At 42.6% G+C, this 209,957-nt stretch overlaps 7 protein-coding genes and 1 long non-coding RNA gene across 19 annotated transcripts; 5 read left to right on the forward strand and 3 right to left on the reverse strand.

Annotated features, from left to right (window-relative positions):
* Positions 1 to 26,798: 26,798 nt before the first annotated feature.
* Positions 26,799 to 54,772, forward strand: LOC309348314 (cytidine monophosphate-N-acetylneuraminic acid hydroxylase-like). 3 transcript variants are annotated; one of them, XM_081873407.1, is made up of 14 exons: positions 26,802 to 27,222; positions 32,756 to 32,959; positions 34,545 to 34,636; positions 37,789 to 37,898; positions 39,917 to 40,107; positions 41,842 to 41,989; positions 44,607 to 44,688; positions 45,025 to 45,162; positions 46,591 to 46,726; positions 48,043 to 48,186; positions 49,306 to 49,480; positions 50,565 to 50,681; positions 52,329 to 52,444; positions 54,362 to 54,772. In XM_081873407.1, the coding sequence occupies exons 1-14, from the start codon at positions 27,212 to 27,214 to the stop codon at positions 54,498 to 54,500; spliced, it is 1,803 nt and encodes a 600-aa protein (XP_081729533.1). In that variant the 5' UTR covers positions 26,802 to 27,211; the 3' UTR covers positions 54,501 to 54,772. The 3 variants fall into 3 exon arrangements, with proteins under 3 accessions (XP_081729534.1, XP_081729535.1, XP_081729533.1); XM_081873408.1 differs by lacking the exons at positions 52,329 to 52,444; positions 54,362 to 54,772 and adding an exon at positions 52,054 to 52,250 and having other exon boundaries at positions 26,799 to 27,222; XM_081873409.1 differs by lacking the exon at positions 50,565 to 50,681 and having other exon boundaries at positions 26,801 to 27,222.
* Positions 54,773 to 69,079: 14,307 nt separating this feature from the next.
* Positions 69,080 to 167,459, forward strand: RIPOR2 (RHO family interacting cell polarization regulator 2). 4 transcript variants are annotated; one of them, XM_081873358.1, is made up of 23 exons: positions 69,080 to 69,283; positions 133,591 to 133,717; positions 135,378 to 135,533; positions 136,608 to 136,686; positions 137,351 to 137,374; positions 137,927 to 137,980; positions 141,683 to 141,832; positions 143,038 to 143,101; positions 146,467 to 146,510; positions 147,378 to 147,503; positions 148,575 to 148,723; positions 149,125 to 149,254; positions 150,712 to 150,858; positions 152,428 to 153,114; positions 154,000 to 154,181; positions 155,796 to 155,964; positions 156,831 to 156,966; positions 157,838 to 157,999; positions 159,536 to 159,694; positions 161,077 to 161,282; positions 163,230 to 163,313; positions 165,240 to 165,330; positions 166,741 to 167,459. In XM_081873358.1, the coding sequence occupies exons 1-23, from the start codon at positions 69,199 to 69,201 to the stop codon at positions 166,839 to 166,841; spliced, it is 3,312 nt and encodes a 1,103-aa protein (XP_081729484.1). In that variant the 5' UTR covers positions 69,080 to 69,198; the 3' UTR covers positions 166,842 to 167,459. The 4 variants fall into 4 exon arrangements, with proteins under 4 accessions (XP_081729484.1, XP_081729481.1, XP_081729482.1 ...); XM_081873355.1 differs by lacking the exon at positions 150,712 to 150,858 and having other exon boundaries at positions 69,088 to 69,283; XM_081873356.1 differs by lacking the exons at positions 69,080 to 69,283; positions 150,712 to 150,858 and adding an exon at positions 95,304 to 95,831.
* On the reverse strand, positions 95,841 to 115,115 carry LOC309348369. Of its 2 annotated transcripts, XR_014159358.1 has the most exons (4): positions 115,026 to 115,115; positions 99,866 to 100,012; positions 97,219 to 97,346; positions 95,841 to 95,979 (listed from the first exon to the last, which is right to left on the reverse strand). It is a non-coding gene; the product is annotated as an uncharacterized lncRNA (long non-coding RNA). The 2 variants fall into 2 exon arrangements; XR_014159359.1 differs by lacking the exon at positions 95,841 to 95,979 and having other exon boundaries at positions 97,004 to 97,346.
* Positions 167,460 to 169,025: 1,566 nt separating the features above from the next.
* ARMH2 (armadillo like helical domain containing 2) lies at positions 169,026 to 170,405 on the forward strand. Its single transcript, XM_081873498.1, has 2 exons — positions 169,026 to 169,329; positions 169,656 to 170,405. Exons 1-2 carry the CDS (start codon positions 169,131 to 169,133, stop codon positions 170,129 to 170,131), a joined length of 675 nt encoding a protein of 224 aa, XP_081729624.1. The 5' UTR covers positions 169,026 to 169,130; the 3' UTR covers positions 170,132 to 170,405.
* GMNN (geminin DNA replication inhibitor) lies at positions 170,338 to 201,118 on the reverse strand. Of its 6 annotated transcripts, none has more exons than XM_081873495.1 (7): positions 201,107 to 201,118; positions 177,591 to 177,659; positions 174,341 to 174,451; positions 173,872 to 174,004; positions 172,309 to 172,391; positions 172,119 to 172,229; positions 170,338 to 170,769 (listed from the first exon to the last, which is right to left on the reverse strand). In XM_081873495.1, exons 2-7 carry the CDS (start codon positions 177,642 to 177,644, stop codon positions 170,590 to 170,592), a joined length of 672 nt encoding a protein of 223 aa, XP_081729621.1. In that variant the 5' UTR covers positions 177,645 to 177,659; positions 201,107 to 201,118; the 3' UTR covers positions 170,338 to 170,589. The 6 variants fall into 6 exon arrangements, with proteins under 6 accessions (XP_081729621.1, XP_081729619.1, XP_081729622.1 ...); XM_081873493.1 differs by having other exon boundaries at positions 174,341 to 174,454; XM_081873496.1 differs by lacking the exon at positions 201,107 to 201,118 and adding an exon at positions 180,117 to 180,264 and having other exon boundaries at positions 173,872 to 174,001; positions 174,341 to 174,454; positions 177,591 to 177,663.
* Positions 188,721 to 195,901, forward strand: LOC309348347 (uncharacterized protein C6orf62 homolog). Its single transcript, XM_081873487.1, has 5 exons — positions 188,721 to 190,887; positions 191,402 to 191,578; positions 193,232 to 193,357; positions 193,882 to 194,016; positions 194,647 to 195,901. The coding sequence occupies exons 1-5, from the start codon at positions 190,759 to 190,761 to the stop codon at positions 194,770 to 194,772; spliced, it is 693 nt and encodes a 230-aa protein (XP_081729613.1). The 5' UTR covers positions 188,721 to 190,758; the 3' UTR covers positions 194,773 to 195,901.
* On the reverse strand, positions 195,604 to 203,058 carry ACOT13 (acyl-CoA thioesterase 13). The gene is made up of 3 exons (XM_081873511.1): positions 202,669 to 203,058; positions 201,003 to 201,187; positions 195,604 to 200,223 (listed from the first exon to the last, which is right to left on the reverse strand). Exons 1-3 carry the CDS (start codon positions 202,750 to 202,752, stop codon positions 200,070 to 200,072), a joined length of 423 nt encoding a protein of 140 aa, XP_081729637.1. The 5' UTR covers positions 202,753 to 203,058; the 3' UTR covers positions 195,604 to 200,069.
* Positions 203,059 to 203,115: 57 nt separating this feature from the next.
* On the forward strand, positions 203,116 to 209,685 carry TDP2 (tyrosyl-DNA phosphodiesterase 2). Its single transcript, XM_081873446.1, has 7 exons — positions 203,116 to 203,489; positions 203,586 to 203,671; positions 205,846 to 206,019; positions 206,667 to 206,758; positions 207,482 to 207,600; positions 208,335 to 208,505; positions 209,065 to 209,685. Exons 1-7 carry the CDS (start codon positions 203,283 to 203,285, stop codon positions 209,344 to 209,346), a joined length of 1,131 nt encoding a protein of 376 aa, XP_081729572.1. The 5' UTR covers positions 203,116 to 203,282; the 3' UTR covers positions 209,347 to 209,685.
* The last annotated feature ends 272 nt before the right edge of the window (positions 209,686 to 209,957 follow it).

The following is a 209,957-nucleotide window of genomic DNA, read 5'->3' on the forward strand; positions in this document are numbered from 1 at the left end:
AAAGCACAGGATCCAGCAGCAAAGAGAGCGCCGGAGAGAGATCAGGGGGGGCCATCTGCTGGTTTGAGGCGGTCTAAACCTGGGCAAAAAAATAGGGATCCCTTCCCTCAGCCCCACCCACTTCTGCTCCTGCTACTGCCCCCACTCCCGCCCCACCATGAATCCCCAAGCAAGCGGTTGTTTTGAAAAGCTGCTTTGGAGTGAGCCGCATCGAACTAAATGGGTTTTGATTCCGAGTAGACACGCATAGGACTGGGCTGGAATGCACACTTACCTGGCAGTGAGGCCTCCTACTGAACTTCCTCTGAGTAACATCCAAAGATTCCAGCTCCTTTGCACTCGGAATTCCCATCAGATGCTTTACAATTTTTTTTAGATCTTAAAAGTGTCTAGGCTTTAAATTTTGGGGTTGGTTGTTTTTTTAAAAAAGTATATTGCATATTTTATTGTTGTAAGCTGCTTTGAGACCTGCAGTGGTGAAAAGGGAGAGACACCTTTTAATAAACAAATAGTGGGGATGCTTTGCTTAGCTGTTTACTCCTTCCTACCCAGTTCTGTACTGGAGGTGTGATCTTCTGGGGAAAATAAAGGACTCTCTTATGAATGCTGATGTTCCTGTTCAACACTGGAATGTATGGGACCATTGAATAAGGCCAAAGGCCAGTCTAGACCTAAATTTTGTTTTGACAGTGGCCCACAAGATGCCTATGGGAAGCCCAAAAAGATTACATGGCATGGCAGTGTAGAGGTTCATGTCTAAAAAGAGGTGTCAGGGCCCAGTAATCACGTAGTGCCAGCCTCAGGCACTTAATAGGGTTTGACTGTGTGGGTAAAAATGGATATGGAACAAGGGGGAAATGCACCTTATGAATGCTTGTGGAACCTATAATCCGCCAGGTACTGTTAGACTAGACAGCCCATTGTTAATACTAGCTGGAGGTGAGGTGAGTTGGAACTACATCTGGAGGACCGCTGGTTCCACATTCCTGTTTTACTACTACTAATAAGAATAAGATTTTTTATTACTTGTACCCTGCCCATCTGACGGGGTTGCCCCCAGCCACTCTGCACAGCTTCCAACAAATATAACAAACATAACAAAACATCAAACCTTAAAAAGTTCCTGATGCAGGGCTGCCTTCAGAGGTCTTCTAAAAGTTGCATAGTTCTTTATCTCCTTGACATCTGATGGGAGGGTGTTCCACAGGGAGGGTGTGACTACCAAGACGGCCCTTTGCCTGGTTCCCTGTAACTTCACTCAGTGAGGAAACTGCCAGAAGGCTCTCGGATCTGGACCTCAGTGTCTGGGCTGAATGATGGGGCTGGAGACTTCCAGAGATGCATTTAGTGTTGTCACTCTGTCTCTACACCATCACCACAATTGATGTTATCTGCTTGGTAGATAAAACCTGCTGTTACCAGAAGCATGTTTAACTTCAGGAGCTTTACCCTGGGAGAGAGGCCTGCCATGGACATATTAATGGATGGTTCGAGATCCCCTGAGGGCTTGTGCCATTTGTCTAAAAAGAAGACAGACTGGCCAGCTGGCCATGTACCTAGAATTTCTTTTTAGTCCCATGTGGTTTGAACCGGTAAGAAGAACAAATGAATTCGTTAAGTCACATTGATTGTTAATTAATGCTTTCTGCGTACCCAGTGGCACATACAGGGTGTTCTAGAGCAGCATCTCTAGGAGTCACAAAATTAAATAACAATTTTAAAATGGACAGCAACAGGGCTATGGGCTGAAATGGTAGGTGAGATACTTGTAAAATTAAGGATATACTATTGTTACAAAAGAGGGTTTTTTCATGTCAAAAAACAGTAGAGACATCTTCATTGTCCAGAGAAATTCAGGACAGTCAACATTATCTTTACTTACTGTTTTTTGCTTCTATTGCTCTCCTATCCTCTTCTGTCCTGCTTCAACAATCCCTTTATTATCTTTTGCCCAAGACAAGCTTTTCTGCAATTCCTTTGAAGCAAGAAATTACTTTCCATCATATAAGAATGCAGTGCACAAACAGTGCCTTCTACTTTGTGGCCTGACTGCAAGACGGGAGTTCCTAGCATATACGTTTCATCTTATTTTGATCGTATTAAATGAAATTATTTTTGCATCAATTATGTTTTAATTAACTTTTCTTCTTCAGTTGGTTTTGTCAGGCTTTGCTCAAAATTGCATGCCCAAACGAAAACTTGTACTATCATATAATCACCACTCATGTGAATTGGGTAACAACAATTTAAGGATTTGCTTTTAATTCAGCATCAAAGGGCTCTTGCCTTTTTTAAACAACCCTTGGCAAAGGCTCTGTGCTTTTCAAGAACTGCCTGTTTGGCATCGGTTCTCCTGGTGAACCTCTTTCTTGCACGGAAGCACAGTAATGGGGAGACTGCATCTGTTCAGCCTGCCATGTATTAAAGGACAGTTCTAGCCTAATACGTATTTCAAATATAATATTTGCTTTTTTCCGTGTACATTAAGAACATATGTAGAGGACAGTCTCTGCATGTAGAAGATCCCAGGTTAAGTCCCCTCTCAGAAATCCTGGCCAACTGCTCCCAGCTGTTCTTCCATGTGTAGAAAACAGCACTGAACTGGATGGGCCAATGGACTGAAGATAGGAATTGTTGCTCTCACTGTGCTTCACATGTTTCCTTTCCTGCCCTGGGGCCTCCAGCCAGGGGAGGAGGAAGGGGTGTGTGGTGTGGGTGGACTGCCCCAGGTGTCTTCTCTGAGTGGGGTGACATTCGGCGTGCCGCCCGCCCACGACTCCCAAGCCTACCCCGAGCCATCGGGGGAAGGGAGGGAGCTGCATCGCTTTGCCGGCGGCATTCCTCCCTTTCCCCTTCATTTTGACAGCTGGGGGAGGCTTTGGAGTCATGGGCGGGGGGGTGCCGAATGTCCACCATCAGCGGCTTGCTCTGCCCCCGTGGGCAGCTCACTCCACACCAGCTGCAGGGCGCATGTGCCACTCTGTGCACCCAAGCGGCTTTCCTGTGCCTGGGAGGGCACCCTTCCCCCCCCCCCTTGGAAGCAAAGCATGCCCGCCCTGGGCAGCGCAGGCATATGCTTCGCCGCTGCCTCCAGGGGTTGAGGTGGGAAAAGTTCCTGACATAAAACCATCACTGCCATGCAGCATATGAAATATATGGTGGTAGCATTTTTTTTCAAAAAAATGTGAGCTAGGGGTTAGTTTCCTGTTAACTTTTGGCATTCCTGAGTCTCTTCCACCCCCTCCCATTTCTGCCAAAGAAGTTCCTATGGGAAGCTACTTTAAATAGTTTAAAAAATTACCAGCTCTCATAAATTTACTCTGGGGAAAACAACAAAGAATCTTGTGGCACCTTAAAGACTTCACAAAATATATTTCCACAAGTTTTTGTAGACAGAGTCCACTTAGCCAAACACATTGTGTTCCAGAGGTGCTCATCTGGATAGACATGATTGGAAAGGGTGTGGTGGTTGTAAAAAAGTGTCGTTGGGGAAATGAAAAGCAGAAGTTGTAACAATGTAACAAGAAGGTGTAACAATGAAAACCATGTTATTAACTGTGGGATGGACATTCTGAGGAAATCAATGGGTTTGCCACCTACTGTCAAATAAGGAAAGTTCAACCTTATTTGGGGGGCGGGGGGGGGAAGTGGAACGGGAGTGGAAAGGAGGAATGGCATCACCACATTTTTAAGGTGAAAGTTTACCAGAGTTTATAACTGTTTAGTAACTTCAATGGGAGTCATGCTACTATTGAAATCAATATGGATTTAAATTAGTCAGTTGATTTCAGTGGGCCTGCTTTGAGTATGGCTTAGTTGCATACCACCTGTTCACTATAAACACACAAATCTCTAATAATTTATCAAAAATGTATTGACACTCAGGGTATGTATTTGCTAAGTAGAAATAATTTTAAAGGGGGAGGTAGGGAACATATTTATCCCAGCACCCAGTTCATACAACACACGATAATTTATGCTGGCAGCAAAAAGCCTTCATAAGCATCAATGACCATATGGCATTTCTGGTTCGTATAAATAATGATCTGAGTCTAAAGTCTTTAACAACTTCCTTTTCTCTATCTTCCTTCATGCACCCATGGCAATTTATTGAGTTTCGTCTCAGAGGTCAGGTACCAAGTCTAGTTGAACCAGTCTTCTTCTGTGGCTATGTTGTGTGAAAAGCATTGGTGGCTTTTTCTGTTTCTTTCTGCTGATGCAATTAAATTCCATACTAAATTCAAATTCCAGGCCCCACTTCAGTTTGTTTTTTTTTAAAAAAAAACAAAAACCAACAGAAAGCACAGTAGATTCAGTTCATAGAATATCCATTCATGCCACTTTTACTACTTATGATATTGTTCCCAAATTTACCCACTTTTTCACATTTCCCACAGGTATGGATATAATTTGCTCCACTTTCCACACATTAACAGCAGACTTTTTCATTCATTCATTCATTATTTAGATTTATACCCCATCCTTTATCACTTTCATGATCCCAGAGCAGAGAATTGTTAACAGGTGGGGGTTGGTAGACATGGAGGAATCAAACACCAACTTATAAGGATGTCATGTACATGGCAGTAAGAATTTTATGGGGTTCTCCTGTGCATGCCTGGCCTTGAATTCCTTTGGAGGTCGCAGGATGTTTATGACGTTTTGTAATATTTGAATTTATTTACGGATATATAGGTTGATTCACAGCTGAATATTCCATGCCCCCCATCAGATTTTGTGGGTGGGGGGGCAGGCATCACCTTTAGATCCTTGCAGAGAGAAGCTCAGTCATCTTTGTATATTTTAGCCGCAATCTTGTCTTTCGCATCTGCAGAACTGCAGGCTTCCTTGCATGATCAACATTCCTTAAGGGGGAGGGAGAAGAGCCTAGCTTGACCATTCCAGCAAGCAAAGCAGTCCAGCAGGTTTGACCAGTTTTGAATTGGTTAACTCTCTCTTCCAAACTTAAGACTCACTGGACTTCCAGCAGTTCCTCGAGATCTCATAACAATTTCTCAAAATAGTTCTACCTTATGCTACTACAAGGCAATAAAGCCGGACTGTTAGAGAAAATAATTTCACAAGTTACATCACTAATATCTATTGCAAACGTTTCATTAACTTATTACTAATGTGGACCGTTAAAATTAATCTCCAGCTTTGTTACTATAAGGACCATTACATTTTTATCTGCTTGCCATTCTCTTGCAAGAGCCCTGTGTGTTCTAATTGGAGCTAAGCAGAAAAGAATAACTGCTGATGTTTGTATTTTCAAAGGAGAGCTGCAGCCATTGTCACACTGTAACCCAATTATCGATGTGCAATACCTCCTCTGCTCCACCTTATTAACTGAAGAATGGGTGTTTTTTACCTTGCCTAGGAGCATCTTTTTCTCCCACCCCTCACACTATTTCCTTAATATCTAGTCTGAAGATGACTTCTTGCTTACCACTTTGTGAACATTAAGTGGATTTGTCTGCCCCTTCCTTCTTTCCTACCAAACCTTGCAGCCTCCTTACACTCTCTCCCCTCAGTCCTTGCCCCCTCAGGGTTGCGTTCATAGTACAAATGTTGCAGCCTGAAAACAATAATCATATATAGAACAGAAGAAGAGTGCACTCTCTTCCCCAGTCTTGAAAACAGAGATTATTTCTCAGTTAAAACTGCTATTTTTTGTGCTTGTGTTGTATGTGGTTGATAAAGCTTCAAAGGGCGTTACATCCCAGACACAGGAGCCAACTCCTCGGTGCCGAGGTCCCTTTGCCCCTTCTCAATAAAATATTTGAGGGGGGGACAGCCCCCCCAAAAGTTGATGTGCATTGCCATTCAAATGGTGTGCATGTGCCTCATCATGTGATGGGGGCGGGGCTTACCCAGTATTTTATTCAACTTGGTACCCCTGATTCCAAATCTGCAATCAGTCTTGAATACAGTGGTACCTCCGCAAAGCTGGAAGTAGTGTCCTGAGAACTTTACCTCGGTCTAAGAATGGAAGCCGGATGGTAGAAGGGCACCGGCGGTGGGAGCCCTCATCAGGGAAAGCGCACCTTGGTTTAAGAATGGTTTCGGTTTAAGAACTGATTTCCAGAACAGATTAAGTTCGTAAACCGAGGTACCGCTGTAAGTTAAAACTCAGGGCTTGTCCACATTTGAGCATTGTTTAGCTGTTAATGCTGTCCGCCCCATTTGAATTAGACAAGAGTCATCACGAATTGCATATATATGGATCGGAGGAGGAACTTCAATCTTTTCCATTTATAGAAGTTGCCATTCCCTTTTGTGCTTGTCCTTACCTTCCAATTTGTTGATTCTGTTATCCCAATTATGTATTGACAGGGCACATACGCCCAGATAGCCATGCCCACCTTGTTTTATGAAAATCTCCCCACACAGGAGGTATACAAAAGCACACAGGCAATTGAAAAATTGTTTGCACAGTTTTCTGCTTTTGTGCTAATATGAAGGATCAAAAGGGGGGGGGGGGCTAAGCGCCTCACACACCCTTACTCTTACTAGCAGGCTGGAAAAGAAATGAAAACAATGGTAAATTCTAAGCACATAATTTTCAGATTGCTGCTCAATATTTCTGGTGTAGATTTTTTAAAAAATGTGGCCTGCTTGTGCAGTTCCGTAGTTTTGTGCAAATCGGAGGGAGGGAGGGAGGGAGGGAGGGTGGGAGGGAGAGAGAGAGGAGAGAGAGAGAGAGAGAGAGAGAGAGAGAGAGAGAGAGAGAGTCCATTCAGGAGCACACTAGAAATAGGAGCACAGCCAGAAGAGAAATTAAATGGAAGCACTGAGGAAATAGTGGGGGTAGCAGAAAGTGACCATTGATCCCCCTCCCCCCTCAAACACTAAAACAAATTATCAGAGGGCCCAAATGGCACTGTTCAGAACCTGATTTCCCCCAACTTATTGGATCATTCCCTTCCTGGGTAAACCAAAAATAACAGGGGAAACCATCAAGGCTGATGTCTGTGGGTAACGTCATGTGGACTATGCACATTAAATGTGAAGGCACCAACATAAGTCAGTGTAAGGATTAAAGATACCAGTTAATTAGGATCAGAAATCCAAACCACATAAGGGAAATAAAACAACCAATTTTATTTAACAATACTACAAGCTCAATAAATTTGTCCCAGAAGCTCTTTATCACAATACTATACTCAGAAAGCTACTAACCACAACAGCAGATGATTGCCAAAAAAAGTAGGGGAAACTTGCTCAATGGCAATCAAACATGCACCTTCAGCTATGGCTGGTCTTCCAGTTTTCCGGCAGAAGTAACACCAAAACCTTCTCTGGCTGGTCGTTGGAATATGTGAGTCAGTCCTAGAAGCTACTGGACCCCAATGAAGACTCAGAAAAAGTGGTTTTCATGAAAGGCAGTAGGGACTGGTCTGTATCTCAAAGATAAATGTGTCTGTTATCAATGTGTTACAATGTCTGTGTATGTAACACTTCCGTTAATTGTGAACTACTCACAAAACTGACTGCAACACGGTGGGGTTTCTGGCAGCAACCCCCCTGCTTTTACTGAGGTGGTAGAGTTATCCATTTAAACAGAAAGAGTTATGGTTACCCACAAGGCACATTCTGTATAAACATTAGGTCTCTGCTTTGGTATAAATATGTTTGGAATTGTAGTTTTTATTTCTGAGTTTGCCACAGTGCCGGATCGACAGATTTTGTCATTGGGACACAAGCCTGCACTACTGCCCTCCTCGGTCCCCTTTGTGGAACTCACTTCCCCTCCCTCTCAGAGAAAGGGAGGAAAAGTATCTACATTATCTACTGATCTATAAATCTGTAGACATAACTACTTTTTATGCTATTAAAAACAAGCTGCAGCAGAACCGAAACAGCAGCAAGGCTATTGCATTTCTTCTCCCTTTACTGCTGTCTTTTTCCTGATTTACCTGCCCATTTTAATTGTATTGCTGCTGTTTTCATGTGACTAAGCTGAGTACAGTGGTACCTCGGGTTACATACACTTCAGGTTACATATGCTTCAAGTTACAGACTCTGCTAACCCAGAAATAGTGCTTCAGGTTAAGAACTTTGCTTCAGGATGAGAACAGAAATTGTGCTCCGGTGGTGCGGCAGCAGCGGGAGGCCCCATTAGCTAAAGTGGTGCTTCAGGTTAAGAACAGTTTCAGGTTAAGAACAGACCTCCGGAATGAATTAAGTACTTAACCCGAGGTACCACTGTACTGGAAGGGACTCAGCTTGCCTTAGACCAGGATTTCCCAAATCATGTCTTCTTCACCATTGACTATTCTGGTCAGTAAATGAGCGGTTATTCACTGGATCAAAACTGGCTGTCATTTGTCTGTTCTTTTATTCCTGCTAACTGCAGTCACAGCTTGCCTTTGCTTTGCAACTTTATTATTAATCTTTATCCTTCCCCCATGCATAAACCACTGCTGGCAGTAATCTTAACTGTTCCACTGACAGGAAAAATTATAGGGTGTTCAACACACAATGATAATTCTCTTTCTCTGGCACTAATTCATTTGTGCTGCCATCAGGAAAGCATCATCAAGCTTTCAATGAATTATCACTTGCTTATTGATAGGAGACATTCACTGCCTGCACATTCTTCACGGGAGGTCAAAATGAGCTTGCATTCTGTGATGTCCTGTTGAATTTTCTACCCTGGGAAATTCTGTTAGTTCCTGGTTTCAGCTATCTGGACTGCCAGCAAAATTAGCACAGAAGAAAAATGCTTTTAACAGAGTGTGAGATACAAATTTTTATAAACATATCAGCCTTTTCCCCAGATAACAGGGTCTGGCATTTGTGACACAGCTAAAATTATTTGGATTATCTTTAGGGCTGCCAAGAAAAACCTCTGCCAGGATTGATTTAAGAACATTTTGCACATTGAAGGGTACACCTTCACCTTTTCTCAGGAGCTTTTTTCCTTAGGAGCTGTCAACCAATCCCCCCCCCCTTCAAAATTGTTTTAGCATTACAGGGTTGGACACATTAAAAAAAAAAATCAAAGTCTGTGTTGTTGTACTACTTACCTCACATCTTCCAGTCATAACACCAATGTCAGAAAAGTCTCAGATGGGTTTTTCTTTTGAAAAGGAGATATACCTAGAGGCACATCACCCTTCTTTGCCTACTTGAAAGCTATCAACAGCCTGTTGTTATCTCAAAGTGTTTGCATAAGTGTCACTAACTACATGATTCTATGCATATATTTGAGCTGTAAAAAGTGTATTTGAGCCACTGTTGTACTTTCAGTGTCATGCATGAATGCTGTCAATGTGGGAGAGAACCTGAGATGAAAAAATAAATGTGCACTTGAACAATTTTATATACCGGTAGTTTTATATTTCGGTTAAGAGCCAATTTAAGCCTCATACATATATTTAGGACGATATGTAGCTGCGTCTTCTTCTCCCCCCCCCCCAATTTATATTCTGCCCTTTCTCCCGAAAGAGGCCAGCACATAAAATAAAATCATAAAATAAACTATGGAAGCATTCTAAGAACATTCTCTCAATTTTAGGGTTGCAAGGGTTTTCAATTGTCAAATTCCTGGGTAAACGGGATTTTAATTTTTTTAAAAAAGAGAATTGTCATGAAAGTCAATAATAGTAATTATTTATTAGATTTGTATACCACAAATCCTTCATCCAAAGATTACATGATGAAGGAGACAGACAAGAAGGGAACCACCACTGAAAAGGCCCTGTCAGAAAGCTTTCAGTGGCAACACCACTAAAAAGGCCCCACCTGCTGATCTCACAGGGCATGCCAGCCAGTAAATCACACAGCTCAAAGTTGGAGTTAGCTGTTTATCAACACCTTTCTGATTCCAATGGAATGGAGAGGTGAAATTGTGTGTCATAAACATATAGATGACACTGTGGCCTAGATGACAGCTCTCAATTGTTTCATATAGACATAAAGTAGCACAGGACTGAATGGACTTTTGTGGGACTCCACAGAACCCAAGCCATGGAGCTGAGTAATGATCTCCTAGCTTCTGCAGGTAGCATCAGAACATCTATACAATGGTACCTTGGGTTACATATGCTTCAGGTTACATACGCTTCAGGTTATAGACTCCACCAACCCAGAAATAGTACCTCGGGTTAAGGACTTTAGCTCAGGATGAGAACAGAAATCACGCGGCGGCAGCGGGAGGCCCCATTAGCTAAAGTGGTACCTCAGGTTTCAGGTTAAGAACGGACCTTCAGAATGAATTGATTTCTTAACCTGAGGTACCACTGTAATACAGAACTTCCAACTCCTACTTCCTTGAGCCATTCCAGAAAAACACCATGACTAGTGGTATCCAAAGTAGCTGAGAAACAAAAGGGTCACACAGGTTTGTCTTGTCTCTCTCCTCGTTGTAACTTCACAGAATATTGGGTACCGTATGAATGTATGAAAACATGTTTTGGATTTGTCAACCATGAATCCTGCTCAACTAAAAATAATTAGTGGTCCTTCCATTGTGTTTCACAAAGGTTTCAGTAAATCCCCAAAGCATGAATTTCCTTTGATTTTTTTAAAATAATTCATTGATAATTTATTTATTTTTAAAACCCATTCACAACCTGAATGTGTTTCGAAATCAGAACTTGGCCTCACATGATGCAGAAATGGTTGAAAACCTAATGAGAAAGCAAAACCTGCGAAGACATCCTAAAATAACAGGAAGGTGGGCAGGGACATTCCCTGGAGACCAAGGAAGAACTTGTAGCATATTGCTTTGCTAGTATTGGTGTGTGATTTTGCCATAATTAATTTTGTATTGGGAAAACGTGATTCCCCCCCCCCCCCCGCCAACAGCAAAATATAGGCTGTCAGCTCAGCAGCTCAGGATGAAAATGAGTACAATTAGACTCTTGACAAAGCTCATTAGTATTTTATCTGCAGCGCTGATGGGATTATTCAATGGGGGGAAGGTTGTTCTCACAAATTTCCTAGCTATGATTACAAAAGGAGAGAGAGAGAGAGAGAGAGAGAGAGAGAGAGAGAGAGAGAGAGAGAGAGAAGGGATGGGGGTAGGGAGCAATTACTGCTCTTTATTTTTCATCTCTCCTAGTCCTAAATGCATTAAAATAACTAAATGTGAAAGAGTAATTCTAGACAGGTGAGGCTCAACTGATACTTTCTTTCTCACAAAGCAAAGGTGCTAAAAATGTTATCATATGTTACAGCAAGGGGGATATGAAAGCATTTTGCACTGCCTGAAAATCACCCTTGGCTGCAATGCTGTGAGACAATGGAAGAATAATAAAATATGACAATTTGGAAAAAGGTGTTAGTAACTACAGGTGAAGACTCTTAAAGAAGAATTCCTTAGTCATGGAGCAAAAATGTTATAAGGGCTTTACGGGCTCAGGTAGTCCTTAAGTTACCTTGGACCCAAGTTGTTCAGGGTTTTTTTGTATCAATATTGCTTTGGGGGAGGGCAGAATAGTTTTATTCCTCTCAATACTTTTATATTGTGGCTTTGCGTTGTTTTCATTCTTATGTATACCACCTTGAAATCCATTTTTGGATGAAGGTACAGTTTTTAATTTTTTTTTTTTTAAGGATAGGTGTCTATGCGAAAAAATGGGGCTGCCCTATTGATATTTCAGGTTTCATTTATAAAGGTGTGGCATAGCACTCTGGATACTTGGAAAGATCATACACCAGTAGTACAACATATGCTTTGAATGGAGAAGGTACCATTCCCCGGCCTCCCCAGTTAAAAGGATTTTAAGCAGTAGGGGTGGAAAAGACCCAGCTGAGGAGTCAGAGAAGTGTAGATCATAAGATTAGGGTTTGCTAGGTGATTCATTGTAAGGCAGCATCATATATTCATGTGAACATATTCACCTACTTTTGGGGTGGGATTGCTGAAATGAATGTGCATTTGTGGAATGCCACCTTGGCTTCAGTGGGAAGTAACAAGATAAAAATGTCTGCCAACGCTGAAAAGTCAGAATCAAATAAATAAATATGAGGCACTTGGTAACCACATGGCTTATTTACCCTGTCCCTCCTGTGACACTGGAAATTCTAAGCCCCATTCCACAGATGGGTCACCACAATTCAGCTGTTGAGAAAAAGGGGACCCCACAGACCGAGAACTGAGCTTGTTCCCACTCCACAAAAGGCTGTCTTAGATTTTGCATTATAGAAGGTGCCCTGTGGAGTCTAAGGGTGTGGTACATACTCCTGTTTACTCCAGGCGCTGCCAGCTTCCAGTTTGGGAAGCAGTTTACACACAACATTATTGACAATCCATATCTATCCTGTCGTTTCTTATGAAAACCTGTGGTTTGGTGCCTTTCATCCCAAACCAGCCTCAATCCAAATTGAGACAAAGAACAATTTAGCTGCGTTTTAAGACAGTAATACACACACAGCCAAAAACTATGTCCCCAGTTACCTCAGGACAAATTCTTCTTCCCTTGAGATTCTGGGTTCCTCTCTTCCTAATAGCAAGTACAGTGGTGCCCCGCAAGACGAATGCCTCGCTAAACGAAAAACCCGCAAGACGAAAGGGTTTTCCGATTTTTTAGCGGCTTCGCAAGATGAATTTCCCTATGGGCTTGCTTCGCAAGACGAAAGCCCATAGGGAAATCTCCGGGACAGCGGGGAACCTTCCTCCCACCGCAAGCCCCGGGAAGAGAGGAGAAGCTGCGCGCCTTCCCCTCTGTTCCCGGACCTGTCCTGAAGGCTTGCGGTGGGAGGTCCGGGAACAGAGGGGAAGGCGCGCAGCTTTTTCCTCCCCACCGCCAACATTCAGAAGGCTGTTCTGAAGGCTGGCAGTGGGAAGAAAAGCCCTTCTCCCGCCTCCAGCCTTCAGAAGAGTTCCCTGCAGGGCTCCCCAAGCTGTGAATGTCTGCCCCGCACGAGGGGCGCTCTGCTTAAGAGCGCCCCTCGTGCGGGGCAGCAGGCTGCTATCCGCAGCTTGGAGAGCCCTGCGGGGAAGTCCTGCAGGGCTCCCCAAGCTGCAGATGTCTGCCCCGCGTGAGGGGCGCTCTGCTTCAGAGCGTCCCTCGCACCGGGCAGCAGGCTGCTATTCGCAACCTAGGCAGCCCTGCAGGAACTCTTCTGAAGGCTGGCGGCGGGAGAAGGGCTTTTCTTCCCACCGCCAGCCTTCAGAAGGCTGTTCTGAAGCCTGAGGGTGGGGAGAAAAGTCCTCCCCTCCCCCCAGCCTTCAGAAGATGTCCGAGGACAGACTGTCCCCGGACCTGGTCTGAAGGCGGTCTCCCTAGGAACGCATTAATTGATTTTCAATGCATTCCTATGGGAAACCGTGCTTCGCAAGATGAAAAACTCGCAAGACGAAAAAACTTGCGGAACGAATTAATTTCGTCTTGCGAGGCACCACTGTAACAGCAGGGAACTGTCTGATTTTTCACCACGCCCTTCTTTCTGATGAGAAAAATGAAACTACAGTAACTGTGAAACAGTTCTTCATGTGAGGGAGGATTGACACCTAGTGGCCTAATGCTGTCAAAAGAAAGAAAAACTGAATATGTGATTCCCCCAGTATTCTGAACTTCTGTATGGTCATGTTGTAGACGTAAAATATATTCGTGCACATATAGATTATTCAGTATTAAATAATCTGGCCTAGCATAACCTTTTCCCTTTTAACATTGACTAACACAGTAATTCCTTGTGCTTATGCACCTCTAAAGAGATGTGTGCCTGGAATGGCAAATTGTCTTCCTCCAGATGAACGGCCATCATTCCTAACGATTGTGCATGTTGGCTGGAGCTGGTGGAATTTTTTGTCCAACAACATCTGGAAGGCTAAAGATAGCCCACTCCTGGAGTATACTCAAGATCACTAAATGGACATAAATTCCTATTTATTTATTTAAAAAACTGATTCCAGGCTTGTGGGTTCGAGCCCCACATTGGGTGAAAGATTCCTGCATTTCAGGGGGTTGGTCTATAATAACAATAACAATAACAATAACAATAACAATAACAATAACAATAACAATAACAATAACAATAACAATAACAATAATAACAAAATAATAATAATAATAATAATAATAATAATTTATTATTTATACCCCACCCATCTGGCTGAGTTTCCCCAGCCACTCTGGGCGGCTCCCAAACAAGTGTTTAAAACAGTACAGTGTTACATATTAAAAACTTCCCTGAACAGGGCTGCCTTAAGATGTCTTCTGAATGTCAGGTAGTTATTTATCTCTTTGACATCTGATGGGAGGGCGTTCCACAGGGCGGGTGCCACTACCTAGAAGGCCCTCTGTCTGGTTCCCTGTAGCCTCACTTCTCGCAATGAGGGAACCACCAGAAGGCCCTCAGCGCTGGATCTCAGTGTCCGGGCTGAACGATGGGGGTGGAGACGCTCCTTCATGTATACAGGACCAAGGCCGTTTAGGGCTTTAAAGGTCAGCACCAACACTTTGAATCGTGCTCGGAAACATACTGGGAGCCAATGCAGATCTCTCAGAACCGGTGTTATGTGGTCCCAGCGGCCACTCCCAGTCACCAGTCTAGCTGCCGCATTCTGGATTAATTGCAGTTTCCAAGTCACCTTCAAAGGTAGCCCCACGTAGAGCGTGTTGCAGTAGTCCAAGCGGGAGATAACTAGAGCATGCACCACTCTGGCGAGACAGTCTGCGGGCAGGTAGGGTCTTAGCCTGCGTACCAGGTGGAGCTGGTAGACAGCTGCCCTGGACACAGAGTTAACCTGTGCCTCCATGGACAGCTGTGAGTCCAAAATGTCTAACAGGCTGCGCACCTGGTACCTCAGGGGCACAGTTACCCCATTCAGGACCAGGGAATCCCCCACACCCACCCGCTCCCTGTCCCCCCAAAACAGTACTTCTGTCTTGTTGGGATTTAACCTCAATTTAGCCGCCATCCATCCTCCAACCGCCTCCAGGCACTCACACAGGACCTTTACCGCCTTCACTGGTTCTGATTTAAAATAGAGGTAGAGCTGGGTGTCATCTGCATACTGATGAACACCCAGTCCAAACCCCCTGATGATCTCTCCCAGCGGCTTCATATAGATATTAAAAAGCATGGGGGAGAGGACGGAACCCTGAGGCACCCCACAAGTGAGAGTCCAGGGGTCTGAACACTCACCCCCCCCACACTTTCTGGACACGGCCCAGGAGAAAGGAGCGGAACCACTGTATAACAGTGCCCCCAGCTCCCAGCCCCTCTAGAGGGTCCTTGCAAAAAAACTTTGCAAAAGCATTGCAGGAGATCTTGGGGTTCCTACCAGGCCCCGGTGGTGCAGGTGGTTCCGATAGATTGCGAACCACCTGAAAAAGTCTCCTGCTGCTGTTTTCTGCAGATGCAATGGAGGCGGCGAAGAAGGCCCTCTTTGCCATCGCCATTGCCACTTGGTAGGCTCAACGTTGAGCTCTAGCCATCTCAACTATTGTTTCATCGCCCTCAGCTCTGGGGAAAACCACGGGGCTGTCCAGGCTCCATGCAGTCGGAGAGGGCGCTTCGGAGCCAGACAGCCAATAGCCCTGGTTAACTCCGCATTCCAGCATGCCACCAGGGAATCAGCTGAAAGGCCATCAACTTGGGATAAAACATCCCCTACCACTCTCTGGAAGCCAACTGGATCCATTAAGTGGCGGGGGCGGACCATCCAAATCGGTCCCACCTCCCTGCAGAGGGGAAAGGTTGCGGAGAAGTCCAGCTGCACCAGGAAGTGATCTGACCATGGCACTTCTTTTGTTTCGCTTTTAGTTAGTGTCAGATCACCAACATCCGTGGAGGTAAACACCAAGTCTAAGGCATGTCCGCGGCTATGAGTTGGGCCAAACTTATTCAGGGACAGCCCCATGGAGGCCATGCTTTCCACGAAGTCCCGAGCGGCCCCTTGTAAGGTCGTGTTGGCATGGATGTTAAAATCCCCCAGGACAACAAAGCTAGGTGTCTCCAGGAGCATATCCGCCACGACCTGAAGCAGCTCAGGCAGGGAATCCTTGGTGCAGCGGGGAGGTTGGTACACCAGTAGGAATCCTATTGCCCACTTCCAGAACATGCACTCAGAAAACTGGGTCTTCCCAATAGGACGCCTGGTGCAGACTAATGACTTCCTAAAAATCACTGCATCCCCCCCCTCCCCGCCCACATGACCTGGGTTGCTGTGTGTAAGAGAAACCTGGTGGGCAAGCAGCGGCAAGGACAGGCCCATCTGCTTCATCCAACCAGGTCTCTGTCACACATGCCAGGTCAAATCCTCCATCCACAATCAGGTCATGGATGGCAGTGGTTTTATTAATCATTGACCTGGCATTACACAGCAACACCTTCAGGTCATGTGGGTTTCCCTTGCTGATTCCTGTATCCTTCCGGTCAGGACCAGACCTGGAGGCAGGGATAGTCCTCAAACAACGACTAACCCTGCCTCCTCGGTAATGACATGGTCCAGTCTTAGCACAACTCTTCCTCCTGACCGTGATCACTGACCGTCTTCCCAGCACTCACCAGAGCAGCAGCAGTGTCCTGGAGGCCTTGATGGAGGCCCTCAAGCTGTGGCGCTGAGTGCAGGCCCCGCCCCCTAGGCCGGATGGAGTTGGCAGGAGAGGGAGCGGTCCTCCCAGCACTCAGATGACCCTGGTTTCCCTTTCCAGTTCTACAATTCTATGATTCTACATTTTGTAACTTTTTTCATATTTCTCCCCACCCCGAATTCAATCAAAGCATAGCATACTTCTGGAAAGTAAGTTAAAAATATTTAAAGCCTACACATGACATAAGCAGTAAACAAATATACTGCACAGAGAATAAAATCAGTGTTGCATATGTAAATTAAATGATAGATCAAGGATGACATGCTTGTGTCCCAAGACTGATGGATGTCATCAATAACTTTGGAAGGGGGGAGAAATATAAGATAGACTGAGAATGATCAGTGGCCATGTCAGTAGGACAATTTTTTTGTTAGGGAGGCTAATTGGAACTTGCCTTTTCAGTAGGTAGCAGGAGCAGCCGAACCACCTCCTGGCACCACCACTGCTGCTCCTTATCAAACTTTCTGCTAACCTGTTCTATTTCTGCACCATCCCAGTAGTGTAGACTTCTGCTTTCCTATGTTAGAATTGAACTAGGTGCCAAACTGGATGAGTTTTGGATTAAGTGGACAACTGAACTGCAGAGGCCAGCATGTATTCTTAGTGGAATTATAAATCTGCAAGCATCAAAATATCTTTAGATTTGTGACCACAGCTGATCTAGCAGAAAATTATCTTGCAGATACACTAGGCTCTAAAAGTGTACGTTAAAAGTGTAGAAACTCTGAGCATGTTTTATGGGCCTGCCCGGTTATGACTCCCTTTTGGCATGCGGAAATGAAACATCTCAGTTTTATACAAGTAAGTAGGATTTCTCTACCTATCAATTATTGTTAGGATACTTATCTGTGGAATGGAACACCAAATAGAATGTAGACTATTGATTGTACAGGCAGTCACTGTGCCCAGGAATATTACCCCTAACTACACCACACACAGAACAATTAACAAAAGACCCTGGACTTAATTGTAAACAGACCTGAAATTTAATAGAGCAAAGGACATGTGAAAGAAATCAGGAAGTCTCAAAAGCGAAGCTTTCTATATTCTGACTTCCTAAACCACACCTTAACCATAGCTCCCTCTCTTTCCCTCAGCGGCAGCAATGCTTAGCTTTGGAAAGCCAATTGTGCAATGCTGTCCTGCCAGCCTCTGCTGGTTTTCATCATCATCATCATCATCATCATCATAGTTGTATGCTGCCTTCCCATAGTTGAAAGTATGCTCAAGGCAGCTTACCACATAAAAAGATTTACATAATTAGAAACATAACAAAAGTCATAAACAGTAAATAAAACACATCAAAAGTACACAAACAAACCAAGCAATTTCCACATAAGTTATAAGTTACAAGTTATGTTCAGATTTTTATTTAGGTTGTAAGTTACGTTCTTTGTTTCTGCAGATAAAATCAATAATAATATAAATTAAAAAGAACAAATCGGTCTACTGCTTAACGGTAGAAATGACAGTTTAAGGCTGGAGTTGCCTTTTTTGGCCTTTTCTTTCATCTCTCTCAAGACCCAGCCTTGCTATATAGTTTATCTTTCTTATCGGGCCTCATTGGCCATTTTAGTCCCAGGCTTTCTGTAAAGTGTATCTCTATAATGAGGTCCAGCTCTAGGTTTGATTAGTCATGGTTCCCTATAAATGAAAGGGGGCCCTAGGGCAAAAAATTGTAAAGGCTCCTCTTGATCCTAAACACCCTGTTTTCTGTTTCCTAAGATGAAGAAGAAAAGGCTCATGGATTGGCCATTTCAGCTCCCCTGTCTGCCCCCCTCGAAAGATCTTCTCTGGCTCCCTCAGCCTCGTGCTCTGCTCCCTCAGCAGACCAGTGCTAGGAAAGAAGGTACACCCAAGCAAAAGGAGGCTAATAAGTGGATTGTCAATTTAATCCTAGCTCACTTGAATACCTTGGAGCAGGCATCCCCAAACTAGGCCCTCCCGCTCTTTTGGGACTACAACTCCCATCACCCCTAGCTAACAGGACCAGTGGTCAGGGATGATGGGAATTGTAGTCCCAAAACAGCTGGAGGGCCGAGTTTGGGGATGCCTGCCTTGGAGGCCAGACCCAGCAGGAACCCTCTGGTTGTACTAGCCACTCAGGCAAGGATCAATCCAGTTTTCATTTCCCGATGGAAACAGTGCTTTGCCTGGGGATGGGGTTCTTCAACTGCAGCAGTCGTCTCCGCTCGCTGCATGTGAGCAGGTCTGGCAGCCATAGTGGTTCCCTCTGGGGTCAATACTCGACCACCTGTGCATCTGGTGTCGGAGCAGACATCCTGAGGTGGCTTCTTCAGCTGCTGCTCTTTTTGACTCTTAGTCTCGTGTTGGGGCAATGCCCTTTGCAGAACCTTTGCCCTCACTGGCTATTTGTTTTTTTGCTTCCTTCCGCTATTTTGGTGACGGGCTTATGTGAGTTTATTTTCATTACTCTTTCGAGAGCCCGCTAAAAATACAAAGAAAAAGGATACAAAGAAACATTGCTGTTTCCTTTTTTGGGGGAAAGTAATATTTATTAGTTTTCCAACAATTTAAACACTACAAACCACAAAGAAAAAAAAATGAAGAATACAATACAATACAAAAACACTACAAAGCACCAACACATTAAACTAACAAAACAAAACAAAAACAGTTTAAAAAGCATCAAACAATTTCAATATCTTATCTTTCATTCACTTATTTCAACGACCTCCTCACACCTCCCTTTTTGTATTCCACTTCTGTTAATTGTTTCAGCAATTCCTTTCCATCTTCCTCTGTTTTCTATCCTATAATTATCTTAACACATTCTAACCTTATTTTTTCCTTTAATACTCTATTAATCTGTTTATATTTGATCCTTATAACATTTCTACTTAATCCATATAACTTCATTCTAACATTTTTCTAACATTCATTAATTTTACAGTATTTCTGTAAATAGTCTTTAAACTTTTTCCAGTCTTCTTCCACCGACTCTTCTCCCTGGTCTCGGATTCTGCCAGTCATTTCCACCAGTTCCATATAGTCCATCAACTTCATCTGCCATTCTTCCCGGGTGGGTAAATCTTGTGTCTTCCAATATTTCGCAATGAGTATTCTTGCTGCTGTTGTTGCGTACATAAAAAAGGTCTATCCCTCTTTGGCACCAACTGGCCGACCATGCCCAGGAGAAAGGCCTCTGGTTTCTTCAGGAAGGTATATTTGCATACCTTTTTCATTTCATTATAAATCATCTCCCAGAATGTCTTAATCCTTGGGCATGTCCACCAAAGGTGAAAGAATGTACCTTCAGTCTCATAACATTTCCAACATTTATTGTCGGGCAAATAGTAAATTTTTGCAAGCTCTACTGGTGTCATGTACCACCTATAAATTATTTTCATTAAATTTTCTCTTAGGGCATTACATGCCGTAAATTTCATACCTGTGGTCCATAACTGTTCCCAGGCAGCCATCATTATATTATGTCCAACATCTTGTGCCCATTTAATCATAGCTGATTTCACCATTTCATCCTGAGTATTCCATTTCAACAGCAAATTATACATTCTTGACAAATTCTTGATTTTTTAATCTAACAATTCTGTTTCCAATTTTGATTTTTCCATCTGGAAACCAAATTTTTTGTCCAAATTGTATGCCTCCATTATTTGGTAATAATGGAGCCAATCTCGCACTTTATTTTTCTATTTTTCAAAGCTCTGCAATTTTATTCTGTCTCCATCTTGTTCCAAAATTTCCCAATATTTCAGCCATTTGGCCTCCGTATTGAGTTTTTTCTGTACCTTCGCTTCCATTCGTGACAACATCTTGGGGTTTTATTTTCTAACAAATCCTTATAATCTTATCCAAACATTAAACAATGCTTTTCTAACAATGTGGTTTTTAAACGCTTTACGTGCTTTTACCTTATCGTACCACAAATATGCATGCCAGCCAAATGCATTATTGAAACCTTCTAGATCCAACACGTCAGTGTTTTCAAGAAGCAGCCATTCTCTCAGCCAGCAAAAAGCAGCTGATTCATAATACAGTTTAAGGTCTGGCAGGGCAAATCCACCTCTTTCTTTGGCATCAGTTAATATCTTAAATTTTATTCGAGGCTTCTTGCCCTGCCAAACAAATCTGGAAATATCTTCCTGCCACTTCTTGAAACAATCCATCTTATCTAAAATTTGCAATGTTTGAAACAAAAACAACATCCTTGGCAACACATTCATTTTTATCACAGCAATTCGGCCTAACAATGATAACTTCAAATTGTCCATATTTCTAAATCCTTTTTCACTTCAATCCAACATTTTTCATAATTATCCTTAAATAAATTAACATTTTTAGCAGTCATATTAACCCCTAAATATTTCACTTTCTTAACCAATGTTAATCCTGTCTCCTTCTGAAATTTCTCTCTCTCATTCACAGTTAAATTTTTCTGTAAAACCTTAGTTTTCATCTTGTTCAACTTAAAACCTGCTACCTGACTGAATTCTTGAATCAGTTCCAATACCCTTTTAGTACTAGATTCTGGCTCCTGTAAAGTCAATACTAAGTCATCAGCAAATGCTTTCAATTTGTACTGTTTAGCTCCCACTTGTATACCTTTAACCTCTTGGTCCTTTCTAATCATATTTAACAAAACCTCAAGGACCGATACAAAGAGCAATGGAGAAATTGGGCAACCTTGTCGTGTCCCTTTCTCAATCTTAAACTCTTTTGTCACTACATTGTTCACAATTAATTTTGCCTTTTGTTCTGAGTAAATTGCACCCATACCATTTTCAAAACCTTGACCTACCCCCATCCCCTGTAGATTCTTCTTCATAAATCTCCAAGAGATGTTGTCAAAGGCTTTCTCTGCATCCACAAATATCAAGACTGCCTTAGTATTGATATTCACTTGTAGTTTTTCTAGAATATTAATTATATTCCTCATATTGTCAGACAAATGTCTGCCCGGGAGAAAGCCCACTTGGTCTTTATGAATTTCTTCTACTAACACCTTTTTAAATCTTTTAGCCAAAATATCTGCAAAAATTTTGTAATCCACATTAAGCAGCGATATGGGGCGGTAATTCTTGAGCTGTGTCTTTTCAGTCTCTGTTTTTGGCATAAGTGTAATGTAAGCTTCCTTCCACGACTCTGGTGCCTTTCTCCCTTCCAATATTTCATTGCAGACTTCCTTCAATGGTTGTATTAACCATTCTTTCAAAGATCGGTAATATCTTGAAGTCAAACCATCTGGTCCTGGAGATTTACCTAATTGCATGTTCTGGATGGCCCCTTCCACCTCCTGATCCGTTATTTTGTAATTCAACATTAGCTGTTTTTCCTGAGAGATTTTGTGTAGTCCATTTATTTTCAAAAATCGATCAATGTCCATTTCTTTCTGCTTCTCCTGTGTATAAAGTTGTTTGAAATACCTCTGAAAACACTTCCTGATCTCTGCTGCGTTCTGTATATTCTTTCCTTCCACTTCCAAATTCGTAATAGTATTGAGTTTTTGTCTTTTGTTCATTTGCCAGGCCAACAATTTTCCACACTTATTTGCCGATTCAAATGACTTTTGCCTCATCTGTTTAATCTTCCATTCTATTTCCTGATTCATCAACTTCATATATTGTACTTGGTATAACTTTATCTCTTTCGGGATCTCCTGTGACTTTGGGTTTGCTCTCAGTTTCTTCTCTCCTTTCTTTATTTTCCCCAGGATTTTATCCTTTTCTTATTCTGAGTTCTCTTCTTAATTGCATTCTGTTGTATTAGGAATCCTCTCATAACCGCTTTGCTTGCGTCCCAAATTACTCTTTTTTCCACTGTAGTATTCATATTTATCTCGAAATAGTCTCTTAGAGTTTTTTGGGCCTTCTTGGTCACCTCTTCATTCTTAAACAAAGTATCGTTCATCCTCCATCTAAAGGAACCAGTTGGCGTCAATTTCATTTCCATCTTCACAGCATTATGGTCAGAACAAGTTTTGGGGCAAATCTCCACTTTGCTGATATTCGGAGCCAATCCTCTGGTTACCCAGATTTGATCAATTCTTGTCCATGTCATTTTAGCCTCAGAGAAGAAAGCTCCCTCTCTTCCCAGAGGGTTCTTCATTCTCCAAAAGTCAACTAAATCCATATTTTCAGTCATGTCAAAAAAGGTTTTTGGTAGTCTACCATCTTTGGTGACTACCTGTCTCTGTGCCTTGTCCATGTTTGTAGACACCACTCCATTCATATCTCCCATCAAAATCATATTATAGTCCATGTAATCCATCAGAGTCTCATGTAGCTTCTTAAAGAACTCCGATTTTCCTTCATTTGGTGCATAAATACCTACAATCAGGAATTTCTCCCCTTGTGATTGAATTTTAATTGCAACAAATCTTCCTTGGTCATCTTTGAATATGAATTTCGGTGATAGGCTCTCCTTTGCATAGAGGACCACTCCTCTTTTTTTAACTTTATCTGATGAGATAAATTCTTGGCCCAGTCTTTTATTACTCAATATCTTCCTGTGTAGCCTTATCGCATGTGTTTCTTGTAAACAAATCAAGTCCAAATGTTCTTTTTTCAATAAATGAAAGACTCTCCACCTTTTTTCTGGAGAATTTAGTCCATTCACATTCCAGCTCAAAACCTGCAATGCCATCTTGTAATTACGCTGATATTCCTCCAATTGCACCCAATGCTTGCTCTTCTTCTGTTGGTGGTGGTGGTGACACGTTCACTGGGAGATCCAATCCAAAGGATAATGCTGATATATCCAATATTCCCCTATTTGGTGATCTTCTATCTGATGCTCTTTGCTCTGTCTGGTGATCTTCTGTCCGATGCTCTTGGCTCTTTTCCAAGTCCCTTCTGCAGATCTTCTTCGTATTTATACAAAAACTTTACTTTATCTTCTACTGGTCTTATTTTTATTTTCCTTCCTTTGAAAATGAAGGATAGACCTTGGGGAAACTCCCACCTAAAAATGATTTTATTCCTTCTCAGCAGGGCAACCAAATCTCCGTAGTTAGGCCTAAGGTCCAATAGATATTTCGGGACGTCTTTAAAAATGTCAACTCTTGACTGTTGTACTTCTAGATTCTTCTGGTAGTGCCAACCCAAGATTCTATCTCTCTCTTCTTTAGTTCGAAGGGTGATCAAGCAGTCTCTTATTCTATTCTTTTCTTTTTTCCCTCCTCTTCCAAGTCTGAAGGCTCTCACAATTCTAAATTCTTCTTGACCCAAGTCCAAGTCCCAAAAGTCAGCAAATTCCTGTGTGAGAAAGTCTATCAAACTTTCCTTCTCCAATTCAGGTAGGGCTCTGATCCACAGATTTGTCTGTTTTTCTTTAAGTTCAATCATAGCAAGCGTCAACTTATGATCATCAAGTTGCCTCTGTAGGGCTGGGACTCTCTCTCTCTCCAGTTGTGTTACTTTACATTCAGCAGCAACGGCTTTCTCCCTAGCTTCCTCTGCAGTCTGCTGTATCAAAGTAGATTCCTGTATCAATTTCTGGATGGTTTCTGTATTGGTATTCACCTTTTGTCCCAGATTATTTATACTTTCTGTATTTAAGTCAATTTTAATAGCTGCAGCATCCACTTTCGCAATTGTCATGTCTGTTTTCTTGTTAAGCTGTTCCAGTGAATCATTTATCTTATTTAATGCAACCGCTAAGGCCTCTTCTGTCGACATTCCTCTTAGTTTTGAGTGTACTGGTACAGAAGCAGCAGCAGAAGGAGCAGGGAGGCCTGAAGTTGAGCCTCTCCTGGGTTGCTGCCGAGTCCTCCCAGACCTTAATGTTTTTTCAGCTGTTGGCTGGTCTGTTTTTTCCTTTCCATTTGCCATAACACTTAAAAGTTTCAAGGTCAGTCCCAGAGTCTCACAGTTTTTTATCTTGCAACTGGAAATTCACCATGCCCAGCTCTTGTAAAACAGCCAGTTTCAAAGTTCCACTAGGGGGAAACAGTTTCTATTTATATTAGTCAGTAATGTCTTCTTTTAAAGACAGTTCAAACAATCCAAAGTTAGTTTCAGTTTTCAGTTACTTTTACTCCTTTTTAAAAACAGCCGGAGACAGTAGAAACAATGTATATCTCTTATTTAGCTAACTGTCAATGAACATTCTAAATGCTGTCAATGAACATTCCAAAAGACGTCAGTCCTGCTAGCAGCTCATTTCCAGGGTCAGAGCAGCGGTATTTTAGCTCTCTTCGCTCTCTCCTGCAGGCATACTCAGTCCACAACTTCCCCCCTCTTCTCCGGCCTCCAAGGGGGGATTTATTGTTCTTTACCAATGGAGATTTAGTCTTTTACAAAAGGCTTTCCAAGATTTCAGCTTGCAGCCTCATTGCTTCAGTCTATTTACAAAAGAGGAAGGCGGACTTCCTGTATTGAACCTCTCCATTACGATGCCAAATTAAACGTTTAAAAATCCAATTCTCCGCTTCAGCTCTACTCACGGGTAATTACTTTTTTTAAATGATATTTATTAAGGCTTTTTTTAAATACAATACATAAAAATAACACAGTATAACATATATCTCAACATAGTTTCACCACTTCTTTGGACGGGTAATTACTTTAAAGTCAAATTGTCCACAGGAAAAAAGTCAGCGCTCTCCGGCAACAGCTATGTGGCTTCACTCTGTGGAAGAAGCAGACGATTCAAAGCACCGTGCCACTCACCCCACATCGCTCCGGACCCCCGAAACCGGGTTTCCCCACAAGTAGGGGAGGCGCAAAAGGTGCCCGCCGAATCCCACGCTCACAGGCTTCTCCCACCTGTGATTTTTTCAGGTCTCCACCTTTGCCGTGGCGGCCAGACCCAGATTCCCACGGGGCAAATCCCTCCCAATCAGAGGAATTCCGCCATTGCTGGAGGCACCAACCCGGAAGTCCCTCACTGTTTCCAACTCTCTCACAGTACTAGATTTATTTTTATTTTTTTAAAATAATATTTATTAAAGTTTCAATAAGTAAAAAGTTACAAAAATGGTAAAAACAAAAAACAAAAAATACAAATACCAGAAAAAATAAAAACAGTTAAAAGTAAATCCCTCTTTCTATATCTTACAATTCATTTACTTATTTTCATGACTTCCTCACACCTCCCTTTTTTGTATTCCAGTTCAGATAGTTAGTTCAGCAAATCCTTACCCTCTTTGTTTTATCTTTGTTCTTTATCATCACATATTATAACTTCGTATTTTCCTCTAATAACAATCCATTTTTTTACATATTCCTATTTAACCTTATTGCTAAAATCGCTTCGTTTCATTCCAACATCATTTTAACATTCAGTAATTTTACAGTGTTTCTATAAATAATCTTTAAATTTCTTCCAATCTTCTTCCACCAACTCTTCTCCCTGGTCTCAGATTCTGCCAGTCATTTCCGCCAATTCCATATAGTCCATTACTTTCATCTGCCATTCTTCCAGGGTGGGTAGATCTTGTGTCTTCCAATACTTTGCAATAAGTATTCTTGCTGCTGTTGTGGCATACATAAAGAAAGTTCTATCCTTCTTTGGCACCAATTGGCTGACCATGCCCAGGAGAAAGGCCTCTGGTTTCTTTAAGAAGGTAAACTTAAATACTTTTTTCAATTCAGTATAGATCATCTCCCAGAAAGCCTTAATCCTTGGACACGTCCACCAAAGGTGAAAGAATGTACCTTCATTTTCTTTACATTTCCAGCACTTATTATCGGGCAAATGATAAATTTTTGCAAGCTTGACTGGTGTCATGTACCACCTGTATACCATTTTCATTATATTCTCTCTTAAGGCATTACATGCCGTAAATTTCATACCTGTGGTCCACAACTGTTCCCAGTCAGCAAACATCTTGTGCCCATTTGGTCATAGCAGATTTCACCGTTTCATCCTGAGTATTCCATTTCAACAACAAGTTATACATTCTTGATAATATCTTAGTTTTGGGTTCTAGCAGTTCTGTTTCCAGTTTTGATTTTTCCACCTGGAAGCCATTTTTTTTGTCCAGATTGTAGGCCTCCCTTATTTGAAAATAATGAAGCCAATCTCGCACTTTATCTTTTAGTTTCTCAAAACTCTGCAGTTTCAGTTTGTCACCCTCCTGTTCCAGAATCTCCCAATATTTTGGCCAATTGGCCTCCATATTGAGTTTTTTCAGAGCCTTCGCTTCCATAGGTGACACAGTACTAGATTTAAATAAGACAAACATAGCTTGTTGCCATATGAACATTGTGTGACACGCTATCTTCTCAGTTCTTAATTCCATAGTGGGCGTACCTCCGCTCTCACTCTTCCTATCTTACTAATATTTGCCATGGATCTCAGCCATTCCCTTTTCAGCTGGCATCAACACCTGTGAACCTCACAAGCGTATGCAAGGTTTTTCTCAGTATATGCCAGTACATAATTTTCATTTCTAGATGTACACCATTGTGTATATAAACTGCTGGCGACCTTATTAAAAGTAAATGATTTTCTAGCGATCAGTTCTTAGGCTTTTTTCCACCTTGCTATAGCTGCTGTAAAACTCTCAAAACTTGTAGTTTCCACGGTGTCAGCCCCACTGGAGTTTACAGGTCCTTCTTCCAGAACCAGCCTATGATGTTCGTGAAGTGGAATAAAAAATTATAACTTCGTTGTTGTTGCCGACAGGGATTCAGCATCATTTCTCTCCTCTAACCTGTTGATCCATTATGGAGAAAAAGTAAGTTTTCTATCTTAATTATTCTTCAACATGTATTATTTTTAAATAATGCAAGAGATATGCAGAATAACGAGTACTACAAAAAGTTTAATATATAAGGAAACTGATTGAGAAAGCTGACATATTTGGAATAAACTGCCACTTTTTATTTAGTTTTCCACAATTTATCTTAACATCAGGGCATAACAGCAGCACTGTAGCAATTGTATACCATTAAATTAAGAGCATATTGTATTAACTATTCAAATATATATTATACTATTTGCATAACACATATGCTGTGCAGTGAGTGCCATGTGAGATGTAGACTTTCTGTAGACTATAGCACATATTTAATGTTATGTAAAAAAAGTTCCTTTGCTATGTCTTATGTGTGAGTGGATCTCATCCATTCTATATGTTATCCCCCCCATAAGTTACATGACATGAGACATGTGGTTGCGTCTTCCATTAAAATAACAGCTGTGTACGAATAAAGAAGCATGCATTTACAGGAAGAGGTGATATGTACATTTATATCGTCTTGAACCTGAGTCATGATCCTATATAGTTTAATAGTACATATTCAACATATATTATATTCAAAACCTTTGCATATATTATATCTAGGAAGTTCCCCTCAAAAACTATCTTACAAATCACAAATGGCATGCATTTCTTGCTGGGCAAAAAGGCTCTGTAATTTATCAGAGGCTGACTTGAGAAATAGCAGTCATTTTGATTGTAGACATTGGCATCACCTAATGAACTACTTTAAGGCAGCACATTCATACATTTCTTTTCTTTGCATATAGCTCTATATTCTCAGTGGATATGTGTGTTTGCGATGGAATGGAATTTCTTAATGTACATGTTAGTATTTGAAAGTTAATTCCAAGAACAAAGATAACAGGTGATATCCAACTAAGCCTTGTCCAGAATAGAACCATTGAAATTAATAGACTTAAGTAATGAAGTTGGGTATCTCCCAATAATTCTTAGCAACAATTCATCTCTCACAGCTGGTCAGCTGAGGAAAATATATTGAAAATAAATTTAAATAGCTGGAGCTTTCGTTTTCACCCTGTAACAAGTGGAGCAAACATTGTTATGTTTTCAAAGCTGAAAGCTGAACACATAACATGAAATGTGTTAAGATTCATGTGTTGTGCGGAGGAGAATGTAATTTGATAATTCCAGCAAATAACAATTTAGATTAAGTTTGTAGGGTGTTGAGATATATAGACTGTTTAACTTGTTAAGGATCTAGATACCGTACAACTTAAGTTTTTCAAGGCTGACCTAAACCACCTGTACCATTTCCACATGCAGAGAGATGATAAATGCTCTTGTATTTAGCATATGGTGTGTGGAATTTTAGCTACGTATTGAAATGTTCTACCATGGATACACTTCTATGTAGGCTCCAGATGGAGTAGAAGCAGTCAGGAAACATTTTTAGAAAATCACGGTTTGCAAACGGAATGGACTTGATATATCCAATTTACTATATTTAAAGCAACATGGAAGTAGATCCCCATTTCATTAGACTATAGGATACTGAAATACAGCTTCATTAGGCAGCAGTAAAGCTTTCCCATATCCCCTCCCCCAGTGCCTAAAATATTTTAAACCACACATGCTAAATACAATGATTAGTTGAGCCACATTAATTTTCAAGAAAGACATTTCCTTTGAGCTTTGAAGTTTTCATCGATGACCACAAAATGTCCTTGAAGGACATCACTCCTATGTGAACATTGCAGGTGTGGTTGCAGCAGCGGCAAAAATTAATGATCTTCCTCATTCTTTACTGAATTGATCAAGCACAAGGAAAGTTCCACAAGTGGGGGGGGGGGTGTGGGGGAACAAACCTGGCCCCAGTCAGGAACCTCTCATTTTGCAGCCTGTGTATCTCCAGCTGACTGCACATAACAGAGTCCATTAATTTTGGCTTGGCTGCCTGGGTATCCTGCAACATTTGCAACAATTACCGTAAGTTACCGTAAACGCTTTGTTGGCATGTTGTGTTGAACCTACTTAATGGGAACAGGATTACAGGTAGACCTGGATACTGATGACTTAGGAGACAGGTACAATCCCAAACTGGCGGCCTGTTGAATGATCAGATAAGATCAAAGCACATTTTTTTTAATCCTCAATCCATCTGCATACCTTCTAAAAATACAGGTTTATGTACACGTCATCCTGTTTTTATATATAAAATTGAGGATATTATAGTAAGTTAAAATACATTTAAAAGGAAAAATAGAAAAAGAAAGCTGAAACAGAAAAAAAAAAATTTGCCAGCTGAGATTTTTCAAAAGTCTTTTTCTCTGCGCACTAAGTGTCAGAGCTTTTGTGGCCTGTAAAACATGTTGCAAAATATCAGTTCATCTGCCAAGTTTTTGCCAGTTTTAAGCAAGAGGGGCACTGTGTTCCCTGGCTTCTGGAAAGTATCAAAGTTTCAAAATTCCTATGTTATGCTGCGGCTCCTTTTTCAGAGTAAAATTGCACCTAAAAAAGAAAAACTTGACAAAGGGGCAAGAGGGTGGGTAACCTTTGGCATTCTGGGTTTTTTGTCACTTGGCTGTAAATCCTAATTGGCTCCAGGCAGTAGCAGGTCAGAGTAGCTGGCTGAATGCAGGAGTGTCCTTCTGAGATAGCTGCCAAGAGATAAGCTACTCCAAGCGCCTGGCACAAGGGGGGGAAAAACTGATGTCCTGTTACTGCATGAATGAATGTTAGAAACAGTTAGTTCACTTGCTTCTGCAACAGTCTTTTAGCAAGAACAGAGATGAGAAGAAATCATTTTTGAGAAATCTTATTGTTCCCAGCCTGTGGGGGTGGGGTGTGTCGGGCGTGGGGCCTGTGGGCATTCCATTTCCCAATGACCCTCTTGCCTGCAGATGGCGCACTGGCTTCTTCCCTAGGCGTCCTGCCCCTCCTGTGGACACCCTCCGGGTTTGCATTTTTGGCATTCTGGCTGCTGGCTGTTTGAAGACAAACCCCTAATTATTTTGGCCAGGTCCTCTTCGAAAGAAGGATTCTGATTTAGGGTGCTTAGAGGTCTGTGGTCCTGGGCGTCGGATGACTCCAGGGGGTCATACACTCGGTGGGGTGGAGCCAGCAAAGTGGAGTTTTAGCTGCCTCAATTGCAACATCAGTATTGTCCGCTGCCCTGGGGGCATGTATCTTGCAGATTTCCTCAATGGTCAGTATTGTAATCCTAGGGCTCCTTCGGGTTTAATTGTCTTTTTTTTTTAACAGTTCTGTCCTATGCGGCTCTCAAAGCCTTCTGCTCTTTTTCTTTGTGCTGCTTCTAGAACCAAGAAACCACATCCAGCTCACTCTTTTGGATTGCTTACTGGCTCTATCTCACGCGGCTCTTTAAAATCTTCTGCTCTTTTCTTTCTGCCAATTCACATACTGAAATACTCTTTTGGACTGTCTGCTTGTTCATTTCACCTGATTCCTTCTGAATTTCACCATTCTCAACTTCCTCTTGTCTTTCTTCCTCAGTCTCTGCTTTGGGGGTTGGGTAGGGGGAACCTCATTTAGCCCTGGTGCAGTTGCTGCATAGGGTGGAGGGGGGCTAATTATTCCTCCTTCCTCTTCTGGGTCTGGCAAGACTGCTGGGTTTTTTTCTAACTTGTACTTGCTGCCATACTGGGCACAGTTTGGCATGGCATGGGTAATCACAGTTCTACTTTCCCTAAGCCACGGGGGACGGTCAGGAACTTCACATTAGTGTTGGAGTCTATTTTTCATCAGGTTTTTAAAATCCCCAATCTTCTCCCCTTCGTGGCATCTTTCCAGTTTGTTCAGGAAACATTGCAGGGGGTCGTGGGAGTTGTTTTACTGCTTTTTCTCCATGACCCTGGAACCCTGGAACACTTGGGGTACTGGGACACTCCCTCCTCCTAACATAATTTCTCTCACTCAGTCACAGACCACACGTTGCTTTCAACGTCTCACACACTCAAAACATTCACTGGAGTGTCCCCACACACATATTCAGAAAAACCCATGCACCTCCCTCAATCCCCTTTTTACCAACACCAAAACCACAACCGGCAGCGCTTAGACTTCGACCGGTGCCCAGCAGCACCCTTTTTGCTGCTTTTCTGGGCAAAACCAGTGGCACCTTTTCTACCCTACTGGTGGAGCTGATCAAACTCTCTTTGCTCCCACCTAACCCTGTGGAGCTTGCTCCCACCTATACCCTGTGGAGCCTTACCTTTGTCCTCAAGGTACCTTCTTACGGCCGTTGCTTTTTCTCCGGTCCTTGCAGTGTGTCCACTCAGGGACAGGTGGCAATTCCTCCCACGACCTTGGCAGGATGTGCACTGGAACTGCTGACACGAACCGAGCTGTTCACCACAGGGACGCCTTGGACCCACATCCCTTATCCTCAGGGAATCTGTTTTTCCCAGCCAACGCACCAAGAAATGTAGCCTTATGACGCTTTGCCCTCAGGTGGGAAAAATATTGCACCTGGGAAAGGGAAGTGGGAGTCAAAAGACACTCAAGGAATAGTTTCGGAGAAAAGGCTTTTATTTCTACCATCCATGAACTGGTAGAAGGAGCAAGTGTGATAACTCACAAAAAGCATGCACGAGTTCACAATCATGTGCACAAACATATATACCCCTTTCCAGTTCCCTCCTCCTTTCTCCTCCCTCAGGAGTCCTGCCCCATGATGTGTTCCCCTGAGCATGTACAGAAAGCTGTCTTGGAACTATTGTGGACTCTTGGCAGGAAAGGGGGTGAGGGGGTTTCAGTGTGTTCCAGTTGTTTCATTCTTGTGCTTTGGCATGGTTCCCGGACAGAAAGCAAGTTGCAATGTGGTTCTTTAGCAAGGCCAGAAGGCATGAGAAGACCTGAGAAACAATGGACTGTTCTCTACCTTTGTTACAGCAGAGCGGAATGTTTCTGATGCTTAGCTGCTGAGAAAAATGATTTTGAAAAGCTTTGAGAAGCTTTGAGCCTGCTTTGGGGGGTGTGACTTCGGGCCTAGGTGGGGTCACCTGTCCTCACCTCCTAGATGACCTTGTTGGGGGCCGGACTATATTTTGAAAAAGAAAAAATAAGAACGAATTCCTATGCCCCACAAATAACCCAGAGATGCCTTTTAAATAAAAGGACACATTCTACTCATGTAAAAACACGTTGATTCCCGGACCATCCGCGGGCCGGATTTAGAAGGCGATTGAGCCAGATCCGGCCCCTGGGCCTTAGTTTGCCTACCCATGTTCTAGATACTAGGGAGATGGCTGAAATATGCAAAAACCCCACCCCTGATGTCCTTTAAAGAGACACACGCTTTAAACCCGAAAATAAACAGGAGAAGAAAAATGCTGTTGTTTCTTTGTCAATGGTCCAGCTGAAGCATTCCAGCCCGGGGTTTGGGGAAGTCTTTGAAAGAGAATAATAAATATTGGCATCTAATTTGTTAAGCAGAATGAATTCTGAAGATGTTTTCTGATATGTTTTCTGAGAAACCCAAGCTTGTTTTGTTATCTCTTACTGCTCATTATTTGGTTTCAAATAGTGTGGAGCAAACCAGCAGGACGCTGCTGTCACTTACACCTTCTGAGGCGGCTGCACTCAAGGAAGGGATAAATTTCCTAAAGAACAAAATGGATGGGAAGAATTACATCTTGTACAAGGACAAGGACACGCTCCGTTCATGCAAGAACTTGTGCAAGCACCAAGGAGGATTGTTTATTAAAGATATTGAAGATCTGACACAAAAGTAAGGCCAGACTTTGCCCCATTTGCGCTCTCTCTTTCTGTTCGCAATAAATATACTCCCGTAAACTGATAAGCATGGGAAGTGCTAAGAATTCAGATTGACAACTATGTAGCATGCTGGGTTGTTGAGGTTTTTGGAAAGCTGATTGGTTAAACTTGAAACACTATTCCTTCGTGATGATGGGGCTCAAGATTTGCCCCAGTGGGAATGAGTCCATCTTTAAGATGGACATTGGCAGCCACTTGACCTCAAGTCCATGATAATTATTATTATTATTATTATTATTATTATTATTATTATTATTTACTATTTATACCCCACCCATCTGGCTGGGTTTCCCATGAGAACAAGGAATGTATTTTCTGCAGCAACAACAAAAAATAGTGTAGCTAAGGATCTTCATGATGATGACTGAAGTTCCAGAGCAGGCAAGTTGCCATGCAGGGCACCCCCTTTCCCCTCAAGTCCTCTAAGGTCACCCCCTAGCTCCACAGAACTGCACCACCAATGAGCCTATTCAGAGATGGCTCAAAGAGAGACACATGCTTGTTAAAGCATTTAAAAGCTCTATCAAGGAGACCAGCATATTCAGATGTATATGGCTGGCAGCAGTGGACCTGGGGGTCTCAAATATCAGTGGCACCCTGTGTGATGCCAAAAATTGGCAACCGCCTCCCCTTCCCACCTCTGGCATTCCATTCTAAAGCATAATTGCTGCGTCCCCTGTGGAGGTCCTGTGGCTACGCACCCAGTGCGACTGAACTGGTTGCACTCTCCTAAATCTGCCTCTGTGGCTAGTTAATAAAAATGTTTTTGCAATATTTCTGCCATTTCTTCCTTAGCCCCTTCCCCCTTTTCTACCTTGTCCTGTCTTGCTGGTCCTTTCCCCACAGTTTTTTTAAAAATGTAATCATATATTAGATGTAGCATATACTTTATATGTACAGATTATCTTGTCTTGTGTAATATTTTACATCTTCCCTGCAATTCCTAGAGTTTGGTCAGAATGCAGGGCAGAGAAAGAAATGGTGACTGGTCACTGATGCCTCCACTACAAAGTTCTCTAGTTCTCTAGCCTGATACCTCACATACTTGACCCAGGATAATCCAATACTTTGCTTTATTCTCAGCTCTACATTTTTGTAAGTTTAATAGATGTTATTACTGTATTGAAAAATCACTTGAAGATGCTCCATGAGAAGCATTTCCTAAATGAAGTAAATAAATAAAATCGGCCCAGCATTCTGGCTGTGTGAGATATTCAAAGCACATTCAAAGCACATTGTTCCCCTCAAAGAATTCTGAGCACTGTAATTTTTGTGGGGGGTAAATGTTAGAGCCCATAATCCTTCAAAGGGAAAGGTTGTGTTTCAAATGTGCTTTAAAGGTAGTGTGTACCCGGACTCTGACTATTATTCTATCCTAAAACGGCTTCCTTCTCTTTGTGCAATGCATCTTTCGCAACAACATGGCATCCGAGTTCATTGGCTAGCTTCGCGTTGCTAAATATTTATAATATTGCTCTAAGAATTTACACTTTAAAACCCCCATTGTTGTTATTTCTGTTGTTGACTTTTTAACCTAGATGTGTACGTTGCACTAAGCATAACTGGAAGCTGGATGTGAGCACAATGAAATACGTTAACCCCCCAGACAGCTTCTGCCAAGATGAACTAGGTAAAATGTAACATCTGCTGCAGCTTTTTATAGCAGTGCCACGTTTGTTATTTTCCTGCTCTGTGGCTTAATAGAAATACAAATCCAATTTGCTCAAGTTAAAGAGTTTGATTTGATTTATATTGCTTACTTTGTTCGCTGTCGTGCATACAAGTCAAAAACAGTAAGATATTGGATTGGTTTTTTAAAAGCCAAGCATGGCAAATGGTAAAAGCTATTTTTTAAAAACAAAACAACAACAACTTTTTTTCCCTACAGTAAAACATTTTTGAGTAAACGTCTAATATGTTGAAAAGAAGAGATCTGCAGGATCTCCACGGGGAAGGAATTTCACAATATTACCAGGACTCCTCTGAAAAGGCCATCATGGGCATTCACAATTTCAACCATTGGGTTTGGAAATATAGAGCAAGACAGGCTCATAAGTGTTCAATAAGAACCAGGAATATGGAACAAAACTGGTAACAGCTGGCATTCTGGCGGTTCCCTCATTGCGAGAAGTGAGGTTATAGGGAACCAGACAGAGTGGTGCCCGCCCTGTGGAACGCCCTCCCTTCAGATGTGAAGGAAATAAGCAGCTATCCTATCTTTACAAGACATCTGAAGACAGACCTGTTTAGGGAAGTTTTTTAATATTTAATGCTGTATTGTTTTTAACACTCGATTGGGAGCCGCCCAGAGTGGCCGGGGAAACTCAGCCAGATGGGCGGGGTATAAATAATTTTTTTTATTATTATTAACCCTAACCCTGGAAAATTCTAACTAGGGAGGTTCTGCCCCCAGTTTGCCAACTACAGTACGTATCACTCCCCTCATGGTAACACCTTAGACCTTCTTTCCACCCCAGCCAACTAATAACTACTGCAAATGCCCCCTTTGCTCCCAGATACTTCCATCTGTCCCCCTCCAATTCCTTCTCTTTCCCTTCTGCCTGTCACCAGAGGACTAAAACGGTCATATTAACCTACCTTTGCTGGCTTCACTCCCCAACCCCTATTGTCACACCCTTTGCTCGGAGCTGCCCCACCCTTTCCCTGCCTTTATAGCCTAGATCAGTGTTTCCCAACCTTTTTTGGGCAAAGGCACACTTGTGTCATGAAAAAAATCTCGAGGCACACCACCATGCCAGATGGGGAAAGGTCACTTTTTACTTATGTAAAAAAAAATAAAAAAATAGTAACAGCATAGAAGGTAATGGTAGATGACTGTTAGGGTCTCCCCCCAAATGCAGAATTCTATTAATATCTTCCTTAGCGAGCCGCGTTAACCCCTGTAATGCTTTCTATAGAGTAAGCATAGGGAACACTGGGGGATGTGGAACCAAGGGGGCAGTGGGCCAAAAGAGTTCGGGATCTACTGCTTTAAACAGAAATAAGAGCCAGTGGGTTCTACCTTTTTTAAAGTATCGTTTCAGTGGGGACAGCAGTCCGGATTTCCAAAAAGCGGCGCTTTTTTGCGTCTGAGCAAAGAAGAGAGAGAGGGGAAAAAAGAGAGAGAGATTGATTTGTGGCTGCGCAAAGGGGGGAGGAGCCCAGGAGTAAAAGTAGGAAGGACGAAGGGAGGGGAAAGGAAAGTTAATAGAAGGAAAGGCGGGTGGGAGAGAAAGAGAAAGAAAGAGGGAAGGAAGGGGGGAAGAGAAGTGGAAAGGAGGGAGACCGAGGCGGGGGACCGCGGCTCCTAGGATGTGGAAAGGGGACGGCGGCGCAGGGGGAGGAGACCCGCACGGCTAGGGCAGCGCGCAGGGGGAGGGGAGCGGGCCGGAGGCGGGTGAGGGGGGCCGCGATCCCGCGCGCCGCGAACATGGCCTCCTTCCCCACGGGCCCCGCCGAGCCCCCCGGCCGGGGAGGGCGGCGCGCCCCCGCCGCCGGAGGAGAGCAGAGGCAGGAGGAGGAGGACGAAGGCGCTGCCGAGGAGGCGCGCCAACTTCTGCCAACTTCGGCGCCCGCCCCGTCACCGCAGGCTCCTCCCGGCCGAGAGCCAGAGGACGGCGGCGGAGCAGGAGGAGGAGGATCGGGTTTGGCGACGGCTGCTGCGTCCTCTCCAAGCGCGGGGCTGGCCTCCGCCGCGCCCGATCCTCCGCGCTTGCCCGCTTCTCGGCGGAGCAGGTCTCGTGCGGGTGCGAGGCGCTGCTGCAGGCGGGCGACCCCGGCCGGCTGGGCCGCTTCCTGGGCTCGCTGCCGCCCGACGCCGAGACGCCGTGCGACTCGCCCGCCTCCCTCCCACGGCATACTAGGCAACGTCTCGCGGCACAGTAGTGTGCCGCGGAACACCGGTTGGGAAACACTGGCCTAGATAAACTTAAGCAGTAACAGGCAACACGTGGCTAATAATGTTCTAACAACATCTATGTAACCTGTACTATTTCACAGTTCTTGAATAGAGAACATATGGGGGAGATACAACTAATAAAACAAGTCAATATTGTATGAACAAAATGAGAGAAGGTAATCAATCAATATCACTGAGGCAAACAAGCCTTTCAATAGTCCCAATCCTGCAATCATGCGATAATAGAATCTCAAAGCGTAGCATTGAACAAAATTAGACAATACTGTATAGTCCATTGGTATAGAAGGAGGCAAAGAAGCCTTTCAACAGTCTCAGTTATATAACTGTGTATGTTGTAACTCCAGTTACATATTCAGCAGTACAACGGAGAGAAATAAAGCAATTAGGGTTGCTGTAAAAGACAATGAAACACAGCATTTACTGACTAGTGCTTGATTAATAGAACTCAAATAGCTGCTAAAAAATTCCGTCGCATGATATCCAGAATGGCTCACAGGCTGAGCCCAGGTTCCATTAGTGGAAGAGAACAGGGTTCTTCTGGTCCAGCAAAGATAGAGCTATATATCATGGTATTTTATGTTCAGAGGGGTAGATGAGCAAAAGCTTCAGCCTCCAATCAAAGAAGATCTTGGAACTTTGCTCATTTTGTATGTAGACAGGTGCTTTGCTCTTGACCAGACCAAGGGAATATCTGGGAGACAGGTAAACAGGAAGAGAGTTCTCTCTTTCCTCCTACCAGATAGTTCATTGAGAATCAGGCAACAAAACCAAAAATCAGTGCCTATGTGTTGGCTAGGTTTAGGGGTTATGAATGAAGCAGCAGCAGCAGCAGCAAAGCAGTGGTTTATTTCCTCTCCTTCTAGTTGTTGAAACAGGTCCAGATAATGGATTGGTGCTAGTTGAACTGAATCCTCCAAATCCATGGGATACAGAACCCAGAGAGCCTGAAGACCTGGCTTTTGGGGAGGTGCAGGTAAATAAAAATCACCAACTTTTTATGTACTGGGGCCTGCCTCTATGGCCTAGTGTGCACATAGAGCTGAACTATTGTTTGTTTAACAAACTATGGGTAACTCATGAGTTTTCCCACAGACAATTACAAAAAAATACAGCTTCTTTCTCCCGAGTCTAGTTCATTTCCAAGCTATTACTACATTGTGATTTTTTTCTTTTTTAACCTTTAAAAAAATGCAGTAAAATTTGTGTGTGTGTGTGTGTGTGTGTGTGTGTGTGTGTTAACAAAATCAGAAAACTGCACAAGCAAATTTACACAGGCAAATTTACTATTTCTAGATTGTGTGCTTTTGCACATTTCTTGGGTGGGGAAGTTTTTGCTGTTGTTGTTTAACAAGTTGTGTGCATGCCCTGTCAGCACCTAATTGGCATAATCGAAATCAGAATGTAGGGACAAACAAAAGAAAATGCTCACTGGTATGAATGGGAAAGATTGAAGTTCCTCCCCAGAGACAAATTCAAACACATGCAGGCTTGCACTAGTCTGGTCTAATCTGAATGGGGGGGAAGTGAATTAGCAGCTAAATAATGCTCAGCGAGGACAAGCCCAGAGACCCCCAGTTTCTCATTCTCAACATCTTTCACAGTGAAAATTGTCACAATTCATTCAGCCATTCTGTAATCTTCCTATCCTCTCCAGCAATCCTGAGGTTCTGGATACATCTTAAGTTTGTGTCCTGTTTATTCAGCATTCTTTCAGATTTGATTGCACAAATCTTACATGTTGTTAGATAATGCCCAGCCTTTATTAAGCATTCATTCTGATGATCAGGGATGATAGGAGTTATAGTCTAAAACATCTGAAGGGAACTCTGCCTCAGCCTAGTATACCTGAAGGAACGCCTCCACCCCTACCATTCAGCCCGGACACTGAGGTCCAGCTCCGAGGGCCTTCTGGCCGTTCCCTCACTGTGGGAAGTGAGGTTACAGGGAACCAGGCAGAGGGCCTTCTCGGTAGTGGTGCCCGCCCTGTGGAATTCTCTCCCATCAGATGTCAAGGAAATAAACAACTATCTGACTTTTAGAAGACATCTGAAGGCAGCCCTGTATCGGGAAATTTTTAATGTCTAATGTTTTACAAAGTTTTATGTGTTGTAAGCCGCCCAGAGCGGCTGGGGAAACCCAGACAAATGGGTGGAGTAGAAATAATAACATTATTATTGTTATTACTAGGTTGGGGAAGTATCTCTATGTTTAGTGTGCCTCCCAAGAAGGGAACATATTCTCATCATGGCCTTCTCATGTGTCTCCAAGAGGATCTCAACCCAATGCACACCAATCTCCCACCCACACCAATTCTGAATGCACTTAGCAGTTCCTATTTGGCCTCTGGCCTCTGCACAAAGTTTAGATATGCTAGCTACCCATCTGACTGGGCACCCTCCCTACTCAGTGTTAGCCAGAAGCAGGGAGGTGGGGAAACAGGAGCGGATGTGCTTGTGTAAACATAAAAGTACTGAATGTGTGAAACAGAAGTGGCAGTATGTGTGGACCTTTGGGGAGGGGGCACAGTGGAAGCAGACAAAGCAGAGGAAATATTTTTGGCAGTGAGACAAGGTCACCTGGTCTCTTTTTTCCCTCTGGGGGTGGCCAAAGGAAGAGGCACTCCCTGCCCAGCTGCATGTTTTGGGGCGTAGCAGCCAAAGAGCAAAGCCAGCCATTGGGCTGTATTTTCTTCTGCAGAAAGGAAGTGGAAATCTTCTCTAACATCCGCTCTCAAAATATCACCATGGGGACATAATAGAATCATAGAACTGTAGAGAAGGAAGGGACCCTGAGGATCACCTAGTGCAACTCCCTGCAATGCAGGAATATGCAGCTGCCCTATACAGGGATCAAACCTGCAACCTTGGCATCGTCAGCACTACGCTCTAACCTACTGAGCTAGCCACGCTAGGAAACAGTTCTTTTCTTTTCAGGCACATGGAACATGACAACACTGATCCATCTCAGTCTTGGGTTTCTGTCTGCTCTTAGGTAACTTATGTAACTCATGCATGTATGGACCTCAAACTTGGAGACAGAAGAATGATCTTCGATCCGTGGCTCGTTGGCCCTGCTTTTGCGCGCGGATGGTGGTTGCTTCACGAGCCACCCAGCGACTGGCTGGAAAGACTGTGTCGTGCAGATCTAATTTACATCAGCCACATGCATTCTGATCATCTCAGGTATCTGTGCATATGATAAAAAAAGAGAGGGGAGATTACTTATGCTGTCATCTTATGCATTCTTACCTGGGGCTTGTGGTGTGCAAGCTGTATGGCTTTGTCCCATGCTGCTCTGGTGACACAGGCATATAAGGAAGCATATAAGTAGCACAAGCCAAAGTTCTGCCTCCTGGATGGCATTTATAAGGAAAGGAAGAACATCATTAGTTGTGCCATTCTTGTGCATAGTTACTGATGCCTGCCACCCCAATCTCCAAGTGGTTTGAGATTCCAGGGATTCCAGGCGCTTACTCAGGGTTCAGTTTCCTTCGGAATGAGGGGCAGTGGAGACTGTGGTCTCTGTAGAATATATGGTTTACAGTGGTACCTCAGGTTACAAACGCTTAAGGTTACAGATGCTTCAGGTTACAGACTCCACTCACCCGGAAGTAGTACCTCAGGTTAAGAACTTTACTTCAGGATGAGAACAGAAATCGTGCGGAGGCAGTGTGGCAGCAGCAGAAGGCCCCATTAGCTAAAGTGGTACCTCAGGTTAAGAACAGTTTCAGGTGAAGAACGGACCTCCAGAACAAATTAAGTTCTTAACCAGAGGTACCACTGTATTTACACATATATACAACCTGAGCATGCGATGGAGGAGCTCACAGCATTAATGGTCCAAGAGGGCCTTGGTCCGTAGCCACAGCTTTGGATTCAAGCAGAATCCAATATGCCTATGGGTGGCCTTGAAGTGAGCTTCACTTGGATTTCTCACTCTCCAGGAATCCTGGTCCCATTATTTTAGTGCTTTTCACTATATATAGCTGACACACACCCCAGTATAGTGACTTCAGGATTGACTGAGAGTGGCCACCAAGACCATATAACACCAGTCCTGAAAGACCTACATTGGCTCCCAGTACATTTCCGAGCACAATTCAAAGTGTTGGTGCTGACCTTTAAAGCCCTAAGCGGCCTTGGTCCCGTATACCTGAAGGAGCTTCTCCACCCCCATTGTCTAGCCCAGACACTGAGATCCAGTTCCAAGGGCCTTCTGGTGGTTCCCACACTGCGAGACATAAAGCTACAGGGAACCAGGCAGGGGGCCTTCTTGGTAGTGGCGGCCTCCCTGTGGACACCCACCCATCAGATGTCAAGGAAATAAACAACTATCTGGCTTTTAGAAGATATCTGAAGGCAACACTGTTTATGGAAGTTTTTAATGTTTGATGTTATTTCCTGTTTTTAATATTCTGTTGGGAGCTGCCCAGAGTGGCTGCGGAAACCCAACCAGATGAGTAGGGTAGGTAAAGGTACCTCTGCCCGTACGGGCCAGTCATGTCCGACTCTAGGGTTGCGTGCTCATCTCGCTCTAGAGGCTGTGAGCCGGCGCCGTCCGAAGACACTTCCGAGTCACGTGGCCAGCGTGACGAAGCTGCAGCTGGCGAGCCAGCACCAGCGCAGCACACGGAAACGCCGTTTACCTTCCCACTATAAAGCGGTCCCTATTTATCTACTTGCACTTAAGAGCACTTAAGAGCTCACCCCGCCGCGGGGATTCAAACCGCCGACCATGCGATCGGCAAGCCCTAGGCACTGAGGTTTTACCCACAGCGCCACCCGCGTCCCCCAATATTCTGTTGGGAGCTGCCCAGAGTGGCTGGGGAACCCCAACCAGATGGGTAGGGTATAAATATGTTATTGTCATTTGTTTGTTTGTTTCTTTCCTACTCTCCTACTTTTCTTACTCTCCAGTTACCCTACATTGAAGAAACTTGCGGAGAGGAGGCCAGATGTGCCCATTTATGTTGGGAAGACAGAACGGCCTGTATTCTGGTACCTCAAACAGAGTGGTGTAAAGCTGACCAATATTAACATTGTCCCATTTGGAGTTTGGCAACAGGTCTGATGTCTTGACATTTTCTGAAATTTATATTTTCTAAAGTTTGGAAATAATCCAGAAGTTTCTAATCAAAACACTACCAGACCATGAATAAGCAACAATATTTTTTAAATATAAATAAATAAATAAATAAATAAATAAATTCTCCTAACACACAATTCTTGCACGCCACCCAAATTTCCAAGCAGCTTGAGACTCCAGGGCTTCCAAATGCTTATGCAGGGTTCAGTTTCCTTGGAACGACAGACAGTGAAGACTGTGGTATCTTTAGGCTATATGGTTTATTTACGCATACAACCTGAGTTTACGATGGAGCGGTTCACGGCATTAACACCTCTTGCTTCTCCCATAGCCACAACCTTGCATTCAAACAGAAATCAAGAATGTCTCTCCCTCCCTTTCACATCTCAACTCTTGTTTTTGCTAGTTGAGGGAGGGGAGCCCACCCATTTGCCCTCTGGCGCATAGCTGCTTCCTTTGTTACCCTAACAACTCACACTTAGGGCCATTACCAAGAAACTGGCCTGGCTATTCCAACAATTGAATACTTGCTGGATCCGGGAATTAGAAGGGACTCAGACATATAGCCTAATACCCACCCACCCCAACAATATTGACAGAATTAGGGAATTGAGGTCCCAATGCTCCCAGTACTCATCACTTAATAACCAAAGCAGTTTGAAATATGTTTCTGGGTTGCCACATCCTAAGTTGGAATGTAAACATATAAGGTGAGCCGATGAAGCAAGACTCCTGACTCAAGTTGACTCTGCTTCATGTTGACTCTTGTTGGGGGCCATGAATGAGTGCTCTTTGCTGGTTCCCGCAGCAGCCACTAGCTCACCACCTCATGCTACTTGGACATGTCCAACCAGTTCAGAGACAAGTGGTGGACCTAATCACCACACTATCATCTGATCCACAAGGAACTACTCAGCGTTCCTCAAAAATATCCTATCCTTGTTGCTACTAAAATGTATTCTGAGGAGGAGGAGGTGCATTACTAACACCAATAACACCAGAGGGTGCATTACTAACAATAAGTTTAATAGTAACAAGATACTTATGGATAAATAACCATGCAGCAGACTGTTGCTTGCAATTAAGGTTGGGTAAATCTGTCAATGACAATTTCTATTGGTTTCTATCCATCCTGATCTTAAACACAGTTCTCAACAGTTCTACATAACCTTGCATTTAAAAAACCAACCAGCCAACCACCACAACAACATGTTCATGGAAGTTGATCAGGATTTTATTCAAATTTATTCTATTATACACATGTTTCTATGCAATTTCCCCTAATATACACCTTAGGGAGCCATAGCACACCAGTGCCATTCTAGATTGCATTCCAATAACTTTTTTTAAAAAAATAATTTTTATTAACCGACCAATCAAATCAAATCAAATCAAATCAAATCAAATCAAATCAAATCAAATCAAATCAAATCACATAAATTCCAAATTACAAAGCCGAATTTTAAATTTTTGTTGGGGGTACCCATATTTCAAGTTCCAAAGGGGATCCAATCATCTTATTGCTGCTGCTTTAATGTCCACAAATCTGTCCAAATAATGTTCACAATTCTATCCAATCCTTTCTTGTTGTTTTCCATATCTCTTCTTGTTATTTTCATATATTTTTCCTTTCTCTTTGTGACCTCTGATAGTCTCCACAAGCGGATTGAAAAAAATTATAATCCTGTGTGGGTTCTTCCATTCGTCCAAGAGTCATATCTCGTTAATCTTCACAGGTCTGTCACTCCCTTTCTCAGTCCTCTGAGGAGGTTCTGCTAGGAATCCAGTATGAAAACAAATCCATAGCTTCCTCCTCCCAATCATCAATCTTTTGATGGATCATCAATCTTTTGACAGAGCCTGCCAACATGGCAACCTCTTTTTATTGCTGCGTCATTCCAAAAGCCCTTGTTCTTTTCTCGATCTCCATAAGGCAGACTTTTGGTTAGTTATTCATTTCCACACAGTTTTTAATCATCCTGCTTAGGTCAGTTATGCAACGGTTCTTTCTTGGGGAGGGGTTATTGGTTAATCACATAGAAGAAAAGAAAAAAGTCCCCCCCATCCAGTCCCGACATACCAAACCTTTGATGTATCTTCTTCATGATATATTCCTGTTAAATCCAACCCGTCGCTCTACTTTCACAGAGGTCTCTTCAATTAGCAGTCTTCACTCCCGTTCTTCACTTGAAATATGTGCATTTGCTTCTTTCTAATTGTTTATTTCGAGCTGTTGCAACCAGTGCGCGATCAGAGACAGCGTCCGGGAGAGCCGGACCCACACAAGGGCTTTGTGCCCAGTGCCCTCACCCCCTTCTTTTGAATCCAGGGGTGATTTATGGCCACAGCAGGCAAGGCAGCATTCCCCATATCCTTGGGGCAACGAGGGAGGCTGCATACTCCCATATCAGCCTCTTAATTACCTCGTGTGAGCCGGAGAGATGGTATTGTCGGCCATCTTCCAATGCGCCCCTAGCAGCCCCCTGTATTCCAATAACTTTTTAAAGGGATTACAGCCAATCATAGACACTGTTTTCTATAAATAAAAATGTCCATGTCAAAATTCATAGTAACATATGCTTTGATTTCTTTTAAGGTGGACAGGAATCTTAGATTTATGATACTGATGGATGGTGTTCATCCTGAAATGGATACTTGCATCATTATCGAATATAAAGGTACCTGAATGTAACAGTAATTACTATGTTGCATTTGATACTTTTTTTGTACTGTGTTTCAAATAAAAAAGTGGAATGATTCAGATATTCTGCATGATTAGTGCAATTTTCCTGTTCCAGCTTTGACCTACTTTGAGGTTATTCGTAACTTCAGATTATTGTACAAAAGCAAAGAAAAACCATTCTTGCTCCTTTACACTTCAGGTTTCTAACAAAAGCTCCCAGTGCCTAAAATATGGTCCTTTCACCTTGCTCTGAAATCTCAGCCAGTTCTGGCCTGGTCTTGCTGGGAAGATGTTGGGACACAATTTTAATTGAGAGTTTATCTCCGCATAGGGCACAAAATTCTGAATACAGTGGACTGCACAAGGCCCAATGGTGGAAAGCTTCCTGAGAAGGTTGACCTCATGATGAGTGACTTTGCAGGTGGAGCGTCAGGATTCCCAATGGTATACAGTGGAGGAAATTTCACTGGTAATGAACCAATGCATTCTTCTAGATAAGATGTCCATTTTTCATAATATTTTGAAGCCTCCATTAGGCAACACTTTTATTTCAATCCAACACCTCCCTTATCTCTTGAGAGACAAACTAGCAAGCACACACAGCAACATAATTTTTTTAATTTGCCCCAAATAAAACATGGAGGAAATGTGAGAAGAAGCAAGAGCTCTTTCTATGTTGTCAGATACCAACCCAACAACATAAACCAGGCATTGGCAAACTCCGGCCCTCCAGATGTTTGGGACTACAATTCCCATCATCCCTAGCTAACAGAACCAGTGGTCAGGGATGGTGGGAATTGTAGTCTCAAACATCTGGAGGGCTGGAGTTTGCCTATGCCTGACATAAGCATACCCAGGCAACGTTAACCATCAAAACTAAAACCCACCCAGGCAACAAACAAAAAAACGCTCACCCCCAACTCAAGCATACCTGGGCAACATCCATCCCTGTCCCACTGAAATCTGCCCAATCAAATGTGTGTGTACATGTGTGTATATGTTTGTTTGTTTGTACACACACACACACACACACACACACACACACTGTTCCTGGACTCACAATGAAGCACTCATACCACAAACACTTGGTGACCAAAAGATAGCAAAAGGTCCATGTCAATTAACCCAGAAGAGTATTTAAAAGCTTGAAAAAATTATGGAATACCCCAGGCATAGGCAAACTCCGGCCCTCCAGATGTTTGGGACTACAATTCCCACCATCCTTGACCACTGGTCCTGTTAGCTACAGATGATGGGAATTGTAGTCCCAAACATCTGGAGGGCTGGAGTTTGCTATGCCTGGAATACCCCCTTGTCTGTTATCATGTACAGGCATTCTGGGACCCTGCACACTTGAGTGAAATGCACATAAGTGGGAGGCCTGCTGCAGTAAATACATCTTCCTGCCCAACAGCTGTTGAGTGGGGTAGTGCAGCAGTAGCAAAAGCTTCCGCGTGCCATTTTTGAGCCGTGGGAGTCTTATTTTCTGGACTTTTGGCTCACTGATGTCCCTCTGGGAAGGGTCTCCTCATGAACCACAAGGGCTTTCCAGGTCTCTCCTGACATTTCAGGTTAGAATTGAATTATTTATTTATTCCCCGGCGCCATGCATATACGCAGCCGCATGCAAGTCGATTGTGCACAAGTGGAGGGAGGGATGCCTGTAGCAGTGAGACAGATCTTCTGTGCAGTCTCTTCCCCCGATCTCTTTCCACTGGACAGATGGCCCTTCTAGATTTCTCTTGCTCTGCTTCAAGTGTGAAGGTGATGCTGATGGAGGTGATCAGTAATAATAATTAGTAATGAAGAACATAACTTAAAATCTTTGTGGGACAATTAAGATTCCCGCCCCCCCGGATTGCACAACCTAGGTCCAATAAGTGCTTTTGTTTTTCAGAGGAGAAGAAAGCCCAGTTTATTAAAATCGAAAGGAAGAAGCTGTTGAATTACAAGGCCCAGCATGTTACTGATCTGAAGCCCAAAATCTACTGTCCTTTTGCGGGATATTTTGTCGAAGCTCATCCTTCTGACAGGTACTGTCTTCCTGTTCACTCTTTAGCCACCAGTTGTATCAGAATAATTTTGCACAAATGTGACCAGTGACGATGTGTGAAGCAATGTGTGAACTGAAATGGACCTAGCCTGCAAGATTTGCACTCCTCCAAATTTTGCAGTGCATTTCTCCAGCCAAACGGTGTTTGCAAAAATGCATATATTGGGGAAAGGTGTACATAAAAATAAAGATATTAGTGAAAATAACATACAAAAATGCATTATAGTAAGGGAGATTGCTTGCGAAAATGTGCACATTAGTCAAAACTGCATATTAAAATGTGTCTATTAGGAGAAATTTGCACTGAAATGCTGGTGATTTTTTGGGATGATTTTAAAAACAAACTGCAAATTGCTGGAAAATGTGGAGAACTGAATTTCAGACTGGAAAAATAAGAAAGTGAGAGAATAGAAATTAACAGATCCTTCCATTCTTATCCCCCCCCCCTTGCAAATAAATAAATTAAAATGCCACCTGCTTTGAATTTTTAATGGAGGTGGGGGTTATTATAGGCATTTCTGTGTAATGTGTGGTTAGCCCTTTCCTACCTAATAATGTGATTAGCATTTAAGCCTAAGAAGAAGACTATCAAATAATGCTGGAATCAGTGCTGTGTTCCTTTCCAACCTATTTTCATAATTTCCACCATGGCACAGAATGTATTGGCTTATTACCAATTGGTAAATGGCCTTCTAAATGTGGAATAAATCTTCCACTAGTAGAAAAATTGTTTTATCATTGCAGGAGAGACTTGCCAATAAAAGTGAAATTAAATCCAAGGTTGTCTTGTCCTGGTCTGATAGCAGTGAGGCAGGGCAGGACCACAGACAGCTCCAAGTGAAAAACTTGCTCTGAGTAGGGTTGAGATCACTCTGAGCTTTTAAAGTTTTGGAACCCAGACTACCTGTCCCTAAATCCATCCTCTTGTTGAGGATAACTACAGATTCTTAAGCATTCTGACCTGAAGAGAGGGACTCTTCATCTGTTCCATAGCCTTATTGAACTCGCTACACCACTTCATCAGTAAGGTACTGTGGGAGATAAAGCTATAGTTTGTTAAGGATGCTGGAAACTATGGTTCTGTAAGGGGAAAACTACACTTCCCATGGTTCTTTGGGGAAAGTCATGTGCTTTAAGTGTATGGTGCAGATCTGCACCATCTATCTTCAACTATCTTCCACTTAATCTTGTTCTCTTGTACAAGTAAACAATGCTAGTGGCTATTTTCCTTCCACTCATGGTTTTGTGTCTCCAGTGCTATGGAAACATCCAATTGTGTGTCTTTCCTTAACCTAGTTACATCAAAGAAACAAATCTCAAAAATGACCCAGAGGAGTTGAACAGACTAATTAAAAAAAAATCTGAAGAAGTTTCAACATGGACACCAAAACCTGGAGCCACTTTGGACCTGGCAAGGATGCTCAGAGATCCAACAGACAGGTAATCCTAATGTACTTCAAATTAAGTATTTATTGAATTTCTATAATTAGGTTTTGAATGTTTGTAATGCCAATAAATCTGTTAATCAGTTTTTGTTGAAGTGCTTCACTGGTGTGGGCAGAGAAGCATCTTCATAAAGTTGAGAAGGGAGAGGAAGTCTTGAGATTGAGTTTGAGAACTCTGCGCCATTTCATGCGGCTAAGAAGCACCCAAATGACCCATTCGCCTTTGAAGAGCAGTAAGGAAAGGGCTCTTACAAGGCAAAGTTAGGGGCTATTGTGACACCAGCATGTAGTGGACCAGTCTTCTTCTTCTTCTTCTTCTTCTTCTTCTTCTTCTTCTTCTTCTCCTTCTCCTTCTCCTCCTCCTCCTCCTCCTCCTCCTCCTCCTCCTCCTCTTCAGGTTACATACTCCTCCATACACTTCAGGTTACATACGCTTCAGGTTACAGACTCCGCTAACCCAGAAATAGTACCTCGGGTTAAGAGCTTTGCTTCAGGATGAGAACAGAAATCGCGCAGTGGTGGTGCAGTGGTAGCGGAAGGCCCCATTAGCTAAAGTGGTGCTTCAGGTTAAGAACAGTTTCAGGTTAAGAATGGACCTCCGGAACGAATTAAGTACTTAACCCAAGGTACCACTGTATAGATTTCAAAATTCCAGTGACAAGCTGAACCATGCGGCAGATTTCAAACATTCCAGCAATTTCTTAGGTCCCTTGCTAGTTTAGCAAAATATTTTCCCCAAACAGTCAAAGTGTCATTCTTCTATCTGTGTTGAATAAATCTACCATGCTAATTTTCTGTGAGTTGAATCCAGATTGCCCTTAAATGTGTGGTAGGTATTCGTCGGTCTCAAGACAATGGAGTGTGCTTCCAGGGGTGAAGTCAAACCACTGGAGAATGTAAATGGGTGTAAAATGCTACCTTGCAACAACACTGAAGGATGGGTCATCTGAATTATTGCAAGTTTGGGGTCAGCAGATAAATAAGAAATAGAAAGTGGGGCTATTCGTTTTATCTGCAGTTAGACTCGCTCTGTGAATCAGAGAGATATGCTCTGCATGGATTTTGACTACAGTTAGTCAATGCAGTTATTAATTGTCTGTTTTCTCTCTCTTAGTTTAAGAATTGTTGATCCTCCAGAAGGGACAAAAATTTTCAAGGACTCATGGGATTTTAAGCCATACTTACACACTCTTGGAGCTGCAGTTGATGATGATATTTTTCTCTATCCTTCCTGGGTGAAAGAATATTATCAATGGGCTGGATTTAAAGGCTATAACCTTGTGATAAGGGTGAGTAGGTCTATACAAGCATTTATCTAATGCAAGATATTATTTACTTCAGGGACAAATTCTAAAAGAATATCTGTTTTCAACTGCTTTAGCAAAGAAACGCAAACACCTTTTAAAGAACAACATGAAATGGATGGTGACAGTTTGGGACATACAGTTGCTGTTAACAATTTAAAATTTAATTTTGGGATATACAAAAATTTAAAAATTTCAACTTTTCGGACATATACTGTAATGGGGTTTGGGGTTGCTTGTGCGTAAGGCGCAAACTGCTCCAAGCTGAGTAGTTTGGTTAAAACTTTCCCCTGGCTGGACAGTCAGTACTCTGTGACTGTCTCAATCACTGGCAGAATCCGTCAGTGGGCGTTTCCTGAATTTCTTCCAACATAAAAGTTCCTTGACACTAAGTCGCCGCCTAGCTTCTCTGCGCGGAAGCTTTCTGCACAGAGTGGGCGTCCCAAGAGGAGGTCCTGTACTCTCCCCGCTGGCTTCACTGGAAGAGTCCTGAAGCCTTCCCTCCGAAGCTCCCTCAGCCTCCCCTTTCTCCCTGGCGTCACGTCTATTTCCTTCCCCAGCGGAAGCTCTCCCTCTCTCCTTGCTGGTTCCCTCTCCAGCGTCATTAGGGAGCCTTACCACCACCCTTGGCTCCGATGGCAGTTCCCTGACATATACCAATTAAGATGACAATTATATTTATGTGACAGTCAATATTTCTTCTTGAACTATAAATCTCTCTGTGTGTGTGTTTTTCTCTAACACAGCAAGACAATTTCTCTTCAAAGAATTATGACTTCCTACCTCAAATTCAGCTCATAAAAAGTTGGATTAAAAAAGTCAAAACAAATAAACTACTACACAGAGAGGACAAAGATCTTGAAAATTGAAACATAATATATTAAATATAAGGCAGCAATCCTAAAGTCGCATACCTGTGACTAAGTAAGCACAACTGAATTCAGAAGAACTTCACGGTTGAGCACCAAGAGTAAATGGGAGAATCAAGCAAAAACCAAATAGTTTGGGGGATTGCACAACATCTATTTGAAATGACAACCTCCTCTTGTTGTTTATATCCCATAACTAGGTAATAGAAACCGATGATGATTTCAGTCCTTTGCCTGGAGGGTACAACTACTTAGTGGATTTTTTGGACTTATCTTTTCCAATGAAAATACCAAACCGGGACTGTCCATTTGAGGAAGTAAGGATTACAAATGTATATCTTCTCATGTTCTCAAATATAGAAATATATATATAACATTTCCTTCAAGGACAACAATTTACTTTCACTTATTTCTGGTGACAGGGATTTTGGGGGGAGACTATAAAGCTATGTGTGTTTAATTCAGTATACTAGCACTCAGAATGCACAATTCTTATGCTTTTTATATATAGTTTGTTAAAATATTGTCATGGTTCTCATTGTGTGAAGTGAATCCCTTTGAGCTTATTTATGCAACACTTCCATGCCCTTGTTGTTTCAGAGTGTTCAGCTTATGATACCACCACTCAGCCTTCTTTCAATAGTTTTGTAGCAGTGTTGGGATCTGCTTTCAGTTTTGCTGTGGCTTCAGTTCTTGACCCAAGCAGAGAAATTCCTGTCATCTTAAGGTTAATGTGAACTACCCCAAAGATATGGCATTAGCTGCTGGAAAAGGCCTGAGCAAAGGCTAAGATAAAAAGCAGGGTGGAGAAGAGGGCACTGAGTGAAATGCAGAAAGGGAATATGGGGAAAGGCAGGAAAACAGAGGGCATGAGACTAGGCCTTCTGAAAATACAATATGGCAATTATAAAGTGTCCTCCCAGACCATTAAGAGTCCTGCTTCTAGCTCTAGCTGACTCCACACAAAATGTCCGCTGATGAGTAGAGTCACAAGGCAGCTTCTCATTTTAATTTAGGAAATGTATTTGTAATTTTGAAACATACAAGAACTACAGTTTGGTTACAGCCAGCACTTAGAAATATTAGCTGGCCAAACATATGGACAGCAACAACTGTATTTTGAGGGGGCGTGTTAGGAAAAGGGACAGAAACCTGCTTATTCTCTCTTTGTTGTGTTATTTCAGGATGCCACTAAGAGTAAAAAACAGTCATGCCTAATCATTTTTAATATGAGAAGACATTATTTGTGTTCACACCAGAACACAGCAGCAGAATTAGATACTAATTATGTTCGCACATTAACACTAAACCATGATTGCTTTAATCATGGCTTGTTCAACAAACCATCAGTTGTCTCATAGATGAGCAAACAAACCATGGCTTGTTTTTTCAAAGCTTGGTTTTCTGGCTGTGGTAACCTTGTACTTAGCAGTCTTCGAAGCATCTTCACAAGCAACATTGTTGGGTTCAGACATAACATGAAACCATAGTTAAAGCAAGCCATGGTTCATAAGCCAACAACAAACTATGGCATCACATCGTGGTTTGTTGGCAGAAAACAAACCATGGTAAGTCTGCTGGGCTGGATTCGCGCATTCAAACAAACCATAGTTAAGCTAAGCAAGCCATGCCTCCCTTAGTGATATGTATGAACTAGGACAATGTGATTATATCATGGGCATCTTCCAGAACAGAAGCAGCGCCTGGCATCCAAACAGCCACACAACCAGCTTTGTGTGCCAAAGGGAGTTTTGGACTTGTGCTTCACGAACAGCAGTGTCCCCAACACCAGCACCACACAGCAAGCTGCCTTTGAAATTGAAGCAGAACTTTCAGAATTTTCAGTAGGACAGAAAGAAAGAAAATGAGAACTGAAGGTGGTCTTTGGATTCTGCCTATTGGCTGTATTAATGTATCAAATAAAATTGATGCCAGATTTTCATGTACTTTGTCCTTCTCTGCAGATAAAAGCCCGAGTTAGTGTAATGAGGCACACAGTGAAACATGGATTGCTCTGGGATGATCTGTATATAGGTTTCCAAACCAGGCTACAACGTGACCCTGACATATATCATCACCAGTAAGCCCATTTGTTTCTGTTGTTGCCATGCTAATGCCAGTCACTAGTATTTGATATAGAATTGTTTTGAAATTGTTCCTTGAAAGCATACGTCTAGGTGTAAATCATTAAGCTGGTGTCAACTGGCATAGCCTCATTGATCATAGTTTTCCCATTCCTTATGCCTCTAGAATACAATGTAAGAAATGGATTCTGTTGTGAACAGAAGCCTGTCTTGAAACAAGTCACTTTATCCCTCATAACAGTTCCAAAGGGGAAAGATACAGAAGAAGCTGTGACTGCATCTATTATTATACAAGTTTGAAAGTCCATGGATTTTTGTGGGGGGGGGGTTAAGCAATGAGAGGGGTAGAAATGTTCAAAGCATTTTTTAAAAAAGAATTGCAGCTGAACAATTATCACGTGGTCCAGAAAGCATGTTACTTAAGCATGCATTTATCTATTCTGTCTCTTTGCAAAACCAATAATTACTTAATCCCTATAGCAAAACAATCTAATCGGATTTACTTCTAATTAACACACTTGGATCTATACCTAATAGCAATCAAAAGTTAAGAGTGAGTCTTGAAAATTCTATTCTTTTTTCCTTCATAAATACAAAGGACTCAGTGTCATTAGACACTAGTTTGTACATCCCGTTTGTCAATGTTACTTCATTTTGTACACTGCTGCTGGGTCTTGAACTCAGAGCCTTGGGGTTTGTGTCCAGCTGCCCCTTTTTGGTGAGACACTGTATAGTTCAGTACAGTGTGCTCAGACATTGGACTGACTGCACTCACCTAGGTGGGCTATAGGATCCTTCTGGACAGGAAGAAAAGTTTTAGAGGGCTTCCTGGTCCAGTCAAGTCTGCTTCGGCAACAAGGGCTTCCTGAGCTTTGTCATGATTCTGTATTCCTTGGTCCTGCTTGGCTTCTGCTCCTGTCTCCTGTCTGTCTTCTTGATCCTAGTTTATTCTTTGGTTTTGACCTGCTCTACAGTCCTGACTACTGGCTTGGTCTACAACCCTTGAGTCTTCTCTCATGCCAGACAGAGGTTGCTATCCTTAACCCAACCTTGACAGCAGCCAGCCTAAAGTTACCAAAATATCTTCAACTGTAAACAAAACTGATTTCAGCAGATGAGCTGATACAATCATGCAGCTTCCTAGTGGTGCTATGCACAAGGATAAGATTGTAATTATCTGGATGCTTTAATAGATAATCTAGAAGCTTTAAATTCTGTTAATGTTTAATTGTTTCTTTAATGATTCCACACACACATAATCTTCTTAGCTGTTTCTATTTTATCTGTGAACCACTTTGAGTTCCTTTCAGGGAAAAATGCAGGATATAAATAAAGATAATAATATTAAGCAAAAACAAAACAAACAAACAAACAAGTGTTGACAAATTGCTACTGAAAAGCTGTGTGGTCTTATCACCACGTATGTTGCTATTTCACCCTGGAACCAGGCATGTGAAGCTGCCATATAGATTAGAGGCTATTGGTTCATTGAGCTCTGTATTGTCTGCACAGTATATCAGGAGTGGCCAACATGTTGAATCCAGATGTGGGACTACAAATCCCATAATCCCCAGAGAGCATGGACAATGGACATGGATTATGGGAGTTGTAGTCCAACAACATGTTGACCAACATATTGACCAACACATTGGCCAACCCTGCTGTGTACAGTAACTGGCCGTTCTCTAAGGTCTCAGGAGTCTTTCCCAGCCCTGCTATGGATGGTGGGGATTGAACCCAGGATGTTTTGCATGCATGGGCTTTATCACCGAGTTACAATCCTTTTCCCAAGTCCATGAAGGGTTCCCAAGCCTGTGGGCTGGGACATAGTGAACAAGTTGATCCAAATTTAATGTACTGGTAGCTACTGTCCTTCTGTGTGTAAGTGTTTTTGTTTTCTTATATTTTTAAAGGTTTTGGAATCATTTCCAAATAAAACTTCCTCTGACCCCACCAGTCTTTCTTGGCACAAGGCAAACAAAATCTGAATTGAAAGAAAATTGTTGTGCAGCCAACCAAGTTGATGATAAGTGCCTGCCTACTAACGTTTAGTCTTCTCTGCATCCTCTGTGGAAAAGTGAAATGGATAAAAACTCTGCTATGGTTACTGAATAATCGTGTCTCTATACTATGTGAATTTCCTCTAAAAACAATTTAAGATCCACACACCCTCCCTTCCGAAATTGATTTTCTTTGCATCGGTTTGAAAAATCTGAAACTGTTTGGTTGGTGTATGGAATTTTGGGATTCTAAAATTGTTTTAACTGCTTGTCGCCTAGAAAAACCTTGGTTATGGGGTGATGAAGTAAAAGCAATAAATCAACTAGGCTGTGTGCACTTTACCATTTACTGTAGCTCCAGTGGACTTCAGCTGGTTAGAGCATGGTGCTGATAACACCAAGGGTGCAGGTTCGATCCCCACATGGGACTGCTGCATATTCCTGCATTGCAGGGGGTTGGACTAGATCAGGCATAGGCAAACTTGGCACTCCAGATGTTTTGGGGCTACAACTCCCATCATCCCTAGCTAATAGGACCAGTGGTCAGGGATGATGGGAGTTGTAGTCCCAAAACATCTGGAGGGCGGAGTTTGCCTATGCCTGGACTAGATGATCCTCAGGGTTCCTTCCAACACTACAATTGTGTGATTCCATCCATTTGTTGAATCCACATGCAGATGACGCTATCCACAGGTATCTCATAGTTTATTATGCAATACTGTGTTTTGATGCGGTTTTCCACAAGCCGGCTGTACTCCAACTTGAGAATGATAGATTTATTCAATGCTTGGTGAATCCCAGGTTAATTTCCCTGTGTTTCATTCCTTGAGGAGTTGAGAATGGACACCAAGAATTCCATCTTACCTTTTCTATAAATGATAATTCTAAATGCTGTGTTCATGTTATGTGTTGAATACATGGTATCTTATTCCCTTGTTTCCATTTTGATTGTTGTTAGAATTTATTGACATGATCCACTTTAAAATCTTTTAAAAAAGCAATGTTTTAAAATATCCAAATCAAGCCGAGCTTTTAGTTTTAAAAAATGATTTCCCATTTTTCTCCCATTTTCTGATAATTTATTTGTCTAGTTGTTTATTTAAGCCTAGGGCCTTGGAGGGGTGGTGGTGGAACAAAATCAAAGTGAGCAGTCATGGGGGGTAATTGTTTCTGTTATTTTTCCGGCAGGAGAAGTAGTTATGCTTCATGTTTTTTGTATTATTGGTTATGAAAAATCAGTAAGAGGGTAAGTTGGGAGGAAATTTGAACAAATGAAGGCAATCGTTATTTCCAAACTTGTTGGAATGGAGGAACATTACATTCTTCTGAAAAGGAAGTTCTCAGGGTTTGCTGAGTTCTCTAAAGTCATTGAAATCATAATAGTTTTAATTCCAATGAATCAGGAGATTATAACAGAGCACCTACATGTCACATTTGATTTATCTCTCCCTCCCACCATACACACACTAGCTGGCTGACTGAATCCAACCATGCCATTCACCACTGCTCAGCTGCTGGGATAATTGAAATAAAGTGTTGAGAGTGACTGCTCATTCATTAGTTTCCAGATATATAGGCATATAGAAGTGCAGCTTGATAGGGTACATATGATTGCACTCTTTATGAAGTCAAGCTAAGCATGATTCATGTAATGGGCACCCCTCAGATTTTGTAAGAATACTTGAGTCATTGTGCATTGTTGTACATAATGCAGCAATGACGCAAATGCTTTCTGGCCTTTCTGCCATTTCCCCAAAACCCTGACTCTTCACTAAGTTTACTTGCTTCGTTTGATGTTAAACCACATGGAAGCCATTTTAAAATAACTAATTATTGGTCTTGTTTTAAGCCGAGAAGTCTACACTATGTAATTAACTTTAATGGGAGCATTTGGCATTGGCCGCTGAATGCGGCTGTGGATTAAATGGCCCATTCTTGAGAACTGGTTATGAGTGGACACCGTAGCTGTGTACTCACCACACATTTAAAGCACACGCCCCTCACAGAAAAAGAATCCTGGGAACTGTACCTTGTTAAAGGTGTTGGAAATTGTAGCTCCAGGAGGGTTAAACTACAGTTCCCAGGATTTTTTGGGGGGGTTGTTTGTGTTTTTGTTTGCTTTAAATGTTAAAGCTGTTGGCTGTTACAGTAGTTAACAGCAATCCTAGAGCAACATTGCTGTTTTGGAAAGCAAATGCCAGGATGCCATCTGGATAGTAATTTCAAAAGGCATAGGGGATTTTAGGCCATTCTCCTGCTTTATGGAAAGTATTCACTGCCACCCACATTCTCTGAGCATGCCATGATTGATCCCGTGAAAAAAATGATGCGAGGGGCAAAAATAAAGGTTTGTTCACCCAACAATTTCAGCATGGGGCAACCCCAAGAAAAATTGGTCCTATACAGACTTCAAGCCCATAATGAACCAGCTTCAAATCATGAGCATCAGTCTCCATATTCTGAATATAGTTTGAGACACATCAGAGCACAAAACCCTACAAGGGGGTTACTTGCAGCATGTCAAAATACAAACTCAGCATGTGACCTATTTCTAATTTACCTAGACTCACGCAGGCTAAACTCTCCCACGCTGAACCGAGAGCAGAATTTTGCCATTTCCATTTACGGTGCTTGCTGATCACTGAAAAATAACACAGAGGCAGCATCACATTATTTTCAGAGGGTACAGCTTACTTATTTTTAAGGTCGACACAGAAAAATTATATTAAATAGCAGTTCAGATATCAGCCAGAAGGTGGCACAAGAACAGCGTTGTATGAAGCTCCGTAAGAAAAACATGTCAAAAACTGGGTTTCTGCATGCCAAGATGGCATAGCTTCCCCCCCCCCCCCCCCGCACCCAATAATGTGTGCTTGAAGCCTGGTACATAATAATAATTAGTGCATTACACTGTGCAGCCATACTTGGACAGGTCCAGAGCTCCAGGAGCCTGGATTATAACATTTACTGCCATTCTACAAGAGACTAAAAGAGATTTCTGTTAGGCATGTCTACGTACCTACCCTGATGCAACATGGGCTGCTTTCTGATGGTAGCAGCAACAAAACAAGCATGTCTACCTTTTGTACTGTAAGGTAAAGGTAAAGTGACCCCTGACCATTAGGTCCAGTCGTGACCAACTCTGGGGTTGTGGCTCTCATCTCACTTTATTGGCCGAGGGAGCCGGCGTACAGCTTCCGGGTCATGTGGCCAGCATGACTAAGACACTTCTGGCGAACCAGAGCAGTGCACGGAAACGCCGTTTACCTTCCCGCCAGAGCGGTACCTATTTATCTGCTTGCACTTTGACGTGCTATCGAACTGCTAGGTTGGCAGGAGCAGGGACTGAGCAATGGGAGCTCACCCCATTGCGGGGATTCGAACCGCTGACCTTCTGATTGGCAAGTCCTAGGCTCTGTGGTTTAACCTACAGCACCACCCATGTCCCTATTTTGTACTGTACTAATGCACTAGCTCTGTTGACTGCTAGTCACCCATTTGAGTGCTAATCACTCCAAGCTTATTTCAAGAGTTCAAAGCTCTGCTGGCATGCTCTCCATCTTCTGTTCCCCTGACAACCGTTGATGCCACCAGAACCTACAGGTAGCTTAAGCTCTCCCACCTGTGGTCCCATGAAGGAAAGGTATTTTTCAAAATGCCTTTCTTTATTGTCACAAACAAAGGGCAGTTCCCTACGGGCTCAGCTGCTGATAGACCTGGCTTGGGGAAGAGAACCTAAGCTCTCTTCCAAGCCAGTGACAGTGAGTTCTCATAGCCTTCTCCCCCTGTTTTTGTGGGTGAGGATCTGTAGCACTCCCTCCTCAAACTCTCCTCCCTTTTCCTTTTTGGAAGGCCTCTCACCAAGGCCTACACACCTCTACTATGCACTTAATCTGTTCATGAGCATCTGAGGGAGATGGAGTCATTCAGACAATGGCAAACAGAGGCATTAGGGCATGGTGGTTGAATGAAAAAGAGGGAAGTAAGATGATTTCAGCAGGTGTAGCTTGCACGACACTCCCTCTTCTACACAACTATTAAAGATAGTCTTTTACATTCAGGCAAAGGGAACAGGGGGAATATTTTTATTGATTTCAGACCTATTGGAAGCTTCCTTCAGGGTTTAATTTAGGAACAATCCACTACATTTTGAGATGCTGGAAGGATGGAAAGAAGGATGGTTGGCTTGGTAAGATTGTTGTTGTTGTTAGCTTCCTTGAACAATCTTTGGGGAGGAAGTGGAGTTGAAATATTCAAATAAATAAATAAAAGTGTGTTATGAGGTGCAAATTTTGGCCTTACAAACCTGCCAGGAAGTCATGGAATTTGTGGTTTAAGCATGCCTCTCAAGGTGTTCTGGGTGCAAAATGTGCCCTCAGGAAATGAGGGATGTGTGAAACATAGACTACAATTCTATACCCAACAGAACTCAATGGGACTTGCTTCTCAGTAGACATATATGGAGTTGCTAAATCAGGGGAAAACACACTTCTGTCTGCTCCAAGGAATTGTGATTGGAGACTGGGGAATGATGGTGTTACAAGACTCTTGGTTGAAAAATAAAATAAGCTGCCAATTCCTAAACATGTTTATGTGCAAGTTCCTCAATCAAATTCAACATTTCAAAGAAAATGTATTTAGGATGGGAACATAGATGTGAAATATAACATTATTATTTTTTCCGGAAATCCAACATGTGGGAACAGCTGCCCCCCGCTGCCCCCCAAAATAGCCTCTGGCTCTTCTGATCTCCAATTCCGAGTTTCAGTGCTAAAAATCACAGCCGCTACCAATTGCACACAATATGCGTTGGAGAAAGAAGACAGAAAAATAAAAGAGATTCTGCTAGCGCGGTTCAAGAGCTCTCTCCAAACCAAGGCTGAGAAAGGGGGAGGGGGGGAGGAATGAAAAGATGGAGCAAAGGGAGGAAATCTTGATTCTGAGCCAAACTCTTTTCTGTTCTCTCTCTCTCTCTCTCTCTCTCTCTCTCTCTCTCTCTCTCTCCCCCTCTTTCTCTCCCTCCCTCCACCTTGTATATAAATTTTGTTAAATCAAGAAACACTGAGCATCATTGCCCTCAAGGCCCAATATGACAACAGTGGCATACCTTCCAATATTCCTCTGATGAAAAGAGGGACATCCTATTCCACCAGCATCAAAATTTTATTATTTATACCCCGCCCATCTGACTGGGTTGCTCCAGCCACTTTGGGTGGCTTCCAACATATATAAAAACATGATAAAGCATTAAACATTTAAAAGGCTCCCCTCTACAGGGCTGCCTTCAGATGGCTCAGGGGTCGCATAACTCCATACCTTCCAACATTTCTCTGATGAAAATAGGGACATCCTAAGGAAAAGCAGGACATTTGGGGACCAAATCAGAAACCGGGATGGCTTCTGTAAATCTGGGACTGTCCCTGAAAGGTGTGCAGTGGAAGTAAGGCCCCACCTCCTCCTCCCTCACACCAGCTGGGAAAGGATGGGGACTGAAGTCTCATGAGGTCCCACTGCTCTTTCCCCAAGCCAGGAGAAGGGTTGGGGCTCTTCCAGAACTGACTCCCACTGGCCTCTGAGAGGTTTGTAAAGCAGCAAACTTGGAGAACGGCAGAATGGAAAATTCTGCATTTATGGAGTGTTGCCTGAAAGGATTTCAGGCACTAGCTCAAAAGCTTAGAAACAGCCACAGAGCAGCATTTTCAAAAACCATTGAGATGACAACAGGGAAAAGAAAACACTGGAGGGGAATAGCTTGAGAAAAGCATCATCTGGATTTTAATAAATAAGTGAACAATGGAGTCGGTGCTGGAGAAAGCAGCCTTGTGTGGAAGCACTCTCGGTGATGATACTCAACATGATGGATGGGGAACATGATAGAACCACCTACCCTTAACATCTTTTGTCTGAGCTCCAGATGAAAAGGTGAGGGGAAGCTGCAAAACTCTTGCCCATTCCTTGTCATTCTAGGAGCAATTCCATGAGATTGCTTCTCAGCTGTTAGTAGTCAGGGAATGATTTATTGACTTCTGTCCTGCAATGCTGATAACTTGTGTCTGTGCACAGAAATGTGAAGCAACTCAACCAAAACTCTTGGAATCTTCCTGTTTAAGAGCCACGGTCGATCAGATGTTATTACCACTGCAAATATCAGCTGTGAGGGGATTCAGATTTGGAGCCATAAATTAAACCCTGTCCCCTCAGCACCATGCCCTAAGTCTAAATATGTGGGACCCATTTGCTTAAAAATACCAACACAATTTGTAGTTGAATAATATCACGTTTTTTGTTTGTTTGTTTTGCTCTAGTTGTGGCATACATGATTCTACCTCTCCCCATTTCACTCTCACAACAACCCTATGAGGTAGGATGGGCTGAGGAACTGTGATTGGCCCAAGTTCACCCAGTGTGTTTCATGGCTGAAACTGGTCTCCCAGATGCTTGCCAAATACTCTAACCACTACACCACATCAACTCCCTCAGCTCCAAGTCCTGTCTTTCTCTGGGACTCTTCTGGTGACACCATTTAGCCACTCAGTTGGCGGGCAGCATGAGACTTTCAATTCCAGGGTTGTGGGTTCGAGCCCCACATTGGGTGAAATATTCCCACATTGCAGGGGGTTGGACTAGATGACCCTTGTGGTCCCTTCCAACTCTAATTCTATGATTCTAAGACTCAGCAACAAGCAGAACACATGAGCAGACTCAGGGGTGTACCAGCAGGGGCCACTATGTGGCAGCAGAGAGGACCAGGCCTTGGCAGTTCAGATTGCAGGGAGCTGCTGGGAAGCTGTTTCTATAGCAACAAAGCATCTCTGTTGGTTTCCCATGCTCCTTTCATCTCTTGCAAGAAACTTCTCTTTGGGCCTGGAAAGTTGATTCAATGAGTCCTGGATGCAGATAAGACTACCATTATACCAGATTATATGTTACTTTCTATCTGGGAAGAACAGAGCAGGAAAGGGCCAAGACTTACTGCCCTCTCATGTCATGTTCAAGAAATGACTGGAATAGAAGAGGAAACAGTTTTTTTATGGGGAGGGAATAGTAGACAGCTCAACAGCAGAGTATTTGAAAGATGGAAAACAGCAAAAAGTGATGTTCAAAGGGAAAGGATATTAATCAATACCGTGGCGATCAATGCAATTTCTGTGTTATAATCTGGTTGAAGTATCAGTTCACTTTTATGCCCATCAGTGATTATTTTACACAGAGGATTATTTCACTTGCTGTTGCATTCTGATGGACATTTCAATAAACATTTTAACAGTAACTGGAGAGGGGCAGGGGAAGTAGCACCTGCGGGGGCTTTCAAAGCTTTGCTACCTAATGATCCAAAGTTTTCTGTATCTGATTCGAGTTTCAAAGTAATGTGGCTGGGTGTGACTTGGCTCAGCAGTTTGCATTCTTCACTGTGCAATTGAAAGACTCGCTCACCCCAGTGATATTTCAAAGAAAAGCTGTGGCGAGAGGACATGCTGCTATTCTTTCTTTTGATGCTGACACTTTGCATTCTTTTATGGAAAAATGAGTTGGTGGAAATATAGGAAGGGAAAGTAGACTCACACAGCTAAGCTTTTCTGAAATTTCCTTTCGCACTCTGGATGCAGATTATTTAATGCAAATGGCCCACTGAAATGCTTTGTGTTACATGTTTAAAAATATATAGCTTGGAACCAGTTGAGCGTAGAATCACTGACATCTGCCTACACAAAGGTAAAATATGTTGGAAGTGCTTTATTTTGCAGTTTGATGAGCTTGTATTAAAGAAGACAAAAAGCGAAGGCATCAACAGGCAGCAAATATCTAGAAAACATTGCCATTACCTACACATCGTGTCATGTCTGGATGAAAATACCTGCCTTCGCTATGTTTTTTGCTCACCCTGATTGTAAAATCCGCACGTGGGAAAGGGTTTGGTCAGATTCTTCTAACCTTGGTTCTTGCCTGGGCATTGGAAAAGCTGTCTATACAAAATAGGAAAGCTATTTATGTGGAGGCTGCCATTGGCTCAGAGTGGAGACAGTAACAGAATCATAGACTCATAGAGCTGAAAGGGTTGTCCCCAAAGTCCATCTACTGTAATTCTATCTTCTGCAATGCAGGTTGTTGTTGTTGTTTAGTTGTTTAGTTGTGTCCGACTCTTCGTGACCCCATGGACCAGAGCACGCCAGGCACTTCTGTCTTCCACTGTCTCCCACAGTTTGGTCAGACTCATGTTTGTAGCTTCGAGAACACTGTCCAACCATCTCGTCCTCTGCCGTCCCCTTCTCCTTGTGCCCTCAATCTTTCCCAGCATCAGGGTCTTTTCCAGGGAGTTTTCTCTTCTCATGAGGTAGCCAAAGTATTGGAGCCTCAGCTTCATGATCTGTCCTTCCAGTGAGCACTCAGGGCTAATTTCCTTAAGAATGGATGCGTTTGATCTTCTTGCAGTCTCAAGAGTCTCCTCCAGCAGCAATGCAGGAATCACAGCTAAAGAATCACTGACACGTGGCTGTCTGACCTTTGTTTAAGAATCTCCACTGAAGGAGAGTCCACCACCTTCTGAGGTGCTTCATGCCACAGTCAAACAGCTCTTACTGTCAGAAAGTTAAATAATAATAGTAAATAACAAGTTATTCCTAATGTTTAATCAGAATCTTCTTTCTTGACATTTGAATCCATAGCAGGAGATATGCACTGTAACACTGTTATGAACTATAAACCTTGTGCCAACTGGGGCTGCCTAGTTGGTAACTGTTAACATGTTTATTTACAATGTTATCTTATTCCTATTTCCTCAGGAAAGTGAGCATAGGATTGCAGCTTTAATGTGCAATTTATTTTTCTAGCAAAAGCCTTAACACTGGAGATTTATGTAAATTTCTCAACAGTTAGAGGGAACTTGAGATGGAAGATTGTTCCCTACTGAGGGTTTGAATGTCACTCTAACTTCAAAATAATTCTCTTTGCTAAGAGGAGAGTTGTTACTGGCTCACGACCATCACAGAGAGCTTCATAGGCCCACACTTGCTTGTAAAAACCTTTGCCAAGCTTAGCAGAATACTGTCGTTTGTTTAAGGTTGTCAGAGTAACTATGGATTTTGCGTGGTATCAAGTAAGACTGTGCATACACCATCCCTATAAAGCACATTCAAAACGCATTATTTCCCTCAAATAATTCTGGGCACTGCAGTTTGTGAAGGGCTGCTGGGAACTGTAACTCTGTGAGGCCTAAACTCCAGTGCCCAGAATTCTTTGAGGGATAGAATGTGTTTTGAATATCCTTTAAAGGGATAGCGTATACACAGCCATCGCACTCATGAGTAAATGCACTGAAATCAATGTGATTAAGTTTAACATGCCCACCAATTACAGCGGGTCAGTTTTGAGAAAACCAGCCACTACCTTTAAATCTAAGAATGCATTCATAGGAACATCGGAATCTGCCTCGTACCAAAACAACCAGTTGGCCCATCTTGGTCAGTATTGTGTACTGAAACTGACTGACAACAGCTCTCTGAGGTTTTCAGACAGGGATATTTCCCAACCCTACCTAGGGATCAGGTATCCACCCCCCCACCAGTGCATGTGTTCACAAGGGCCCACATCTCAATGGTATATCATGAGCTTTGCACACAAAAGGTTTGTGTTAACACCAAGGTTGCAGGTTCGATTCCCCTATGGAATAGCTGCATATTCCTGCATTGCAGGAGGTTGGACTTGAAAGATCCTCAGCATCCCTTCCAACTCTACAATTCTACAATCCTTGCATCTCTAGGTAGGTCTGGCAAAGAACTCTGTGTGACAACCTTGGAGAGCCACCTGGGTGGTTTAACTTGTCCAGAATTCGGCTCCCACAGTGGCCAACTAGAGGCCTTTTGGGAGCCCAGGAGGAAGACATGAACTCAACAGTAACTCCTTCAGCAACTGGAGCTGCTGAAGAGACAGACTAGAAGGAGAATAATTATAGTAGTTAGGCTGGGGGGAAATGAGAATAAACCAAGAAAAATCTCCAGTTCATGGCACAGAGCACCTGAGGCCTTCAGATAAATATGTAACACAAACACACAAGCCAAACCTGAGCATTGTCTTAATCTGCATCGTTCTCCTTCCCTGTGACAACCCTATTAAAAATATTGCCGGCAATGTTTATAACACGAACAAAAGAAAGGGACGATACCTGTCAACCATCCTAATTACAGATCCATTTTTTGTTCCCAGCCCCAAGCCCCACGCCTGCTGCTGTGTCTCACTTATTCATGTAAATTTGGTTTTTCAAAGCAACCGTGAGCGAAATATGAAATGAGAAAGTGGCTTCCCCCCTGTTCTAATTAAAGAAGCAGTGCTTCATTCATGCAAAGTTCCTCTTTGCCTTGCAGTGGGGGTCTTTTGAGCCCACTTTATATAAGTTGGGAGATGTAAAATAATAATATCGAGCTGGGAGAAGAGAGAAAGGGACACGGTCTGTCTGTCACATACCAGTTAAATTATTGCCTGTTTATTTATCCTGAGTCGTCAATGGTCATGGTGCTATAGGACAACATAAGCAAAAAGGCAGGTCCCTGTGGCGACACACTTAAAATCTAACTTTTGACAGATATATTGGAAAGGGAAGAATGGGAATGTGGAAAATTGCCTTATATTGAGCCAGACCACTAGTCCATCTAGCTCAGGACTGACTACACTAGTGTAGGGAAGGAAGGAATCATATAATGGGAAAGCAGCACGAGGGTCATCTAGTCCAACTCTCTGCAATGCAGGAATCCTTTGTCCAATGTGGAACTCGAACCCACAACCCTAAGATTAAGACCCATGCTCTACAGAGGAAAAGTTTACTTCCTCTGAGGGGAGAGGACCAGAAAAAAAGTGTGGAAGGAAATTAGAAAGTAAGACAAAAGGTTAACATTTTAACCTATCTTTTATTTATTGCATGTATATCGCACCATTTCTCCAAAGAGCTCAAGGTTGTGTTCATGGTTATTATCCCCCTCCTCTTTCAATCTCCACAGCAACACTTTCTGTGAAGTAGGTTAGGCTTGGCTGGCCCAAGGTCACCCAGTGAGCTTCATGGCTGAGTAGGAATATGAATCCTGGTCTCCCTGGGCCTAGTCTGACACTCTAACCACTACACAACACAGGCTTTCATAACAGCAGCAGCAAAAACTAAGAAGGCGAAGGAGAGGAAAGCTGTTACAGGAGGAAGAAGTGAATGTAAAAGGAACTAGGAGGAGGGAGGAAAGAAACTGGTGGTTTGGGGGTAGGAATAGGGTACAAGTTGGGTGTGAAGGGAGCAGCAGGGAATTCAGGAAATGGGTAAAAATATTTTGAGAGGCATGTGGGGGTGAGAAGGGCAAAATATAAAAGCCAAAGTCATCTCCACTGAGATGCTTTGGATCAGTAAATTCTACCCAAAATGAGAAGGCACAATACCTCCAGAGGGAATATATTATACTTAGCTTGAGGAAAGCTGAGCTAAAATGCTGTAGCAGTGAATCTAGCAATTTCCAAGGACGGATTAAGAAAACAAACAAATTGGAGGCATCTGAGAATGGTAGACGTCTAAAGTGATCTTATGCATACGGTAAATTCAGAAGTGACAAAGCAGATTCCACTGTTTATATTAAACTGCTTCCATATAGCAGGTTTAGGATCATGTTGTTGTTGTTGTTGTTGTTGTTGTTTCAACTTATACACCTCCTTATACCCAGAGGTCTCAGGGCAGTTCGCAACAAAACCACAACATACAAAATCAAACCAAAAGCAGTAACCCAATAACCCTCCCCCCAAAAGCCATGTTCTAAAAGGGTGTTGGATGTCAATAAGATCAACCAAAGGCCTGGTTAAAAAGGAATGTTTTTGCCTGGCGCCTAAAGGTGTATATTGAAGGTGCCATGCAAACTTCCCTGGGGAGAGCGTTCCATAGACAGGGAGCCATTGCAGATATTACCATATTTGTCCATCTATAAGATGCCCCCATGTATAAGACGCCCCCTAGAATCATAGAATCATAGAGTTGGAAGAGACCACAAGGGCCATCAAGTCCAACCCCCTGCCAAGCAGGAAAGTTCTCCCTATTTTGAAGAACTTAGATTTAAGAAAATGGAGGGAGATGGCCCCGTGTATAAGACGCCCCCTAAATTTTGACAATATTTTTAATGTATAAGTCTTATACATGGTAATTGATATTAATTGGCTTAAGTCTAAATCAGCATAACTAAATAGGCTGGTGTGTTCTTACTATGTTAAAGATTGCACTCAGTTCTTGTTGGGAGGCGTATCAATGCATGACTTATGGCTTAATGCTGAAAATGCAAAATGTACCTGACTTTAATAGAGAAACAAGCATTGGACAATGGACCTTTTAATGAACCTGGTGTGAGTTTCTAGTATTGAAAAGTGAAGCCAATCAAGTCTGTGATGCTCTCAAGTTTCACTGTGAACATTCTGCTCAGCTCAACAGTTTATACTGCATTTTTAAATATCCAAGAAACAGGATGTTGGAAAGCGTTTTATAGCAAATGGTCTGAGTTCTGTCCTATGTATACACAGAAGTCAGGTTTTGCAAAAGGGGAGAGAACTTTTTTTTTTTTTTAAAAAGCTGCATTTTAGAGCAGGAGATCGACTCTAAAACATTTCCAGATAAATATACAAGTAAAATTATTGCACATGGTTTTAGAGAGAGGCTTGGATGTGGACAGGAAGGAACTTTTTATTGCAGACAGGTTTAGGAAGAGCCTTGGATTTAGACATGATGGGATCTTTTATTCATAGGTGCATATTGTGTGCCACTGGAAATGTGTTATTATTGCTCTTTCACTATGTGATCAACTCTGCACAAACAACTCACCCCAAATTCTGCAAGTGCCAGGTTGGACTTTGATAATAATACTCTCAAGATGGCATTTCAATGGACAAGTGGATAGGTAATAAATCTAATGATCATCATCATCATCATCATCATCAGTAAGTAAAGTCCTAAAATAGCCCCATTGCTTTACAGCTAATAATTTATATAGCATTTTTCATTGCTTTATAGTTTCACTCTTCACATCAGCTAAGCAAAAGGTCCTTGCCCCAAAGAGCTTACAGTTCCAAATCAGATGGCACTGAGAGGACAGAGGGAAGAGTGGGATTTCTTTTTTGTCCACCCTTCACTACACTTCACATCCAAGGCATACCTGACATGCTTTCAGTCCACTTAATGCCTGTGATGATATGTATTGCTGTCCATCCAAAGTTAAGTCTGCAATAATAGACTACTTGAGACATGTCCAAATGGAAACTTCCCAGACCGCAGTCTGCTTGTTTGGCACTTCCTTTCGGCACTTGCCTGCTAATGGGTGTGAGTGGTGATGCTAATGCACATGGAGTATTTTAACAGTGAGATTTAACCAGGTGTACAATGGATGTAAAATCAACACTGGCTAGAAGCATTTTCACAAGTGAGGCTTAAGCAGATTTGTGCTCAGATCAGTCTATGATAAACCCTGCATTGGTTAGAGATTGTTGTTTTTTTCAATTTCCAGTGGGCTGGCCATGTTAGGTCACTTCCAGATTATTTGTTTGGTGAGCATTCCTCCGAATTTGTTCTCACAAGGTTTGCAGGAAAGTTAGAGAACATTGGCTAAGTGCACATTAACCTGATCATAGTACAAAAATATAGTACTTCTCAATAGGGAATCATTTGTGCTAGTCTGCAATATGCTGCTTTTGCTAGGTACAAAAAAACAAGTACACCGTCTCCATTGATTTTAATAAAATGTCCTGCGTACACAGCCATTAGCAATTGTTTGTCAAGCAAAATGATACTTCCCAGTGTAATTTTCAATCACTTTCCTTATTGCAAAAAGCTCTAATTTTGGTGGAGTGCTAAATCAACTTTAATGGCACAACCGGCATTTGCTATATGTGAATCCTACCCAAAAAGAGCAGCAGTCTGCAAAGGACCTTGGGTTGTTTTTGCTGCCACAGACTTAGGGTGCTTCCAGACAGAGGGGGCGAGGGGGCTCAGCTTACAAAAAAAGGTTGTCGAGATACTGCAAATCGGGTATTGGCCAAAGGTTTATTGGTGCTTGTTATTGAGCCCAGAAGTGGCATGCACGAGAAGCACCAATCCTACAATAATCTCGCTTCACATGTGGAAGCAGCCCTTCCATTTCTTCTTCGTTTTAAAATAAATATTTATTTATTGAAGAAAGTTTTCCATCTGCCCCCAGTCCATCCCTCAGTAACTATAACATCACAAGGCACAAATATGTGTGCGTGCGTGAGAGAGAGAGGTTTTCTTTCCTGTGTCCGGTGCAAAAAGTCTGCATGCACAGTGGAGCTGCGCGCCCTTCCCCGAGAGACCCTTCGGAGGAAAAAGAGCCCCCATTCCCAGGAGCTTGGCTTCTGAGAGGCGCGCGCCGGGTGAGCCGGGCGGGTAACCTGGAACCTGCCCTCGCGCCCACACGCCGAGCCTCCGGGCTGGATGAAATTACGCGCCTCTCGCCCTCATGCATAAAACAGGGCGCGGGAGGAGGGGGAGGCGGCGGGCGACCGCGCGGAGCCCAGCAGCACAGCCGCCTGCCCCGCGTCGCCGGGCTTCCCCAGAGCCGCCGCCGCCGCCGCCGCTGCTGCTGGTGGGCCCCACGCCCCACCGGCCAGAGGGGAAACTGGGTGTCCTCGCTTCCCGCTGGGCCCGCGTCCCCTGGGCGCGTGGATTTACGCAGCGCTTCGCGCGCCGCCTTGGAAGCCGCCGCCGCCGCTTCGAGCTGCAGCCTCTGGTGACCATGGAGCTCCCTCCGCGCCTGAACTGCCGCTGCCTGCTGAGGAACCGGCCTTGGAGGCGCAGGACCAAGCGGGGGCCTTTCAGGAGTAAGTGCGCCTGCCAGGCGGGCGCTTTGGATTGGGCCTGGCTTGCTCCTTCCTCTTCTGCTGCCTTCCCTCCCTCTGCCTCCCTCTCTACCAGAGACCTGTAAACCACTGGTATCTTCTTCAGGGGGTTTGCTCCAGGAAGATCACCACTTACTTTATTTTATTTTATTTAAAATAGCAACTACTGTACATCTTTAAATTGCTGTACAGTACTGGATTATCTCACATGTCAAAGTCACTGGCATGAACGAAAATTTCCAACGCCTTATAGTTTTTGAAACAAAATAAAAAAAATCCTTCCAGTAGCACCTTAAAGACCAACTAAGTTAGTTCTTGGTATGAGCTTTCGTGTGCATGCACACTTCTTCAGATACTGAAGTGTATCTGAAGAAGTGTGCATGCACACGAAAGCTCATACCAAGAACTAACTTAGTTGGTCTTTAAGGTGCTACTGGAAGGAATTTTTTTATTTTATTTTGACTATGGCAGACCAACACGGCTACCTATCTGTAACTGGAATTATAGTTTTTGAGTTATAGCTCGGTTGGTAGAGCATGAGACTCTTAATCTCAAGATCATGGGTTCAAGTCCCATGTGGGGTGAAATATTTGAACCGGATGATCCTTGTGGTCCCTTCGAACTATTCTGTGATTCCGTGAAAGGGGGGATGAAAATTAGGGAAATGTTATATACATGCGCAATGCACTTTTTAAAGCAATTTTTTAAAAGCAATGTGGGCTGAAGACGCTTGTGACTGGGCCCCTTCTGGGATTATGGGCCCTGAAACTTCAACTTCATTAGTTTCATAGCAGATCCTCCCTGATCAACCCCCATTACTGACTGCCTTTTTGTCTGCACAATGGAACTTAATTCCATTAGCTAACTTGATGAAGTGGCTCAGCTTCTTTACAGCATGGAAGAACATGCTGAGTAGTCACACAATTAATTGAATATCTATTAATTAAATGCCCATTCCCTGCCCCTCACTAACTTTACAAGGAACACAGTTGAATCAGGGAAATATTTTCAGATGATTTCATTGTGCTTAAGTAGTCTAAACTGATGAATGATTAGCAGGGCTGGTCCACCCATAAGGCACATTGAAGGAGCTGCCAGAGGTTGCAGAACCTCACTGGGACAGTGCCACCATGGGTGCCCCCACCCACTGCCACCCCATCTGGCTCCAGAGAAGCAAGGAGAAGGGGCAGCGACAGGTTCTGACAAGCTCTCGTGAAATATTGCTGCTGCTACCACTTCTCCTCATGGGTGCCACCTGAACCTGGAAGTCATGCAAAAAACCTAAGCCACACAACCCCAGCTACACCTTTCCCTTTCACCTTAGGTAGTGAAACAGGTCAGGCTGCCCCTGATGATTAGGCCTGGACTGTTAGGGTGTAATTCTAGTAAATAAGTTGCTGCATTTATGCCTTTGCAAGCCTTGTGTGATATTTTAAAGACTAGTTGGGATTCACTAGCAGAGTGTTCTTCTGCTTGTCAAGAACTTATCCAGGTTGAGGTTCCACAACACGGAACCCATTTAAAAGCCGTTCACCCAAAACACAGGTGAGCAGTAAAGGGGTAGAGCCCATGTTCCTGAGTGTGGAGCTTACAGAGAAAGCTATGTTGAGGTGTATGGCATTTGATGTGCTTAGAAAGTCCCTGCCACCAAATCTATCCATCCATCCATAACGCTTAGGATAATCCTTACACAATTCAGACTTCAGTTGGGACACAAGCGCAAGGAAAGGGGCATATGACAACTAGCTGACTACAGCTGTAGTGTGCAGGTTAAGTCACATGCACAAACACAAATATATGCTACATATGATTAAGGAATCAAGCATGGAAACATGTACCCATTTTGCAGATCGGGCTCTCTGAGGCCAATAATTTATATTCCAGTGGAAACAAGCCACCACCTTAGTCCTATGGAGAATTACAGTAGGTTTGGCTAACTCTGCATAGAATTTAATTGCAACCCTCATATAATACAGGCCCCCTGGATTTTTGTCGTCAAAAAAGTTTGGGGAGGACTGTAGCTCATTGACAGAGCATCTGCTTTGCATGCAGATAGGGTTGGGAGATACTCTTGCCTGAAACCCTGGACAGTCAGTGTTATCAATACTGAGCTAGATGGACCATTGGTCTCACTCCATATAAGGCAGTTTCCTATATTCCTATCAAAAGTAGGAGGAAATGGAAACCTGTGGTTCTTGCTTGGATCATAGCAAGGCTGATTCTATGCATGCTTACTCAGAAGTAAGCCTCTTGTTGTTCCTCTGGCTTACTCCTAATGCTTGCAGTGCTCTTTTCCCACCAAACCCACTGCCAAAGTCTGCTGATGGCACTTGAAGTTTCCATCAGAAAGCAAAATAACAGTAGCAACAGCACTGCTACACTTCACCAAAAGGTGAAGACCTCTCTGCTTTTAGCACTGCACTGATACTTCATTTCAGTGGAGTTTTTTTATCTTTGCTAACAAAATATATTTCCAGGCCTGGTGCAAAGGTCACATCACACTACTGACCTCTTAACCCAGGGCTCCTCTCCTCTCCCCCACACATCCTTCACTGGGGAAAACTAATACAATTAACTTCAAATTCAGTTTGCTAACCAAGTTTAGCAACAGTGTAAAACATGCCACACCACGGCTGATGCTGGCAAGAGATGAGAAGATGCTGGAAGATGCATGCTTCCTTATTTTCCTATTTCCTTACAATATAGGAAATAGGAAGCTGTGAAGTAGAAGAGGAAAGTGTGGCCCTTCAGATGTTGCTGGACTCTAAATCCCATCAGCCCCAACCCTTATGGACAACTGTATGGGGAGGTGATAGGAGTTATAGGCCAACAACACCTGCAGGGCAACAGGTTCCACAGCCCAACTTTAGACAGAAGGGCGTTCTACATCAGGCCCACTTTTATCAGTGGGTACCCACAATACACAGGTGGCCTGTGCTGGTCCGATGCAGATCACTGCTTATCCAAATGGATAATATGTATGTATGTGCAGCCAGCTATCCTTCTCTTAGGGCTGCTGAGAGAAGGGCTGGTGGCATAAAATTCTCATGCATGCATAGAAGTGATGGGGAGGTTGTGAAGGGTGACTGGATCAAGCCTCAAGACATGGCAAAAGCCCTGTAAAATGTATTACCAAGTTGGGTAGAGATGAGCTGAAAATGAGTGACCCACATCCCAGTGAAGTCAATAGCAGCGCTCCAGCACAAAACTATTATTCAAGGCACATTTCCTCCCCTCCTGTCATCCTTCCTGCCCCTCTGGCAAGGGGACAGTGAGTTAGGCTGTAATGTTTTTTATACCAAAGGATGGCTATTTTAGATCAGTTTGTATGCCGCATGACAGTCTTAAACCCCGATGAAGAGAACAAGACAAATGTTGTTGTTGCTGTTTTCTTCAATATTGGAACAAGATTGGTGGAGAGGGACATCAGCACCTTTGATTTGAGAAGCTGGTTAATGCACACAACAAGTGAAAAACTGTAAATGAGACAGTAGCTGATGGGCGAAAGCAGGTTATCTGCCATGACAGCCTGGCTTAAGCCTGAGGCAAGCATTTGAGTTGATATTGTGAAATATACAATAATTGCAAGAACCAGCATTAACCTACTTATCCACGGTTAAATGTGATGCTGAAAAGACTTTGGGGTCTTGCAACCCTTGAGATGGAAGGGCAGCGAGGTGGGTGGATGGGTGTGGATTGGCTGCTTTATAAAGAAAGCCTCGATTGTTTGGAACCGCAGCGCTGGCTGCAGTTTCATTGATTTCCAAACATGTAACCCAGAAACGTCAGAGAAACCTGTAATAGAAGACTTCTAAGAAGAATGCAAATGTGCTTTGGGTTCCCTGTAATTGCTTGTTTTTATTGTGTTCTTGTGACAAATGTAGGCTGTGGAGGGACCACAGCACATGTTTTGAATGCAGTTAAGTTGCAGGTTCAGTCCCTGGTGCCTCCAGCTGAAAATGGGGAAAGGTCCAAGCCTGAAAGGTTGAAGAATCTGATGCCAAGCAGAGCAGACAGTAAAAACCTGGCCTGGTATAAAGCAGCTCTCCCTATGTGCCCTTTTAAACTTATTTTAATATAGAAGCTACTTAGGATGGACCAAACTCACAGATCAACTCTTCAACCATCATATTTCATCTGCGTTGTCATGATCCCTGTGGAGATGGTCAGATGCCAAGGAGGAAAGGGAGGAGCTTGGAGAATTGCAGCCAGAGGAACCAGGGGAGTTTCCTATCATGATGGAGGAGCTGAAATTGGGCATCGGGGGGGGGGGTGTCTGATCCACCCCATCTCCAATGCCAGCAGTGGCAACATGAACAAGCCTTGCATAGCTGCTCAGAGGAGTGCCCATTTGATTGCCCAGTCCCAGGACTCAGGATGCTTGCTGCACAAATAGCTGTGTCTGCCCCCTACTTTAAATTGAAGCTGCAGGGGGCATGTTGCTTGTTGGATCAATGTGTTTGCTAGTCCTGAGGCATGTATTCTTGCCTGTTGTGTACCTGCTGAACCTTGTAACCTGTACTATGCCTTATGATTTGAGCCAATCTGATTTGAGCATTATCATCTTTAGCAGAACTCGAGCTGGGAGTTGCAAATTTTCATATTTCAGCGAGAGCCCGGACAGGCACAGTTTTTGTTGATGAAGTAGATCCTTTAGGCCTATATGAGTTGTCATCAGCTTCTAAAATAATGCACATTGACTGTTCATTGTTGCTCAGGCTCCCCCCTTTTAACTATTTCCGAATAAACAAAATGGAGACTTTAAAATGGGCCTGTATATAATCTTTCTTTGCCCCATCAAGCCAAATGCAGCCCATTAGCAATGTATGGCAAGTCACAATGGACTTTCTGCCTAGGACTATGAAATGGCAGGCCATATTGCAGGGCTGGATGGACTGTGGTCAGTTTGGCGAGTCACAATTTCTGTTGGGTTCCTTTTAAAGTGTGCATTTTTGACTTTGCAGATTCTGCCATTATCATTCTCTTTTTCCCTAGAAGCATTCCTTCCCCTGACAAGCCTGCTCACATTGCATTCAGCCTCCGTTGAATAGGCTTTGTTACTTTAGATTCTCTTGAACCCAAAGTAGTGCATAGGGTGGTTGCTATGACAACACAGACTAACAGCTTTTACCACCCTTTGGGTAGCTTACAGGATGAATATGCCGTCTAGCTAAAGGGAAACTCATTGACAAGAATAGCAGCTCAATAAGAGTTTCTCATATATTCCTGCAACATGGTGTTGGCTTCCCTGAAGTGATATTTAGTATGCAATATGGGGAGAACTTGGTGTGTAGCTAAATGTTGCAACACACCTAAATTATCTGTCATTTCCTTTTTGAGTCTCACTACAAGTTTCACTTTCCTCATGTACAGTACTTGAATTTTGTTCCCTGGTGCGTTTAAATGACTGGAAAACCAGCTAGCCTTCCTGCTTTCTTGTTCTTCTCTTCCAAATTACCTTAACTTTGTTTCAACTCACACAACTCCCCAGCTACAGTTGCGAATGAAGATATACGAATACCTTCCAAACAAATCATCCCATCATGCTTTTAGGCTATAGTGTTGCAGCAGTAAGGCAGGCAGGGAGGGTAGTGGTGGGGAGAGATTCCATTATTTAAAATAAACTGGAAAGTATGGGCAGTATTCAACTACCACGCTCCATCCGTTCAGGAATTTCCTCTTGTGCAACAACACTTTTCTGGGTCTCCTTCTGCACACCTTCACTAGAGGGTTGAGGGAACCCCCATATCAGGTTTAGGGGAAGGAGAGAGAAAGGAGGGCTCATTGCACAAGCAGAAATCCTTGTGTTCTGATGGAACAGTCGCATAGTGCTACATTGGACAGAACCCTCTGCAAGGGTTTGATTGTGCTAGAATACTTGTCTGTCTCTTTCAGGAGACATACTACCTCTGCTCTCTCTTGCAGCCTTGATAGGCTGGGGAAGGAGAGCCAGCTGTAATGGGGTCCAAATGCAGATCTATTGCAACTGTGTGGCCTTAAAGTACTAGGAAAAGGGCTGTGCTTTTCCCAGCTCTTTCAGGTCTGAGGAGGTGCCTGAATGAACTTATGTGCTAGTACAGAGCCAGCACAAGTCTTTTAACAAGACAGAGATAGCATTGTTTGCTCTGTTAAAGATGCTTATACCAGGAGGTGGACAGGAAGAGCTTGTCTCTGTTGGTTCTGCCACATGGTTTGTGACTTCCAGTATCCCTGATCATGGTATCCTGCTGGAATGGGTCTTGGATCACCATGCTTTATTTATTTACTTCATATATATGTTAGAGATATGTTAATTTATATTAACATATTATGCTAATCCATGATTTGTTACAACCATGGTTTGCTTCACAAACCGTGAGTCATCTGGCAGATGAGCAAGCATGACTTGTTTATTCAAAGCTTGATTTGTTTTCACAATCCTCTTGCTGTATGTCTCTGTAGCTTGATAGGTGCCTGTTGTGGGGTGGACAAACAAACCATGGTTAAGCAAAGCTGTTGGGCTCAGACATACTGCCAAACCACAGTTAAAGCAAGTTATGTTTCCTAAGCCGGCAACAAACCACATCATAGTTTGTTGGTATTGTTACTCTGGTGGGCTGGATTTTCACATTCAAACAAACCATAGTTAGTCTGAAGAATCCATAGCTTAGCTTAGCATTATGTGCAAAATCAGACCACAGTCTAAGTTGGCATCGTGCAGCTTCCTATGCTAGAAAAAACGTTTTTTTCTTTTTTCTTTCTTTCTTTTATGAATTCATTAGAATTGTAGGATTTTATACAAATTGTGGTACACAGCAGAGACACGATGACTGAAATGCTCTTCTAACACAATCAAAGTTAATGTACCAGAGAACCAAATAGAACATTAAATGTCAGCATCCAACAAAAAGAAAATTAACCAGAGATATAATATTGTTTGAAGTTGGGTCTAGGGGGCTTAAATTAGTGAATGGCTCAGATGCAGATGAGGTTGAGTGAAACTGTAGAGGAACCATCTGTAGTGATAAATTTTAGCATTTAAAATTCAGATAATCATTCTTCATTTTAAAGCACTTCTATTATGTTTTATCATGTTACACATAAGCTCAGGTTTATAAATGGTACAGGAAATATCATTATGATATATTTTTACAGCATTTGCATGTCACAGGCAGCCTCTGTGCTATATTCAGATCATATAGAATTCAGATCACTAAAGAATCTAATTATGGAGAACTGCTGGGTTTACACAGCTGTCACTTAAATTCTAGGTTGGTGCTTTTAATTTAGTTCACCCACAGTGAAAAAGTGCATTGCTGATCTATTTTAATATCTTTGGGAAACAAACAAAAACAGCAGTATGTAAATTGACTCAGTGCATTCTCCACCCAGTCAACTGGATAGCGTGACATTTGCTCTTTTGCTGAAATCTCCAGTGGCTAGCTCACTCTTCTGTAAAATGGGTGATATATTTTTCTGCCATATATATTTGACCTAGTTAAGTAGATTACATTCAGAAAAGGAAAAAAGTGATGGCACAAGCTTTGATGTGGTGCCTCAGTTATACAGTAGATGCCAAAACATCTATATTCAAGGACGGCTATATATACATGGAGCAAGTCTTCCGAAGTATTAAGTTCAGATATTTCAGAAGGCAAAGAACAAGGGCAATTTAAAACCAAAACCATTGAGGTCTGTTTAATGCCAAAGGCTTAAGGGGCATTCCTGAGGCCCTGCTATGCCAAAAAGCAGCATAATGTAGTTAGGATCCTATGTACTTCCTGCAATAAAATGATCAGTAAAATGATAGCATTTTAAGCAGGAAAAAATATACCAACACCAGCAGACACCCCAACAACGTATGTGGTATCATTCATGGTGGTGCACACTAACAGTGTTTGTAAAATAGACATGCACACATGGAACCAAGGAACTCATAGTGATGGCATGAAGTGAATGCACCAGTACACACACAAAACTAACTGAACAAAGAAAACTGCTGTTAGCACTACTGTGGTTTGTGAGCCAGGCAGTGGACACGCTTTAGAGCTCCCTGCAGATAGAGGCTGAGTTCCTTCCCATTACAAATGAACTTGCACACCAGGGTATTATTGTGATGATGACATCTATTTAGATGGTGCTTTTGTAATAATGTGTTGGTTCTATTTGTTAGATACAACAAAGTGTGTGTGTGTGTGTGTGTGTGTGTGTGTGTGTGAGATGAAGAAAAATAAACTAGGGCAGAGGAAGAAGGAAGCTTTAATATTTTTTAATCTACATTGTCCACTAAGTGGCAGTGTGACTAGGCTCCAGAAATGAGTTCTTTTGTATCTGACATGGCATGCCGAAAGTGAGAAGCAAAGAATAAAAGCTACACAATGGGAGGAAAAAGGTGACTGATGTAGTGGAATATAGTGGGAACATAGTCACTGCTCCCCTGTCATGCAGTGATAAAACATTTGCTATGCCCAGAGTCCAGCAAAAAAAGAAAATAAGTCTGTCTGGCACAGAGAACGACTATGATTGCACTACAGCAGGGCTCCCAGTTTCATGAGGGTGTCCTGAGGTAGAATTTTCAGTGCATAGCAACACAATGATTGCTGCAGTAGCATCCAAAAACCTTTTCCCATTGCAGCAGGACATGCTAGTAGCACTGAGCTGGCCCCCCACAATGTTCGCACCACACACAGCCTTGAAATGTAGGCAGAGAAGGTGCATGGAGAGGTGGACCAAGGCAGGACTCGCAATGATTCAGTTTAATGTTGCTGTAAGTGCCTTTTGGCTACCACTGCACCAGTGGTAATGCAACTCTATACTCCTGAAATACAATAGCATCGGGCTGCAGTGTGCTTTCATTTAAGAGGTGGTACTGCAAGATGTTCCCTGCTTGCTTTGTCAAGGATGACACAGGAACTTCACCAGCAGTAACCACACTACAAGCAGCACTGAAGTTCTAGATCAGGGATAGGGAATCTGTAGCCCTCCAGATGTTCTGGGTACAATTTCCATCAGGCCTAGCCAGCATGGCCAAGGATTATTTATTTAGTCATCTCAGGAGTAGCACTACAAGTCACTGGAAACTGTCTTTCCCCAACCAGCAAGCCTTGGGTAGTCAGGCCAACCTCCCCTCCCATCTGATGGTGCTATTAGTGAACATCAGGTCAGTTTACAACAAAACAACACTCCGTTGCAGCATGACTGCTGATGAAGGAGCTACTTGTAAACTGCTGTGTATTACTGAGACCTAGGTTGGAAAGATTTGACTCATTGGTTACTTTGCCCATTGGTTACTTGTTGCAGGCAGCTAGGTGGGTTCATATAACCCCAATCCTTAAAACACTGCACTCTCTGCCTGTGAGTTACTGGGTCCAGTTCGAACCATTGGTACAAGTGTATAATGCTCTATAATTGGTCCAGAACCCATGCTCTTAATAGACCGCCTCCTCCAATACCAATCGATCAATGCTTTGATCCAAGGAGATCCTGCTTAAGATCCTGGCAATGGACATGACCCGTGGTGTGTGATGACTTGAGATGGGTGCTTCTTGGTGGCAGCAAGCACCTCAACTGTGGAATTTCCTGTGTGATCATCCCCTATGTTGTCATGTTTTAGATGTCAACTGAAAACATTTTTGTTCGTTTTGAGACATATTTTTTCCTCTGGGTCTTAACAGTTTTGTTGTGCTGCTGTATCATGTTTTGTTATTTTAGTTTTCTAATCATTGTGTACAAGTGCTGTTATTTACATTGTTCACTGCCCTTGTTTCCATTGAAAGGAAGGGCGGTATATAAATAAAATGAATAAAGAATAATATTCTGCCATTTCTACCTGTTTGCTTATGTACCTCTTTCCATAGTTTTTGGAACACTTTCCAAAACATTTGTCTTGAAAGAAAATGGATACAGTGCTATGCAAAATTACTTTGCCATCCCACTTGGTTTGAGGCAATCCTGGGTTCTGCTGCAAGATCTCTTTTTTGCTGTGACAGATGAAAGCAATAGGGGAATTCCAATAAAATATGAGCCATGGATGTGAATAAAGATCACTAAAGCAGTTGTTTCATTGCTGAACATCTATATGCCTTGAAGAATCTGTAGATATATAGGGTTTACAAGACAGTGCTTTGTTCTTGAAATGATAGTAAAACTTTGTGAATGGTAGAAAGGCCAGTGTTGAGTCAGGTTTCATTTGCACTCATTATGTGTTTGTTCCAAAAATATACAGCAAAATGGCAACAGAGGCAACTGTATGAAAATTCCTAGGTCCTGTTACAATTTAATGTGACCAAGAAACAGAGCCCAGGGTGAAGTTATGTTGGTGAAGTGGCTGGGCTATGCAGAAAGAAGAGTTTCGGCTCAGTGGCTTGCATGAACGTTGTGATGGATCAGATCAGAGGTCTATCAGTAATCCAGCATCTTGTTTCCGCAGTGGGCAACCAGCTGCCTATGGGAAATCCTCAGCCAGTATATGATGGCAATAGGCATTTCCTTTGTTTCTCATCAGCAAATGGTATTAGGAGACGTGGTGCCTGTGATCGTGGATGTAGTATGTACATTAGTTAGCCTGATCAATTGGGAGTTTGCTATAGCTCTTCTAAATTTCTGAAGAAACCTGTTGAGTTTGGATTCATTTGCCTTTTCCTGGAGTACATATATGGTGCAATAAGTAACTGAGGTTGAGAGGGTAACTGCTTTCCCCAGTGGTGGAAATGTTTCACATTCCAAGTTGGTGGTTTGGCATCTCAGCTTCCATTCATATAAACTTTCAGCAATTTTCAGCTGTGCTATAAACAGCATCTGCTTGGAAGCCTAGGAGCTTCAAATGCCTGAAGGAAACAAAAGTTGCTGTGGTGTAGCATCTGTGTCTGCTGCCTTTGTTCTTCACTGATATAATTTAGGACATGTCATCTTCTTTCATCTCTAGAAGGTTTTATGGAGAGGAGAAAAAGCTAGCACGTGTCTGCTATTTAATTTGAAGATTTTATATTCTTTGTGGTCTGGCTTCTTATTTATGTTTACTAGCTATTACATAGGTCATAGCCCGACAGATTGTTATAGATGAGCCAGCATACTTATCAGTAGAGATGTGGTAGCCAGGACAGGGGAAGGGTAAAAAAAGAAACAGGTAAATTTTGCCTCCTTGTTTATTTCTAACTACTTTATATCATGTTTTCCAGTGGAAAAATATTGGGGGACACTGGAAAAAGTGTCTATGAAAAGCAATTTTTTTTAGAATGATTGAGATGCTGTTAAAGTTTTTTTTAAAAAAATCAATCAAAACAATAGAGAATGGTAATTGTGACATATACAACTGTCAGAATGAAGATTGATTTCTCCACCTAGAGGATGCGGGCATCTTTGTAAGAAGAGCATGAATTGCTGCTTGTCTTCTTCCAAAGACCTTTGGTTCGATTTGGAGACAGTCAAGCTAAATATTCTGCTTCTGCTGGCATTCTAGAGAGCCAGTGTGGTGTAGTGGTTAAGAGCGGTAGTCTCATAATCTGGGGAACTGGGTTCGCGTCTCCGCTCCTCCACATGCAGCTGCTGGGTGACCTTGGGCCAGTCACACTTCTTTGGTCTCTCAGCCCCACTCACCTCACAGAGTGTTTGTTGTGGGGGAGGAAGGGAAAGGAGAATGTTAGCCGCTTTGAGACTCCTTCGGGTAGTGATAAAGCGGGATATCAAATTCAAACTCTTCTTCTCTTCTTCTTCATTCTGGCTTTGGTCCTCCCTTGTGGTCAAACCTATCACCTATTCCTCATTGGCACAGATACCCTTCTGTGGGTTGTTGTTTTTTTTTAAAAGCAGCTTATTGTCCAGTCTTGCTGGAGAATAAAAATATCAGAAGGTGTTAGAGCAGAAACGGCAAAAGAACTGTTGTGTATGCCAAAGCTTAAGAGGAAAAATCGGAAATGTTGGGTGAGAAATGAGGTCTAACAAATGCCCACAGAAGAAATATGTATTGAACTGGATATATTCATAATTTTGTTTATACAAAACTAGGCATCCCCCTGAAATTTCTGTGGTTTTTTTTATTTGTAAAAAAATAAATAAATTTGTCCCCCCCCCATAGTTTCAAAATTTCCAGAAGTTTTACTTCTCTATTTCTTGCACTCACAGTTATTTGAAAGATGACTTTTAACACAAAAAAAGGAGTTGAGTAATTATCTTTCATAGTGAAACTTCACTTAGGATAGCTGTCAACCTTCTTGGAGCTCATTTATTTATATCCAGATCAATAGGAATTTCTAGTTTGGCTTATAGTCCCCTTTTTTATGTGACAAAACACCTTTCCAACTCTATCATTGTCCTTTTAGTGACTAGTTTTCTTAGGTGCAGAACCCAACATTTTTACACTGATGGGGGTTTAGGCTATTGCTTTTAAGTAGCCTAAGGCAAATCTCATGAATAATCTGAAAGAAGGGAAATGGAAGAGAATATAAAATCAAACATATAATAAAGCACGTATATAATACAACATGCTTACCCAATGTACTGTTTTATCTTAAGATATTGGGGGGGAGTGCAAGCCCATAAATTTACTAATCCATTTACTAAGCCTTTGCACTTTCAGCCAGAGAGGAAAATAAACTCTTGAAACTAATTTATGCATTTGATGTGTTTGTTTTAGCTAATGTGAATAGTGTGGTGTTGGAGGAGAATAAGACCACACACAACTGCTTCCATGGACAAGGAATGCTAAACTAGGTGTGTGGAGATCTTTTAGTGGAAGTAGCTACCGTACATAGCCCTGGTTTGCATGTTCACATTGTGCCAAACTATGGCTTAGCAGAACCATGTGCAGGCTCCTAGATAAGAGCTTGCTCCTACCAGATCCTTTTTGCTGCGACACCACACTGAGCTAAGCCAAAGCTTTCAGCACATTTCCCCCCTCTGCAGAGGTGGGGAATCTATTAGGATGGTCTACTCTCAGACGCTGAGGGATCAATGGGTTTCCAGATGGCTTTTATGAATTTTCCAGCTAATATGACTGGCACTCCTGTCAAAGCCCTGGCCAACTTCTGGAACATCCAAATGGCTCAGGCCATTGACACAATCGCCCCTGAGCACCCTTTCTCTCTTCATGGAGACTTTTTGGTCACCCTGTATGATGACCTCTGCTAGGAGAGAGATAGGGGAAATGCATGCCTGTTAATTCTCATTGACCTCTCAGCAGCTTTTGATACCATCAACCATGGTGTCCTTCTGGAGTGGCCATCTGAGTTATGGGTGGGTGGCACTGCTTTGTGATGATGAACTATAACCAAGAACAAGCATTTGTTTCCATTCATGCCTAGCAAAGAAAGAGCTTGCCCACAAGCCCCGATTTAGATGACATGCTAGAAAGTGGGAGGGAAGAGCAGAGTGGAGAAAGATTGGTTTAGTGTCAGAGAAGATGGGAAGAGAGCTGGCGAAGTGGACAGTGAGGGGACTTGTGGTTCTCTTAATGAAAACAAATGTTGAGCAACCCACTGAGAAGGCACTCTTATCACATACAGGAGGGAACTACTGGGTGCCACTGCTCCTGTACAGAGGGAGAACCACCTCCACAATCCTGAGGCCCCCTCAACCACAGGCTTGGGTAACACATGCACACCAGGGATGCACTGCAACATTTTGTTGTGGAGCCCCACTTCTAATATAGTAACGGGAATACATACTGAACATTTCAGGGTATATATACACATATCCTTGCTGAAATGTAGCTGCTTCAGGAATGAAGAATAGCAACAACTGGATAGTCTGCTAAAAGAAAATATTTGGGCTTCAAAAGTGCAGAGTACACAGGCATTTAGATCTCACAGTGCAGTGCATAGCTGCTCAGAAGCAAGTCTCATAATTTTAGTGGACCTTAACTTCCAGGAAAGTTTCCATAGAGCTGTAGCATTGGTCAGGAACATTTCATCTAGTGAGCAACACAACATTCTGATTATCTCCTTTGGGAGTATGAAGTCATGGCTTTGCATTTGTAGAACTGAAACCTAAATTCTGGGGGGCTTCTTCAAGATCCAGGTCTGGCACCATTCAAACTATCGGGGGGCGGGGGGGCGGAATATTGTTGTAGCTCCGAAAGCCTTATTTTGGAGATAATGAAATGGTTTGTGTGTTTTTTTAAAAAAAAGGTTTTACAAGGCTATGTAAAATAAATCAAAGTTATTTTTATCATTTATATGATGGGCATGTTATTGCTCCTTAATATAAAAAATATTATTAGTTACTTTTAGCTAATAAAATGGAGCATTATAAGAAAAGCATAAGCATGCAGTTGAAAGCTAGAAGGCAACCTGAGCAAGGAAGCAGTGGGTGGGAAAGAGTTAAGGACCGTCTTCCAAGCCATTTTTCCACCCTCAATCACCCCTTTAAAAGTAATCTCAGCCCCACTCAAAACATTGCCTTGACACCATGGAGAAAAAGGTTGTTTTTTACTATAAAAGAAGACAAAGAAAGAACCTTGCTTTATTCTACAGTAAAGTGCATTTCAGGAGTATTGGAACACAAATGGCATACATTCTATTCTATTCTTCTTTGTTGGAACATCATAAGGTGACTTCTCTTCTCATATGTGTATACCTTTCATCTCCAGGAGTGGTTAGATGAAAGTTGTACAGCAAATGTTCTAATGTTCCATCATTTGAATGAAGAAATGTCTCAGTACAAATGGATCTCTGTGGGAAAAATAGCTGGTCAGGGTTAAACCAAGCCAGTTGGCTGCAGCTCAACCCAGGAGTTGTCATGGGCAGCTTAGATGCCGAAGACTGGCAGGTGGCCAGTTCTTAAGCCTCCTGTGAATTAGGGTCTGTGGAGGTAGCTTTAAAATGGTTCCGGTTATGGGGATAATTAGAGGTGTAGTCAAGACACACAATCAATGGAGATAGCCTTGTTACTGCTCATCTTTTTCTTTTCTTTTCTTCTTCCTTTAAAAAATAGCAGACCCTGGACATGGATGTTGGCCTACTGATTGTTGGTGACATCATAAGCAGCATCCAATGAGTTATGGCTAGCCATGCAATGACAAGAATAGTTTGTGGGAAGAGTAACACCTTACACTGACAATGTTGTTTTAGGCTGTGTACACATTACTGTCTACAATGTCTCCAGTGTGCTCCCACCACTGGTGTTTGAAGCTGAGTTCACGTGGTGTTAGGCACAATCTGTACAGATCCTGCCATTTTTTGATCAATATCCCTGTTTGATGCATTTTCCCTCCAGCCAGCTTCCATGCAATTTGAAAATGTAAGCCGCAGTTAAGCTGAGGTGGGGGCCACTTCAAGCAGCCATTGTGCAGGCACGCATTGCAGCAAATGTGCCAGCAGCTTCATTGAATAGGAGTTGGGGAAGTTGAGTGCGATGAAACAAATCAGGTAGTGCACATTGCTTGAAGACACCCTTGTGTACAGCAAGGTAAGAATGTGACTAGGAACGTAATGGAAGGAAACAACCGCACTGTGTGTTAAACCGCTAATGTGTACACATTAGCCTGAAGTTTTCTAATTTCTGAAAAATAGCAAAATTTAAATTTCTGAAATGAGATTTTTTTTAAAAAAAAAAAAGTTATCTGACTTAAATATTTAGTCTGTCCAATAATAAAATCCTATATGTGGAGGATGGTGGATCTGTGTTAGGGGTGTAGTGTCATGAAGATCAGCACAACTTCTGGTGTGTGGAGTCTTTCAGTGGTTAACATTTCAAAGACTACAACTGTTCCACAACATGAGAATTCTCTGATCCTTAATTAAGTAGCATTTATTGCTCTGCAAAAGAATAAATATAACATTACCGACAGTTCTATCCCCTGCAATTCAAACTCAGCCCCCAACAGAATCAAATAAGGTACATAATGGGGTCAACATTGTATCATTCATTTATCAGACAGGAAAGGGGAAATGTAAAATATGAATGAATGAGCTCCCACCAAGGTCTTAACTTCTACTGAAAGGAAGATTAGTGAAATACAAAAGGGTTCAAGATAATTTAATTCTGAACAAGTTTCAGAATAATTTGTGGATATAGAATGTGGATAAGAGGCATTCCAGTTCTTGTTTGAAACCTATTAAGGATATGGATAAGACAGTGTCTCCTCCCCCAAATTAGATTATGCTTCACACATACCCTTACTTTACCAATCTGAATCTGGTGAATGGAAGTAAATCGTTTGAATATTTAATAAACCGTTACTTCATCAACCAGTTGTTTGCACTGAATATTGTTGAGATAGATGGCACTTACATTCATGTTTAGAATTTGGTCCTTTGTCTGCTATTACAAACAGCTGTAGAATTATGATGAAAGAGGCATTTTGGAAGGTGCAGTCCATAGATTTGCACGCCACACTGGCTTCAAAAAGCAAAAAAGATGGCAATGGAACAATAATAAAGAAATGTAGAACTGTGGTTCTTATTGCAACTAGGACATTATTTAGTCAGGTTAGAAATATGAGCCAGCTTTCTCTAATCTTAGCTAAGAAATATAAACCTATGAGCAACTGAGAGAAAATGCAGATGTCACATATTCATGGTCTGAGCTTGATGTCATGTTTCGGAAGTAGCTGTTTTTTTATTCAAATCCTCGCAAGAGCTCCAAATCTGAAACTATGAAAACATGGGCTTCATGTTTGGGGATTATGAATTCTGATGAGAGCTTCAGATTCCTGGGTGGTAGGGATGCATTACATTAGGAGAACGGATCTTCCTGCTGGCACATTTTTATCCGCTGAGAACATAATTGCATGCATGTCAAGTTTGATAGAGAATTGTAGCTCTTAAGTTTCTAAATGAGCTTAATGTTTAAAAGGACTAATTAGAGATCTGTATTTTTTGGAAAAAAATCCATTACGGCAAGATTACAAGGAGTCCTTTTCTATTTTCATAACAAATCTTAGAATTCTGGTGCTGTAGCCATATTTGGTGTTTCCAGGTCATGCAGAATTAAAATAAGTGTCTGTGCTCTCTTTCCATTAGCTATCAAAATGAACAAAGTGTTACATTGATTCAGATGTGCTTGTATATTTGTTGATGATTCTCTGCTTCCTAAGTGGGTAAGTTTAGGTCAGTGGATAGTGTGTTGGAAAACCTTGATTAAATTTTGCCACAGTTTTGACTCGCTGATCCAATTCAGATTACACACTAAACCATGGTTATAGAAGCTAAACTGTGCTTTAGTGTAAAGTCTAGATGGACAGACCATGGTTCACAATTGGTAGGTGAAACAGACCCTCCAGATGTTACTGGACTGCAATTCTTGTTGTCCCTGACCACTGACAATGAGGGTCCACAGGTTCCTCACTTGCTCTACCTGATATTAATTAACATGAAGTTCAATCCTTCTGCTCAGAAGTAAGTCGTAGTGAACACAATGAGACTTAACTCTTGGATAACTGGTATAGGATTGCCTTCTCAATGGCTCACATATGAACATATAAACTGCATTAATTCAAAACTCTTTCCTTTAAATAATATGAAAACTTGTTTGGGGTATTCTGGTCTAAGGCAGCTGTTTTACATTTGGAAGTTATCCCTTATTGTTGCAGCTATTAAGGGATAAAATGTGTGTTTGAATTCACGCATATGCCATGAACCAATATTATTCCAAAATTTAATTATGAGCATAAGAACATAAGAGTCCCAGAGATCCAACAAGTCTAGCATTCTGTTTCCCCACACCTGTGACCAGCCAGCTGCCTCCAAGAAAATGCTCATGGCTAATAGCTGTTGAAAGACTTGCTCTTTATGAATGTGTCTAATCCCCTTTAAAACCATCTAAGCTAGTGGTCATTGCCACAACTTGCAGCAGAAACGGCACAATCCTATGCTTGTCTGTTCAGTAGTAAGTTCCATTGTTCATCGGGACATTCTCCAGGTAAGTGTGTCTAGGATTATAAACTCATTTCCCTAAGTTGATTATGTGTATTTTATTTTGTCTGCCATTTCCACACATGATGCCCACTTTTATAAACCACTATTATGTTCCTCTTTGGGGATATAAACTGCAGTCTCTTCTAATAGGGAAGGTGCCCCAACCTGGTCATTTTTCTTGCCCTTTTCTGTACCATATGCCTCTACAATATCTTTTTTGAGATGGGGCAACTAGAATGGTATGCAAAAATTCAAATGTGGTTGCGCCATAGATGAGGGCATTGCAGCACTGAACGTTCCATTTTGACTCTTACCTAATCCCCATTTTGGAGTTTGCCTTTTTTACTGGCTGGTCCAAGCCGACATTTTCGTTGACTGTTTCTGCTTCAACCCCAATATCTTTTTCCTGTTGTGAGATGCTGTTGTGAAACATTTCATTGAATTCATTTCTGCTCTCATCATGACAGCTGTTTTGAAATGGAAAAGTGTAACTTCCTGTTCATAAAGTCTGCTTCAGCTTTTTTTGTTTCTTCATTTCTTCTTTGCAATCACATCTGCATTTCCATGGTTTAAAAATGCTATGTATTTCATGTGTTGGGTACAAAATTTTCAACTGTTTTCACACTGTATCTGTCTCATATTTCTTACACTGTGTCTACTTCTGCCACTGCAGGCTTCCTTTTTAAGTTAGGGTTATTAACTACTGTAAAACAATTTGATGGTGGATTTAATTTATTTCAAATATTTTCAAAATCCAGTGAAATCCCTTGTAAGCTGCCTCCAAGACTGGTCATCCAAATTTTGTTTGGTATGTCTGTATATCTCCTCCATCCCTAATTATGAGACTCACAGCTTATACCAGACAGCTGATGTTGGACAGCTACCCAAACTGTTGGATTCATGATTCTTAGTGGGGGGAGGGGGGAGAGGATGATTAAGAAAAAATGTTCTCAATCAGTTTAGCTGTCACTGTGAAATCCTTGCAATGTAGCCAGGCTCTGGTTACATGTCAATTTAGAAATCCTGTGGCGCTGCAGGTATAACAACTTGTTAATTATTTGTGAAGTAACAGGCTGTAAGATCTCTGGCTCACATTTTTCTTACTGTACATGTTGTTGATAGGCATGTAATATGAGAATAATCCCTTTGCTAATAGGCCTTGGAGGGAAGTGGGTTGAGAATTTTCAAGAGTATGAAATAATAGCACTTAAGTAAATATTGTTTAGAGGAGGAGAAAGCAATTGTTGGTATGTTTGGGATTGTTGCTGTTGTTACTATTACTACCCCTGCATTATATCAGTCATGCAAAGCCAGGTTCTTTTGCAGCTGTCCTAATGGATGAGAAAGTAGTATCATGTCATTGAAACATGGCCACCACAGACAGAACGTTAATGACTTTATAGAGCTGGGAACATAGGAAGCTGCCCTATATGGAATCAGACCATAGGTCCATCTAGCTCAATACTGTCTACATGGACTGGCAGTGGCTCTCCAGGGTTTCAGGCAGGGAACTCTCCCAACTCTACCTGGAGATGCCCAGCAATGAACCTGGGATTCTCTGTGTTCAAAGCAGATGCTCTGTCACTGAGCTATGGCTCTTCCCATGGGTTCCATTTTGAGATGCTGTCCATGACTCCTAACAATGTCCAACACAGGTGGCTACAACCCTGTCCCCAAGAGTTTTTCTTCCTTCCACTGTGCCTTGAGGGAGTATAGTAGCAGTAGTGCCAGAGGCAGAAACCAGGCAGTGGCAACTTGTTTGAATGGAAGAGCATTCAGGAGATAAATTGTGATAAGCCCTGTAGTGTCTATCTGGACTTGCGCCCACTATGTAAGTACTTGGGGAGAGAGATGAGGAACAGTGGGTGCTTCCCTTCTGTAGCAAATGATCTCTGTCAGAGTCTCCGCAATTGTGACCCCTGCCTTCTTTGCAAAGCTTGCACCTATCCCCAACCGCAGCTTGAGAGCCATTTTGAGAGTTTTTATGGTCAACTTCAAAGGAGGATTGCATGACCAGCCATTCTTTGAACAGGCTATAGTATTCGTTTCTAATGCTTTGTGGCTAATGCTAAGATTGAAACAGTAGAAAAGACCTGATGGATTTAAACAGGTGTAATTCCAAGTTGACGCTGTGTTCTTGTTGTTGTTTTTTGAATTACCACCCTTAAAGCTGTAGAAATGTCAGTAACTCAGTTGGTTGGAGTGTGGGGCTGAAAGTGCCAAGGTTGAGGAGACTGCAAATAAGGAAATCAAAGGATGTGAAGGGAAATGGGCTCATTGTCCAGAAATCTATGAACTTTATTTCCCTTCAATAAATCAGTACCAGTTTCTCTTTTGTGGGCACCAAACCAACACATTCCTGCATCATTGTACTTAGTTAAAGGTAAAACATCTCACCTCTTTGAGGTAAAGAAGGGCTAGGTGTGAAAAGAACCACAATATGAACACTTTCCTCTTTTCAACTTTCATTTGTGGGGATGACCATGCCATTTCTGAATTTCCCTTTACTTCACAATATTTCAAAATAGTATTTTGCAGTATATATTTAAGAAGCAGTTTCGCTGCTCATACCCTTGAGAGTGGAGCAATCCTGCTTTAGTAACTCTGCTGTGACCTTGGATGTTAGCTATTTCCTGCTTATGTGATGCACTGTGGCCATATTATCAGAGTGGAAGTTGAGCTGGGTGGGCATTGCTTGTGGTCAGCTTTTCCTCCCCATGGGTTCCGTTCCCATGTGCCCTCTTTATCTTGTGGTTTGAGAAAAAGGAAGGAAACTTTGCTGTTGAAATTGTTCAGAAGTTTCTGTACAAAGCTGACATTGGGTGTAGCAAGTATTAGCAAGTATAGGGAAATAACGTTTTGCCTAAGAACTACCTGGAAGTCAAGTACAAATGTGGGAATGGGGCAAAGACTACAAGGACCACCTCTCCTCTTGTCAGTGAGAAGCCTTCTTCTGAGGAGGTGACTATGAGTGGAAATCAGGTGTTGAGCCTGCACTGATACCTCCTCCATTTCCAAGGACATGGAGACATGGGTGTGAACAAACCTTGCAGACCCAACCCTCTCAAATGAGTGCCCATCTACTTCTCCAGCTGCTGTGTTGTGTTGTGCTAACTCTGCTTTTCGAAAGGAAGGTGCAGGGGAACATCACTTGTTGCATCGTTGTCTTAACATGTGCTCAGCCATGACTCTTGAGTATTTCCTGCACCTTGTCTTATATCTTGCCCATGTACCAGTCTGATTTTTGCATTAAAGCCTTTGGCAGAAACAAAGCTGGGGTTTTTAGTTTTTTGTCCAGCAGTGAGGGTTAGGACACCAACCTTACTTGTAGATGCTGAGGGCTGGACCTGGAAACTTCGGCATGCAGCAAATCTCTGCCACTGAGCTGTTGTCCTTGTTTATTTTCACTAGGAGATAGATAGGAAGAGTGATTCTGTTGACTATCTGGGACTTCTTACTAGCTTTTGATACTTACTCATATGACATCCTTGGTTGGCAGTGTTTTGCTATGGCTCTATGGTTCCTACCTTTCCTGAAGATTCCAGAATGTATTGGTACTTGTAGTAAAGATCTTGTAGTAACTTTCTTGTGGGACTTCATATCTATATAAGCCACCATGAGAGGTCACATGCAGTTTTTGAGTAGGATCTCTATTTCTACTTTTCTTCTGTACCAGATGTGGTGGTGTCATCCTTGAATGAGGGCTGGAATTAGCAACTTTGAAACTTAATCCAGACAAAATGGAGTAGTTCATGGTGGGTAGTCTTAAAATTAGACAATTAATGGAATAACCTGTTCTGGGTGAGAGTCATCTCCTTGAGCCAAGTCAACATCTAGATTTTTAAGTGGAAGAAGTGGTTGGGAACATGATCTGTCAGCTTTTTGCCCCTGCTTTCTGCCTTCCTGAAAAAGTGAGACCCTGACTGAAATACTGCATTGAACTTTATGTGAGTCTGCCCTTGGAGCAGTTCAGAAGCTTCAGTTGATGCAGAACTCATGAGGCAGATATTCGCTGCTGGGAATAACTGCAATACTGTAAGAATTGTATTGGTTTCTAGACTGTCATGTTGCTGGTTCTTACTTTTGAAGTCATTTACAGCTCCAGTGTATGTGTTGCCCCAATATGAACCTCTCCAACCATTGAGGCCCAGTCACAAGTCTCTTCAACAGAAGTTGAATTGTCTGTAAGGCTGATAGAGAATTTTCAGTTGTGGTCTCACATCTATAACGTTTCTCACCATCTGGGTAAGAATGTGGTCTTCTCAGAAGTGTGCTTTTGAAACTTTTAGAAATTGTTTTTATAAATATTAAGACTTCTGTTGTATACCCTCTTACCCAGGAGTAAGCTACACTGAAAATAAGGGGAGTTACTTCTGAGTATGTGTGTACAGTATAGGATTGCATTGTTTGTCCCTTTTTTTACAGGCTGGGAGTTTACCTGAGCTGCATCTGTTTTTTGTGATTTGAGAATAAACTTTAGATACAGCAACTGTCATATTTTATTATTGCTTTGATGTTTTTAATCATTCTCCCCCCCCCATAGAACCCTTGCAAATAGAAAAGCTGAGTAAACATTTTTAAAATAAATAATACATAGCAACTATACATTTTCTAAAGAAATAATACATGTAACAAAGTATAGGTCCTGGAGACACTGGGGCAAAATATTCAGAATATGTATAAAATGGAGTGATGTTGTCTTAAAACGTTTAAATGGAAGCATATTTTGAAGCATCTAAGCATATTTTTTTTTTTATGACCAATCAGTTTTCCCCCCCGGAGGCACCGTGCTTATTTATGTCATGTGCCATTGGGAATATAATTGCATTTGTCCTTAGATTTCTCTAAATGTATACCATGCATGTACATGCAGAGTGCATTGAGATAGAAAATTTTGTTCCAGCTACCCAAGCAAATTGACGTGAGTCTTGGGAATTTTCTTACTCTTAGGAATGAAGTGATGATGTCATTCTGCCTGTTCTGGAAGCTATTTTCCCTAGAGGCAGAGAAAGCCAGAAGGGACCATGTCCACATACATAAGGAAGGAAGACCCACTGATTTTTCTCCATCCATTCTTCACCTCTCCCCTCTTTCCCTTTAGAGGCCAATTTCCTTGACTTTCCCTTTCCAACTTTTAGGGGGCGAAATAGCAATTAAAAATAAATAAGAGGAGCTAAAGAACAGGTGCTGGGGGGGGTGTGTGCATGCCAGCAGCTCTTCTTTCTCTGCACATGTGATTGTGATTCTCCTCCAGCTTTCTCAGCTAATAGGTTGAAGAGCATCCATGAAGAACAGGGTTGTTCTTATGACTGTTAGTAAATCTAATGTGCAACCTAGTTCTTAAGAGCCTTATGATGACTTCTTTTTGTTTAGGGTACTGTCAGAGGTAGATTTAGGGCAGCATGACTGGTTGCCTTGCCCAGGATACAGGAGCCAAGGGGGTGTCTTCCCATCACTTTCCCCAAGTACTTTTCACCTAAGAAACCACCATCTTTGTATAATCAGGCTTTGTTTTCCCAGTGATGGTTCTATATTTTTCCTCTGCTACAGAAAACTCTCTTTCTTTCTTTTTTTAAAAAAAGTATGAAACTTTAGAAAATACTCCACAGGTTTGGGAGTTTCTTTTCACTGTTTTCTCTTCTTTTTAAAAGGTTCCTCCCCCTGGTTTCTGCCTGATTAATTACTTCCTCTTTGTAATTCTGCTAATATAATTGCCCGTCCCCCTGTAATTAGAGACATATCGTTTCCCATTGTGTGTGTGTGTTCAATTAATCAAGCTGCAAGAGGAGGGGACTGAACTTTCCTAGGGCAGCGTGGACAACATGCAACCAGAGGAAAAGTCACTGAGCGTAAGCCCCTTTGCTGGCTCACCTTGTAGCAATGGTTAAGCACCTGCAAGAGGTTGGGAGAAAGGAGAAGAGACCCATGCCTGTTGCATGGGTAGGCTATAGAAGAGGAAGAAGAGGAAGAGTTTGGATTTGATATCCCGCCTTTCACTCCCCTTCAGGAGTCTCAAAGTGGCTAACATTCTCCTTTCCCTTCCTCCCCCACAACAAACACTCTGTGAGGTGAGTGGGGCTGAGAGACTTCAAAGAAGTGTGACTGGCCCAAGGTCACCCAGCAGCTGCATGTGGAGGAGCGGGGAATCAAACCTGATTCCCCAGATTAGAGACTACCGCTCTTAACCACTACACCACACTGGCTCTCCAACAGAATACATAAACACATCTAAGTGAAAATGTTCTGCTGCCATTCCTGATGCAAGAAAAAAGAGGAAAAGCCACTGTCAGAGAGCACTAAGAGCCTTGTATCTGGGACCGCCCCCCCCTTACTTTGACTTTACAACCTCATAGTACTTGTTGCTGCAGACAAAAGAGAAAGTTGCTAGGATTCAAATTACAGTCACTAATGAAATGAGCAGACCAAGGATAAAAAAGGGGCCAGCATTAACCAATATATTTATAATTTTCAAATGGGAAACCATGTTTCATCTCAAATAAAGACATCCCGCACCCTCCCCGTGTATTTTTGGAATATACTTCGCAGGATGCCATTTAAGTGGTGAAAGGGTGGCAATCAGAGAAACTTCTCTTAGGGGCCTTTGAAGTGAAGGTTGAGTCATTATTATTCATCACCAGGCTAGTTTGTGTGCTCATTTAGGTGACAGTTGTTTTCTCGAAAGAAAACAGCCTCTTGATGCTTTTTAATTCCTGAAAATAAAAGAAACAAGGACTGTCAAGGCATCCGGAAGTAGTGCTTTGAAAGCAGTGTGCAAGGAAACAAATTTAAATCCAAGGGAAAAACTGAGTGGCATAAGAAGGAAAGAGCCATTCTTTAATGCTTCAGAAACAGTGTTATATGGCTAAGCGCAATATATCTCTTATACTACATTTGTAAATGATGTGCACTGTCTGTGCATTGCACAGTGCTGAACAAAGAAGGAATATGCTTTCATTGCTCTTCTGTGTCACCATGGCAATTTTAAAGTACAGTTTCTGTAGCATTAATCAGAAATGCAAAGGCATAAGTTAAGGCCAGTGGACAGTGCATTGGAAAACCTTGATTCAAATTTTGCCACAGCCATGACTTGCAGACCCAATTCAGATAATACACTAAACCAGGGTTATAGAAGCTAAACTGTGCTTTAGTGCAACATCTAGATGGACAGACCATGATTTACAATTGGTAGGTGAAACAGAAGTACGGTTGTAGTTCAGCAGCGCTTCCAGGGCAATTTACAAAAATCATAATACAATATAGAACTGTAGAGTTGGAAGGGACCCTGAAGATTGTCTAGGCCATGCAGCTGTCCCATACAGGGATCAAACCTGCAACCTTGACATTGTCAGCACCGCGCTGCAGCCAACTTTGCTATCCAGCCTCTAGGCAATAAATTGCAACAGATTATGATAGCTAAATGGAAAGTAACTGTGACTCTCAGAGGTGTAGCTTACATTTTGCTCCGGGTTATTCTGGAAAAACAAGAGGCATCTAGTTGGAGAAGCTGGAATTTGGATTTACTCTGCAAGGCAGTTCTTGCAAAAGAATCTGCCTAATAGAACAGACAGTTATGCTAAATAATATCCTGTTCGCTGGAGCTTGCGTGTTTATTTTCTTTGATAAGAACTGGGCGCTATAACAATGTAGTAAATAAGTTGCAAGTCAAATGTAGCTTGTCACTTGACAATGGCATGGTTAGTTTTTTCATGGAAAGTCCTTGAAAAGTCCATGTAGTTTCCCAGCATAATTACACGCCACAAAAAGGGCAGGTACACATTGCATGCCATTTCATACAATGGGTTGCCTTTCATGTGGGAAATCCATAGCATGGAAGTGGCCTTACATAAGGCAATACACTCAGGGGCCGGATGAAGGGGGTGCAGTGGGGGCGGCCACCCCAGGTGTCACCACTGAGGGGGGTGACAAAATGCCAGGTGCTACTCACCGCAGGGCCTGCAGCGCACCCAAGCGACGCGTCTCTCCTGGGAGTGATGCGGTGGCTTGGGCGCCCGCAGGCTCCGCGCTGCCACAAAGGTCCGCCCATTGCCTCCCCCCCAGCTTAGGGTAGCTAAGTGGGAGGAGGCAGGCAGACTCCTTGGAGGCCCCACAAAGCATCCTGCCCCACCTTCCCCACCCCACAGGTGGCTGGCCCCACCCCTGGGAGCAGGGCATGCGCACCACCCCAGGCGCCAGATCGGCTTGCTCCGCTGCTGAATACACTTGATCATTTTCTCTTTGTATGTGCCAGCTTCTTAACATTACTGAACTTTACAGAATTAACCTAGCCACACTTCCTTCCTCTAAACAATGCACGTAAGTCAACTCTTTTCTTTGGAGCCCTTTTAGGAGCAGATTGATGTGGTGAAGTGAATTCACCATGTGTTTTCTTACACTTTGCCTCTCTTTTTTCAACTTCCTGCACCCATGAAGAAATACCCTGCTTCAGATCTCAAAAGCAACACCCAAGGTGGGGCAGAGAGGAAAACAAGACAGGCTATCATGTTCATGTAAATGAGGCTGTTTTGAGTTGTGCAGATGCGGAAGCCGCTGTCACCGGTGAACGGAAACAGCCCTGCGGTAGTACTAAAAGCAGCTTTATCATTCAATTCAGTAGTTGTTTGGCAGGCTCATGCCCAAGATGCACATCGAAGAGGAGGATCTGGCTGTCTCTGATGAAGCAGATGATATCTTCTGTGAAGGTAAATGATCTCTAACAAAGCTGCCGCTGCTTTTGCCATCACATGTTGAAGATAGGGTGTCCACATTATATTTCTTAAAGGATCAACTGTTCTTGAAGAGTCAGGAAGCTGCAGGGATGAAAACACACCACAAAGGGATGCCTTTCCCCTGCTAAATAAAAAGGCATTGTGGGTGTGATATAATGAATGAGATTCATATTAGTTACAGAGAAAGCTTACTGCAAGAGAGGGCAGTAGGCTTTAAGCTAGTCCTGCAGCCCTAGTCTGATGCACGTTTACTCACAAGTAGAGTTAGGGATTTACTCCCTACCAAATATGCATAGAAAAGCTATAGAAAACTATAACACTAAATCTACATTTGCAGGTCGCATGTCACTAAAGTGGTTGCCCTTACACATGTGCATAAACATTTGCAACTCCTACTGATGTAATTTTTAGTATGCATGTAAAAATCAACTTCAGTGCGGCTTGGCTGGCTTAAGTAGTTGTAGATCATGTCTCCACATCTCCAGAAGCGAAGAGTATTACAACCCACCTGAGAGCCATTTTCAGCTGGATTATAAAACTGTGAAAGCAACAGAGAATGATTTATCTGTCTATCATTGTTTTTGCTATCCTGTCACAGCTTTTCTTGTGTTGTATAATGTTAGGATCTGCATAGAACTATAGCATGAAGTTCAATGAACTTTTGGGTGGTTTAGCTCATGTGCTGCGAGCTGCAGTTCCCAGTTGAAATCTCAGCTTGGCCACAAACCTTTCCTCAGCATTCAGTCTCCAGTCTATATTACGGAGCTAATAAAATTGACCTATTTTACAGTGTACCTGGAACACCAGGATTTTGCTACATAAATGTAAGAGACCCTCTGGGCCCACCACCCATGATATCCTGATAACAGCATGGTAGGGAGGTAGGATGGGTGGGGTATATGTTTGTGGGACCCATCTCTCTTGCTGAATTTGTATTTTCTTCTGTCTGGAACATTTGGAACAGTTTTGCTTGTTTTATAATTGCAATGGTTTTATCTGTTTTCATAATTGTGCATTCTGTTGTTGGAACCTTTGGGTAAAAAATATTTTGAGCGACTAAATAAATAATGGCAGTGGGCTGCCTGCGACTTGTAAGAAAAGCGCAGCCAATGCCATCTTAATTTTTCCAGAATGCCACATTGGGGCTCAGAGGCCTGTGTGCGTGTGTACATCTTGCTGAAAGGTCATACATTTTGGAGCCTGAGATAGTGAAGGGTCATTAGAAGCAAATTTAGTGAAGGTCTCATCGGCTGCTCTGAAATATTTCATTGTTTGGTATGACATCTTTGGTGTGGTAGATTTGCACAGGAGTATTGATTCATTCACTAGTGGACAGTACATTCAGCATGGCAGTAGATACCAGAGAATCCAAGAATCCATCCAATTTCTTTTTCATTGTATGATGCTTTCTAATTTGAAAGTTAGCTGGTCTTGAGCTGATGGAGCTTGGAGGCAACTGGAATGGCTGTTGATGATGGGCAAGCATAGCTGTGGATACAACAACAGTTTCATGACAATAAAAAGTGGAGGCTGAATAGAACTCTGCAGTGCACCAAATCTTTAAAACAGCACATTAACATCTCTCAACAGGTGGTGAAACTGAGTCACTTACTGCTACCCTACCACAACAGGTGTATCTGTTTGCAATGTAGCAGAAGGGAGCATATGCCTTTAGTTACTGGGTTCTTACGTATTTTATTCTTGCCAAAGATCTCTGTGTATCTTTATCCTGATTAATCATGTATGCATAATCCATAAGAATTCAGTTTATACAAACAACTTGGTTCTCCTTCCTTTTGAACAGCTGGTGATTTCACATGTCCCCATCCCCCCTTTAAGTCTGTGTGTATGACAGCTAGAGATACTCAAAGTAGCTGACAAAAACAATCCCCTTACCTAGCTGGGTAGGACAGGTTTCTTGCCTACTCTGAATTGCTTTGCCTGTCAGCAGCGTCCACTCACTTCTGGTTTCAAACAGAGTAATTGTAAGATCAGAAGTGAAAACACCTACACAAGCCAAATGATTTGGGGCAGGCCCTGAATAAGCTGCAGGTGGTAAACTGCTCCAAGGTTGTTTTGTTTGTATTGCCTTTATCACCATAGCATTCTGGCAGAGTGAAGTCACTGGAGAGAAAGAGCATCTATTGAAAGAGGCACTGTTTGATTTCTATAGTAAAACATGGTGAACACTTCTGTACTTCTCCACCTGCTGTCATTCTTTAGAAGACAATTTAAATATCTCCAGGTCAGATAAACACCCACATGTGTGCCAATGCATTTAGCAAAGTCAATGTACCTTTCCGTATATTTCTTGAAAGCATAAGCCTGTTACCCTTTTTTTATATATTGATGGGAGGTTCTGCTGCGGCTAAGATTTTTCCATGATTTCACATTGGCTTGGTTTGCACAGCAAGTGGAGAGGAATTCATAGCTGCTTTGCTCCTCCCAGTCCCTTTGCTGCCATGCTGAGATAAGGTTTGGCTTAGCATGCCATCCGAACTAGGATTCGTGGTTAAGGTCTGTTTTCACTAAACACAAGCCGTAGCCAAGGTTTGTTCTTTGCTACTGTTCATGGTTGGTGGTGAGAGAACTTAACTATGAGTCCAGGTTTGGATGACACACTAATCCAAACCTTTGCTGAGCTCAATATGGTACTAAAAAGGACCAGGGAGGAGACAATCAGTTAAGACCTCCCCAGAAGTCGGCAGATTTGTGCAGTCCCAGTATGCCATAGTTTGGTTTACTGTGTCATGTGAACCAGTGCTGGCACAATGAATCATAGAATTGTAGAGTTGAGAGGGATCACAAGGGTTGTCTATTCCAACCCCCTGCAATGCAGGAATCACAGCTAAAGAATCATGACAGATGGCCATCCAACCTCTTTCTTAAAAACCTCCAGTGAGCCTGACTTGGAGAGTCATTGGCCAATTACAAAGAAAAATAAATTATGATTAAAAAGCACCATAGATTATCTTTGAAGATGTTTAGTAGGGCCAGTTCTAGGATGACTTCTAATACTTGCTTAGTTCTTTTGCATATTTTTTGTATGATTGATGTCCAGATGCGTTGGATTTTAGGACATTCCCACACTTGATCTTAGCCAAAAGGCCGAGAAGCAATTAGGACATTCCCATCACATGTGGAGGTATGTGCCTGTGGAGGTGCATCTTCTCCAGCATTTTGATGAGGTTCCTGGGCGAATTAGCGTTAGTTTCCATGGTGTTAGGTACCACCTGTAAGTGAGTTTAAGAGTGCGTTCTTTTATTTTCACTGATATGGATTTAAAGGGAGGTTTAGACCACATTCTGGTCCATTGGGTGGGGTTAATCTCATAGCCTAAAAAATGGAATGGCTCTTCAAAGCACATACTTTACAGTGCCATACTAATCATATCTAGTAAGCTGTATTGAATTCAACAGGGCTTATACCCAGGTAAAACGGGGGTTATTAGATCTCTCTCAAGACATAAGAGATGAATTAATATTAGCCCCTAATTTATTGCAATGTCCATGAGACAGCTACCCAACACCATGCCTATGCTTGCCTTTAGGGCCTTAATTGTTCCCATTCTTTCCATTTTCCAGCTGAGTAACTTGCTTGGATGCTCTTATGCTACATGACCCATTTTTCAGCTGTTTCTGCTAAGATGACACAGAGTTTCTCAAACATTCCACAGCACTAGAAATATCTCACTTCAAAGATGTTTGAGCAAATAGTGAGCCTGAAACTTGCCACCAAGAATCTCTGAGATCCTTCTCATTTATTTATGTGTTTACTTTATTGAATATTAATTGCATCATTCTCCTTTAAATTAATTCAGATCATCTTTCCATTTGCCCTTTGCAGTAAAGACATACAAATCCCTACGTACGTGCATATAACCCCTAAACACTTTTATTTATTTATTTTTAAAAAATGTTATACAGAAGGTGAATATTGCGGTAGCAACGGTAACTTGCTGCACGGCCTGCCTGCCATAGAAAAGCCTTTGGTGGCATTGGGCTTACCTCTTCTGATTCTGAGCGACATTGTTTGCCTTTGGTTTTGCTGCTTGGGAGAGATAGCCAGGGCGAGGCAGACAGTAAAAGAAATAAGAAGCGAGGAAAGGAATGCTGGGAAGAAGGTTCAGGGCAATGACAGGAAGAGAAGAAGACCTGAGGCAAAGAGACAAAAGGCCAAAATGAACAGAGAGAAGAATTACATGTGGCTAGGAACTACAGAACTGAGAAATGCCAAGAATCACATATTGATTTGAATAACTACTGCAATTAAATCTTTAATTCTGGTGAACAGTTAATATCCATAGCCAGGTAAAAATACCCATTGCGTCCCACTCACCTGGGAGTAAGCCCCGTTGAATTCAATGTGGCTTTCTTCTGAATAGACGTGATTAGGATTGCGCTGTAAAAGCCTTTTGAACAGGGAACGTTTCAACAACTTCTGAATGCCAGAAGTTGGGCACCTGTGCGTCCCTGTGGGGCAGTGTTCCAGAGGCCTTGGGACCCTGTTTCTAATCCCCACAGGTAATTCATTGCCTAGAGCTGATTTGCTTACTGGGTCATGCAGCCACAATCTTGCTTTGCCTTCTATTGAGATGTTCCTTCCAGAATTGTAATTGCATAGAATTTGGATGGTATGGTTTAAAAATTTATAAGCTGCATTCTGCCTCCCCCTCCCACAGCTGCTGCCAATGCATGTTATAAACTCCATCTTTGAAGCTCAGGAAGCATTATATATATAGGTTAATACATCTTTCTTAGATAGAAAAGGTGCAAGTAGCACTGCTATCAAGACAGTACATTGAAAGGGTACCTTTTGCTTTGAATAAGTGAAAGGACAGACAGATGGAATACATAATGTGAGCACTGAAGGGATAAAACATGAACATATAGTGTTGTTCAGGAAGGCCATTAACATTCCATAAGGGTTTAAGAAAACAGAGGTGACCTCTTTAAAATCTACAAAACACTTCTTTAAAATTCCAAACTTGTAGATTAAAAGAGAAACACTGAAATGCACAAATAGATTAGAGAGAGAGAGAAAATTAAATGGGCTTCCCCCTCGTAAGTAATCACAAAGCTATACATAATTTATGAATGTGTGTGTATATGTACAACTTTTCCCCCTTAAGGGTTCGTCAGACACATTGAATGACCCAGTAATGGCTGCCTGTCTCTTCTAATCCTCGAGACCAGAAATGATCAGCTAGCAGTTCACAGGCCAGCTCTCTCCCCACAGAGCAACTTTATCTAGCCTCTAGTTTCCCTACCAATTTTTAAAGCAAGTAGAGTAGGAGGGGGAAATGTGCAAACGATTTCCTTTGCAAAGGAGAAAATGCAATGGGATTGTGTTTGTATCTCATACACATTTCATTTCGTGTCCCTTTCAAACCCATACTGGTTAGCAAGGAGGCCAAGCAACACTGCCTTTTGAGAGCACCTCAGCTTTTGCCACCACCACCCCAACCTCATGTACCACCCAAATGTTCATGTCTGTGAGGCTGTTGCTGGTAGGTGGCTAATGCCAACTTTATTACCACACAAACCTTTCTCAAAAGTTTTCCTTTGGCAAAATTAGTTGCTGATCAGTAATCTTGAGAAACTGACAATACCTTTCAGCTGAAGTTTATGGTGACTTTTTAAAGAATATAAAGAGGCTACTCATCCTGTTCTCACAGTGGCCGCCCAGATGCCCGTGGGACACTTAATAATAATAATAATAATAATAATAATTTTTTATTTATACCCCGCCCTCCCCAGCCAAGGCCGGGCTCAGAGCGGCAAGCAAGATCTAAGCACAAAAGCACCCTCACCTCCTGCGGTTTCCAGCAACTAGTTTTTGCAACAACACACTGCCTTTGACCATGTTTTTTGTGTCTTAAAACACAATCCTATGATTGCTATATTCAGAAGTAAGTCCCACTATAATCAGTAGGATTTATTCCCTAGTAAGGGAATGGACCTAATGGTCAGGGGTCCCTTTACCGTTACCTTTTTAAGGGTGTTTATAATTTCAGCTTAAGCTATAGTTTTTGTACTGAAACTTTCCATAGTTTAAATATATTTAAGCTTGGCTAGTATTATAAGAACAGAACAGACTATGCAATGGAGACTTTATTCTGATTTTGCAGAGCATGGAAAGGATTCTGATTTTGTACTCAAACCTGATTACAGTGGTACCTCGGGTTAAGTACTTAATTCGTTCTGGAGGTCTGTTCTTAACCTGAAACTGTTCTTAACCTGAAGCACCACTTTAGCTAATGGGGCCTCCTGCTGCTGCCGCGCCGCCAGAGCACGATTTCTGTTCTCATCCTGAAGCAAAGTTCTTAACCCGAGGTACTATTTCCGGGTTAGCAGAGTCTGTAACCTGAAGTGTATGTAACCTGAAGCGTATGTAACCCAAGGTACCACTGTATTAATAGATCACTTCTTCAGTACAACCCACCCTCAAACTTGGATCCTAAACCTCTCCCCTACCCCAACAATAATGCCATCAACAAGCAATTTTTGGAAATATCCTCTTTGAAATTTTGCATTTTCCTTTCATAATGATTTCCTTTAATAACGATACTGCTTCAAAATAAACATATGCAATAAATATTGCAAATTCTACGCATTTTGTGGGAAGCGCTGTTCATATTTTTTTTCTTTTTTCATTTTAAAAAGGCAAGTCAGTCATCTCCCATTCCCCCAAAAAACATTGGAATGTTACCATGTATTATTTGGTAACGATTCTGTAGCTGCCCGGTCTGCAAGGTATTCTGCTTGTTGGGAGACTGAGAGCAACTTCTCATGAAAGCTTTCACAGCTCATTTATTTTGCCTATCCCCTTTGGTTTATCTCCCACTCCAAGGGAACATGAATGCACATGGAACTCCCTGAGCCCTGGTGGAAAGAAAGGATAATTATTTCTGGTTCATCACCAAGGCAACTGAAATTTCCTATAGAATTTACTTCTCATAGCAGTGTTGTTTTTTTTAAGTTCCTGCTGTACATCCGCCCCTTGAGAGAAATCTGGAGCTCTGGGGAAGATGGTGTTTCTCTGATATGTGTCTCCCACCATTGATTTGATAGAACTCCTCTTCCACAGCCTTCCCACAGAGTTAAGAAGTGTGCAAAGCCCTTTATGCCTCCTAGCTTAACACTTGCTGAAAAACAGCACTGTCCCTTGAGAGGAGCCTTACACGAACACAATTTTATTTAGTCTTTAATAGATGTCTTCCCAAACGTTGCCCTGGTTCATGCATTGTTAGACTTGATGTCTTTGCATTGGGGGGAGAATGATAAAACTCCTCCCTTCCATCATGGAGATTAATGGATTGTCTGGGCTGAATGCTGCTCACATAATTTATTTCCCACAAAAAGGGGTGGGCTGAGCCTTCATGTGATCAGACCTTCACATGGAGACCCTGACTCATAACGTTTGGGTTGGGTAGAGGGGATAGACAGCATTGTTCATTTGCCTCACAAAGGCCCTAGGGAGTGTATGAACCAGGCCTTTGACATTTATATATATATAATGTCAGTGGCTTTTTGTATGCTGGCACCACACACCTTTGGAATGTTTTTTTCCTTCCAAGCAGCTCACACTGGCCTGATATTGCTGGGACATTCTGTTCTAATCTAACCATTCACCAACAAGTCATACCTTAGGCACTAATTATTGCCTTTTGATTACTTCATTTAAGGTAATTAAGGCATCAAGTCCGTATTTATCGGTGTGATGCTGATAATGCCAAGGTTGTTTGGGCGTTTTCATTTTGTTTAATCCTTTAAGCCACAGCCCTTGGTACTGTTCAACAGTAGCATCTCATCTGATACAAATTTGTTGGGTTTTTTAGTTCCAAATCTATAACAATACCAGTAATTAATGATAGATTCCACCTAAATGTCAGGAAGAACTTTCTGATGATAAGAGCTGTTCAACAGTGGAACAGACGTCCACGAGAGGCGCTGGACTCTCCTTCCTTGGAGGTTTATAAAGCAGAGCTTGGATGACCATCTGTCATGTGTGATCTAGCTCAGATTCCTGCATTGCAGGGGGACATAATGGGGACATAACAAAAACAACAACCTAGAAGCTATTTCCCCAGAGGGGAACCATACTGGGCTCTCCCAGCTAGCTTAATGAATGCCTGTAGAGCCCAGCATGACATTTTTTCCTGTCAAGGCAACTGACACTGAAAGGAGAAGTGTCAGGCACAGAGCATGCAGAAGCATGTCCCTTCTGCTTGTTCCTGCTACTGTCTGCCGCCGCCCCCTGCAATCTAGAGGCCCTACTAAGGAGGTGCTTTGAGAGGTGGCACCACAGGGAAAGCACACTGGGTGGGGTCTGCCAGGAGGGAAACAAGTGGCATGTTTCCTGGAGGAGTCTCAGATCTAATCCTAGATCTGCAAACATGGCCACAGAAAAGGCCATCTCTTGAATCCTAATCCATCTTGCATCTGCCACTGATGAGATGTTTGAAGGAGAGCCTCTAGAGCAGCCTTTCTCAGCCTGTGGGTCCCCAGATGTTGTTGAACTACAACTCCCATCACCCCTAGCTAGTAAGGCCAGAGCTCAGGGATGATGGGAGTTGTAGTCCAACAACATCTGGGGACCCACAGGCTGAGAACCGCTGCTCTAGAGCAGTGTTTCCCAACCTTGTGCCTCCAGCTGTTTTTGAACTACAACTCCCATCATCCCTGACTAGCAAGACCAGTGGCAAGGGATGATGGGAATTGTAGTCCAAAAACAGCTGGAGGCACAAGGTTGGGAAACACTGCTCTAGAGCATACTTTAAAAGGACAGACGGGCTCATGCGGCAGGAGCATTCCTGTAGGTGTCCTGGACCCAAGCCATTTACAGGGAGTGCCCAACACTTAATGTTGCACCCCCAACACTATTCAGTGCCTGAATTTGTTGTGGATGAGAAAGGGTGTTGGATTTCTGCAAGATTGTTTATTGGGTGCATTATGAATATTGGAGGGAAAGGGAAGGGACAGTGCCAGTGAAACATGAGAGGAAAGGAGAAAAGGGAGAGGCACAACAAGAAGAAGATGCTCTAAATGAAAAAGTTGATTTCTCCGTTCCTAGCATTTACCCACCACCTGCTGAGTATCTGAGTCCCAAATTCCACATATTCACTTTCAGCGTGGTAAAGTCATTGCTAGCTTATCATACCTCTTCAATTTCACACGGCAAATAGTTCTTATAAATGTTCCTCCATATGTTTGACAATTGCTCTTTGCCGCATAAGAGAAGCTGTTGGTCTTGGCGCCTTCCACCTGGCATTGTAAATGTCAGAAATGGAAGCACATTTATTAAAAAACATCTACCACATGTAACTTACAAGGTAAAATGAACCCAGGGAGTATCATCTCCCAATATCTGCGCATAGTGGGGAGTCTTATTGGAGAAAACGTAAAATACAATGTACACTTACCTAAACTGTAGCAATATATAGTTGCACCATTGCTTGCTTGTGCAACTAGTTCAGTTCTGTGCTGAATTCTAGCGAAGTCCTTTTGCAATTCTCTCCTCCACCACAGCCCTTCCTCCTTCAGCATTAGATTCCATGACATCACGTAATAGGAACATTCAGTGCAAAATGTCTTGTTACATGGGATTAGTGATAGCAATAGGAGTACAGAAACATTGCCTCACCCTTCTGCTATGGGAACTGCATAGACTGGTAGTTTAAGCTAAGATAGGGATGCAGCAATTAAGGGGTTGCCACAAGAGTACCAAATATTTAATGGGGACACCCATTTTCTTTTCATTGGTTCCAAGTTTATGCAGATCTTGTGGCAGCTTCAAAATCATTGCATGCCAATCTTACTCATTTTATAATACCCGGCATGTGGAGCCATATGCCCATCATGTGTGCCCATCATATTGTCACATGTTGACACCTTTTTGAGGGTTTCAGCTAAAGTGTGTTTCAAGATCCGAGCTTGTCTCAATTCTTTGTACCACATTTCCCCATAATATTTTTATTTAATAGTATTTGCTTTAAAATCCCGAGAGGCGAGTGGATTTAGCATAAGTCGGCCACAGAATAAATCCAATTTTACTCTTTAGCCACTTTCGCACCCCCCCCCCTTTTCCATGGCTTTGAAAACAGGCCTGAGTGGAGTTACAAAAATGAAAATCTAAAGAAATTGCATTATTTATTAAGATGCACTTAATTTCTAGAAAGCCTACCATAATCATCTTACCCAGCATCCTACATTATAATTGTATTATCTGTTGGATCTACTAACAAGCAAATGGTTATATGTATGTGCATTAGCTCAACAACTAAAAAAGCTTTCTTATATTAATTAGATTCCTTTCTGCCACATAAGGGAATCCAAATTGTAGAGATGTTATTGGTGGAGATGGCATGGTGAAAAAGCATAATATGATTTTTTTTTCTTTTGTCTCCTTGAACAAAATGATTGTGTTGTTGGTGAGAAGCCTCAATAAGTTACTGTATTTTTCCTTGTATAACCCCCCCCCCAATTTGTGAGGAATCCAAATTAAGAAAATGGGGGGAGATTTGTTGAGCTTTTGTGGGGGGGAGCATTGCCCAGAGTTGTTGAGCTTTTTTGGGGGGGATTGCCAACAATTGCTCACCCGCATGACCTACACTGCCACTCGCACACATCGCTGAAGCCACCAATTGTCTGCCCCCTCGCCACCAGCAGCCGCCAATCTCCCGCACAATTGCCACAGCCACAGCCAATCAAAACCAGCCCTTAAAACACCCACCAATCACCGCTGACAATTTCCTGCTTGTGACAGCAACCAATCCCCACTCACCCCAATGCACTATCTGTGTATAAGACGACCCCCAATTTTTAAGATTAAATTATAATAAAAAAAACCCCTCATTTTATACACAGAAAAGTCTGGTATAATGTTGACTCAGAGGAAATTGTGTAAGGATTGAGAACTGTAATAAAGCTGATCTCTTGCAGCAAAACACAAAACACGAAGCAAAGAGTCTTAACCATTTTCTTTCAGCATAAGATGTTGTAAACTACAATCCACTTCATTAGAGCCACAAAGTGCTATTCTGAGTTACACACACAAGAAAGACCACAGGTAGAAAGGATTGAATTGGGGGGGGGGGCACTGCAGTATTTTTTTAGATCTCTGGTGCTTTGCAAGCTTTTTGTTTTGTTTTGGCATTTTGCTGTAAAATATCAGGACTATGAAATGTTGCAGTTAAAGCAAAGATGTGCTGCTTTTGTGAATGTTGACTTTTCTTTAGATGAACGACACTATATGTTTGTACGTTCCTTTTGCTACCAGGGTTGACTACATAACCCTTTCTAGCTTTGTAACAGCCCTGTGAGGTTGGCTAGGCTACATGAATATATGTAGCAGTTTTTGCAAATAGATTGCTGGGGGAGGGTGTGCCCAGGCACCGAGGCACATATATATATAGCATGCTAGGCCCAGGGAAATCCTGTTGGCATTCCTGTTACACATGGAGGGGGTACTGTAAACTGTGAGGTCAGAAGAAAATGAAATTCAGAATAGCCTAGACATTGATAATTATGTAATTCACAGTGGTTCTTCACAGAACAGTTGCTGATAACTCAGACATCCTGGCACTGGTAAGACAATGCATGCAGTGCCAAGAGAACTCGTCCTTTCATCATTACTTGCGAAAGATTTATTAATACATTTATTTTGAGTGGTAGGCCAAGTTTATTTATGACTTTGGGATACCCAGGCAGGAGTTGCTTTTAAGACTGCTGAGGACAGTATCATTGAGGCAGTCATTGCCTTTTTGTGCATACTTAGCCCATTGCACACTCTGATTAAACAGTCTCTGCAAATATTTGAAGCACTACAAAACCCTGCAAAGCCTGTTAAACAGACATGGCATTGGAATGAGTGTGCACACCATGAGCGTATTTCATATCACCTTTAACAGCCTGCAAAAACTGTTCTTTGTCTCCAACCCCGATTTATCCACCCACACACTAGCATTCCAAGACATGTGCAGGGGAAAAAATATCCTTCATGCCTACCAGTTTACCCAGGGAAAAATGGCATGGCCTCGTTTTATATAGCTTCCACAAAGTATGGGGTGGCACTGCTAAGCTCTTCTCCGTGTCCCTCTTTACGAATCTTTGGTGCAGTCCCTGTACTAGACGCCCAGCATCAATTATATTATCTCATCCTGGCCTCCCACCCTAAAATTAGAAATCCATATTTCACAAAAAAATTAAAAAAAATAAAATGAGCTGAATAAGGTACAGTGGTACCTCAGGTTACATACGCTTCAGCTTACAGACTCCGCTAACCCAGAAATAGTGCTTCAGGTTAAGAACTTTGCTTCAGGATGAGAACAGAAATTGTGCAGCGGCGGTGCAGCGACAGCAGGAGGCCCCATTAGCTAAAGTGGTGCTTCAGGTTAAGAACAGTTTCAGGTTAAGAACGGACCTCTGGAACGAATTAAGTACTTAACCTGAGGTACCACTGTACACAAATTTAGTGCCTGTCCAATCAGCACAAGTTATTTGACATGTGTTGGCTTTTCTTGTTGCATAGGTCGCACTGCTTTAGTACAGAATTATAGACTTGAATTATGCAGATTGGACATGCACTTAATTTGTACACAGACAACTCTCTTTTTGTGGAACATGGTCAGTGTAATGGGCACAGTCTGGGCCAATTAAAATTACTGAGAATTTTGAGCTTGCATCCAGTGGCGTAGATCTCTTCCTCTTTTCTCAGTATCCATGGTGTTAGAAAACTGGATATATCCATCAATGCAATGATGATAAATAAAATGGATTGTTTCTCATTCTGTATTGGCTATTTTTTTAATAATAAATAGAAAATCTGTTTTCTGATATGTAGGTTAAAGAATGCCAATGTATGCAAAGCTTTGTTAATTTTATACATTGCAATTTGTCTCTTTAAAATTATTAAGAGGTTAATCCCCAAAACTTTTTTGTGCAAAACATATGGGAAGGACCACAGCTTTTGACTGGCTGGAGTGTGTCCTTCAGTGTGGTAATGCGTCTCCTGCTCGCCTGGGTGGAGAAGGGGGCTAGTGTATGTAGAAACCTCTGACTTGCCTGGTTGAAATTTCCCTTTGTACAGTAGCCAATGAGTCACACCCATTGTATCAGGCCCCTCTCAACAGTGGATGTGGTCCCTGGAATTTTGCCATGAAAAAATGCAGCCCTAACCAGACACTCTGGTTTTAAACAAACTATGGTCAATTTCATAGCAACACAACCTCAGACTATGGGTTAGGGAACTCAGTTGTTGAACTAACCAGAATTCATTTTAAACCAAGATCTCTGTGTCTGAATTCATATACATATTATGCATCATGTTCACCTAGGTCAGTGGTGGCAAACCTTGGCACTCCAGATGTTTTGGAACTACAACTCCCATCATCCCTGACCACTGGTCCTGCTAGCTAGGGATGATGGGACTTGTAGTTCCAAAACATCTGGAGTGCCAAGGTTCGCCACCACTGACCTAGGTGGTTGTAATATACACAACTCTGGTTGACTCAGATAAGAAACATTTATGTCCTGCCCACAAGTCTCTACTTTTCTCTACTTCTTACAAAGAAAGAAGAAAGAATGATAAGTCCATCAGTTTCAGTGGCTATGCTGAGTGAGTCATATACTTGCCACCTATAGTACCTCTAGCATTAGATCCCATTATTGCATTTACATTGCTAATCTTTGCAGTTATCTCTTTACTGTTGCAATAAAACATAACAGGTTTCCAGATGCTTTTTAGGCGTATTAATTAGGGAACACAGAATTCACTCACTCTCTCACGCACTCTCTCTCTCACACACACAACATGTAGAAAAGCTGCACAGCCAGTTCTGGTTGCTAAGCATTTTGAGAAATTGGAATGTACAGTTCTATCAAGCCCACTTGTGAGCTCCTTACATCTGCCATAGAAAAGGGGGGTGGTACTGAGGGAAATAGTATGCAAGAATGACTAGAAATCTCTCTTGGTGTGGTTGACAGTTTGTGAGAGAAGTCAGAACTGGAAACGTATTTCAGATGTGACATTTCGGTGGCGAACGTGGCAGGAGTGTGCCCAAAGCAGAGTTGGCAGCTGCTTCTAGAAATCTGCATGCCAGGGATTGTAACCTCCCAAATGGGTCAATGCCTGCCTCTTACATTTGTTACTATTGGTGAGCCAAGGCCCTTTAAGAAGAGCAAAACGATAGACTAAAGAAGGAGAACCCTGGACAGGTACAGTAGCATAACAGGTACAGTGGTACCTCCGGTTACGAACTTAAATCGTTCTGGAGGTCCGTTCTTAAGCCGAAACCGCTCGTAACATGAGGTGCACTTTTGCTAATGGGGCCTCCTGCTGCTGCTGCCGCGCGACTTCCTCTTGCATCCCGGGGCAAAGTTCGCAACTGGGAGCATCTACTTCCGGGTTAGCAGAGCTCGTAACCCGAAGCATTTGCAAGGAGGATGGTGCATAACACGAGGTTCCACTGTACAGCCAGTGTTCCGCTGCCTAGAGAGGTCACTTCCTGGTTTGCATGGAGAAGCCATTTTCAATAGAGCCCAGCAATGGAATTGCACAGCTGTGCTGAGGCAGACCAGCTGTTGAAATTTTGAACCCCTAACAATTTTTGTGCCTGAGGCAGCCGCCACTGTACCCCCCCCCTTGCTACTCCACTGGACAGGTGGGGAGCATATTTGTGAAAGGTTGTTCAGAACTCCCTAAAGCAGCTAGAAAACTAGCAAATAAATGACAGGACTTCTTTCTCCCAGATATGCTAGCGCACCTCAGTCTACCTCCCAGTTCTACAGTAGCCTTCCCCAATCTGGTGCCCTCCAAATGTTGCTGGACTATTTCTATCATCCCTGACCCATGTCCATGCTAGCTGGAGCAGAAGGGTGCATTTTGACCTGCTGGGAACCTGAAGGGCCCTGCCCTGCTTCTCTCCACCTGGCTTGGGGCGGGGCCTGACAGGCTCCATAAAGGAGTGTTGTTGCTGCTGCTGCTGGGCAGAGAGGGCTCCGTTTTTGTTTTCTTTTTGTTTTTGAATTGTTTTTATTTTTTATCTATGTCATTTTAAATTGTGATTGATATTAATGCTGTATTCTTAGTTTTAGATTTTATGATTTATGTGGAAACTGTTTTTTATTTAGTTGTGTACTTTTTGATGTGTTTTATTTATTGTTTATGACTTTTGTTATGTTGGTAATTATGTAATTCTTGTCATGTTATAAGCCGCCTTGAGCATTGTTTTAACTATGGAAAGGTGGCATACAAATAAAATGAAGAAGAAGAAGAAGAAGAAGAAGAAGAAGAAGAAGAAGAAGAAGAAGAAGAGCTGGAGGGTAAAAGATTCTCCACTCCTGGTTTGGTGTGTCTGCACTTTCTTTGTGTGTGTTTTATTGCACTGTAATTTATGTAACTTGAATGCAAGATGCATTTTTTAATATTATGAGAATTGCCATTAGGAGTGGATATAGGGTGCATTATAAAGAAATGAGTAAATTGTCAGTAGTAATAAAAATAGATTGTATTGTTAATGTTAGGAGATCTTTTCCCATTACTATTCCCATTGCACATTTCCCAGATTTTCATAAGAATTATCACATATTGTGCCCCCAAGGGAAATGCATCTGCAAACGTGTCCTAAATGTTCACCCCTGTGCGAAAATTGCAAGAGAGTTGAGCGTTAGCAGCACAGATTGCAAAGGTAGGATGCTTTTAAGCACCCATGTGATTATTTGAAGAGTTAATACATGCAAAGCATTGAAATATTACATTTTTATGATGTTGGTGAAGAAGAATCCATTTGTGTTCATGTAAATGTAATACAGTCCAGAGTTAACACAGATTGGTGTTCCTTCAGTTGCCCAAGGCAAACCTTGCTTTTGTGGTTCTTATTATGTGTTTTGTACTTGGCTGCATCCTGGGTGACCTATTTTTAATGCAATGGCAGATTACACTTCAATAGAGTGAATAATTCATAGGTATAGTAGCACTATCACAGTAGCAATACAATAGAAGCTTTTATGCCTGTCTAATTGTGGAGAGAGGCAGCATTCTCTGGCATTTTCTACTGAATTAGCAAAACAAGATACATGTGAAATGAATGATTCTTTCAAATGCAGCAACATCAGGGACACTGAATGATGTGGAAAGGCAGGTTAGGGCTAGCCTATGTGGTATTCAAATGTTTGTTATATAGCTATTGAGGTTTTGGGGGGATTTGACTGAAATAAAGGAAGACAGGATGAAATTGGACCTATTGGTTTTCTGCATTTGCTACTGCAAAGTTATATTAAAAACTTCCCCAGAGATAGCTTGTAAGTTGTATATGCACCAGTAGATTAGATACAAAGTAGGAAGGTGAGCAGACATTAGCACCCCAAAGCTTCCTGGAATATATATAGCCCAGGGAAAGTTTGTGCATGCCGAATACATACTTTAAAAGTCCAATAACAAACTGAGGCATTTCAGGTGTGCAAGTAACAATAAAAAATATAGTATACTTTTATAGGTCAAATCAGCAGAATTCCCATTTCACAGCTATCAGCAGGTCTACAAAAGCAAACGCAAACTGAAATTGTTGTGTTGGTGGAAGCAGTGCTAGAACTACTGGGGGAGAGGGGCTAGCTGGGCTTTTTGCCCCAGATGAAGCCTCGGGGGGGGGGGGCATTCAGCCCCCCTGCCTATGTGTGTATGTACAGAAATGTGTGTGCCAAACTGGGTGTTTACCTAGGTGAAACAAAGCCTACTTTCGCCCCTGGATGGAAGTGGTGCTTCTAAATGACAGGAATATAATATTACACCAGGGCAAAACTTCTAGGGGCCTGTCCATAGCTCAGCTTAATGTGGATTGTGAACCATAGCTGTCAAGTGTCCCTTATTTGAAGGGACAGTCCCTTATTCCAGCACCATGTCCCACTGCTGTCCCTTATTGATGGATGTCCCTTAAATGATGTCCCTTAAATGATGTCCCTTAAATTTTATTTTATTTTTTTTATAAATATTTATTAAGGTTTTTAAATATAAATGCACACATAATAAACAATCTTACTTCTATCACAACAATTTCATCACTTCCTTGGACTCCCTCACGTCTCCCGCTCCCATTTACATCATTAAAAATTTTTTACAAACAAATTATCAACTTGTTTACAATCTCATGTCCACTCATTCAAATATAATCTAGCACTTCTTCCAAAAAATTTTATATTTTCTTTAGTCTCACTTATCATCAAATTTAAATCTAGTTTAGTGGTGGCCAGTTTTTTATAATCTAGCATCCTTCTTAACATTCAACCAAATTACAATGTTTTTGTAGATACATCTTGAATTTCTCCCAGTCTTCCTCCATCTTCTCTTCTCCCAGATCACGGATTCTGCCAGTCATCTCGGCCAGTTGCATATAGTCCATCAGCTGCATCTGCCACTCTTCCAGTGTGGGTAGATCTTGAGTTTTCCAGTTTTTTGCGATGATGTCCCTTAAATTTTAAAGGAAGCAGCTCCTCTCCCTCCCTCCCTCCCTGCCGGCCAGGGAGGAGGGAGGCTCCAACTGTGTTGCTTGGCTGTGTTGCTCCCCCAATAAGAAGTCTAAGAACGACTGGGGGGTGGAGCTTGCATGCCTTGTGTGTGGCTAGTTAATGCAAGCTGAGGGGTTTTTTGAATGCTGGATGCCATTTTGTTGCACGTGCTGCTGCAAAGTTTGCAGTGCAAAGCCAGGCTGGGGAGCCATCTTAAGTTGAGGCTGCATAGGCCTTGTGGCGCATGCGATTCAGATTCTATTCAGTTGAACCTCTGGTTACAAAGTTGGTTGGACAGTGTTCTCAAAGCTACCCAGCATGAGTTTGACCAGACTGCAGGAGGTCAGGAAGACTGGAGTGCCTGGAACAGGTGAGGCTGCTGGTCCCTTATTTTCAAGGCTGCTGGTCCCTTATTTTCAAATCTGTAAGTTGACAGCTATGTTGTGAACCCCTTGTGCCTCCTTTAATTCCCCCTTGTCCATGCAGAAGCCTCCTCCAACTGCTTCTGTTCTCTACACTTACTGCCCCCTAAATCTGGAGATTCCAAGTGCTCTGGAAATCCAAATAGGGGAGTCAGTTGTACATCCCAGGCATGAAGAAGTCAGAGGTTTCTACATGAGCACACCTCTCTTGATTTCAGCCAGGCAAGTTCAAACATACATTCCAGCCATCGAAGCCGAAAACTCTCGAGGAGGGTGTGAAGCAAAGGCAGTGACAGTTGAGACCGGGGAAGGCTAGAGGGCTAGAAAGGCATAGAGAGGCATGTTTGCACCCCAACCCTGAGGTTAAGCACCCCTGCATTAGGGACTCCGCTCAATGCACAGCTGAAGGTTAATGCTGTGTTCATCTGCGAGGTGTACCACTAACACTGTTGATGGTAATGATTAATCAACGGTATAATGACACCTAGTGACAAAACAGAAGCGCTAATACTACCCATATATGCCCTGATTCAGATTATGTCTGTGTGTACACCATAAGGCACAACTGAAGCACATTCTTTCCGTCAGAGTATTCTGGGCAGAGTTGCAATTCCCAGCAACAAACTGCAGTGCCCAGAATTCCTTTTTGGGTGGGGATGTGTTTCAAATGTATGTTCAAGGTATAGTCCATATGCAGCCTTAGTAGTGTGAATTATGTGTGATTAGTGGCACTAGATATGGGTGGGGCTGCTCATGTGCACCAGAATGCACTAAACAACTAAAGCAGCAACTTCCAGAATCATATGGTTTAGGGGCTTCTCATCCTCAAATTCTTATGCCACTACACCTCTGCTGGTCTTTAAGGTTCCACAGAACTCTTCTCTGCTTGCATTGCTGAGAGTGACATAGTGCTTATAAACATCCACGCACAGAAACACATTTTGATGAATATACAGCCCCTGGTTTTGCATTCACCTACCAGTCCTCCCCCCCCCCCAAAAAAAAACCCCAGGTTGGATACAACTGGGCATAAGGAAGGCTTCAGATAATTATCCACCCTGCTGGAACAACAGCGCGTCAGAAATTGAACCTGGCAAACTGCTGCGGCATTCACTCTCGCCACGGTGCAGAAAATAAACTCCTGTCTCCCCTGAGGCATGGGAGACGGCATTACATAAATATTTGCAGAGGAAACAAGAATGCCAGAGTGATCAAATGAAGGGAAAAGGGAAAGCTCTCCTCACCTATAGCAGCTAGTTAAGTCTCGGAGAAGCAGCTGTTTCACTGATCCCTATAGTCTCAGCACGGATGACGCTGGAGTCAGACGCTGCGACCCCCCCCCCCACTTCTCTCCCTCCCTCCCTCTCACACACATTCCCTCTCTTCTCTACTGTAACTTTACCAGGGTAACAGAATTGTAGATGCTTCTGCTGGCAGAAGAGTGAGTCAGCGCAGCTAATGACTGAGAGCAAGCTGGTAACTGATGCGCTCTCGCTCTCTCTCCCTGCTCCACCTCCCCTCTCAGTCTTTCTCTCCCCCCCCCCCCCTTTAAATCAGAAACACTAACTAAGCCACTACTGGCTGCATAGTAGAGAGCAGTACAGTCTGCTGCTCAGATCCTATTGCTGCTGTTATGAGGATTGACTGTGGAAGAGGAGCTTTGGGATTGCAAACCAGTGTATTCAGCTTCCCTACCATACGTGTGAGTCTGTGCATTTAGGTGGGTGCTTCCCCCCCCCTTTCAATTTTCCGACTCATGAGGACTAATATTGTTGCATGTTCTTTCCAAATATTGTAGTGTTTTATATTGTCCTGTGCTTTTTTGTGTCATCTGTCCCCGGTCATAAAGTTATTACAGGATGGTTTGTTTTTAACCCTGATTTTTTTGCAACATTTGGATGTCAGTTGCTTAAGGAAATTGTTGCTAAACTGTTAAATAGTATTGTCCCCATTAAATCCACAAGGCATGGCATTTCAGTGCAGTTGTGTTGGTATAGGGCTAGGCTCTGTGCTATAGAGTGAAATATTATTGAATTAATTGTGTCTCAAAATCCTTAGTCCGATGCTTCTCTTTTAAATGCAGCAGAATCTTGAGCCTGATTAGTACTCTGAGTAAGGGAATAAAACATGGAAATATATAACTGGTGTGTAACGTTGAAGCTAGTAATGTGAAATGATTCTGCTGAGTTTAGCAAAGTTGCCTTTTCATGCTGAGTGCTAACCTACCTCCAAAAGCCTGGAAGCACAGGTATCATAAGAAGGAAAACAAATATTTGAAATCTTTATGTTGTATAGTAATCAAGATTGTATTTTCAGTTTAGTTTGTGGCTTCAGTAAGGTTTGTAGCTACACTGATAAAAACCAGCTGTTGTTGTTTCACGCCACTGTAATGTTGCCAGATGCACCTTGGTTCCTGAGTGGAAAGGTTTTTTCCTGACTTTGGAATGTTATAGTCCTGTAAATGTTATTGACAGACCCTGGCTTGCTTGTTTTTTTTTTTTACAAGTCCATAGAGCTGGCACTTATCATAGCACTTCAGTGCCCCTTGACAACCCTGTCATTTTCAGGAGCACTCTCATGGGGTTTGAAGGAGCTTAAAGCAATCTTTTGCACATGTTGAGCTCAGTTTGCCAAAAGATCCTGCTCAAGCTCCCATTCATTTCAGCACAGTTTGAGTAGCAGAACATCTCCGTGGATTGTGCCCTGACTTGTCTTTGAAGAAGTCCCTTCCATATACTATGCTTTCTTTGAAAGCAAGGATGCTTTTCTGGAGAGAAATGTATGTCACTGAGTGGCACTTTTAAATCATGCTTCCAGGAACATTTCAGGCTTTCCTTATGTGTGTTGTCCAAACAAACCTTTAGGATATTATTGATTACAATGTGGATAAAAGCTTTTTGCACTCCCCCCCCCCAATTCGGTGTGGGGATAGCATCTGAGCAAAGTTGAAGCAAATTCATTACATTGAAACAGAGTTGCAATAGTCTGTACTTTTTAAAGGAATTGATTGTGCAATATTTGATTCCTATGACTTTTGTGTTTTCCTGCCTTTGGGAAAATACTTGTAGTGTTAGTGGTGGTTATAGCCTCCACTGTCATGCGTCCTTCAAAATTCCAGTCTTTATCCCACCCCCCCCAGCTACATATTCAAACGCATTGCTTTCACATCATTTCACTGCTGCCTGCCACACACCAGGAGACCTCAGCAAAGAACAGTCCCAATTAGAAACATTATTACTTGTATTTGCCCACAGCTAATTGGGATTCAGAACCAGACCTTCCTTTCTGAATTAACAAAGGCAGGGATGTGTTCAGTGAAGGTGGCATGGGAAGAGAGAAAGTTCCTTTCCACTTAGGATAACTGTTCTGTGCTGACTGCCAGACCTGGCTAAGACACATTGTTTTATATGCAGCTCGAGGTTCGCAACTGTTGGTCGACGGGCCAAATCCAACCCCTTTGGTTGGCACAAAGTAACTTGCCAGCCCTCTCTTGCTCCTACCAATTCTGAGCATTGGCTTGGTAGAATCACCAGGAAGGCGAGACAGGAACAGGAACACAAAAGCATCTTCCTCCTCCTCCTCCTCCTCCTCCTCCTCCTCCTCCTCTTATGCCCCTGCCTCTTCCTTCTCTTGAATTGAAACAGCTTGATGAACATGATCAAGAGGAAATTGGGTGCATGCCAGGTAGAGGAAGGAACCTCCTCCTCCTCCTCCTCCTCCTCCTCCTCCTCCTTCTTCCTTGAGCCACCTGCTCTACATTCCCCCAGTAGGGGAGGGCAATAAGGGGAGTGGTAACTTTGGAGAAGGTTTGGCGCACCACCCACCAGCATCCGTACAAAGTTAATGGCAAAACTAGGGTCATGCTTTCTGAGTATCTTCTTCCAAAAACCTCTTCCAATATAACCAGGCTATGAAGGAATCTGAACTTGGTTCTGAGTGGCAGAAAAGCAACCTTGCTGTGAGAAAAAGCCATGTTTGTTCCTCTTAATAACTTTGAACACTGGGAAATGGTGGTTTCTCTACTACCACTGGCATTAAGTACCTACAGTAAAGGTAAAGGTATCCCTGCCCGTACGGGCCAGTCATGACCGACTCTGGGGTTGTGTGCCCATCTCGCTTAAGAGGCCGGGGGCCAGCGCTGTCCGAAGACACTTCCGGGTCACGTGGCCAGCGTGACAAAGCTGCTCTGGTGAACCAGCACCAGAGCAGCACATGGAAACGCTGTTTACCTTCCCGCTATAAAGCGGTACCTATTTATCTACTTGCACTTAAGGGTGCTTTCAAACTGCTAGGTGGGCAGGAGCTGGGACAGAACGATGGGACCTCACCCCCCCGTGGGGATTCGAACCGCCGACCATACGATTGGCAAGTCCTAGGCGCTGAGGTTTTACCCACAGCGCCACCCGCGTCCCTCTAAGTACCTACAGTAGTACACCATAAATTGCAATAATAGCTTGTAATGTTATACTGGCATTCAGATGTCCCAATCTGGGCATTTTTCTCCTTGCTCAATAATTCTTGGGAACAGTAATACTAGTAAGATCTCTTTAAGATCTCCCATTGAAGAGACTGTGGGCAATAATAATAATAATAATTAATAAAATAAGCCCTGAAGTAAACCTGAACCTGGCTATTATATTTACATAAACTGTGGTTCCTGTTTTGCAATTGCTCCACTGTCTGCTGCCCCAGGGGACAAAACACTCAGAGTGACAGATCAGAAGTACAGCCTTGGACATGATCATTCATACATGTTGACAGATCTTCATATTATATCAAGCTGAATGGAACTGCTAACACTGTGATCATGTACCTATACCAGCAGCCTTTTCTTCATTGCTTCTTGTTGCACTGAACTCTAAATAAGAAGCGGTGTCATTTCCACAGGAGTTAAGGAGAATGGATGACTGTCACAAGTGACTACTTGCAGCTGAGAAGTTGTAATAATTGAAAAAGAAGATGGGCACTGGACTTGCCTGCCATTTCTTCCAAAATTGTGGATTAGAGAAAATCTGGAAGGCTATGATTATGTACAGACTTTCTCAGCAAGCAAGGAATCCTAATTTAAAAACAGATATTTTGGCATCATGGTTTCTGTTTATTTTCTATGTGGAAACTCAAAACTCTTGATTAATTTCTAATCAACTCCAGATGTCTATATGTTTCCTGACAATTATTCTTATCACACACACACACGTTATACAACCACCTATCTAATCTTTCCAAAAGGAGGCTCTTCCTCAGGCTGTTTTTGCTATAGTCATCCCACAAGCATATCCATTGTATACTAAGGATTGTAATCAGTGAGTTATTTCTTCAGTGATCTTGCTGTGTATTCTCTTTTGTTGCCTGTACTTCTAACTTTACTTTAAAACTAAATTAAATTTCATGGAACCAGAGAGAGGCAGACAGAGAGAGAACACTTTGCAAACTGCCAAAGCAAAGAATACCATTCACTTGTGAACTGCTTGTGTGTTGCGGTTATTTTTCATTTGCCATGCTAAGCTGTTCTGTTTGCAAGATAGACCCCTTGTGTTTGTGGGCATTGAACCAGCGAAAAATACCAGCTGAAAATAGACAATGAAGGACCTGAATGCAGCAGTGCCCTCCAAGTATGCACAGGCAAAGCAAGGCATTCCTCAAAGTAGATGGGAAGTGCAGTAGCTCTGCTGAAGCAGTTATAATGTCAGCCTCAAGGTATGTTCACTGCATGGTTCTCTTAGTGAACTGTAGGGGTTTCTGGGTGCCCAGCCTTTTTATATATATACATATAAAAAAAAGGTCAACCAACTCTAGGTTTCTCTGTCATATTTGCTCAACTTCCCTTGTTTATGCAAACCAAAGTCTGCACTTAACAGCCAAACTGTGTTTTGCACAAATCAGAATAGGAAAGCATAGTTTCGCCTTAGTATGATGCATACTCTTAACATTTATAAAAATCTTCCAAATGTTAAAAAAGCTTCACATACATCACACTGTTGCAATCCTTATGAAACATCTATAAGTTGCATTAGTATTATTATCCCATTTTGCAGATGGAGGAGGAAGTTGCTAGGCCATAAGAAAATGAGTTGCTTAAGTCCAACACCAGAGATGTCAGGGCAGAGGTGATAAGGGAGCCAGAGACTTCCTGGTTCATAATTGAGTCACTTAGCTGTCTCACCGCACCAGGTCCAATTCTGGTTTGCAGCCAAGTATGATTTGTGCAAACTACAGTTTAGTTAATGGTAACTGTGTTTTGCACAAGCAAGGAAGTGAGGAAGGTTTTCACAGTGCATGAAGGGAGGAAAGGAAGAGTGTATCCAAGCTGAGGCTCATGCATGAATGACTGAACACCGACTTGCTATTATGTGTGAACGAAGCCAAAGTTTAAAGTTTAATTTCACCATTATCAAAAAGGAATAATGTTATCCTGACTGCCTGAAGAGGTGAGATCAGTTCAGGGAGAAATGCAAAGCTTCTCTTGTGCAAAACTCACAGAATGATTTTCTTCTACCCTCTTCTGTTTTGCTGAAGAGATCATTCAATAGCTTATCAAAATATTTAAAGACTTAAAATTATGCATATGCATTTTCACTCGTGGTTACTAAGCATAATGAGACTATGCATCATCAGCATCTTACAACTCAATAACCATATAGTAATAACTACACAGTCCTTGTGATCAGCACCAGATTTTGGGTGGTGTGGGCTGTTCTCCTGCACAGGGCAACAAGATGAGGGAGTGCAAATTTGAGAAAATCCATTTGGGGGCACCAAATTTTGGCCTTACACAAGGCACCATGTTATGAAAGATTATCAAAGTCTGCCCCTGTATTGTCCCTTTAAATTTTTGTATTGTATTAAGTATTGTCCCTTTAAATTTATGCTATAGATGGGCTGTAATAATTGCTCGATTTTTCATCCCTAACTTAATAAGGTTTGATTAGGTAGGCACCTAGCTATTTCTATTCATTGGCCAGCAGATGGCTCAGACAATGAAAGATGGTAAACTGGGATCAACTCAAGATCCAGACACTCTGTTCTGGCATCCTGGTTTACAGATCAGTGGAATCACAGTGATAGAAACTCTCATAGCACAAATCCATTATTATGGTGAGATGGATGTCTGAAGAGTCCCACCCCCTGGGCATTGCTACCTCTGGAGAGCTATATGCTCCCAATTTATCAGGTAGGCTAGATTAGAAATTGGGAAACCTGACCCAAACTGATTACAATATGTTAGAGCACGATAACCTTGGATTTAGGCAGATCGTGCGCCCACAGGGGGAGATGCAATGAAGCAAATACAGGATATTTTAATTTCAGCAAAGTTAAGTGTTGCCTCTCCCCCCACTCTCTGTCTGTCTAGAAAATTGTCTCTTGGTGTGATACACTAGTCCCAGATAGCAAAATAAGTACCTGGAAGATTATATAGCACACTCAACCAAGCCTGTGATTTGCATCAAGCTTTTTCATCTAAACAACTTGTTCAGAAGTCCTTCTATATTCAGGGAACAGAAATATATTTTGGGTGAAATATGCCACCTTGTTTGTAGCCTTGTTTGTAGCCTTAAGTGGTGCAGGAATGAGCAGGATGTATTTTTGCTGTTTTGTTTGACCAGGATGTCATGCTGTCATATTTTTTTCACGAATCTAAATAGGTCGAGGTTTAAACCACTCAAAAGATCTCTGAGCAATAAACTATTATCACTTCATTTGCCATTAAATTTATATACTCCACCTTTCTTCTACAGAACTTAGGAAAACATCCATAGGATTCCCTCATGTTTTCTCATCCAAACACCAATGTGCCTTCAGACCACCATGCTATGGGGGCCACAACAGTGATATAATCGCCCCCAAACCCTCCCAAGATAATCCAACAATGTTTTCCATATAATTTTTCTTTTTTGCTGAATCTTTCAAGATCTGTCCTACCTTTGATAATCCAAAAAATACATTTTAGGTGTATATATGTAGCCATAGTCACACAACCTTGTAAGCATGAACAACCTGGGCCCACTTTGCTTCTCTTCATTCCACCCTGTGAGTGCACAAATGAAACAAACCATTATCCTTTCCTTAGTGCTTGTTCTTGCTGATGGATAATGTCTTGTTGGAGCCATACAAACCATGATTTCTGGTTTAGATATAACACTAAGCAAGGGTTGTAGTTTGTTTCCTCTGTGCACTTTTGGGGGCGGGGCAGGGAGAGGAGAGGAGCAAAATGGACATAATTTGCTTATGCATAGTGAGCTATATGATTTATGGCTTAGAACGAAGCTTGAATGTGGTCAGAGAGAGAAAGGGGGGAAAGTGGTTATTACTAATTCATACAGATTTAATGTAAGCAAGGAAAGGAGATAAATGATAATTACTTTTGTCTTTCAGTGATAACGAATGCTGTCAGATCTGGTTAATCCAAGCTTCGTTTATCCTTATGTCTCTATATTGAAACAATTTAAGTGATTACTAATCCTGTGATGTGCAGGATATGGTGCCAGCCTCTTAAACTTGAAGGCTTTTGTAAATCTGCAATTCAAATGGAATGTGTTGCTTTTAAATTAACAGGCTTGAGCATAATTACTGAATCAAGGACCCAATCTTATCTTCAGTGGCACTTGCCCAAATACTACAGAGAAAATTAAAACCCAAAATCTAGCTAGTTACATTATAAAAGGCTATAGTGATTCAGCTTATGTGTCTTAATTCCCATTAGCTTTTAATGGAACTTAGGTGTCTTAGGGTTCCTGTCTTGCTTCTTTCATAGGCCGTTACCACAGTATTCAGTAATAGCAGCAATATCTTTAATTGTTTCTTTTTATGCTTCTCCCTGATCCAGACTCTGTAAAGAGGAACTGTGACCTGCAAAATGAGGAACAGTAAAAGAGATAAAGAAACACCCTGCCCATATTTTTAACAAGTCTTGGGCTCGAGAGTGTGTTGTATACTGGTAAACCTGGGAATATGGATTCTTCCTTTGCCAGCACAAGCCAGAGCTTAAAATGTTGGTTTCATTTTCCTGACACAGGCAAAGAAGTCTAACTTCATCATCTTCAACCTGAAGCAATATCATTAAATCAGGCTAAATGTCAGTGACACAATAAGCAGCCAGCACACACATAATTCAATTTTTTAATGCTTGATTAACAAGCAAATTATGCAAATGTGGCAAAAGCATAAGAAAGGGATAATATATCCCCCATTCATCCTTTTATCCGTCTCGGGTATGGCCCAAGATTTTATTGTTTGATCTGTTTAGTTTCTAGGACAGTAAAAACTAGGAGATAGTCACTTTTTCAAAGAATGCCTTATCTTGGTTTCTCTTGTCAGCTGCTGATCCAGTCACACCCTGGTTTTTCCTCCTCAATCTGTATGCAAATCAGCTGTATTTTACACATGCACTGGCTGCTAAATCTGTTAACATTCGCATGCATTAGCATTTACACCCAAAGTGCAATTCTCCTCTTGGGGAAAAATGGCCTAAAGATTTTGCTCCCTTCATGGTTACACCTGTTTTCCCTGTCTTCACAGCGAACGTTCCTCTATTGTTTCCATATTTCACTTTTTTTCTGTACCTGTTGAGTGAGAGCTGTGATCAGGAAATAATCTTCAGAGTCCCAGACACTTCTATACTGGCAACGCCAGCAGTTGTGGCATTATAATACTGATGCAGAACAAGCAGCGAGAAAACTGGCCACCTTTTTGTAGTCTGTGTGTTCCTGTCATCCAGCTTTTGCAAGGGGTTCTTAATAATTACTGCATCTGAACACCGACATCACATCTATTTACCTGCTGCCATATCCCAACAGTTTTGAGCAGTAAGAGCTGCTGGACTATACAAAATACTCATGTTATTCCCAATTGTCCCCTTGTATGTGCTTGCATGAACAAATGTAATGGGTAAACACTGGGAATATCTTGACAGAAACAACTGTGATTCTGGGACTATCAGTTCCAGAAGCAGCTGTCATGGGAGTAGCTACTGGCCATATATGTAACTTCAAATATTGTACTTCCACAAAATGAACGTATTTTGTTGGAATTGTTCTCATATGGAAAAATTGATTGTGTGAATTGCCTCTACTACACCCACTGTTTTCTATGTCCAGATCCAGTACTTTGCTTCTGTGGTAAAGTTTCAGAAAATGCTTTGGCTGAATCATATATCAAATTGGGAACAACAGTCATCACTGCTCAATTTGCTTAAGTATTATGGAAGCTGTTGAGTGGATGATAAAGGATGATAACACACATGGTCATAGCAGGACTGAAGACATCTCACACACACTATCTTAAACCCATTTCAGTCATCACAATGCCACTTGCCTCAGACACAGCTCCACATGCCACTGTAGTTAAGTTGGCATATAGCCCACTGGGTGGCACCATTAATGCAATCTTATTTTTTTAAACCACGGCTGTACATCACACACGAGCACATATAATGCAATGAATAAGGACAGTTTTGAAGGCCAACTGTCAACTTGAAGTAAATGCAGAAATTTAAATAATGAGACCAGACTCATTACTACCCAGTTCTGAAGCCATTTGCGACATCTAGGAGCCATGAAGTGTCTAGAGCTCTTATTTATTGCAACAAGATTTAGGTTGACTTGCATTTCTAGTTTATGTATGCAGAAGTTAAAACAGCAAGACCAAGCTCTGGTTCAATGTGGTCTCCACATAATCTCCTTTGGGCTCAGGCTCACAGACATTTGCCCTCATCGTGGATACAGTTACAGAGAAAGTATGTTATGATGACCAGAAGTACATGAGTACCCATGGACAAAACACTTGCAGAGAAGGATAATTAATGCACCCCAGTGTAAGCTCTTGCTTCATTATTTATTTGTTATACATTTACACCAAAACCACTGGATATCTCACCAATTGTACTTCCATTTTGTCCAGATTAATTCTTGTTCATTCCCATGCACTCCAGTACAAGCTTCAGGTGGAAGTCCAGGATGTCTACCATGTTTTGAGGCTGAAGGATGGAAACGAGAAATAAATCTGAGTAATACTGGCATAGTGATGACGTTCAGCCCAGATCTCCAGATGGCCTCATCCATCAGCTTCATGTAAACATTAAAAAGCATGGGAGACAAGATGGAGTCTTGCAGTACCCCAAATACACCAAAGGCCATGGCAAAGAATGAACGTGCATGTATATGTGTGACTGGTTTGTTGGTGTGTTTTAATGTGGTTCCCACAACTCTTCCACATGTCCCCATATGTACCCACAGCTCAAAAAGGTTGGTGACCCCTGTTTGTTCTCTACACTGACTGGCAGTGGCTCTCCAGAATTTCAGACAGAAGCTTCCAGTTCTACATGGGAGATCCCAAGAACTGAACCTGAGTCCTCCTGCATGGACTATTGATTTTTGCCATTGACATGGGCCTTCCCAATTAACACTGGCCAGAAACACATGACTGGAGCATCTGCTGTAAAATCACCCAAAATGGATTATTCAATTCGGCCAAGTAAAAAAGTAGAGGTAAAACAACTTGCAATGCATGTTTGCTCAGAAGTAACTTTCATTATATTCAATGAGGCTTATTCTCCGATGAGGATGTGTAGGACTGCAGCTTTGCACTATGTGCAAATGTCTCCTGGCAGTCAAAATCTGTTGCATGGATGGTATTTGTTGCTGTGGGCAGGAAAAAAACATCAGGGGAATCCTGAAAGGAACAGGCACAATTCAATGCAAGGTATACATGACTGGAATAGCCCTAAAGCTGTGGATGACTCCCATAGTAGCATATCACATTTGATTTTGCAAAATTGTTTCTAATTTTTCCAGCAGCTGTTAAGGCGCCTTGAAGGTTGCAAACTTAGATTTATCATTCTATAAGCTTAGGGCCCCTGTACAAGCGCAGTGACAGCATTCCTGACACACAAATGGCAGCAGTGGAAAAGTTCAAAAGAATGAAAGATCTTCTCTCAAACCTGTTCTACTTCTTATTAAAGATTTACTGAAAAGGACACAGATGCTGGTAACTTGCATAAGCCACTGTGTCTCAGCTCTGTGGCCTTTCCTTCAAGGAAGTAGGTTTGCTTTGAGGATCCTTGAAAGCGATGGTACGGTTTCTGGCTAATGGTAAGGTATCTTTTGTTCCTCTTCAAGTATGATATGATAAATCTTTCCTGAAGGAACATGTCATCTACAGTTTTGGACAACAAATGTGCTGTTGCTGAAGAAGAGCAGAACGTCTGTCACTCAGTTGTTATTCTTTGTGTCGTGATTTTGTTCCTTGGGTAATCTTCAGGTCTTCTGTGCTCACTTCAGAGCATAGTCCAACATCTGTCTCCTTAAGGACATTATCAGTTTGATCTGATCTCTTCAAACCAGAGACCTGAGGCTATACCAGGGTGCATTTGAAGCTCCTGGACAGGCATTCTTTCCACATTGTTTCACTAGAGTAGGCCACTATGTACACACTTCATGGCTCCTAGATGTCGCAAATGGCTTCAGAACTGGGTAATAATGAGTCTGGTCTCATTATTTAAATTTCTGCATTTACTTCAAGTTGACAGTTGGCCTTCAAATCTGTCCTTATTCATTGTGGAATTTTGGCCCATCTGTTCATGTAGATGAGAAAGTTATATGTGTTTGGAAGCTGTCCAGAGTGGCTGGGGCAACCCATCCAGATGGGCATAGTATTACTATTACTATTACTAGATTCAGGTAGGTAGCCGTGTTGGTCTGATGCATTCACATGAAAGCTTATACCCAGAACAAACTTAGTTGGTCTCTAAGGTGCTGCTGGACAATTTTTAAAATTTTATTTACTTATTACTATTATTATTACTATTATTATTACTATTATTATTATTATTATTATTATTATTATTACTATTACTATTACTATTATTACTATTAGAATTATCTCCAGGAGCACATACCTCATCTGTAACAGACACCTGAATTTGACCAGCTCAAGATATTTATATTGTATGTAAATGTAAATGGGTGTACCATTTTCAGTTCTTCAAATCTCTCGGAAGGATTTTGTTTCCCTGAGTTTTACATTTGTAATTCTGCTAATTAGTCTGTAATCAACAGAACATAAACATCTGCATAAGCGATGGAACCAGCGGAGCCCCTTCAATTTATCGCATTAAAGCATTTGGGCAGGGGGATATAAATCCATTCACAAAACAAATCCTGTCCTCAGGCTCTCTGCTAGCTAAAAGCAGAAGTATGGAAATGGAAAAAGAACTCAGAATTAATATATTTAACTAGTTTAGAGAGCTTCACCAGCTGAACACAGTCACAGTAAAGCACAAGTTCAAATACAGCCATAGAAACCAAAAGAAAGAAAGGCATGCATAGAATAGTGTTTTCTCAGTATGTGTGGTTTTCCCCATGAACAATCACTCTGCACATTCCTTCCCCCATGATGTTTCTTAGTTCCTATCTAAACATGTTCAGCATCATTCAACAGTCTGCTTTGGTTTTTCTGTGTAAGCAGTTGTACTAGGTATAGATACATAGAGTTATCAAACTGCAGAGCTTATGGTTAGCAGAAAAGACCCATGCTCACATCACAAGGCATTTTAAATTATCCTTTCTAAGATGCTGCCTTACTCATTATAGGCAACTAGGCAAGTTGCTATTTGCAATCATTCATTAGTTACAATTTTGTAGCATTTTCTGTTGTCAAAACAAAATGGTTTCTTCATTCAACACTTTGCTATATAGAAGACACATTATGGGTGGTTCAATCAGCCTCAAGTTAAATATTTTGTAGAACAAGAATTTATGTACAAGCACTTTAAGATAAATATATATAAATGAAGCATTAAAATATTTTCCTCAGTAGGCAGAGGCATATTATGGATTTGAAACAAACTTTATTCAGCAGAAAATGGTCAAATTGAAGTCCCAGAGGCAAAGACTTACCATGCATCTTTCATTGGAGCAGGTGTGCTGAACTACAACTTCCATCATCCCTGATCATTGGCCGTGCCTGCTGAAGCTGATGGGAGTTGTAGTTAGCAACATTTTGCAGGCCCAAATTTTTCCATGACTGCATTGAAGGGTAACCTGAATAGGCCAAAATCTAAACTAATTCATTCCTAATTCCTAAAATGCTGATCTAACTAAGTCCAATTGACGACTCAGTTTCACTGTGTTCCATCTATGGAACTCCTTCCCAAGTAGCATTCAGTCTTCCCATCACAGTGGACACCTTTTAACAAAGACTCAAAATGTTTTGGTTTGTCCAGGTATTTGGAACATGAATTGTTCTGGTTTTGGATTGCGGTTGAATAGATAGCGTTAACACTCCACTCCAAACTTCATGAGCAGTGTAGGATTCCAGGGGTTGCAGTTGCACTTACCAGGGTCTGTGTTCCCTTTGGGGACAATGAGGCACAGCGGAGTCTGGGGTGTTTATGATACGTGGTTTATTTACACATACATACAACCCTTGTCTAGATGGAGAGAGTGCAGAGCTTTCACAACCCAAGGAAGTTCAGTTCCTGCCACTGCTGCAGCCATGGATTCCAAGAGACCCCAAAGAACTTGTCTAGCCCTAGCAATAGCATGAACAGACTGACCGCCTTGTGCTCTGGCCTCCCACCTCTCCAGCTTGCAAAAAGGACACTTTTCCCTGTTTGCTTACCTCATCACCCACTGTATCCCTGGAAACTACTCCCTCCCAACTGGCTGGGTCTCCCCCCTCTGTGTCCAGCAGCATCTTCTGTCCTGTTGATAGCTTTCGTCAATGGGTTAATGGCTGGCCATCATCTTCTTTTGTCCTCCTCACCACCCACACACAGCGAGCTCTGCCAGGCTAGTCTTCCTTGTTAGCATAAACTGAGCCCAGAGATTCCCATGTTTGGCACAGTTTAGTCAAATCTGGATTAATTCTAATTTTTACGGGAATCCAAGAATTATGGGTGACTTGCATCCACATGTCCCCTAAATGGGTTCTGGGGCTTTCCTCAACCCTCTAGAACAGATTTGGGGAGGTTAGGGGCTGAATGCAGAGATAATGCAGTGGGAGAGAAAATCCCACTGCACAAATGGAACTACTTCATTGGATAGTTGGTTTTATCCCATTGCTAGCATGACCTCTGTTATGAATGAGCTTTGCAGTGTACACATTGGTGTTTTTCTCTTATTCTTGTTTGTGCTCTTAGTTCCTGGTACCTTTATTTATGGTGAGTTTAGATATCCTAAAAACCACCTGGAAGCCCTTCTCCACACACACAGGGATTTTTGAAACCTACCTGATACTAAAAATACATTTGCTTTATATAAGTAAAGGTTGAATGTCCATTCTGTCCTTACATCACGTCAAAGAGCAACCAAATGCCAATTTCTCTTTTAATCTTTGCAGAAACCCTGGGAGTTAGGGGCAGGACTCTTTGAATGAATGCACTCAGTTGCTACCTCTTTTACAGTGTCATGTTTCCCAGTTCAAATGTTGCATCACTCTTAATATAAAGTACAATGTACTGAACTGAGAGATGTGTTCTCAAGCCGTTACAGTAATATGCAACTTCTTGCTCATCAATTTGAACTGAAAAAGTTACTGACAAAAAATAAATAAATACGTGACTGACCTTGCTCTCCATGTCACGCTGTGTCACCCACAACCCTTTCATTTTGCCTAACGAAAAGTTCTGTGTAAGTCAAAAGCCTGCCTATTTCCATCCTGATGTAATTAATCCAAATGAAAGCTGTCCCTCTACATTTTTTTATTATTATTTTGTGGGTTTCACATGCATCATAAATGATACTTAAATATATCAGGAGGGCAGCAATTTTGGGATTTATTTTATAGAAAGTCATTCATCAGAACATAACGAGTGCTCAAAGGCCCATCTATTGCAGCATCCTTGTCTCACCATGGCTGACCAGATGTCTGTGGAAGCCTGCCAAGAGACATAAGTGCAACAGGTAAAGGTAAAGGGACCCCTGACCATTAGGTCCAGTAGTGACCGACTCTGGGGTTGCGGCGCTCATCTCACTTTACTGGCCAAGGGAGCCGGCGTACAGCTTCCGGGTCATGTGGCCAGCATGACTAAGCCGCTTCTGGCGAACCAGAGCAGCGCACGGAAACGCCGTTTACCTTCCCGCCGGAGCGGTACCTATTTATCTACTTGCACTTTGACGTGCTTTCGAACTGCTAGGCTGGCAGGAGCAGGGACTGAGCAACAGGAGCTCACCCCGTTGCGGAGATTCGAACTGCCGACCTTCTTATCAGCAAGACCTAGGCTCTGTGGTTTAACCCACAGTGCAACAGAACCGTCCCCAATTCTGATTCTCAACACCTTGCATTTAGACGTGCCCTGCCTCTCATGCTAAAGGTGATATAGCACCATCATGGCTACTTACCTTTGATACCTTGATCTTCCATTAATTCTTCTAATCCGCTTTGCAAAGCCACCCAGGCTGTTAGTCATTACTACATCTTGTGGTAGCAAATTACATAATTCAGCTGTGTGTTGGGGGAAGAATTACTTTCCCTTCATAGTGAATTCATCTTGAGGATTATGCAGAATGAAAAAAAATATTATTCAGCATTTCTTCCCATTGTTAAAAACTATCATTCATCCTTAAACCATTTAGCATCTTTTGCAGCCTTCTGGAATGTGTTCTCTTTCATATCATCATTAGTGATTTCAGCTTTATAAGGAGTTGCAGTGTTCCAAAGGAAATGGCATTTATAGTACTGGTGATACTTTGCATCCACTAAGGTCAATGGGAATTTGTAACTGGCTTCAGTTGCTTTTGCATAAGGAAGTCAGGGAGCAAATGTATTTTTCATGAGCTACAGATGCTTTTAATAGTATGCAACCTTTGTGCTAGAGTACAGGTGTATTACCCTAGCTTCAACAAGTTCTCTATTAGCATGCAGTGTCTTCTAACACACATTCAAAATTAGTCTGAGTAGAAAACCCAGTGCATAAGTGTCAGTGTGTGAAATGCGCAGTGCAGTCTTGAAAATACTTGTGGTGTTATATTTTTCTTTGTCTCCTGGATTAAATGTTTTGTAAAGGGCTGTTGGCACTTACTGATGGAGAGGGGAGGGGTGATGTGTGTGGGGTGTGTGTGTGTGCTAAGTGTGAATGTGTGAGCAATGTATGCAGGTGCTCACAGCAGAAATTGCAACCACTTCACTCCTCCATAGCCCTCTTGCTGCTGTGCTACCTAGAGCCAAGCCAAGGTTTGGCTTAGCATTCCATCCAAACCAGGGTCCATGGATTTCCCCGCTTTGGCGGGGGGGGGCATGAGCTGTAGCCAAGGTTTGTTCTTGGGTAACCCTAATGGTTTAACCAGTCTGGTCACCAGAATTTTAAGTTCCCTTCTTCTCCTAATTGTGATTAGTGAAAAATCTCTTTAAATTTGCTGGAAGCATGATTTATCTTGCTTGAGATTGGCACACATATGCATTCCACAATAACAGAGGTATTTTTTTGGGGGGGGGGGGTTTACTCCTGTGTGCATTAACAAGGACCTGATGGAATATATTAACTTGGCAGTGTGTTATTTTGTTTTGACAGGATGAGGCTTTTGACTAAGAAGCAGCTCATCATATGTAAATGAACTCCTCATAATTAACACTAGTCTTTGCTATCCTTCTGCTGTTTGATGTGCTGTATAATGTTTTTGCCACTGAACCCCATATGCCTGCCACTGTTTCTGAGCTCTTTCCTTAATAGCAATCTCTTAAGTTTAGACTCAAGGTTCGTAACTCCTCTAACATAACCTAGGCAAAGTAAACAGTTATCAGTGTGTAATTCCCACCTTCCCATTGCTTCGCCTTTTGAACCCATTTGGAGTTTGTGGCTAATAACTGCGTGAAGTGTAATTTTTTTAAAACAACAACAACAACAATTACAAAAGTAGAATATCTCATTTTGCAAAATGATGTCAATGCACATTAAGATAACACAGCTGTCATTTCATTTCTAGCTTGCTAGATCTGAGAGAAATTCAGGTTCCTTTGCTCTCAGGTGGTTTCACTTTGTGCAGAGCCCAGAAAAATGTATTTGGTCCTGATTTTAAGCATTTGTTTTACTTAGATGGGAGCTGAAGTTCAACACTCTGCTACTATGTTGATATAGATAAATGACAGAAGGAGGACAGTCCCATACCATAGAGAGAGAGAGAGAAAGAAAAGGAGGAAAGCCTCAAAATAAAAAATAAAAATAGGGAACTTTAATAAAACAGTAAGTTCTCTGTTGTGTTTCAATGGAAACTTTTCTCAAGGGCACAATAATTCAGTTTTGTTGAATTATTATAATAAGGGAAGCTCTGAGGTACTAAGGCATAGTAAGAGTTATGATTTTATTCCAAGGTTTATAAATTTCCTCCTGGTACCTTGATGTTTAAAATAATCAGATACAGAATTTTCTTCATGTACTTTTTAGTTCTTTAAGCATTTAAGCTCAAGATGTTGTTTTTTAGCAGCACCAATAAGTACTTGGTGAAATACACGAGACTTCTGAATAACCATACGTAGTGTTTGGATGTAAGACACAATTTTGTATAAATTCCATAATTCAGAGCTTCTGACTAAAGAGCAAAAATTGTCTGCTTTCCTAATTACTGAAAAAAAGAGTTTTTGTTAATCAGTTTGCATACTTTTACTTATGGTTCCTGAATTACCACACTGATAATATTCTACCTTCCCAGCCTCTAAATGCACCCACACTTCTCTTCGTTTGCTGTGCTTCTTTCTCCTCTGAATGAAAATGTTTGTAGGGCTCTGGCAGTAATCTCCCAGGTTTCATTTCTGATACAGATAATCATTTTTCTACTCATGCAGACAGTTGCCCCAAATATTCCTCATATTTGATTCGATCACATTTACAGTGGTACCTCGGGTTAAGAACTTAATTCGTTCTGGAGGTCCGTTCTTAACCTGAAACTGTTCCTAACCTGAAGCACCACTTTAGCTAATGGGGCCTCCTGCTTCCGCTGCGCCACTGCCACACGATTTCTGTTCTCATCCTGAAGCAAAGTTCTTAACCTGAAGCACTATTTCTGGGTTAGCGGAGTCTGTAACCTGAAGCGTATGTAACCCGAGGTACCACTGTACTTTTGACAGGGGTGGGGAAGAAATATAATTAATAAATGGATGTAGACTTTTGTACAAGCTATAACAATAAAGCACATTGGACTTTGCATTCCCATGACCAGTCATACACCAAGTCAATAGTACACATGTGCTACCCTAGTACAGTGGTACCTCAGGTTACAGATGCTTCAGGTTACAGATTCCGCTAACCCAGAAATAGTACCTCAGGTTAAGAACTTTGCTTCAGGATGAGAACAGAAATCGTGCGGTGGCAGCAGGAGGCCCCCTTAGCTAAAGTGGTGCTTCAGGTTAAGAATAGTGTCAGGTTAAGAATGGACCTCCAGAACAAATTAAGTTCTTAACCCGAGGTACCGCTGTACTGTAATCCATGTTCATTTGCCCAATTCATTTTTCAGGAGCAAGAAGCAATGTTCTCTTTGCATGCACACAGCTTTGTTTGGAACACAAAGATCTCTGAGACACAGCAGACTTTCCGTGGGTGTCTGAGAGCAAAGGAGTCAAAGAGGGGGGAAATCCATGGAAATAAAGGGATACATTTCTCAGTCTCCTACTTACAGCGATACCTCTGGTCCTAAAATGGGAGCTCTGGTTGCTGAAAGAAAATGCAGCTTTAGTACTTAGAGACTTGAATATCTTTAATGATCTCATAAGTCGTGTAGTTAATTTAACTTCTATTGTCCTGAAGCTGTAGTTTGGGAAGCTGTATCTTAAACCTGCCTGTAACTTGCCATTGCACCTGACCTCCTTACTTTTACCTTGCAGGAATATCTTCCAGATTCCCAGAAATCATGTCAGTAGGATCACACTCGTTCTCCCCAGGAGGCCCTAATGGGATTATTAGAAGTCAATCCTTTGCTGGCTTCAGCGGCCTCCAGGAAAGAAGATCAAGGCAAGTAGCAGCTCCAAAGCCAGGCTTTCAGCTTGTAAATAGGGGGTGGGAAGCTTTGCTGGGGTCTGTTTTTGTTATCCCTTTGTTATCTATTGCAAAGGATGCCTCAGTTATAGACCTGACAATATATCTGTGGTGAGATTTAAATTAAGCAAACAGAAAACAGCTCTGGCTTTACCAAAGGTTATCTCCTTGACCTATCATGTCTTTTAAGACTTCAGCAAGGTTTTTCATCAGCTTCACAATTGAGGGTGGGTGATGGGGAGCGGTTACACGCAGTCATAAGAAAACAAAGGAAACCATTCCACAGGGAATGCAGTCAGAGTCTAGCCCTTTCATTCCCTTACAGATGTGTCAAACAGTCTGATTTCCTTTAGATCCAGTTTAATCTTAACTGCTTCATGGATTCTCTTTGCTGCTACAGTAGGTTCAGACATGCTGTTTGCAGCAATATTTCTCAAGACAGTGTGCACTCACCACCACAAATCCAGAATATGGAAATCAACATTATTATTTTTTAAACAGGTAGCAGTGTAGGCCAGGGTTGGAGCAAGAAGTCAAGAGTAGACAGCAGCCCGTTTTTTCTCCTCTTCCTAGGATCAAAGTCAGCAACCTGGCATTGTTGGGCAGTGCTGAGCATCTGGGTCTAGCTACCACAACACCACAATGTCCACACTGCCAATGGCAGCACTATATGGAGGAAATTGTGGGAACTGAAAATGGAGGACATAAATAAAACATTGGTGCTGCCAAAGCTATGCTGGCCACCAGGCCTCACTGATGGAGGCAGAAACCCATCAGAGGGTGCTTAGCTGAGGGCCCACTCAAACTTGAAGTTGTCCCTGTCTCCATCCTGTGTTTCTGTGCCCCTTTTGTCTCTATAGCTGAATATCACCTGCAGTTTACGTCACATATAGTAATGTTCTGGTATTAATGATGCTTAGGGATAGATGGCTATTACACATCAACTTTTTCAGCAGTGTTGCATTACTCCCCTCCCCCCATTTAAAGCCAGGGTTAAGCTTGTTGCAGGTTGCTTTTTTATTTATAGTCTTTACTTGATATTAACTTTTTCCATATGCATACAAAGCATAAAGGCAAAAAGCTCATTGCAGGTTGACTTGAGTTAAGGCCCTAAGCCACCAGGGCAGTCTCCTGCAAGAGCTCCATTAAAATGACAGAGAGCAAGCTGCTTAGCTCGTTTGGATTGTGCCTTTGTTTAATATTAATTACATCCTGCCTAAATATGAATCAAAGTGGTTAACGGCCTGAAAGATCCACAGTGCAGTAACCTGCCCTTCTCTTCTTCTATTTAGTTTCATTGCATGTTACATTTTAAATCTATTGTTACTCACACTCAGCCTTTGCAAGGGGACCCACTGCAGGTCTAAATAAATCAAAAGAATTAAATCAAATTCAGCGGCACTGCACATTTCTGCAAGTGGAATATCAGGTGCTGATAGAATGTCATGTTTGCTCAGACCTATTAACCCATAAACTTTTCCTCCTCTGGCAGGCAGCACAGTAAGCAGATTTCTTTGAGTCGGCAAAGATTAAGTTAGGGAAAGCTCCTTAGGCGATGCTCCTTTGAGATAACCAGATAATCACGATTTATACCTTTTCTTCCACCCCTTGCTCCCCTTTAATGTTCGTTTTGCAGGTGTAACTCCTTTATTGAAAATTCCTCTGTGCTCAAGAAACCCCAGGCAAAAGTGAAGAAGATGCACAATCTTGGACACAAGAGTAACAGCGCTGCTAAAGAGCCTCAGCCAGAAAGGATGGAGGAGGTTTACAGGGCCTTAAAGAATGGACTGGAGTAAGAGCTTTTATAAGTCTGGAGCAGCACTAAAACTGTCTTTACTGCTCTGTGGAAGAACAACTTGTTGCCCCCCTGGAGTGAATAAGACTTTAACTTCTGATGTCAAAGATAGGTTTATCAGCTCCCCAAAAGCTATGAGTTCCTGCTTCTCCTCTTAGCAGCTCAGGGCAGATCTGCAGAATCTTTAGATGTTCAGCCACAGTGGTACAGCAGGGTGATTTTAGACGCTGGACTTAATGGGCTTACTTGGGGCGAGTGACTTTAGATAGCTGTGTGTATTACTTTAGTTGTGAAGCTCACAGTTCACAGTTCTCTTTGTGCACACGCTCACCATGTGCTTTACAACTGCTTTTACATTTTCTTTATTATTAAGAGAGAGAAACAAACACAAAACAGTTTGCCAATGCTGAGTAAAAAGCATAATACTTGAGCATACTTTTGTTATAGAAAAGGAGCATATAAATTTAATGTTAAAATAATAATAAAATGAGCATCAGAAGCCATATGCATATCTGGCCAGCTGCCCCCTGGCTATAAAATGTTTTTTAAGGTAAGAAGAATGAAAGCATCCCATCATCTTCTGATTTAAGATTGTGCAGACCCTTACCCAGACCAGCTCCACTCTTTCCCTGCCTACCATGGTGGGAGCATACTGCCAACTTTAGCTTTCACTTGCCCACATTTTTGGCAGATGCAACAGGGACTTCCATGGTGGTGAAGGCACTGCCCGCATCCCCACCAGTGAAGCCCAGAAAATCTGGTACAGAGGGAAACCTCAGCTGCATCCAAAAACTGTTCAACCAGTGTAGTGGATTGAAGAGGGGGTAGACTGCTCTCTAAGACTGCAATCCTATACACATTTACCTGTGAGCAAGTCTGACTGAATTCAGTAGGACATGCTTCTGAGTGGACAGGATTGCACTGTTAATTAAGCAAACTTTACTTCATTGAGCAGTTCGTGGCAAGAGTAAAACTTAGCAAAACAGCTTTTCTTTCCACAGAAATCAGCAATCGGCACTTCATTACTGAAACGTAACAGGGCTGATGTGTCGCTTTTTGTTATCTTTGCAGTGAGTATCTGGAAGTGCATCAAACAGAGCTGGATAAGTTGACTGCTCAGCTAAAGGACATGAAAAGAAACTCACGGCTGGTATGTCTTTGTCGTAGGACTCAAAACAGTAAGGAGGTTCAGGTAGCCATAATGTAAGTGGTACAGTCCCCCCATGAGGTCTCCACAACCGAAGATTTCAGACTAGGAGGCATTTGTGTTAAAGTGTCCAAATGTTAAAAATGTACTGTCTGGGTAGAACCTTCCCTCTTATATTGTAATTTTATGATGTGGTGGCAATTGTCACAGATAGATGATCTCGCCGCTGGAATGCATTACACTTTAGGAGCTGTGCTACATCTGAATAAGGCCCCGACACAAAGTAGTGCCTGACCCACACTGTTTGGTACTGTTCCATGTTGCCATCCACATCATCACTCAAGGCAGATCCATTCGGTCAGTTTCACTCTTTCTTTACTAGTTGCTGTTTTGTGCAAAGCCACATGTGGTTCTCTCACAAACAGCGCTGCAGAAAACCCAGCATTGCTAGGCATATGGTGATGAAAAAAAATCCAAAAGTTGTTGCATACTTTTAGAAGTCTTCATGCTCTATCTACACATTTCAGGGCCAGCTACAAAAGTCGCTTCATCATGGGGAGGGAAAACTTGCCTTCTTAAATTAGCTTAAGGCCCAAGACAACAATTCAGCATCGCACTTGAGAGAATGTCTACTGAACTATTAATCCTTTCATTTCATTCATTACAGGGGGTGCTGTATGATCTAGACAAGGTATGTCTATCTGCAACTTATCTGCAAAAATAAATGTTAAACCCAGTCTATGTGGCAGCAGACCATAAGATTAGTTGTGCAAGGGAACCTTTCTGATTGTGCTACAGTTATGCAAGGAGACAGTAGAAGGATGGGCAACTGCAACTTTTAATCCAGAATAATTATTTCAGAGAAAGTGGTTTGAGGATTGCAGTATGAACTCAGTATTGCTCTCAGCAAGTTTTTGACCCAGACTTCGTAATAGTTCTACTACTATATTTTGAGGAAACTGGTAAAAGGCTGAAAAAGCCCCTCTTTGTCCAAACCCTCACTGATTTTTACATTTTCTTTTAGAAAATAATCTACTTTCAAGTACATGATTCTATTATTAATTACAAAAAGGTTGCTATGAAATTAAAAGTATTCACCTTTAAGGAAAGGCAGTGTTCCTTCCGAATGCCAAACTGGTTTGACAGGAGAATATGACAGTTCTGCAAAAAGGCCAAATCAGTTCAGTTCATCTCAATTGCCTGTCATTCTTCCCATTCTAATTATTTTTAATTTATTTTGCAGCAAATGAAAGCAATTGAAAGATATATGAGAAAGCTGGAGTTCCACATCAGCAAGGTAATCAGCTGTTCTTTCATCTTGCTTTTAACTTTGTTCTTAACCTATTTATCAAAAGCCAGTCTAGCATTCTCCTTTATTCCACAGAGATCTCCTCACAAAGCACCTCTTCAAGAAGGTTTGGGTTAGGTGGCATTGCTTATGTCAGCTGCAAGTGGGGTGTGGGGATTCAAGGGAGTTCACAATGTGCCCCCAGTTGTTGTTGCCACCATCCAACAATTCAGCATAGCCCTGCCCTGAGGCACGTTGCAAGAGAAGGTAGGCCCAGCAAACACAACACAGGCACCACTGTTCTGTGCATGCTCCAAAGGCTGATACAGGCAGTCCAGTTTTCTGCCCAGTTGCTAGGCAGAAAACCTGCCAAGGGGACTTCAGCGGGAGATGGGACATTTTTCTCTGTCATCAAGTGAACCTGCAAATATTAAACAAAATATATCCATATGTGCATGCTATTTAGCTAATCCATTCCCATTTTGACTAGGTGACTAATTCATATAATACTCGTAAATTCTTGCCATTTAAATGAGATCGTTCCTAGAGAGAGTGCCTGTGCATTGCTTTGATTATTGAGGCTGAGTGTGCACTGCACCTCTATGTGAAGAGACACCTTGCATGGACCACAGAGGTCCTATAGTTGACGCAGGTGGGGCTGTGGAGCCTCTTGGGCCTGCTGATCAGAAGGTCAGTGGTTTGAATGCCTGCAAATGGGGTGAGCCTCCATTGCTCTGTCTTAGCTCCTGCCAACCTAGCAGTTCGAAAGCACGCCAGTGCAAGTAGATAAATAGGTACCGCTGCGGCGGGAAGGTAAATGGCATTTCCGTGCACTCTGGTTTCCGTCACAGTGTTCTGTTGTGCCAGAAGTGGTTTAGTCATGCTGGCCACATGACCCGGAAAGCTGTCTGTGGACAAACGCCGGCTCCCTTGGCCTGAAAGCAAGATGAGCGCCGCAACCCCATAGTCACCTTTGACTGGACTTAAGTCCAGGGGTCCTTTACATTTTTTACCTTTTACCTTTATATTTGATGGCTGTGTCAGTAAATGCCAGGCTATCCTTTGGACCAAATAATTGGATAAATTAAATTCTCTTCTCCCTCCCCTGATTTGCAAAGCCTGATTAGGCCCCCTGCAGTGGCTATTTGCATTTTTGCAATGATTCACACAACTTAAAGATACTTAGGTCTGGTTACTTTGGCCCTGTGCTAGCAGTGCCATTCCAGCGTTACACTGCAGTTGTGTCCCCAAGGGCAACCCATGCTTAAAGCAAGGAGCATAGCAGCAAGTATGGATTGTTTGCCTGCTTTCAGCTAAAATCTTCTGTGCTAGGGCATCCAGAACACAGCCATTATTCCCATACTCACGGATCAAATATTCATCAAGAAAATAGTTCTTAGAATAATATGTTCCCTGCCAGCAAAATGTCATGCAGCAGAGTACTTTTTGTTCAAGTCCCTCCCACTCAGAGCCAAGTGATTTCGGTGTTTTTAGCGAAGAGTGAGTTGCTACAGAGCTAATTCCACACTAAATTGTTCAGCATATTAGCTTTCTGTTCTGTAGCCCATGGTGACAAATAAAAGGGACTTCATGTGAAGCAAGGTTTTATGAGGCCAGAATGTAAGCAACTAACTCATGGAAACCTTTTAATGGAAAGTAGCAAAACTTAAGCTGGCTGACTGAGGACCAGTGCATGCTGGTCTTCCAGTGAGAGCTGTGACTCGAAATTATACTCTGAACAGGAAACAAAGCAAGGAAAACAGGAAATGTGGTAACTAATGTGTAGCTCTGTAGCACAGCAGATGGGTCTGTGATAACTGCACTCAGAAAGAGAAAGAGAGTGCAAATGTCATACCACACCCTTGTTAACACCCTTGTTAACAGAAGTAAACAGCAAAGCAAACATTTTCTAGGATGGAGACACAAGTGCTATACCATTTACAGCCTTTCTAAACTGCCTCCACTAGGACTGAGCTTTGAGGATTGGCGCATAACATAATACTAGTTGTAATGTGTGTTGTAGGCATCTATATCTTCTTTTTTAATGAAGCAGGTTTGGCTAACTAGTTGTTGCTGTTGACATCTGTCTGTCTCAAGAGACAATGGAGTGCACTTCTGGGGGTGAAGTCAAACAGCTGCATTAGCAGCACCGAAGTGACCTCCCTAGGACACAAGCCTGGGCAGTGTGTATGGAGGTTCTGGGCTGCCAGACGACAAGACCCCGCTCTTGGCCTCACTGATGTAGTCCAAAGAAAAGCAGAGCAATACATGTGACACCAGCTTGGCTGCAGGAGCTGCCGGAACAAGGCACTATCTTAGGGACTCCACTCTGGATTTCTGTAGGGTTTACTCCTTTGCCTTTTATTCTCCTGAAGATATCCCTCAAAGCAGCAGAGATTTAGGATCAGAGTTTTCCTTCTCCTACATGGGCTCCCCTCCCAGGTTGATGAGCCCCATCTGCCCCGCACTTCCCTGTACAGCACATGCAGAACCACCTTCTTGACTGCTGGACCCACTACTGGTCTTGCCGGCTCAATCTCTCAAAGCCTGTATTCACACACAGGATCCCTAACTCGCCAAAGGTTTGTGACCCATTGGTTATCCTCACCTAATTTAGCCAGCCAGTCAAAGACATTTCTCGGGGTGTGGCCACTGTTGCATGCTGACAGCTTCTAGGAGCCACAGGTGAGAGCTGCATGCAGGGTGGGGACCAAAGGTGGAGAGACTACCCCAGAAGGAGCACAATGTGTTCCCCACCAGAAGTACTACCCTAACACACCTCCCTTAACACCCCATACACACATAGAATTATTCTGCAATACATTTTATCCATTAGGAATGAAGAGGCCTGGGCTTTAATTTCTGGTTTTTCTCCAGCTGGCCAGTTTAGGCATGGACAATGTGTGAAGCATATTATACTGCAAGGATTGTCAGTGTTACTTGACAATGATGGATGAGCTTTCTCCAACTAACGTGTTGTTGTTTAGTCATCTTAGTCATGTTCGACTTTCCGTGACCCCATGAACCAGAGCATGCCTTGGAAACTCACTTCCTTCTCAAAGCTTCTCCTTTTTTTATGTCCATGGAGTTTTCTTGGCAAAATACTGGAGTGGTTTGCCAGTTCCTTCTCCAGGTAGATCACATTTAGTCCAAACTCTCGGCTATGACCTGTCCGTCTTGGGTGGCCCTGCACGGCATAGCTCAGCTTCTTGGAATTATTCAAGCCCCTTCGCCATGACAAGGCAGTGATCCATGAAGGGGCCAACTAATGTAGAAGCTTGAACTTTCTGTGGAGGAGCTACTTCAGTGCAATACAGTGGCATATTGCTGATGCATTTTTCTTATTCTGAGAATTAATCCAAGCAACTAAAGCTGATAAGCAGGGATCTTTTGTAAGTTTTTAAAGAAAGCTTAATGAGAGAAGGGAAGGTTTGAACAAATTATAGAAAAGCATGAGGCAGTGACAGAGATATGAGAGGCTGCTGATGAATTCATTGTTGTCATCGGGACATTGTAAATAGGAAGGTGCCTTTTCCGCAGTGGAATTATTTTGAATTTGAAGGCAGGGGTGGCATCAGCAATGAAGTTGTCTACACACCAATCTGTGTATAGAAAAATATTCTGGATTGCTTCATTTAACTTCCTTTCAGTTAACTTTCCTTTTTCTTTCCCTTAAAACAAAACTCAGTGGTCTTTGGTTTTTCCACTCAGGTTGACGAACTGTTTGAAGCTTATTGTATCCAAAGACGGCTCCGCGATGGTGCCAGCAAAATGAAACAAGCATTTGGGTTGTCCCCTGCCAGTAGGGCAGCTCGGGAGAGTTTGACAGAAATCAACAAAAGCTACAAAGAATACACAGAGGTACATGATGGCCCATTGCATGTAATCTTCCCCGGGTTAAATTTACCACTAATTTGTGGTGGGAGCATTGATTGCATTGTTATAGTGCTGAGAAGACAGATTATGGATTGATCAAAGCATGGAATCGGCTGCCACTGATATTAGCTTCATACGTGTGCAGCCTTGTGGATCCTACCGCCCAGAGTGGAGGTTCATACTGTGGACCTCATCTTGCTAACTCAGGAGTTAGAAGAGGACCAACACTTGTTCAGTGTTAACTGCCCAACAGATATTGGAACTGATTTCTTCCTTTACCATAGAAGTAATTGGCAAGGAAGTATTCTTTCACCAAGGAAATCCTGACTGGTGTCATAATTTCAATTCCAGAATTTTTGAAAGGTATCTGAGGGAAGAGAGGTTTAACAGACTGGGAAATTGTCTGTGAAATTGTCTACCAAGGGCTTCACTTCAATTCTTCCATTGCCCATTTCTGCGTGGAAGAGAATGAGCTTTAGAAACACTTGTGTGGGAGTTCTGGACTTGGGGGGCAGAAGATGAGGCTTGCAGGCCGGAGAGAATTGCAGTGGGGGGGGGAGCTGGAGTACTGAAGGCAGAGCTAGACTTCATTCCCAGGTGCAGAAGGACTGGGAGAAACTTCTAAGTGCTTGTCTGAGACCCAGAGTTGGAGGGCTGTGGGCTGTTACAAAAAATATTGTTACAAAATTCTTACTTGGAAAGCATTTCCATATGGAAATTGGTGTAAAGCTTCTCTATAAATTGTCACATGTGAAAATTTCACAAGTGTGCATTCACTGTGTGTACATGCCCTGGAAGAGCTACAGTTGGCCATGGCTTTCTAGAAGTCCTGAAAGGTCTTCTAAGCCCTGCCAAAAGTCAAAGGATTGCTTGCTCCAGCATTTCATGACTTGTAAAGATGTCAGCCTGGCTCGCTAGAGTCTAGACATTGGGGAAGACTTGCTAAGCTCCTGACTCCATGGACAATGAGGAAAAAAATAGCCATTTCTGGGAGCATATTCTCATTCTTTAATTCCCTGTTCCTTTCTGCCTTCTCCAGGCTTCAGCAAGAGCCAGGACTGCGTTGGAACTTTCTACATATAGTTAATTTTTTAAAAAAAACAACAACAACCCAGTTATATTGTGTATTTTAAGGCACTTCTATATTTTGGATAGCTGAACTGATACTAGTCTCCTCTTTTCCCACACAGAACATGTGTACTATTGAAGGAGAGTTGGAAAATCTAATGGGGGAGTTCTGCATTAAGATGAAAGGTAATTGGCTCACTTTTCATTACTTTCACTGCACAAATAGCACAGGGAAAGCACTCTCTCTCTCTCCCTCTCTCTGTGCTTGTGTTTCTGAAAACACTGAGAGCACAAACCAATTTAGATGAGAGGTTTGTTTTCCTTCTCCCATCACATTGGTTATGGACGCTTAAGAACCCCACTACTCTGCTCAACATTCAAAGCAACAGGCAGCAATTGTACATGGTGAAATATCAAGTATTTACAGCACATTTTCCTAAGATTTTCAGCATGTGTTCTTCTTCAAAGTGATATGGTTGGGGTGAAGCTTGGGGGACAGCTAAGAAATGCTGTCACTCTCAGGGATTCTGAGACAAAGAATGAGAGTATTTTTTTAATACCTATCTAGATTATAATGGTAGGGACGTGGGTGGTGCTGTGGGTTAAACCGCAGAGCCTAGGACTTGCCGATCAGAAGGTTGGAGGTTCGAATGCACACGATGGGGTGAGCTCCCGTTGCTCGGTCCCTGCTGCTGCCAACCTAGCAGTTCGAAAGCACGTCAAAGCGCAAGTAGATAAATAGGTACCGCTCTGGTGGGAAGGTAAACGGTGTTTCCGTGCATTGCTCTGGTTCGCCAGAAGCGGCTTAGTCATGCTGGCCACATGACCCGGAAGCTGTACGCCGGCTCCCTCAGCCAGTAAAGCGAGATGAGCACTGCAACCCCAAAGTCGTCCACGACTGGACCTAATGGTCAGGGGTCCCTTTACCTTTACTAGATTATAATGGGAGTGTAATATATTTTCCAGAATCAAGCTTTTGATTTTTAAAAGCACAAGCTCTGCCACTGAGCTATGGTCCTTCACAAACTGGGCAATTGCAATTTTTTCATTCCGCATACTGATGTTGCAAAAGCCTGGTTCTCCTTTGCATGTGAACCCAAATAAACCTGTGCAGTAAAGGTTTCCCCAGAAAGTAGTAATGAATGTAGGTGCTGGGATTAAACCAGAAAAAAACACTTTGGAGCCTATGTTTCTGGAAGCTGGAGCTTAAACCCTAACCATATATGACAGGACGTACTAGACTTTCATTAGGCTCCAATGTGCGCGGGAGCACAGCGAACTGATGCAGGGGCAGTTTGGGGATGCCTTAAGAGTTTTTCACTTCTCATTTGTTTTCACCTGCTTCTGTTTGCCCCATGGTAGGTCATGTGTTTAACAGGGGAGATGGGCTGCAGAGATCAAGTTGTCCTATACTAAGGCATCAAAAGGGAGATGGAGCCAATGGCAGCGTGCTAGTAAATTTAAATTATTTATAAATAATAAATAAATTAGAAAGTGGGAGGTAATATGAACCTGAAAGAGGGTTGCATTGTTCTGGAAGTTGGAGCAGTGCGGGAGGAGGGCAGGAGAAACCATGTCTTTATTTTCACAGGCAGAGGGAAAGATCCCCTTGGCTATAAGAATGAAGCTACAGGGCACAGCCGTGTCAAGATATGTTAGACCAGCCATTAGTGCAAGAGTGACATTTGCCCCAAATAATGTTGTTTTAATAAATGCTATGTGACAGCAGAAAGGAAACTAGTTTCCATGAATTAAGGATACTGGGACTCAGGAGAGTCCTGTGTCCTATTTCCGAGTTTGACACAGGATTTCTGTGGCAGGTTTTCATTGATTAAAACAGAGCACCTTTTCTCCTCCCGGCTGTTGTGCCAGTATGAGGTCCCTGTGTATGTTATTTAAGTGAAGTTGCTCCGGAATAATTATTTTGTAGACCGCAAATGAATAATTTCTCCAAAACCCCTTTTTAAATACATGAAAAGTCAGCACAGTTTGTGAGGAGCTGCTGCCACCAATGGACTGAAAATAGGAATGCCATTCAGCTACACTCCCCTTGCCGTTCCTATGTATTTAGGCCACTGCCATCTGATTCCATAACCAAAACTAGTAGTTAAGGTGAGCTGTTCATAATGCAGCAGTGTGTCTTTGGTGCCAGTGTGATCATGTAGCTGAGTGCCTTATGATTAATGATAATAATGATTGTCACTCATTTAACCTTGATCTTTACTTTCTTCATGCTCTGCCTGTCATGGAGAATGAATGTCCCAAATCTGTGCCCCCAGTCAAGAGGCCCACGTGTGCGCTGATATTCCTGAGTGGGGTTACCATTTCACTCCAGTAAAGAGCACACCTAGTAGACAGTTTTTCACCCTTCACAACATGGAGCTGATCCCTCATCTTACATTTTTGGATAGTCAAATACCCTATGTGTTTTGTATGTGGAATGTGGGGGTGGGGAGCATATTTGGAGTGGCCCTCTCTGGGTCAGAATTGTGAGGATTTGAAAAGTTAACAGGAAAATGCTCCCTATTTCATTAATTAATTACTGTTTGCACGGTGGTGCTGTGGTCTAAACCACTGAGCTTCTTGGGCTTGCCCATCAGAAGGTCGGCGGTTTGAATCCCTGCAAACGGGGTGAGCTCCCGTTGCTCTGTCCCAGCTCCTGCCAACCTAGCAGTTCGAAAGCACGGCAAAAAAGTGCAAGTAGATAAATAGGTACCGCTCCAGCGGGAAGGTAAATGACGTTTCCGTTCGCTGCTCTGGTTTCTGTGTTCTGTTGCTCCAGAAGCAGCTTAGTCATGCTGGCCACATGACCCAGAAAAACTGTCTGCGGACAAATGCTGGCTCCCTTGGCCTGTAAAGCGAGATGAGTGCTGCAACCCCAGAGTCGTCTGCGACTGGACTTAACTGTCAGGGGTCCTTTACCTTTTTTTTATTCGTAGTAATAGTAGCAGCTGCTGTTACTACATGGAAAGGAAGGTAATTGATTGTCCATATAATTCTGCCTATTTCAAGAAATATAATCTAGCAAAGCCTGGCGTATGGGGAGGGAGAATGTGAGATGGAAGATTTTGCAGTATCCAAGTGCTGCCCAATGCATTGCTTGTTTGAAGATGAGCTTGATTCTTTATCTGTCTTGGCGAGCTGTACTTAAAGAGCCTGGTAAGAAGTCAGCAGACAAATCCTGCCAGGGAACAGAGAATAAATTAGGCATTCAGGGCTCCCAAATAAATGAACCTACCAACTACCCCAACAATCTCCCCATGCATCCCATAATAAACCCTAGTAACAGAAACAATAAACCAGGCATCCATCACTACCATTTTCAGAGGAGCAGTAGTTGAAGGAGTTGGATGGAGCAGCTTGGATCCTCCTCCTTTGGCGAGAGAGGAGGATGGAGTTCAGAGTTCAGAGTTGCTCTCTCAATGGCATAAGAGCTTTGGCAGCATTGTGGAGTGTTGGTGATCAAGTTCCAAGTATAGAGTCACTGATGTAAGAAAGAGAGGACATAAGCATTTCTTCTGAAACGGATCTCAAATGTTGTTGGCTCCTAGGTCTGGCTGGTTTTGCTCGACTTTGCCCTGGAGACCAGTATGAGGTGAGTGGCTTTGTAAAAATGGCATTTTCCATCACGTTCAAAGGTTTCCACATGGCATTTCTTCCTGTTCTCATATCCTGCACAGCAAGAAAGGTCCCACTATTCTCTATTTATGGATGAATGCACTCTGAGCCTTTCCCACGTAAAGACTATGAAATTGGTCCCAGAGAGCTGATGGATGGCTAGCAAGATAACAACAGATCTTTCTTTAGCTTTGTTTTGGAAGGGTGTCAGCATGCCTCTCAATATTTTGTTCTTGGCATAGGTTTTCTTCCTCTTGTGGCTCCCATATCCAGCCAGGACAGGCTGACTTGAGCTGATCAATTAGAAAAGTTCAAGCCAGCCTCTCTCTCTCCCTTTCATTGCCTTTCTTTTCCCCCTCAAGGACAGAGATGTAAGTTCATCAACAAGTAGAACCTACAACGTAATCACTTGTCTCTGGCCAGGCCACAATTTGTGAGTCTGCGCTCAAGTGGGGTGCGCTGGTGACGCTGCATGAAAACACATTGTTTGCATTGACATTCAAGGTTTCCAAGCACCCCTAAACAAAAGCGAGCATTCCTTAGCTTTCTCTTCTTCCTAATGTTCTAGAACTACAGAGTACAAATCTATTCAGCTTGTTCCCTGGAAGATTACGAAAGCTATGGTTTACATTGTCGTTGTCATTGTTTTTTAAAAAGAGGTCGAACAGTAGAATGCATAGTGGTGTTCTGTCACTGCGCATGCATTGTAGCTACAGTGTATTAGGTTGGATAAAACTCTTATCCTTCTCACTATGGTTTGTTCAAAGAGACAGAGTGTAAGAGAAACAGATAGTACAAATATGTGGGTTGTGAGAACACACTACAACTTTTCCTTTTTCCACAGATTTTCATGAGGTATGGCCGTCAGAGATGGAAACTGAAAGGCAAAATAGAAGTCAATGGCAAGCAAAGCTGGGATGGAGAAGAAATGGTCTTCCTCCCTCTTATCGTTGGGTTGATCTCCATTAAGGTATCAGTATAAGTATAATGGTTTTCATTTATCTAGCCACATGTCAGCCAAGCAGGACTATAATGCTGCTCTACAGGTAGTAAGCAGTGCCATTCAGACTTCCCGCTATTAATTGAACTTATGTGTATTATCTTCAAACATTTATAATCCCACCTTCTTTTCATCTTGGAATCAAAAGCAATGTGCATGTGGTTCTCCCACCCAGTCACTGACCAAACTCAGACCTGCTGAGCTTAGCTTCAGCAAGGTGCATGTGCCCTTAGACCATACCCTGGATGCCTTTAATTTTTGTGAGAGACTCCAGGTACCCTGCAGTGATTTTATATATTGAGTCAGGTAAGGAACTCGGTTGTCAGTGCGTCACTACCCTTCTCAACCATACGCTTTTTTAAAATTGTTTTTAATATTGTTTTCAATGCAGTAACCCATCCTGGGACCTTAGGGTGAAGGGCGGGTAGCCAACAACAACAACAACAACAAAGATAATGCTTATGCAAAATTTAATCCTAGGTAATATCAAAGCTGCAGTTTAGTGCACCAAAAAACCAACAAATGGCATATGTTGACAAAAGTGTGCAGCCTACCTTTCTTGTCGTAGATAAAACAAATGTCCCTTTAAAAGGCAGATTTTCACATCATTGCTTATGGGCATAACAGTCAAATGCTGACTGTTCCACCTTCCGGTTCAAAAAAATAAGCAATATTATGTAGCAAGGCCACTGTAGAAAAATGCAGAATACAACAGAACCTCAGTTGTAGAACGTAATCTGTTCCGGAAGACCGTTCAACTTCTGAAACATTCAACAACTGAGTCGCAAGGGGTCATCAGCAATTTCCACTGAGAAAATGAAAAAACACGCAGCAGAAGCCGTTTGACTTCCAAGGCGCATTCGAAAACTGAAGCAATTACTTCCAGGTTTTCGGCATTCGGGTTCCAAAACGTTCGGCTTCCGAGTCACTTGAAAGCCAAGATTCCACTGTAGTTGACTCTAAGCACTGCTACCAAGCTACTGTGCCATTCATAATACATAGTTATTCTGTTTCTAATTATTAACATGTGTTGCTTTGAAGGTCACAGAAGTTAAAGGCCTTGCTACTCACATCCTGGTGGGAAGTGTTACCTGCGAGACAAAAGAGTTGTTTGCTGCTCAGCCTCAAGTTGTTGCTGTGGACATCAATGACCTCGGCACGATAAAGCTGAATCTGGAGATCACCTGGCAGTAAGTGAAGCTGACTTGGTGGTTGTGCGAATGGTGCTTCAGATCAAGTGGGTTCCTGCCTCCCTGCCCATAGTCTTTTGCTTCTCTAATAAGGAGACTGAAGAAAAAACTTGCTGTAAACTAAGATTAGTAATACGAGACAAAAAACATAAGGTTTCATATTTCAATATGTACTTTGGCCCTCCATGACTGTAAAATGTAAACCAGTAGGTCATAGTTATTCCAGATTAATTAGCAGAGAGTACTAGAGGGTTATCCTTTGAATGTGTTGTTTACAGAGACTCACTGGGAAGATGATGGAGGTCCCTGCTCTGATGACCTAAAAATGAACAGAAAACAAGGGCTCCTTGTAACAGTAATTCAGTCTAATGAGAGGCTTTTTCTTTCTTCTCTTTTTACAGCCCATTTGATGTTGAGGACTTGACCCCATCCGCAGGCAACACAAACAAAGCATCCGCTCTCCAAAGGAGAGTGTCCATGTATAGCCAAGGCACTCCAGAAACCCCGACCTTCAAGGATCACTCATTCTTTGTAAGTTCAATGCGCCTCTCTAATACGGACTCAGTGGATAAATAACAGTTATAGTCAATGCATAGTTTCACACCACTTTGTGATTACCTAAGTTCAATGCTGATGCTCCTCAATGCTCTTCTAAGCTTTTTTAAAGCAAAATAAATTTATTTCTAACTCCTGATAACCACTATTAAAATTCCTGTCCCCTTTAACTATGATAGCGGCTGTTAATAGATCCCTCGCTATTACCCAAGTTGCAGTAATATTTTTAACATTTTACCTGAATATGTGTATTCTTTATTTGTAAACAATCTACCGTTGCACATAAAAAAGCTTCATTGCAGAGATAATAATAATAATAATAATAATAATAATAATAATAATAATAATACTTTATCTCTACCTGGTTTCCCCAGCCACTCTGGGCAGCTTCCAACAAAAGATGAAAATACATTAAAACACCAGTCATTAAAACTTCCCTAAACAGGGCTGCCTTCAGATGTCTTCTAAACGTCAGATAGTTGTTTATTTCTTTGACATCTGATGGGAGGGCGTTCTACAGGGTGGGCACCACTACTGAGAAGTCCCTTTTATTGGATGGCCATAAACTTGCTTTAAAGGGGGGGGGGCTGAAGGCAGTAGCAGCATAAACATACATTTAATCATTTAAACTTCAAGACTGCTTTAAACATATATATTATTTGAACACCACCCCAATCCCTGAGCAGTGCAAGATTCCAGGGTTTCCAGGCATGCTTACATGGGGTTTGTGTTTCCTTTTGGAAGTGAGGCACTGCAGAGACTGTGGTGTCTTTATGATATATAGTTTATTTGCTCACATATATACAACCTGAGCCTGCAATGGAGGGCTTTGGAGCATGAACACCTCAAACGGGTCTTGTTTCCCCCATACAGTAGTCACAGCCTTGGATTCAAGCAGAGGTCCAGCATTGTCTCTCTGCTTGTTGCTTTGCTTCTAGGCCATATCATAGCCAAACTCAACTCTAAACTCTGGATTTTGTTCTTCCCACTATCTGCAAATTGAGGGAGAGCCCTCACTCATTTGCCCTTTCCTTTGTTTTCCAAATAGATTATCACCCAGGCAATGACCTCATCAGGAAGCCAGCCTGGCTTATATTTTAACAAGTAATGGATCCAGGGGTTCAGGAATCTAGCCTGGCTTGATTAGCTTTTAACTCGTATTGGATCCAGAGATCAGAAGGCTTGATCAGATTTTAACACTTGTTGGATGCAGGGATTAGAGGCATCTGGCACCCACAAACTCAGAACTCTCTCTCTCTCTCTCTCTATATATATATATGAGAATCATTTATTGCTATTGCAGCTCCCTTTAGAAGCCTTTGACATGTTCTAATTTCCAAGAGTTGCTTTAGCCAAAGATTCCTATAATGTACAGTCTCATATGAAAGTGATTTCGTTGAACTAATTGCTTCCTTTTTGCCTAATGGTTGAAGAAATGGCTGCATCCTCCACAAGACAGGCTCCAGCTTTCCATTTTAGATCCTCTGCAGGATGCTTTCTTTGACAAGCTGCGCCGCAGTCGTTCCTTTAGTGATCTGCTATCTCTCAGCCTGAGACCTAGAGCAGGGCTAGAACATTATGTGAGTCTTGAATGGTGGGAGATCTCTTTATAAGTTATCTCCCTGCATTGCTCAAGCAACTACTCTTATTTTCATGCTTGCCCAGATTCTGATACTCTCAGTGAGATCTGTCTAGTTTGCTGACCATGTGTTGAAGAAATTATTGTACACTCACGCTTGGAATTAACTGATGTTCATGGCTGACCTTAGTTTTGTAACCTCTTTTTAGACAAGAGGTCAAGAGAAAACACATGAACATCGGAAGAAGACATATATACATGTATATGCATGCACTGGGTCACCCCAAATTCATCATCAGATCACATAGCATGTCCACGGCTACATCTTGCACCAAAATAATCACGCACCCACTGTTGCCTGGGGTCGCAGTGGTGCAAAAATGTGGTTACAAAGCATGGATCCACATGGATCCTCAGGATTTTTGCATTGGGCTACTCCAAACTCACTGTCAGATCACATGTCTGTGGCCACAGCATGAACCACAAAAATCATACATCCACTGTTTCATTTAGAATATTTTTTTTCTTGTTTTCCTCCTCTAAAAACTACATGTGTGTTATGGTCTGGTGCGTGTTATAGAGCGAAAAATACGGTATATATGTACAGTGGACGCTTGGGTTGCGAACGTGATCCGCAACCTGCAGCGTTCGCAATCCGCATCTGCGTGTCTGCGCATGCGTGGGTTGTGATTCGGCGCTTCTGCGAAGCATGATTTAGCGCTTCTGCGCATGTGCAACCACTGAAACCCGGAAGTAACCCTTTCCAGTACATCTTGGTTTCGGTGGTCCACAACCCGAAAAAATGCAACCTGAAGCGGCTGTAACCCAAGGTATGACGCTACAAGATATGAAGGTGCTCATATCTTGTAAACAATATTCCGGCAATATTCTATATGCAGGATAGAAAGAAAATTTAAATGGGGACCAATTTTAGTGAAAGGCAGGATGAAAATAAAATAAAATAAATTTGATGCAGACTAGAAATTAATTGTTCACATTTATGCCCCATTGGGGTTTGAGGCTGTTTCTCTTTGAAACAAAATAACAAACAGCCTCAAACTTTAAAAGTGTGCCTCAATTTAGTGTGAAAAATGCTGAGCGAGAAGAGCAAGATATTCTCTAACACTTTAGCCTGTTATCTGTCAACATGTAGTAATATCATCAAAGTCATGCTACATGGCACTCCATATACATATTTTGCATATGGCCAGCAAACACAAATCTTTTTGTTCCTCTGTTTTGTGCATGAAGTTAAGTACCGGTAAGTTTGCAGTACTTTTCACAGAACATCAGTTCAGGATTGGTTTAGAACTTTCCTGTGCTCATTCTAGACCAACTCTGATCTTTTCTGTTTGCTGTGGTTTTTTCTGGCCTACTGATATCTTCCTGTTCATATCATTTCATTCCAAAAAAATCAGTATAATAAAAGGTAAGTTTCTTTTACAACTAGGCTTCAAATAAGTCAACAGACCTTTAAAACTTCTCCATTTTCTGCTAGTGGCTTGGTGTTAATTTTGTGTGGAAAGTTTTTCCACTTTCCATCTTTAACTGTTCTTGTTTACGTTTGCAGTCAAATTCACCTGATGACGTCTTTGAAAATGGGATGGCAGAAAATGAGAAAAGGTCAATGTCTTTCAGCTTCAGTGATATTCCCAATGGAGATTGCACTCAGTCATCCAGTTTGGTGGGTTCCTGCACCATAGATAACCCTAATCCTGAAATTACTGTCACGCCCCCAGAACACAACGGGCAGAAGTTATCAAAAACTCGCACCATGGACAATATCAGTACAAGCTCATCTGTAGACTCTACACCTGAATCCAGAGACTTAAAACCACAAGAGCATGTGCTAGTGAATGAGGAAAATAAGATTTCGTGCGTAGATTCTGAAGTTTGCCAAAAGTCTCTAGGTTCAAGAAGCAGCAACCTGTTCTTACATAATAGCGCCCAGGTATCACTTCTGCAGGACACAGATGAGTTGTCAGAGCTCAAGCCTGTGGAACTGGATACTTTTGAAGGCAACATCACGAAGCAGCTGGTTAAAAGACTCACTTCAGGAGAATGCCCAATGACACCTGAAAAGCTGCACTGTGAGGGGTCAATAAGTGGTGAATCAGAAGGCTATAAATCTTGTGTTGACGGAAGCCTAGAAGAAGCATTTCAGGGACTTATTCTAGCACTTGAACCTCATAAAGAACAATTTAAAGAATTTCAGGATTTGGACCAAGAAGTAACACACCTAGACGAAATCTTAAAAGTAAGTTGTCAGGCATCCTCGCTTTTAACTTTCTTGTATCTCTTGAATACTTTTGTTGTTGTTGTTGTTGTGACAGGCCTTGGCAGCTGTCTAATTTTTGATTAGTTAGTCACCTGAATGATTATCTGTATTATTTTTTTTAATGATGTTTTCTGTTTTATAGTGTACACTGCCTTGTACACTATACGGCGGTATAGAAATGCAGCGGAACCTCGGTTTTCAAACGTAATCCGTTCTGGAAGACTGTTCTGAAACGTTCGAAAACCGATGCGCGAAGGGCGGTCTGCAAATTTACAGAGAAAATTGAGAAAAATACAGTGGTACTTCAGCGGAAGCCGTTCGACTTCCGAGGTGTGTTTGAAAATGGAAGCATTTACTTCCGGGTTTTCAGTGTTCAAGTTCTGAAACGCTCGTCAACAGAGACAATCAAAAACTGAGGTACCACTGTAGCTTTATTCATAAATAAATAAATTAAAAGTGAATACCATACATTTATGTGACTAAAATCAATGAGCACCCAGCTCATACAAGCAGACTACACCAATGGTAGAAAGTACCCCACAAATATACTAAATTTGTATATTCTATATTGACATATTATAAAAGATGTTATAATTAAAAACAAGTGTCAACAAAAAGTCATTTCACTGGTTGACAGACAACAACTTCCAGACAGCATAAAAATCTACAAAGAGAAGATTTATGTCACATATTGTGAAAAACTGTATTGTTGAATCTGGTAGTTTCAGGAAGATGCAGAGAATTTCTTCTTTGTTATTAAAAAAATGGTTTCTATGCCTTTTTGTTGCGGGTGGGGGAGTGAGAATGTATGGATTCATCAGCTCCCTCATCCCCCACATATTCATTTTGCTTTTCCTGTTGCAGTGCAGACCAGCAATCAGCCACAGCAGGTCATCCAGCTTAAGCCTAACAGTTGAGAGTGCACTGGAAAGTTTTGATTTCCTCAACACCTCTGACTTTGAAGATGATGGTGGTACTGATGAGCTTTGCAATGGCGGTCGAGGCACTGACTGTGTATTCTCAGATACGGAAATTGAGAAAAACAGGTACGGAAGCCAATATCTTGTACTTTTCTTACTTAAGCCCAAACTCTCGTCCTTTCAGTCCTGGTGCGCACACATTGTTAAAGGAAGATTAAACTAAATATTGGGGTTTATAGATAAGTGATTTGCCTACAGAGCAATTATAATTAAGTTTAGAAGAACTGCTTACAGTGTTGCCCACATTTTATTTATGATTTTGCTGAAATGTCCCCAACTCCAGCTTAAAACAACAGCTGGTAGAGCATGAGACTCTTAATCTTAGGGTTATGGGTTCGAGCCACAAGTTGGGGAAGAAGATTCCAGCATTGCAGGGGGTTGGACTAGATGACCCTTGTGGTCCCTTCCAGCTCTACAGTTTTATGAAACTAAGATTCTATGATACTTTTTAAAATCATCGAAATATCATCAAATTAAAAAAAGCACCATTTTGTCATGCCATCACGAGCCTACCTGTGCCCCAGCTTCTCCTAATTCATACCCGAACAGAAAATAATTGTTTCTGAGTTGGCCATTATAAGTGTGAACCTGCAGCAATCCATCTATTCTGATCAATGCAGGGTCAAGCCTAACAACAGCACTGTAGCAGAATGCCCTGGCTTGTCTCAAACTATCATTTGAATTCGTTCATATTTTTCCCAAAAAAAATATAGTCCAGCCCCCCACATGGTCTGAGGGATTGTGGCTGAGAAAGGTTGCTGACCCCTGGTGTAGATCCATTGAAATCAATAGGCATGAATAACTTAAGACCATTGGTTTCAATGGATCTACTTTGAGTAAGAGTTTGTTTCATAAAACCCATAAAGTCTTTGTTTAAGGTTGTTAAGGAACCTGATGTTGTTTGGATGAAGATCCTGAAAAGCCTGGTAGCATCCCTGCTGCTGCTTTAAAATAAGTCAGCACAATTATTAACACCCTTTAGCTTTTCTTAAATGCTCTATAATCCACCTTCCACTGAGAAATACTGGAACAATTGTTTAAAGAGTGAAACAATCATTTAAACATTGAGATTTGCATTGTTCTGTAAATAAATAAATAAATGGGAAACCTGAGTTCTGTGCCTGAAACACCTGATGAAATCATCACGTCTTCTGCTTCAACGACTTGTGGGTTGTTGTTGTTTATTTATTTCTTGGCTGGCAATTAATCATGTGCTAGTAAAGCACTGACAGATTAAGACTTAATTGTATAACTTTTCAAAACCACTAATCTATAACCCAGTGAAATCTGCAAAACAGTTTGGCAAACCATGTTGTCAACAGATCAGGGTGGCTGGTGCATGTTAAATTTTTTTTTTTTAAGAAAGCAAGTTCTAATGAAGGCCGATTTCAAAGACTTCACAGCGAGAGCTCTTTACAAAAGAGGCATTGTTTGAGAGAAACAAGTAGGCCACTGTGGAAGCCATATATCCTTTAAATGTGGACACTTACTTGGCACCGGCTACCTTGTGCCACTGCCAGTTTTGAGGTATGATGCTTTCATTAAAAGCCTTTTGGCCTTGTGAGGGCTTTCTGGTTACAGGTCGGTGCTTTCAACAATCCCTCTTTTGCATGGTGTTAGTCATGTTGAGCCTGCATAAAAAGAAATCCAAACTACTCACTTACCTCCCAGCATGAACAGTTACAGGTCAGAACACCCAGAAGCCAGGGGGCATCTCAGCGAAGCATTGACAGAAGACACAGGAGTTGGTACCAGTGTCGCTGGAAGCCCTCTTCCGTTGACCACGGGGAACGAAAGCCTTGATATCACCATAGTCAAGCACTTACAGTACTGCACACAGCTTATTCAGGTACCTATAGTGGGGTGTTTTTTGTGGGGGGACCCCCTAAACCCTAGAAATTAAAAAATGTTAGAATTTTGATTATTTGGGATGTGAAGGAAGAAATACAAGCTGCAGAGGAATTCCTGGGCTAGGCCTTGCAAAAAACGACCTGGGCAAGCTAGAGCCATTAAGAAACAATACAGGGCCATTGAGGGCCGTTGGCAATGCAAAAGAACTGTCTCCCCCTCCCCTTGCCCTGAGGTGTGAGCAGACTGGGGGTTTGTAAGGTTGCCAGGGTAACTGGGTGTGAGGTGACAGGAAAAGAGTCTTGAGCAAGGATTGCTGGGATCCATCTTGAGCAGGCTGGCTGCAGGCTGGCCCGGAAAAATGCCTTGAACTTCTCAGCTGCACTGTTGTGGGAGACAAACCCATCTTGAAATGACCATTCTATGAGATCTAGACTCCCTCCATGAAGACTGAAGGTGTAAATAGAAAAAGAAATAAACCATATTTCTTAATGCCACGACAGTCTCCACCGTGTCTCAATTCTCCAAAGGCCCACAGAACCTTTGTGAGTGCCTAGAACCCCAATGGCTCTTGCCACTGCTTGGCAGAGAGAGGGAGGTTATATTGTTGGGAGAGGATTGAAAACTTGGAATGATGGAGTGGAATATCTTGAAAGATGGCATGACTTGATGGAATCCTGAGCAGGACAACGTCACACTGCAAAACTTTGTTGCAGATCCCATCTATAGAATAAAATACTATTTTTGCTTGCTAAAATACATATGCTTCCGCATTACACACATCAGCAGAATTAATGTAAGTTCTATCCAGAGAATTTAGTTTACATAACATGCTAAAACTTTGCTCTTCTTTTGTTGTTTCACTAGCAAATTGTATTCTCCAGTAAAACTCCCTTTGTGACAAGAAACCTCCTTGATAAGCTGTCCCAGCAGGTTCTAGTGATTGAGAGTCTTGCAGAGATCAGTAATGAGAATACAGGGAACATCAGACCTGTAAGCGAAGGTAAGACCTGGCATGGAAAGTTTCCATTTTGAAAGGATGGGTGCCTATTTAAATATTCCTTAAGCATGGCGTGCAATACAGTCCTGTATCCATTTATTCACAAGTATTTATTCAGGGTGTGTTGTTTTTAAAGTGTGTTCACAATAATTGGATTATTCATGTCCGCCAGGTCATTGAAACTGAACAGCCATATTTCTAAGGACTATAAAACAGATTAGCAGTTTCTGTTTCCCCTCCTACATGCATCATAGGCTTTAGCCATAGGTTAGGAAACAAAAATGTTGAAAACTGAAAGAAATTATTCATTTCAGAAGTGAAATGCATTTTCACAAACATTTCCTAGTGTATTATCAATGCCACCATGTGGGTTAGATTGAAGTTTGCTTCTTCCTTTTTTAAAAACAATGAGATATGAAATTCTTAAGAAACCAAACCCTTTGTCATAGTGCCTGGAAGTGCAGAAAAGCAATAGCCCTAGATTAAAGTCAGTTTCTGTTGTAAACACATATAATCCAGTCAAGCTTGTGAGCCATTGATTTTCAATAGAAATGTACATGGTTAACCATGGAATCAATGGGATAAAGGTGTTTACATTGACCTGGATCCATGTCCAAAGTATACAAAGGGTGATTAGCAATTGAATTATGGTTATCCTTTTCAATCAGAACAAATCTGCTTTTGCCTTTTAGATTTTTCACTCCGAAAAGCCAGTGCAACCCCTTATAATTTCAAATGAAATTGGCATTTTCAGTCCGTGTTCCTTCAGTGGGGCCTCTTAAGCTTTGCAAACATTCAGCTGTGATTAGAATATTTATCTTCCTTATACTGAAAGCAGTGACAATCTCTCTTTTGTGATCTTCTTTCCATTCAGCAATTCCGGAATTCCAGAAAAGGGTCTCTCTGCTTTCCTTCTGGAGTAAATGTACCAATCCTTCTGGGTTCTACCACGTCTCTGCTGACAAGATGATCAAACAACTGGATGCCATGTTCGCTACAACACTGAATGACGAGTGCCCAGGACTTGCAGAAACAGGTACAGTTTTCCAGTGTGTTTCTATAGTAACAGCAGAGAGCATCCATCTCGCTGATGGTGTCTGCAAGAAATCTCTACAGCAGAAATCATGGCTACTGACAGCTATATTAAGTCTTTCAAAGTTGCTTGCTGACATTAGCACACTGAAATATTTTGTTATATTTTCCAAAATGCAAAATGACTTAACCCAAACAAAGGGCTTTCGAAGCACAAATATTGATTTAGTTGATGATTTATATAAACTAGTGTATCCAGTCAGGCAAAAATTGCTACTCTGCTCCAGTCTTCCAGTTACTCATCTTTTGTTTTATAATACTTGCAGATAGATATGCTTTGTGTGCATTTTCCAGCAGATTCTGGAGAAATATAGGTTTCCCTTACAAAAGTAGCAAGCTCCTATTAATCCAAAAACCCATTAGCTGGCTCACAGCTGAGTTTTGGCCTACCAGAATGCCTTAGATCCTCTCAAATTGCCTATTGGCAAGCTGCAACAAAACATGTCTCTCCCGTATCAGTCTCTACAGCCACAGAAGGCACTGTAACTCTCCAATGGTTTAATTTCACAGTCCTCCATTGTCTCCCAAGAGACAGATACCACCAGGCTGGCATCATTGCGTGGCCACACATTTAGCAATAACTGAGCTGTTGAATGTGGTACTTAATACTGTACTACTACTACTACTGCTACAAGTTGATCAAATTGGGGGTCAAAGTGGTGCTGTTGGTTTCCTTTCCAAATCCTGCTCCTTCTACCCTCTACCTACCCCATGTCCACTGTTTTTTCTACGTTGAAGTTTATTCCATGAGGCTTTACTCTCATTTACAACACTCGGGCCTTTTTCTGTATGCTTGTAACTGTTGCCCACACCGCCTGTGTGCTACCACTTTTTTATTTGCTTCAAATCCCTCATAAAAACCCAACTTTTACGTAACGCATTTGCCTCAGCTCCTTAGTCCTCGTGCTCTGCTGTGACTTAGAGAGCAATCCTAAGCCCTGATCCACTGGCTGCAGGTAATTAAGATGGGACAGAGGTGCCTCTCTGCTGGTAGAGAGCAGCTCTGAGCTGGGGGCGTGTCCACAGAAGAGGCGCGCATAAAGCACTCTTTGTTTCTACTGGTCATAGGTTAGGGTTGCCATGTTTCAAAAAGTGAAAATCCAGACACAAAAGTAGTTAAGCTTCACCCCACCACCACCAAAAAACCCAGAAAAATAATAATGAATTTTGAGTTAAGTAAATTTGCCAAAATCTATACTCCTGACATCCAGATTTTCCCAGGCATTTCAGTGATTCCTGCCCAGACACTGCTTCTGATGACTGAATCCCAGCCATGTCTGGGAAATTCTGGATGTGTGGCAGCCCTGTCATGAGTGCCAGTAGCAGGGTGAAGGTAGGCTCTGTTGCACTAGGGAAGGAATGTGAATCAAAAGCAACATCCGCATTCACTGTACCATGACTTGCAAACTTGCAAACTTATTAAATCAGCACAGTGCCTCCTAGAATTTTAATCTGCTTTTTTTTATCTTGTCACGCACAGTGTTCAAAACCTTGGTATCACATATCTTGGACCGAGCAGAGCCTGTCCTCTCCTCTAGTCTGTCCTTGGAAATCATAACAGTTTTCCAGTATTACAACTATTTTGCCAACAAAAATGTCCACGATCTGGCAAATTATTTGCTTCAGCTTGCAAGAGAAGGTAAGGATGATCATACAGTTTCCTAGGGAAGGTTATCTTTTTTTAAAAAAAAAAAAAAAAGTACAGCATGAAATAATTCCATTTACTGCTCCAAAGAATCCAGGAGTATGTTTTAAGTTAAGATTCACAATGCACACATGAACGGTGTGCTTTGAACTAAGGCAAAAATGACACCTTTTGATCCTACGGCTGGGGAAAATCTGAAGATCAAATCATGGGCTCTCCCTGAATAGCAAGATCTGCTACGTGTTAATTCGCATACACATTCACACACAAACACATAACTTCTATTAGCCGAGAGTCTTGAAGCTATTGCGAATGATGTGATGTAAAGTCTGTTTTAGTGGAAGGGTGATAGCTTGGTGGTAGAACACATAATGTCCCAGGGTCGATCTCAGCATTTCAAGACAGGTCAGCAAAAGAGTGCAATGCAAAACTCAGCCAAGCAGTATACATTACACTGAGTTAGATGGACCAATAGTTAGGGCAGCTTCCTGTGTAAACTCTGCAGTTTGCCACAAGGTGTCCCATATCAAAGATGCCAGCAAAACAAACTGGATGGTTGAAGAAACTAAGATGACTGTTAAACTAATTTTGACTTATGGAGGCTGCTGGAAAAACTCATGGTTGATCTGGTTCCTCAGATATTCCTTAAAATTTTCTGTGTTCAGGTTGCTGTTTTTTATAAAAAAAGAAGAGCACTTTTGGAGATGAATGAAAGTGGAATTCTAACCAGTAGCACAGTAAAAAGCAGCAAGCTTTCCAGTGCCCTGTCCAATGAGCTGCAAAAGAATTGGGCTAAAGGACAAGCACTGGACACTTGATTTTGAAAAAAAAAAGGTTGGGGGATTTTTTTAATAATCTACATGCAATAGAATTAACAATTGCAAACAAATTTGGCAAGTATATTTATGCTCTGTATTGATTCTCCCTCCTCTGCCATCAGTCCCTTTTACCACTGAATTTCTGGCTATGAGCTTTAAAGACCAACATGTTGGCCGCTCCAAGTGGTCGCAGTGACACCTAGAGTGCCTCCTCCCTCATTATGTGGATGAAGTTGCCAGACTTCCTGGTAGCAGTTGGTAGTGATGTGGACACTGCCTTCCAATGAAGGCAATTCACAAACTGATTCTAGACTTTGCCGTTACCATATGGGGTAGCTTAAACACATGCGAAAGCTTGGACACCTGTTGCTGGGAATCACAAGCTCTCAGGTCCTGCTTGCAGGCATTCAATAACCACCTGGTTGGCTATGACCATGAGACCAGGATGCTGAACTAGGTGGGCCTGTGACATGATCTTACGTACGTATGTTGTCACTGTCTTTGTGTGGTGAACCTAAGCTTGCCCTAACTTAGAGGGACATTCTTCTTCCATTTCAGCCTTAATGGTGCAGACTCTACAGTCCTTAAGAGATGAAAAGTTCTTGCAGAATAAAGCCACTTTAACCTCCTTCAGCCTCCCACCTCAGCAAGAAGTACTGAAATCCTTGGCTCTCCTCCTCCTAACTGAAAACAAAAGGGAGACCCATGAGGCTGTGGCATCCTTGTTGTCAGCTGCAGCAGAAGACAAGGACTTCAGGGAAAAGGTAGGTGCGATTGGAAACGGTAACAAAATTATGAGTACAGTGGTACCTCGGTTTACATATGCTTCAGGTTACATACACTTCAGGTTACAGACTCCGCTAACCCAGAAATAGTGCTTCAGGTTAAGAACTTTGCTTCAGGATGAGAACAGAAATCGTGATCCGGCGGCACGGTGGCAGTGGGAGGCCCCATTAGCTAAAGTGGTGCTTCAGGTTAATAACAGTTTCTGGTTAAGTACGGACCTCCGGAACGAATTAAGTACTTGAATTAAGTACAAACTGGAAAGTGTCCAGAGGAGGGCAACCAAAATGGTCAAAGGCCTGGAAACGATGCCTTATGAAGAACGGCTAAGGGAGCTGGGCATGTTTAGCCTGGAGAAGAGGAGGTTAAGGGGTGATATGATAGCCATGTTCAAATATATAAAAGGATGTCACATAGAGGAGGGAGAAAGGTTGTTTTCTGCTGCTCCAGAGAAGCGGACACGGAGCAATGGTTCCAAACTACAAGAAAGAAGATTCCACCTAAACATTAGGAAGAACTTCCTGACAGTAAGAGCTGTTCGACAGTGGAATTTGCTGCCAAGGAGTGTGGTGGAGTTTCTTCTTTGGAGGTCTTTAAGCAGAGGCTTGACAACCATATGTCAGGAGTGCTCTGATGGTGTTTCCTGCTTGGCAGGGGGTTGGACTCGATGGCCCTTGTGGTCTCTTCCAACTCTATGATTCTATGATTCTATGATTCTATAAGTACTTAACCCGAGGTACCACTGTACTGGGGTAGAGCTGTTAGATTTCAGCTAGGGCATTTCTCTGAGGCTATTAAGGCTTCATGGCGGGAGGGAACGTTCTAGCTAGACAGGGTGGTCTAACATTTCATATCAAGTGGGCCACAAGAGTACTTCAACCCGGAACCCATGGTCCCCATGCTACCTTGTTGTATGGCGGGGGGGAGCAAGACCAAAATCTGATGCGTCACCCCCAGCCCTCATGCTGACTTCCCAAAGCTAAGTGAGGCACCAGGCTCTGGGAAAGAGGTGTTAGTCTCTGGCAGGGTCCTAGAGGCCTTCCACCTCCTTCCCAAAGGTGGGAAAGTGCCAGTTAGGCTATGGGAAGGAGGATGGAGGACTCCAGGACCCTGTCAGAGCTCTCACACCTCCTTCCTAAAGCTCCATGCCTTGCTTACCTGGCTTTGAGAAGACAGCAGAAAGAGGGGCCTCCAATGTTGCTGAGGACCGGACCACCCTGAGTTAGGAAGTGGGGTTGGGACTATAGGACTGTTTAGCCCCAGTTCCAAGCAGCAGCATGTAGAGAAACAGCATCTCTCCCTATATAACCCCAGCTGGGATAGCTCAGTTGGTAGAGCATGAGACTCTTAATCTCAGGGTCGTGGGGGTCAAGCCCCACATTGGGCAAAAGAGACCTTTACTGCAAGGAGTTGGACTTGGATGTCCATCAGGGTCCCTTCCAACTCTGTGACCCTCTACACCCAGGGAAGCACTTCTTCAGGTATTGCATTGATTCATTGTGAGTTTGGATTAGGGCCCCGGTGTAAAGGTATTCAGGCTTTTTACCTCTGTTTTTGATTTTGGATTGCATTAGTTAGGTGGTGGTTTTGCTATAATTGTTAATTCTAATTTATCTTGGTTTTATAGTTTTGAATTGGAATAAGTAAACTGCATGCACTACACATATGCCAATAATTCCAATAATTTGGAATGGCCCCTGGAGCACATAATCTGCTTTAGTTACCCCTTCGGATAGGGAACCACATGTTGCTGAACTGCAATGCCCTTCATCCTTCAACATTGCTCATACTGGGTGGGACAGAGTTGGAGTCCAACAACATATGGAGGACTGCTGGTTCTCAATCTTTGCCTTAAGTGCTGCCTTAAGTCTTTCTGTGAGATGCAGTTGCAGCTTCCTTCTCATTGCCTCCCTCTCCCCCCCCCCCAGGCTTTAATTTATTACTGCGAAACCCTTGCACAGCCCAGCCTCCACCTGCAGAAGGCAGCTTGTCTGGCCCTGAAATGCCTCCAGGTAAAGTTTACTTCTTTTCTTTCCCAGGCACAACAAAAGGTCAAGCAATAGCAAGGGTTTCAATAGCCCCTCTTGAGCAAACAGCAAAAATCAGAGTCTTGTTCTTCTGCATTAGCCATCCTGATTTTTTTTTGCACGAGTAATTTAGAACCTTGAAGTATCTCCAGGATGAGAAGTGTAAACTGTGCATGAGAACTCTTGCCCCTTTAAGAGGTGCACAGACTTAACTTATAATCAGAAAACTAATGCTTACACAATAGAACAACAACTATATATGGAGGACACTGGAAAATGGGGAAGGGGGGCTTTGCCAGTGCAGTAGCACCAAGTTCTGCCGTTGCACCTACATTTGGACTAGGATCTGTTTAAATTGCTATCATGTTGTGGTTTTTGTACTTCCAAACAAAACCACCACATAGATTGTAGCACCATTTGAGTTCACAAGAAGTACTGGGGCAGAGCAATTGCACCAGTGATGGTGGGCGGGGTGGAGGGTGTGTGGCAGATCCACTGCTATTTCCCAAGCCCTGCTGGGTCAAGGCAGCCAGGGCAGAAAGTGATGATGGTGGTGGGAAATCAGTTGTTTTTCCTCCTCTCCCACTCCCTACATAACTGCTGGCCTAGCTTCCAACTCTGTTTGGGAAGGGGTTGTTGGAAGAATGAAAATGCTGAGTATCCTGAGGCAGTGGCAGAGCTGGGTGCTCCGGCACCCAGAGCAGCACACATGTCACGGGGGCGAGGACGATCCTCCCAAGGGGCAGGGCGATCTGCCCATGGGGCCGATTGGCACAGCTGTGCGATCCTCCCCGGGGGCCGATCTTGGCATGGGGGTGCGCTGAATGTTAACTCCTTCAGGCTGAAGGGGGGTGACATTCAGCATGCGCCCCCAAGCCTACACCAAGCTAGGGAAGGGGGAGTGCCGCAGCAGCTGCTTTGCCACTTGCCACTCACTGGACTTGGGGGCATTGTGCCGAATGTCACCCCCCTTCAGGATGACACCCAGGGTGGCCCACACCCCCACACCCCTTCCTACACTCCTGTTCTGAGGTTCCTCAGCCCCCCCTCCCAATATTCTCCAAACACTCTCCATTTTAGGACTCACTAGTGGTGGAGCACTACCTATAGGATATCCGAGACTATAGCATTGCACCCTAAACTTCGCTTAACCTATGGTGCATTGCCTAATCTCAGGGAAGACAGAATTAAGAGCAAGCCATGAAATGACAAAAAAACACAACAACCCCTCCCTACATAGAAATTTGCCTGCATACACCCAAATCAGCTGTAGAATGCCATTGTAATACAGAATTAACTCAAGATTTTTAGTAATAACCTTTTAGTTATGACAAGTGTGGCTCTTGTAGCATAGTGGTAGTTTAGTAGTAATAAATCTATCGTTGTGAATAATAGTCATTTTAAGAGCGTTTGTTCATAATGCAATAAGGTACATAAGACAGTAAGACAAAAGTTAACAAAGCTCGTGAAAGAGAACCTAGGACCTGCAACAGCATTTCCTGCAGGGATCCAGCTGACGTGAGCTGTTTATCTTTTCCTTGACTGTTTCGTGCATCTTCAGTTTCATGCCATAAGCGCTACCAAAATGTATCAGGTGTCTCCCAATGGAGGGAGCAGATCCACACGATATTTCATTTTGCATGTGGCTCTGCTGTCCCCACTGAAATTACGTAGTGAGGAAAGTCATATGTGGATAAAAGCCCTCCTCTGTTGCACTCTGTGGGTGCATCAGACAACACATGTGGGATTCTGGATTTGAGCTCTGGGCTTCTGCAAAGAAATTGCAAAGTCCAGATGAGTTCATAAAATGTTTCACACAGATTTGAACAACTGGACAGAGAATCAGTGATTGTCATGAACCATTTGGAACGAGAATAGAAAATAATTAATTTGTTTTTGTTTTTGGTATAGGCAACTGAAAGTATTAAAATGCTAGTCACGCTTTGCCAGTCTGACAATGAAGAGATCAGGAAGATAGCCTCTGAAACTCTTCTTTCTCTTGGTAGGTTGACTATCTTTATGCCATTCCTCTATTAAAAAATAAATAAATGTGATAGTAAAAGCAAACTGATGAAAAAATGGGACAAAAGCAGAGAGTGGGGTGTGGGTAATAGAAGAGCAATGACAAAGAGAAACTAGGAAGCACTAGCACAGTACTGGTGATTCCCAAACTCTTATTTCTCCATAACATCTGAATCAGGAGAGGCAGTTAAAGCCCTCAATCAGTGGCTGGATGCAATGGTGGGCTGGACTGAGCAGTCAATGAACTCAGCTTGGACCCTAGGAAGACAGGGGTGGGTGGGTGGGTGGCTCCTACGTGTGGGAGATAGATCTGTCACCTGTTCTGACTGGCGTTGCACTCCCTCTGAAGGAGCAAGTCCGCAGTCATCTGTGGCTAGGGGTGCTTTCTACAAGCTCTGGCTACTATGCCCGTTGTTACTGTTCCTGGACCACAGTAGCCTGACCACAGTGACCCACGCATTGGTAACATCAAGACTTGATTACTGTAGCACACTTTATGTGGGGCCACTCTTGCATCTGGTTCAGGAGCTGTAGCTGGTGCAGAACACAGCAGCCAAACAGCTCACAGGAGTAAGTTACTGGCAATGTGTTTACTCCTCTGCTGAGATGTGCCCTGGTTGCCAATTTGCTTCTGAGCTAGCTTCTTTTGCTAATTCTCAAAGCCCCCCCAAAAACCCTTGGGCTCAAAGTACCTTAAAGACCATAAGATCCCTTATGCTCCATTTAATCACCGAGATCCTCTGATGGGGCACTTCTTCCACACCCGAGGTTTGGTCAGCCTTTATTAGGGACTGAGCCTTTACTGTGGCAGGCTCTGCTCTGCAGAACTCCCTGCCCATCTTTTAGGCATCTCCTAAAAGCAATGCTGGTCAGATAGGCCTTTGCAATGCAAATTTCTTTTTCCCAACCAACATTTATTGCTTTTTTAATAGACGCTTTTATTGCTCCAGCTGTTTTGTATGGTATATACCTCTTTGTTGGGGTCTGCAAAAGTGGAACTTTACAAATATTTAAATCCATAAATTTGCAGCCACTGAACAACAGCACCTAACCTTCCCTTAATGCAGTGGTTCTCAAAGGGTGTGGCAGGAAAGAATGGCAAGCATGGCAGGAAGATTCAAGGACAATCGGTATACTGTTTCGGGAATAATTCATGTTCTTACGTAGCTGCATTGTTTTATATTTTCTGGATGTCCCATGATCATGTTATAAAGTAGTTGTGTTCTATGTTATAAATCAAGCACTGCTAGTTGTTTCTTTTTGTTTTCCAATGTATTTATCAATTTTCAAAAAATTGGTGTGGCACAAGCATATTTTTATTCTGAAAGTGTGGCCTGGAGAACCTCTGCGTTCATGTAACATTTGCCTTCTCTCATTTTTCTCTGCTCAGGAGAAGATGGACGGTTGGCATATGAGCAGCTAGATAAATTCCCTCGTGAATTTGTTAAGGTTGGTGTACGACGTGGGACTGAGGTAGCCACAGCCTTTTAAGAGTTTAATCTGCATATTAACACAACAGCTTCAGAGGCTGGTCTTCTTTAACGACAACGGTGCTGTAGCTGAACTGAAAGAAGAGTCACAGGTGTTCGAAGAAGAAGAATGAATTTGAGGGCTGTTACTGGCTTTGCTCTGTAACTTATAATGAAAACAGTGATTTGTCAAAGATTGCAGTTGCTTTGCTTTTGAGTGAAACTAGGTCACTGCCATACAGTCAGCCTTGGCAAATACAACAAAAGTTTTGTAATCATAAATGAGGCATTTTAAATTGTATATGGTGGGTTTTCTGTGGATATAATTGCATCAGTTTAAAACTTTGTGATGCTTCCTCTAAATCGGTGGAAAGGAAAAAGCAAACTGAGTAGGACTTTTTTAACAGCAGTTATGACTCCCATCTGTGCTGTGCCTCAGTTGCCTTCAAGTATCTCCTGCCTTGTTTTTGTTCTTAGTAGCACCATTTAGTATGAACAATCTTCAGATGACAGGCCTGACTCTGGAAAGAGCTGGATGCAAACTTCAGGTTTCAGTAATTCTCTGACTCATTTCCTATTTCCATTCTTGCTCTTTTCTGGCTTCCAGTAATGACCTCTGATAAATCCCAAATAATTTTTTTTAAATAAAAACAAACACTCTCAAGCAGTCGTGCAGGTTGTATAAAACAAACAGGTGTTTTCCTTTTTTCCAGAAAGGGCATATGGCCACATTATATACTTTTACATGAAAACACCGAGATTTAATCTTCCTTTCCCCTTCCTTGACATTTCAAAAAAGAATGAGGTTTTGTGCATTTATAGCTGGGAGCTACAATGATTTCAATGTAAAAGAGAACAAGTGGTGGAGATCTCTGGGACTACTTCAAATTGAGTTGTTCACACACTCTCCCTATCTGCAACAATCAAGGTGACAGACAGCATGCTATGATGCTAGTTTTCTTAGAAGTAAATCCCAGTGTGCAATGGTGGTTACTCCCAAGTTAGTATGCATGGGTTGTAACTTGAAGGTGTTTTATTGAAGCCCTCATCAGACAATAAAGTTTGAAGTGGCTCATAGCTCTCCAACCATTGGGCACTCCTCCTAGGAGACATACAGATTGTGAAGTGCTGATTGTTGGTTTTTTAAAAATAAATCTAACAGAAGTCTTTTCCCCCTTTTTTGCCAAAATGCATTGGCAAGCCAGTATTCTTAATTGTTAATGTTGTAACACTGTATATACCTGTATATTATAAATTATAAATATTCTCTGATTAAAAGCTGTACAGTCACTCAAAGGTTTTACTGAAGGGGGAAAGTCTCTTTTATGAAATGTGAAATAAGTAATTGTGCTCTGGTTTTTACAGCACATTGCTGCCACAAGCCTACAGTCTTTCATTGTCGTCTTTTGTATTGATTTTTGGCTTACATTTGCCTTCTAGGTTTGTGGTATTTGTACTTCTCATATATACAGCTCCTGTTTAAGTTATAATAAAGATTATTTTTGAATTACTAAATAGCCTTGTTTTTACTTTGGTCGACTTATTTCTTCCACCAGTGCTAGACCTGGACTTCCAAGTTGATCAAGATGGTAGTTCTGAGAAAAAAACAGCAAGTAACCTCAAATGACAATATGTCCAGGTATCCCGTACACTGTCACCCAAGCTTTGTTTGCCTATAAATATGACAGAAGAGCTGGCAAAAAACATGTTTCAGCACTAGGGAGAAAGCACTGCAAAACTGCCTCCCTTCTGAGTTATTAAAGCTACAGCAAAGATCTGCAAGTACACCTGGAAGTCTGAGTGGGCTGCCTGCGGACAGTTGCTGAATTACCTCCAGGAAACTTTGCAGAGGAACTAGCCCTTCTGCAGTTTGTTGGGAAGATGGTGGTAGAGGTGGTGTTTGGATTTGCCAGCCTCCACCGCTGGACAGGTAAGGGAAAATAGCTCTATCTGTAAGAAGGTAAGAGCAACAATAAAGTATCGGTTGTGGAGGGAAAGAAGTTTCTTTACAAAGATAATTTAGACTCATGGGGCAGAAGGATGAATCTCACTTTTTTAAAAATGTGAATATGTAACTTATTGGCTTAACCCACCACCAACCGCAGGATAGGATAGCTAAGAATCTACGTAAGTATGACATCATACTATCTCCATTTTCCATTCTATTTACTGCACTCATTGCCTAGTTACCAGCTGTGTGGGCTTGCGAGTCAAATGTGAATCAATACTTCAGTCTCCCAACACTTCCCTGTGGGTAGAGTGAAATACAGCTTTGGAAAGACATTTTTCCTGAAACAAGTCTTCAGGCAATATGGGAAGCAAGTTTAGCAAACTAGCAGCCTGGTATAACAAGCATATCAAGCATGAGAGGGAGCCCGCAATCAAGCTCATAGACCCTGTCTTTCACCACCATAAAATCAAAACCTACGGCATTGAACTGAGAGATCCAGAGCTGCCCCTGGAGGACAGAGCCACAGCTGCATGCTATATTGGACTTCTAACTTACACAGGTATGCATATAAATAGACAACAGCTGCCAGTTTGAGAAAAATGTATTGTGTTCAACTAAGTTATAGTTGGGCTAGGCCCATTAAAATGAAGAAACCAAAGTTAATTGTGCCCTAGTCCAAGTAGAAACAACACTAGATACGACTGAGTAAATGTGCGGTAAAATTGTAAGTATGTTTAATAGCTCAAGTGTCAGTATGCAGGGGACTCCATCTCATGGCTAGGAAATCTCTCAATTTACATTAGGCATGAAAAATGGACAAATATTCAGGCATAGCAGTGTTCCAGAATATTAGTGAAATAATCAGTAACATGTCTTCCTTTACAGGTGGTGTCAATGCTGCTTTGCTTGCATCAGAATACATTCAGGATATGATTAATATTTTGCTTATGCCAGATACTTCTGGGGAAGTGAGGACCTATGTATTAAAAGGGTTGTGTGGCGTTTGCTACCTAAGCTACTTAAACCAAAATGAAGCCAAAGACAGACATCTTATGGAAATTCTCCTTGCTTATCTGGATGAAGATGAAGACCCAGAAGATGACGACCCTCTAGATATAATCACTATGAAGCTCTGGGTTTGCTACCTTATGACGGTTGTCTGCTGTAACAACATCCCTTATCTCAAGTTATTTAATGAAGTGGGTGGCCAAAAGCTACGTAAAAGTCTGGAGGCCCTGTCTAAGTTGGAATGGTTTAGCTGGCCGCAAAACTATGCCAAGTTAATGCTATCGCTTCTAGCCTACCAAGAACAGATAAAAGAATCACTAACAGGTAGAGCTAAGAAATCCAGCTTACCGTAAAAGTGCCAGGTGGTAAATGGTGTTTAGGGAAGTATCCAGAAATACTAAGTAAATTACTGGTTGGGGCTGACATATAGCATATGTACTACACTTCTGTTCTCAAAGGTTTAAAGGGGGTGCGAACTATTATTCCATGTCTATTACCTCTTAAATAGCTGGCTTAGACTTGCAACATATGTTCTAAAGTATAGCATTTTACAACTGTGTAATCTGTGCAGAGAAGTTTATTTGGCAGTTCCACATACATGAATAAAAAACTATTTACAAATTGAAATACATAGTATTCCCATTTAATCAAGTAACCAGATGAAGTCTAACACTTCCATTATACTTCCACCGCTGCAAAACCCACCCTTTGAAATTTCAAGTGAATCTTTAGATTTCAAAGGATTCTATTCTTCCCCACCCCAGACATGACACACGGGCAGTTCATTTTCCCTTTCAGAGGCTCAATACTTTCAGAGATTACTTGTTTCATTTGTCAGCAGATCTGTAGAATTCCTTGAGAGCTGTGAAGGTTCCCCTTCAGTTTCTCCATCTAAATCCTCCTCAGTAGAATCACTTTCCTCATATGCAATTTCTTCCAGGTCTAGATTTTTCAGTGTCTCTAGACTTTCTGGTGCCTGTCCAGTTAGTCGCTAGAGAGGTATGATGAGACATTAGTGATACTGTCAGAACAGTGGTAGAATTTAGCTTTTGAAGCCAAGTAATATATTATACAGCAGTTAACTTTTTTAGAGATATTACACCATCACTACATGCTTTATACAACAATTTGCAAAGCACCTTCACATTCTCCTAATAACATTATCTTACATGGCGGTAAGAATTATCATCTTACTGCAAATCTTCGGGGGTGGGAGGGAAGGGAGATATTGCAGAGACAAGATGTGAATGACTGACATAAAATACAGGATTCTGTGCTGTTAGACCTGGTTGAGATGACGTAAAAAAAGTTCACATTGTCTCAACCAGGTCTAACAGTCACAGAATCCTACATTTTATTTTTGGATATACAACTTTAACCTGCAGAGAAGTGTACAGTATATTCAATTTTGACTTTATAGTCACTTTCTCTAGAGACTACCTCAGAAAATAATTTTGAGGCAAGGCTGGGAAAGTCCTAGCACATGACCTCCAAACTTCAGATTAGACAAGATCTCTGCAAAGCACAGACCCCAACACTGATGTTACTTGTGTACAAGCTATAAGTATCAGCTGTTACGTTATCAGCTGAAATATATGACCTAAAAACTGGTGCCAACATTTAAAAAGGGGAAAGCTAAGTAGAACACAATACAATTCACATTTGACATTTTGCTTTTATATCAACACCAGATTAGACTTCTTACACAAGATGGCAAAGCACTTTGAACCACTAACTGTTTATCAGAAGCATCTTCTCCAAGAGATATTTTATAAGCATAATGTTATAACAACGGTGAAAAAAGCACAAACCAAGAAAAGGATTCATGTTCCAAGATATCCTGCTTTTAGACTTTAGATCAGGATGCACAAAATTAGGGGTAGGCAACCTAAGGCCTGGGGGCCGGATGCGGCCCAATCGTCTACTCAATCCGACCCACAGATGGTCCGGGAATCAGCGTGTTTTTACATGAGTAGAATGTGTCCTTTTATTTAAAATGCATCTCTGGGTTATTTGTGGGACATAGGAATTTGTTCATTTCCCCCCCAAAAATATAGTCCGGCCCACCACATAGTCTGAGGGATGGCGGACCAGCCTACAGCTGAAAAAGGTTGCTGACCCCTGCACAAGATCTTTGTGAGATCGATCAAAATAACACATTTTGTCTGGGTTTATCAACAGGGCACTTGAACATATGGTCCACCACCCACATTAGTTCACCATTTACTCTGTTTTTGCAAAGTAGCCCCAATAATAGATGGTGACAATCCCTCATGCAAGATTAGACAAGATGCCGAATACAGTTCGAGAATATTGCTGTTTACCATCACTGTAGCTTACCTCAATCATATTTGCCATATATTGTACATGGCTGGCTAGCTCTGCAAGCTCTTCATTTTCTTCTTTTAGACAAGCAATTTCACCATCTTTTAATTCAATTTCCTTATGGAGCTAGGGGGAAAATCAGTCAGAGTTTAAGCATCAATGGTAGTGAAAAGCTGATACTTTTGCTGATACTACATAAAATTACCTTTTCATTTTCTTGCAACACCTCATACAGAGCTTTCCTCCTCTCCTCAGCCAATTCCTTCCAATACCGAGATGAAGGATTGCCTGCAAAGAAATTAAGGGTTTTAAAGTCCCCATGTGCATATCATAGAAAACCACTGTTAATGGTTTACTGTGAACATGTAGACAGGTTCTGCTTGCTCCTCCTAGTGTGAGCAATAAGCCATGATCCTTGGTTTTTGCATTGTGTCTGAACCAGAGTTTATGCTTTATTTGCTCAAATCAACCACAAATGGCCAGAGCAAATGTTGGCTTTACAATGTAGTTTGTTTGGAATGAAAAAATGCAATCCCCAGTTCAGACATAATGCCTTATAAGCCAAGGATCATCACTGATTGCTCCCACTGTGGGGAGCAAAGTAGGAGCCATCTGTACATTCATGACAAGCCATTAGCTATAGCTTACTGTTTCATACAAATGCAACAACAAAGGTTGTGGATCATGCTTTGCATGCACATGGTTGAAGGTTCAATCCTTGGAATCTCCAGGTAGGGTTTGGAATGTCCCATCAGAAGCACAGGGAAACTGCTGCCAGTCAGTGGAACTTGATGGAACAATATAGAACGTGATGGACCAATGGCCTGACTCAGGCAGCTTCCTATGTTCCTAGGACTGCAAACTATGATATTCAAAATTTGATTTCTAGGACTCCCTTCCCGTACTTTTGACTCAAGTCTTATTACTATTAAGGAAATATATAGCCAACTTTTCCACTGCAGAAACACTCAGGCAGCTTACAGTTACTAAAACCATCCACACACAAAAAAATACAGCATTAAAGCAGAGACAGGAGCAGCAACATAAACATAAGAATTGCTGCTGATCAAGCTGCTTATCTCCATGCTTCCTTTTGATTAGACTAAGCCTGCTCAACTAGCTAAGAGTATTGGGGGGCCCAATACATGATGTGTCAAGTCAAATGCCATCTGCAAAGGTAGTGTGGCACTATTACTAAATGAATCTTCATTTCAATACAGTGCAGCAGTTAAGTGCTTTCCATATTCTGCCAAACTCGCCCAAGTTTGTCAAAGCAGAAACAAAAACCTATGCATGCAAGAATGTGCATTTGAGCAACCACACTGAGAAGTGCGTACCATACTATTTTCTGTAGGTTCACACTTGCTTATCACTGGCAAAGTATCGAGAGGGAAAGAAAGAAGCAGAGGAGAGGAACAGAAGCAGAAAATGTTTTAGTCTATTTGACCCAACCAGTCCATTTTCTTCATATTTACCATATGTTACACAGTTCCAGCACAGCAACATAAAAGGAAACCAGACAAATTCATAAAGGATAAAACCTGTCAATGGCTACTAGTCAAGTTGCATATATGTTACCCTCCAGATTCAGACACAAAATACTTCTAAATACCAGTTGGAAAGGCCATTGCCTTCATGCAAGACTAGATAGATCTTGGGTCATATCCAGCAGAGCTCTTTCACCAAGGCAATTCATGTTTACATATACCTTCCAGCTCAGCACTTATTAGAAGATTGTCATTGCTTTTTTTCTTAAGAAGCAACATACCTTTTACTGTAAGATCAGAAGCCTGAACTCCTCTTACAGTTCTGTATTCTGTTTCAACAGCAACTTCTGGTTTGGAAGCCTTTGAGGTAAGCTGATCACTCCAAAGTTTCCTCTTGATTGAAGATTTGGCCTGCTGAGAGTTTTATTAGTTGAGAATTCCAAGCAGGCATGTCTTAACAAGCCATTCTTCCCACCTTCTCAGTTAACTGTAAAACTATATTCCCACTTGTCATCTGGTGCAAAGTTTTAGGGATTCAATGACTGAAGATGGATCTTCGGGTGCATTCAACATAGCATTCAAACCCATTGGTACATGTAAGCCCATATTTTGTGTAGACTAGCAATCAAATTGTATATTATCAATGAAAATTAACAGAACAGGCAAATTTCAGCTTAACTGTCAGTTCACTTAAGCTTTCTAGCTTCCAAAAATATATTGCTAAGATTGCATTCCAGCAGCAGTACATACCTCCTTTGCCCTTCCAACAAGACAACCTGTAATAGATGGCTGTATCATCTTAAGGGTCTGTCTTTGTGATGTGCAATTTTTATTGCTTGTAGAACTATTGCTTGCAGAAGCCTGCTTTGAAAAGAACACATTCAGTGAATCTACTTCACCTAGAATTGAAGGTTGTCAATTCAAAATTTTCAAGAAAGCTTGTCTTGACATTTAAGGGTTACATACATTTCAGTTACATGCAGTAAATCAGGTCATCTTTATACAGAAACTGGATCTCACATGATGTTCAACACAAGTTTTGCATCTTAAATACTGGCTTTTGAACTTTGTCTTAACTGCAGGCCTGAATTTCTGCTTAATCTCATTTCACCAATAAGGAGTATTGAGAGCACCTGAGACACACACATTTTTACATGACAAAAAAATTACTTGAGTGCACATTTCCTTTGATTTGTGCTGGGTGCCTAGTTGCTTTGCCTGAGACATAACACACTGATCCAGCCAGGGTATTGTTTTGGAGGAACAGAATGTCTATCACCTTCCTTGTCATATGTAAATACCCATTTCCTGCATTAGTTCTTTTTTTAAAAAAAATGTTACACTGCCACCATGAGATAGCAAACAATGGTAGATAATCAAACAAGGATAGCAGGAACATAATGTCATACTAGCGTGAGAAAGTTAGCGATTCACACTGTACTTCACATGGCAAGAGCTCACTTTTCCCACGGTAAAGTTTCTACTGCCAATTAGCTTTACTATTGAACTAAAAGGACAAGTGCCAGGTACTCTGGGAACCAGCACTGTGCTACACTTCAAATAATACCTACTGCTGTTGAAGTAGCCAATGAATATTTCTGACAACTGCAGCCTATCACTTGCTTGGATTAACCTATTACTTTTAATATTTTATGTTTAACGAGGTAGTGCCTTCTGAACAGCAAAACCAGACAGCAAGTACAAATTTAACTATGGAGGTTGGCAAAGTGGAGGGAGGGGGAGAGAAGTGAGCAGCAGGGTCAAGAACAGATGGGTGTGAAGCCAACATCCCAACAACCCCCTTTATCGCTACACAGTTTAGATTCCCTCTTCAGTTTCCTTTATTCTACCAGAATGAGCAGCATCATTCTTCGGTAAGAATCCACAAATTAGCTTGCTGTGGAAACCATGATGAGTATTCCTCCCACTTTAGCAATTATGACCTTAAGTGCAGCAGAACATGCCTCCCTGGGCCAAAATGTGATCCAAACACCTTTATAGGGAAGGGTGGCAAGGACAAGCTAAAAGACGGGTGCAAGGTAGGCGATTTACACCTACAGTTGTATTGTGCTTTAAAGATGCTACAAGCACCTCCTTAGCCTCCTATGGGAGAATGGGTCTCATCTCTGACATGTCAATCTGTCTTGTATCAAGCTACATCCAGTGTCTAGACTGACTAGCAGCACCTCCACACTGGGACACGGGTGGCGCTGTGGGTAAAAGCCTCAGTGCCTAGGACTTGCCGATTGAAAGGTCGGCGGTTCGAATCCCCGCGGTAGGATGCGCTCCCGTTGCTCGGTCCCAGCGCCTGCCAACCTAGCAGTCTGAAAGCACCCCCGGGTGCAAGTAGATAAAAAGGGACCGCTTACTGGTGGGAAGGTAAACGGCATTTCCGTGTGCTGCGCTGGCTCGCCAGATGCAGCTTTGTCATGCTGGCCACGTGACCCGGAAGTGTCTCCGGACAGCGCTGGCCCCTAGAGGCGCACAACCCTAGAGTCGGACACAACTGGTCCGTTCGGGCAGGGGTACCTTTACCTTTATGAGCAGATCACATTTTAAGACACTAGGACAGAGGTTTTCAACCTTTTTGAGTCCACGGCTCCCTTGACCAAATACATTCTTTCTCCCTTGACCAAATACATTCTTTCTGCGGCACCCTTGTGGGGCTCAGGAGCCTAGTTACATCATCCCTTGCCTGCAGAGCTGGCAGCCTCTCATGCTTTCTCAAACACCCTCCCTTGTGGAATCCTCCCTCAGCCTCCTCTCCTCTCTCATTGGGAGTCCTCTGGGCAGCTTCTGCCGCCGCTCCTAGCCAGCCCCAGAGGCACCATTAGCCTGGGGAGCTTGTAGCCAGGGTTGCTGCAACAAACAGCTGTGCAAGCCTTTAGGAGGCAGAGATGTGAGGGCATCAGAGAAGGAGGGGAAGGGAAGAGGGACAGAGGCCAGTGTTGCTCGTGGCACCCTTGACCATCATTTAAGGCAACCAATGGTGCCACAGCACATTGATTGAAAATCACTGCTCTAGGGCAAGACACACATAATGTCTGTACACGTTTAAGTAGTGGCCAAGACATATTATCCAAAACATCTGAATTAATAGCACCTAATTATTATTAACAGGTGCTTCCTCTCTTACCGTATTTTCATACCTTTCATTCTCCAATTAAACAAAAACAGTATTATGAATGCAACATTTTATAGCCTCTGCCATAGAATCCTTCAAATCCCTTGGCAAGGCTACCACCATTACTGTACAGTGGTACATTGGTTTAAGAACAGTCCGGATTAAGAATGATTCGGTCTACAAACTCTGCAAAACCGGAAATAGTGTCCCAGTTTGAGAACTTTACCTCGGTCTAAGAACGGAATCCGAACGGTGGAAGGGCACCGCCGGCGGGAGGCCTCATTAGGGAAAGCACGCCTCAGTTTAAGAATGGATTTCCGGAACGGATTAAGTTCATAAACCGAGGTACACTGTACATCAAACTTCCTTGTTATAACTCAGTTAGGTTCAGTCTCATATGTAAAACACAAATCCTGGTGACAATAAGCAAGGCAGTAGCATAGACTGTAGTGCTACAGAGGTATCTGTGGTAGGTTCTAGGCCAGGCTTCCTCAACCTCATCCCTCCAGATGTGTTTGGCCTACAATTCCCATGATCCCTAGCTAGCAGGACCAGTGGTCAGGGTTGATGGGAATTGTAGTCTCAAAACATCTGGAGGGCCGAGGTTGGGAAAGCCTGTTCTTGGCAATATTTGATCTATACAGTTCTGAAGACAATTTTGAATACATATTGCAAGTAACATATGATAAGGGCTCCTATGCTGTAGGAATCATGTGATTAGTTTGAAGCCGGTTATGCACTGAACCCATTGAACAGATCTTCAGTCTTGGTCTATTTATAAAAAGAAGTACAAGCTTAATATCTATGAACTCTATGAAAATAGCGCTGTATACACATCACCACTTGTCATTACACCTTGGCAAGTATCAATATTACCTTTGTAGCAAGGGGCTTCTCAACATCCAGTTTCTGTTTCATCCTAGAATTCATTGTCTGCTTTCAAGTGGTCCTATATGGGCATAAAATGTACAAGCAGCACATTAAAGTAAGCAGGGATGTCCAGTGCAGCCACAAATCAAAAGAGTTCATACATTAGGTCTGGATGGTTCTCTCCCAATTCCTGAAAGCAGTTTCAAACCTCTGTTTAACTCTGGGTTTAAAAGCCATAAAGCAAACTGAGCTTACAATCATCTGCATAGCCCTCAGAGTTATGGTTCGCTAACAGCAGTTTCCATCTACCAAGCGAATATCAGAAGAGATATTTTTTCCTAACTTTGAAGTTCACCTTAACACCTTATAACTTCCAGTCATAATAGCAGAACCAGCAATTTCAATATCACAAGCAGCTACTCCATGACTAAACTGAGGCATGGGAGAAAAGGAAAGCAGGGACACCATATTTCCATTCCAGCTGATTGTTATAATGCTAGAATGATTAATCTGAGCTAAGAAATGTGTCCTTACGATAGCCCTGTGATGCCTCAGCTTTACATGGCAAAGTTTCATTGCTTATATTTTGAAAAATGCACATACATAAATCTCACAGTTTAGCCGACCACATTTCTGAGTCGGAAGGCAATGAGTATTAAGACTCTTTTGTGTTACAGCATAACCCTGAGCCTGTATTATCACCAACTGGGACCATCTTTTTTACAATGTCAAAATAGCAAACTTGTATATGGAAGTAATGTGTTAAACATGGGCAAAGTGCTAGAACTGTCCTATGGAAAGGACCTCTAAACATTCCATAAGTAGCAAAGCTGGTCCATTATTCAAAGATCTTATGTTCTAACTACAGTGATTTTACGTGTCTCCATTTCGTTTAGGATTTCAATGTTGCAAAGCACTAAAGACAAATTGCAATTGTGATTACAGTGGTGCCCCGCAAGACGAATGCCTCGCAAGACGGAAAACTCGCTAGACGAAAGAGTTTTCCGTTTTGGAGGTGCTTCGCAAAACGAATTTCCTATGGGCTTGCTTCGCAAGACGAAAATGTCTTGCGAGTTCCTGCGGGGTTCCCCCCCTTTTTCTAAGCCGATAAGCCGCTAAACCGCTAATAGCGCTAATCCGCTAAGCCGTCAATGGGCTTGCTTCGCAAGACGAAAAAACCGCTAGGTGAAGAGACTCGCGGAAAGGATTCTTTTTGTCTTGCGAGGCACCACTGTACAGAGTTTTATTCCTATGCTATCCTCTTCCACTTTATTTACCACTACTGGTTTCATATGCACAATCTCCACTGCACCTGCAAGAATAAGAAGGCAAACTAACAGTAAAGGATGGTTAAAACACAGCAAGTAGTAGTTTATCTTCAATAAATGCTCTCAAATGTGCACCTTATATGTTATTTTATCCTCTAAAAGAGAGACAAGGCAATAGACAATTCTGACCTGGCCACAACCTAATTCAACTTTTAATATTGCAGTTAAATCCCTGAAGAGCCTTGAAAGCTGTAAAAGGTACCCCTCTTGCACCATATGCAAGAATGAAGGCAATTTCTAATCACACCCAAACAGCACATATTCCTTCCTTCTGAAGCTAATATAGTGGTACCTCGGTTTACGAACTTAATCCATTCCTGAAGTCCGTTCTTAAACCGAATCTGTTCTTAAACATTTATCTGTAGTAGTTTATGTGGCTGTCAGTTTGTGAAAATATCCAGAGCACTTGAACAGCTGGAATATGGGTTTTTTAAGTGCAGGCTAGGTAAGTGCTGCATTTGGTACCAAGACCACTATTCTTATAATAGGAAATAACTCAGGAAAGAGTTAAAGCAGCCCACATATGGTTTAGCATCTGTAGCTTTCCCCTCAGACATGGAAGCCTGCAATATCATATGCAGCTGTAGACCTTTTAAAAAAATAACCAAGTAGTCCTTGCCAAACCCATGAAAAGATAACTTGTGTGTCTCTCACACCAGATTCCTTTCAGCAGGAGCTCGGCCTGTTCTGAAGGGTAGCTCCAAAAAGGAAATGTGCATGTTCACTCTGTGTATGTCAATGAATACTGAAAGCCTCTGGTTGTGCTCCCTCACCAAAAGCAAGGAAAGGTCTTCCACGTGGAAAGCCGCAAACTCCCACACTGCCCCCAAAGTTGCATTGCTGAGCTCGGGGTCCCTTCTCGTTTCAAACAAGCGTGTGGGCAAGCTCCTTCACGCGTCGAGTCGGGTCACAGATGCAGGCGAGGTTCTCAAACCATAATAACCAAGCACAAGCCACAGCACCACGAGCACTAGCCCCTCTATGAAGAACCGGGGGGGGGGGGAGCCTTCCCTGCTTTAGAAATGGCTGACTTCACCATATACTTAAAGCACCTTCATTCCATCGCCCCACAACCTGGGAACTGTAGTTCACCCCCCCCAGCTACAACTCCCACCACCCTTCACGAACTACAGTTCCCAGCGTCGGTGGAGGGGTGCGTGCGTGTGGCCCCTCAGGATAACGACTCTCTCGCCCCTGGACTCACCCGCCTCGATGCTCGCTCAGCTGCCCGCGCGACCAAGATTCCCGGCGGCCACCGCTGCCCGCCTTTTCTTTTTTTCCTCGCACGTTAATCCCGCGCGCTCGCTTGAACAAGGGAAAGCCTTTCTTTCTCGCGCGCGCGCAGCCGTAAAAATATATCGCGGCGTCGGGTGTGCGGGCGAGCGTCGTTGCGTCAGGCGGGCTCTCCGCCAGTACCCTGTCCTCCGGCGAACAGTTTCTAGCCAATCACGTTCGGGGGGTTGGGGCGAAGCCGCAGCCAATGGTTGCTTCCGGCGTTTCCTTTGAGCCGCCCCACCACCCGCGCGCGTTAGCGGCATAACAAGCTGTTAGGAGGAGCTTTGGGGTTGGGTTGTTTTTTTAAAAAGTGGGGGCAGTGGGAGGCCGTCTAAGGCGGAGCAAAGGAGAGCGTGGCTTATAGCCACAAACCTAAGCTCTGCTGAGTTCAGTGGGGCTTACTCCTGAGTAAAGGGAGCTATCATGCTTACCTGAAAGCCCCATTGAGCTGACTGCAATCCTGTGCATAATTGCTCAGAAGTAAGTGGCAGTGGATTGCAGTTAGTCCTCAGTCATTTCAGCAGGGCTTACTCCCAAGTAAATGGGTTCCATACCTGCATCAGAATAATAGAACTTTTGTTTTAAATGTTTACAAACTCAGGAGAAAATCACGTTTTTGTATGAACCGAGTGAGGAAGAGCATGAGCTCCTATATCTATGCTGGGTTTCTTGTTGACACGCTGCTTCCCCATCACAGCTACACAAATCCCAGATCCCTGAATTGTTTTCTATGGCAACAGGCATTTCATCAGGGAAGATGAGTAAAAAAATAAAAATGAAAGGTTGAAAACCAAACTAAAAGCCCAACCTTTTTGGACCAGTGGGCCCATTTTGAATTTGAGAAAGTCATGTGGGCGTCATTCACAAAATGGCTGTTATAGGGGATCTTGGCATAACATCACATGGCTGCTGTGGGTTGCCTGGCATAACACAAAAACAGTGCACAATCATCACTCTACCACCAGCCTGACAACCTCACACTTACCACGGGAAGTCAGTTATGTACTACATATTGCAGAATAGTTTAGGGGGAGAGAGGGCATAGCCTGGAGAAAGACCCGATGGCCAGATAGACAAGTCATTTGCCAAAGGGAAAAAAAGGTGGCAAGCACTCTATTTCACCTCTATGGGTCTCCAGCAAGGGCAGGGTCCTGTAGCGTATTTCGGCGGCAAAAAATCAAATAGAGGAACTTAGCTATTGTCTTCGTGAGCTCCTGATCTCTCCCCTGTAATAGGAAGCGTATGACCTCTCTCTCTGGTTTCCATATTGGAATACATAGATGGTCTAAAAATTGTTCGCGGAGATCATCATACATTTTACATATAAGGGCCATGTGAGCTAGAGTTTACACCAGGTGGGCATCACATGGGCAGATCCTATCTCCTTTTGCCATACCTGCAAACCTACCCCAAAGAAGGTTAGAAGGATTAGAATTGAACCTATCCAGTGAAAAAGCCCTTCTTTCTTGCGGGTTAAACAAAAATTGTAGATAATTTGGGTTAAAAAGAGCAGACTTCTTGCAGTAAGGAGAGTGTCTGGGAAATGCACTGGAAAGTGTGGGGTTACACTTGTTTCGATGTGACTGAAACCTCCCTGCAAACAAATCAGGACAGGACAAGATCAGGACAGGTCAGCTGAGATCTTTTCACAAATATTTGGAAACCACAGATGTATTGCTTGTGTGAGTTCCACAATCACTTAGTTAAAATTTGTAGATTGGAAATAAGCAATATGATAACTTTAATGTAAGAAGCCTGAATTTCTGTTTATTTTCCCTCTGGCTGTGGATGTGTGCTGGCCAGGTGTTCCTAATAATGGAACCACTCCTTCTTTACCTGATGAAAAGGTTTCCTATTGTGCACCATTATGATTCAATCAGTGTTCTTAATTTCCTCAGCTTGGAGGGATTTGTAAAGAATCCCTCATTACAGAACTGAAAGAATTTCCCTTCAATCATTTTAGACGAGAGGCTCATTTGTGGGAACTGCCATATATAATTAATCCTAGATATCCAAAAGAAAGGTTTCAGGTTACATCACTTTATTTCAACCTGCTGAGCACAAAGGTCTGGCACATATAAAAACATGTTGTGACATCTGCATTCATTTAAACATTTTGCCAATCTCAATATTTCTTTTCTCTACTGCTGCGTATCAGAATGGGTTCAGTTTATCTGTTTCAAAACAAATTAATACTTCTGATGTTATGACCGTTTGCACTTCAATAGGCTCTTGAACAAACAGTGAGGTTTCCCACTGAGGTCAGCCAATTTGTTTTGCATGAGAAGGCAACATTAAAAAAAATGCAGAGTTATGGAAAACAAAATGCCCTCTTCTCTCTTTTTTTTACCAGAACATAAAAACAGAATCACTTGATTAGAGCAATAGATAGTAGTGACACTTCCATAACCATACAGTGTTCCCCCATCCTGGGATTATAGCCAATATCTAGGACAAAGTTTCAGAATTGAATATAGGAAGTTCTGTTGAAATAAACTATTTCCAACCAGGCTTTATCGTTTGAAAATTGATGTTATCCAGTGGACAGAGTATTGCTTGATCCTAGGAGACAAGTCAGTGCTATTTTTCTAGAAAAAGAGGTGCCAGAACTCACAACGAACATCTCCATCATTCTTTTAGAATGTCAATGGTGCTCACCTGAGAGGTGCTAGTACTAAGTTCCATCAAGTTCCGGCTGAAAAAAGCCCTGGTTTAAGTAGTACCACGACTGCCATGGACTATATGCCATTGACCGTGGGGTTTCTGGCAATAAGTGTTTTTTGGGTGATATGCAGGCCTGGCACCAGCACGCAGCCAACTGCTGAGGCTCAAGTGTAACTGCTGTTGCTGCAGGAGCAGTCAGCGAAGACTAAGAGTGGCATGGCAGCAAGCCTGAATGGCGCTTCGGGCAGCACACCTGAACACCCTAGCACTGTGGCTGTCTTCCTAATTGTGGTGGTCCTGCCTCCAATGTGGGTATGTCAGGGGCAGATCTAGCATTAATAAGGCAGTGCGGCTGGTGAATCTGGGCACATGGCCCAGATCAGTTCTGCTGCCAAGCAAACTGTCTGCAGCAAAAATTGGAGGGACACAGCAGCCTCACTGAGTGGCTCTCCAGGTTGCATGCCTGAACTTGGTGGCAACTGTCAACATAATGCCAACCCTGATGTATCTGTAAATAAAAATACAGCCTGGAGTTCTGTTCAGCGCTGCCATTGCTACCACCATGGGTGGGCAGGCATGTAGCCCCTCTGAAACCAAATTAAGGGAGTGCTGAGGGGGGCATCTTGTCCCGACCCTCCGAAACCTGTAGCTGAGTGTGATAATATGGAAAGTTGTCAGCTTTAGGTTGCAGGGCAAAGTGCCCACTTGCCACAGGACAGCATGCCATCACAAGCAGAGCATGGTATGAATTTAACCCTCAGCATCTTAGTACTCCAACCCTTTGTAAGATTTCTTACCCAGCTTTCACCATGTCCCAGGACAGGTTACAAGTATATAATAATATACAGTTATAAAAACAAAACCATTGTAATGATAAAAAACTACAGTAGTAAAGCTGTTCCAAATGGAACAAAACAGTACACATTCAGCAAAAGAGGCAAGTCCCATAAAATATGCCTTAATTGTCAAAGGCCAGGATGAATTGGTGTGTTTTCAGCGTGCGACAAAAGTTGTACAATGAAGATACTAGACACATCTCTGTGGGAAATTCCAGTTTAGAGGCTGCCACAGAGAAAGCCCTCTCGTGTGTTAGGAGAGGCACTTGAAACATGCAGAGACCAAGAAGAAAATCGTGGTAAATGTTTATTGAACACACTGAGCAAAATGGTATACAATTTAAGCTTTTTTTTTGACAGGCCTTCTTGAGAGCAGGGAGACATTCATCTAGATATCCAGAAGAAAACTTCCTCACGGCTAGACAGCCTATCAAAGCAAGTGATACTTTACTGAGCATCTTTACTTCTGTAAAGATCATGCCACCTACCCTCTTGGGTAGTTGACGAACACCAAGAATAGAATTAACCCTTAAGTTACACACTGAATGATCTCTGCTGTTGCACTTCCATCATCTTATGCTGCTCTTCTCCACATTTCTGAGGGTGACAGAACTACCATCATACAGCCCCTCTGCAGACCTTACAATGCAATAAGGTTTTTAGGTATGGAGGTTTCCGATATCTGTGGCCTAAATCAATTAGTTTTAAATGCTCATGTGAGCACCTTAATCAGTTTACTTGGAAGAGATGCCCCATTAAAACAAATAAGGAACGCTTACAAATAAATGTGCTTCTGTGACTGCAGTTGTATAATGGTTTGGAGCAGAAGGAAGTTCAAGGAAAGAATATTTCTTGTCTCCCCTACCCTGCCCCGTGCAACAGTTGCTCAGTCTAGAGGGCCTGGGGATACTTTTGAACAATGTTGGGTGACATGTAGAGGGCTGGTGGAACTGCTTGAAATTTGGTAGACCTCCTGAAAATTGCCCCTTCCATAGCTATTTGCTTCCAAAGGTGCTGTTTGCAATAAAGGGATTTCAGCAGGAAACTGGTGGAGGGTCCAAGTCGAGATCCAGAGCATGATCAGAACAAAAGTCACACTTTAAAAAGCATATATGACATAGCATGTCGGTCTGTCCATGGAATACCACCAGGAGATTAACTCCAAGAACAGGGTGAAGAAATGATAAGAAAAGACACCAACAATTTTTGACTTACTAGTAAACACACGGTCCATTATGAGGAATTTTATTTCAAATGTATTTCAATTGTTTGTTTTTATCAGTCGATGTCTAGCCTGAACTTTTGGGATGCGGCAGTTTATAAGCTTAAAACAGAAATACAAATGTTCCGTCTCTGTTTATGCACTCTGGTTCATGGCTCTCAAATCAAGAGGAAATGTAAAGGGGAAATGTTTAGTTTGTCCCCAAACTTGAATAGGTTGTACAGTATGTAACAGACGCACAAGATACTGGCAACCTTTAAATTTCCACTAGATGGCAATACAGTATAACATGAACATTAAAGGCACAACCCTAGACTGCAGAACCATCAGCTAAGGCGCTACAGTGGTACCTTGGGTTACAGACGCTTCAGGTTACAGATGCTTCAGGTTACAGACTCCGCTAACCCAGAAATAGTACCTTGGGTTAAGAACTTTGCTTCAGGATGAGAACAGAAATTACACAGCAGTGGCGCGGCAGCAGTGGGAGACCCCATTAGCTAAAGTGGTACCTCAGGTTAAGAACAGTTTCGGGTTAAGAACGGACCTCCAGAATGAATTAAGTTCTTAACCCGAGGTACCACTGTACATGAATTGGTTAAAGCCCCACTATGCTGGCAGAATGCCACATACCGCTGTGATGAGGGATATTTTGGTGCAACTGCCCAAATACTCTGAAAGAGCTCCTTATCATGAATTCATTGGCTCCCTCTGTGTCTTTGTGTCATTTGGGCATTGTCACCAGCATAGTCCCTGATTGGTGGGCAGTATGTCCAGAGACACTGAGGGTATGTATGTTGTATTCCTGTCATTTTACATTTTCTAGCTGCTTTTATCCCCTCCTGGGTTGAGTATGCATTAGATATTATTCCCTATATTTGTTCTAAATGTTTTTCTGATTTCATTTATGTTGCAATGATAATTATGTTGGAGTTTTGTTTCAATGTACAGTATTGTCTATTATAGATGAACTTTATTTAGTTTTATTATCCATACAGGTTAAAGAACATTTAGAATACTGTAGATTGTTAATAGATTTTATGGCATAAGCCTTCATGGATGTCAAGGATTAAAATGCTAAAGCAGGCACCCCCAAATTCGGCCCTCCAGATGTTTTGGGACTACAATTCCCACCATCCCCAACCACTGGTCCTATTAGCTAGGGATGATGGGAGTTGTAGTCCCAAAACATCTGGAGGGCCGAGTTGGGGGATGCCCGAATCACATAATTATTTGGGATTAAAGGGGATGTGTTGAGGAAAGTGCTGTAGCTAGTGGCAGAAGAACCGAAATTCAATCCCTGGCATCTTCAGGTAAGGCTGGGAGAGACTCCTGCCTGAAACCCTGGAAAGCAGCTCCAGTCAGTGCAGACAATACTGAACAATATGGCGCAACGGCCCAACTCAGTAGAAAGCAGTTTCCTATGCTACACTGCCTAAGGTCACTTCAAAACTGTTGCTACCGGATTCAGTTGCATATAGGCAAATTAAAATTGTGCAACAAACCCACTTTGGGAAGAAAATCAGAAAGTGATGGGGAAATGCGTGCAAAATTATGAGACAACTCAGAATACTAAAAACAAAAGTGAACTTCATATGCAACCTCCTTCAAACTTCGTGCAAACGTGTTAGTAGTGGGAAAGTGCTAAATAAACAGGTTTCCTGGATCACGGGCGTAGCCAGCATTTATTGCGGCGGCGGGGGGCAGAACTGAGCTATATGTCAGGCGACTGGTCAGTTAGTTAATTATTATTATTTATGGGAGTAGCTGCCCCCCCCCGGCCTAGGCCCATGTCCCGGAAGGTGCCTCTGCGTGGGCTTTCGATGCGGGATCGGTGCCGCCACGCATGCAAGTTCTTATTTTGCTGCGACCACACACTGTCGTCAGCATTAAAACGCCAGGTCCCAGTCCCTTGCCTCCAATCGGGATTTACCCTTTCCGTGGAAAATCGGATGAGTTAAAAACACCCCGTTGACGACACGGCAGCCCCCGTCTGGAAGCCCCCTAGCGCCGTTACACAACCAAGCGCAAGCCCCGTGTCCTCTGTTGTTGTGATCCTTATGCACACATGACACGCTTTACCCGCGTGCTTCGCCCCCGGGAGGTGGCGCGGTGACGTCGGAGAAGGCGGGGCGAAGGAACTTGGAGCCTGTCTCTGGGCAGAAACTAGTTCTCGCATTAAGTTTTTTAAAAAGGTGCGGATGCGCGCCCCACCTCACTCGAATCAACAGCGGAGCGCGAGCGCGCTTTAAAACAGGTTCTGCAATGGTGGGTTCTTTATGTGGGGGACAGACCGAGACCGCGGAGACGGAGAACGGAAAAGAGCCGCGGAGCAGCCCCTGGAGACTAGATACGCGTTGTGCGTCATGGAAAGCGCAGCAGTTTTCTTGGATGGAGGGGAGGGGGAAGGGAGGGGAGGGGGCGCAGGTGGGGGGGGGCAAGTACTCTAGCTTTTGGTGGTCTCTATTAGCTATTAGCGTTTGCTGAAGAAGTGGCTCAACTTAACATGCCGCCACTTGCATGATGACCGTCGAAGTCCACTGATCAGACACCCTTTGTGTATCTAAACAGCTGCGCTGCAGGCATCCAACAGGTGCAGCGGTGTGTCGCCGTGCAGCTTCTAGAGGATGAACAAGGGAATGGGTTGCGGTCCAATCATAACGGCAGAAATAAATTGTTCGGGCTTTAAAGTGCCGCAGGACTCTTTGTTATTGTTGTCAGAAAAAGGAGAGGCGAAAAACAAGGGGTAGCATTCGAGCTGACCCCAATACAGGTTGGGGGCAACGAACGGTTGGAAACCTTTTCAGTTGCCTAGCACCGTTTAAGATGCAGTCCCAAATCCACTTACGTAAGAGTAAGACCCAGCGAATTCAGTGAGACTTCTTTGGAACGCAGCCTTCCGTTAGGGCAGGCGCCCGTTTTGTAATCTCCGATGCGGCTTTTTGTTAGTTTGGAAGCCCAGCCACCATGCTAATGGGTGTAGGACCGGAGTCTGATAGGGCTCGGGGTTCGGCTAAAGAGCGGGATCTTGCTCTGCATTTCATCATCACAATTTAAGAGGCATACGATTGGAAATAAACAAAATAAAAAAATTCCTTCCAGTACTGATTGGAAATAACACACTCCTGGTGAGCAAGCTGTGCGGCATAGACATGCTCCAACAGACAGATGATTTCAAAGCCTCCAAAAGCAAAACTGTAGGGAGGGTACACGAATACCTCCGACTCCATATTAAAATAAACTAGTCAGCTATCGGGAGATCGTAAAAGTTACCCCAAACGCCTTTTAATCTTGGTTTTACGTGTGCGGTGAGTTTGCTCCTAAGAGCCCATTACTAGTGGGCGCTCTTTGTTACTCCAGTAAAATGAACCGGACTTCCATTTTCGAGTACCCGCTTGCGGGTGACACTGACACAGGCTAACAGCCCCCACGCGGCCATCAGCCCGACCCTCTGCCGAGCCAGGCGGACCCAAGCCCCTTGATTTTTACACCACGCAGCCCTGTGCACGTTTGTTTACTCGGGGACGAGTACCATCGTGCCCACTGCGACTTTAACTTATGTCAAGTGGCTGGGACACGTCGGAACTCTGCAAAGGACCGGGGCATAGACACACTTCGCCCCCACTGGAGACAGCGGGTAGCAGCACTCAACACGCAGGCTGCATTGAGAACCAGCTGCCCACCCTACCCCACTTGCCCCGTTCGCTTTCCCCCTCCCCACCCCTCTCCCGAGACGGAGATGGTACAGTCCACCCCAGGGCGCCTGCGCAGCGGGTCGCGGGGCGGAGCCTTCCCGTGTGTGTGAGTCAGGCGAGGAGGAGACGCGGCGGTTGCCATTTTGAGGGCTTCTCCGCTCGGGCTGCTGCCGCTTCGCCGCCTTCCGCGCCGCCCGGACCGAGAGACTCGCCTGCGCCATCCTTCGCCTCCGAGGGGACAGGAGCGGGGGCTTCTCTCGCTCTCTTGCCTCTTTCCCGCCGTAGGAGCCTGTAGCGCAGGGACTTGGCCCGGCCCGGCCTCGCTCCGCCGCCGCCTCTTCCTCCTCCTCCTCTCGCCCTTCCTTCCTTCCTTCCTCCCTCCCGCCGCCTCCGCCGCCACCATTTGCCACCCCCCGGCGGCTCCGGGGCGCCGAGCTTAGGCTATGGGGACCAGGCTGCTGGGACTGAGCAGCGGCAGAGCGGGCGGCCCGGTCACCGTGAAGAGCGCAGCGGGGATGGCGGAGCTGGGCGGCTTCTTGGTGGCCTTCTCTTGACATGGCTCCTGCCCGTGCTGCTAGCAGCGCCGCCGCCGCCGCCGCCTCCACTGCTCCACCCGCGCCCGCCGGCTGCGGGTAGCGAGCCAGGCCACGCCACAGTCTCCGGTCCGGTTGGGTGTCTCTTGCCGCCTGAGCCTCCCGCCGCGGGGGCTTCCAAGGAGAGGGGGAGGGAAACCGCTTAATTACTATTATTTTTTACGAAGAGGGTGTGCTTGTGTGTGCTTTTTCTGTTTTTAAAAAGCACAACAACTAAACAGCTAATAAAAAAGGGGGAAGGACGGGTTAATAATCCTTTTTTCCTTTAATTTTTTTTGTTTCCGGGAAAACGCGTTTTTTCCCTTTCCAAATTTATTCAAGTTCGCTGCGACAAAAGCCTCTTTGCAAACTAATTTTTTTTTCCCAATTGAATTTTTTTGGGCGTGATAATTCCCTTCCTCTCCCTTTTCCCCCCGCCCCCTTTTTTTCTTCCCCCCTCCCAAGAACCCGAGTTGTTGGTTGTTGACCATGAATGCAAGAGTGAATTCCGGGCCGTAGACTTGAGTGGCCCCCGCTGCGCTGAGCACAGGCCCGCCTCTTCCTCTTGAGCAAGGAAGAGAACAACCCCGGGAGGAGGCCAATCGCATCAGCCATGCCCAGCCCCAATTAAAGCGGCAGAGGGGAGGATTTTTTTGTGCTGCCCGGGGCTTAGACTGAGGGAAGGAAGGCTAGTGGGGTGGGTTGTAGGCCTCTCCCTCCTAGGGGAGTGCTAGATCGAGAGATCGACTTGGGATTCAAAAGGCCAGATAATCTCCCAAATCTTCCCTCCACCTTTTTATCAATGGCCACCATGATCCCTCTTCTCTCCCACAATCGCAGCCTCAGGGCAACCATGTGCCTGATGATGAGCAGGATGAAGTTAGAAATGACTCTGCTGTTTTCCAAACTCCTTGCTCCTCTGCAAACCAGCACACTGTTGTCTGTGGTTGATTATTTTGTTGTTGGTAGGGAAACGTCTTACCTCCCAGGACATCCACTCCTGTTCTGCACTCCCTCCTTTGCTTTCTACCAAGTCGAATAATTCTTGAAAAAAGAAAAAGCCAGGCAGCATAGCAATAGCAGAGATCTTGAAAATAATCAGCAGTCATGAATCTGGGCGGGATAGAACACTGTCTTTAATTTCAGTTTTTTGTTTTTTTGGGGGGTGGCAGCGTGGGGCAAGAAACCCGCCCAAATGGATTGGGTCCATGCCCGTTATTGCTTTTTATTCTTCACACAAATTGTGATAAGATTTTTTTCCCATTCTTGCCCACTTATTCCTGTGGTTTAAACTGTGTATATCAGTGTATTTTCTTCAAATTTCTTTGGGCTTTTGACAATACTGTGCAAACTTTTTGTCCAATGATGGTTGGACTAATAGTTACTTTGTTTTATGACCCCTCTAATAAGACAGTCTTGTAAAACATTTGCCTAAGGTGCATTTTTGGGTTACGCCTGTGTTCTATTGATTCAGTGGTATTAGCAGGAATAAAATGACTTGTTTCTGTTGTACTCGAGTCTTATGAAAAAGGGCCCATAGTTTAGTGAAGGTTTCAAAAGGCTTTAGTACCATCTGTATTACAAAATGGGGGACCCAAACTCCCGGAAGAAACAAGCTCTGAACAGACTTCGTGCTCAGCTTAAAAAGAAAAAAGAATCTCTAGCTGACCAGTTTGATTTCAAGATGTATATTGCCTTTGTATTCAAAGACAAGGTAATTTCCTTTTTGGTTGTTTGACTTTTGTATGAATGACTCCATACCTCTGTTAGCACTCTCAAAATTACAATCTGAGAATGAATGTGGAGAGCATTGTAAAAATCTGTTGCACTGTGTTTTCATCATGCCTAGGCTGTAGCTTTGATGTTTAATTTTGAATCAGGATGTTCATTCCTTATGCGCTGGGTATCTTAACAAAACCTTGCACAGCTTTCAAAATGTGCCATGTGAGAGTTAATACTGCATTATGGGCTATGGTTGCACACAAATCTGGGGAATACATAGAACTGAATTTTAGAGACTCAGCACTTTGGATTTTAATGGGAAATGCATTTTTGTTTAAGCATGTGCTTCAGCATCCATTAATCTCTAAATTTAGGTTTGCAATAAGTTTAGGGTGTTACCCAGTTCTTAGGTTTGCAGTAAGTTTATTTTAGTTTTAAAAGCATTGTAATGACAGACTGCTTAGAAATGAATGAAATGCAACATGTTCTTTGTTTTCCCTAATTAGAGGAAAAAGTCGGCGCTCTTTGAAGTGTCTGAAGTGATACCAGTCATGACCAATAATTATGAAGAAAATATCCTGAAAGGCGTGCGGGATTCCAGCTATTCCTTGGAAAGTTCCATAGAGCTTCTACAAAAGGATGTGGTTCAGCTGCATGCACCCCGCTATCAGTCTATGCGCAGGGTAAAATATTTAATGTTCTGTCATTTTGTTTCAGAGATCAACATTTTAAAAGGCTATTAATGCTGCTAGTAGTATTTCTATATAAAAGATCTTGCTATAATCAGCAGGATTAAAAGGACTACTTTAGAAGTACCCAATGACTTACATGTCTTAGTGGGATTCCCCCCCCCAACAGATTGCGCACCAAACTGCTGATGGAACTTTTGCAGCATAAAGAGGGTTGAAGTGTGGGTATGTGATTTGAAGTTCAGTGTGTCGCTGCATAAGGGTTTTTTGGATGCTGCCTATCAGGTGGTAAATCTGTACAGTGGACCCTCGAGTTATGTACCGCTCTGGATACGTAACTTTCAGGTTGCGAACGTGGCAAACCCAGAAGTGTATACTTCTGGGTTTTGCCACGTGCGCATGTGCAGAAGTGCTTTGCGCACCGCGTGTGTGCGCAGAAGCGGCGCCTCCTGTTAAGGACTTTTCAGGTTAAGTACGGACCCCCGGAACGAAGGTCCACTGTATTTGAATATTTAGTATGCTTTGTCTAGAAGACATACTGATTTACTTGGGTCTTTGACACCATCCACCCTATTCTCTTGACGGTCATTTAAGTTATTTTAATGTTGTATTTTTAATTGTAACCGACCCTAGGACAGGTGGGTAATATTAATACTACTGCTAAATAATAATAGTTTTGTTGCTATTTTGCTCTATTCCTCTTGTATTGTATACATCACTTAGAAACTTTGTTATTAAGTGGAATATAAATTATTTATCTAAGAGTTTTCATTATCCTGGCCCTCAATATTTTAACAAGTTTGTCTCTTGGTAAAAGTAGATGTGAGAAAGAGGCATGGAGAAAAAAATAGAATTGTGGAATTGGAATATTGGCAGAGACATCTGAGATGAATGATTGCTTTATACCTCTTGCAGAAGTTCAACATAGTGTCTTAAGTTCTATCCTGAGAGAGGAGGGGCTGCTTCTGTTCACAATCCAGCAGAGGCTTATCCTGGTGGAAGGGGAACCAACTTTTGCAAAGCCCCTTCCCCCACTGTTCTATAGGGTTTCCTATCCCTCAAACCTTTTTTGCAGGGTGGGAACAAGAATTGCACATGGAAGTGAGAATTGTAGAAAGCTTCCTCCCATTTCTGGCAGGAGTGTCGCATGAATGGGAAGGGAACTCTGGATTCAATTCATACCTGTTGAACTGAAACAAAATAGGGAATAAACTTAAGCTAAAAATACAATTATTATAAGCTGTGTTTTTGAATTTAAGTATTCTTGATGAAGACATCAAGACAACATAAAAATGTAAATGTGATAAAAGTGGGTGTATTTGCCGATGGGCATCTAAAAAACTATCCTGAGGACATCATTTTAGTTTGGGCAGTTTTTCAAATCCATGAAGTTTGTTCCCATAAGAATTAAATTACTAGGACTGGGTTCCGATTTCCACATTATAAATGTTAATGTAAAGTTAGCACATAGGCAGGCTGTGTTGTAGTGCTTAAGAATAAAATCCTATTGTTATAGATGTATGAAAGGTATACAAACCATTTGAATTACAATTACATTTGCTTCTCAGACGTGTATGTATATATATGTGTGTGTGTTCTCCCACTAGATTGTTGGGACACTATTAATTTTATTCATGCCCTTAACAGGATGTGATTGGCTGTACGCAAGAGATGGACTTCATACTTTGGCCTCGGAATGATATTGAGAAGATAGTCTGTCTTCTGTTTTCTAGGTGGAAGGGATCGGATGATGAGCCCTTTAGGCCTGTTCAGGTATGATACAGGTCCCAGGCAGAGTGCTACTAAAACCCAAATAAGCCATTAGCACTTTTAATGAATACCACTTTTTCTTTATGGTGGTTATAGTGAATTGTGGTATATTTTTGTAATCATTAAGGTGTTTGCATGATTACAAAGGCAGAATGTTGTCACTGAATGTACCTAAGCATATGTTTTGAAGTTACTTAGTTTATTTTGTCTCTTGATTGGTAAACTTGCCAGAAGCTTTTACCAGTAAGTATGGAGTACTGCATCTGTGATAGTCGTCATTTTTGTTTACATAAAGTTGAATATGGGGTTCTTCAAATGTACTGCCATTAGAAAAGGGGGAGATACTGACGTAATAATCAGTCTAATTTAAACTATATCTCCATTAGCTATAATTTCAAGTTGTTCCTGAGAATTTTCTATTCTGCACTTGAATGTATTGCATATGTGAACCTTGACTTTAGACTGGTGTTCCTTGAACATATTTTATTTAAACTTTTTTGTTACATATTCCCCACCCCACCCCACAGGCCAGGTTTGAATTTCATCATGGTGACTATGAAAAACAGTTTCTGCATGTACTGAGCCGAAAGGACAAGACTGGAATTGTTATCAACAACCCTAACCAGTCAGTGTTTCTCTTCATTGACCGACAGCACTTGCAGGTAGCCATCTCCCAGTGCATACCTGTTTTTCCTTATGCTCTTGTTTGCCTCTTTTCTATTATTTAACAGCTGTCTGCTTGGCTTCACTACAGTCAAGAGGTACAGATACAACCAGTTGTCATGACAGAATGCTAAATGATCAGCATTCCTTTTCTATGGCACAATGTGCAATATGTTCCAAACAGTAAGTTTGTGGGATATACTTTATAAGTATTGAGTTGCTCTGCCTTGAGTGCAGTGAAGCCATCTGATTGGGTGTATTTCTATTGGATTTAGGAACTGAGGTGGTGGGGATTTGCAATTGTGCATCAGTATCATTTGTCATTAATTGAGATTGTTTCTGCTCGTCCGCTTTTGAAACAGAATAAGGATTTGTATATGTACTTAAGCGAGAAAAGATGGTACAGGTCCCCTGCTGGAGAAGGCAGATTTTAGAAATTTGGTGATCAATTTATATATTCAGCAAGCACCATAAATTCTTTGTTAGGCTTTTATGTTGAACCACCATTAGTTTCATTTTCTGTTGCTTCTGCAAGGATGAGTTGAGGCAATATGTGAAGTTTGTTTTTCCACACAGTGCTGTTTATAAAATATACTCTGTCCTGAAATAATTTATGTATCTCTTTCCAGACTCCAAAAAACAAAGCTACAATCTTCAAGTTATGCAGCATCTGCCTATATCTGCCACAAGAGCAGCTCACCCACTGGGCGGTTGGTACCGTAGAGGATCACCTCCGTCCTTACATGCCAGAATAGGGTACTGGCCAGCAAAATGGGGAAGATCACAGAATGCAGGAGTGCAGTTTTCACTTTTCTCACCATTTATTCTTTCGGAATAGAAGAAAATGGACACATGTTCAGAACACTATCCATCGTGGAACTTGATCATCCTGGATTATTTTCTTTTATCATTTGTATCTCAGAACTTTTAAATTTTTTTTTTAGATGTTTTCTGCATGGACCTTGTGAAAGAGAATGCTCTGCATATTTCTGCATTGTGTGAGCATCCTACCAAAATGTGAAACGAAGGGACTGTTATACACTGAAAGAAATGTATCTGAGAGCACAAAGTGATCATATATGGTGGTGTTCCCATTTGTGCTGGTCATGTCCCCTAATATCAGTATTCATAGGGTGAGGAATGAATGTAATGGTGTGAAAGCCATAAGCTTTGCTGTTAACACGATTGTATCAGGTTCATGAATAGGTCTATGGCTTGTTACAGTAGATGGCTAAATGTGGGAAAGAAATCTTTTAAGGGAAAAAAAGCATCTCATTTGGTGTAGGCATTAATTGCCTCTTTTATTTTGCTTGGCCTTGTTTGAGTTTCCTGGCATTCTCACTTTTGGATCTCTTTCCCCAGTTTGCTGTGTAACTAAATGTAGAGTGTTCTGTTGAGTTGAATACATTTTTACAGACCTGGAGTCTGAAGTAGCCTAAAGCAGCTAAATTTAAGATAGCAGCTGCAGAAACCACGTTGGCAGAGGATTATTATTTTTTTTCCTGACAGTTGACTTGTGAACTGTAGGAAATACTGGTTTCCAAAACATTTCTTACGGAAAACCCTCTGAGGTTCTTTTTTTTGGGGGGGGGAGGGGAGGAATAAAGCAGTTGTGGATTTAATTGTAAAATATTGTTTGGAGTGTCAAAGTTGGTTTTGACAGAACATATTTTGTTTAAGATTGTGCAATGAACATAAGGAAGACTACTGTATAGCTTTGGCAAAGGAAGCTTTGCTTAAAGGGTTGAGTAATTTGACTGAAGTAAATCTGTATAAGCCTACTCCCTTTGGGTAAAACTAGTGCTTATCTGTTTAAAAAAATCTGTATTTAGCTTTTGTTTGGAATTGGGAAAAAATTAAAAATAAACAAATTAGGTGACCAAAGACTTCTACGTTCATTTATTTTAAAAACTTGTAGACACTAGCTTATGACATGTCATAGCTAACTTTAGGTAGACAGTCTTTGCATATGACAACACTTCGATACATCAAAGCATATCTTATGCAAAATAAGCATACCAATTCAAAATCTATTGGCAGTGTTCACATGTAACAATAAATTAAATTTCCTGGTTTATTATGGATGAGTGACAGTACACATTCATATTCCTCCCATGAGTGGGATACACCAGGAAGCTGTGCCTTTCTGTTATATTAGAACCAAGGATCACCTGCTCTTTAACAAGTGATTATCAGGAAGAAAAAAACCATGGCATGAGGTTGGCTAGGGGTAGTTGCTTTTTAGGGACAAGCAAGCTCTGCACTCTGGTTAAGACAGAACAGGAAGCAAAGCTTCCTGGTTTGTTTCCTCTAGCAATAGCACAAGTGGAATATTGAACAAGGTCTATCACTATGCTCACAGAAAGCCTGGCTTATAACACGGGCATTGTATAAATGTAGATTTTCATAAGGTTTCTATAACTAATACATGAAACTTTATATAAAACATTGCAAATCATTTTTGAAACCCAGTTAAAGGGAGAAGTTTTCATAATAAGGTTATAATAATGCATGAAGGATTACAATTTGGATGGAGAATGTCACATTTCACCAGCCCAGAGGTGTGCACCTAAAATAGCTACTGGGAGCCAGGCTGATGTTAAGAAGTACCAAAGGGATTTTTTCCCCATTCCCAACCCATTTTAAAGGGGAAAATGTTCTGAGAATTAGCAGAGTATATTTCTTTACCCACCATGTAACTGCACAGCACAAGCTTGAGTTCTAACACTGCACCCTCAGAAATTAACATTATGGGCGGGGAACCTTTGCCTCTCCAAATGTTGTTGAACGACAACTCTCATAAGCCTTGACTATTGATCATGCTGGCTGGGACTGATGGGAGACATAGTTCAGCAATATGGAGGGCCAAAAGTTCCCCAATGCCCTTCTAAACAGTTTGGCATCCAAAGGATCCCAGGATCAGTCCACAAAATCTCCAGGAAGGACTAGGTGGGACTCCAGTTTGGAAAGCTGAAGAGTCACAGCTAAGTCAGTGTTAACAATGCTGAGCTAGATTGTCTGACTCTCCCTAATGAATCCTGCAAGAGGAATCGCAACACCAAGATCAATATGCAGCAATATAGGTTCTGCCATCAAACCACAGTGATCAAAACAGCTAAATTTTGTGAGCCGGCAATGAGAGCTGCTGCTATCTATTAATACAAATGTCAGCCACGTAACCACACTTCTGAAAGTAGCAGGCATTTTCTATCTGTACTACCACCACCCATTCATTACACCCACAGCCATTCCCTGTTGCTAACTATTTGATTGGCTTCCCTACAGTTTTGCTCTCCCTGCCCCTCCCCACTTTTATTCCCTTGCTCAGATCGGGGATCTTTGAAAGCGGGGAAGGATTAGATAAGTGCCAAGCTCAAAGCTGCAAGGAATTGAAATACAATTTCATTCAGGCAGTCCAGATTCTAGAAAGCTTTTAAGAGGAATGAGAACTCTTCAGTGAGAAGGAGCTATTTCACCCCCTGCCACTCCTATCACAGGACATTAGAAGCACTTTACAGAATCTGGGCCAGGTTGTTCCAAAGCAAGACTAGCAGGCACGCTGCTAGAATAATTCAAACACTGCCGCTGTCATCTTCACCACAACCTCCCAGTTTTGCATCAGTTCTAAGTTTTAATGTCGTTGCTGGTGTTAGGAAGCAAATAGGACCGGCAAGGAATCAGTACTCTGCTGTTGTTGTTTACAATTCGTGACCCCATGGACCAGAGCATGCCAGGCACTCCTGTCTTCCACTGCCTCCTGCAGTTTGGTCAAACTCATGCTGGAGGCTTCGAGAACACTGTCCAACCATCTCGTCCTCTGTTGTCCCCTTCTCCTTGTGCCCTCCATCTTTCCCAACATCAGGGTCTTTTCCAGGGAGTCTTCTCTTCTCATGAGGTGGCCAAAGTACTGGAGCCTCAGCTTCAGGATCTGTCCTTCCAGTGAGCACTCAGGGCTGATTTCCTTCAGAATGGATGCGTTTGATCTTCTTGCAGTCCATGGGACTCTCAAGAGTCTCCTCCAGCACCATAATTCAAAAGCATCAATTCTTCAGTGATCAGCCTTCTTTATGGTCCAGCTCTCACTTTCATACATCACTACTGGGAAAACCGTAGCTTTCACTATACGGACCTTTGTTGGCAAGGTGATGTCTCTGCTTTTTAAGATGCTGTCTAGGTTTGTTAGGAAGCAAATAGGACCGGCAAGGAATCGGTACTCTATAGGCGCACCATTCTGATGGTTGTAATAGACAGCAGCCACTTGGTTGCAAGTCTGTGGTGCAAATCTACCAAGTCCACAGCAATGAAGGCAGCCTGGGAATACAGCTCCTTGAGGGCATGAGGCCTTTCCCAACCTTGAGCCCCCCAAATATTGTTGGACTACAAATCTCATCATCCCTAACCAGCAGGAGCAGTGGTGAGGGATAATAGTAAAGTTGCCTAATGATCGAGAACCAGATGGACTGCCTTATGAATCTTTACGCCACCAGGAAAGGCGACCATTAGGCCCTTGGGGATTTCAAATTACTGTTTTCCAACCAAGCTAACAATCTGCTCCTGACCCAGTTTTAACACCCAAAGCAACAGTGTCTTGTAGCACCTTAAAGACTACCAGATTAGTTATTACATAAGCTTTTTTTTTTGGATTCCAGCCCACTTCAAGCAGATGCATGTACTACTGTATACACAGTTGGCAGGTATAATATGGACATAGTCAAGATGGAGGAAGTTAACCTGAATCATTACTTGTTGGGGGGGGCACTTAAATTCACACAAATTTGTACATGTAGCACTAAATCACAATTTCATGTTAGCAGGCCAATAAATGTGCAGTGAATGATTATTTACAATAGCGGTATTTGGCGATAACATGATTGTTCTGGTTCTATCCAGACAGTTTTCCAGGTCACGTGGCCAGCATGACTAAACTGCTACTGGCACATGGAGGACCATGACAAGTGCCAGAGTGCATGGAAAGGCCATTTACCTTCCTGCCACAGCGGTACCTATTTATCTACTTGCACTGGCATGCTTTCAAACTGCTAGGTTGGCAGGAGCTGGGACAAGAGCAACGGGAGCTCACCCCATTGTGGGGATTCGAACCGCTGAGCTTCCGATCAGCAAGCCCAAGAGGCTCAGTGGTTTAGACCACAGCGCTACCCGTGTCCCTGGATTCTAAATCAACTGGGGGAAGGGGGAAATACACACGAGCAAAGTTTACAAAACCAAGTTTATTGAAAACTGTTGAGTTGTTATCATACTGAACTTCCTTTTAGCACAGGGTTCATGCTTTAAATTCATTATTTTGGTAGGAAATTCGCAGAAGGGGACTGAGATTTCACAGAGACTTCTTGCTGGAGTAACCATGTTACATGTGAACACAAGAGGCAATTTTCACCAATTCCTCCTTTCCTCCTGCAGCCCTTGGCACCACCACTCATGCTGTTCTGGAGGCTTCCTCAGCCATTGTAAGCAGAATCCACCCCCATCACTACTGCTTCTTTCAATGAAAACATCCTGGAGGCAGAGGCCGACCCCTGCGGCCTCTGAACCCACCCCAACCCAAAAGTACCAGCATCAGAACCTCTCCCACAAATGGTTCCCAGGTTTCAGATGCTGAAACACTTGAGTTCAGACAGTTTTATCCATCTTTTCTTTTTATCTTTCTCTTCCTCAGGGCTTCAGAAATCAAACCAGTATTAAACACAGCAACACATTTTTTCCCCTGTCAACAACAAATTGTTGCTATTTACATTTGTATCCTGCTTCCTGGCGCATGCACACACAGCATCCCTTCCAATCCCCAAGAGATGGCTTACAATAAAATACACATGGAATAATAAACATGAACTTGAACCATCACCTTAGTTTACATGAACATTAAGGAGGATTCAGGTAGTGATATTTCACCCCTAGTGGCTGCACCTAAGAAAGCGTTTTGTTAAATTAATCCATTCTCATCTATTGTTTTTACTGTGTTGCTTTGTTTGACTTACTTCAATAAAGTAATGCTACCCCGTTCTTTTTCTTCTAGGCCCAAATCTTCCTTCTGTGGTTATCCCAGGTATTTAGTATGCCTCCCTTGGGCTACCAATTTCCCTGTCACCTTGTTTTTTAAGTCCACATTGGCAAAGGCCAGAGTTCTTCCTTGCTTCAGAATCTCCGCAGTGATCTGGATTTCGTCTCCGATCTTAGCTGCTGACATGTAGCTTGAATTTGGAAAAGGGGGGGGGAGAGAGAGAGAAAGAAAGAATCCTTACATTTATAGTTCATCTCTCCTTCAGGGAGCTCAAGACAGCATATAGGGTTTGCTTCCCTCAGTTTATCCTCACAACCACCCTATGAGGTTCAAAACTTATCTGATAACCCACACCTCTACTTTTAACTACCATATTTTTTGCTCTATAGGACGCATTTTCCCCCTCCAAAAATGAAGGGGAAATGTGTGTACATCCTATGGAGCGAATGAAGGGTTTCGCTGAAGCCTGGAGAGTGAGAGGGGTCAGTGCGCCATGCTCCGAAGGCTTGCGGATAGCAGCCTGAAGCCTGGGGAGCGCAACACCAACTCCCACTGTGCTCCCCGGGCTTCAGGCAGCAATCAGCAAGCCTTTGGAGTGCGCCCCCAGCCCCGCAAGCTCCGGGAACGGCAGCAAGGCTGCACGCAACCTTGCCGCCGCTCCTGGACCTGTTCTGGGGGCTGGGGTTGGGGGAAGCTCGGGCTTCCCCCGCCCTAGCCCCGCGGCTAAAAACGAAGCCAATACAGACAGCGGGATCCATCCTGCTGGCTGTCTTTGCTTCTGCCAAAGCCGTGCACAGCCTCTCCCCCCCCTAAAAACTAGTTCCCCCCTTAAAAACTAGGTGCGCCCTATGGTCCAGTGTGCCCTATGGAGCAAAAAATACGGTAATACAAGCCACGTAAGTTGCAGAGTCAAGGCCCAATTAAACGAAAGCAGGCACTGAAATAAATCTCGGATTTTGTCATACGTACGTAATATTCATATCCACACTGACTCCAGGTGCTGCTCTTTCGGTGTGCAGCAAAGCAGCGGTTGACACAACATCTACCAGAGTTGCTGTCAATCCTCCATGAAGAGTCCCGCCTCGGTTTGTGTGCTCCTCTTCCACTTTCATTTCACAGACAACTTTTCCAGGACTGGCAGAAAGAACCGTCATCTGGGAGCAGAGTGGGTGAGAGAAGAAAAGTCCCATTCCATTAAGCTTCAGTAGGTTTTCTACAGGCTCCTAAACTGAAATTAAATGCTTGCTTTTTAAAATCTAAAATGCACATATGTTGGAGACCTTTTGTTCTCCAAAACAGCGAACAGTAGGAGAAAACATGTGAATCCAGCAACAAAAATAAGGTTGAAGTGTGCAGTTCTTTCCCTCAAGGTACCAACCATTCAGTGGTGCCCTTTTCAAGCATACTCCATTCTATTTCCCTCCCCCAATGTTTTTCTGCTGTCACCCAATCCAAAGGTCAGCCAACATTCTGGGCCCACTGAACTTGCACAATCTTCCTACACACCAGAAACCTAAAGCACATGACCTGCCCCAAAGAATCATGGGAACTGCAGTTTACCACTACGCTTCCCAGCTCCCTTAAACTACTTTGCCCAGGATTCTGTGGGAAGCTCATATGCATTAAATGTACTTTCAAACCTCTTCCAATTATTTCTTCCCCTTTTTTTCAAAAAGGACGTTTCAAGTTTCAGTAAGCATATGTTACAAATAGCGTTTATTTTTAATTTCCGCAATAAGCAGTTTGATTGGCTGAAACCGGCTGGGGCATTTAGGACCAGAGGCATAGCAAGGTCAGGTGGTACCTGGTGTGAATTTTTTTTGTCACCCCCCCCCCCCAACATTGCAATTTTAGGAAGGTTGCCCAGAGTTGTGCAAATCCGACCAACGATCACATAAAACCCTGTCAGCGCCACGAAAATTTAACCGCCAATTGCATTAAACTGCCGGGGATGCAAGCGCCACCCGCCGGGGTGTGTGTGTGTGTGCCAGGCTGATTGTTGGGTGTATCTGCGCAATCAGTGGGCGGATTTTCATGACGACGATCGTGTCAATAGCGGAAATCTGCCTGCCCAACAGGTGTGCAAGCACCGCCACACCAATCCGCCCGGGGGGGGGGTTTGTCAGACCCCCTAGGCATGACACCCGGAGCGGACCACACCCTTTGCACCCCCCTTGAGATGCCCCTGTTTAGGACCAGGTGACCTTTAAACCAGTGCAATTTCTATGTAAACAATCTAGTTAGGACACACCTAATAGTCACAGAGCTTCTCTGAACAGAGTGAAGTAAGATCATTTGGAAGCCACCACATAACCACGCCCCCGCCCCCAGTATACTATAAGTGAATGGTAGAGAAGGTAGTTTGCAATCTAAAGCAGTATTACTGAGGACCTCTCTCAGAAACACTGTAAACCTACGTTTTTTCTTTCTTTTTTCCAAATACTTTTTATTGCTTTTTTGTAACAACAACAAATAACTCTTACATTCAAAAATTGTAAACCTACGTTTTTTCAAGCCCCAATAGGCCCAGAGTGTTCACTCCCTGCACAGCTTTGCTGCCCTATTCAAGGTGACCCTGGAAAGTCAGTAACACACACAGGGTAGGGAACCTCAGCAAATCCCCTCCTGCTATTACCTTATTCAGCACCCGATCAAATCCGGGAGACTCCAGAAGCATTTTCACCACCTCACGGAGAGACTGGATCTTAAGGTGACTCATGATTCAAAGTTCCGACTTTCTCTCGAGCAAGGCGCTATAGCCAGGCTTCTCACTAATGCAGGCAAGTAGTTGGGAGATCTCGGGAGTTGCGGACAAGACGAGGCAATTGCAAACCTGCAAGATCCGTGGGAAACAAATTGGCCCTTAGGAGCTCAGCGCCGGCCCTGGAGAACTGGAGGAACGTCTCTTGACAAGCCCCGCCTCCCTCGCTCGCTCCCAGCGTTCTAAAACTTGCTACTCCGCGTTCCATTCGCCGAACGTTCACTGCCTTCGCCGAATCCCCGCCCACGGCGCCTACCCTTTCACCTCCCCGCAATCGGGTCGGGCTGCTACGCGGGCGGGCGGGCGAGCGAGCGCAGTACTGTAACTTGAAGTGTCTTGCCCGTGCTGCGCCTGCGCGGCATTTGAGCTTCGAGGGGCGTGGATTTGCAGAAGCTGAAAAACCGGTGGTGGTCCTGAAAGAAAACAGGGAGCGCGAGCTTTGAAAAAAAAACCCAAAACCCAAACAACAAGAACTCACAAACAGGCAGATGGATGTGGGCAGCGTTGCTCAGGGGGTGGAGCAGGCGACCCCGGAGGAGAGGACGCCGGAGCAGCAGCTGCAGCCATCCAAGGAGGAGGAAGAGAAGGAAGAAGAGAAACGCAGGAAGCTCCTATGTTTGGAATTTGCCTCCATCAGCGGCAGCGATCTAGCCGTTGCTCAGTGCTACCTGGCAGAGAATGACTGGGATATGCAGGTATGCCGTCGCTTCCCGTTTTAAGCACGTGCTTTATAGATCCCGGCGCATGATCCTAGCACACACTCACACTCGGCCTTTTGTTTGTTTTTGCAGAGAGCGCTGAATTCTTATTTTGAGCCGCCTCTTGAGGAGCAACCTATGGACGCGATGCCAGAGGCTCTCCCGGTGGAGGGGACCCTGTAAGTCTCATGCGCCTGTAACTCATCCCTCTCAAGAAGACCTCGGGGCTAAAAAATCGATTCCCGCTTGTGTACAGATGCATGGGGGCCATATTGGTGCAACTGGACGGTGGTGCTGTCAGGGCAGTTATGTCAGAGGGGTTAAGATCCCCTCCCAGCCACGAGTTCCCCCGGGGTGACCATGGGCTAATCCCTATTCTCTTAGCCTAGCCCACCTCGTTCACCTGCCTGCTGCCTTTACTCTACAATAGTACAGAGTGAGTCCTTTAAAAGAGGCCCAGTGGATACAGAGTATAGTGGTACCTCGGGTTACAGAAGCTTCAGGTTACAGACTCTGCTAACCCAGAAATAGTACCTTGGGTTAAGAACTTTGCTTCAGGATGAGAACAGGAATCACACAGTGGTGGTGCAGCGGGAGGCCCCATTAGCTAAAGTGGTACCTCAGGTTAAGAACACTTTCAGGTTAAGAACGGACCTCCGGAACAAATTAAGTTCTTAATCTGAGGTACCACTGTACACATGTTCCACCAGGACTCTTAAAAGACTCACCCTGTATATGCCTCTGTAAGACATCCTAGTGGTATAATCATTAATATCTCTTGCACTTGGCTTGCTTGGCCCTGCCCAGGGGAATGGTCGGTAGTGTAGTCAAGTCTCTAAATAAGGGCTGGCTCCAGCAATTCTCCAGTTTTTAAGGCTTCCACAATGCCCATAAAGTAGCATTGTTCCAGGTCATTGTGGAAAACTTACATGTTGGTTCCCACTGAGACCTGCCATTTAAATTCCCTCCCATGCCCCAGAGTTCTGCCATACCAAGGGTGCCCTGGGGCACATTAGTGCTGTGTTTACATGGCTGCTGAGCACTTGGAAAAAATGAAACTGAGTGGGAGAAAGGGGCAGGCTGCAGGAGTGGCATCTGCTGCTAAGGTCCTAATCCATATGGCAGTAACCTGTATCTGACCTACCTGGTATCGATTTGTACCTTCATAAACCGGCTCCACTATGTCAGGCTGAAACTAAAGCCATTTTCACAGCTGACCAGCATCTCAGAATACCTTTCTTGAAAATATGAATGAGGAAGCAATCCCAAGTATGGGAAGCCAGAGTAATTTACATAATTAAGTGAAGCCGGCATAGAGTATGCCAGATCCAAAGTCCGCTCAGGACTTTAAGCAAGCCTAAGGCTGGCAGAGGGACGCGGGTAGTGCTGTGGTTTAAACCATAGAGCCTAGGACTTGCCGATCAGAACGTCAGCGGTTCAAATCCCCGTGACGGGGTGAGCTCCTGTTGCTCGGTCCCTGTTCCTGCCAACCTAGCAGTTCGAAAGCACGTCAAAGTGCAAGTAGATAAATAGGTACCAATCCAGCAGGAAGGTAAACGGTGTTTCCGTGCGTTGCTCTGGTTCACCAGAAGCGGCTTAGTCATGCTGGCCACATGACCCGGAAGCTGTAAACCGGCTCCCTCGGCCAATAAAGTGAGATGAGCGCCGCAACCCCAGAGTCAGCCACGACTGGACCTAATAGTCAGGGGTCCCTTTACCTTTACCTTTAAGACTGGAAGAAGGGAAATAAGTCTTTAATATAAGGTCTGATTTATGCCACTCTGTCATTCCTTTGGGTTGCCAAGTTGCTTGACTGAGCTGAACCAAGTTAGGATCCAGCATATGTGCCCCCTGCCAGGTCCTGCCCCCCCTCCCGCCCCAGAACACCTATTTTTCAGGGCTGCTGTAAGTTCTGCTGGTTTTGGCTTGTCGTCAGCTGAGCTGGGATGAGACAGTTACACCAGCATATCTCTGACTGAGCTGGGGTTGGTGACATGCCAGTTTAGCCCAGCTGAGCTGGGAATCTACTGGCTGAACCTGCCACATCCTAACTCTCTCATTCTGGTGGATCTAGGGTTAGGATTACACCCTTTGCCATTCTTCACCTTTGGTCCAATAACTCATAGCTGTTATTTCTATTGCATGCATTCTCTTGCTGCTGTGCGGTGTTTAAGAGTTATGCATGATATCTTAGTTTTTGAGCTGGGTCTTTGTCTTATTATTATCATTAGGGCTTGGATAACACAGTTGTATTATACAGTGTTTATTATTTTATGATGGAAGCCAGCTTCAGAGTTTTACTTTTAAAGGTGGCTTATCAGTATAATAAGTAACTTGTGTCTGTGTTTTCTAGCATTGACCTAACAGGTGATTCGACTGCTGTTAAAGTTTCTGCTGCTGTTAAAGAGGCGGGTCTTAGCCCCAAAGAGGATGACAGCACATTTTCTTTAATTACCTGGAATATAGATGGCCTGGATTTAAAAAACCTGCAAGATAGGGCACGAGGAGTTTGCTCCTATCTTGCTTTGTAAGTATCTATCACAGTGGTCCTATGGTACCTTATTAGAGTGTCAGCCTAATTAAAATCATTGGGATTTATTTCAAAGATTGGGATGTACTTTTTAAAAAATCAGAATATTTCTACTATGCCATTTTTTCTTTCTTTTACACTTATCTGAATTGTAGAGCTGCCAAGAATATGTAAGCCAGCCTTGCCCAGTCTTGTGCCTCTAGATTTTTTGGACTACATATCCCATCGGATGCAGCCAGCATGGTGGAATATGTAGTCCAAAGCATCTAGGAGCACCAGGTTGGAGGAGACTGATTTAAGCACACCAGCCTAGAAATACATAATTGATTTTAACCCCAGTAGGATCTGAATCTTCACGGCTACTCCTTTTGCATACAAACAGTTAAATCTCAAGAGACAAATCTCAGGTTCGTTACACTTCCTTGTGTTGCTTGTGCATTTGATTCCATAACTATATTTTTGCACAACCCTATGCGTGTTTGCATTGCATTGCAGCCATAATGTTATGAAGCAAGGCCAGTTGTTGCTTTTTACAGTAATTAAATAAGTTAAGAAGACCACTGTAGGATCATTGTATACGAAACAGCTTATCTGTTGCAGTATGTTGCTTTATGTTCCATTAGACATTCTGCTTTCTCATTTAGGTACAGTCCAGATGTGGTATTTCTACAGGAAGTTATTCCTCCAGTTTTATCCTATCTACAGAAGAGAGCTGTCAGTTACACAATTATTCCAGGTAAAATGAAGTTACAGTAATTGCTATGCATTTTTAGTGGGGTAGCTGTGTTAGTCTGCTGCAGCAAGAGCAATCAGGAGTCTTGTGGAACCTTAAACATCTATTTATTATGGTATAAGCCTTCATGCACCACTTGATTGCAAAAACAGTAAAAACCTTGGTGGTTTATTGCCATACTTCAAACAGTGAAAATCCGGACAGCTTTATTTAGTTTTGCCCAAAGATGTTGAGCTTTTTTGGCAAATTTGCAAAGAAAGAAAAAAAAAGAAAGTAGTTTTTGAGCTATTTTTAAGGAAAATCACCTAAACAACACTGCTGAATCCAGAATATCCCAGACATTTTCCACGATTTCCCCCTGGACACTGCTTCTGACTGCACTATTCTGGATATGTCCTGGAAATTCCAGACATATGGCAACCTTAGATTTACATAACATAAACCACGGAGTTGTATTCCTGAAAGTTGTCCCAGGATTTCCTCCCCCCCACCAATGCCCCATCAAATCTGCTCTGAAGGGTTGGGGGAACCCTGAGAATAGATAAGGTGGGCAGGGAGGGGTGTCCAGTTGCACAGGTGATAATCCATGCACTAAGGATGACTTTGATGGATACAACCCATACTTTAGTCTAAGTCTAAGCAAGGCCACTGTCTTTTATTATATGGAATTTCTGAAGGAGACATCATTGTTGTTGACCTTTCCTTTTTCTGTGTTTCTCTCTTCAGGTAATACTGATGGTTATTTTACGGCCATAATGTTAAAAAAATCAAGAGTCAGAGTTTTAAAAGAAGAAATAACACCTTTCCCTACCACCTCCATGATGAGAAATTTATTGGCAGTACATGTAAGTGAGTTCTTGCATTTATTTATTTATTGTTCTAAAGGACCTCCATACATACTGCCCAGGCGAGGTCACTTTGGTGCTGCTGATGCAGCAAAAACAACATAGGAGGCAGCAGTTACGAGTTACCGTTCTCTGCAGCCACAGCAGGCACTGTGATTCTCCAGTGGTTTGACTTCACTCCTGGAAGTGCAGTCCATTGTCTCTTGAGACAGACGGATGCCATTAACTGCATAAATGCACCAGAAGCAAAGTAGCCTAAAGTCAACAAAGTGCACTCTTCCCTCAGCCCATCATCTTAAAATGTCTCTATTGTGGATTAAAATTTGGCCCCGACAAAGCTATTAACTAAAAGGTTAGTTGATTGTTAACTGTTGATTAAAGCAGTTATAGCCGCAGCCCTACCTGTTTGTCATCATGTTAGTCACAACAGTGACCCAGGCTAGGCACTGTACAGAAGAAAGCAGAATTGGCAAGATCTATACAAGGGTCCTTGTCATCTAGGAAAAGTCCCACCTTTATGTTGTCCAAATATGGAGGACAACATATGGGAGAATTAACTGTTATTGTAAAGAAAGGTCTAGCTGCACTTAGCCCTGTGCAGAAAATGTAGTTTTATGCATCTTGTTCTTTCACGAGAAATTGCTGTAAAGAGTGGTGAAATCCTACTGCTTTAGCAGACTGTCGCATGCAGAAAATGTCGCTTTATGCTTTATATCACTCTCTCTTCTTCATAGGCAACCATATCTGGCAATGACCTCTGCCTTATGACTTCGCATCTGGAGAGCACTAAGGGGCATAGCGAAGAACGCTTGAATCAGTTGAAACGGGTGCTTGCCAAAATGACAGAGGCCCCAGAGTCCACTACTGTGATTTTTGGAGGAGATACAAATCTCAGAGACAAAGAGGTGAACTCGAGCAAAATTCCTTAGTTGTGTTGTGTTTATTTGTAACTCCTTTCCTCATCTCCTAAAAATAACAGTTGCCTTTCCTACATATCACTTACATGGGCTTTCCCCACCGCTGGTGATACAATTCCCCTTTGCCTATATATATTTTTAAGCACAGGTTTTATTAAGGATTTTCAAGAGCAAGAATACAGAAAAGAAGAAAACAAATCAATCAGCAATAATCAGCAGTTGTCTTGCAAAATATTGACAACAAAGTAGACCTGACTAGCAGTAAAGAGCAATGAATTAACAAAGCATAAAACTACACAAGATATCGCAGTTCCCTTGTACCAAGTGATTAAACAAAGCCAGAGTAGCTATTTATTTCAGATAACACGTTTCTGAATTAGAACAGTGTTGCTAAGGAGCAGTGATGGTACTTCACAACAAAATGGTGGCTCTCCCAACGAACCATATAAGAAGTGACAAAATCAATCCATGGCTCATTTTTGAAAGCTGATTGTTGGCAGTATATTTATAGTACACTATTAACACTTTCTACTTTTCTCCCCATCAGGTTGCTAAGCTTGGTGGTTTGCCTGACAACATTCTGGATGTTTGGGAATTCTTGGGCAAGCCAGAACATTGCTGCTACACATGGGATACAAGCCAAAACACTAACTTGGATGCACGTTACAAGTGCAGATTGCGGTTTGATCGCCTCTTCCTCCGAGCTGCTTCTGCTGGCGGACAAATTGTTCCTAAGAGTTTGGATTTAATTGGGCTGGAAAAACTGGACTGCGGCAGATTTCCTAGCGATCACTGGGGTCTACTTTGCAATTTTGATGTGGTACTATAAGGGGGCGAAATGATTTCCATGCTGTGTATGAAAGACACCGTTATAACCTTTCCTGTCCCCCCCCCCCCATCTTGCTATATTTTAAACCCATTCTGGGATTGGTTCAAATTTATACCCTCCAGTGGTAATTCACTAATCCATGTGTTACTGGAATCCTTGCCCAGTGAAAGGGTGGGGAGAAGACTTTTAAATGTGTACTCTTAAATTCATTCCAGTTTATAGGTACTCCAGGATATATTTCCCTTCCAAGTTTCAATTCCTGTGCAAAATAGATAAATGAAAATGCTAGCCATATACTACTATTTCAGTCTTAAGTTGAATAAAGAATAATTCAACACACCTTTCTATAATCTTATATTGAACTCAATAATGGATTGAAGGATTTTTTTATTTAAACCACTTTTTTCAGGTAGCCAAGTTGGAAAAATAGCCAATTGTTTTAAGTGGCGGGGGGGGGGGGCGGAGAGCAACCAACTTTATCTATGGGCTGGTAATTCTAGGACAATTGTTACATTGCTGAAGTGTCATATCATTTCCTGTCTGTGAAGAAGGGAGGTGTTTTTCAGGATGTGCAAGGCTTGAGTTAGAGATCGGCATTATGGGTACTCGAT

This window comes from Podarcis erhardii (genome assembly GCF_964252035.2).
Source record: "Podarcis erhardii genome assembly, chromosome: 8".
NCBI classification, from domain to species: domain Eukaryota; kingdom Metazoa; phylum Chordata; class Lepidosauria; order Squamata; family Lacertidae; genus Podarcis; species Podarcis erhardii.

What these genes read in the sequence shown, in the direction of transcription:
- ACOT13 (XM_081873511.1), bottom strand. Translation starts at nt 202,752, where the DNA reads ATGAGTCACCTTAAGATCCAGTCTCTCCGTGAGGTGGTGAAAATGCTT. An exon ending in TTGATCGGGTGCTGAATAAG is followed by an intron (nt 201,188 to 202,668) that starts GTAATAGCAGGA and finishes CTCTGCTCCCAG; the next exon opens with ATGACGGTTCTTTCTGCCAG. An exon ending in AGTGTGGATATGAATATTAC is followed by an intron (nt 200,224 to 201,002) that starts GTACGTATGACA and finishes TCCAAATTCAAG; the next exon opens with CTACATGTCAGCAGCTAAGA.
- ARMH2 (XM_081873498.1), top strand. Translation starts at nt 169,131, where the DNA reads ATGGGAAGCAAGTTTAGCAAACTAGCAGCCTGGTATAACAAGCATATC. An exon ending in TGGACTTCTAACTTACACAG is followed by an intron (nt 169,330 to 169,655) that starts GTATGCATATAA and finishes CTTCCTTTACAG; the next exon opens with GTGGTGTCAATGCTGCTTTG.
- LOC309348347 (XM_081873487.1), top strand. Translation starts at nt 190,759, where the DNA reads ATGGGGGACCCAAACTCCCGGAAGAAACAAGCTCTGAACAGACTTCGT. An exon ending in CCTTTGTATTCAAAGACAAG is followed by an intron (nt 190,888 to 191,401) that starts GTAATTTCCTTT and finishes TTCCCTAATTAG; the next exon opens with AGGAAAAAGTCGGCGCTCTT. An exon ending in AGCCCTTTAGGCCTGTTCAG is followed by an intron (nt 193,358 to 193,881) that starts GTATGATACAGG and finishes CCCACCCCACAG; the next exon opens with GCCAGGTTTGAATTTCATCA.
- LOC309348314 (XM_081873407.1), top strand. An exon ending in GCTATAACCTTGTGATAAGG is followed by an intron (nt 49,481 to 50,564) that starts GTGAGTAGGTCT and finishes TCCCATAACTAG; the next exon opens with GTAATAGAAACCGATGATGA. An exon ending in GGGACTGTCCATTTGAGGAA is followed by an intron (nt 50,682 to 52,328) that starts GTAAGGATTACA and finishes CCTTCTCTGCAG; the next exon opens with ATAAAAGCCCGAGTTAGTGT.
- RIPOR2 (XM_081873358.1), top strand. Translation starts at nt 69,199, where the DNA reads ATGGAGCTCCCTCCGCGCCTGAACTGCCGCTGCCTGCTGAGGAACCGG. An exon ending in AATCTGGAGATCACCTGGCA is followed by an intron (nt 148,724 to 149,124) that starts GTAAGTGAAGCT and finishes CTCTTTTTACAG; the next exon opens with CCCATTTGATGTTGAGGACT. An exon ending in CCCAGGACTTGCAGAAACAG is followed by an intron (nt 158,000 to 159,535) that starts GTACAGTTTTCC and finishes TGTCACGCACAG; the next exon opens with TGTTCAAAACCTTGGTATCA.
- TDP2 (XM_081873446.1), top strand. Translation starts at nt 203,283, where the DNA reads ATGGATGTGGGCAGCGTTGCTCAGGGGGTGGAGCAGGCGACCCCGGAG. An exon ending in GAAATTTATTGGCAGTACAT is followed by an intron (nt 207,601 to 208,334) that starts GTAAGTGAGTTC and finishes TCTTCTTCATAG; the next exon opens with GCAACCATATCTGGCAATGA. An exon ending in CAAATCTCAGAGACAAAGAG is followed by an intron (nt 208,506 to 209,064) that starts GTGAACTCGAGC and finishes TCTCCCCATCAG; the next exon opens with GTTGCTAAGCTTGGTGGTTT.
- GMNN (XM_081873493.1), bottom strand. Translation starts at nt 177,644, where the DNA reads ATGAATTCTAGGATGAAACAGAAACTGGATGTTGAGAAGCCCCTTGCT. An exon ending in AGAAGCCCCTTGCTACAAAG is followed by an intron (nt 174,455 to 177,590) that starts GTAATATTGATA and finishes TTCTTTTCAAAG; the next exon opens with CAGGCTTCTGCAAGCAATAG. An exon ending in TTGTTGGAAGGGCAAAGGAG is followed by an intron (nt 174,005 to 174,340) that starts GTATGTACTGCT and finishes TAAAACTCTCAG; the next exon opens with CAGGCCAAATCTTCAATCAA.